This window comes from Rattus rattus, chromosome 9, assembly GCF_011064425.1.
Source record: "Rattus rattus isolate New Zealand chromosome 9, Rrattus_CSIRO_v1, whole genome shotgun sequence".
Lineage (NCBI taxonomy): Eukaryota > Metazoa > Chordata > Mammalia > Rodentia > Muridae > Rattus > Rattus rattus.
In genome coordinates this window covers 4,644,379-4,930,786 of record NC_046162.1, presented here as the reverse complement: position 1 = coordinate 4,930,786, position 286,408 = coordinate 4,644,379, and the positions used below count along the sequence as shown (strand labels likewise).

Sequence of the window (286,408 nt, the reverse complement as noted above, 5' to 3'; positions counted from 1 at the left end):
GTCTGATATGTCTGGATAATAAAATCATGGTACTCAAGAGAAAAGAGAGTTTGGACCAAGAGAGAGAGTTTGGAGAGAGAGAGAGAGAGAGAGAGAGAGAGAGAGAGAGAGAGAGAGAGAGAGAGTTTGGATGGAGAAAGAGAGAGAGAGAGAGAGAGAAAGAGAGAGAGAGAGAGAGAGAGTTTGAGAGGAGAGAGAGAGAGAGAGAGAGAGAGAGAGAGAGAGAGAGAGAGTGTTTGGATGGAGAAAGAGAGAGAGAGAGAGAGAGAGAGAGAGGAGAGAGAGAGAGAAGAGAGAGAGAGAGAGAGAGAGAGAGAGAGTGTGTGTGTTTGGATCAAGAGAGAGTTTGGATGGAGAGAGAGTGTGTGTGTGTTTGGAGAAAGAGAGAGAGAGAGAGAGAGAGAGAGAGAGAGAGAGAGAGAGAGAGAGGCCAATATGGTCAGGGCAGGGCAGGACACAGGGTATGGGCCTCAAGGCCATCAGCATGCTATAGGGCTTCTCCTGGGAGTGACGTCAGAGCCTGGAGGCAGACAGCAGAATAGTGGCATCAGCCCAACTCCAGGACAATAGGACTCAACAAGACGTGAGGTGAACAGTTCACAGAGCAGGGCGTGACCCATGGAAAGCACTGAGCCAACTAATTAAGAGTCATGGTTAATGCTTTATCCCCATAAAACTCATGGGCTCCAAGGGGCAAGGTTGCAGCTGCTTGTTTAGTGGCCCAGGAGGAGCCAGGCTAAGATCCAGGCCAGCAGAGGCGATGAAGGAAAGGGAAGCCAAAGTTGGGGTGATCGCTCATCCACCCCCTCAGCTTCCTTGGCCTCTGAGCTTGTTCCTTGCCTGGGGTAGGGAAGTGGCTATGACTTCTCTCTCCTGACTCACTGAGGTATCCAAAGAAGGCAGACCCTGAAGTGGGCACTCGGCAGTCTCCAGAGTGTAAGGTCCAATATCAAGCATGTGTTTATTGACACTTGACTCAAACCACACCAGCATAGACAATCAGATATCTAAAGGGGCAAGACATATTTCCCCAGAAGCAGACACAAACCCACAGGGAGACGCAGATACACTGACACGTAGAAACACAACACACACTCAGACACAGCCAAGAGTACACACAAACACTCAGAAACGGACACATACACACATACACATACATACGCATAAACACACACAGACCCACACACCCCCTATACACACAAACACACCCACAGACACATGCACAAATACAGGCACGTAGATACACACACCCATATACACAGTCCTGCGCACAGTGTATTCACCGGTGCCCGATTGTCAAAACACTACATTCCAGACAGGGGTGAGTGTTTATAGAATGAAACTGGAGGAGGCGTGGCCTGGGCTGGCTCGCGGCAGGAGACAAAGTAGGCTATCACAGGGCAGACCCAACTGGATTCCCTACTGTGGCATCTTCCAGTCCCCAATGGCTTCTGTGACTAACAGAAGGACCACAGCAGTTTACTCTAGAAGAAAGAGAAGCTGTGACATTATGAAGAAGGCACAGAGATATGACCCTCGCTTTCACCCACAGTCCCAGAGAGAAAGTAGTACTGAGAAGCTGGGTCAGGACTGCTAGCGACATTAGCCTCTCTTCAGTGCTCCACATCTGGCATCTTCAGAGGCCCAGAGACCTGGACTTAGGAGCTTTGAACTTCCCGATGGTCTCAAAGTGCATACAGGGCCGTTGACTCTCCATCACCAAGATTGTACTCAGTGCCTAGCACTGAGGAAAAAGGTGGGGGCTTGTCTGGGGCTGGCACATAATGAGTCTTCTTCGATATGGGCTCACTGAAAGGTTGACACGCATTGGTTGGCTCCCTTCCTTTGCTTTTTTAATCTCCCCCACCATCTGTTCGTTGCGATGGTTTCGTTGATCTTACATATGTTCTGTTAGTGCCGCTTCCGTATGCAGGAACGCCCTTCTATTCGTGTTTTTCCTCGTGTAGGCTGCCAGACAACAGTAGAGCCGCCAGTAGACAAGACGGCGATGTGCGTGTGGCTAAAGACCATGGGGATTTTATAGTATCCTGGACATCTCATACCCTATAAAGTGGGGGTTGGAGCTCTGCACCGGGCGCTTCCTCTTCCGCTTGTTTCTTCTCTCTTCTTACAGAGAGGAATGGAGATCTTTTGCAAGAGGTTTGTTCTTGCAGGGAGGTGGTCACCAGCAGGAAGCCTTCTTTTTTTAAATTTTATTTTATTATGTGAAAAGCGAGGGTGGACATTCATGGATCTATGATCACAGATAAGCTCGGTCCTCCAGAGCACAGTGCTTAAGCAGCGAACCCGGAAGCAACCTGTAACCCGGAAGCAGTGCTTGCCAAACCCGTAGAAAGGTTTCTGAATACGCAGCAAACGTGACGTGTTTCTGGCTCTGCTCACCAGTTACGTCACGCGATTTCTCTGCCGTCGTGTCTCCAAACACACACGCGTACACTTTGTTTCGCATGTGCCAACTGGCCTAACAAAGCCATGAACACAGACTGAAACTCCTAGGCCTGAGTGTCAAGACTCCTGAGCACCAGAAATTGCAGTCGTGTTTTGTATATGTAAAGCTCCTGCTCTTACAGAAACAGTGGTTTAATTAAGGGGAAAAATGACTTTAGTGTTTTCCTACTACTATCCCTCAGTACAAAAGCACCAAATTTTTTTTTTTTTTTTTTTTTTTTTAAAACGTTGCTGTTTGAGTCGCTGGCTTGAATCATAAAAAGAAAAATTAAGGGGTTGGGGATTTAGCTCAGTGGTAGAGCACTTGCCTAAGAAGCGCAAGGCCCTGGGTTCGGTCCCCAGCTCCGGAAAAAAAAAAAAAAAAAAAAAATAAATAAAAAAAAAATAAAAAGAAAAATTAGTTGAATTTTATCTTAGAATCAAGACAGAAGTCCCAACAATTTTTGAAATGGCCCTAAATATTCTTTTGACCTTTTCTATGAAGTATTCATGGCTAAGCAATATTCTAAGCACTGATGATTAAAAGTCAATTAACTTTTTATCATTTATAATATTGATAACACTGAAAAATGTTAAAGATAGTCTATGTCCTGTAGTATCAAGTATTCAGCCACAGTTTAATTATTTCTTAAGCAAAGGTGAGTAAACTGACATACACCATTTATTTATTTATTTATTTATTTATTTTTATTTAATATATATGGTGCCTTGAATGAGAATAGCCCTATGTCTGTCTGTCTGTCTGTCTGTCTGTGTGTGTGTGTCTGTGTGTGTGTGTGTGTGTGTGTGTCTGTGTCTGTGTCTGTGTCTGTGTCTGTGTCTGTGTCTGTCTGTGTAAAATGAGTGCTTGGTCCTCAGTTGATGGAACTATTTGGGAAGGATTAGGAGGTGTGGTCTTGTTGAAGGAGGTGTGTCACTGGGAGCAGGCTTTGAAGTTTCAAAAACTGTTCCATTCTCAGTTAGCTCTCTCTCTCTCTCTTTTCTCCCTATTTGGATCATGTGTAATGATTGTGAGCTAGCATCTGGATTCTGGGAATCAAACCCAGGTCCTCTCTAAGAAAAACAAATGCTCACTGAGCTCTGAGCTACCGCTCTAGTGCCATGCTTGGCTGCCTGCTGCCATGGTGGTCATGGGCTCACCCTTTGAACTGCAAACAAATCCAATTAAATATTGTGTAGGTTGGCTTGGCCATGGTGTTTCTTCACAGCAGTAGAACGGTAACTAAGACAGTGGGTATGGGTGTTTTGGCTGCATGTGCTCATGTGTACCTCATGTGCACCCAGTGTCCATGGAGGCCAGAAGAGGTTGTCGGATCCTCTGGAGCTAGATTTATGATTGAGAGCCACCATGTCGGTGCTAACCCACATGTCCTCTGGTAGAATAGCAAATGCTCTTAACTACTGAACCATCTTTCTGGCCCCTAAGGTTTAACTCTTTGTGTACACATAGATAAACACATCCATCTCATTAAAATAGAGATTTACTTTTATCTTTAATAAATAGAAAAATTATACAAAAGTATACAAAAGAAAGATTTTGAAATTTTTATGATTTAATTATCAGCAAATTTTGATTTGATTTTCTGTTTTAAATACCTAGGTAAAAACTACAAAGGTTTCTCAGGCAAAGAGCCTGCGAATGAAGAAAGTTTAAAAAGCCCTTTGACAGAGCGAGGCTGGAAGCTGATGCTGGAGGCGGGGCTTGGGAACCAGGGTGTGAGTGGGGTGGGGGTGGTAGGGGTTGGGTTTATATTTTCCTGCGATGTCTCCATGGCTCAGTGTTGGCCTGTCTAACCCAGGATGCACTGTTCTTAAAATGAATAATGACTAACATGGTTCACCAGCTATTTCAGAATCATGGTAGATCCTTCCTTCTCCTTTCACCTATCTCAGGGGCAGGAAATGCCTGGAATAGCCTAAGGAAGGAAAGACAGAAATGAAGGCCAAGGAGGGACTGAAGTACTAAGTCTTTCCAACCCCTTTGCAAGTCCCAGGGTCTTCTGGGCCTAGCTAACCAGAACCCCAAGTATACTGGAGGGGCTGGCTCTGGGGACAGAATGAGGAGGTTCCAGTTTCCTGAGACACCTGACCTTGCGGCACCTTTGTGTCATGGTTGTTAGGAAGGCATACATCTGGTGGCCACAACCTGATGATACAACCAACCATCAGGGCCACGTCTGGCATTTCAGAGGACACAGAGCTCACCAAGAAGGTTTGTAAAGTGCAGAGGCCGGGGTGGTCTGTGAAGATCCTGCCCCTAGCTTCCAGGGACCATAAAGAAATTCAAGAGTCCCAACAGCTGATCCCAAACCACATAAGCCTAGAATCTGAGTACTTCTTAGGTCCCAGAGGCTCAACCCACTGCCCCTTAGCCTCCAGCTCTGGGGTATCCCTGATAGACAGAGCAGGAGGGCAGGTGACACCTACGACCTGGGTGAGGAGTGTGGAGAACAAGCCACCTGGAGCAGCGTCCTAGCACCTGCTCCCTGACTAAAAAGGAGCACAGAGTTCAGGGAAGCCAGAACCTCACTGACCCTGGGGAAATATTTCCCCATTGTCCACTAAGCTAAGTGCCCTTAAGTTGAATGACCTGGGTTCCCACAGAGGAACCATACTAAGGCTGAAACATGGCTACACCATTACATATGATGGGTACAGACTCCAGAACGTTCTCCAAATCCTGGTCACGGCCCCTGGACCTCAGCCTCCCCCACCTCCCTTTTGGAAGGTCAAAAGAGATGGGACAGAGAATTATCTAGAAAGAAAACTGTTAACAGCAGAACCTCAGAGATATCACACCTTGGCTGAGCCAAGCTGAGCTATAGACCAAATGCCAGCATCTGAGCAGAGAGCCAAGCTGACCCCTGACCCTCTGGCCCTGAAGTCAAGGCACAGACAGCCCTGGCTACCTCCTTTTTTTTTTTTTTTTTTTAAGAAGTCTTCTCAGCCCAGTACTTCCAAGGATCCAACAGCCTCCTTAACCCCTTGTCTCCCATTCCTCCCCCAGGTGAACCCTAAAGGGGAAGGATCACAAAAATGCAGGACCCTGGTACAAGGGGGAGATGACACGTCCTGTATCAACCCCAGCCCTTACTCTTGGAGCTTCTGTTCCTCTGTTGTTGTGTGGAATTTTTAACAGTTTAGAAAACCTTAATCCTGCCTCCAGCCGCTAAGCAGGGGTTGAACTACCTATTGAGAAAACTAAAAGCCAGGCAGGTGACGAGGACCCATTGAGCCTCACAGGGCTGTGCACCCAAGGACGATGAGGTCACAGAAGTGAAGTTGTGTGTATCTGTGAGGAGGACGATATGAGCAGGAGGAATTCGGGTGATAAGGTCATGTGGAGGGTCCCAGGTTCCGGGCCACAGTCTCTAGATTGAAGTTACAGCTTCACTGGGGACTGTGGGAACTTGAGAAAGTCCCTCAGTTTATCAGAGTCTCTACTGGCAGGCATCACAGAGCACTCACCCACAGGGCTATTGGGTAAGCCAGGGAGACACATGAGCCAGGCACAGTGCCTGGCATACAGTCAGTGCTCACCAAACAGGAGTCACCTCTATTGTCTACTATGGTCGTCACTGGGCCATGCACTTATACACACATTGCGGTCCAGATACCTGGATATTCCCACAACAGAGCTGTCACCTTGACTCATGGGGCAGAGCTTACAGGAAGAAGCAGGCATTCTCCTGCTGTCACTATGAATCTCTCCATGTCTTTCCAGGAGACCCATGCCAGCTTCTATCCAAACGTTCCTGCCCTGGATTGTAAAAAACTGCTGTGGCTTCTCGAGGGAAAATGAGGCTGGCACATTTCCCAGGCCACGGGGTGACAAGCCTGGGTGGGAAAATGGGAGTTCTGTCCCAGTCAACTTGCGGGCAACCTCCATTCGGCTGGGCCCTGCTACTCCCTGAGCATACACACTCTCCTTAGAAATGTAAGGAAATGAACTAAAATAAAAACCTGCCGCTCTCCCTTTGATGTGAAGACTGTGGTCCTATTTTTACATCAATAGAATCACCACCCTCAGGAGAGAGACAATTGAGCACCTGCTACCCACCAGAGACAGACATCTGTGTCACCGAATGCCACCGCCTCCCAGCCGTTACCAGACTGTTCCATTGACCCTTGGTGGCCACCTGGTGCGATGACCTCACTCTCCCGATCAGTGGTTGATGGGACCCAGGACACAGTCCCTGACGCTAAGTAGGGATCCAAGTTACTAAGCCTGGTGAGGTAAGAATTACCTTCTCCCTTTTATTGATAAAGAAGTCTGTGGGGAGGAGAATGGAAATGAGTCAGCCCTTGCCAAGGACCCTGCTGCGGATGATGACCCCCAAGGACGCCCTGCGTCAGTTCCCTACCTTCATTTATCCTCATACACTAGACGAAGCTTGAAGGAAGCCTACTTTAGCCTCATGACTGATTCCAATCCCCTAAGTGAGTCCAGTCTTTCAGAGCCACCAAGACCTCTTGCACACGCAAACCAATCCCAGAAGCTCCCCCTCTTCCTGGGGACTCAGGAGGGGTGGGAGTTTATCTTACAAAGGCAGTGAGCTGAGGCCCTCCCCTCGTTGCCCTCTCTGCTGCCCATGGTGAATTTGCCAAACCTCCGAGATGACTCTCATTTTGCGACGGGGGAAATTGAGGTCATATGGTTTATCCACACTTTTTAAAATTCCTGGGCAATGTGGAATCGGAGAATGTTTCTCCACTTTTGGCTAAGGAATTTGGATGCAGGCTGCAGGCCACGCCTGGCCAGGCCGAGGAGGAGGCCATGGGGAGGGGTGCTGCTGGGCCTCCAAGACTCTTCATTGCAGAACCTGCCCCCTGCCCTTGCCAGCCACCCCGCTGGTGGCTATTGCTTTTGCCACCCCCCACCCCCCCAAACTCACCTGGCTTCCCCAGGAACAGAGTAAGTAAAGAAGCTAAAGTTTGCTTCAGAAGGCCCACGAAACCCCAAAATCAGAGCCCCAGAGAGGCGGCCAGCGTGACTCATTCCCAGCCCAGGGGACAAGAGCAGAGGCTGCCTTGGGAAGGCCTGGGCTTTTGTTTCTTCATGAACCAAAATGAATCATCTATGCTACTAAGTCACACTGGCCAGCCCCAAACTTTCCTGGGTAGAACCAACATGTGTGCAAAACTGAGGTGGGTGGGAAGAAACCAAGGCGGACGCTGGGAGAACGGAGCTCTAGGGAGATGACCAGCCGGAAGAGACCACTCACCCATGCCCCACAGGAAGCGCCTTTCTTCTCCATACTCTGTTGATTTAGGCAGCTGGTTGGTTCATAAACATGACCTACATTCTCTGGGTGCCCCGCACTGAGCACACTGACCATACCTCAGAGCAGACAAGAAAATTACCAGCTTACCAGGGCCCCCAAGCAAGACCCATTCTACCTTTGCTTTGTCCTTAGGGACCTGGTCTTCGTCCCTAAGGCCCCATTTTACATGACAGCACTGGGTCCCGGCTGAGACAAAGAAGCTGGCTCATTTTAGGGGGTAAGGCAGCTATGAGAAGCAGAAGGGGGAAGGGGGCATCTTGGGGCTCAGCATTCCTGAGGCCAGATGTGCAAGCCTGCTGAGACCAGCTTGGCCCCAGTTGGGCTGCACTCACTGCCTCAGACACTGCTGTCCCCTGTCCCTTCTCCCTCCTTCCTCAGCATCAAAAAGACTCAGGGGTGCTGGCAGCTGTTCTCCAGCATCTGGTGGAACATTCTGCCCTAAAGCTGGGCTTTCCTCCCTCCCCAAGGAGAGCTGGTGACTCATGTTTCCATTTTCGATGCAGAGCCAGGCACTGGATCTTTCCATGACCCCAACCAAGGACTGGCCACGGTGTAGTGCTGGGACATGAATTATGATGTCAGACCTATCTGAGTTCAAATCCCCTCCTTGATGCCTGTTAGCAATCTGTGTGATTTTAAGCAGCCTGTTTACTCTGATTCCCATTTGCACATGAAGACCACAACTGTCAATCACGGTATCATTTTGTTTTAGACAAGGTCTCCACCATGTAGCCTGAGTAAGCTTCCAATTCTCTCTGTGTGTATGGTGTGTGCCTGTACACAGGTGCATGTACCATGAGCACACATGTGAAGGCCAGAGGACAGCCAATGTCTCTATCGATCTCTGACTTAACCCCTTGAGACACCGTCTGTCATCAACACTGTCACCATACTTGGACTAGGTTAGTTGGCTTGTCAACAAGCACCATCAATCCTTTGTCACCATGAGTCCCCTCCCCCACTGGGGTTATACGTGCATTGTACAAATGCCTACAAAAGCCCCTGGGGCTTTTATGTAGGTACTGGGATCTGAACTCAGGTGCATACTTGTGCACCCACGCGTCCGTCCATCTCTCCGGCAGTTTCCAGTGTGATCCTCCTGCCTCAGCCTCGCTGGCGCTGAGTTCATAGGCGTGTGCACTGCACCAACCTCTCCTCTATCGCAACTCTGAGAATGAGCTGTTTCTTCCAACAGTTTTCTCTCCTGACGACTTCTCATAATTCAAGCAAAGAGGAAGTTGAGAGTTTCATGGCCGCCATGAACGCTTCCTTACCCTGTCACAGAGCGTCAGCTTGGTGGTATTTTTACCCATGTGAGCTTCTCAGCAGGTTTAAAGAGGCGGGGCTGAGCTGTGATGCTCCATAGGTCAAGGGTTATCAAGTGCATTTTGACTTAATATTTTCCATTACATTGTAAATAGAATACCGGTGTACCATTTACTACTGCTACAGTGCTATTGTGAGCACAACTTGTTCTAAACATAGGAAACCAAGGCCCAGGCAAGTAAAGTAACTTCTCTGAAGTCACACAGCCAGGAAGTGGCAGAGCTGGGTCATGCCTGGTCTGTCTGACCTCACAGGCCAACACTATTCTGATGCTTAGGACAGTGAGAAAGATGGAGGAGTGAAGTTGGTCCTGATGCTGGCCTGGAGTGGATGCTGTGTTGGAGTTTGCTGCTGTTATTGCTGCTGTCTTCTCAATTGTTTCTTGTTATCATGCTAGGTCTCCACTTTGCCCATGATAAGGAGCCAGTGAGGACACGTGTCCTTCAGGCCAAAGCCACAGCAGTTCTGGGCAGGAGAGTCAAGTGGTTTACCCTAACTGCATTGCTCTCTACCTGCTGAGTGAATGCTATTTTCTGAGGCCTGGGGGTACTGACTTTCTATCTCTGGGCCTCAATTACATGTCTACCAGGAGGAGTGCTCAGACTCAGCCCTAAGGTGGAAACAGGCAGGGAGGGGCTGGGAAGATCAAGGCCTGGGAAACATTAGCACCCTGACTGACTGCTCTTTTCAAAAGCAAAGGGCCTGCTCGGGGCCCTAGCCCCAGAAGCCAATAACTGCTACAGCAGAAGCACACGTGAGACCAAGCCAGACCGGAAGGTTCCAGGGGCACCACGTAGAGTTATCGGGAATGGCAAACAGCGTGCAGACAAAGCAATATGGACAGGTGCAAGACACTAAAACTGGCTGGGGCGGCTCACACCAGGAATCCTAGCAACCGCGAGACTGAAGCAGAAGTGTCATTGAAAACACGAGGCCAGCCTGGGCTACAGAGTGACTCTGTCAACAAAACAAAACAAAACAAAACAAAACAAAACAAAACAAAACAAAGCACTCAGAAAAGCAGAAGTCAGAGCTAAGGCACTAAAGAGAGCTGTGACCACAGCAGTGTCCCCACATGCAACCCACAGCTGGCTTCCTGTCACTCTGCTCCAAACCTTTTCACCTCACCTAGCTCCGCAGTTCCCTCCTGCTCCAACGCTTGCCCTTGCCCTGCTCTTGTGGATGAGCTAGCCTCGTCCATGTTCAGACCACTGTGCTCTCCCTAGCCTGTTTTCCCAGAGACTCCAACCTTCCTGTTCTCAGGGAGCTCAGAAGCCTGCCTCTCAGAAGAGGGAGAGGGAGAGCAGTGCTCACATTCGCCAAGGTGTCCCTATGGACACACATTAAATGTTTACAGAGCCCTTTGTGTGAAGGCTCTGCCACTTGGGCCCAGAAAGATGTCCTGAGGGGTCCTGCTCTTCTGGAGCAGTGAGGAATTTCTGAGTTGATTCTGAGAATTCCCCTTGCTGGGTTTGGGTCCTCCAGGCCACGCCAGGGACCACTCCACCCAGTGTGCAATGGATGTGGCTGTTGCCGAGCACTTCAGAGAGTGGGAGACAAAGCTTCAAGTAACTGTAGAGAAAGGAGAGAAAGGCCCCTAGCCAGGAGTCAGTGTCTGTAGGATTGAAGCTACTTCCAGATACAGTGCAGGAGTTGATGGTGTGGGAGTTACAGTCTATGGGGTCTCAGCTGATCCCACAACCCACGTAGTGGCCATAGGGTCTGCAAATAGCCACCTCAACTTCTGATCCCGACCTCTACTTCTGTGTGACATCGGCTAGGCTCAGTGTGACAGTCTGTAAAGTGGACATAATACTGTCTTCCCAGAGTTCTGGTGTGAACAAACTGAAATGACTCCGGGGCTGCATGGCCATCTGTATCCTTCGGTCTGTGGTGACAACAGAATAAACGTTAGGGGGATGGAGGCGGGTCCCAAGGTGCTGTCGCTGTGGATGACCCAGAGGGAAGCAGACGAGGGAGGCTGGTGATGGGGCTCAGCCTTGAAGGAGATTGAGTTGCTATACAAGGAAATGCAAAAAACGTGAATCAGTTCAAAAGTAAAAAAAAAAAAAAGTGAATGATTCAGAAGGCATTCCAGAATAACAAATAGAGATTCCAAGCCAAGTGACTCGGTTCCTCAAAAAGAGGACGCAGCTCGGTGAAGCTAGAGCCTTAGTCAGGCGGGGGAGGTGGTTACTGGGAAACTTCACCCTGTTCAGCATTATTGAGAAGTTGTGGGTTCCTGGAGCCTTAGTGATGTTACACAGCCCTGCAGGGTGAAGATTACCCAAACCCTGGGCCAGAGAGTTGAAAAGGAAGTGTTTAGGGCAGGATCTATATTAGAAGAAACAAACAGAAAAAAAAATGCTCCTTAGAAGACAGAGTGGCCGCAAGGGAAAGTGGTCAGATGTGTTGGAGCATCTGGGGCAGCCTCGCGGGCCAGCCAACATCTGCCCCAGGGAGGGAGGACTTGGCACATCTGGGAAGCAGTGATGGGTTACTCCCAAGGTCTGGATCTGATGCAGTCTTTCTGTCCATTTTGGAAAAATTCCTCCCATTTTTTTTCCCCACATGGTGTAGACATTCCGGTAGAGCAAGGGAGAGGGAGGCTGTACCCAAACTCTGCCACTTGCTTGCTGTGTGACCACCTGCTTCTCTGTGCCTTTGTCTATCATCAACAAATGGTCACCATGGTATCTACTTTGTCATTATTGCAGTTGATGTTAGTCCCAGTGCCTGGTCCCTCTGACGACTTCCTGTTGACCATTATTATAGACTTTAGAATCAAGTAATTGAATGCCCCATTTGGTGCCCTCCCAGTAGGTATTACATCACAACATCTCCACTTATGTATAACACTGTGACAAGCCAGTGTTCTTAGAAAAGACAGAAAAAGCCACAAACACACAAAATCTCAAAATACGGGACGAGGGAAGTCCCCCTCTACAATGACTCTTCTGTATACCATGTATGAATGTGACCCCTACTACCACCTTACCAAGATCTGGACTTAGCCAGATAAGCTATCTGGGGCTTTTCGGGGAACCAGGACTCTGAGAGGTGCCACCACCCAAGAACAGCTCTGGTTCATTGTTTCAGGCAAGCTGGGGAGGCCTGGAAACTAGAGGTGGGTTTGAGGGAAGGACATATGAAGTTGAGGAAGTAGATGTGAGGCTGGGGAGTGGCTGCTGCCCCTGTGAGGGACTGAAATGCAATCTTTCTGCCCAAGGCATCAAAGTCATAGCTCAGTCTGGCCCTCTTGTTATCTTTGACAGGCAATTCCTCGATTATCCATGAATTTTCTCCTCTTTCCCCAGCTGTGAACAGATTTCCAGAAAGAAGGCAAGTTCAAGGTCAGAGAAAGGGGAGATTTGAGCTTCAAACAGAGACTGGTGTGGCCCCGGCTTTGAGTTTACTTCCTGTTTTGTGGGGACTGAGTGGGTCCCTCTTCTAGCGCTGAACGTTCTGTTCCCTTTCTCAACACAGAGCGTACAGGTCCAGCCTCCTGACCAGTGCTCATCTAGTGCGAAAGTGGACCCAGCTGTACCCCAAGATGTCAGTTCACCCTAAGCTGCCTTGGGGATTCCACCAAGTGTTTAGAGAAGTAGAGACTACCCTGAGTCACAGGCCCTGTGAGTTCATTGCCTGTCAGAACTGAGAGGGGCAGCCGGAGGGGGAAGAAGTGGATTGCGGCACCTCGAAGTAGGAGTTGGGCTCAGGGACAGAGCTGCCTTTCCCCAGTTGATACCAGAAAACGGTTATGTCATCTGTTCCCTGGTTCCTCCAACGAACACTGGGTGCCTTATGTCAGGCAGCGTTTCTCAGCTCTGGGGATGTAGAGAAGCGAGTGTGGCCAGATCCCCGCGTCAGACAGATAATCCACACTCATAAGTTCTTCCTGCTTTCACTGAGTGATTACTATACGCTGCCGACCTCCATACTAAGCCCTGGGCCAACACGGTCTCACATAACCCTTCCAGCACTATCTGGGATGCAGCTCCCTGCTGTCACCCTGCTCATTTCACAGACATATTGTCCTGCCAGACGTCCTTCTCCTCCTTCAACAGGTTATGACCTCTAAAAGGCAATGAGTCAAGATGGGGTTCATATGGTAACACCTCATCCTGCTCCCAGAGCTGGATGACCTAACGAGTACGGAATGAGGGGTTGTCATCTTCCGATAAGGCCAGTCCCCGCCCCCCTAAACACCCTCCCCAGCTTGAGAGGTCTCTCTCGTGCCTGGAGCCTCCAGAAGAGCCCTTTCTCAGCATTCCTTAATCATTCTCACTTGAAGGCAGGCATGCCTTTGCTCGTCAGCCTCTCCATTCTCTCACATAGAGAGAATTTGACTCTTTCTAGGCAAGAGGAGCCTTTGGACACGTTATAGTGTAGGTGGGTCTCTGTCCCTTCCGTCTCAGAAGCTTCTTCTCCTGTCCATCGTGCGGGACATGATGTGTGTGAGATCTGTTATGCTCCCTCTGGCCGAGGAAGAAGCAGCCATCTGAGGGCAGGTAATGGGCAACCAGAGTGAACATAACCACACAGACGTGACAAGAACACAGGTGGCCACACTTCTGGCTGAGTCTGCCTGGCAGCAGAAACTACCCAGGGCTGGGGCTGTCCGTCCTGAGACGTGACAGAACAAACAGATGTTGGGAGAGCTGGACAGAGGGGTGCAAGCAAAGAGGCCATCAGAATCACCAGAGCAATGAAACAACCAATTCACAAAAGCCCCCCACGCTGGATTAAAGAATTCACTTTGTGGGGTTGGGGATTTAGCTCAGTGGCAGAGCGCTTGCCTAGCAAGCGCAAGGCCCTGGGTTCGGTCCCCAGCTCCGAAAAAAAGAAAAAGAAAAAAAAAAAAAGAATTCACTTTGTTTAATAGTTAATTGCCAAACCATATGTTGGTCCCGGGAACTGCTAGACATTGGTGACATTATGTGGAGTAGGAAAGCCAAGCTCCTTTCCTCAATGGCATCTGAATCCTGGTGGGGAGAGTTGGAGCCAGGTGACACCTGCTCTGAGAAATAGATTTTCTAGAACACTTGTCTGTTTTAGTGTCCTGTTGGTAGACTAAAATCTACCAATTATCCCATGGAGATTGGCAAATGCTATCAAGCACCCCACCATTATCTTGCATCCAGAGACTGGTCATTAATTACTTATGAGCTTCTTATTTGTAAGTTTCTTCATGGCGAAGACCATGACCATGTGAAGACAAAACCAGGGTGACCTAGCATACCATATGGCAAGACTGTGAGGTAGACTTTATGGTGACGCTCTGGGCTTTTTAAGTCTTCTGGAAACTTTTTTTAACACCCTTGGCATTTTCTTAATCTTCCTTCCTTCCCGTACGGGTCTCCACCTTCCATTCTGTGGCCACAGCTAAGAGTCTGAACATTTGACCTCAAATCAGTGGGCTAGGCTACTGTCCCCCCACCCCCAGGCCTTCCTCGGGCTCAGAGAAGAGGGACAAGAACACCTTTACAGAATTGCTAGGATCTGGATCAGAGCCTCGATCCAGCCCTCAGAGTGGCATTATTTGAATAGGACAGAACCTTTCAGAGGTAGGGCATTCTGAGAGGTCCTCTGGCTGTCCGTGGGAGGGGGCCGTGCTCCTGAAGGTGATGCTGGGGCCTCAGCCATTTTCTTTCCTCCTTTGGTTTCCTAATACTGTGAGGTGGACAGCTGTGCCCCCATCATGCACCTCTGCCATGATATGCTGTGTCACTATCATGTGTGGACTAGTATCTCAGCAAACCTTTCCTTGTTAGCAAGGCCTTATACACTCCACATATGCTGTCACCCTCATGGCCCTTCCAGGTCACACTCTGAACAATTGAAACAGAGACGAGAGACTGTAAGTCTAATCCCTTGGGCAGATGGGGGATTCACACAACAAAGATGCTGCCAGAATTATTTCTTACATACATTGGTGTTGCTCCTTTTTGAACAGTTGTCACCCAGGTTCCTCTTGCCCACCTGGCAGAATTACGACTTTTCTTATAAGTGGACAGGGGACTTAATGACAGACCAGGACGTACTGGTGATTGGAACCTGGTAGTGTCCCCTTGACCTGCCCATTAGAGACATATTCTTTGATATAGGGATGGGGCTAATGACTGACTATCTAAGTCTTCATTGTCCTTTTGTCGTGGGAACTGAGACCAACTGGAGGTCCATCTCGGTGAAGAACACATCAGCACAGACTCTCAGCAACCCCACATTACGTTACACAAGTTTCTTTCTGACAGATTCCAACAAGCCTGGTGAGTGCACACCGCTGCCTTCCAGTCATGTTGGAGGCAGCACTCCTTTAGCTAAATTCTGGTTGGGTAACATTATTTCTTAAGCAAATTAGTAAATCCTTTAGAGTGTCAATTTTACTACTTCAGGTTTCTCCTGTGCCAGTACAAAGGCTTTAAGATACACTGTTTCCAGCACTTACTTCCTGGTTGTACTCACTTCCTCAATCCGAGCTAAAAGGCTACGTCACCCGTCATCCACTCGGCTTATGTCACCACTTGCCCCACCCTGCCCCTCCCGTCCACATCACCAACTCCTAATCCGAGGAGTTCAGCTTTAGGTGAAAAGAGCCACACTTTCTCTCCCTCAGGCTGCTTCTTTGACCTTTGCCCTTTCCCTGTCCTATTTCATACCCTCTGGAATCAGTGGGTCTGTGCTCCCCCTACACCCCCCCCCCGCACCACCCCCGGGGCCATTTGAATGTTACGCTAAATCAGGTTTTATACTTTGGTGACAGAGCAAGGAGGTGAGATTATCCAGTGATCCCGGGAGCCAGAGGCTTGAATTCAGATCCAGCTCTGTACTTCCTGGCTGAGGTATTGCTGATACGAGTCATTTTACTTCCCTGAGCCTCGGGGTCCTTACCGTCAAAAGCGTGGTTCTTGCTCAGCAATTCTGTGCTGTAAATTGCTGACGTGTATAACCCACGGAGTGGGAACCAAGGCCTGATATAGTAATTAGCCAAGCCAGTTCATGCAGAAACCTAGAGAAGCAAAGCTGCGACTTTAGGCTTCACCCTTCAGGCACCGGGAAGTCAAAGAAGGCTTTTTACCTCAGCATCATCAGATGGTAGAATTAAGGTGGAAGAGTTGCTCAAGAGACAAGCTGGGCTGGCCGCGGCAGCCATCTCCCAGTAACTCACCAAAATGACGAACACAAAGGGAAAGAGGAGAGGCACTTGGTGTATGTTCTCTAGGCCTTTTAGGAAACATGGAGTTGTTCCTTTGGTCACATACATGTGACTCTACAAGAAGGGTGATATTGTAGACATCAAGGGAATGGACACCATTCAAAAAGGAATGCCCCATAAGTGTTACCATGGCAAAACCGGAAGAGTCTACAATGTCACCCAGCATGCAGTGGGCATGGTGAACAAGCATGTCAAGGAAGGGCAAGATGCTGGCCAAGAGGACCAATGTGGGGACTGAGCACATCGAGCACTCGAAGAGCAGAGACAGCTTCCTGAAGCGGGTGAAGGAAAATGGTCAGAAGAAAAAGGAAGCCAAAGAGAAGGGCACCTGGGTTCTGCTGAAGCGCCAGCCTGTGCCGCCCAGAGGAGCCCCCTTTGTGAGGACTAACCGGAAGGAGCCTGAGCTGCTGGGGCCCATGCCATACGGATTCATGGCTAATGGACAAAAAGAAATAAAGGACCCGACTGAAAAAGGAGGAGACAGAGACAGAGACAGAGACAGAGAGAAGGAGGAGGAAGAGGAGGAAGAGGAGGAGGAGGAGGAAGAGGAGGAAGAGGAGGAGGAAGAGGAGGAGGAGGAAGAAGGAGGCTGGGAGACTAGCAAGCAGAAGCTGAGAGTGGGAGGGGCCTGGCCTACAGAGGCTGCATGGAAGCAGCTTTGTCTGGGATGCAGGGTCCTCACTTCCCACTCCCCTCTGCCCTCCATCCAGCACCGACCACTTGCTTTTAACCCGATGAGGGCAGGAGGAAATAGCAGGAGGAGAGAAAGGGTAACAGAAAGCACCAGCCCCACTTTTCCTTTCCCAACTTTTCAAACACTAACTTCAGCTAGAATAATCAACGCATGGCAAAGCAGAGGGAAAGGAAGGAAAGGCTTTTGTTGAAAAAGCCCTAGAGCAAGCTTGGACTGAGCGAGCCCCATTAGCACCATGCTAGTCAGCCATTCTGCTACCCCATGGCACGGCTGGTCAGCACCACCTCCACCTGGTAAACCTCAGCAATGCATGCACGCATGCATGCTCGCTCACTCGCTCTCACAGAGTGGTGTTGGGTGTGGATGCTGGTGGTCAGCACAGTGCAAGTTTCTCAGAGCCCAGACTCAAAGCGCTTGGGTGGGAAATAAACACCTAAGGAGACTAGAACAAAATTAGACCTGGAAATACAAAATATCTGCACATACTCTTTCCTGTGTGTATTTGGAACTCTTAAAAAACAGTGTCCTAGAAGAAGCAAACACAAGACACCGTGAAACTACAGTGAATTTTTAACAAGCCTATGTGAGGTATATGGTGCTGGCTCCATGGGACTGGAGAGATGGCTCGGCAGTTAAGAGCTCCTGATGCTCTCACAGAGGACCCAAGTTGAGCAGCTCACAGCACCTGTAAGTCCAGCTCCAGGGAAGCCCACTCTTTCTCCCAGCATGCACTTTCCACAGGCACTCATACACGTACACACACACAGAAACACATACACATAATTTCTAAATGGATAGATCTTTTTTTTTTTAAAGATACAATTTACAAAAGCAATCACAGATATAAAATATCCCAATGTAAGCTGTGGCGGCCTTTTCAGGAAAATTATAAAATTATAATTATAAAACTGGGTGATGTTAAAGAAGATCTGAGTATAATACATAGAGATGAATGCATGTTCGTGGTCAAAAAAAAAGACAATGAATACAAATTATTGTCTGCTCCAACCAAAGCTCAACAGAGCTTTTCATGCAATTCACTAAGTTGAATGTTCAATTTAGACAGACAGCAAAGAGTCAAGAAAGGCTAAGGTGCTCTTAAATCAGAATTCTTGGCAGAGAACTGACCCATTAAATGCTGAGTTTGTTATAGAGGCCACAATTAAGATGACATAAAATTGGCATAGGAATTAATAAATGATGTCTAGAACAGAAAGCCCCTAGTGGGCCACATATATTAGAAAATCCGATTTCTGTTAAAGGTTATATGCTGTGATTCGGTAACAAAAGTTACCCAATTTCTCTCTCTCTCTCTCTCTCTCTCTCTCTCTCTCTCTCTCTCTCTCTCTCTCTCACACACACACACACACACACACACACACATGTACACTCACATATACACATATAATGCCCATATATGTACACATACACACATACATACATGTATACTCACATATACACATATAATGCCCATATATGTACACATACACACATATACCTATATTCACACACATACATGTACACATACATGTACACACACACACACACACACACACACACAATTCCAGGTGGCTCCAGGTCTTACATGTAAAGAAAACCCTTGAAATTCTTATAAGAAAATATAGACGATATTTATCACCTCGGGTAGAACTAGGGGTCTTAAAATACAGAAAAAACACAGACCCATTTGCTCACGTTGAAATAATTTCTGCCTGTCCTAAAAAGCATCAGAAGGGATTAAAGGAAAAGGGAAAATGTAGAAGACATTTGCAGTGTATCATCAATAAATAATTAAGATTCAGGATAGGTTAAAACACCTTAAAAAGAAACCAGACAACCCAATAGAAACAGGTAAAGATACCCAAAGATAGCTTCCATAAGAGGAAACAAACGTGACCGAGGGACAGGTGTCGAGATGTTCCGTCTCATTACTGATAGAAATACAAATCGGAAACACCATGAAATGCAATGTCATCCTGACACGCCAGTGACATTTGAGAGTCTGGACTGGGAATGAGGCTCAGCGGAGAAGTCCTTAGCTGAGCAGAGAACTGACCCATCAAATACAAAAACGTACTAAACCAACCACATAGACCAGCATGGAATTGGCATGGGAATTAACACACGGAAGATTAGAACAGAGCGGAGGCCAACCCCCAGAACCACACACAGTAGACAAAAAGAACCCGGCAGTGACAAGTGCCAGGGCCATCTGCTCCTGCAATCTAGTTGGCACTGCCACTGTGAAGATGTCACCCGTATCTCACCTCCCAGTAATTTCGCTACTAATTACAGTTGCTGGGGCATTTTCACGATGTACAGGTGTATATTAGGGTATAAGTACATTAAAGAACAAGAATGCTCAATATCCTGGACTCACCTCATCCATGAGGGTGGCTATTGAAGAGGAGGAAAAAAAAAAAAAAAAAAAAAAGAACATGTATTGGTGACCGTATGGGACTCTTGGGCATCACTGCCAAGATTGTAAAACAGCTCAGCTCTCCTGGAAAACAGTGCGGTGATTCTTCAACAGTCAAAGGTAAAATGATTGCAGAGCAGTCCCACTTCGGATACGCCAAACTGACAGCAGGGATTTGGATGGACGTCGTCCGTGATGTTGTGATAGCCACCAGGAGGTGAAGCACATAGGGTTTATCCAGGGTGGATGGATACGCAGAGGGGGTAAGCACAGGTGGTCCCTGACTCTGATCATGGCACTTAGCTGTTTTTCAAGTGTATAAGCACGTGGAATCAGGGAGCACTCAATAGAAACCGTGCTTCCAGTGTTGGCTTTTCTCGGGGAAAAAGCACAGCAGGAGTAAACTGAAGTTCAAGTCAGGAGGTGAAACAGCAGAATCGATAGAGGGCTGCACTGGCGGGAGGTGTGCTTGGGGAGCTGGCCTTCTGTCCTCAGCTGATGTCACATCATGTCAGCAGATCATTCCGTGCTCCTTTAAGGGCAGCTCTAGACAGTGGGATGGATGGATGGATAGATAGATAGATAGATAGATAGATAGATAGATAGATAGATAGATAGATAGATAGATAGATAGATAGATACATACATACATACATACATACATACATACATACATACATAGATACATAGATGATAAATAGATAGATAGATAGACAGATACATAGATACATAGATAGATACATAGATACATACATAGATACATAGATACATAGATGATAGATACATACATACATAGATACATAGATACATAGATGATAGACAGATATATACATATATGTATACATACGCATGTACACATACATATGCTTTACTCATTTTTTTTCCTGTAAAATCCCAAGTTCTAAAACAAGCTTCCTATTGAGTACATCAACTTTAAACTCTAAGGTTAATGCAAAAATGTCAACTGTAGCAGAAGAGGGCAGGAAAGTTTGTCATAGACAGAGGAACGGGAAGTCTGCTGTGAGATTTCCCCTCCTAGAAACGTCAGAGAGGCTATGTCCATAAAGTCTCATCGACATGACCGCCTCAGCATGACCTGAATGAGGACAGCAGCAATAGGCAATGCTAACACAGAAGGGGAAAGCTCATGAGCCCTTAACCCTAGGACAGAACCATAAGCAACTAAGGCGTGCTGAGAGCGGGAGAAACAGTGGGGGAACCCCCGACTGTTACTCAACACCAAACCCAGTCCCTAAATCTTATACATACAAGTAACTTATATGGACTGGGCAAGAGTGTGTGTGTGTGTGTGTGTGTGTGTGTGTGTGTGTGTGTATACATACATATACATATATATATATATATATATATATATATACACACACACACACACATATATATATATATATATATATATATATATATATATATATATATCGATTAAAGAAATAGAGGCCATGAACTTGGGAGAAAGCAAGAGAAGGGCTGAAGGAAGAAAAGAAATGGGGGGAATAATGTGATTCTGGAAAAAACCCACGTATTTTAATTTCAAAAAATAAAAATATTTTAATATGCCAATTGCTTATCTCTATGTTAGCAATGAACAGTTGGAAACCTTTCATACTGGAATTAATAAATACACATGATGGGGTGTAACTTAGTCTTTGAAAGGACAGGATTCTCAACAGGGACAGGTGCTCGACCTCTATGAAATTGGACAGCACTGTGTCAATGAGACGACACAGAGATGAGTCCGGCCTACTTGGCTGTTGCGAGATAACTGTGGGGCAGAGCCTAGACAAAATGCTAACAGATGTGTGCGCACGCCCTGCTTTCGCTTCTGGGAGAGACCAAGGTAGTCAGATCCACAGAAGCAGAAAGCAAAATGGTAGGTGGGGCCGAGGGCAAGAGGAGTTATTGTTTAGGTTTTATTTCTTTGTTTTCTGGGGAGGCTGCCCGCGGAAGACAAATGAGGGCTGGTGGGAGTTGGTTCTCTCCCCACTGTGTGGGTCTCAGGGAGAGAACTCAGGTCACTGGGTTTATAGCACGCGCCCTTCCCCACTGAGCCACCTTGAAGACCTGAGCGTTGACACAGTTTCAGTCTGGGAAGATGAAAAAGTTCAAGTCGTTTGCTTCCTGTTGCTACGATAAACACCAGGACCAAAAGCAACTTGAGAAAGAGATGATTTCTTGTTACACTTAAAACCATCGTGAAGGTAAGTCAAGGCAGGAACTCAAGTGGAGGCCATGGAGGAATGAACGCCGCTTACTGGTTTGCTCTCTGTGGTTCGCTCAGCCTGTTTTCTCATACAACATAAGACGACCTGCCCAGGTATGGTTTGACCCACAGTGGGCTGAGCCGTCCCACATCAGTCATTAATCAATTACAAACGCCCCCATAGACTCGTCTGAAGGCCAGTTTTACGGAGGCATTTTCTCAGTTGAGGTTCCCTCTTCCCAAATGTGCCCTGTTGACAAAAAAAAACAAAAAAAAAAAAAAAACAAAAAAAAACGGGCACAAGGTGACAGAAACACAAGGAAGATGTGTAATATTTAATGCCACTGAGATGTCCACTGGAAACGATGATTTCAACCCCCACTAAAGAGATGGAAATAATAAAGTGGATACCAGAAATGCTTTCACGTTTCCCGGGATAAGAATGCATGCCGTTGAGTTTAATAGCATGTTTTAAAACTGAAAAAGAAAATCCTAGAAAATGTGCACATTATTAGAAGAAGCAACTTGGGAAACTGTATGCATGTATACTGTATCGCTCACTGTATCACACACAAGTAAACAGACCATGTGGCCCACTCGGGGGTCAAAAGGACAGATTACGAAACGTCACTCTCCAATTAGAGGAAATTCAAAAGCATCACATTTGGGAACTAGACAGACAGACAGACAGGCAGATTTAAAATTCTGAAGCAAGGGACAGGCCACTCCCAATTCAAGATGGCAGCTCCCTGTGGGTTAGGAAGGTGAGGCATGCCTTCCAAAAGAGGCACGAGGGCCTCTGAGACACTAGCCATGGGTATGCCAATATTCATACTCTACATGTGTATTGCATTCGCTTTTGATAAATGTATATAATTTTGTGAAATCTTTAAAATGTTTTGTATAGAAGGCAAGTGGGGAACACTCCATGCTGACGTCTCAGTGGTGGGACTTTGCTATTCTCCTCCCTGTCTCTTTAAAAAAACACTCAGTAATACTTTTATAGGAAAGCAGAGTTTGGTTATGTTAAGAAGAGAGAAAAGAAATTAAGAGAGCCTTTCCCTCTGATTTGTTCAGGGAAAGGGGAAGTGAGAGGAGATGGTAGAGCATCCGGGCTTCCCCTGCTCTGCCAGGAACAAAAGAGTCTGAGGCAAAGAGCAAATTGGAGGTGATGCAGCTTAACCATTATTTTAAGGGGGCGGCTGTTCTTTTAAAGCCAGCTCCCAGTCCCCCCAAGAAAATCCCTGTCAGTTTCAGGAGTGGGTAGAAGTTCTGTCACCACTGGCTTTTCAACCAACAAGACGTAGCCACAGGGCTCAGCCAGCTCTTGTGAGACTGCAGACTGTAAGCCTTGGCACAAATCCCCCTTCAACAGCTTGCACGCCCAGAGGAAGGCGATGGAAGAGGAATGGTTTGGGCTGGGAGATGGCTTCAGAATATGCTCCAATAGTCTCCATGCTCTGGACACTGCGATTGCCCTAGGACTCTTCTAGCACTGCCTTCTTGTGTCCCTAGTTTATCTCCCAGTAGCGGGGAAACTCTCCACCAAGACGACACATTCAGTCACTCACTCTGTCCAGGGGGTCTGTGTATCTCACAGACCCGTGTGTGGTACCTGCAGTCACGCTGGGGGCTTGAGACTGGGGTAAAAGGGACAATGACCCCCCTTGAAGGAGCTCGAGGTGGTGTGGACCCCAGAGTAAGTCATCCAGCCGCCAGGCCTTGTGCACCAAGCAGGCCAATCAAAAGGAAACCTTGGGGTCGAATACGTTGAGACCAGGAGTTGAGACTCCAGGCAAGGAGGGTTGTGTGAGTTTGGCATGAGGAGAGTTATAAGCAGTTTCTGTTTTGTTTTTCTAGAATTATGATGATAAAGTTGAGCCTAGCTATGGTCATATCTCAGACATTCTTTTCTACCATATTATTTAAGCAGTGAGAAACCATGAAGGCATTCTAAAGAAGGTAGGTACAAGTGGGTTCCTTCTATTAAGATCCCTCTGGCCTTTGAGTGAGTTACTATTCAATGAATCCATAAGTCAAAAGGCATTTCCAGGTCCAAGCACAGACTAGGGAAAGGGTATTATGTTCACCTTCCACCACTGTGACAAAATACGAAGAAAACAACTTAGGGAGTAGAAAGGTTTGTTTCGGATCCTGGATTCAGTCCCTGGTTGCTTGGCCTTGATGGTTCCCATCTATGGTGACAAAACGCATCATGGTGGAAGAGGCCTGTTCACCCAACGGTGATCAGGATGCAAGAAGGAAGGCAGGAAGTAAATGAGATCACAATATCCCCTTCAAAGGAACACCTCCTCCCCCAATGACCTAACTTCCTTCCAGCGGGTCCTACCTCTTGAAAATTTACTATCTCTCAACAGCCTTTCATACGTGGGCTTTGAGGGACATTCTAGACCCAAGCCACTAAAGGCGTGTGCAGACCAAACTGTAAACCCAAGGCTGCGTGCACAGACATCATGGCTCACGAGCTGCAGGAAGGCCTGAGTGTGCTCCGAGCCTCTGGTTGTTCACCTGCGGAATGGGAATGAGTCCATGTGAGCTTTCAGAAGCCGTGTGATGTGAGAGATGACTGACTTAATGTAGTCCCCCGTGTGAATTGTCACCCGTGTGAGCTACATGTATCTACTATTCAACAGAACCCCATGTATGTGGAACACGAGGAAAAGACATGTAAGAGTTCACATCAAATTAAAGATAAAATTACCACTCCAAAAGAGAAAGCAGGGCTGGAGAGATGGCTCAGTGGTTAAGAGCACTGACAGTTCTTCCACAGGTCCTGAGTTCAATTCCCAGCAACCACATGGTGGCTCACAACCATCTGTGATACGATCGGATGCCCTCTTCTGCTGTGTCTGAAGACTGCAATAGTGTACTCATATACATAAAATAAATAAAATAATTCTGAAAAAGGAAGAAGAGAGAGAGAGAGAGAGAGAGAGAGAGAGAGAGAGAGAGAGAGAAAGCAAATGTTGCAGTTCGGACCAAGAGCTTTATCTCTCAACTTTCCAAATTTACACAGATTCTTCTGTGACTTATGTATTAAAAATTAATCGCAAGACCTAAGCGTGGTGGCCCACACCTTAAATCCCAGCACTCAGGAGGCAGAGGCAGGCAGATCTCTGAGTTGGAAGTCAGCCTGTTCTGTAGGGTAAGTTCCAGGACAGCCAGGGCTACACAGAGAAACCAAAACAAGAAGAAAACAAAACAAAACTAAACTAAAATTAACTTGAAAATAAGCTGACTGGAGCGGTGATGGCAGGTCAGCGTTGGGTCAGCGCTAGCTCCTGGCTGCCCACTCACACTGTACCAGTGTCTGTGCCGTCCCATTTCCTAATTCATGTTTCCTACTTCATGCTAATTCCAAACCAAGTCTAGGCCAGACTTATTTCTGGCCCATTGTAGTCTTTCAGTAAGTATTTGTTAAAAAACAACAACAACAACAACAACAAACAAAAACCTTTTCTGTCAGACTCAGAAATAGACTGCAGGTCTCTGGTGGTAGACCAGAGGAAGGTAGATCGAGTTCCTCTTCCCAGTCCCATGCTCCCAGGCGTAAGACTCAGACTCAAAATATATTTACAAATATCCCGGCCACATACCTAAGCTCTACTCTGACAAGATCATTATTTAGTTAACCTAATTATTTTAACCTACATTCTGCTAAGTGGCTGTTTCTCTGTGTTCAGGTACCATGGGAGAAGAAGATGCCCTGAGGGAGAGGATCATGAAGATATAGCTGAGGGCTGGCCAATCAGAGTAAGAGCAGCCCAGGTGGAACACAGGAAGTCATATCTCGGGGTTATGGAAGGTTGATATCTGCCCACCTCAAGTGCTGTTTGAGGCTTATGTTTGTGTTTAAGTTTTGTGTTTCTATTATCTGGGAACTAAACGATCAAAGGCAGGGTAGAAATCCCCAATTGATATTCATTTTAACAACAGACCCCCCTCTCCCAAGGCTGTGGCACCCCTCAAGACCACCAGACAGTCTAAGCTGGGTCTTCAACCAGTAGTAACACAACAGCCTTCTAAGTTCTTCCTCAGTTCCTGGTCCAGAGTTTACTAGCTGGGAAAGCCAAGGAATGCCCACCTCCAGCCTCTATTGCCTGACCCCCAAAAGCCCAGTGTACTGAGAAGCCATCAGCAATGGTGGCCTTGGCCAGGGCAGGGTGACCTCAGGGACCTCACCGTCCTCTGTGTGCTCCTTCTCTACTTGACTGCCTTTTCAAACCGAGTACTTTTGAAACTAAACAAACAGTATCCCTTTAATTAAATACTTGACAAAATCAAACCTGAACATTCGCAAAGCAAATTCTGAACTGTACCGGAGGGCACCCGATTACTGCAGGATTCTGAGGGGTGGAATCGGAAGAAGACTGAGCCCCTCCTTTCCAGCAAGGAACAATGAGGGGCCCTACTCTTGGGGGGCAGGCAGGATACAGTTTATGTCTACATCCTGTCTACATTACCCTAAAACACTTCCTGGGGCTTGGGGCCAGATTTCTTGAATTTAACTTAAATCGGAAGCTACACCAAGGCTTTGCTTAAGATGTAGCTATGTGTAAAAGGAAAAACATGGTAACAGTAGGATTAACATACACTTTGATCACAGCTCCCGATCCTGCAGGGAGGCTCTGACACCTGGGGACAGGATGAGGCTCAAGATCCAGCCAGATGCAGATCCAAGGCGGTCATGACAGAGCCCAGGAAGAAACTGAGGTCAGAGTGGGGACTGGGCAACCCCAACCAAGCTGACCTAAGGAGGCAAAGACTGGATCCATCCCAGGATTCCATACTGATCTGGAAGCTTTCTCTTCTGCCTTTGACCCTCATTTTGTGTCCATCAATACTTGGGGGTGCTGGGAAGCTCTTCTTCAAAGGGGCTCTTCACCTGACAGCTGGAAGCTGGCTTAAGCGCCAGAGCAGACTAGAATGTTCCTGTTTATAGGATCAATCACTGCACAAAGAGCTCGTGGCCTCCCAGAAGGAAAGGAATGGGAGAGGATGGAAAGGAGGAAGAAGGCTTTTCACTCAGAGCCTTAGTTTACAAATGAAGAGACTCACAGGGGTAGCCGGTGTGATGAGTGACTTCAGAGTCACCCTGCCTCCCTTGCTTTCCTGTTTCCTGGAGCTCAGCCTGACATCTATGGGGCATCACAGCCCACCGCGAGGAAACGCAACAGTCATCAGTCAGGAGGGCAGAGACACCTGTCTCCGGACATCGGTGCCGTCAGCGCAGAGCCACCCACGCAGTGACACACACAGGCTTTAGGACACGGGAACCCAGACAGACTCCCCTGGCTTAGCTAAGAAGCAGGAGAAACGGGGGATCATGGGCGGACAGGGAGGCCCTAAACCTTCGGAGGAATGCAGGGAAGAGCCTGCCCCACCCCCCACCTAGCTACACCACTAGAGGACTGAGGAGGAAGGGCCAGGTGAGCTCCAGGTCAGGTCAGAATGACTTGGAGGTGAGCAGCTGGTTCTGAGTCACACAGCCTACGTGAGCTATCTGACGACTACGCTGTACGCTGCGGGAGAGGTTAGCACTCCCTGGGTGCGACCTTGCTAGAGTACAAGCTTCAAAGCCCTGAGAAATGTAGCGGGAATGCCCACACCTTAGACCAGAGGGTCATCCTGTGCTTGTCCCTCTGTGTAGTCCGGATGCTGCCACCAACAGTGAAAGGTAGAGGACCATTTCAGTGAGTATGACTTGTGAGCTAGATTCCAGACATAGGGCCGCAAGACGAGATTTAGAGCCACCACCGACCCCAGGTTAAGAATGAGCAAGCTGAGGCCCAGAGTGGCTCACACACCTTGAGAACCCGAGGTGAAGGGCAGGGATGGGATAAAAATGCAGGCTCAGCACCACCTAGAGACAACGCAGCCAGTCTCCAATGACGACTTAACGCAGTGGCTCTCAACCTGTGGGGTCTCAAACGAACTTTTCAGAGGGGTTGCCTAAGACCATCGGAAAGCACAGATATTCACATCATAATCATAAATGTATCAAAATGACAGTTAAGATCCAGCAATACCACAACCTGAGGAACTGTATTTAAGGGTCACAGTGTTAGGAAGGGTGAGAAGTACTGCCTTAATGTGTCATCCAAGAAGGGTCCGAGCTGTGCCCTGCAAGGGACATGGACATGGGTTCAGAGACCCAGTAAAGACCACAAGGGAGGCTGGAGGCAGGGGTCAGAAAGCAGACCAATGCACCGAGCATCTTCCAACTTACACTGAAAATGTTAGCATTTCACCTCTTGGGGGTCAGGGACCAAGGGGAGTTCTCTGCTATGGGGAGTGTGTGACAAACTGGAAACACTGAATTTGTATGCACTCCTTTACATGCACACACACACATGTGTGAGAGTTGGCTGCTAAGGCGGGAGGACATTTGCATCTCTCCACACTATAAACGAGGGTGGAGGGAGGGCCAGTTGATGTAGCTACTGCGTGTATGGCTCCAGATAACATGTGGCACCTTCAGGCTCCAGGCGTGAAGTATTGACAGTTTAGATGAGCACACTCTAGCTGTCTTCAGACACACCAGAAGAGGGCATCCGATCCCGTTACCAGATGGTTGTGAGCCACCATGTGGTTGCTGGGAATTGAACTCGGAACCTCTGGAAAAAACAGCCAGTGCTCTTAACCATCGAGTTTCTCTGCAGCCCCTCAAGTGTCTTGGAGAGAAGAGAGGAGACCAGAAGAATGCTGGTTGGAGCAAATGCTGCCTTCAGCACTGCCTTGTCCTTGGATGTCACCTGATCACCTTATGCAGCTATGACAAGAAGGGTAGTAATTCGACCCTTTCTTCCAGCCCCCCACCTGGTACCCCACTGTGAGGAAGAACTTTTCATTCTTTTCCATTTGTTTACCTCTGTCTTTTTTTGTTTGTTTGTTTGTTTTTCTTTTTTGTCCCCACCCCCCACCCCCGGAGCTGAGGACCGAACCCAGGGCCTTGCGCTTGCTAGGCAAGCGCTCTACCACTGAGCTAAATCCCCAACCCCTACCTCTGTCTTTACTTTCAGCAACACAAACCAGCAGCTCTTTCTTTTCTCCCCCATGGTCATCCATGACAATCATTATTGATGGTGATGTTGAAACTGTCCCAGATGTTGCTACCGGAAGTGCCTTCCCTCTGACTCCTGTGTCCTTTTGACATGCCCTCGTCATACCTTGAATGTGTCTTTACTTCTGACATTTAAAGACAAGGTTCCGGATTCATCTAGTACTTTCCCCATGCTGGGAGCCCTGTGTGTGGTGAGTAGAGTCTGGGGTGAGCATGTCTTTCCTCCTGACATTTAATGACAAGACTCCAGACTCACACTGGTACTTTCCCCATACTAGGAGACCCATGTGTGCTGTGTGAGTCTACTGTGTGTGATTCAAGCCCTTCCCAGCCCGGTTACAGAGCTAGGGAGCTGACATACAGATCTATACACCTGTCTGCTTATCATCCACTCCTCATCCATCCATTCGTTTACCCATCTGAACACATAGTAAAACCCATGAGCTCATCCAAACCTCCGCCATGGTTTAAATCTTGAATGTCTCCCAAAGACCTGTGAGTTGAAGGCTTGCATTCTGTAGGTGAGCCTAGTGGGAGCTCATTAGGTCATTAGGGGTGTGCTGTTGAAAGTTGACACTGGCCCCTGTCCCCATCCTGTGCCTTGCTTCCTGCTGGGAGGTGAGAACTCTTCCTACATCCCAAGCCTTTGAGCTATTTTGCCATAAATCATGGCACCCTGAAATCTCCAAAGCTATGAGGCCAAATCAGTGTTTCTCTTTGTAAGTTTTCCCTCTTAGGTATTTGCTCTTGTGGGAAGCTATGGGGACCCTCAATTCCATTTCCAAGCCACCCACCTTGTCTGGGTCCCCTCGTGCCCAACATTATGTAGTCATAGCACCCTACCATCCTGGAAAGATGGCAGACTGTGCGTAAGACAGCGATCTCTGAAGATGATGGCAAGGCTGAAAACCTCTTGCAAGGACAGCAGAGTCAGCATGGAAGTATTGCGCATGTTTCCTGAGTTTGAGATGAGACTCCTGAAAACACGCCTGGGGGCTGTCAGCACAGGGAAGCACGGAGCACTCGTTCCCAGCCACTTGATAGGTTACTGCACTGCCGGCTCCTGTACTCAACATTGTTTTAACAAGTTGTACGTGTGTGGGAGAGAGACAGTGTGGGGGCTCGGGGGTAGGTGCACACGTGTACAGGTGCCTGTGGAGGCCAGAGGCATTGGGTCCCCCGATATGAAGTTACAGGTAGTTGTGCGCTATCCGGTGTGGGTGCTTCGAACTGCACTCTGGTCCTTCGAAAGGATAGGAGGCGCTCCTGACTGCAGACCATCTCTCCAGGCTCCATACTCTCTTTTTTAAAAGCTCTGTTTCAGAGACATGGAGGGTGGTGGATAAGGGCAGCAGTGCAAGGACTCTGAGGCAGGGGCATGTCTTCTGTGATGGAGGCCTGCCAAAAAGTCACTGTAGCCAGAACAAAGCAAGCAGAGGAAGGAATGGGGAAGGAAGTTGGATGTGAGATAAGGCTAGCCCTGCAGGCTGCGGCCCTGGGAACCACTAGTCTCGTACTGTGTGAGACAAGGAGCTTCGGGTTCTGTAGGTAGAGGAGTTCGCCTGATTCACATGGGACTTGGTTCCGGTTATGAGGTCAGGAGTAGGATGTCTTTGGCAAGAACAAGGGCAGGAATCCATCCGATATCAACATTTGATTCAGGTGAGAAAAGGCACTGGTGGCTTAAAGCGGTTAGTGGCTGTGAAATGTCACTAGAGTGACATTAATCTGGATTAATTTTCAGTTTGTTGGCTTATTTGCTTGTTTGGTTTTTCCAGACAGGGTTTCTCTGTGTAGCTCTGGCTGTTCTGGAACTCACCGTATGGACTGGGCTAGCCTCAAACTCAGAGATCTGCCTGCCTCTGCCTCCAGAGTTCTGGGATGAAAGGTGTGTGCCACCGGCACCCATCTATAATCTTGAAGACATAAGGAAAAAAATTGTTAGCACACAGATCAGGTGCTCCCCACGGGCTGCTCAGGTGCTCCCCACAGGCAGATCAGACTTCAACCAATACCATATCAAAGGCAGGCACTGGTGAAGACAACTTCCAAATGCACAGGGAAAGTGTCCTGGAGGCATACCCGGTCAGCAGGGAACAGGGATGCAGAATAGCAGAGAGAGAGAATTCCAGAACTGAAAGCTACAGCAATGAGATTGAGTAACTCGGGCTGGGGAGACACCTCAGTCAGCACACAGCTTGCCTTGCAAGCACAAGAGCCCGAGTTTCATCCCAAGAAGCCTAGCCTGCTGTCTAGCCTACGTGAGGTCTAACACAGTGAGAGAGCTTAAAAAAGCAAAACAAAGACAAAAGATGGCTCCTGAGGAATGACACCCCAAAGCTATTCTCTGGCCTCCACATGCATACCCAAACGTGCATGTGCATCTTCACACACACACACACACACACACACACACACACACACACACACACACACACAGTCACCAGGCAAAGGCTGCCCCACAGTGGAGGACAAGGACAATGAGCAGCTGTAAGGGCATGGAGTTGCCATCCATGAAGACAGGAAGACTGAGAATGGGATGATCTTGGAAAATTTGGAAGTTTCCTGTCTGGACTCTAATCCTTTTATCTGAGCCCGAAATCCTGAAACTCTTTGAAGTAGCTTGGTAAGAGGCCATGTGGCTGCTTCCAGACCTGCCCCCTACAGAATGGAGCCCATGCCTCTCCTTTTGCTTAGAGACTAAGAAGCCTTCTGTTGGGCCTCCTTCTGCAGCCCCATCTCCACTCTGGCCACCAGATAGGCACTGCAAGCTGTCAAGCAGGATGTGCTTCCCCTACCCTTTGCTTTGCATGGTGGGACTTTCCCTTGAGTATTCTCAGACTCCCCTTAACTCCCATCAGGGTTGAAGTGTGGATTCTGACTGCTGAGTTAGGGGCGGGTCTTAGTAGTTACTTTGTGACAAAACCCCATGATCAAGGTAGCTCATGAAGAGGGCATTTTATTGGGCTTGTGGTTTCAGAGGGTTAGAGTCCGTGATGGCAGAACAAAGGCATGATGGGTAGAACAGCCATCTTTTTTTGTTGTTGTTGTTGTTTATTGAGATAAGGTATCTCTATGTCAGCAGTTCTCAACCTATGGGTCACGAGTCCATTGGCAAACCTCTATTTCCAAAAAATATTTACACTACAATTTATAACATTAACAAAATTACAGTTATGAAGTGGCAACAAAAATAATTTATGGTTGGGGATGGCCACAACACAAGGAACTATATATTAAAGGGTCAGAGCATTAGGAAGGTTGAGAACTACTACTCTATGTAACCTTGGTTGTGCCTGAACTCGCTATATGTAGACCGGGTCGGCCTTAAACTCAGAGAGATCCACCTGCCTCTACCTCCCCAGTGCTGGGTTTAAAGGTGGGTACCACCACACGTGGTTTGAGAGTTTACACGTTGATCCAAAAGCAGGAGGCAGGAAGAAAGGTAAGAGGATTGTCTCAAATCTTTAGTTTCAAAGTTTACCCACCCCATTCCCAGATGTACCTCCTCTAACGAAGCCACGCCTCCTAATCCTTCCCAAATATTTCCACCAACTGTGGACCAAGTATTCAAACAAAATCATATAGGGGCCCATTCCCAGTCAAACCATTACATTCTGCTCCCTGATCCCCATAGGCACATGGCCATATCACAATGTAAAATGCATTCAGTCCACCTCCAAGCTCCCATAGTCTACCATAGTCTCAACACTACTTAAAAGCAAATTACAGCCTTGTGGTGGGGGCACCAGCCTTTAATCCCAGAACTCAGGAGGCAGAGGCATGTGAATCTCTGAGTTCGAAGACAGCCTTTTCGAGGTCAGAGCTAGTTCCTGGACAGCCAGGGCTAATACAGAGAAAAATAACAAAAAAGCAAATTACATACTTTGAACATACAGTGGTATGGAATATACATTACCATTCTGAAACAGGAGGAACGGGATTTACCGGACCTTAGCAAAATCGAAACCCAGCAGAGCTAAATCTGAATCCTTTAGCTCCACATCTGGGGTCAGAGGGCTTAGATGTGGGGGAAGGGGAAACCCTTTCTGGTTTTTCCTGTCTGCAATGTACTTTTCTCTCTTGGGCTGGCACCACTCCCTCTGTGCAGCTAGCCACGTGGAGTGTAAACAGAACACAGGTAGGAAAAAGAATGCTCCGTGTTGGGCCACCTCAAACTCTAGAGTCAACTATTACAACCCGACCTAACTTAAGATGTTTCCAAACACTCACTGCCTATAAAAATGTGGGTTTCACAATTTTCCATGGCCTTCTGTATCCTCTGCTGTTTAGCTCCTGTCAGCCCACCTGCCGTTCTCCAGTTCATTAACCCAGAGTGTAGATCCTGCTGGTCATTGCTGTCACCAAATACCTGGACGAAGTAACTTAAAGGAGGGCGGTTTGAGTCTCAGAGCCAAGGAAAAGACCGTCCATCCTGGTGGGGAAGGGGAATGGTAGGAACATCTCAGCTGTCAGAGCTTCAGGCAGAGAGCTTGGGGTCAGACCCAGAGGTGGGAATTGCCTTCAAAGGCCTCTAAAGGCCTAGTTTTACCAGCAAACCCATCTAAAGATCCTGTAACCTAGAGAACAGGGCCATACGCTGGGGAATTCACAGGTTCCGCCTGTGGAGACATTTCAGACTCGACTCATGGCAGAAACTGCTTTATAAGAAAACTCCATTTTGGGTTGGGGATTTAGCTCAGTGGTAGAGCGCTTGCCTAGCAAGCGCAAGGCCCTGGGTTCGATCCCCAGCTCCGAAAAAAAAAGAAAAAAGAAAAAAAAAAAACTCCATTTCAATCTCCCCTACCCCTTACCATGCCACAAGCCATGTTCTACAGAGGTCCATGTTGGGGACCAGAGCCCCGGGCCTCAAGCACTGAAACGTATGTGGTGTTTGGGATAATTTGTTACACAGCATTATGTCTGCTCATGACTAATTGCTTCTTGTTCTTCCTGTCTTGGCTCAGACTACGCTCTTCTTCCTGGCAGCCTTCCCTAGCTTCCTAAGACATTTGATGTTTTAGTGTTCCTGTATCCTCTATGCCTTCTCTAGCAACACCACCTGGAGCTGCCTTAGAGAGCTACTCTACTTCCGACTTGGTGTATGTGCACAAGATGAGGCTGTGTACCCAGGGCCACCAGTACCTCTCCTCCTCTTCCTCCTCCTTCCCACTTCCTTTTCCTCCCCTCTCCCCCTCCCCTCATCTCCCATTTGTCCCCTCCTCTCCCCTTCTCTTCCTCTCCCCTGACATGGACAGTTCACATTAATTTGAAATGATTTTTACCACTTCCAGTTGGAAGAGTTCAAACACCCCCATGGCTTAGCCATGGGGGCCTCCTACCTGGGACCCCCAGCCCTCGGACTTTCTCTTACTCTGCACCTGACATTGGTACCCTGCCTAAGGTTCTGGCCCCCGCACCTTTACTGACCTCCTCCCAGGTTTCAGTTTCTTGAAATCAGAGCTATACCATGTTCATCTCCATATGTGGCACGTGTCTCGTGAAGAAGTGCCAGGGAATAGCTGTCTGTGTAAGGAATGAGTGAGCGCCTTCTGGCTGGTCAGAGGACTTCAGCAGAGCAAGAAACACATTTTCAGAGTCCTATTTTCTGAGATCTAAGTTCCTTTAAATCCTTACCGAGTTTGACAATGGGTTATTGTGTTTTAATCCTTCTTCATGGAGGCTAGTCTGAGCCAACCACACCTACAGAACAGGAACTAGTGTCTCACTACAGAAAACAAACCCAACCCAGATATTCCCTTCCTAAAACAATGAGCAGTGGTATTTCTGGCAGGAATGGGTAGAAGAGAGTGAGCATGTGGGGTCAAGGAAGCTTTTCCTTCAAGGACACTCGTTTTATGGGTTGGCTTAGTCAGCAAGCATTTAATGAGCACCTACTACATGCCAGGCATTTCCCTCTTCTCAGACAACTTGGAGAGGAGCACATTTGCTACCTGCTGTTGTGTCATGGATCAAAGCAAGTTTGGGGGCTTAAAGAATTGCTGTCCCATGAGAATCAACTGGGTTGCCTCTGGTCAGGGCATCTCAGAGGCCCGGTCAAGCTATCCCACAGGGCTGCCGTGTCCCGAGATGCAGCAGGAGCTGACCAGTCCCTGACCAATCACATGCACAGAGATAGAGGTTGTTGACTCAGTTGCAATCCATCACACGGTGTCCCTGGAGGGCAGCCTCACAACCAGGCAACTCCTTTCTCCACGCAACTGACCCAAGGGGTAGTGAGTTACTGTCTGAGACAGAAGTTGCTGTCTTTTGTGACATAATCTCAGAACCGACATCAATATGTGATATTTTGCTCATTTGGCACAAGCTAGTAAATCCAGCCCGTGCCCCAGGGGGAGGGGACGACCCAGGATCCTAGCACCTGAGGTCACAACCAGGGCAGCCTGAAGCTATCTTGCCACTGGTATAAGGACTTAATACCCTTAGCTTCAGACCTGGAGAAAGCCATTTAAGCAATGTCTCCAGGTCACCCAGCTAGAGACTTCTCTGACTCTAAAAGTGGTTTGTCCAGGCTGGTCGGTGTGAGGGAGGAAGGAGAATGCCAGTGTATGTTCCTTGATGGCAATATAGCTGATTAGCCACACTTCAGTGGCTTAAATGCGTGTTATAATACAGTTTCTAGGGGTCACGATTTAGGAGCAAGTTAGCTGGGGAATTCTGGCTTGGGCTCCCCTTAGAGCTAGAGCTAAAGTGCCGGCCAGGCTGCAGCTCTGGGGTTTGACCTGTATTCAGTAAGCATCCCGGTGGGCTCCCTCCCTTGGCTAGGAGGAGGAGCCCTCAGGTCTGCTGTGTGGACCCCTCTAAGAGAATGACAACTGACCATCCTTAGGGCATGGCGCTGGGACTTCCCCCAGAAGAGAGGCCTGTGATGCCTCTTGGAACCTAGATTCGCACCTACACTATCCTGTTGAGTTACACAGGCCAGACCTATTCACTATTCAAGAGGCTGGGGCTATTGGCAGATGAAGACCACTAGAGGCTGACCACCACAGGGTACCACAATATCAGCAGTTCCTAAATTTACCTGTTACCAGTTGCTGCCATGTTCAGAGAGGTCTAGAGCATTCCCACATCTTGGGGCACATGTCTGGTTTCTTCTATTCCATCCCCCGCAGTCTTCTGAGTGGATTAACAGGAGATCGACAGCCCACTTTGCTTCTAGACCTCAAAAATCCCACAGAGTCTCTTTGGTGACATGGCCAGTCCACTCCCATCCTCTCTGACCTCTGAGAAGACCATCTGACCATTCTGCTGTAGAAATGTGCCTCTGTATGCATGGAGTCTCTGGGTGGTTGTGGGACAGGATGGTGGCCTCCTTCAGGATGCTTCCACCCAAATTGGGGGTGCCGTTACTAGCTAGTTAATCCAATCCTGAGTCGTGTCAAGTTTTCCTAAGGAAAATCGTAGGACATTAGGTAATGGTGACTGGTGTATTCTCTGCGCAGTATTTAAGCACTCAAGTGATTTGGGCGGGACATGAGTGTTACCATTGAGTTCCAAGTGTTCAGCAATCCGAAACAACAGTTGTTCCAGTCAGATGGATGCTTATTTCCATCTAATAAAAACAGCGACTGAGTGATAAGACCTGGGTCCTTTGTGTCTTGTTGCTTTGTTCCGTGCGGTTTCCATTTCATGGTCCAAGAGAATGGCGCCCACGTTCTAGGCAGGCAGCTGGATAAAGCGGCACAGAGGGCATAGAACATACATCCAGTCTTCCTAAAGCCACCTTTTCCCTTCAGTTCAATAACTCAACTGCCCCGACATGCCTAGCTGCAAGGGAAGCTGTGGGATGCAAGTGTCTATGTGCCCATCTAAAAGTCGGGAGCCCTTTCTCTCTGTGTAAAAAATAACATCACCAGTCGGTCCTGTCTTTATTTACTGTGCTGGCCATTTGCCTTTGATCATGCCCAAGGACACGAGGTGCTTTGGGCGGTCTGTGCTAAAGTTGAGGATAGTCCCCAAGATGCCCAAAGAGCAGGTCTCTGGATCACCTTCTGGAAAGGGAATACATGAGATCAACTACCCACACCACACAACCTCTGTCTTGGGTTCATCTGCACCCAGTGGTTCCAGAAGGCACTGGGCTGCTTTTTCTTTCTGCTGCCCCCAGGCTCCAGAACAGGGTGAAACTTTCTCATTTCCCATAAGAGCATGGGGTGAGGGTGCTTGGTGGTTGAATGAATGAATGAATGAATGAGTGGCAGGGGGATGCAAGTTGTCAGAGGGAAGAGAAACTAGCCGTGCTCCATCACTGCAGCCCCTAGATCTTCTGCCCATTCCAACCCTTCAGGAGACTAAAGAGCTGTTTCCATCTGTTTTTATGTCAGGACACTGCCCCCATGTCCTGCCTTTTGATTTTGGGCACTACTTTTCCCTCTAAGTTGTTGTCTTAAATCACCACTTTGAAGAAGGCAGCAGCAGCAGAACCCAGGGAAGTTCAGAAGTCAGATTTCCCCTACATGGGTATTCTGTCTAATTGGCTTGTTCTTTGCTCCATTGCTCCCACTCAGCTCCCAGGCCTAGGAATGGTGCTACCCATGGACCACCCTACATCATCACTTAGGAACTAAGAAAACATCACATACAGGTCCTTAGGCTAACGTGGTGGAGTCAATTCTTCAACTGAGGTTTCCTCTTCCCAGGTATGTCAAGTTGACAACTAAGATCAGCCAATCACAAAAAGGCTAGAGTTCAGCCGCTTCCTCTTCTAGCCCAGCAAGTCGAGGGAGCTGTTTTCTGTACTTCAGTGTTTCTGAGAACAGAGGCTCCAGGGCAATTAGTGGTGCCATTTCTAACCATGCATACTCAGAGCCTCTGGCTAACCCTGCACGGATCTGACTTCAGGTGGGAAGATGCTCTTCGAATGGTTGACACCAACCCCAAATGCAAGATGATAAAAGCAGATAGTTAAGCCCAACCCTAACAGGTGGAGAAGCTCTCACTAGATGTCAGGCTGTTCACTAAAGCAGGGGCCTAACTGTCTCCTTTGATACCTATGAAAAGCTGAAAAGCCGGGGATTTGCAGTAATGCAGATAAGAGAAAGGGGTGGTGGCAGACCCCAGGAGCCAGATGGCTTTTCCTAAGAGGCAAGGGATAGATGGGAGGTGGGTGGACTTTCTCAATCCAGGGCTGCGATACCCATCCCCCAGCTTTAACCTTCACCCAGAGCTAGCACCAAGCAAGGACCCCCCCCCCCAATATGCAGCTTTCTCTCTGAGCTTCACAGCGCAATGGCTTTGCTTTAGAAGCACAAAACCCACAGCTAGAGACACAGGGATTTGCCCTGAGGCCCCACTTAGGCTAGGAAAAAAAAAGATCAGAGGCCAAACGGAACCAAAGCGTGAGTCTTGGAGACCTGGGCTTGGGTAGCATCCCACCTCTAGGGCCTCCCCATCCGGCTGGCCCTCGGGCCCCTTTAACCGGGCGGCGGAAGGGGCGGCCAGGGGAGGCGGCGGCGCCCAATGGGCTGCGCGGAGCGTCACTTCCCGGCGGCGGGAGGCGAGTGGCGAGTGGCGAGTGTCGGGCCGGCTGGCGGGGGCGGGGCGGCCGAGGAGGCGTTGGCAGCGGGCTCGGACCCACGCGGCGCTGCGGCCCGCCTGGCCTGCAACGCTCCCACCGGCTCGGCGGCACGATGCCCTTTGACTTCAGGAGGTGAGTGAGGCCCCGGGCCCGAGGCCCTCTGCAGCCGGCGACGACCCCCGTTACGTGCAAACGCGACCCCGGTGCACGGTGCAGGCCTCGGCAGGCCCTAGGGGCCCGCGGCCTTCCTCGGGGCTCGAGCCCTACCCCCACCCCTCGTGCAGCCCAGGCAAAGCCCAAGCACTCTCATTGCACAGCGCGGGGTCCCCAGCTTGCCCCTGACATCTTGCATTCCCCTCCCCCAACCTAGGAACCAAATCTCCTCGCAAACTACCAAATATAAGGAGCTCGGGCATCCTGGGGCTTTCTCCCCAGTCTTCCCTAGTGGACCCTGTCCCGGATGACAGGTGGGGCCCGCACGCCTGGCTTTGCCCGGTGGGATCTCAGGACTGCAGCCCCATTCAGTCTGGCAGCAGCTGGAGAAGCTTAGTCCTTCAGAGCCTGAGAATCCTCTCCCTACCAGATGTGGAGGCCTGCCCCCCAAGTCGTGGGGACAGTGCGGGTAGAGAACGTTAGGATCTTGAGGTTCTGCAGAGGGGCCAGCCTGTCTGCAGGCACTACAGTGGGCGTCTTTGTAGGGCTCTTTGCCTCCTGGAACACCATTGTACAGGGCCAGGCCTTCTGGAAGCCTGCCTGGGAAGGGCCTCCCCATCAGACATTCCCTCGAGATAAGAAGCTCTGAGATGCCCTGGGCTGGTGGGATGCTTTGGAGAAATAGGATTAGAATCCCGGCTGTGCTTTTCCACACAGCTGCTTAGTGTGTCCTCAATGTTAGAAACACAGGCTTGGGGTGCAGCCCCTCACTGCTCAGCTGGCTGAGCCCAGCAGGTGTCCGGGCACACTCAAAATATCGGTTTCGCCTCTTGCAAATTGGTACTAAAAATAAGGTCCCCACCTGAAAGATGGGGATCCTACAGCACCCCTGGCCCAGTCTCCACAGCCTGGAACTGGGAAGTAGGGCATCCATGAATGAGGGGCTCTGCGAGTGCTCTCCACAACCAGAAAACAGGTCTTCCTCCATCTGCCACAGTTTCCCTCCTCCTCCCCCTCTCACTGGTGTGTAGAACAGAGTGACAGTCAATCTAAAAGGGCCCAAGGTTCAGATCACGCTGTAGCTTATGGGCAGCCTGGGTTCCAGGCCTAGAGAGGACTATGGTCTCAGACCTCTTAACCAGCCAAAGTGGTTTCTAGCTCATTCTGGGCACTGGTACCATCCGGCAAACCAAGTTCCTGCCCACTTGAGGCAGTTCCATACCTGGGCTCAGACAAAAGCATATGGACACATGGCAGCTTTGAACCCATGGAGCTCCGTGCTGGCGTTCAGGAGCAAACCACATTACCACAGTGTGTCCACACAGAGAGAGAGGCAGTGGGCACATCCAGGTCCCCCAAACCTCCCAGGGCTGACTGTAAAGGTTCCTGACCCTCCTCTGTCCCCAAATGGTCCTGCAAGTCCTAGGGATTTTAAGTTTGTTAACAAAAATCACTGCTGTGGTTACTTAGTCTTGTCAGCCCTGTCCCCTGTCTGCAGGCTGGGCAGATCTGGGTTCCAGTTGGAAGTTTGGGGACTGGGAGTAGGAGAGATGGGAAAAAAAAAATGGAAAACAGCTAGAGGCAGCTTTAGTCTTGGCAAGGCCTGCTTGCCACCAGCTGGTTTAAGGAGCACACAGCTCAGCTCTGGGTTGCTACTGCCCTGGGGCCTTCTGGATGTGTCTCAGGTCCTGAGTGACCCAGTGCCACGGGATCCTCACCAATGCCAGTTGAGAAAGTCCTTGCTCGAAGTCCCTTGTGCAGGGTGAACCGTGTGCCCAGCACATGTGTTCTCTCTCAGACTTTGACATAACAGCTCCAGGACTCACTGAAGGAGGGCCCCACCATTCTACAGACCTTTCGCACATACAGAGCCACTCATCGGCTTGCATAGCGTTGTACCCGGTGTTTAGCCACCTGCCACTGTACTATCATTAGGGGATGGGTGGCAGAGAAGTGTGCATGTGTGCATTGGGGGGGTGTCACATGACTGGGTTTTGAGACTATCCACTGGACAAGCAAACGTGACATCCATCCCTTTGTTGCCGAAGAGAGTGAGCGAGTGAATCTTCCTTTTAAACCATGAGGAGGGAGACTCCTCTGGCCGAAGTCCTTTGCGTGTATATAGATAAAGCTGAAATCAGAGTTTGGTCCCTTGGCACTAAAGCCTTAGCTCTAGGGCACAAGGGGGATCTTGGAGGGCCACCACCCTGTCAAATCTTTTAGTAGTGGGGAGCACAGGGGGCATGCAGTGATTAGAACACCCCTATTTCCCACCAGTTCAAGACCAAGGGGAAACCAGCTTCTTATCTTGGGTGTGTTTTCCCGACCATGACATGGGTGTGACCGGCATCCTCACCTGAGACCAGGTGGCGTGCGGGACACAGCAAGCACCACCATGATCGTGTCTGTTCACTGAAGCTGCTCTGTCATTCGCGAATTATTATTCACGAATTATTGTGCGTCTTCACTTCCCTTTCATCAGTATCTGACCTCCCAAGGGCCAGGGCTTATATCCAGTTTTTATGTGGTCGTGTCTGCAGCACGTAGACTGGTGCTTGATCAGAGGTTCCCCTTGAGCACAACACACCTCTCTAGTTTGTCCAGTGCAGTGGCATATGCCAATTGCTGGTGGAGAATTCTGCATCCCTGTGTCCCGTCTTTGGTGCTCGAAGGGGAGCCCAGGGCCTTGTGCATGCTAAGCAAGCGCTCCACCACTGAGCTGTATCCCAGGGCCCTCTTATCCTTGAATTGGCCCTTTCTGAGTTTTTAGGGGTTAAGGAAGGAGGCTGAGCCTTAAATGATTATTGTGTTTGCTTTGTTCCCGTTGAACGGTTGTACTGATACTGATCATTAAACTTACAGAACTGGCTTTGTAACCTAGGTCCGGGGGGTGTTGTCCCCAGTTCCGGCTGACTAGTGGCACATGCTACCTGTCACTCCAGAGGCTTTGACAGCCCTCCCTCCCCTGGAGCCTGAGCTCCTCCTTCAGGAAAGAGGCAATGGCCAGCTCTGCCACGTGGCAGTCCGCTGTGTTGAAACCCCATGATCTGAGAGTGGTGCGCCCCTCCCCTGGCTAGCTGTGCGCTCACTTCAAGGAGGGATGGAAACGGGAGCTACTTCACTCAGAGGGCCACCTGTGGGGCGAGAGAGCTGTCCTGCTTTGCAGGGCCCAGGGATCCAATTCAGATGCTGATTCGTGGGACCTAGTACAAAAATGCAAGTTCAGTTCTGTCAGAAAGGGTAGAGTTTCAGTATGGAGACCTCTTTGAACAGGTGGTCCTGTGTGACAGCACCGATCATTTGCCTGTGGTGTTAGCCCCATCGTGACTTGGTTTGACCTCCTTCACTGCTTACTCTAGCTTTCTAAAGGTCTCCTCCCCTCAGGGTACTTGAGCGGACCTTGCAAAGGTCTCTCTCTCTCTCTCTCTCTCTCTCTCTCTCTCTCTCTCTCTCTGTATGTATGTATGTATGTGTGTTTCCCTCTTTCATGTTTGCAGTGCTAGGAATGGAAGCCAGGGCCTTGCACATGATAGGCAAGTGTTCTACCCCTGAGCCACCTCACCTCCCAGTGTGGCCCTCTTGAAGTTGGCTCGAGATTTTCTGCACCCTGCTTTCAGTCTCTAAATGAGTAACATCGATCTGAGAATCGTGTCTGGTTTCCTTAGTGCCTTCCCCAGCGGGCACTGCAGAAAACTAAAGTCCCTTACTCCCTGTGGTAGGCTGAGCTGACCAACCACGGAGGCTCTGATGGTTCACTGTCAACTGAGGGAACAGCATGAATGCCTCCATGTCTACCTCCGCATTCCAGGAAGAGTCAGGCCGATGGGTCCGCATACTTCATGGCATGTTTATAAAAATATTACGGGAAATTTAGACTGGAGGTGGAATGACCTGCAAAACCCAGGGGTTTGAGTTTATTGAGCTTGTATTAGTGCTGGGCACTGTTGAGCGGCACGGCTGGAGTCTCACAGGGGTGATTTGTTCAACCCTTTCTCACACACACACACACACACACACACACACACACACACACACACAGAGAGAGAGACAGAGAGAGAGAGAGACAGAGAGAGAGAGAGAGGCCCCGAAGACCTTAGTCATCCCACCTCAGTGAGCAGGTATTGAGGGCGACTGCAGGAGCTGGCACAACACTGCTGTTCACTTGTAGAGTAGCTCCTCTGCCCTGCAGGCAGGAAGTGCTCTCTTTCCTGGTCCCTAAATTCAGAGAGAAGCAAAACCTCCTGTGAGGATGCATCTCCTTCCTCCTCAATAATCCTGACCCAGCGTGCTCCACATGAATCTTCAGACTGTCCGCAGTCACTCCATCCCTTCCTGTCTTCCCCTTTTCTTCTCTTCCTCTCTCTAATAATTGATTCCAGAATCTTCTAAAAATTCTTGCCAAAGTCCCCATCCCAAATGTAAATGTAACTTTTATTCGCCAGATGTAATTGTCGTCTTGGAAGCTTACCGATAGAATAAACTCACCCTTTCTAGTTTGTTTGTTTGTTTGTCTTTCTGAACTCTGGCTGGCTATTTCAGCTCAGCTGTTTAGGCCCAAACTGACTGATTCAGACTGGCTTCTCTCGGCTTCTGACTGAATTGCTCGGTTTGGCTTTAAGCTAGCTCTGGCGATCTGTTCTAATCTTCTGGGTCCTTCTCATTCTCTGGCTAGTAACTGTGTTCACGTGCTTGCCTGGAGCAGTCCCTCCTCTCAGGCCGTTTGGATTTCCTGACTCTGGTGAGGAAGGCATTTTGCCTGAGGCTTGCCTTGCACCTCTGAATCAGTGAGCCAGCACCTGGTTGCTCGTGGGCATTGCTTGAAATCAGAACAGAGCTAGCTCGGGTCTGTGCTAAAGCCTTCCAGTGATTGGAGGAGCCCCGACAGGCAACCCTGGGGAGTAGAGTTCTGGCCCTACCTGGCCCTCCTGTTTGACCTTAAGTAGTCTGGTTTTCTACTTCTACAGTAGCCAATAAAGAGAGTCAGTCTCGGAGTGTCTGTCTGTCTCGTGTGTGTGTGTGTGTGTATGTGTGTATGTATATATGTATCTGTGTCTATGTCTGCTGGGCATTATATACAGGGCTAGGCTGGTATTCTCCCACTGAGCTATATGGTCACCCTTATTATTCTGAGATAGGACTTGCTAAGTCGTCCGTACTGGCCTGGGATTTGAGATCCTCCTGCCTCAGCTCCCCAAGTGGTAGGTTTGCAGGTGTGTGCCGCCTGTCCTTTCTGTTAATATCTTTGCTCCTGAAACTGAAATCTGAAGACCGGCCGCGTCACAGCAAGCCTGGAGGCATACAGGGTCTCTCTATGCCCATCCCGACTCTGCATCTGTGCTTTGACAACCCTTGGTGATGAGAGCCAGGCCGACTTCTCCAGAGCCCTCCTCCCCCGTGCCACCGATTGGACCTCATAGCTCTTCCAGCCTGTGTTCTCCCCTGATGCTTGACTGCCGTGCTGAAGCATCTGTGAGGTGCTCCACGGAAGGAACCAGGGTCCCGGTTCAGCCCAGTCGGTGCCGGTGCCGGATGTGCTGTCTTAGGAGCCGTGCTGTTGAGGGTCTGGCACCATTTCTCAGAATACAATTTGGGCAGCCCGGCCCTAATTGATCTTTGAAGGAAGGGGTAATTAGCCTAATCATCTGTTGTCAGCTTGAGCTTGTAGGTCTATTAACCTAATTACATCGGTTATATATGTGGGAAGAGTACAGGATAGGTAGCCCTCCGGCACTCCCGAGTGCTTGTTCTGAAAGTTCATGGTCCACGGGGAAAGCAGGGGAAAGCAGGGGAAAGCAGGGGAAAGCAGGGGAAAGCAGGGGAAAGCAGGGGAAAGCAGGAAGAAGCTCTACCAAAGTCACCTCGCGCACAGAGGCTGCTGTACTTATCTTGTTTCACAGCCATGGAGATCGACACCCCCACCCCCCAGAAATTTTAGATCTCAAAGTAGGTCTTTCAAGGAGGCCCTTGGGACCGAGCACATCCAGGTGGCACAGGCTCCCTGTCCAGGAACACCAGCCGTCCTCCAGGAGCCTGCCTGAAACCTAGCTGGACAGGAAGCAAGGACTATCTGAAGGTTCGTCCAAACAGTGGGAACCCTGCCCGAGATGAGAAGCCTGGCAGTAGCCAAACTTGTAACGAACTCACAGGCCTTATGTGTATGCATGCAGTTTTGTGCTTACGGTTGCAGCACCACCTAACCCAATTTTAAAAATGCACAGAGGTCCTTAATATACGGCTCTCAAAGAACAGGAGGGTGGTTAGTGGGGGTCTGAGAAGTTCCGCATCGGCCCTGGGAAATGAAAACCGAGACAGTTCTAGCTGCTCCTCACCCCTGGCTGCTACATCGGGTGCCCGCCTGCCCGCCTGCCCACTTGCTGCTCTGGAATCCCAGCAGCTCCTGCAGCCTCCCTTCTTGCTGCCATTCGAACAAGAGTCTTGGAAGTGATGCCGGTGTTTCTCACACGCTGAGCCAGTCACGCACATCACCGACAACCAGACAACCACGCTAGTCCTGTGAGACAGACGCAGGCAATAGTGCTTCACTGTCTCTGCCTTACTTGCCTCTGTAATTACCACGCAGTAAAATCGACTCTTTTCTGGTGACTTCCAATGGAATAGAAGACCTGCTTATGAAGTCATAACCACCATGTGGATGAAGAACAGATCCGGAACCCTAGCAAACTCACTGTTACTTTATAGTCCAGTGGTGTTAATTTGAGTTTGAAAATGCAGATAGAATACCCAAGATCTGCCCTCCTGAGAGACTTGACAGCATTGTTAGCTGTGGGCACATGTCTGCAGCAGGTCTCCAGAAGGTAACCACAGTGTAACTGAAGCTGTCAATTGAATAGCTCCATCCGTCCCCTCCCTGGTCCGTGGCAACCATCACTCATTTCTCTGAGCTTGCCCATTTTTGAGAGTTTATGGAAAGAAGTCACTCTGTATTTGCCCTGTGGCTGACTCCCAGCATTTAACATTAAATCTTTCTACATGGCATCCTTTTTTAGTGCTGCATAGTACTCCTCTGTGTACTCGCACCACCTTCTTATGTGCTCATCTTTCAGGGGACCATGAAGTTGTTCCCACAGCTTGGCTGTTGTGCTCAATCCTCAGTGAGATGTGCAGACTCTCACAGAACAGATATGTGCAGAATCATGAGATTCTGACTTAAACTTATGGGGAGTGATAGATGCCAAGTTATGAGGTTGCTGGTTCTAGTGGTCTGTTTTTAGTTCCCATGGTGTTTATGCCATTGTTAGTCCCAGCAACCTGACTCCTTGCCCTCCCCAGCCTTTAGCACCTTTTGTCTTTGGATGACATCATGCAAGGAGATGTGAGGTGAAACTCCAGGATTCATGTGGTATTTCCTTTCACACCCTCCGGGCACTTGTTTGTAACTGTGAACTTTTCCATTCACGCCACTCTGTTCCCTAAAAAATGACTCTGAGATTTTTTTTTATATGAATAAATGCCTAAGCTAATAGCCTTGAGTCTTTTCCTGACTAGCTCATAACCTAAATCCCTTTATTCTATTCTAAGTTCTGCCAGGTCACTGTGACCATTGTCCTCTGTCTTGTCCTCTGAATCTTCTCTTGGCATGACTGTCCCTCTCCCAGAACCCCCTCCTCCTACTGGATGTCCCGCCCTCTAATCCTGCCTCAGCTCATTGGCCAATCAGCTTTATATTGATAGTTGAATCTTCCATACAGTGCACAAGAGATTATCCCCACACCTGTTTGCCTCCAGCCCACTACTCAGACCTTTGAGCTGGGGTTGCACGTGCTTTGGCTGTGGGGTTGAAGGATTCCCCGTATGTTTAGATATTGTCTCCCCGTCAGATCTTGAGGTTGGAGAACATTTTCTCCCATTACCTAGGATCTCTTTTCTTTCCAGTAACTGTTTCGTCTGCTGATTCTAGTTTTAGAATAGAAGTTGGGGCCCAGGGCTGGGAAGTAACTGGCCAGGCTCACAGCTACTGAGTTGTGTGCAAGACTAGAATACCAGAGCCCAGTGCCTCACTGCAAGGATGTGCTGCGTTTCCAGATACCTTGAGTGCCCTGGTTCTCATGAGTCCTGGGGAGGCCTTGTCTGCTTCACTTCACACCAGAAGCTGTTAGTGCGTAGGAATTAGCTAAGTCGTCCCCAGAGAGCTTTTGGAGTCCTGGTGTTGCTTGGCCCGCTCTGATGTTGCGCTGGGCCCCAGAGTCCATTCACGGTATACGGTGTCTGCAGATCTCCCAGGAATGTGACACAGAGTTTGGACCAGGATACTCTTCTCTATTGCAGATGCCCCAGAGGATGACTGGCTGCTCTGAGCTGCTCCAAGATCAGCCCTTCCCATGGGGCGGGTCTCTTGTGATGGCTCTCTCTCCTCATCGTTCAGTAGCTGGGGTACCCTCAACAACTGCAGGCTTTAGTGTTTCTCTTGTAGATTAGGGTGCCCCTTCATTGCAGGGATTTGGTGAGGACTGGCTTAGCATCTATTTATTCTCCTGGGAACAGTAGACCACAGTGGTGCAAGCGGGCACATGGCGCGTGACCGTGGGAAGCAAGGTCCTGTCTCGGCAAGGCCAGTGATACACACTTGAGACTCCTGTGACAGGTGGGATCTGGAATCCCCTTTGCAGCAACTGTAGCTGACATCAGTGTGTTCCCCTGAGAGGAAGTATCACACTGAGATAATCCAAGAGCTGGCTGTGGCTAGCCGGAAAGTTGTGCCCGTGTGCAAAGGTGGCTTCAGTGTGTCTGTGTAGCCCTCACCTTGTAAGATCCCCAGATTCCTTCATCTTTCATGAGATGGCTAGCCGTGCACAGTCCCGTGTCCCACTTTCTGGCCACTGTGACCAGCATGTGCTCACTGGATGAACAAGGACTTTGAGCAGAGCCCCTGGAACTCTTGGCCTGTGGCCACAGGGGTACGTCAGGGTTCTGTTCCCGTGTGCTGGTCTAGATGAGGGCTGAGGCTGGCTCTTGAGCTCCCCTCTGAGCAGCACAGAAGGTTGTAGCCAAGGCTAGCCAGCCCTCTCCTGAGGGGTATACCCTTCCTCCACTTTGAGTACCATCAGTGTAGAGGCAGGGAGAAACTTTGTCCCTGCCGGCTTGAGAAAGGACTGTGGTTAAGATACCACAGGTGACGCAGCTGAGGTGCCCGTCTGTGACGTGAGAGCTGGCTTTTTCAGCGTCTCCGTACTCTGGAAGGTGTGTTATCGCTTTATTTTCTTGGGGTGACCCCACAGAAACCCCGATGCTGGTTGTTATCTTCTTGGTCGTGTTTATGGTTTGTTGCTATGGAAGCTGGGTGACGGGGGAGTGGTAGGCCAATGGTGAAGCTTGACTATTTCTTATCACTGTGGGCATCTTTGGGTAGGAAGTTACCATTGAGCATGTGCAATGGAGCTGCAGAGAAGACAGGACTTCCTGTGTGGGCTTGCAGAGTGCCTTCTAGAGGCTGAAGCAGCCAGGTGTGGGGAGTTCACTGGTCTCTAGGGCCTACTGTGTGCCAAGTGTTCTGGGATCTGAGCCGAGGACAAGCCCCGGTGTCTGACCCCTCGGACTTGATTTTAGTCCTGACATTTTATTTCTCGTTTTAAAAAACTAAGTGAACTTTCAATTTTTTTAAAATAGTTTTTAAAGATTTATTTTATTTATTCCAAAATAAATCCCACGTATGTAAGTACACTGTTGCTGTCTTCAGACACACCTGAAGGGGACATCGGATCCCATTATGGATGGTTGTGAGCCACCATGTGGTTGCTGGGATTTGAACTCAGGACCTCTGGAAGAGCAGTTAGCGCCCTTAACCGCTGAGCCATCTCTCCAGCCCGTGAACTTTCAATTTTGAACTAAGGTTAGGTTTTCAAGAAGTCACAGATAAGGCAGAGCTGACCACTGTCGCTGCGGTGCACACTGCCCATTGCCACATGGGTCGTTCCAGCTCGGGAAGTGACAATGGCATGGGGCCAGTGTCCCTTCAGTGTTCAGTCTCCCATGCAGGCGTCCACGTGCCTTCATGCTGCGACTCCTGTCCCCGCTGGCTGAGGCCATTGCACAAGCCTTGGCTTTCATGACCTTGGCTGCCTCGAGAGCTCTCCAGGGGCCGTGCAACATATTTCCCTCCCAAGGCCTGCTGACCTTTCTCACCAGTAGACTGGGTTGTGCAGCAGGCTTTTCTGGGTCACCCTGTCAGGACACCAGAGCCGCACGACATGCATTCTGACCTTTCACCCCTGCCCTGCCCTTCTACCTTGCGGCTAATAGACATTCTGTCGGGAAGAGGAGCTCCAGTGCCAGGTCGCCCCCTCTGAGTCACATGGCAGCGGCCCCACAGCAGTGGGCAGCTGGATTACTTCCTAGCTGTGCAGATATGATGGCACAGGTGAGGGGGTTGTGAGACACAGGCTCAGTTAGGACCTAACTTCCTCTCATCACAAGTCTGCAGGCTGGGCAGTACTACCAGGGCTTAGAGTGGGGAGGAGCCAGTAACAAGGGTATTGGAACCAAGACTGGAGAAACCAGGAATGGCGACTCTGGGCCTGCGGTCTGAGCACTTGCAAGGCTGAGTCAGGAGGATTGCTCTAGGTATGAGGTCAGCGCGGGCTATAGAGTAAGGCTCTGGCTCAAAACAAAGCAATCTGTAGCTGGGTCTTTGATTTAGCATTGGAAAGTGGTGTAAGGAGCATTTGAGACCTCAGCTCTTACAGAAAAACACCACCTTGAGGCATCACCGTGTGGGGACCCAGCGTCCTTCACGTGACTCTCTGGGAGCAAATTACCTCTGTCTTATCTTAAGCCGTAGCCACCACAAAGAACAGCCGTAACCTGGTGCAGCAAAGCCCCATACATGGGACGCCCTGAGTTTCTTCGTCTGAACTTCCCCAGGTGTGCTCACCGCACTGTCTGCTTTGTGTTTTCAGACTCAGCCTTCCCACCCAGCCCTGCCCCGCCTGGGGAACCACTACCCTCTATGGATATTAGGTTCCCCCAGCTACAGTTTGCTTCACTTCACCTAGCACGTCCTCCGTCTGGGTCTATTCTGGCCCTGTGCGGGATCTCTCTCTCTCTCTTTTTTCAGGGCTGAATAATACTCCACCAGCGGTGGTTGCTCCATGTTGCCGCATCTGTCACTGGTGCTGCAGTCGGGCTAGCTCTCTGGGATTTCATTTCCTTTGGGTTTGCACAGAGAAGAGTTTGCTGGGCCTGTGCTTGGTCTATTTTTGATTCCCTGTTTATCATAATGGCTGCGCCAGCCTGCACCCCCGACCCAGCTGTGTACAATCATTCTCCAAACTCTTCCCCAGCCTACACTTGCTGCAGTTTCGGTTCGATGGCCGCCATGCGAATGGCCGTGCGGGGGCATTGAGGACCATTTTGGTTTGCATCGACTCGACAGTTCATGGGCGCCAAACACCTTTTCGTTGTTTTCTTGGCCATCTCGCTCTGTTTTGAAAATGTGTGTACCTCAGATGCCCACCTGCCTGCTTGTCTGCCCTTTAAACCTTGGGTATTAACTCTAATCAGATACACAGTTCACGGGGCTGGAGAGATGGCTCAGCGGTTAAGAGCACTGACTGCACTTCCTGAGGTCCTGAGTTCAAATCCCAGCAACCACATGGTGGCTCGCAACCATCTGCAACACAATCTGATTCCCTCTTCTGGTGTGTCTGAGGAGAGTGACAGGATACTCACTTATATAAAATAAATAAAATCTTAAAAAAAAAAAAGAGATACACAGTTCGCAAATGTTCCTCCCTGGTTATCAGCTACCTTTTCATTTTTCTCTTCTTTGCTGTAAAGATACTCTGAGTTCGCTGTAGTCTTCTCCCTGTGTTTATTCTCTGTGACCTATTATCTTGTTTATTTGTCACTCTTGTAGCCTGATCTGATGGCACACTGGTCAATAAGCCATATTCTGCCAGGCGCTGGTGGTGCACACTTTCAAGCCCAGCACCCAGGAGGCAGAGGCAGGAGGATTTTTATGAATTTAAGGCCAGCTTGGTCTACAGAGAGAGTTCCAGGACAGCCAGGACTACATCGAGAAACCCTGACTTAAGCCTCTCTTATCTCCACGCCCCGCCCCCCAAAAAGTCATATTCCAAGCTAGTGATTTCTTCCAGGAGTTTTGCGGTTTCTGGCTTTAGATTTAGGTCTTATGGTTTGTTTTTCTTTAATTCACATCAGGATGATTTTCACATGTAGAAGAAGACAGGCACACTGTCTTACCCTTTTACACATGTGCAGGTTTCCCACCACCATTTACTGAAGGGATTACCGACATCCCTTGTGTCCTTTCGCTGCCCTTGTCAAGGTGAGTTGACCAGGTGTGATTGGTCTTCTGCCCCCGAGGCCTGCGCGTTGGTTTTTATGTTGGAATCATTCTAATCTCATTACTATGGCTTTGAAGTATAGTTTTCTATCATGGAGTAGATGTCTCCATCCCTGTTGTAGCTGTCTGGAGTATGTTGTGACTTCATACAAGTCTTAGACGCTCTTCTGATTTCTGTGCAGTCTCAGGGTACGTGTTACGACATCATGCCATCTGTGGTTAGAGGTGCCTTTGCTGCCCAATGTGAATGCCTTTTATTTCCTACCCGGTGCGTCCGCTGGTCCTGAGTGGCGGCAGTGTAGCTGGGTCTCATGGGAAAGCTGTGCTTCTGCATGGATCCTGTCAGCTGTTGAGTTTTCATAGATGACTCTCATGTGGGAGACCTTTCCCTCCCTCTGGGGCGGCTGCTGTCCCAAGCTTGCTCTGCATCAGGATTCTGAGGGTCCACTCTGTTGCTGTAATGCTTCCCCATCAGCTGCCATGGCAGAGCAGCCTGGCAGACCAGGGGTGAAGTGCCTGCCTCTTGGCCTCTCATATGCGTGCCGAGGATCTTTATGCTGCCTGCGTCCACCGTGTATACCGGCCCGTTACTTTCCTGTGGTTCCTCTGGCTAGGTATTAGGGTGACATCCACCTCATAAAAAGGTTTGTTAGGAATGAGTGCGCCCAGCCTTCTTCCTTTTTGGACGAGCTGAAATCCTGGCATCGGTTGGTTCTTTTTACAGAGACTTTAGCTTTGAAGCTGTCTGTGGGCCTTTTCTTCATCGGGAGGTTTATTTATTTAATCCAGTTTCAGTATCTTTTATTTCTGGATTCTTACTAAAGACAGGGTGGCAGGCTTGTTGGAGGGCCTCCTGAGGGCTAGGAGGTAGTGTTGGGCTCCAAGGGCAGCATCTCTCCACCTCTGCCGCCAGGTTCAAGTACCTCCTCCTCCAGAAAGCCTTCCTCCCCGATCCTCCAGGGTGCTCAGCGTTCCTCCCCAACCCTGTGCCTTCCCAACCACATTGGCCTTCCCATCTCCCCAGCTCTGTGCATGTATCTCATAGGCCCTGCCACTTTCTCACTAGTGGGCTTCCAAGGCCGAGGCAGTGGCAGGCTTGTGCTGTCCTTAGTAGGACCTGGCCTAGAGCCTTGCACACAATCAGGTGGTGGCCTCCAGGTGATGGGCTCAGCAGAGGCATGGGGACATTACAGTGCCAGCCATCTGCTTTAGGTCCCAGTGTATCTGCACCTCTCTCAGCCTCAGTGACTGCTCTCAGGACTGCCGTGAGTATGGGGCGAGCTCTGTAATGTCTTAACACAGGGCCTGACTCCCTTGAGTGGTCATAACCTGTCCATTTCACGGGAAGCACCAGCACACCGGGCTGCTGGAGAGGACGGGCCAAGGGCAGACCCTCAGAGATGCGGCCTTTGCTGTCTGTCAGCTTCTTCTGGATGGGACTCAAGAAGCTTGGTGTCTTCATGCCACACAAGCTTGTTTCTTCCCCTTTAAGTCCCAGCAGAGTGGACGCTCTGCCTTCGTGGATTCCCGGAGACCAGGTCCACTCATTCAGAATATATGGGAAGTAGCCTGCAGGGTAGGTCAGGGTGCCACTGTCCCCTGAGGGTAGGGAAGTGAGACCTGGCCATGTGCCCTGGAAGAGAAAAGATGCTGTCATCTCTGTCACCATGACCCCAGTCAGGGTTGTCCACCTCTTCCTTCCTGCCATCTTCATTATTTTGGGCACATTCTTCAACAGATGTGTTACTTATAATGTTTTTCTTCTTCTTCTTCTTCTTCTTCTTCTTCTTCTTCTTCTTCTTCTTCTTCTTCTTCTTCTTCTTCTTCTTCTTCTTCTCCTCCTTCTCTTCTCCTTCCTCTTCCTCTTCCTCCTCCTTCTCCTCCTCCTCCCCCCCCCCTCCTCCTCCCCTCCTCCTCTTCTTCCCTCCCTCCCTGCTTTGCTTGTCTTTGGAGTAATAATGTTTCTTTAAGTCAGTGTTTGAAATTAACACTTTGACGGAGGACAGGTGACTTTACACGTCATCAGAGCAGAGTTGCAGAGTCACCTGCGCAGACACCGTCCCAGCTGCAGCAGGGTTTGGCGCCTGCCGAATCCGCTCTGTTTAAGAGGATCCAGTGACCCTCCTCAGTCACTGGGTTTACTCCAAGACGCCCCAGTGCACACCCGAGCTGGCAGAGTACCATAACCCACATGCCCTGCTTTCCTACTCATACGCATCTCTGATAGCTTAATTCATAAATTAGAGCCAGGAACTAAGAATAGAATAATGGTAATTGGGCACCGCACCGGAAGGACGTTACTGAGCACAGACTCTTGTGAATCTTCTACACAGTCGGTCTGATAACTCAAGGAACAACTGATGCACTTGTCTCATAGGGCAGGGGTCTAGGCTCCTCCCATGCTCTCAACTCCCTGCCTCTGGGGTCTGTCTACCCCATGTTAGAACATCACCAGGCTGTCCATCGAAAGCCCACTCACTGCTGGCCTGGCCAGAGGCACTGGGATTCCCACTGTGGGTAAGAGGTGAGTGTGGAGTGCCCGCCTTCCCTCTCCTTCCCTCCCTTCATTGGGGCTTCTGAGAAGCTAGGACTGCTTCCCCATCAGCCGTTCCAGCAGGCAGGAGGATGGATGAGTGGGTGTTTTCCACGCAAGTCCTGAAAAAGGAAGGAGCAGGTGGTGCTAAGAGAGAGCCAACGGTGACGGTGACGCGGTTTGCTAGGCCTCTTCCTCAGATGCGCTCTCCCTGGCAGCCTCCGTGGGCTGCTTTGGGCTGTCTGGCGCCCCTTCCCTCCTCTCCCCCACCTTGCCTGGCGCTGGAGACCACTGCACTGTTACTTGGACAATGGTCCGCTTTTCGGTGCAGCTGACCCTCGCCTGCCCTAGTGGAGAGCGAACCTGAGCACACAGCCGTGCCCACCTACTTACGGGGACCTGGGCTCTGCACCTCCAGCCCTGTAGGTGTAGAAGGGAAGGGGGAAGGAGGAAAAGCTGGCAACCTCCATGACTGAACCCCGCGGCCCCCCACTGTGAGGGCCGCCTCCCTCCCTCATCAGGGATCTATTGGGTACTTTATGGTCTCTCTACTTAGACCAGATTCCTCAATTACTCCTAAGGTGTAAACATGGGGCCCCCCTGAGGAATAGAGGAGCCAGTTACTCAGGCCCTCACTCTACCTTCAGTCCCCAGGCTCCCTTTGAAATGTCCCACGAGTCCCCAGAGTCTGAATAAGGGAAGTCAGGAAGGAGACGACCCCTCACTTTCCACACACACAGCCCTACTTGAGGTTGGGGCTTCCTTGTAACAGGAGGAAACAGAGGCTCAGAGACGTCAGAAGCTTGGCCCAGAGCCACACAGCTGGTAAAGCCGTAGAGCCAAGCCGTAAGGCAATGCTCTGTGAACCCCAGCTTTGGGCTAGACCCCCTGACCTAGAAGTCCCTGTTGCCGGGTTGGGAACTCAGTAGTTGCATTAGTAATCCCGCAGCTGCCGGAGGCTGTGCTGCCCCCGGAGGGTCTGCTCCAATTGACCTGGGAATCTACATCTTTCCCAACTCACTGTGGATGTTCTTGGTGCCTGGAGTTAGGAGCCCTGAGCTGGGACCGCCAACCTTTCTGTCCTCAGACTCAAAAGCAGCCAGTGGGACTTGAGAGTTTCCAAAGGCCTTCAGAGGCAATATGGGGTCTTCACAGAGGACGACATTGAGGCCCCAGGGGAGCGTGAGTGGCAGTTTGGAGTCACATAGCTGGAAAGAGTGGTCACAGAAGCACAGCTTTTCCTCCAGCAGATGACGTAGGAGGATGACATAGCTTTGTTGCTGAGTGCTCAGTGCCACTGTTTCCTGAGCCGTGTATCAGAACATGGCTTTATGCCGGCCACCTCTGCCCAGCCGTGATCTAGGGAAGTGTCGACACAGACTGAAGGGGAGCACTGTGGTCAGCGGCTGATATGTGTACCTCAAGTCAGGCTGGGGGCGCCATGTGCTGGCTGCTAGGGGTTTGCTCTTGGGTGCTAACAACAACCCAATCTCAGAGGTAAGGACATTGAGGCTCAGGTAACTTGTCCCAGGTGACAAAGCCAGCAAGCGGTAGAGCTGAGAGTCTCCCCCAGAGCCCATGGTAAGTAGAAGCACCCACTTGCGGATGCTTAGGAGTCCTAAGTCCTCAGACCCCCCAGTGACAGGCTGTAGGTTGTGACTCCTCTGTTTCAGGAAGATGGAAGGGAACAGCACGGTGACAGCAGTGACATCATCCAGTGCGCATGGAGTTGCTGGTAACAGGGTCACCTGTCGCTGTGCTTGGGTCTCCCTCTAAGCCAGTGTAGGCTGAAGATGCCTCTTTGCCGTTTCCTTGACTGAGGAGGCTGGGTGGAGACTTGCCACGCACAGCTCCTGCACTGGTGGGAATCAGCCAGTACGGGAGCCTGAGACGGGGCGCGCCGAGCCAGCTCTTTGTTTTGGAGTGGGGGAGCTAAGTTCTTGTCCAGATTCATCAGCGAACTGGTGGCAGCTCTGTCCTTCCACACCTGCAAAACTAGGTCAAACTGGAGGCCAAGTGGTTTGTCACATATGAGTTAACCCTGAGTCAGGGAAGGTGTAAGAAAGTTTGCCACCTGTGCCAGGTCCCTCACCGTTGGGGCCACAGTGCACGTCAGTCACCTCTGCCTGCTCCCCCACGCCCTGAGCGTGATGAGTCAGCCATCCAGGATTCTGTGCTGAGATAGCTGGGCAGAAAGCTTGGAGAGATAGGGGTGGGGAGAACCCAGGGCTTCTCGTGGGCCTGGGTCCCATCTCAGCACCCCACTTGCAGTGTCTCCGTGGGCCCCTCACTATACTCTGAACAGGTTTCCTGGGCTGCAGGAAGGGCTGTTCGCAGAGTGCAGAAGCCGGCTGAGCTTTGCCCTCCTGTGGCTTCTAAGTCAAAGTCAGGATTGTTATATCTTCTTGTGAAACTTCCAACCATGCAGGATGCAAACCAGGGACCCCGGGCTTATATCAATAAAGGAAATTGGCTTAAATGCAAGCATATGGAAATATCTCCCATAATAGCTTTGATGTCTTACACTCATAGGAAAGTGAGCCTTGCTGGCCACTAACTACAAGGTAGTCAGTAGCCAAGGCCGGATCTTCAGCTCTCACATGCTCTGAGTCTTCCCCCAAACACACACACACACACACACACACACACACGTCTGAGCTCAAGTGCACACACACTCCCTTGCATCCTGATGGGCTGGTTTATGGAGGTGACAGAACCTAAGTGAAACAGACAGACAGAGGTGAGGGTGGCAAAGCTCCAGCACTCTGAAAGTAAGGAGGTGTAGTGGCTGGGGACAGCCTAGGACTGAGACAGCAGAGCCCATGGTCAATTCAGAGATCTTAGGTGCTGCAAGGGTCTTTCTGGAATGTCAGAACTGTCACTGAATCAAACTGAATCTATGAGGAGCCTGTTGTCTGAGACAGACTCTGGGTAAAAGTGTTTTGCTCTATGACTCAAGGCGAGTTATCTAAGTTCCTGTGTCCCCCTTTTCTCAGTTGTCAAACAAGCATTGTAGGTCATTAATGGGTGATGCTTAGGCTTAGTGTCAACAGCTACTGTGAGTCCACCCGGAACAGAAGGTTGGCGCAGTGCCCACTCTGCTTCAGCGCTAAGAACGCAATTCAGGCCCTCGGGCATGCTGGCACTCTTCCATAACCCCTGCTGGAGACCGAAAGGGTACTCCCAAGGTTCCTGGTGAGAGTATCCGAGACTGCCTAGAGCCTTGTGTGACCATGTTCGTTTCTTGGTAGCTGAACCAGCTGAAGAAGAGTGGCCGAAACCTCTGATTGTTGTCACCATTTGATGGCTGGGGATGCGAGGATGGGATGTGGGATTGTGTTTTGTGCCTCTACTTTGAGTGCCATGCTTAGAAGTGCAGCAGTGGGAAAGCCACAACAAGGGAATGAGGGAGGCGGCTTCTGATTTTCTAGAACATAGGCATGGTCTGCTCTGGTGTCCTTAGGCAGAGATTAGCCTGCAGGACCTGCATTCTGTCAGCTGTTATTAAATCAAAGCAGTGACATAGCGTCTAGCACAGCCACCACCTTAGAAGGGACAACAGGGACTGGGCTGGGATGGAGGTGTATGTCTCTGTGGAAGGAGTCAGTGGCTATCTGTGGGGAAGATAATACACACTAGTTACTTAAGTCCTCAGCGTGCCCAGTGTCAGGGACTACTCTGTCTTGACCATCATTAGGTCCTGGGGTCTAGGGACTTGCCAGAGGGCACTGAAGACACTGAAGAATGTGACAGAGCTATGGAGTGAGTGTACAAGCCCTGTCCTGTCCCTGCTGAGGATGGACCTTCCTTCTGGGGATACTGGAGTTTCCATGAGATAAGACTTGGGAGTCACCCAGCCTTGCATCCAGCTGTGACCGACAGTCAGCATAGGGGGTCTCGGTCATTATGGTTTTGCCCAGTTATTTCTGTATCTGGACCTTCATACAGGCTTCTGTATGATACTGTGGTCTTGTGGGTAAAGGGTTCAGCTATCCTGTTGAAATTTCCCCACTACCCTCACTACCTTGTGGTAATGGCTTAGCAAAGAGGGGTGCATGGTTCCATCTTGAGGGTGGGGACCTTACGGGGAGCCACCAAATGTCCTACAAGTACTTATGTGCACGTATGTGTGTACACACGCATAGGAGTATGTATGTATGTGAAGTTATGTGCTTGTGCCCATCTGTGCCTCAGTGGTCTCACCGTTGAGGCTTCCCGGTGTGGACCATGAGACCTGGGCTTCATGTCTCCTTTCACCTGGAGTGCCCCGTTGCTGTTATTCAGATAATTGCATGGAAACCATGTGATGTGCAGTGTGCCACAGGGCCAGCTGCCGTGATAACGTGATTGGCCTCAGGGTCTTCTCTTGCTTCAGGGAGACGCTTGCAAAGAAGTCCTGGCCCCAGTCCCCTGGCTGGCTTTTGATGTCTCCCTGTACTGCCTGGGTTCCAGGGACCAGAAGCCAGCCAGAGGCATCTGCCTAGAGGTGTCTCACATAGTGAGTCAGGTCAGCCTGGACTAGAGTCTCTTATCTCAGAAGAACCAGAACCAGCTGAACATGGTGGGGAAGGTCTGTAAGCAACAGCATTTGGGAAGGTCAGGAGTTCAAGGTCATCCTAGGTTATATAGCAGGTTCCAGGCCAGCCTGGACTACCTGAGACACTGTCTCAACAACAACAGCAACAGTCCCTATCCCCATCTAATAGCGCCGCCATGGGCTCCAGGCCCAACATGGAGGTGTAGCATGGTGCAGCAGCAAGCTTAAACTCTGGATCCCCCCCAGGGCCCGAGGCCCTGCGGTCTGCCTGGCTGGGGCCTAGTCCTTTCCTTCTCTGTCTTCCTTAAACTTCCTGGCTTGGAAATGGAGAGAGGCCTGGGTCCTCCCTCTCAGGGGCACTGAAAAATCCAGGCCAGGCTCATGTGTGCCTGGTGTGTTGGAAACACTCAGCCATTGATTGTTGATGTCTGAACGGCAATGGAAGAAACAATAGCCAAAGCCCAGGAGCATAACTTCATATTGGTTTCCCCGCCTCCTTTAAATGATTACCTTAGGTGGGATGTTGCTGGAGTCAGGCTTGCTCAAGCCCCCTCCCCGCCAGAGAAAAGCTAACTTCCGAGGGGTCACTTCACCACTGGACACCCGGCCGCTAGGGCTCCTGAAATGAACCCTTTTGTAAATACCTGGGGTATTTCCCGTATTGGACAAGGCCACTATGAGGCTGACTGTCCTTAGTGGGGCAGGCACAGTGTGAGTGTTACAGGTCACTGCATCAGCCCCACATCCCTAAAGCGCTGTTTCCCAGATTCTAGAGTGTGAGTGGGAACAGAAGACGGTAAGGGTAGGAGAAGAGGACATGCCCCTGCCTCTGCACGTTTGTGCTCTCCATCCCATTCCCCAGGCTTCTGCACAGGTGCCTCGGCTGGGCCAAAAATTCAGTGCAAATCAAATCTACTAAGCCAACCTCAATCCCAGCCACATGTCGCTGGTCAGGTTTTCACTCACACGTTGACAGCTGCATGGTGTGCAACTGACCGGGCAGGGGATGGGTGTCCACCTGACCTCCATGGACATGGTGCTCACCCTCGTGAAGCTTGCTTTCCACAGGAGTCCGTGACCGAAAGTTTTCTAGCAAGAATGCCCAGAGGACCCTAAGGGTGTTTAGCTTTAACTTTGTTCAGGATTCTAGAAGGTTCTCCCATGATCTTCATTCTGAGACCTGAATGATAAACAGAGCTGGTTTGGTGCTGGAGCAGGAAGGTCAGGCTGCTCTGGAGGACTGCGTGGTGGGTGAGTAGATCCCTGAGGTCTGGGAAGGAGCCTGCCCTCCATGCTTCAGATAGCCAGGCCCCGCTGTCTGCAGGCCGGGGATTCTGGGCGCGGGTGCCTGCACAGCCTCAGCTAGAACACCAACCCATCAGGCTGGCAGCAGCTGGCGCTGGCAGCGGCCAGCCTGCCTGCCAAGCTCTCTCTTTGATTCACATTTTCCACATTGAGAGATGTTTTGAAAACCTTGACCTTCAATTCATCACATGTCTCTTATTAAACTGTAAGTCACGTCCAGCCAGTTAATGAAAAGACAATGGGCGGGTGACTCAGTGCATGGCATCTTGGCAGGAGCTCGCCTAAGCGCTCGAGCCCCAGAAGACCTGACCTAGTGATACCCGCGTCTCGGTGCAGACAGTGTGAGTGTGGCAAGGGCTGCAGTAAGGCTGGAGAAGTGGGGACGTGCCAAGCATTCAGCAGGGCCCAGGCAGGTAGATCGGCACCCAACTCACAAGAAGCAGAGCCCAGCTGGGAGGGTGGGGAGGAGTCACACGTGCGCTCTTACGTTTGACTGGAAGAGAACCAAGCGGTGGATGCGTAGGGGGTCAGCGAGGTGGGGTTTCTTGGAAGAGGGAGTCAGGGAGAAGAGATGGCATCGTGACATTGCGGTGTCTGTCCCCAGTGAGCACTGGGAGGTGAGAGGGCAGTGAGGGACGGAATAGGCAGCTGAGGTGGATCTTCACATGCTGGTCACTCAGTGGGAGCCATAGAAGGTTCCAGAACAGGTGTCATTCTGAGGAAGGTAGGCGCAGCTGCGTGGAGGAACCCATCGATGTGGAAGGAAGTAGCTGAAGGCCTGCTGGCACTGGTGGACACAGAGTCTAAAATGGCAGGTGTGCGCTCTCTAGCCTCGTTCATGGCGGCGAGGCAGAGAACTAAGTCTGAATTCTAGCTTGCCTCCTTGTCCTCACACCTCACTACTTCCTCTCACCAGGAGGGGAAGCGTTCGGCTTCCCTCGGGGGTGTGGCAAGAGGGAAGTGCTACACTTAGGAAACGTTAGAGGAGCACTGGGTGTGCAGACAGCTCTAGGTGAGTGTCACCAAGGGCCAGAGAGCCCACGCGAGGGACACCTCAACTGGGAAACTTAAAAGTAGTGTTGCCCCCCCCCGCCCCCGCCCCCGAGGGGCTGTAGACTTTAGGGCCACCTTGGCATACGCCCATACCCATTCACACTCTACGTGTTGCCTCTTGCGTTGGTGAGCAAGGGAGCCTACAGGGGCTTCAGTTTGCTCGTTGTGAAAGGGGACGGAGGCCAGTGCCTGCTTCACGGTGCTGTAGCAGAGATGACGCGGCTCGCTTGATGCCAGAGAAGGTCTTGGTGATGGACTTGGCTGGGGTCGATCTCATTCACATCCTGGAAGATCCAGGTTGTTGCCACTTCCACAGTAGAAGCATCATTTCCTGTCTAGTGCTTTCAGGAAGATGCCTCTCTTTCTGTCACTTCCTTGTAGAGACTCTGGACCGGAGACTCCTCCCCTCCCCTAGTCCCTGTAAGTCTTGAACTGTTGGCCAGACTTGTGGTAGTAGGGAACGGTCACAGCCTGGGTTCCACCCCTTCCTGGCTGTGGGAGGTGGTGTAGGTCCGTCATCACTGGGACTGCGTTCTCATCTGCAACAATGGGCTAACAGTGGGGTCCCTTAGCCCAGTCATTGCGTGAGGGCAGAACAGTGTAGCACGCATGAACTACCTCATGCTCATCTCCAGGACCAGAAGCCTCTTGTAGCGTCCTCCTAGGCAGAAGAGGATCCTGGAGGGAAGGGATCACAGAAGAGTCACAGGTACAGGACTGAGTATCCCAGGCTCTGAGCACCGAGTGGGCTGGAAATATCTTAGTCAAGTAGTCCAGGGTCGTAGTAGGTGACAGGGCCAACCCAGCCCAGAAGCAGAAACGGCTGTCCACCCTGGCTGGCCAATGTGTGCACTGGTCAACGTTTGTTATCTTAGCCTTTTTCACACCTTGTGAACACGGTAGCAGCAATCCCTACTGTCCAAGGGTAGAGGCCGTTGGAGGCATTTGACAGGGGCCATTTGTCAGTGGCCTGGAGGCATACCCAGGGAGCCTCTCTGGTCCTCTTGTCCATACTCTCCCTTATAGCTTCCTGGGTTGCAAGGGCTGGGAGTCAGTGTGTCGCCTCCATAGAAGGCTATGCACCACACCAGAGAATCAGAGCATGGCTAGCATCTAGGCATACCCCAAGTTCTCCTCTGTACCCTGCATCCCCTCCATACCCCAGCTAGGGTCACAGCGGGGCCGATCCCTGTAAATACCAGTCCACTTACATGTGCATTTTTCCTCTATGATCTTCCTGTTTTGATGAGACACAGCCTTTGGCCGCACAGGTTCCCTAGGGGACTGCGGTCCTGAGGCCCAGCCCTAGCCAGTCATTCAGGAATTCTGCTTCCTGGCGCCCCACACCCTGCACATTCCACCGAGCCTAGCGCCTCCTGCTCTGAGTGAATGGGGTCTGCCTTCCCCATTCCCACGGTTCCCATGGCCACTTCCTTATCGCCCTCTCCAGCTGACTGAAAAAGGCCACATTCCAGGGCAAAATTAGGCTCACCCCCCTTTCTGTTTTCCTCCAGCGGGCTGGAGGAGGGCTTGGTAGAGATAGACTGGCGCTGGAGCCCACTTGTACGAGGAACAGACTTGCTGCTTGGCATATTCCCTGAATCTAACACTTGGTTTCTTGGATCATTTGAGGAATGCACTGGGCTCCTGCTGTATACCAGGCACGGCCCCAGGCACTGGGCTTACAAACAGTGAAGCTCTACAGTGTGTCGTGGGTAGGGCCCACAGCTGCTGGGGTTGGGGATGGGGCTGATTTCATTTGCTCCACACTACAGATTCAGCTGATGCCTAGATGTTGCTGGTTGCTTCTGAGAGGTCACTTGGTGATGTTTTCAGGGCGTCTACTTGTTTGTGCAGTGGTGGGGATGGAACCCAGAGCCTTCGCATGGGTGCTGTATGACTGAGCTGCATCTCCAGAGTGCAGAATGGGGGTTACTTTATGAGTCTCCCTTCCTTTTTGCCCAGGCAGCGTAGGGCCACACCTGACACCGACACTATGCTCTTCAGATACCGCAGACTTCAGAACCATGGGCCAGGTAGACCTCTTGCCAGAAGTTACCCAATTCTGTTAGAGCCACAGAAGGTGAGCTCTAACAGCCAAGAGGAGCCACATACCTGACAGCACCCAACAAACCCAGGCCGGGAACATTCCAGAAGCTAACAAGTGCCCTTCCACAGTAAAACCAGGAGAATGTCATCTGGGGAAGGGACAGACTGCAGCAGTCTGGGGGGTTCTCTTCAGAGGCCTCCTCAGCTCAGAATTTCCCATGATTCCTGGCTTCACTGCTGAGAAGAATTTCATAACGAACCAACATAAGCAGAGTCAGAGTTTATAAAGTGATATTTTAATGTAAGTTTTTGACCCAAGTGAAATGAGGTGTTTGGGGAGGAAGTAAGACACCAGAGAACCTGGCCGTTGGCTTTTCTGAGGTCTTTACAATGGACAGGTATAGGATTTTGTCTTTACAATGGACAGGTATAGGATTTTGTCTTTACAATGGACAGGTATAGGATTTTGTCTTTACAATGGACAGGTATAGGATTTGGGTGGATTTAAAAGATATCTTCAGAGGGTTTGTTATCTGCTAAGAACCTGAATGATATCTCTGGGTAGTTCCAAGGGCACCTGACAGGGTCGCACTTGAGACAGTAGGTCACAGACAGGTGGGAGATTCCCCACTATAAGCAATGTTAATAGTCCTGCTTAAGCGAATCACAGATGATGTCTGGTTCATTACCATTTTAACAAATATCGCTATACAAGTAAGTTATAAAGTATCTATTGTATTTACAATCATCTATTACTTATGGTAGACCTATTTATCCATCCGTCCATCATCCAGATCGTCTGCCTATCTGTCTGTCTCTCTGTCCATCTATCTGTCCATCCATCCATCCATCCATCCATCCATCCATCCACCTATCTGTCTATCAACTGTCATCTATCTATCCTAGCTTCTCAGCTGCTTAGAGGCTTCCTCGAGGCTCCCAAGTCAGGGGCCCTTTTTTTATCCCCCACATCTATAATTTTCCTTGTCTTTCTTGCCCCCCTCAGAAAGTTGAGTACCAGTCACAGACCTGGGGGAGGCGCTAACAACTGAACGCAGTGTGGTCCCTGAGCCCAGCCAAAAGACAAGCGTGGGAACATTAGCAAAACCCCGAGGAAGTCGGCATCCTCATCGATGGGCTCACGCCAAGGTTAGCTTCTCAGTTTTGAGAATTTCAGCTACACGAGATGTTAGCATCTCACCCAGGAAGCTGTAGTCATGTTTATCCTCTGGAGATAGAAATGGTGTAAAGTGTAAAGTTTATGCTGAATTTTTTTTTTCCCTTCCCAGAAAGGGACGGAAAGGGAAGAGTAAGAGCGGAAAATGCGAGGGGCCTAGTAGTTTAGGCTTATCATCCCAGCTATTTTGGAGACTGAGGCGAGATGATTGCAAGTTCAAGGCCTGTCTGATGCACTTAGGGAAATCCTGTCTCGGGGTAAAATAAAAGACAGAAGGAGAGCTGGCAGTCTGTCTCCACAGTAGAGCTTGCTTGCCTTGGGTCCTCTGAACCTACAGGCTACATACATTCACAGATTCAGATGACACCGGGAAGTACTCTGAGCATGGTGTCTGTCTTTACTGTGTCTAGACTTCTCTGTTCAGTTCTTGTTCCTGAACAAGCTGCTTGGCATACTCGCCAGCAGTGTGCTCTTGGGTAGTCACTGAGAAGTGGTTTCAAGTGTACGGAAGGACGCGTGTGCTCTCTGCCTACCCTATACACTCTGTACAACACATTTGATCATCCCTGGGGTTTCCGAGAAAGTCCTGAAGCAGTCCTCCAGGATGCCTGGGACAACCGTACATGTTTGGAGAGAGGCTCGGGAAGGTAGACACTTTCCACGTATAAAATTGTTGCCATGAAGAATTCCCGCCAGCAAGTTAGCTGGCCTTGCTATCTACGCTAGAGTCAGAGGCTGGGCTCTGGCAGCAACTGACAACCCCGCTTGACCACCACTCTCAATGGTCCCATCAAGTTCAATGTGGCCATATTGGGAAAAGGAACCAATAAGGAGATCCAGTGGCCCCTTGTTGTGGGCTCCTGATGGGAGATTTAAACCAAAGGTCAGACTCCCCATCAGAGTGTGCCCTGCTCTTCTTCCCCTGGGCTGCAGTCTCTCCCGCTAGGTGGACAAGTCAGGACTCTGTGGAATGTCTTTCTGGCAGGCACTAGGCTCCATGCAGCCTTTTCCTTCTCCAGCATGAGATTCCTAGGGAGATTCAATTCCTTGAGCTACAGGGACTCAATATTCTGATAGCCAAAGAGAGGGACACATGCGTCTCTTTAGAATATCTTCACCCTTACCAGGAATAACTTTTTCTGATGGGGGGTCTGGGTCACCCCTCCTGAGAGGGGGAGTATGCCCCTTGTCACAACTCCTGGCTAGGAAAGGGGACCTGTCCTATGATCCTTTCCAGCGCTACCCACACAGCAGCCGCTCTTGGCTCACACAGCCCCGTCGGCTGTGTCTGTCACACGTCCACCACCCTATGCACACAGCATATTTTACTTGAGTAGTCTCATTTTTAAAGCTCAAATGGATGGATTTCCAAAGGCAAACACTGATCTCATCCCCACAAATGGAAAACAGTCATCCCCAGTGAATCCCGGGCATCCTTAAGTGAGCAAGGAGAAGGTTTGAGAGGGGATTATTGGGGTTGGGGGTTGGAGGTAGCTCTGTGGAAGAACGCTGGCCTGGTGTGTGTGACTCTACCCCAAGTAATGTAATGTTAGATTGTTTTCAGATTATTTTTGTTACTTCACAAGGAATACAGGTTTATATGTTAAAGCTGCACGTTCAGGGGCTAGGAAAATGGCCTTCTGGGTAAGAGTACTTGCTACATGGGTGTGAGGGACTGAGTTCAGAGGCTCGGCACCCACAGGAAAAGCTGGGTGTGGCTGAGTCTGTGGCTTCAGAACTGGGTGGGAGGGCTCAGAAACTTCAAGATCTCTGGGGCTCGCTGGCCAGTAGCTTGACTCCAGGCTCACTGAGAGACCCTGTCTCTGGGGAATAAGATGAAGAGTAGCAGACCAACACACCCAGTGTCTTCCTCTGACCTCTGCACGCATCTGTACACACCTGTACACACCGCACTCACACGCACATGACACACACTTACAATACAAAAGTCGAGTGCTTGGCTAGCGTGCATGGGACGCTGGTCCCCTCCGCCAAAGAGAGAGGATCAGATGTTCAGGGTCTGCTGACAGGTGAGGGGTTTTTTTTGTTTTTTTTTTTAAGCTTATTGAGACACCTGAGAGAGAGGTGGGAAGAATTTGCTGTCTGTTCTGGGTGTCTGCATGACCTTAGGCAGGAGCTGGCCAGCAGTGTCCACCATTGACACAACAGGCTTCCATTATCAGGCGGGGAGCGGCGGTGCTCACGCGGCATGACCTGCCTCTTCCAGGAATTCAGTGCTGCAGGTTCTTGGAGGTCCAGTCTTGAAGCCACTTCCTCTGGGCGGCCTTCCTTCTCCTCCACAATTTCGGAGCTTTTCTTAAAAGGCCGAGAGTTAGATGTGTGCTCCCCTAAGAAGTGTGGGGATTATTTCCCAGTGTGGTATCGTTCTTGCTTAGTTCTGAGATTTTGGCATATTGAGCTGATGGCATCTGAGTGACAGGGGTGTGTCACCATGTCTGTAATCCTGGCACTTGGGAGGCAGAGACAAGACAGTCAGAAGCATAAAGCTAGCCAGAACCACATAGTGAGACTATTTCAAAAAACAAATAAAAACAAAAAAAACCCTCAAAATAAACAACAAACCAAACCTTTCAACCTCAAGGTAACAGAGCTCCCCTCACCCCGTTTTAAGAAGCCTTTTTTTTCCTTGTTTTTTCCCCTCTCTCCTGATTAGAATTCACTAACTTAACCTCTGACCCCACCAGTCTTAGCAGTTGTGTTTTGGAAAGCCTCCTTTCAGAGGGTTAAAGTTAGCACCACATTAACAAGGCCTATTAAAAACAACCCTACCTACTGTGTGCTGTGCACAGTGCTGTACTCTGCCTCACTTAATCCCAGCCACATCTGTGTGTCGGGCCACTAGGTCTCAGAGAGGGACATCATCATTTCCCCCAGCTCACAAAGCAACTGGTGGGATTCCAGAACCTGGGTGGTGCTGACCCCTGCTGAGTCCTTGGATGTCTGGAGACTTCTTCCACACACCTACCGTGGTTCTTTATCCAGGCCATTCTTATAGGCAGTGTGGTCAGCGTGTGTGAGGGGAAGGGTCTAGCAACAAGCTCTCGGAGAAAGAAACTGCCTGGTCTCTAACCTGACCCTGAACCAGCAAAGGAGTCCCAGGCTGGCCGATGATGCTGAAGGAGAATCGTTGCCGTGTTCTGTCCCGGTTCCTGAGTGTCAGAGCTTTGACTCGCTTTTACCTTCCAGATCTGTGGCTGTGACACACGTGGTTAACTCAGGAGTCCGTTCTTTGTTGTTGTCACAGTGTCTGATATTCTTTGTGGTGTGCCAAGTTTAGAAAAAATTATAGACTATATTGGAAACATAAGACCATGCAGAGAGCCGGGTGTCGTGGCATACGCCTTTAATCAGGAGGTAGAGGCAGGCGGATCTCTGAGGCCAGCTGGGTCTACAGAGTGAGTTCCAGGACAGCCAGAGCTACACAAAGAAATCTTGTCTTGAAAACCAAAATTATAAGTAAAAAGCAAAATATATAAAATAAAAATAAATAATGATAAAATTTAAAAAAAAATAGTAAAAACACCCAGAAAATAGCATATACTCATCTTTTCTCTTAAAAAGCAGACCCGCCTCGACATTTCCCTGTCCGTTTCCACCTGAGGCCAGCAGAGCCAGTTTGGATATGTTTGGGATCCTACCCATGACTAACGGGGAGCTTTGGCTCCCTATCGTTAACAGATCATTAGCTTGAGTGAACGCATCCGCTCACGCCACACACGTGGACTGGCTTGCTTATTTGTTCTGTGGCATCCAGTTAACTTTTGTCAAGGTGCTAAGACTTTCTGGGATCTAGTGCCTCACTCAGTTCAGTGCTATTGAGGGCAAAGCTGAGAAGGTGAGCTTGGCCAGGAAACAGCAAGACGTGTGAGGAGGCAGAGAGACCCAGAGGCAGGGAGGCAGGCACACAGGAGTTACCTTCACCCTTAGGAGGAGTCCTGGATTGCCTGGGTTCCCTGGCTTCTGTCTGGTCTTGGACCCACTGGGAACACAACCTGCACTTAGAGGGCCTCATTTCCACCCTCCTTGGATACTGGTTCTTGATTGAGACAGCCCTGCAAAGGACCAGGGGTCAGGACACCCTCCTTTAGAAATGTTTTATGTCCACAGATTCTAGGGGAAGTGGAGAACTCAGTAGTGGGCAGGCACTGTGCTAAGCACTGTTGTGTACTAACAGAAACTTTCCCTCTTCTCCCCACCCACCTATCTCTGCCAGCCGGAGGAACTCAGGCACTGGACAGTGACTCAAGATCACAGCTAGCAGGTGCTAAGTTTTGGCTCCCTTAAAAATACACAGAAATATTACAAGGAAATGTTTTTGTTTTAATCCCAGGCGTGGGAGATGGGGCCACTTTAGATTGTCCACAGCAGCTGACTGTGTTTTGCCTCATGCTCTAGCAGGGGCGTGGTTTTGCCAACGGCAGACGGTTTCTGCAATTGTGTGACATTTGGAATTCTGGGGACTTTTCAGAGTGCAAATCAATGCTTGTGCCCCCGAGAGGCAGGCTGGATTGTTGGTTATTGACTGATGCTGCTGATCGTGGTTTGTTATGTAGACATACACAGAGAAGAAAGAAGAAGAAATTAGATATCCTGGGGGTGAGATCAAACTTGCCCCAACAAACTTCACGCCCCTAGTCAAGGAAGTAGTCGTCTAACGATAGCACTGCCCCTTCCCTGTCAATCCCCTTTTCTCTCCTATTTAGTGTTAGGGGGGTTGAAAGGGTAGAAGAAAGAGGAACCCACAGAGCAGCAAAAGTCAGCCACACTGCCCCATGCTTGCTCTGGGCGTTCCCACGGTTCATCCTCTTCCCCATGGATCAGGGCCTTACACTTCCATCTAAGAGATGAAGAACCTGGGGCTTCAGAGGAAAGTGTTGCTAAGCCACTCAGCTAAGGCAAAGGTGGTTGTACACTGGGCCTAAAGGTCGATAGGATTCGGAAACCAGGCACCCAGCCACACCCAGACAATGGAATATTATTTGGCACTGAAAAGCAATGAGTTGTAAAGGTGGGAGAAGCATGGAGGGCCCTGCAGTACATGTCACTGAGTGTAAGAAGCTGGTCTACGAAAGCTCCACAGGAACAACATTCCAGAAGGGTCAGGGCACTGTCGCTCCCCATCTGTCCCCAATTCTCCAGAGAGGAGCCATCTCTGAGTCAAAAGGGCAAGTAAGAAAATTTAAATTTTTTTTTTTTTTGTACGGATTCCTTTTATCCATGACTTCTCAGAGACAACATCTTTTCTAAACAGAGAGGAGTGTCTGAGCCTTAATGAAGCCATTGGCTCCTGCCACCTACACACACAAGCTGCACCCAATTGTGGGCCTGGAGCTGGCCGAGCTGCCTGGCACTGAGTGCCTGGACCCACTGAGTGCTCATGGCCCACCTCTGGCTCAGCCTACTCCTCCCATGGATGAGTCATGCCTGAGACTTCAACATGCTGGCTGCCCAAGCCCCAGTTTAACTTGGCTCTTGAGCAAAATGTACTTTTCCAAAAGACATTGATTCAACTCCACTTGTATTTTGCAATGCCTGGCAGGAGGGAGGCCAGCCTCTCCCCTGCCCCCAACACCAGCACATGCTGTCCTGGGGAGTGGGGCCCGTAGAGCACAGTATCATCTTCCCTCCTCCACCCCTCTTTTAGCCCTCCCCTTGGCATAGCACTGTTCCTTATGCTAGCCATCACCTGAAGTACCTGATGCCTGCCCCTCTCCAGGCCCCAACACAGTACATACTGTTGAACTAGGTTTCAAATGACACCATAAAACAGGCCTGGAGGGAGAACTGGCCAAGACAAGCCTCAACCCGCCCCGCCTTAGCCTATCCCACCGGAGAAGCCCATCCTCTGCAGAGCCATGGAGCGGGTGCTGTGGGTATAGGAAGAGCAGGCTGGTGGCGTCCCAAGAACCAACATGCACATGATGGACTTGTTCTCTTCAAAACAGGTTATCTGGAGTAGGGATAGGGTTTGAAACCAGGGCCTTATACACTGGACCAAAGGTCTACAACCACTGTACATCATCGGCCCCCAAAAAGACCATGCTGTACAGCTGGATAGGTTCATAGGAAAATTGGTGGGTAGTGAGTCCTCATGTGTGCCCGCTGCTGTGCATCTGCATCCCCAGCTGGAGGTCACCCAAAGGCCATGGTTTGCATCCGGGGTCTCTCTTGCATCTCTTGTCTCTAGAAGAGCCACAGATGGCACTCTGGTTTCTGTGACTTTGGCATTTGGGGCAGCTTTCTGGACCTCTCTCCCCCGACCCAGCTTTAAAATGGGTCTGAGTAGGTATGATCATGCACAGCTATAATCCCAGCACTAGGGAAGCTCAGACAGGAGGATTGAGAGTTCAAGGCCACCCTGGGTAGAGAATGAATTTGGGGGCCGTATAATGAATTCTGCTTCAAAAACAAAAATAATCAACGAATATAGCATTGCTTGTATTGACTCAGCCTCAGTGAAGATCTGGAAGGTTCCCATGCTTGTGTCCTTGCAGACATTACTAATCCATCTCAGCATGCACATATAGGTCAGGGCTTAGCCTGGGCCTCTAGATCTGTAGACCTGATCCCTTTCATGGAAACTTCCCTGGGTCATAGGGCAATCCCTGGACTCCAAGTCCCCATTGAACCCTGTGGCTTTCTCTCAAGCCTCTGCCCTCTTGCTGTCTGCAGTGCTCTCTGTTCTGGTGTATCTCAATGTCAAGATTCAAGGTTTGAGTTCACAAGCTGATTGGTTGTCCTCAAGCCAAATCTGGTGCATAGGTATTTGCTTGGCGTGTCCTTTTATTATTTTAAAACAGTAGTTGGCAGCCTTTTCAATTTAGTAATGCCGCACAAAACCTCTCGATCTCTGGGTTTCCCCGATCTGACAATCCTAGGGTCCTTTGTTTGACCATGAATCAGTTCTTTCTGTGGCCTCTTCAGTCACTTCGGGGTCCTCCTGGCCCATTTTCTCCATTTCTAGGGCCTCCTGAATCTTATTCTGCATTCTCTGCTTTGGAGACATGTGAGGTATGATTGACTCGAAGTTTCTAGAAGGAAGCTTCCTCTCCACTATAAATGCTTCTCAGGGGAATTGGTGCTAGGCTTCTGTTTTCCCATGTGGTTTTCCTTGGAGCCAGTATGCTGAAGCTATGGAGGGTAAGTACAGGCTGTGGTCACTGACGTCCTGCTTACATGTGTGCCATCTGTGACTGTCACTATCAGCGGGGCAGGAAACTGCCGGGCTCCAACACTCACAGCTCTGTGCAGTCGAGGCTTCTGTGGTTCAGCCCACCTGAAGTCTGCTGGGGCTAGCATTGGAGATCCCACAATGTGTGAAACAGCTCTCCATCTTCAGACAAGATACCACCACCCGTGTAAGACAGCGTAGGCTGTGCTGTACATTCCTGAACACAGCACACATGGGTTTAATGTCCACATAGGGAACATGATGACAGGGCTGCTGATACATCAGAAGGGACAGGCAGGCCAGCTGGCTTCAGCTGCAAGGGTGATGTGTGTGACCTTGGACATCAGTCTACCCCTCCCATTCCATCGGAATCTGCCTCCCTGCGTTCGGGAACCTTCCAGGCGCGTGCCGGCCACTGGGCCTTTGCCCTGCTGTCCTTGCTGCCTAGAATGTTCTCCTTAGATATCCACTTGACTGCTGCCATGTTTAATCCAGGTCTCTACTGTCTGGTTCCCGGTCAGACTTACCTCTCTCCTCCCTGTCTCCCTGTTCTTCAAATGCTCACCGGTGCTGACACGTGTTCATTTGCTGATTGTTGTCTTTCCCAGCAGAGCTTAGGTGAACCGAAGGCAGGAAGGTTGGGGTGTGACATTGCTGTATTCCCAGCACCCAGGCCTGTGCCGGGTCCATAGCAGCTACTCAGTAATGTGGAGAATGGTAGATAGTGGGGGGAGCAGACGGGGTACAGAGGGCACAGCCGTGTAGAAAGGCTCGGAGCTGACACTCAGCCTGACACAGTGGGCCTTCCGGAGACGACAGTATTGGTGGCACCATGGGACAGAGGGAAGGGCAGACAATAATACAGCTGGCCAACCAGGCCTCCGGAGACAGAGCCTAGCTATCTTCATTTTCTCATTAATAACCTGTAGCCAGGCCTGTGCAGGTCTTCTCCGGGCCTCACTGCAGAGGACTGGGAGAAGCCTCCCCACTGTAATGTGATGGACACCGCTCGAGTTCACAGTTGCCTGCCAGGCCCCACAACCAACCATCTCAGCTGTGAAGACTGACCAGATGGAGGTCCTGCCTTGTCCCCAGCTCACTGCGTGACCATGAGCCTTGACTGGAACTGCCCTGTGCCCATGGCTCCTCCCACACTTTCCCCCAGACTTATTTATTCTTGTTTTTCTAGAATCAGGATCTCCACCTGAACCTCTGCTTCTCCAGAGGTTTTCTGAGCCTTACTCTTATTTTAAAAGTGGGGCTAAATCTATTTTCTGTGCCTTGAATTATTCCCATGTAGTTTTGAAGATCATTCGCTTCCAGGTTAAAACCTCCATCTGTCCTCTTGTCCCAGTCCTAGCTAGAACTCAGCCTTCGGTTACTTCCCAAGATCACAGAATGCTGTCCGAAGGTGTTCTCAGCTCAACAGAGCTGAGGCCAATGGCAGGCCATGTAGACTCCACTCAAGGGCACCTTCGGAAGCTATCCCACAGGCTGTCCTCCCCAGTGCCCTCCTGAGTGTGAGAAACACCAACCCCACCGCCCATCATCCAGCCCCCTGTTTATTGCTTTTAAACCTGTCGGGAGTCCACCGCTGGCGGGAAGCCACAAACATGAGAATCTAGTCCAGGAATAGCTCTTGCCACTCTGCGTTTAAATGCTGCCTGTATTTTTACCCCATGATGGGTCACTTTTGAAAGCCCCCGCTCATGTTCTGTCCCTCTAAGAATACATTTCCATTTATAGCATCTGTCCGGGGGGGTGTGGGGCTAGGCAGAGCATCCTGTTTCACTGAATTGGAAACACTTTGGGGGGTTCCTGTTCGCTAGCAGGAAACCTGAATCCAGGCCAAGCCCCAGGTGTCTTTCTACTTCCAGGGTCTGAGCTAATGTAACTGTTATAGGCTGGGAGACAGGTGGGGGTTCAGGCTTCTTGCCAGCTCTGTGCTGCCAGGGTCCCCAGGCAGCACAGCATTGCAGTCCTGCGGCTCTGGGACACCCTCCTTCACTCACCCACCAAATGCTCACTGCCTTCTGTTAGCACGGGTTCTATAAGTGTACAGGAGGGCCATGCTGAGCATGGGCAGTGAAGGCCCCTGGTGGGTGAAAGCAGTTTGGGCGTAGTCCAGGAAAATCATCAGGTGCCCCCATTTGGTTCCTCACCAGGCCCCAATTCCAATTCAGATTCTGTGAGCCTAGCCAAGTGATTTGGTTTCTCCGAACCTCCTCTCTTGCATTTGTTAATGGCGTTCCCTGGGTGGTGGGCAGGATTCAGCAGGATAGAAACAATCAGGTGTCTAAGTAGTACCTTGTCCAGAAGGTGGGACAGTGTGTGTGTGTGTGTGTGTGTGTGTGTGTGTGTGTGTGTATCTCCTAGGCCCCTTTCACACTCCACTGTTGACTTGGGATGATTCAGGTGGGTATAGGCTGAAGGTCTTATGAAAGACACTCGACATCAGAAATGGGTGGTGCATGTTATAAGTTCTCAAGTGCCTAGCCCCTCCTGAAAGGCACTTAGTGACCCCCACCCCACCCTTGGTGGGTCATTCTACAGTCAAGCCCAGCATCTGAGAATCTGATGTTTTCCTGGAGGGTTCTGAGGGAGTGTGCATGGACCCCACTTGTACACACGCCACCCTTCCACCCACCTTGCACTTGTCTCTCGGGCCCTCTGTAGGATGCCTGAGGCTCTGGCTCTCACAGTGTATCGAGGATGTATGTACATGTTACTGCAAGCGAGAGGGAAGAAAAGGCGGAGTGGTGGCCTTTCCAGAAGGTGACATCTGAATGCAGGTGCAGGTGAGGAAGTGAGCCATGCTGCCAAGTCAACACTCTCCAGATACAGGAGGGTTTGTTTGCAGAAGGTCGTTTTTGGTTCAGAAATATTGAATGGAAAATTGTAGCCGTGGTTCGTATGTTTTAAACACGATCTAAGGAACATAATGAATCTGTCATCCTAAAATCTGAGTGTCCCTTTGTCTGAAGCGTTCACCTGTGTGCCTGACCACCCATTAGTCACTTAGTGGTCACCCTGGTCATCTGGCCCACTGTCATATCACAGGGCTTGTTTCAGTTAACCTTTATATTTTTAATAATGGCCCCAAAACACATGAGTAGTGACAGTATAACGTAATTATTCTGTTCATTGTTGCTGACGTCTTCCTGTAGCTGCTTTATAAATTAAATTTCTCATAGATACGCTTAGGAAAGGGATATCTGGTTCCAGGGATTCACAGCGTGTTCCATGCTGGCAGGGAGACTGCAGAGGAGGGAACATGTGCCCAAGTTCTTCCACCGGTGCATAGTAAATGCTTAGGACTTCCTCTGTATCGTTTACATGGTATCTGTAAGGAATGATCTTGGCTGAAGTAACAGAGAACCCAAATGGAAGTGGCTGAATTCGTCTTGTTTTTCTAATGTAATCTGAGGTCTGGTGGTGTAAGCGGCTACAGGTTCTGCTCCAATAGCCCAAGGATGTTGGCGACTTTGTCTCTGCTGTTAGCTAAGTGGTCCCCAAAAAGCTGCCTCAGCCCTGGGTGTCACATCTTCATCTAAGATGGGAGGGTAGGAATGAGGATAGTGTAGTTAGAGCAGGGAACACCTGACCCTTTGATGCTACAAGCTAAAGTTCACAGTCCTACAATACTTCATAGCAAATGCCATCGGCTGGACTGCTGGAGACATGGCCCAGTGGGTGAGGTGCCTTTCACGCAAGCATGTGTGCCCGAGTTTGAATCCCCAGCATCCATTGAAAACCTGGGTGTAGCAGCATGTATCTGCAGTGCCAGCACTGTGGTCGGGGTAAAGCTGAGAGGATCCCTGGGGTGCCCTGGCCAGCCTTGGTAGCCGAGTGGATGAGCACCAAGGTTGAGCTGTGTCTCAAAAAATTAAGGTGGTGAGGTATCAGGAAGATACTGGCCACCGTCTTTCCCCATCATCTCTTGATTTATGATGGAGATTCCATCACTTGTTCTGTAGAATTTTCCCTGTGATATGGATGTGTTTTCTGAGTCGTCTGTAACTGGTGAGCTCAGGAGCCTCGCGTGGGTCCGAGGTTGTTTCTCTAGACGAGAAGTTTTCTGGTGGTGCTGTGCGTTTCTGTTGGCGTCCCTGAGACTTGTGGTGATGTCACAGCAGCCTGGCACATCTGTCTAAGGTTCCCATGCTCATGGGTATCCCCTGGATGGGAGAACCCATGCAGGGTGAGTCTTCTGATCCCCCTCGGTCTGCATTTACTCGTGGAAATCCTTCTGGACGACAGAACTTTGTCCCATCAACTGTTCCATGACCTAGAAATAGATATTGTAAAAGATTCAAAATAAGGGGCTGGAAAGATGACTCAGCATTTAACAGCACTGGCTGCTCTCCCAGAGGTCCTGAGTTCAATTCCCAGCAACCGCATGGTGGCTCACAACCATCTGTAATGAGATCTGGTGCCCTCTTCTGGTGTGTCTGAAGACAGCTACAGTGTACTTATATATAATAAAAATTAATAAAAAATTTTTTTTTGAAATGATTCAAAATAAGTGTTTCCTCTAGCCGGTGGCCTAGCATGCTTGTTTAGCAAGGCTGTGGTTTGGAAGGCCTGGATTATATTACGTTATGTGATACATTATAATCATGAGCGTTCTTAAATTTATTGGCCTGTACATGACACACAGTTAAGTGTCACCTATTCATTGCTTTGTGCGTACCATTGTGTCATCACAGCCCGGACGATGAGCATGTCCGTCACTCCCCAGAGCTTCCTTCTTAGTCCCACCTGCAGCGACCTTCTGGGACTCTAGATCGAATTGCACTTTCCAGAATCTGATATGAGTGAAATTACCCTGTTAGCGTTCCTCAGCCCACATGCACCTATGCTCGCACTGTCCCACATTGTGAATGGCCCATACTTCATGTGCATAGACATCTAGGTCGTTTTCTTCGTGGCCAATAGAAGTAAAGCTCCCTGAGTGTTCATGTGTAACATCCCTGTGTGTGTGTAGCTTCTCAGTGCTCCTTGGCGCACGCCTCGCATGGCGTGGCTGGGTCGTCCAGTGAATGAATGTGTGCTGTGGTTTAATATAGTTTACTGCACATGGCTTACGAGGCTCAGCTCTTCAGCGTGCAGGTGTCAGAAGGACTCCGCTTAGCAATCAGTGAGTGCTTTGCTGCAGACTGGATCAATTCTTCTGTGATTTTGTGAGGCCTTGAGGCTCAGGCTGGTTTTATGGGAATTTGTTAAGGTCTTAAGGGACTGTGCTCACTGACACAGAGACGGCATGATCGATCATAAAGGAACTGGGCACCTTTCTGTCTATCTCTACACCTGCTTCTTCCGTGCATACTTGAAAACTTCTCCTTGCCATGTCTTTGTGATTCAGTCAAGAACAAGGCCCGCCAGCAGTGGACCAGATGTGACCACGCTGTTATGAATGGAATTCTACACCCCAGTGAACCTCTTCTCATAAATTACCCAGTACTTCATTACAGCAACAAAAATTAGACCAAAACAATAGACATTTAACTTTTTAAGAATGTGCTGAATTCTTCCCAGATGGCCACATGATTTTATGTTCTTGATGGCAAGGCGTGAGAGTTCCGGCTGCTTGATTGGTCCATAGTTCCAGCTCTCGCGATAGGCATAGTGACAACTCACCGTGGCTCCAGTTTGGGTTCTCCCAAGTGACTTTGATGCTAGCATCCCTTCAGGTGGTTTTGGACATCAGCAAATCTTTGACAGAATATCAGATCAAATCCTTTGCCTGGCCACAGTGTGCAACTTTTAGTTACCGAGGTTTGAGAGATCTTTAGCTTGAACTTCAAGTCTTTTATCAAGCGTGTGATTGACGTGTGCGTGTTTTGTTTTCCATTCTGTGTCTTGTGTGTGTTCTTTTTAGACACATCTCTTTCTTTCATGGAGTATACTTTATGGCGGCTCTTCTGAAAAAAGTTCCACCAATCTCCAATCACAAAGATCTGCTTACAGCTACATGGGGCTGTGTATGTAAAAACCCAGGGAGAGTTGTTTATAATGACTGAAAGAGGGAAACAATCCAGATGTCCATGGACACAGACAGAATGTCCTGGAATCAGGACCTATTCAGATCAGAAGGGATGCAGGGCTGACAGTACCAACATGGCCGACTACAGTACGTATGCAGGGGCAGCATGGGTCAGATGGTGTGAGTCTGTCCCCGGCAGGGCTTGCCGTACATCTCCTAGCAGAAAACAAGCAGATCTTTGTGATCGACTGGAGATTTTCTTGTTTTGTTTTTAAGACAAGACTCCATTTTTTTTTCTTTGTCAGAGTTGGAGCTTTGCCTGTTCTAGGACCGTTACGTGTCAGTGTGAGTCTTAGAACCATCCTGTCAGTGTCTGTTATCATGCTTGTGGTGGTTTGGGTTGGAAGTGGTCTGGATACAGAGATCAGTTAGGGAGGAAGTGACCTTTGCTAACACTGACCCATTGCCTTAGTGTACATTCCCATCTTCTTAGTCTTTAATTCCCCTGCACGCACGCACACACGCACGCACGCACGCGCACACACACACACACGCACAAGCATGCACGAATGTACACAAGCACATACACATACACTTGCCTTATACTTCTGTCAGGTTTGTCCTGAGTATTTAACATTTCATGTTTCTCTCAGGAATTGTGGGCGTGGTCGTCTGTGCACACTTCAGTCTCGCCTTCAGTATAAATTTCCGTCTCCACTGTCCTTGGCCTTTTCCTTTTGTGCTTTAGGAGGATCCTAATGGAGGTGCCTGTTCCCCTTGACAGCTGTGCCACCCTCCACTTTGTGGCAGCTCTCTAGCCGGTGCTCTGCCCTTCTCTTTGCCCGGGGTTTGGCCTAGCTTCAGACATTCGCTATTGCAGCCGATACTATGGTAAGCAGGCTTCTGCCCGTACCATTTCACGTTTCAACCTCAGAGGTACTTGTCAGCCTTAACGGGTGAGGCCTTGCAAGGCCCAGGGAAGAGTCCACAACAAAGCCAACCTGGCCTAGCATAGCAGGAGGCCTGTAGGGAGGTGTGTGGCTGCCACAGCAACACCTCTTCCCCTTCAGCCACACTTGGCGTTTGTGGGAAGGGAGGAGGAGAAAGGCCGGGAGGAACTCTGTGGTCACGAAGAGTGTTCTGGGACTGGAAGGTCACGTATGGGAGCATGGGGCAGAAGTGGAGGATGCTAAATAAAGCTGGAGGCCATGCAGAGGCTAGAGGGCTCTGTGTGGGTACCAGGTGTCATGGCAGCAGCTCAGAGGCTGGGCTAGATGGGGAAAACCATATCCACCATATCCCAATCAGGGACTTAAGCGTCACACAGCAACATGTGCTGGCCATCACACCCTACCCTCCTCCAGGCAGATGTGTGGCATCCTGGGTAGAAGGCAGATATCCCGAGGCAAACTGAGTTCAATGTAGCCCTACATCAGGGGCGAGCTGGGAGGAGACACATGACCTACCACATAGGGTTAGGAAAGTGATGAAATAGTGAGTCAAAGTCTAGGCCTGGAGCACAAGTGAGCCCTCACCACAGGGGAGAGGGTGGGGGAGAGAAGGGTGAGGGAGGGGAGAGGGGGCAGCACAGCTGTGATGATTTTTATCACTGCTTCTCGCTCACCCTGGCTGTCTCCAGCCAGGCTCTGTCCCATCCATAGGAGACAATGGTAGGAGTGCATATAACCATGTAGAATGTCCCTTCAGGGTTCCTATAGTCACAGCAGTTCCAAGGCTCACTCTCACCATGCCCCTCCAGGCCTAAGTATGCACGTTTACCTGTGTGTGCATCTCGGTCATGCACCCCTGCCCCACTGATGCTCTTCAAGATGAAAGACTGACTAAGAGCAAGTGAGTGTGCGTGTTCTGCCTCACTCCCTGGCCCCACACCAAGGGCTCTGCCAGGCCAGTGGGCAGGGCCGACCAGGCCAGAGGTCCAGCTAAGTGTCTTAACAGCTATTTTGGGGGACAGATGACCCACTACCCAATGACTTGCTCCTAAATGGCATGTAATTTCATTAAGCTCTGGAAACAGTGACATCCCAGGCTCCTCCCTTGGAGCCACCCACATCCAGGGAAGCACAGAGCTATGGAGACTCAACTGCAAGAACGGGGAGAAGCGAGGCCCAGGGCGCACAGTTAAAATAGCTCAGCCGAGGCATTGCGCCGTGGAAGGAAGTCACAGATGAAGTCATATGGTCCTCCCAGCACTTACTTCCTCACTGGAGTGGAGAAGGCATGCGTGTTTATTTTGAGTCAGGCTGCAGCCCCTCCCTCTATAGGCTGGAGGTGGACTGCAGATTGAATTTCTGTGAGTAAATCCTGCTGATGCCCAGCACTGATGCTGACGTATGTTCCCACGGCTCCATTTCCTCCTTAGCACCAAGGGAGGGTTTGCACAGTGCGCTGTGAAAAGAATGGCAGCACACGTATTTAACTGTGCCTTCATAGCAAGGCGGAAGGCAGACCCAGGCGCCTTGACCCTCCTCCTGTGGGTTCCTTCTGTCCAGTTTTCCCACATAAACTTTGCCTTTTCAGATGCGGAGTGGAAAAAGACCAGAAAGACTACTTAATTCTAGGATCATGGTGTCTGTGGGGCCATCAGGGCCATGGCTACGAGTTCACTAGCTGGAGCAGAACCCCTGAGGCCTCTTGACGGGGGACACAGGATGGGTGGGGAAATGAACCCCTTCCTTGATGTTCTATTCCACGAAGAACAGCTTTCTCGGCTGCAGGCCTGTGGACAGTAGTTATAGTCCTTCTCCCTCCTGGAGCTGTCCATGCAGCTGGAAGGCCAGTAGCATCCCTGGCCTCTGTGTACAAGGTGCCAATAACACCTCAGCCCCAGTAGTGGTGACCAAACTGTCTCCGTGCCCCACACCTCCCAGGAGACGCAGCGGCACCAAGATTCCTCACAGATTCCCTGGCAGGCAGCTTCTCAAGGACACAGAAACTGCCAGGCTGTGGTGACCGAGTCTTTATTGTCAATTTGATGGGGTTTGGCATCGCCATGGAAACACACACATCTGAGTGTGTCTTTGAAGATGTTTCCAGAAAGGTTTAACTGAGCAGGGAAGACTCAACCCTGAACGCGGCCAGACAGTACCATCCCGAAGGCCCTGAGATACCAGACTGAATAACGGGGAGCTAAGCGCCAGCAGTTTTCTCTCTCTGCTTCATGCTTTACCGACACGCCTTCCTCACACCATAGGCTGTGCCCTGGAACCAAGAGCCAGAATAAACCTTCTGTCATTTTTCTCAAGCAACAGGAAGAGTAGTGAATACCCGTGGACCCACGCTACACGCTGTTTGACTGGCTCTTTGCCGGGCCCTGCAGTCTCCCTGCCTCAGCTTCCTCAGTAGCTGGGATTACAGTGAGCACTGCCATACCAGGCTCCGTATCAAATGCTTACACTGGGTGAGCTGCTCCTGGGGCCTCTGGTCTCTCTTCTAAGTTGAGCAGGTAACATAGGGTAGCCATGGGGATGTTTCTAGGGCTGACAGTGGTGACAGATGTTTGGAGCTCTCCCAGCGGGTGGCCAAGGTCCTGTCTGCCCACCCCAGGTCTTGCACCTGTCCTGTTGGCATCTGCACCCAGGCTGGGCTTTCTTCAGTCCGGGTTGATCTCTTGCTTTATTTTCAACTGATTTTTGCCTTATTTTAAAAAAAAAATCCCTCAAATCCCCATTAAATGATAACAGGTGTGTTACCTATGCCACCACTGGCTGCCACTGGCCGCCGCACCTGCCCACCGTGTTTCAAGGCCTTAGTTGATTTAATTTCGGCTTTGTTTTATTTTGTTGTTGTTTGGCTGATTGAGTTTTTTTTTTTGTTGGCTTGTTTTGTTTGTGTGTGTGTATGTGTGTGTGTGTGTGTGTGTGTGTGTGTGTGTGTGTGTGTGTTCACTCTTGTGGGTGTCTATGAAGGCCAGAGTTAGGTGCCTCCTCAGTTTAGCTCCCCCCCTTTTCATGTGCTGGTGTACATGGATATGTATGCATGATCATGCTGGGGGTATACATATGTGTGCACAAATGTATGCATGTAGAAGTTGATGTTAGGTACCTTCTTCCAGCAGCCCTCTGTCTGTCTGTTTCTTTGAAGCAGACTCTAGAGACAGGAATGAGAGATGGGCCATCATGCCCCCCAGTATTTGTGTGGGTCCTGGGGATTTGGTCCTTTGGGTTGTGTGGGAAGCATTTTAGCTGCTGAGCCATCTCCTCAGCCCAAGCTTACTTTGTGAGGCCTCCCATTGAACCTAGAACACTGGCCTCCAGTGCTGGTTACAGGTATACCGAGCTCAGCTTTTCTGTGTGTGCTGGGCTTGCTGGCACTTCTCCCCAGGCCCCACCCTTCTCTTTGTTGGGACAGTGTTTCACTCTGTAGCCCAAGTTGACCTCCTACCATAACCTCCAATGTAGCCTGAGTGTGGAGTCTACAAGTGTTCACCTTCCTCTGGGCTCCCAGGGCAGCCTTGGGCCTCATTCTTTTGATGAAAAAGGGCCTCCTATAGCCTATGTTGGTCCCAGACTTGCTGTGTAGCTGAGGATGACCTTGAACTTTGGATCCTCCAGCTTAGGGGCCTGCATCACACATTTAGTTTATATGGTGTTGGGTGTGGGAGGGCAAGCCAAGGGCTTCGCCCACAGTAGGCAAGCACTCCACAAATGGAACAACACCCCTGCCCCTAGGCCTTTTTTGTTTGGTTTGGTTTGTTGTTGTTTTGAGACTGGGCCTCACTGGAGCCTTGGCTGTCCTAGAACTCAATCTGTAGACCAGGCTGGCCTCAAACTCAGAGACCTCACCTGTCTCTGCTTCCCAAGTGCTGGGGTTAAAGACATGGGCCACCATGCATTCTTGTGTTCATCTATTCATTAGCTGAAAGGCTAAGAAACTCCCAGGCTGAGGGATGGGCAGGAATGAACCCACTCTTCACCTTTCTCTGTGGTGGCTGAGCGGTGACAGATCCGGAAGCTTTCCCCTTCAGTAGAGTCAGTGAGAATGTGAAAGGCAGGGATACAGGAGAGATCCCTCCAAAGTACTTTCTTTCTGATCTCCATATGCAAAATGAGACCAGACCTAACTCAGGCTGGTCCCAAGAGTAGAGTGAGAACGCAGGTGAACCCCAGCAGTAGGCAACAGCAAACATCCTGTTTCTCTCCCGTGTTCTTTACCCTTTCCTCCACATTCTCTGAGGCAGAATGGCTAAGACTGATCGCATCACCACTGCGAGGGCCTGACTAATCTGAGCCAGAGGATGCACATCTCACTTCCTCATCTGTCACACGCCTGGGCTTCTCACTAGCCGCCTGGTGGGCCGGCTTCCCAGCGACAGTCATTCCTGACTCACTCGTTTTGTGGTTACCTCTGAAACCAGGTTCCTTTTCTGTTCCCCCTTTACCCCATCACCACTCTCCAACTTGGGTCTGTCGTGTGGGAATAGAGCTTTGTCACTTGTCACAGGTGTCCTCTGCTGAGCCACCCAAAGTTTTGCTAGGCTGGCAGCTTTTTGAGGGCGGAGACCATATCTGCCTTGGTGGGTTCCTTTTCCAGACCTTCTAGGACACTGCTGCATTTAAGTGCATGTTTAATACGTATTTGCTGAACGAATGATGGGCATCTGAATTTCCCCTGGCCTACCAGGCAGCATCCTTAGAAAAGTAAATGATCGAAGCCTTGAGACCTTGGTCTCATTTGACAGTAAGAGAACATGAGCGAGGTCCCCAGAGTGTGGGGTGACAGGAAGATGATGGCTTGGGGATTCCACACCAGGTTCTGCTACCCAGGAACTCAGTGACATAGGGATTCTCTCCACCCGAGCCTCAGATCTCCCCAGGAGAGTGGGACACCGTAGTCAGAGAGGTGGGTACCCACCACAAGGCTAAATGTGTACGTGAAAGGGCCCCACCTGGGCTGCTTGGCCTCATGACCTCTAGAACTTTGCCTGCTGTGCTTTGGTCTGGGTCTCACCTCCCTGTTACAGCTTTAATTGGACATCTCCCTGCCCCTGGTCCCCCAACAAGCTTGCCCCCCAGCACCCGGCAAGCACAGCACCTCTAATTCAGGTGCCCGCAAGGACCAAGCTTCTTCCCAAAACATTTTGAGTGGTGTCCTCATTTTTTTTCCATGTGAATTTTAAAAGTAATCTCTATTCATTGTGAAATAGTTTTATACTTATCCCCAAGTTGCAAAAAATAGCAGAATTCCCATATGCCCTTTACCCGAGTGTCCCCAAAGGTCAGCATCTTACATCATGTCCTGGACTGGATCTATAATGTCCCCAGAGGCCCTGTGCTTAAAGGCGTGGTCCCCAGGACAGCAATGTTAAAGCAGATTGGATATGAGGACTCCAGCGTCATCCATGGACTCGCCTGCTAGTGGCTTTATAGCTCAAGGACTCAGTGACATGGGAAATGGGAAGTTTTAAGAGCTGGGGCTGAGCAGGAAGAAGCAAGTCACGGGGGTTGTCCTGGGAGGGAATCTTGTCCCTGGTCCCTTGCTGTCTGTCTGTCTGTCTGTTGACCACCTTCCTGCTTCCTGCTTCTACCACTGAGATGAGATACTCTACTGCACCCTAGGACCCAAGCAGCAGAAGCCAGACTGAGACCTCAAGCCCGGGGCCCTGAGCCAAAGCAAACCTTCCTTCTGTGAAGCTGGTCTTCTCTTGCATTTTGTCACAGCCACGAAAAGCTGGCAGACGTAACCTTAATGCCTCCGTCCAAACACGAGTAAGAAGGAACGTTATAGGTGCAACCAGCAAGACCCCAGGGCTTGCTCAAACGTTCTTCACTCCAGAAAAGGAAGTCTGTTGTCAGCCCACACCAAGTTCAGTCAGTTTGTCCCCTAAGTCCCCTCTTTTGGGATAGTGCCCAGGTTACCTTTACAGCCTCCCACCTGTGACACACACTCGGGCATCTGTCATGTCTGCAGCGGCTCCTCATGATCAGATTGAGGTGTCCGTGGTGGACAGGATCCCTAACCCTGAGTTGATGCCATTCGGGGGATGTCATGTCTTCCTGACGGTGGCATCTTCCATCGGCACGGTGTCTGCCAAGTTTCTTCCATCAGAGCCACATCCCCCCACCTTATAATTAGTATTTTATGGGGAGGTACCTCAGAGTAACAGCAGCGTTCCGTTCCTCGCCTCCTGCCTTATCCATCCATTCCTTCCTCCCGGATGCCTGACTTCCTGCTTTACCAGGGCTCACGTCTCACTCACTGTTTTGAGTCTCACGTTGTCCTCTGGCCAGCAAGAGCCCCTTTATACCGCCTTATCTCTGAACACCTACCCCCATTGTGAGAGTAAGTTCAGACTTACAGAGCTTAATCACATTAGCCTTTCCTGGGAGACACAACGTCTATTCGCTCCAAACAGGCTGCTGAACAGACCAATGAGTTTACTGGGGTTACTTAGAGTTGTGTGAAGGAATGGGTGAGGCGTTACCTAAGCTTACCTGTGGCTTCCCCTCCCCCAGCACCTCCTAATCACTTGTGTATCCTGAGGGGAGCCTTGGGTGACTGGCGTGTGCCCCTTGAACTCTTCCCTTCCCCCCATGGTAGCCTCCCATCCATTGAGGCTCTTCTCCGGTCACCACAACTGATTTGATTTCAGGATGGCAAAGGCCATGTTCTACCCAGAGGACAGTGGTCCCCAGTGCTGACCTAAGCAGGTGCTCCTGGCTTATCCTGCCTTTCTCCATTCAGCGCAAGAGCCAGCCATTTCTGAGTGCTTCGCAGATCAGGTTTTGGCTGTTAGCTGTTGGCCATGTCCTTGTGCCTTGTGAGCTCTGTCTGTAAAAAGAACTGGGGAATGCATATGTGTGCATGACGTGCACGAGTCCCCTTCCACGTGCTTGCACAGACTGAGATGCTGAGCTAACACTCCTGCCTCCATTCCAGCCAGCCATCTGCACTTGCATTTTCCTTCCCTAGTGCTGAGACCCCGGGCCATGCTGTCCTCGGTGCTGCACATACATGATCCCTGATGTCCTTGATGCTGCACATACATGATCCCTGATGTCCTTGATGCTGTACATATGTGATCCCTACTGTCCTCGATGCTGCACATACATGATCCCTGACATACATGATCCCTGATGTCCTCGATGCTGCACATACATGATCCCTGCTGTCCTCAATGCTACACATACATGATCCCTGCTGTCCTCGATGCTGCACATACATGATCCCTGATGTCCTCGATGCTGCACATACATGATCAACCTCCCTCCATCTCCTTCATTCCCCTCTGAGTTTACCCAGAGTAGACTCCATGCTCCACCCTCCACCACTTCTTGCTCCTGTTGAGCAGACGCTGGCTAATCACGAACTCCCGGTTTTGAGACAGCACGTCCACCCTGACGGTGACATGGCAAGAGACTGGCTGGATTGTAGTCCCCACAGGGTACTCCAGCCATTTCTGTCTTCACCTTTCAGGCACCCCCTTGCTTTTCATCCAGGGAAACTGAGGCCCAGCAGTGGACAGGGGTTTCCAAGACCCTCTCTCTGCCTGTGGCTTAGCTGTCTGGTTGCCTCAGGAGTCCCACATGGCTTCCACCTGCCCCGGTGACTTTTTAAAGATAGGCTGCCCCTGCCTTCAGCCCACAGAGTCACACACTGGGCTCCCGGCCTCGCCTGTTTATAAATGCCTCTTTGTCTTGCATTTGTTACACAACATTTAAGAATTGGGACATTCCATGCGCAGTTCCAAATTCAAGGTCTTTTTTAACAAAAAATAAAATCAGAACATCTGGTCACCCTAAGCCCATACCTCCACCTGTCACCCCTGGGGGTGCTCCCTGTCGCACACTCCCTTAACATGTGAGCTGGGAGTGAAGCTCTGGTTTGCTCACGTAGCTCAAGAAGAGGAGAGGTCTAGGCTAGGCAATGATCCGGAATGATCAGGAACTGACAGATGTCACTCTCACCCCACCGGAAGCCTGGGAGATTGTTTTGGACCCATCTACACTCAGCAGGGTTCCTCCCCAGCAGGCAGTCAGATGACATCCACAACAGATCATCACCCAGGAGCCCCTGGCCATGGCCCGACACTCAGGAACTTCTGAGACCTCTCTGCCTCTTCCATTCCCTCTCCCCAGCTCCCCAAATTGAACACTGCATCCCAGGAACCCGACTTGTGTTCTGCTCTTGGTCTTCGCTCTAGGCTGCGCTTTCCCTCCCTCCCTGTGCAGACGTCACTTACCAGAGAAAGCCTCACTGGGGCCCAAAGGCCATTCTTCCTGCCACCGTGTCTTAGCTCGCCCGTCTGAACACTGGATTTCCCTGCCCACTTTTGTCCCTTACGGGGAGCAGTATGTTTACAGGCCAGGCAGATTAAGAGGACTCAGTGTGTAGTGGGGACCTGACCAGTCAAGTGACAGTTAGTAAATGGACCCTGCGAACACTGAGCACTTCCAGAATGCCAGGCTGGCTCTAAGAGCTTAACATGCAGCCGGCATTGACCCTCCTGTGGCTGCACAGTAGGTAAGGTCCAGAGAAGTGACATGACCGTGGGCAAGGTGATACACGGTGCAGGCTAATGTCTGAGCCTCTCATAGACCTCTCCAGATTAGAGGTGGGCAAGGTGATACACGGTGCGGGCTAATGTCTGAGCCTATCGTAGACCTCTCCGGATTAGAGGTGTGTCTGAGAAGTGAGGTCGTTTTGTTGCGCAGACCTCCCGGCTGCTCAGTCACACCCCAGCCCTGTCAGCTGTGCACAGAGCAGACAGCGAGGGAAAGTGTCAGCCCTTAGCCTGGCATCCCTCCAGGCTCCGTGTAATTAGCGGAGTAGGGTACCAGCCTTGATTCAGGAGACAGAGGTGTAGCAGGTGTGTTTGGTTTCCCAATCGCCAGAGGCAAGCTCCGCCTTCCAGCTTGAGGGTGTGCGGACTGAGGGCCCTGTTGACAGCTCTGCTTTGAGGAGGTGGGCTGCTGCTCACTGCCAAGGGAAAGGCAGGAAGCCAAGGGTGTGGAAGCCTCCCATGGGGAGACCCTGTACCAAATCCCTCAGAGGCAGGTTTTCTTACCTCTCAGTAGTAGGCTTGCAGGGTTTAGCGGCGGCAGCCCTGCATTTATAGATGAGGAAACCGAGGCCCGGAGAAGTAGACGCACGGCAAGGAAGAACATTTACCAAGATTAGCAGAAATCCGATTCCAGAGTCCTAACCCCTACTTGACCAAGACAGGGCAAGAATTACGTTTGATTCCAAAGCCCCACAATCTCCCATCATACCCCAGGACTTCCCTGGCCCTGGTGGTATGTTTAGGAAAGAAAAGCTAGGGTGGACAACCAGAGGCAGAACCGGGCTTATGCCCAGCTGACCCTACGTTATCCTATAGGCAGGAACTGGCAGGGAAGGTGGGGACAGTGGACCAGGACGGGGAGGTGGAGGCAGGAGAAGGGATGAAGAGATGGCTCAGAGCCAAAAAGCATACCAGTATACCTAGTACACCAGTGTCAGAGACGCAGAGCCTCCCACTGGCCCCCTGGACCCAGAGGTTCCTTTGGTTCAGTGCCCACCGCCTGTCACCCTGAGCTAGGAACAAGACCTCACAAGGTCCTTTGTCTTCAGGAGGAAGTTACAGTCTGACAGAGGCAAGACCCACCAAGAAATGTGCACAAGCATAAATACAGGAGTGCGTAAAATGATGGCTAATGAGCTTGGGTCACCATGGAGACATGGTGGGACGTAGCAGAGGGACGTGTGGGTGTGCCGGCTAGATTGATGTCAACTTGACACAAACTGTAGTCATCTGGGAGAAGGGAACTGAGCCTTAACTGAGAAAATGCCTCCGTAAGGTCAGGCTATGGACCAGGCTGATTAAGAGCATCGTCTTAATTAGTGACTGACGGGACAGGGCCCAGCCCACTGTGGATGGTACCAGGCCTGTGTTGGGGATTCTGCGTTCTATAAGAAAGCAGGCTGAGCAAGCCGTGGGAACCAGCCCAGTAAGCAGCAATCCTCCATGGCCTCTGCATCAGTTCCTGCCTCCAGGTTCCTATCCTGCTTGAGTTCCTGTCCTGACTTCCATTGGTGATAAGCAGCAATGTGGAAGTGTAAGCCAAACAAACCCTTTCCTCCCCAACTTGATTTTTGGCCGTGGTGTTTCATCATAGCAATAGAAACCCAACTAAGACAGTAGGGCCCTCATAAGGCCTCTCGGGGTTGGGAAGGAGTCTTTGGTAAGAGCTGGCCCAGGTGGCAGCCCTGTCTCTGCCTCAAGACCTGTACCCTGCAGTTGTCTAATCCCCCCGTTTCTTCTCCACAGGTTTGACATCTACAGGAAGGTGCCCAAGGACCTCACACAGCCGACATATACTGGTGCCATCAGTGAGTAACTGCCCATTTTACCGTTAACCCAGCCCTCTGCCTAGCCCTCAAATAGCCATGCTTCCACGCTCTGCAGAACTCTGGAGCAAGGAGGAAAGAAGGAAGTGCAGGTGGGAGGGGGGACATGCCTAGCATCCCACAGGCCCTTCGCCTCTCTCCGCGAAGCATCTCTATCTATCCTTGCTGTGTAACCCTGCAAGACAGGGCAGCCAGCCATGACTAGTAGGATGCAGCAAATACCAGTGCAGGTTCGGGATCCCTGATCTCAAAGTCCAAAGCGATGTCTCCTAGAACCAGAACTCTCTGAGTCCTAGCAGGCGCTGTAAGTGGAAAGTCCACCCCAGCCCTGTATGATAGGTGGCTTTGAAGATGTGATAGTGCCTCCAAGCTGCGGGGGAAAAGTGCTCCGGACACACACACGCACACGCACACGCACACACACGTGTGCACACGGGCACACACACACATGCGTGCACATGGGCGCACGCACACACACACACACACGCACACGCGCACACACACACACACACACACACACACACACACACACGGGGACACACACACACAATTTAAAAGTAGCTGGAGAGTGGTGACTTAAATCTCTTTAATCCAGCATTTGGGAGGCAAAGGCAGGCAGATCTCTGAGTTCCAGGACAGCCAGGGCTACACAGAGAAAGCCTGTCTAAAAAATAAAAACTGATACCAAAAACAACCCCAAGAACAACAAACAAACAAAAAGACGTCCATGCGAACGGATCAGAGGTATGGGAAGGATGCTTTGACCTCCCTGCCTCTGAAACGATTTGAATTATTAATAATTTCAGCCGTTGAAAGAAATCGCAAACTCACCCTGACTTAGTTCAGTTAGAGGAGCCAGGGCATCTCAGAAAAGTAGCCATTTACAGCGTCAGGCAGGAAGGTATAAGTGAGCCTAGTGTCATGTCAGCAGGACAAGAGGACCCAAGGACCCAAACCGGAGAACAAGATGAGCAATGACTCTGGTGATCTGGAACCCAAAGAGTTAGGGGAAAGGCCTTTGAGTAAATGAGCTGGGGAGAGGAGACACACTCACTCAAGAACTCTGGTGACCCTGTGGATACCCTTCCCTCTCCCCCCTCAAGTGTGGGGGGGCTGTAGCAACTCACTCCCACAGAAAAGAGAATAGGAATGTAAGATGGTGGCTTTCCTGTGGGGAGGCCTGCACGTGGCAGCTCCACGGTGCGAGCTCTGCCGTGCAAGGGATGTCGGCGTCACCGCAATTGCTCGAGTGGGTGTATGGACGCCTGATGTGACATAAGCCTTGCCGCTGAGGGATCTTCCCTACTAAGCTACAACCCTGGCGGATGTGACAGAGCAGCACAGCCCCAGCCTGGGAGTGAGGGGGGCGTCTTCTGCCAGATACCTGAGCGGTATGCTGCCAGAGGAGCAAGGCTGGGGGAAGACGGAAGGGTGGATTGCAGAAGGGCTCAGGAGTAAACGCAGGGTAGGCTCCAGGATCTGTTCCTGCAGAGAAACAGCCTTCCTGGGAAGCTGGTGAAACCTGTGGCAGAGTTAGGAGCATGGCAACAGTGCAGATTCCTCTACACTGACAAAGGGCCATGGTTATGTCAGATGTGAACAGGGCGTCCAGGAGAAGCTGTGTGGGCACAGTCCTAGCTTAGCATCCATTGCTGTTCCACAACAGAACCACCCCCCCCCCCAAAAAAAACAATACTCAGAACAAAGCAAAGTCATCAGCAAGTAAGTGGAAAGGCTTTGGCCTCAGTTGCTTATTGAAAGGAGGTAACTCACCCAAAATGTCACCGCTTACAGGAGGGGCAGTCAGGACTAGGTCTTGGATGCCCCCGGATGCTTGGTATGGGACAGGGAGCCTCACAACTGCCCCAGCCTTGCTGTGTGAATGTAGGCCAGGTGAGCAGCCTTGAGTCCTCTCTCAGGTACATTGGTGGCCTTTGGGGACCCCCACAACTCTAGCTACCCCCAGCCCTTTCTCCAGCTGGGTTTCCTAAAGCAGCAGGTGACTTCTCCAGTCGTGGGGGACAAAAAGCTCTTCCTGGGTGATCGTAGGCCTTCCTGTCAGGAAGAGCTGGCTTCATCCTCCTGTTGAGAGCACTTGCGTGTCCTTGGGCAAGACTCCTGCCCCTGAAAAAGACTTGCTTAGACTATGAGAAACTCAGCTCCTGCCCCCTCCATGCCACCACATATCAGCTCAGCTCCTTGCAGATTACTCTAGTCTCCTGTTACCCAGCTTGTTGAGCAATCAGGTTTGCACCCTCTTAAAAACCCAGGATGAACCTGTACACTGTCCTGCCCAGGGACCAGCTGTGTGCATGCCCCCTCTCCCTGGTCTCTGTTGCTGGACACACCTTTCTCACCTCCACCAACAGCTCTACCTTCTCTCCAGCTATCTCCTGGGGCAGCCCCTGGCTGGCCCATGGCACCAAGGGCGGCCAGCCCGATTCTAGGCTATTGTCACTCAGATGTTCTTGTCCTGTCTTCACATGTTCTGTTACGAGGCAGCTCTCCAGGGTTTAGGAGCCCTGAGTCAAAGAGGGTGTACGTTTTTAACTGTTTAGAAAGTTCTGCCTGGCAGCCCTCAGGAGCATGGTTTGATGATCTTTTCCTTACACGCGGGGAAGGTCTGAGGCATGGGAAGCCAGCCCTTAGCTACCATTTAGTACACAAATATTTATTAAGCTGGACCTCGGGCCAGGCCCTGTGCCAAGTGCTGGGACGGTGCTGATGAATGGGCTTTGGTCTTCGTCCTTGGGGCTCATGCAGCCGAGCCAGGCAGGCCGACTCAGGCATGCGCCATCGCGTTACGCCGTGGGATGGCTGCTATTAATAGCTGTGAAGGAGACAGCAAAATTCTGGGGCTCGAACGTCAGCCTGTGGATTTTGTTTCCTGCCCTACATGGCTCTTTCGACCTTGGAGGGACTCCTTAACTTTCCCTCGGGGTGTAAGGGTCCCGAGCTTGGCCCCTCCAACTTGGCAGTACCTGGCTTCCTACTAGCAAGCCTCTCCTGGGGTTACATTCCGACTGCCCAGGGCCTGAGTCAGTTTCAGAAGTCTGGAGTCAGAGAGCCTCCAAGCCTTGCCCAAACATGGATTGAAAGCCTTCATCCAGCCTCTGAGATCTGAAGGCCTTCGTTGGAATACTTCCTCCCTGCTTTCGTGGTTTCTCACTCATTCAATTATTCAATAAATATATTTTTTTTTCCTGTGCCTTCTCTGAGCCAGCACTGTTAGGCCCTCAGACCACAGTGATGCCAAAACCTCTCCTCTGGTTCCCCAGTCTGAGACAGGAATCAGATGCACTTACATAAGTGGGGGACAGGGCCGATGGACCCCACTGAGTTACCTTGTCTACCTGCTGGGTGACCGAAGCTTTGTACCAAGCCTTTGCAGAAGCACACGGATCTCAGAGAAAGGCCTCCCCAGTCTCCTTCCCCCACCATAGTGTGGGTAGTTAGGACTCTGGGGTGTATCTGCAGGTGTGGAGCAGGAAGAGCAGCTAGAAGACGTTGTTTATCCTAAAGTCAGCAACGACCTCCAGAAAACCTCCTGTGCTGTGTACTCCCAGCCTCAGCCACTGGGGCCGGTGTGGACAAAATGGTGCTGAAATGTAGGCCCTGGTGGCTCTGGACAGAAAGGCACAAGGTCCAGCTGCAGAATGCTTTGCCTGCTGGGCGACCCTTCCCCAAGAGGCAGTAACCACCCTATAGGCAGGAGAGCGGGAGCCGGGAGCTGGGTTGGTAGCTGAGCCACTCAGGGGGGTTCACCTCATAACTGGAGAGGATGTTTGCGCTTAATCTCTGTGCCATGAACGGGACAACGCAAGGCCTCCGTCTACACAAACTCTACACATTGCCGAGTGCTTGAAGCACGGCTGAAAGGGGGTGTGTGTCCTGCTGTTACTAATTTAGAACAAAAGGAGGCTTAAAGCATGTATATCTGCATATACATATGTGAATGAATATCTATACTGCTTGCTGTTTTGGCTTGGAGGGAGAGTCTTGGCTAGCCTCGAACCTGCTGTGTAGTCAAGGCTAGGCTTAAAATTTGACCAGCCCTTCCCACCTCTGCCCTTGAATTCTGGGCTTCCTCCCCCCGAAGGCAGGAAATTAGATAGGTGGCAGATGGACAGACAGACGTGGATGGAGATGCTTTTCTACTGTTACCTCCAGGTCTGTGTCCCAGTGAAGCTGCTGTTAGTTCAAAAAAGCAGAAATAGAAACGGAAGTCCATCCCAGTCTATGGCACACCTGGCGCCATGCTGGCTGTCCTGTGATGGCCGCACGGTGACCAGGAGAGATGGCCCACTGCCACTGGCCAGCATCAGGACAGGGCTGTGCATGCCACTGACCTGGGAAGAGAATCCAAGCTGCCATATGGCTCCTGGTGAGTGCGTCTGCTCTCACCCTGTTGCAAAGCGGACAACTCCCAACGTGGACACCGGCTATAGCCAGAGGGTCAGACCTGTGGCAAACCGTGCCTCAGTCTCTGGTTCACTGATGCGAGAGAGAAGTCTGGGTGGTCGCATGGTATCTCCCAGATGTTCAGTAACCCTCGTCCACGAGCACGCAGTCCTCTTCCAGGGCGGCCTCTGCATCAAAGAGATCTTGAGGAGCTGAGCAGAGCCCATTGCCTGTGTGAGGAGACCAACCTGGCCACAGGGTCAGGCCAGTGGGACTTTCTGGGGAATCACACTGAGACCACGAGTAAGAAGGGAATCACACTGAGGTGGTAAATAAGAGGGGCTTTGATGATCCCCACAGGGGTACCCTTACCCTGTGTGTGCTGGGGCCCCTAAGTGGCTTTCCTCCAGGGTACAGGAGGGGCAGTGGGGACTGGCCCCTGTGTGGAGCATCCTGCATCCCTGACGCTGTCTGTGTTTCCTACAGTCTCCATCTGCTGCTGCCTCTTCATCCTCTTCCTCTTCTTGTCAGAGCTCACCGGATTCATCACGACAGAAGTGTAAGTCATTTTTCTCTGGGGTAACTGGCTTTCCGGGGTCTAGATGAGAAGAGGGGGCAATTTGGAAAGGGATGGAAACCTTGCAACCGGCTTGCTCCTATATCCAAGCATGTGACATCACAAAAGGGCTTTGAGCTTGGAGTATAACTGAGCCTCATGTGTGAAAGCCCTTCACGAACAGAGCAGGATCACACACTTGTCACCCCTGGCCCCGAGTTTGGCTGGTGAGTTTCCCATGAGTCCTTTGATGTCGTAGCTGGAAGGTGCTCAGAAGGCCTAGGTAGCTTCCTCATAGAGGACAAGGTGGCCCGCCTGGAAGACCCTCTGGTTCCTCAGGCCCACGTTTAGGAATGAGCATGGGTTTCCCAGCAGCTGATGTCAGTCATCCATCCCTGATTCCAGAGTTTGCTGTCATCCACAGCCTGGTAGCCCTCCTGCCTTGGGCCCTGACCTCATGCTTCAAAGCCTTTTTGTAGCTGTGTTTACAGTTAGCGGAATTGTCGTGGGGGTGGGCCCTGACACCCCCTTCTCCTGCCCAGCCTTGGAATTTTCTGTTTTCTACTCATGGAATGTCTTGGTTTCTTTTGCTTCCTTCTCAGCCACGAGACAATAGGAAGCTAAAAATAGGCGTCATGGCTGCAGCTGAATCGTACTGCCTTTGTCATCAAACAGCCTGTTTCATGGGGGAAACTGAGGCAGTGAGAGATAGAGCGATGAGCCCACAGTGACCAAGTGAGGCAGCCCCCCAGTGCTGAGAAGCTGGGGCCACCACCTCTTATGTCACGTCTGGATGTAGCTGCCCGTCTGCCGCTGGTGTGGGAGCATCTGTTCCCCTGTCACTCTGACATTGATTTTAACCCTGGAGCCCTTCATGGGCCTATAGAGAGAGCACCAGATAAAAGACCCAGAGTCAGGACACTGTTTTGCTGTGTGACCCTAGGCAAGTTACTGAGCCTCCCTGTGTCAAAGGAGTGAGAGTAGACCAGACTCAAACTTCATTTCCAGCTCTGGAAAAGTTTTGCCTGCTTTCCATGGTAACAGACGATGTAGGGGTGATCAGAAGTCCCCCAAGTCCCCAGCAGGTGACTGTGACCATGGGGAGCATCTTCTTAGTGTGTCCCAAGGATTACTCATGAACTAGAGGTGGGATGGGAGTGTGCGGGGAGAAGAGACACACCCTGAAGCACAGCGCGCCAGACAGGCATCTGCCAGCCTCTGCAGGCTGTGCTCTCCTCTGGGATGGAGGCCACTCTGCAGACCGACGTGTTCCGGGTGGGTGGCAGCAGCGTGCACCTGTGACAGCAGCAAGGTGCAGGTGTGCAGGCAGGTGGCTTTCAGACACAGCTGCAGGCGCCAAGGCCCCGAGGGAGGCAGGGATGGCTTGGGGGTCTGAAGAACCAAAAGGCTGGTTCTCAGCGAAGTGAGCAAGCAGGGGCTCAGAGGCCAGGCTAGGTCGAGCCACAGCTCTGTAATTGCTTAGCCAACAGCGTTTGGGCTTTGGCTGTGCGCTCCTAAAGCTGCTCTCACTACAGTGCATTTGTGTCTGCCGGCTGTGGACACGAGCAAACGAGCCAGGAAGTGAACCTGGGTTCTCTGCTAGAGCTGAACCATCTTCCCACTCCAGCCTCTTGCTTTTGTGGTTTTGTTTTCCAAGACACAGTCTTACAAGGTCTTACTATGTAACCCAGGCTGTCGTCCTGAGCAAAGTTGAGTGTCGCCGTGCATGGTCCTCCTGTCTACTTTAAACTGTCTTCGTGTTATTTGAACATCTAATACAAGTCATTGCAAAACCACAGGGGAGTAGTGGGAGGTGCTCTGAGGAAACAGTGGTGCTCGGTGGAGCGAGATAATGAGGGCCGGGAGAGGGAGGACACACGACAGACCTGGTGCTTTCTGAAGACTGAACAGGTTGGCCTGGCTAGAGAGTACTTAGCCTGTGGACTTTGTCACCTGTGGACCCTGCCTCTTGGTGCCTCTGTTTCCCCTGTCACACTTGTGGAAGCCTTAGTCAGCTCTGCCCAGTGAAGAAGTGCCTTCGGCACTGAGGCATGATCACATACAAATGACTTTTGATGTCAGAGCTTGGCCTGTAAAGGCTGTGTAGCAGGCTGGGCCGCCGAAGCAAGCCCAGGCGGTGGACTTTGCCCACTGTTTACCCAGGGCAGGGCTGTCAGTGTCAGAGTACAGTGTGTTCCCCATGGCACTTCTCCCTGCTCAGGGACTTCCTCTTCCTACCTCCTGGATGCTGTGGTCCTGGGAGGAAGGAAGAGGGCTGAGGAGGCTCAAACCTGGCCCGCTGGCTGCTTGTTGCTGTTGGTGAGAGTCCGATGTCCCTCCCTTCTTGTGCTTCCTTACAGTGGTCTTGACTTGTCAGGGGTCCAGGCAGGCCTAAGACTTAACATTGCAGACTGGAAATGGTTGCTTTGTCCCACTGGGCTTCTTTCTTTATGGAGGCAACCCTGCCCAGGAAGCATAGAGGTTGGACAAAAACTGAAGGGGAGTTCATTCTCTTTCAGGGAGGCCACTGATCCTGTCTGGTGGCTTTGTGACCACAGAGGGTCAGCCTGTTCCTCTCACCATGGGGATGAATATGAATCAAGGAAATGAGATTATGGTAGCCCTGGCCTGTGGCTGCCGGTGATGTGAGGTGCTCATCCTGGCCCTGCAGAGTTAGAGGGAGGTGGGTTTGTGTGTGACCTCCTGAGCTTTGCCTGGGCTGGTGACAACGGGAAAAAAGGCGTCCCATGGATATTCAGAGGTACCCACCTCCCAGATGTGACTGTCGGATGCCCCGGCTCTTGACTTCCGAGCCCCTGTAGGCTTTGATAGCTACTCACCTGGTGGGGGTTTATGATATGAAATCAAGAGTTGCCCAGACACTCCACTTGTTTTTAACATACTATTCCTTATGGTGCTTTCTGGGTATTGTAACTCTACACACGCTAGTCTTATACGCCCAGGTTAGCATCTTCCAATGATTGCCTCAAAACTTGTCATGAACCCCCTTGAAGTCTCTGGGGGAAACGAGCACCAAGAAGCTAAACACCCATAAGGTCCATAAAAGGGAGCAGGAGAAGCAGAGTCGAAGCCCAGGACCTGTGGACACCTACAGTCTGGGCACCCTACCCTGTCATCTGCCCACCTCTGTAGGGCATGTTTTAAAGCCTCACATACATGAAAGCCACAGCTTTTTGGTTAAAATTATTGATGGTTAGGAATAGACGCTTCAGTGAGCAAAGCGTATCCTTATGCAAACCTAAGGACCTGAGTTGGGTCACTGGAACCTACTCCACTCCACAGACTTGTCCCCTGACCTCCATGTGTATACTCCTACACATCATACACATGCACAATAATGGTGATACATTAAAATTACACTTCAAACCTATTGACTGGGGGACTCAAGATTCCCCCATAGAATTAGGTCGGAAGCTGGAAGAGGCCACTTCAGGAAGTAGGAGCTTGGAGGTTACCTTGAGCTGACTCCTAGAACTCATTCCTATACTGAGCCAAAATTGGGGAGACTAGGACTTTATCCAAGAGAAGAGTGGGGGGCTCCATCCTGCCCAGCACCCCTGAACTGAGTCTCAGTTGTCGCTGGCGGGACTAAGCTGTCACACCATAGAGCACCTTCACCCTTCGCAATGGGAGGCGTGAAGGCTTCTAGGCATAGAGGAACAGATTGGTTATTCAGATCCCCTCTGAGAGGTGGATCTGGGGAAGGGGTGAGCGTGAGCCACAGGCCCTGGTGAGGAGTCGGGTGATTGCCAGGAGGAGGGGGGCGGCTGGGCAGCTGGCAATGGAGCCATCTGGTAGGCAGGAGCTGCGTTTTCCCTACAGAAGTCAGGGTTTAAAAGCCAAGGTTCCTGAGGCTTACTGGTCAACCTACCCGCCTCCCTTCCCACTCCCACCAGTCGCTGGAAGTTTCCATTTGACCAGATTGTTAAGCATGGAGGCCAGCAACCTTGGGCAGGAATCTGAACTATTCAAGTGCTCTTCGAAAAGCAAATAAAATTGTTTTCCATAGATGTCATCAGACTCACGCCTCAGCCTAGAATCTCAAGGCCTTCGGCCACATTCCACCTACATCCCCCCCACCAGTACCTCCCGAGCCTTTCATCTCTCTCCCTACAAGGCCAGTTCTCAGCCACCACCTCCTACCATGCGCTGGCTGGTGCCCCCCACCTGGAATGTACCCCCTACTCCTCCATCAGCACTCACTCTTCCACTTCCTGGGACTTCTGAGAACCTGGCCCCCACACTCTCCTCTGCACCCCCACCCCCGCATTTTAGTGTTCGTTTCACAAACGATGCCCAGGAGGCCTCATTCCGGTTGGGGGTTGTGACACTGTTGCTCCCTCGGGTGTGACAGAGGAGGTGACGGAGGGAGGTTTTCAGAACAGAAAGCCTAGGAACCTCTATATCCCAGAGGCCCTGAGGCCCCGGGGTGGCACTTCTGACTGAGATGATCAGAAAAGGCAGTGACACTGCATCACAAGTCTCCCTAGGGGACGCCCTGCCTCCCAGGGAGCTCTGTCCTCTCCAGCCAGCGCTGGCACAGTAGGAAAGGGGAGACACAGGGATCCTGCCCAGCCCTGGCTGGCTGCGTTACAGGAGATGCCACATGCTACAAGCCCGCACCGTCCAGCTTTTAGTGGGGCAGAACACACTGGGCAGGGCTGTGCTGTGCCTCTTACAGTGTACTTGACCCTCACCACAGTGGTTTGCCCTGAATTAGTGTTTCTATTCTACCTCATTAAATGTTGGTGTTGATGATGGAGATGGTGGCTCGGGACTGAGCATTCGGTCTGCAGTGAGACTGTTCTCGTCGGCCACCTTAGCAGCCTCTTTAGTGATATATACAGAGTCATCGGGGTTGCTGGGACCACAGAGGGCGTGGCGTTCTCATGTCACCTGCGCACCTCCTCCACCAACTTCAGATGCCCCAGCTGACTTACAGCGTATGCCGTGCACATAGTCGTGGCATCATACTGTGTCAGGAACAAGCTAAGACGTCTGTGTGTCCAATACAGACACAGTGTCTGCTTCTGAGGAGTTTTGTTTGTTTTGTTTTGTTTTGTTTGAACTTCAACTGGTTGAACCCAAGGATAGAAATCCTATAGAAATGGAGTATCAACTGTCCTGGGAAAGCCCCTTTTATTTCTGGGGAAAGTGAGGCCGTTGAGGACAAAGCCCATTGTCCAAGCTCAGCCTATCAGGAGGCACTGCAAACCTTGGCATCTTGGGCTCCCCTTAGCATTGTGTTTTCTCTGCCAAGCAGAGCCCGTGGTCAGCCCTGGAGAGAGAATGACACATGTGCTTACACACGCACACACACACACACACACACACACACATATCATACACACACATATCATACACACACACACATATCATACACACACATATCTTACACACACACACCATACACATATACACTACACCTAATGTGCATCACACTACACACACAACACATATACACCACACACATACACCACACACATTCATCGCACAAACCATACATATACACCATACACACCACAGATACCACACACAAACATACATACACACACCACATAACATACCACGCACACACACATGCATGCACACATGCATGCACACACAGCCTAGCCTGGACAGCCTGCAGCTTTAGCCTCTCAGTATCCCCAAGAGGTGTTAAGAATTCTTGCTCATTTCCTTTCCCCCTCCTTTTCCCCTCACTGGATGCTTCGCAGTGAGGCATGTATGACTTATAGCAGATGCACAAGTCCAGAATGCAGGAGTCAGTGAGTCTCACCCTCACAGCCGTCATCTCAGCTGAGCCGTGATACATGAGCCATGACTTCTGCCATCTAGAAGGTTCTTTTGCGCCCCCGCCTCCTGCCATTCTTTAGACTTCTATTGTCCTGGATTAATTTGCTTCTTGTAAACTCCACCCAGAACTTCTCCAGTTACCCCAGTGAGGAAGCTGGGGCCCAGAGAAGTGAAGCACCCTGTCCCAGGTACCTCAGCTACTCAGTGACACAGGCAGGAGGGGAGTCCACAGGTCTTCTTGCCTCCTGAGCTGGCTATGGGGTGTCAGGCCAGTAAGAGTCGCTAAGTTGTAGTAAACCCACAAAAATGTTTTCTTCGAGGCAAGCTGATTTTTGGCAGGCCGTTGGCCTTTTAAAATCAGCTCAGCCCCAGCCAGTGGACCCAGTCAGCCTTGGCAGCCCTGCATGGGCGGCTGAGCCCGCACCTGGGGTGGCAGGAAACTTGCTGGCCTGGAACATTTGCCTTGGACACAGGAGGCAGCCGTGCTGACCTCATCGGTAGGCGGTGCAGACAATTGAACCATATACATCTTACAGCCAGGGGGAACAGCCAGTTCTGCCCTTACATAACCACTGGCCCAGGTTGCCACGGGCCATGCATTTATCCTCCCCTCAGGCACCTCAGCCCCTTCCTGCTGTGTGGCCTTTCAGCCCTGGCAGCTCACCACTCCAGTTCTTCTGGCTAAGAGACAGGGAGCCGTGCCTGGGAGAAGCCTCCCCAGGGGCGGTGAGCTCACCTGAGCCACACCTGGGATTTGCCTCACTCCGCTGAGGTCATCTCCCAGGATTGCCAGGGATGACCTCATCCCATAATCCCCTAAGTTTACCAGGTGGGAAAGGTGAGCACTCATGGAAGAGTCTAGCTGGGAAGGGAAGCCCTCTCCCTTGGCCACTGCTCAGTTCATCACACAGCAGTTTCTTTGGAATTAAGGCTGTGGTAGAGTAGAAATAGGTGCTGAGAGTCAGGAGGGCGAAACTGGCTGGGCAGAAATGGATCCTCCTGACTGGATCGCCCATGAACTGTTCGCCTCTAATCCGCTGGTACAATACCAACCAGTACCCTGACCAACTGCCTGTCCTTCCCCACGCCTCATGCCCTGCCCTAAACCTAGATAATGAGGAGAAGAGGAAGCTGGGCTTAGAATGGGAACGAGAGCTTTGCACGGGAGCAGATAGGATGACACAGGTGCATTTATTTACTCGGCTTCCTTGATTGGGGGGGCCCTTTTGCCCAGCTTACTTGTGGGGCAGCCCGAAGAGTAATGCGTTTCTTTGGCTTTCATGTCCCCAGGTATGTATTTGTGGTCCCCACAAAGAAACAGGCTGCGACTGTGCTCCTGAGCCCGGTCTTGTTAGTTAGGCACTGACCGTATCACGTCAGATGGGCCTCAGTCAAAGCAAAATTCACTTGCTCGGCCCGATCTGTTCTTTCCCAACAAGAGCCATTCACTTCCTTGGAGTCCCGGTACAACCTGTGTGCAGGACCCGAGGGATCTAACTGATCCGGGTGATATCGTTTGTTTTATAGCTTTTTCTTTTTTTTTTTTTTTCGTTTCTGGGGACTGAACCCAGGGCCTTGCGCTTTTAGGCAAGCCCTCTACCACTGAGCTAAATCCCCAACCCTTTATAGCTTTTTAAAAGCGAATTTTTATCATTTTAAAGAGTGTGTGTGTGTGTGTGTGTGTGTGTGTGTGTGTGTGTGTGTGTACGTGTGCGCGTGTGCGCGTGCACTTGCGAATGCAGGCACTTGTAGAGGCCAGAAGAGGGCATTGATTCTCCTAGAGCTGGGGTTGCAGACACTGTGCACTACCTAATTTGGGTCCTGAGAACAAAACTTGGGTCCCTGCAAGAGCAGTCAGTGCTCTTAACCACCCAGCCATCTCTTCAAACCCAGAGTGTCTCTTTCCAATTGACAAAATGGGGCATAAGGTGATATTTTGATAAACTGTCAGATTGCCAGCTCATCTGGTTAATATGTCCATTACCTTAAACAAAACATGTATGGTCCCTGTGAGAGACATTTAAAGTCTCTGTGAGCTCATTCGAAGCACACAGTGTGTCGTTACTGCAGTCACCATGCCTGTGCGGTAGGACAGCAGGACTTCTGTCATCTGTAACTTCCTCTCTATTGGCCAGCATCCCTGGTCCCCATCCATGAGTGTAGTATAGCCCAGCCCCCCTTCTCCAGCACTGCTCAGCTGAGCAGCCTTCGAGACCAGGCCTGGAGATGGGGTTCCTCCTCCCTGTAGGGAATTATCCGGGCAGCTAGCCCCTAAACTCAGCCCCTCTCCCTGCTTGCTGCTTCCACTTCAGTCTTAATGGCCCCTGGCTCGGTGAAGAAGGAAAGAACCAGAACCAACCGCTTACGTGCCTCCGTTGGCCCATCCGTGTGTGTGCCATCGGTGTGCCATGCCTCCCAGCAGCCATGGCTTCTGGACCACTCTAGACACAGTGGCTCCTCTAGTTCTCAGTCCTGCTGAGGCATACGCTTGCCCATGTGGCTCTGCTCAGCGTCATGTACACCGCCTGAGCCGTATCCCAGCACCAGAACCTGACTGAAAAGGGTCACACCTCTTTGGCTCTCACACTGCATCTGCCTGCCGCGACCCTCTTGCAGATCATCAGCCTAGACGCTCCCTTCTTCAGGCCTTGGCACATGCTATGGGGGCCTCCCTCTCGCTGCTGAGATCATGCTTTCTTACCATCTGCCTGTGACCTTGATCAGAACAGAGACTAGATCCGGCTTGATGCCGTTTCTCAAACCTGACAGGCCCTAGATGCCTCCAAACTGTTGAGTGAATGTGGGTTGCTACTGTCCCTGCCCGTGAGGTGGTGTGGCTGTCTGGGGCCACCGGCCCTGTAACTCTAGTGATAGAATAATGATCTTGTTGCTTGCCCCTGCAGCCTAAGGTTGTGCTGCCCTACATGCCACATGGAACATGACACACGCGGTCACATGAAGGATGGGAATGGCTAGGTTAGGCCGATGGACCAGATAGAACCAGAGAGGTCCTGTGTGAGGGTGCAGGAGGTAGAGAAGGGAAAGTGCTGTGCACACATGTGGTAAGCTTCGGTTAAGTCTTTGGCTTTGTGACACTTGATTACAGCAGCCCTGGGAATCCAGTATAGGTGTCTGGTCCTGTGGGAGACCTGGACTTCACCCCTGTGACTTTATAAGGAAGAGCTCTAAAAGAACAGGCAGTGGGTGCTCTGTGCCTGTTGGTGCTGGGCCCTGAGCTGTACACGACTGTGTTTCCCATTTTTCTGTTCAGCAGTCACTCCCATTCAGCTGGTGGTTTTACAGAGGTGTCCATAGGAAGTGCTGGAGCCAGGATTTGAACTTGAATCTGGACAGATGTTCTTACCAGACCCCTCCTTCTTCTTAGTAACTACTCTCCCTCCTAATGAAGCTGTATTGGAGAGGGGCTTTGCATCTGGAGCCGTACCTCCTGGAACCTGGACATGTGCTTGCTATTGTACCCACGGGGGTTTCTGTACCATTGAGCACTGGCCACCAAGTGAGGTGGCCCCCGGCTGTCCATCCCCCATGGGCAGAATCGGTGTCTCCGTCTCAGTCTAGATTTCTGTACTTGTCTGTCCCTTAGGGTGAATGAGCTCTACGTCGATGACCCAGACAAGGACAGCGGAGGCAAAATTGACGTCAGTCTCAACATCAGTTTACCCAATTTGCACTGTGAACGTGAGTATTCCAGGAGACCTACCCCTGTGTCAGTGAGCCAGCCTGTAGGTGATCTGCGTGCAGATGTGCTGAGCCATCTGGGGCGAGCTAAATACACACATGCCACCAGCCGCAAACCACGTGGAGCCTACGGCAGCACCCACCTTGTTCCCCGATAAATATAATCAAGCGTGTCCTGGAGCTTTCTGGAATCCAAGATGCTCCACATACCTCTGCAGAGCAACCCCATTGCTGCAGGGGCCACAGTGTGGTGGAGTTTCTCTGGTTTGTTAAGCTTAGGAGCCTTGAGCAAATGGCTTATGGAGAGGGAGAAGCTATAAGGGAGAGAGGGGTGGGACTTGACCAGGCAAGAGGATGAGCCCAGATGTGTGTGCAGCTGAGGTCTGCTCTGAGGCTGACCTCCCTGCATGAGACTCTGGAGTGTGGCAACACCATAAAGCTGCCTCGTCTGGCAATAGTGGGGCCAGGACTATTATTATCCCCGTCGGTGGCTGATGGCCACAGACGGTTCCTATGGGAGTTCCATGACCTCTCAAACAGTTATGGTGAGATGCCAGTCGTACAAGCCCCAGCCTGCACAGCCCAGAGCTGCAAAAGCCAGCGGGACACTCTGAGAGAGGGTTCCCTGGCATCTTTTAACTTTAGATTCTCTTCGTTTGCTGTTTTAACCAAAATAGAATTATTTCTATAAAACAAAACGCAACAAAAATCTGATTTGGAGGCAGGCCCTGCCTCCTTTGCTCAAGCGAACCCTGTTTATTCTTTAGCATAGTAGATTAATAACCATTACCAGAGCTCCAGTGAGAGGGTACCTAGCCGTACCGGTTATTGTCTCCATAGAGAAGGTTCGAGACATCCCTCAGCCCCAGTAGGTCTGCAGCCTGATGTAGCCCATTGAGCCTCCTCCCTTCCGATCACAGGACATGGCTTAGGAACACAGCCCACAGGGACAGAACACTGGGTGGGCCCACAGAGACAGGGAGACATTCAGCTCTATTCCTGCTTTTGGTGAGAGTGACATCACAGCTTTTAGCCCACACTGGGCACAGGGCCAGGGAACCTGTTGAAATAGGTCACTTTTATTTATTTTTATGTTTTCATTTTTCTCTCTTCTTAGGAAAATAACTCATCTGGCAGCCTCTCCTTCAGGGCTGCTTGCATCTCTGAAGCAAGGAAATTCTTAGTCTGGCCAGAGGACTAGACCAGCAGAGCAAGGGCTGGAGGGAGGTGGCTCTAGGCTCAGTCCCAGATCCAGACAGTGTGACTTCGGACAGGACAGGTGTCCTTGGCTGCTGGCTATGTGTCAGTCCTTGGGCTGTGGTCCCCATGGCTCCTGCCATCTCTGTAGGGCTATGTCATGAACCCACAGAACTCAGCATAGTGGCTTTTCTTTCGAAGACCCTCAGGGCAGTGTATAGCTCAGTGGTTTGCCCAGCATGCTAAGGACCCCGGTTCCGGCACCACTAACACAAAAAAAGACTTTTGAAAATGTTATACCTAAAAATGCATATTCATTGTTGTCCCTCTGGAGAACCCAAAGAAACAGGAAATCACCCATAATTCCACTACCCAATGACAGCGTCTGTAGACATTCTAACACCATTCTGCCCCATTGGCCTCTCTCCTGTGCATTTTATTATCTATAAGTACACTGTAGCTGTCTTCAGACACACCAAACCCCATTACAGATGGTTGTGAGCTACCATGTGGTTGCTGGGATTTGAACTCAGGGCCTCTGGAAGAGCAGTCAGAGCTCTTAACCACTGAGCCATCTCTCCAGCCCTCTCCTGTGCATTTCTGAACATGGCTGGGGCCATACTACAGGTATCCTTTCATAACCTGCTTTCAAAAAATGTGTAATCTTAGTGCAGGGTGGAGGTGAGAGCACTCGCCTGGCCCCGGGTTCCATTCCCAGCGCTGTAAATGTGTTAGGACAATGGGACTATTCTTTATGCACTTCATACGGGAGTTACTTTTCCAGGGTGCACTTTCAAAATGCAGAAGTGTAGCTCAGGGCCAGAGTGTTTCTTTAGCATGAGTTAGATCTTCGGTACAGAGGGAAATAGAGAGACGTTTCTAACAGCAGGAAAGGACCCCTTCACGTTCCTTCTTTGGTGCCCTAAGCAGCCTGTGCCTCTTTCCCCTCTTAGTGTGTGCATCTGTAAACACAGTCACTGTCTATACCTGCAGTTTCACACTCACAAACCCCACAGCCACAGGGCAAAAACATTCAGAGAAAAAAAAATACATATATATATATGTATGTATGTATGTATGTATGTATGTATGTATGTATTGCATCTGACCTGAATGTGTACAGACCTTTCTTCTCATACTTATTTTCCAAACAGTCGGGCTCCGGAAGTCACTGTGTTACATTTTGTTAGTGTAAGAGATCACCAGCACGTGGAGAGAAAGGTGCAGGGTCCCAGCGTTGCAAGCGTCAGTGTGTGGCCGGCCGGCCCATCGCTGTAGGTTGTGGTGGGATCATGGAGTGGGTGGATCTGTTCCGCTTAAGTTGAAGAAGCAAAGGAAAGGGGGCAGAAAGCAGTGACATCATTGTCCCCTCCATGGGTCTAGCCTTGTAACAGTAAGGGCCTCCCACCAGACTCCACTCTGAAGCACCAAGTTTCTGTGACATGGGATGCAGGCTGGCCTCAGCGGAACTGTTGAGTCAGCCAGGATTGCTTACGTTTCTTTAGCTTTCTTATTACAGGCCAGTGGCATGGTTCGTGACGGCCGTGTCACGTGCCCTTCCACACCGGCTGGCACATACTTCCCTACACCCACTGAGGAACCCGCTGTTCACACTTTCCCTTTATGCCTGGTCGTCTTGAAATAGCGTATTTTAAAAGAGCCGTTCTTCCTCTGAAGCAAGCTTCCTCTGGTGTGCCTTCCAGGAAGCTTGCTACATCCCCATGGTAGACAAGAGCCTCTCTCCCTGCACATACTGGGACCATCACATGGAACATAGTAGAGCAGCCTGCTCATTGTTACGGTGCTGAAACTGAGCCACAGAAGGGCTACAGAGCCAAACTGAAGGCAGGACAGGCAGTGGGCAGTGGGAGGGAGCACGGTCTTCTTGTGTGAGCTAAAGAACCCCATAAAGGGCCTGCACTCCTGGGGCTGTAGCTTGATTCCCATGATGCCCCCTGGTGCTTAGGCAGGTGCATGGGACCTAGTAGTTAGAGACACTGAGAAAAGGAAGGTGTGAATGGAAGATAAATAAAGAATGAATGAATGCCTGAACCTTTTCACCCAGTGGCCCCAGAGTATGAGGCACCGCAGGTACGGGCGCTGGTGAAGCGCTTGCCACACCCACCAACTCTCCGATCCACACGCTCTTCCACTGAAAGCTCATTGGTTATCACCTCATATGTCAGAAAGAAAGAAACTGAGGCATTGAGGTTAACAAGTACCAGAGCCCCGGTCACATCGGTGAAAGGCACAGTCAGGATCCAGGTGACCAGCATTGCAGACCCCTCTTAGCACACAGCCTTCGTTTGGCCTTGCATGTAGCTGAGTCACCCTGGATTTGCATCCTTGGCTGGTCTAGCCCCTCCTTCTTCCTAGCTTTCTTCATCCTCTCTAGTCTTAGGCAGTGGTGGGGGGTGCTGTGACTCTGGGGGGTGAGTGGGACCGTTTTGGGTGCTGTGACTGGGAAGGAGTGGGCTTGTGACTATCTTGAGCACTGTGACTCTGGGGGGAGGGTGGACTGTTTGAGGACGCTGTGTCTCTAAGAGGGTTTTGAACACTGTGACTCTGAGGGGATGGGATTGTTAGGGGGGCACTGTGAGTCTGGTGAGAGTGGGACTGTTTTGGGTGCTGTGGCTTTGCCGGGGGAACTGTTGGGGTACCGTGACTCTTAGCCAAGCAGCCCCTTTCTCCCTTACTGACTGACTTCCCGTGTAGCTCGGGGTTCCTGGGCATTGTGTTCCGGGAGGGCCAATAGGGCTTCTGCAGAAGTAGGCTGGTCTCCTCGCGACATGGGTGTGGGTGACTGCTCTCTTTGGCCTCCACAGTGGTCGGCCTTGACATCCAAGATGAGATGGGCAGACATGAGGTGGGTCACATCGACAACTCCATGAAGATCCCACTGAACAACGGAGTCGGCTGTCGCTTCGAGGGCCAGTTCAGCATCAACAAGGTACGCAGGAAAGCACTGCCTGGGCCCTTTCCCTTAACCCCTACTCACTTGACCCCAACAGAGTCAGCACATGACTGCCTGAGAATTCTCCTGAGACTGGGGAGGCTCTGAATTCCCTGAGATTTCAGGGCCTCCAATGGTGGGTTCAGAAAGAGCTGCTCCTCACTGGAGTGAAAAACACCAAGGGAGGTAAGTCAAGGTGTGCCTGGTTCAAGTCCTCCTCCTCACCAGAGAGCAGTGGATCTGTAACACGTACCTTACATCAGAGTCGGCCATAGTCTCTGCTAACACGGTGAACAGACGGGTGAGCTCCCAAAGCAGGCGGATAGTCAGCCAGAACACATCCATCACTGCCTTACATCTGCCGATCAGCTCAGTGGAGGTTGTCTCCTTGGTGGGCTACACGAGGGGTGGGCCAGAGGAGGCCAAGAGCTGAAGGGAAGAGTATACAGCCCGCAGGCCTTCCTGTGGGAGTGAGCACTGGACGGCAGTGTGGGAAATCTTAGGTTTAGGCTAGGGCCATTCCTAGTGGGGGTCCCCAGAAGCACTGCCTGGGAAGTGTCAGGGAGGCAGGCTCTACCTCCAGCGTCCTGAAGTCCTCCCAAGACTGCAGCCACCAAACTCTAAGGATGCCAAGTCTCCTAAGGAGGATGTAGAGCCATATCAAAACCTGGGGACCATTAAACCCCTGAAAGGGTACAGATCTATCTGCAGACACCCCAAAGAATGTGGAGTAAGTCTCATCCTTGTTTTTAACTAGGCTCTAACTCTTAATTTAACATTTCCTACTTCAGTTAATATAATAATAATAATAATAATAATAATAATAATAATAATAATAATAATAAAACCAAAGCAGTGTTGGCAGTACTTGTGACTTTGCCTCTGGAAGCTGCTGGCATTCACACTATATTACAATTGTAAAGAATTTCCAGGTACTGTGCACACATCCCCACCTAGAGAATGACAGCCACCAGCACCCGGGTAAATACTTGGGGGAAAACGCACCACTTTGATAATAGAGTCAGACAGTGAAGTGGGTGCTTCGGTTGGGCTGCAGGGGAAGGCGTCTGCTGGTGGTATTGGAAGATTGCCAGGCACGTGTCTACACATACTCACTTCCCAGTCGTGCAAATGTGGTTGCTTGCCTTTGAACGTGCACACTCCTAACAAGTCAGGTGTCACACTACCTACCTCTTGGCAGTCGTGTCCTCCGTTCCCTTGGGTGGGCTGTGCTGTGGATCCCAGCTAGTCTGAGTGAACCAGAATTTGCCTTTTCAAATCAGACCAACTTGTGTTCAAAAAGCCTGAGTCTGGTGTGCTGGCTAAGAATTCTAAGTGCTTCAGGTGACTCCAAACTCTGGTTCCCTCGTCTATAAAAGGTAGTGGTGGTGGTGTCAATACCAACCATATGACCAAATCAGCATATAAAGTGCTTCGTGAAGTGGTGACTAGACAGGCCCTGCCTTCCTTGTAGCCCATCGGAGGCTCTTGCCCCGCCCTTGTCAGCATATGTTCGCTGTCACTTTGGTATAATGGTGTTTGTACACTGCACATGGACATCAGACATGCAAGAAACCAGGAGGGTGGCCAGGGCATCCGTGGAAGGATCATGCAGTCCCGTGCCGTGGCCGCTGTTCAGTGGATACTCACCTGGCTCCTAAGCAGAGCATAGGAGTCAAGCAGCATTTGAGAGTTCAGGGCTGGGTCTGAACCCAGGCACTCTGGCCACTGGGCTCTGAGCCCTGCATGTGGCTACTGCTTTTTAACGTCTATATTACACAAGCTGTGACTAGAGTGACCATGTTCTCCAGGCACAGGCCGGACCACTGTCCACCCAACCCCTTGTGGAATATGGAGACTCTTCTGACGGCACCCTCTCTCTTTGTTGGGGTCTTGTGTGTCTGAAGAGCTGTCATTAAGATACCAGTGTGGCAGCCTGGTAGGTCTGAGGGCAAGGAGAGCAGACCCTCCCCAGTCTCCCATCAGACTTGTCCCTTGGCCCCTTTATCCAACTATCAGGACGTGGACCAATAGCCTGATGCCAGAGTTCACTGCAGGCACCCTAGCAGCCTCCAGCAGCCCAGACTGAGCCTGCCCGGTAGCCACACTAATCATGGCTGCCCCTGGGGGAAGGCAAAAGGAAGCCGGTAGGGGCTGACTCCAGCTATATATTTTTAAAATCCACCAGAGACACTGACGTAGGTGCCTAAGTCACAGGTTCTAAAAGCGTCGCCTTCTGTTTCTCCAGCTCGGCGTGTGCTGGTGTGAGTCAGACCCCTGTGATGGATTTGGTGTAGAGTGGAGTGGATTACTGAGTCACAGCCTCGAAGGGCTGGCAGCGGGTGGCAGTACCCAGGAGCCAGCCTTCCCCACTCTCTTAACCCTGGGGACATAGACCCCACACCCAAGGTGTTCTGTACTTGTGGCCAGGCCTGGCCCACTGCCCAGAAGACCTGACAGGACACCTTCAGTCTCAGGAATTACGACTGTATCATGTAAAGGGCTTTTTTTTTCCCACCGCGTCCTCTGGTGTTGGAATGGATCCCAAGGCCTTGTGTAAGTGAGGCAAGGTGCTCTTCCTGACGCAACTGTCTAGCTATATCCCTACCGAGCTACACCCTGGCCCTGTGCAGATTTTGTAATGGAAATAAACCCAGGTACCACTTACGCTGTGAAAGGAAGCGTGAAAATGTTTTCAAAAGCAGTGGCTTTTCCTCACACCCTGTTGTCTGCTCATCCAAGGCCCCTTCTCTGTGAGCACTGAAGCATGTTCATCCGTGTGCCTGCGAACCTCCTGCCACTCCAAAAACCTCTGAGGTCATCATCCCCATTCTCTGATGAGGAAAATGAGGCACAGAGTGGTAACTGGGCTTGAGCCCAAGCGCCAGATGTGGAGAATCACTTTTATTGGCTCCCTGAGGCAGACCATGCTGATGCTCTCTGCTCAAGAGAGTCCTGGGCTGCGTGCTGAAGCCAGGCTGATCCTGGTGAAGACCCTGGTTCAGTGCCTAAAACAGGCCACTGACTCCCTGAGGGATGATCACACACCAGGCTGTAGCGGTGCCCCCACCCCCCAGCAGTTGGAATAAGACCCTGAGTTTTCAGTGCCTCAGTTGGGAGTTTAGCTAAGTGGCCTCACCTGCCTGTTTTGTTTTGTTTTTTTCTCTCCACCTTGACCAGCTTCTGTTCAGGGCTTTCCTCCCTTTCGCCTTGCTTCTGCTGCCTGCCTTGCTTCTTTGAGGCCTTTCCCTGTCTTCCTAAGAAGTTCAGACTTCAGGGCCTCTGCACAAGGGGCTCCATCCCTCCCCCTGGAAGAGCTCCCCGAACATATCTTGTGCCCAAAATATAACTGAGGGTCCTCCTCAGCCTGCGCGTCGACCTAAGCGAGGTGGGGAAGCTTCATGGACAAGCATTCCAGGAAGAAGTGCCAGGCACAAAGGCCACACGGTGGGGCTGTGCAGGACACTGGTCCCAGTGCCAGTAGGAGGCCAGTGAGGCTTAGGGGTGAGCAGAGCTGAGAGGAGGTGGTGATGAAGCCTAGGGAAGAGGTCTGAGTGTGACCAGTGGCCAGAATACATCACAAGAGCACTCGGGCTCCACTGGGTCACTCGGTTTTTCCATTGCCGTAGTGTAGTACAAAGCCAATAATGAATAAAGAAAAAAGTTATTTAGACCTAGAGGCTGAAAGTCCAGGATCAGGTGCCCCTCTGATGAGGGTCTGGGTAGATGATATCACAGTGCTGGACATGGGACAGGGAGGATCCTAAAGGAAGAGTGACATGGTGAGACCAGAAGCAGAGAGAGACCAGGTCAGGCTTCTTTTAAAAACCAACCGAGGTCCCACGAGAATCACATCAGCCCCTTTTGAGATCAACGTCCCTCAGTGACCTAAGGATTACCATCCCCACCTAGGCGCCACTTTGCTCAGGCCACAACCCCAGCACGTTGTGTAATAAACCCCTTCAAAGAACAGACTGGTGCCAGGTAGCCTTGGAGGGTTTAGGGCTGAGGTGTGGCCTGATCAAAGATAAGATTTAACGTACTCTCCCTCATGGCCCCAGGGAAGGGTCTGCAGGCTGCGGTAAGAGCAGACACCGGGAACCAGGGCAGAAGCTACTCTGAGATCCTCCGGTGCGATCCTGGGTGGGAATAACGATGGCCTGCTAGGCCACTGTCATCAGTCTCTGTCTACACCGATGAGGCTGCCTTGAGCAGGTGTGAGCTTGGTTTAGAGTTCGAGGAAGTCACTTTGGTCTCCTGGCTCAGAGCACACCCCTCACCCACTGCTGAGCCAGCCACCTTGAATCCGCAGAGATGGGCAGAGACTGCTGTCGTTTTAGACCGGGCTCTGTGTCAGGTGCCCACACGGGCACTTCACAGGCGCTCTTGCCCTGGGTTGTCCCAGATAACTCTTTCAGTAGCTTCTGTGAGTGTCCTGTTCTTCAAAGTATACAGTTGGAGACGCTACAAGCCAGGGTCCTGGCGCCAGCGTATGTCTGACTCTGGTTCCTCAGGCCATGCATAGATCACACAGCCCTTGCAGTCAGCCCCCGTGGACAGCCACCCAGATATATGAAATCCACCTTTCTCCCGCCAGGTCCCCGGCAACTTCCATGTGTCCACGCACAGTGCCACAGCTCAGCCACAGAACCCGGACATGACACACATCATCCATAAGCTTTCCTTTGGGGACACACTACAGGTGAGCAGGGGACAGGGCTCTCCTTTGGGGATACAGGTGGCCGTGAGCTGGTCCCTAAGGGTCACCCACATGATGTCTTCTTTGTCATGTCTTCTGAGGATGCGCCTGCGGTAGCCATGGTATCAGTGGTGTCACCAACCACACAACAGACTCAGATGCTCAGGCTGGGACCTGGGCTGGGAGGGAGGTGGACTCCAGGGTTTGGCTCAGTCCCCTCATTGCTGTCTCAGTCTGTTTTCTGTTGCTTTTACTGAGCAGCACAGACTAGGCGGTGTTTAATGAACAGACGTTTATCTAAACCAGAGCTCTGGAGGCTCCAAAGTAGGAGCATAGTGCCAGCATAGTGCCAGCATAGTGCCAGCATAGTGCCAGCATAGTACTGTGGAGAGGGCCTCTCTCTTGCATCTAAACATGGCCAAGCCCATGATGGGCGCAGACACAAGGCCCAGGCAAGGGAGTGTCAGATACGTTACCTTCTTTCAGGAGGCCCTCCTACACCGTACGAAACCCTTCACTTTTATATTAACAGACGCTTAAGCTGACTCTCAGGAAAATTAATAAGCATGTACCTGTGACCCCAGAGTGACACATGTAGAAATGAAGTGCCAGAGGCCTGAGTCACCTGTGAGGGTGACTCTCAGTTGGCTGACTGAGGAGGTGGGGAGCAGGGAACTGGGTTTGTGTGGGGAAGATCCAAGCTAGGTTGAAGAGGGGGATGCTGATGGAGTACGGCCCCCACCCACCAGGTGCATATCAGTTATGAGGAAGAGGGACCCATGAAGCAAGGCTGTAGGCACAGCATGGGGAGGGGCTATAGCCTGGGCAGGGAGGGCGAGGACCTAGGCTAAGGCAACAGAGAGGGCCGACCAGGGCTACATGCAGGGTCAGAACCAAAGGACAGCAGCTCTGTTCCACGTCAGTACACAGATTTTCTCAGCTCAGAGCCAACCCTGTCCATCTGCTCACTTGAAAAACATTTATCAGACACCTGCTATGTGCCGAGTCTTACACATGTTGGTCAGGCTGAGGTGGGACCTGCCCATCTGACTCTTCCAGCCTAGAGACCACACCACCACATCTCCATGCTTGGGGATTCGAAACCAAATCTTCACACTTCAGGTCCCAACACACCCCCTTGAGGGGGATCAGCCTGAGGGTCAGGTCACTCACCTGCTGCTCCTGAAGCGTCTTCTCCACAAGAGCCTACCCCATCTACTGCTCTGATCTCCCGCCCTCCCTCTTCCCTAGCTCCCATGGGCCCTAGGTCTTTCCGAGTCTCCAGGCTCAGCCCTTGCAGGGTCCACTTATTAGGCCCACTTTGGGCCTTTCTCCAAATCCATGTCGGTTATCTCTCCTCCCAGAAGCCCTTGTTAACTGGGCCCAATGGCTGGATTGCCCTTCATGACCAGATAATCCCTGGTCAGTCCCCACAAGCAAGGCCAGGCTTGAAGGTGACAGCCTCCAAGGGACAGTTCCTCACTGTGCTTCTCTGCAGGTCCAGAATGTTCATGGAGCCTTCAATGCTCTCGGGGGAGCAGACAGACTCACCTCCAACCGTGAGTATCTTAGCACAGAGTAGCCCCCCTCCCTTGCAGAGGTCCCCACCCAGCAGGTGGCATTGGACTATGGAAGCCAGAGGGGCAGAAGTCAGGTGCTAACTGTAAGCCAAGGTCATAGCCTCACACCATTCCCTGCCCACAGCTACCCTGCGAGGTACACAGACTCATTGCTTTCTTTTGGAAGGGAAAAGGGTAGCCTGTCCCTAGGGAAGGTAGATTGCAGCCCTGGACTATTGCAAGCTCTGACAACTCCTGTCACTGTACTAATCGCCGTTTGGCCATTGTCCTGAGTGGAGGCAGGATCCTATAAAGCATTAACAGAACCAGAGTCCACTCTGTGAGAACCAGCTCCGTAAGTGGCCAGTGGGAGAAACTGGCTGGCTCCTCCCTCCCTGCTCAAACCCTTCCTGTCAGCCACTGGTTCCTTAGAGAATGCTGAATCTCTATTCAGGGCCAAAGAGCGCATACTCGTACCTCCATTCTTGCACGTGCCCACAGCATGTGTGTGCATGCACACACACAGTATGCTGAGGAAACTAATGTTCACTGGATCACTTTGAAGAAGCATTCCTCTTAGCCCTAGATGTGGTAGGGACCTGCATCTTGGAATGTGGGCAGCTGCTGGTCATGATGGCTCAGGACCGTTTGGCAGTCAGTCAGACACTGAATGCATATTGATCAGACACAGTACCAAGTTCTAGACACAGGGGTGTGAGTGAATGAAGCCAGCATCCTCTACAGGCCTCCTTTCTGCTCTAACTTGGAAAGGTGTTCACAATACCTGGTCCTGAGGCAGACCCCCTGTGATTCTGTGATGTCATCCGTCTGGCATGTTTCTACTGAGGTAGAGATGTGAACTCAGTACACAGTAGACATGAGGATGGCTCTCCCTCTCTTTTTGTCATTGTTCATTTGTGACTACCAATGTTTTTTATAAATAACAACAAATTTTAGAGTTGTGATTTTTGCTAAGACCTTCCTTTCCTCAGGTTTTATCCTCGGATAGTGGGAATTTGAGACAGGTACTTCGAGGTGATCTTTGGTCTCCTAGCTTTGGTATAGATGTGAGCCCATCTCCAGGGATGAGAACCAGGATCGGCCTTTAATCCCATGTGACTGTAGAGCTCAGAACTCTGAGAGCCATTATGGGTGTGAACAGGAGGTGTTAGGTCCCCCTGGGCTTAGCTTAAAGGCTACAGGGCTTTCCCCAGTTTTCCTCCATTCCAGGAGTGCCGCCCTTTGCTGAGGAGACAGCAGGGTCAGAACTAGTCAGGGCTGGAATATTCTCTCCATGCTCACCACTCTGACACAGGAATCTAAATCTGATCTGCAGAGACCGGGATTAGAACCCACAAGACTAAATCCCCATGTTCTTTTAGCTCCGTGGTTCCTAGTCCAAGGTTCTAGAAGGAATAAGAGGGACGGACGATGGACCTCGGTCCTTGTGCGGGAGGCTGAGGCCGCTCTTGTTCCAATTGGCTCATGCTTATCAGTAGCTGATTGATCCATTCATCCTTTTTCCAGTTCATTCATTCAGCAGGATGCTACCATCTGCCCAGGCTCCATGCTGGATCTTAGCATCTTCCCGCCATCCAGGCTGGGTGGAGATGGGTGGGGGGTAGCACTGGGTAAAAGGGTTATGTTAAAATATTACAGGGCTGAAGGATCAGCAGTTTATTGAGAAAGAGGGAAGACATGGACCAGATTTTGTTGTTTGCTTTTGCAGCACTGGGACTGAGGCCAAGGCCATGTTTATGCCAGGCAGGTGCCTGGCCACTGAGCTAGGACCCCAGCCCTCGGGGATCGATCAGTTCTTACCCAGTTCTTTCTGGGGCATCCTTTTCATTTTTCTTCCTAAAGCCCAGAGCCCAGATTATTTTAAAAGTAAAAAGCTTGCAGACAACACCCACAATGAAATGGGGCCTTTCTCAAATCCCTCCTGTCTCCCTGGAAAATTTCATGGGGCAGAGGTGGTGGTGTGTGGGTGGGGTGCGGGAGATATCATTTTACCAGTCTCTCTAGTCTAGGTAAGGAAGAAACTGAAGCTGCTCCACTTCCTGGAGATCTTTCTAGATAATTCTTTGTGTCCACATATTAAAGAGGATGCTCTCCCTGGCCCCTAATTCACGGGAGCAGGCTGATCCTTGACTTGGATCTCAGAGAAAATGCCTTCTCAGCACCCCTCATTAATGGCTGCCCCATCTGTAAGTGTGTGGCTCAGAGCCTTATATATTATGGAATGCAGATCTAACGATTCTGGCAAGTGGCATTCCAAAGAGAAAGAGGGGAGAGGACCCTGCAGTGCCAAGAGGACTTGAACTTGGGGTTACAGGCAGAGCCACCTGCCAGGTGGTGCCTCCCCCCACCCCCCACCCCCGTTTCATCTTGTGCTGTGCTCCCTGCAGCCCTGGCCTCCCACGACTACATCTTGAAGATCGTGCCCACGGTGTATGAGGACAAGAGTGGCAAGCAGCGCTACTCCTACCAGTACACCGTGGCCAACAAGGTGAGTGGGCCCTGAACGGGCTGAGCATTGCAATTGCGCCCTCTGCTGGCCGAGGGCATAAGCGATGCCCCGCACATTCTGCTGAAAGGAATTTCACAGGAGTGGGGCAGGGAGTAGGCAGTCCTACCAGACTCATTCTCTACTCTAGGTAACGATGAAATACCAGTTCTTGCCGTGGTAGTGGCCTCGAGGTCCAGGTGAGAAACTCTAACAAGGAGATAAGGTGTGATCCGTTTGAAATAGGCAGAGGACCGTCCCTAAACATCCCTGCTCTGTTATCTTCTGGTCGCAGTTTCTTCAGGCTCCTATTGATCAGCACACGGTAGATACTTCGAATCAGGCAGGGAATCCAATCGGGATTGACTGAGGATGTTCCAGGACCCCAACACTTTAAGAGACACACAGGTCTTACTGGAAGCCAAGGGACATCAAGCCAATGAAATGAGATGGCACAGCAGTCGGTGGCTTGGGCCTCTCCCGAAACCATGGCTTGTGCCAGTGGAACATAAATGCTTGGGGTATGTTCCCCTGTTTACCACGAGACTCCTGCTTCTGCTGTCGCAGGGCCACCCAGACCCCCTCAGTATATGATGGGCGTTTAGCTCAGTTTGCTATCATCATGGTTGAGGTGGGCATTGTTGTATCGAGTACTTAGGAGCTAGACACGCCCAGCTCCCTGCCTCCATCACCACTGTCAGTCACCACGGCTGCCCTGGTATGGGAGCAGCTGTCCTGCCCATTTTACACATTGGTTACCGAGGGACAGGCACTCGCAGAGCTGTACAGTTGCAGTGTAGGGATTGGAACCAGGTTCCTCTGGGGTTCCAGAGGCCCCCCGATCGCTCACCCACTCAGTCTGAATAGACGTTGCCCAGGCTTGCCCACTTGGGGAGCCTCTTGGTGATGGGTCCCTGTGCTCTGATTCCCTTTGGTCCATAACTCTCTCCAGGAAGTCTTACCGCTTACATTCACTATTTCGGACAGTGTCTGTCCTACTTTCCCGAAACATAATAAAATCCTAAGAGTAGGTAAATAAGGAATAGAAGTTGACTTATCTCATGGTAGAGCGCTGGGAAAAGAGGCCCTGGGTTAGGTCCCAGCTCAAAAAAAAACCAAAAAAAAAAAAAAAAAAAAAAAAAAAAAAAAAAAAAAAAAAAAAAAAAAAAAAAAAGAAGGACTTATCTCATGGGTGGGGAAAGAGGAAGTCAAAGAGATTGACCCCAGCCTGTGGTAAGCCTCGCTGTGCTGTCCAGTGGAGGGCAGGGCAGGTCCTACAAGCTTAGGACCACCTTTCTCCTCTTACAGAAGTGGCAATGCTACTGTTGCCACTCACCCTCATCTAAATTACTTACCTCCCAAATTACCACCTCCAGTTACCACCAATGAATACTTACTTACGGGTTCAGTCCCTTGATGTACAAAAAGGAACTGTGTAAATTTAGATGGAGAATAGCCATGGTACCCCTACCTGCCTTACATGCACAGGGCTCTGGGCTCAGCCCCAGCACTGCAGCAAATGTGTGTGGCTTTTTGGGCAGCATATTTAAACCACTGTACTCATTATAACCCCCCACCCCCAGTGCTGCCACACATAAGCAGGAAGCAGGGGGGCCCTCAACCACACGGCCCCATCCTAGCTCAGTCATATGTCCTTGTTTGTAATATGTCCATGGTAGTTACTTCACAAGATTGCTGTCAAATGAAGCAATGTTTTCAGGAAGCGCTTGGCCCACTAAGAAGGCTGGTGCCTACTGCTGCTAGATTTGTCTGCTGCAGGCTTCTTCCATCGAGGCTTGGCAAGGGCTCGGTGGCTGGACCGGCTTACTCAGCATTCTCTGTGGCTTTGGTCCCAGCCTGTCCTGTGGATGGCAGTTGATGTCCAGTAGGTTAGGACCCAGTGGTATGCGTGGGGTCGGTCCGGCTGCTCAAGACCAATGCTGGGGACAGAGGGTTGGTCCTGGGGACCCTTGCATCCATTTCTACTTGTTGTAAACAAGGGAGGTGAGCTCAAAGCTTCTCAGGACCCTGAAGTACTCCAAAGGTCCTGAGGGTCATCAGCTCAGATCCCTGAGGTGGAGATGGCAAAAGCCAGGCCCTCCAGGAGAGGATAAAACTGGCCCAAAGATAACCGTCACTTTAGCTCCATGGCGGTCATTTAGCCATGGCTGTGTGCATTCTTAGGAGCCATGGCAGGTAGAGCACCGCACCTTTCCGGTCCTCTGTGCTGGCCCTGCTTCATGGGCAAGCTCACACACACTTGCTCACAGGCCAGGCAGGTGTGGCTTAGAATGGCCCTTTCTCGGTGAGCCTTGAGATCCCTCTGACAGAACTGGCTCATGTATGGCCCACTGAGCACCCAAGTCCCACCTCCCTACATGAACACTGTTGGAAGCTAGCGATGTGATGATGTCTTCATCTGCCAGCCTGTCACTCCCCTAGGGAAGGAGCTTCGTCCCCCCAGGAATCTCAGAACATCAGCGGTGGCCAACAGAATAACTGAGTAGATTTCCTGTGGCTGGGACTTCAAGGAGGAAAGGCTCAGACCAAGTACAAAGCCCTCTTCCCTCTTCCATGTCACCCTCAGACTTGTGCTTCGTTCTGGCTCTACTTCTAAGTCACGTGGTCTGTTTCCCATAGCTGCAGGGACCCAGCGTACCCCCACTGTGCTGCCTGTCCAGGGCCTCTGGAGCAGCTGAGAGGAGGCTGCCTGGACACCCTCTGCAGTCCACACGCTCACCCACCTGAGGCCGGTTCCACTTGTAACATCCCCATCACCGTCCTCCTCTCTCCTGCAGGAGTACGTTGCCTACAGTCACACGGGCCGCATTATCCCCGCCATCTGGTTCCGCTATGACCTCAGCCCCATCACAGTCAAGTACACAGAGAGAAGGCAACCGCTGTACAGGTTCATCACCACAGTAAGTACCCAGAGCCAGAACCAGCCATGCACCTGCTAGCTGATGTGCTGTGGGAGGTGCCACTTAGCGTGTCTGATGCCCGAGGGAAATCTCCACAGGCTCAAGGACGCTGATAATCAGTCTCTCTCTCTCTCTCTCTCTCTCTCTCTCTCTCTCTCTCTCTCTCTCTCTCTCTGTGGAAAACATTTTCAGCATTTGGTTTTTTGAGACAGGGTCTCACTATGCAGTCCTAGGTGTCCTAGAACTCATTCTGTAGACCAGGCTAGCCTCAGTCAGACTCAACAGAAACCCTGAGTGCCTGGACTAAAGGCGTGCGCTGCCACGGCACGCCCTTTCAGTTTCATCTCTATGTCCTGGCTCCTGCATGGTCTTTCTTCTTGCTGAGTTCTCTTCCTCTGCTTTTCCTTCTCTCCATCTTGTCTTCTCCTCTGAGCAACAGTAGGATGTCAGTTTTCTTCCACACTGGCTTGAACAGTTTCCTGATCTCCAACTCATCGCCCTTGGGTACAGAGCAGGTGGATCACGGTGCCTGCTCCACCCAGGAGGGTCCAGAGATCTGGGGTAAGCCAGAGTCAGCAGACGTGACAGTCAGGATGGCTCTCTGCCTGTCAGATTTGGACACTGGGCCTAAAGGTGTGTGTAATTCTGAAAGGCCTTCAGTGTAGCCCAGGTATATCAGCCTCCTGTGTAGCTAGGAGTGCCACTTTGCCCAACTCCATACTTTTAATAATGGTTTGAGATCAGAGGTCTGAATCCTGGCTGGTACATTTCCTGCTGTGGCAGAGTCTGCATTAGTCAGGACTCTTCTAGAACAGGCAGGATCTATGCAGCTGCTTTAATTGGTGAGTCAGCACAACTAAAGACAGATACATGGCTGTATCTAGTCACATATCTCTCCCGATCTTTCAGTATGTCCGTCTTTCTCTGTCCTGGCTTCCTTCTCAGACAGAATTTAGCAGTGGAAAGCTTTCTATTTCTCTGTAGTCCCAGGACAAACTCCAGAAAGGACAATGTTGTCCTTGTACCAGCTGAGGTCCCATGATGTCCTTCTGTCCTTTTGGCTTAGAGAATGGGGTTCTCTGCTTGGCCTGGACTAGGTCTCTTGTCTTCTCTGGAACCAAAGATTGTGAGGGGTGGCCTGCCTCAAGAGAAGGATCAAGGCCAGTATCTGAGAGTGGGACGAGTAGGCACTATGTGATCAGGGAGTTGTCTGGGGCCAGGCCATTGATTTTAACCCGTGACATAAGAATAATGATTACTGTCCCCGATACCTCCCGGACCTGTGAGGCTGGGAAGCATTGGGGAAGGGAAAACTGCAAATAAAAAGAGCAGTGGATACACCGCCACGTGTCATCAGCCTGGGGCTCAGATACAAACAGCCTTCTGCCAGTCTGTTGAACAGACAGTACCGCACGGGGGGCTAAAAGCGGTGTGCCACATGAGTTTTCGAGGAACAGTCAACAGTCTACATAGAAAGACCTCACAGCAGCAGGTAACACCTAAGTGGCCAAAAGGAGCCATACTGGAGCTAAGGACGTAGTTCCCCGGGTAGACCCAGTGAAACCCGTACCTTCACTTAAACCTGAAAAAAAAAATGTGAAAACCCTCTCAGGCCTACCTGTCTGGCAATATTCAAAGTCTGCCTCTCAGCACAAAGTTGGAGGGGAGGTAAAACTAGGGATCCACATGTAGGAAGAAAGTTATAAAAGTTTTCACCTCCAAATCGAGAGATGTATGAACAAATGCTTTTGCCCAAGATCCCCCAGGCGATCGCGTGCTAAGTGCACGTGGGCGCTGACTTTTCCTATTCTGGTCCCACCGCATATCCAGAATAAGCCAGCTGCTGGGATGTAAGCAGATGTCCCCATGCTTCCAGGCAGGTGTGGCCTGTCCTCAGAGGCCCTGGTGGCTGCACTGTCAACTGTAGCATCAGCACACCACATTGCTAGGCTGAGAAGGTCCCTCCGTGGGCTCCAGCCACTCCCCCTCCCCCGGTCCCCATTTGTTCGAGGGAAGCAGCTGAGCCCGTAAGCATCAAAACCCCTCAGCAAGTGGCTTAGGAATGAGGCAGCTTTTCGCTCCTTCACAGTTTGCTAGAATTTGCCATGCCAGGCCTCGGTGAGCCTAGCCCTCCAGGAGCTTACCAGTGCTGTGGAACATTCGTATAAGAACACAGTGCCGAGCCATGAGGTCCCTGTTCTCAGGTTCCACCGTGGCAGACAGGAGGCTCTCGCCCCTCTTCAGCAAAGCCCTGACATGAAGGGAGAAGGCTGCCCCGGAAAGGGCCTCGTATATGCAGACACACCAATCCAGCATGCCTTTCGAGGGCCAACCAGCTCTCTCCCTAGGAGAAACCCTGTCAGGTCAAGGTGAACCATTGACCTTCCAAGAACTGGAGGTTCCACAAGCCACAGGGAAGATCTTCCTCACCCAACACCACCATGATTCCTCCCCTTGATTTTTTTCCCTTCAGCTCTCAGTCAGTCAACTGTCACCATCGGGTCCACTTCTGCTGGAATAAGGCCCCATAAATCCACAGGCTTGCTAACCACACTGCTCCATGGAACCTCCTGACATTAGCTTGGTTTGTTTCCGGAAGGCCCCAGGCTGCCATCTTGGTTACCGTGGCAACCGTAGGGTCAGCTCATGACCCAGCTGGCTCCTGGCAGATGGCGTCACTGTGGAGCTTCAAAGCCTCTTGTCAAGAGAGAGCAGATGTGAGGATGGTGCTGGCTCTCAGACGCTGCACAAAGACCTCTGGAGCCTGTGGAGGGTGGGTGGTGCTGTGGCAGAGTGGAGACACCTGCCGCAGCCTCTCCTCCTCAGCTCTTAATACCGAACACTTGCGTGCAAAGCTCTAGACTCCAAGTGGGTGCCCTCTGCAAATAGCTCTTCAGACGGGGGCTGCTGAAGGGCTTAGGCCAACATGTCATGTGACAGCTTCAGAAGGGCAGCAGCTGTGGGTGGCATGGGGAGCAAAGCTTCCAAAAGAAGCCTTTTCACTTACCTGGTACCTGGCTAAGTCTGGGCTCTCTTCAGGGTCCGGTCGGCAGAGGACATGCCCTAACATACCCAGTACCAGAGTGCCCGAGGCTTCTCTCTCTCTGGACCTCACAACACCTCAGTCAAACCTACACCTGTTCTGCCAGAACATTCTTCCCCCAGAAGAATATGCATTGCATTTGGCAGTGTGCACGTGCCTGCATCTTCCCCCACCCCTCCGGATCTGTCCCCTGCTGTCAGCTGGAACCCTTCTTTTGCCTTTAAGTGGGCTGTGGTGACAGATTGGATGACTTGAGGTGTCAGATCTCTGTCTTTGCACGGCTTATTCTATCCTGAGACAGGGAATACCCAGATGCCTTAAGGTGCCAAACCGAGCTGGTGTGACTGTAAGAACTCTCGCCCACCAGAAAGTACCAGAGGCTGATGGCGTGCCCCCACTGAATGTTATCATGCAGCCTTTCCAACTGAAGAGACACTTAGGGGCCTCCAGAGGAGGGAATTTCGCTGGAGTGAGCCCCACCCACCCATGTTCTTCCCGCTGTCCCCATCCCCCATGCTCTCCCTCCCAAGAGAAGAATGCCCCATGCTTTAGATTACACCTCACAGCTGTCAGGGCCAGTCATAGCCTCTAGGTGTCACGACTCGTTTATCAGTGTCCCCAGCAAGCAGCATAGGGCCTGGCCTAGACTCGGCGGTTCACAGATGTGAACAGGACAGCCTCTTAAAGAGGTGATGGTAGCCACCTTTACCTTTATTAAGCGCCTACTACGTATCAGGCAATTTTGTAATTATCCCCTTAACCTCCCCACGGACCTCTGAGTAGATTCTTGTTTGTGTTCTAGATATGAGTTCAACCAAGGCTCAGCAGGTAAAGAAACTCTTCCAAGAGCACACAGCCCATAAATGATGAGCTGGGCTTGACCCCCATGCCCACCAACATCTCCCTACTACTTCAATCTTCACAAACAAGGGCTCTCAAGAGTGGTACAGCCACGGGCCCCAGAAGTCATGAAGTGAAGCCCTTAGCACAGTTTGCCCGTACCTGTGTCTGTTTGGGGTCTGCCTACCTTTCACAGCAAGAGCTGAGGAGGCAGGGAGAGTTGGTTGGAAACCACAGGCCTGGGACATAGCTCAGTGGAAGAGCACGTGCTTGGCAGGCGGGAGGCTGGTGTTTGTCTCCCAGAACTGTTTGGCTTCGTTTGTTTTGTTCGTTTGGTCAGTAGGTCTAAGGCATTAGCTTGGTTGGAAAAGTGTTTTGTCACGCAAGTGAGAAGACCTGAGCTCTTTCTAGAATCCATGAAAAAATACGGGTATGGTGGTATGTGCCTCACAGCTGGGAGGCAGGGACAGCTGGCTCCTTGGGCCTCACTGGCCGGCCAGCTTAGCTTGCTTGGCATGTTCCAGGCCAGAGAGAGAGCCTGTCTCAAGGGGAAATGGTACCTAGGGGTGTGGCACAGCACACACACACACACACACACACACACACACACACACTCAGAGAGAGAGAGAGAGAGAGAAAGAGAGTGAGAGAGTGAGAGAGACAAACAGAGAGAGAGAGAGAGTGAGAGTGAGAGTGTGTGTTTTACACGCCTCTAAGGTTATGTAGGTTAAGAAAAGGCCGCTTTGCCACTTGGACAGGGAACAGTCCCACAGCCTCCTCTGGATGCCCTGGACTCTCTCCTTTGCCTGTTTTCCTTCCCTGAACCAAGAGCTACAGGCGTACACACCTTGCTCCCCTCCCCCGCCATCACTGCAATGTGCAGGACAGAACAAAACCCAAAGCAGAAGCTCTGTGATTCAGGACTGGAATGTGCAGACGCCGTGGGTCAGGTCCATCCGGGGCAGCTGAGTGCAAAGGGGTCTCGCAGACAGCTGTGTGCAGGGCAGGTGGAAGGAACGGGGCAGAACGAGGTAGAAGGTCTGACACTCAGGTCTCTAAAGTGGGTTCTGTGGGGTGAAGGGAATAGAAAAGAGGGCAGTGGGCACCATTTTGTGGGGGGGTGCTCAATGATGCATAGCTTCTAACCTCCCAACCTCTGTAGGCAGGGGTTTCAGATCTCCTGACTGCAGGATATTTGCTGTGTAAGACCCTCATAGGAGAACCAAGAAAACAAATACCATAGGCTTAGATGTTCGCCGTTCATGAGGAGATACACCAAGGGGTGGGACAGAGTGGTCTACTAGGAAAAACAGACCCGTGGCCTCTCAAACCCAGGTTTGGTGATGCCTGCTTTCTTGGTGGCTGTATGACCTTGGGGGAGCCATCTTCTCTTCTATGGCACAGTCACAAGCACTGAATGAGGAAGAAAGCAGAAGAAAACAGTGTCCCAGAGTAGGATGTAGGTGCTCAACCAAGGTGAAGCTTGTGGTAGGGTGGGAAGGGGTATTCTTCAGGTAAGCACCCTGTCCCCCAGACCTCTCCTTGAGTTAGGGACCCAGGATAAGAGGTCTGGAAGACATGACATGCTGAGTGGCAACCCCCCCCCACGTCCCTCCCTTCCTCCCAGCCCCAAACTCTCCTGAGCCCAATCATCAGCTTCCCTTCCCGATGGCCCCCACTCTGCCTCTGCGACTTGGGTGTTCTCATCTTCGGCTCCAGCCTGTCTGCCTCCGGCAGCATCTGATGAGACTCCGTTTATTACTTATTTCCTCTGACGGTGCCTTTTCCACAAGCTTTGAAACCACACGGCCTGCATGAGGAGAGATGAGCAGTTCCTGGCATTTGCGGTCACAGAGGCCTCACAGCCATCCCTCTCGTAGGTGAGAGAAACTGAGGCCCAAAGAAATAAACTGGCCTTCCTGGCCAAAGGCACAGAGCTGGCTTCCACCCAGTATTTGCCCTGGCGCCTGCTTCCCGTCCGTCCCTTCCCAGAGTGGAGGTGATACAAGCTTTTTCACAGCAAAGCCACTGAGCAGTAAATACGGATTCAGAGGGGGATGTTAGTCCTGATAGAACAAGAACTCAGCTCTCTAGCCCAGCCCTTCTATAGCATAAGGAATTGAGGGCCACAGTTACAACGTAAGGAAATGCATCTTTTAAAGCTGGGCTAGGGTCTAAACTCCAGGACAGAACACTCGAGGCCCAAGCACAGCAAACAAAACAAAAACCGTGAACCAGGCCGGGTGGAATGATAGATAACTCAGCAGTAAAGGCCCCTCCCTCCCTTGAGGCCGATGACCTGAGCCCACTCACCCACGGGGCGGACAGACAGACCTGACTCTGGCACACTGTCTTCTTTACAAAGTGAGGCATTCAGGCAAGCTGACTGCATTCTGGTCACCACAGAAGGCTGGGAAGCTGTAAGGCCTCTGAAGGAAGGCGCGGGATCAGAAGAGAGGTGTGCTGGCGCTCAGTGCTCATCAAATTGCTTCTTTCAGACATAGTGGGGCATGGGTAGTGAAGTCTGTTCTTATTTCCGGGGTTGGGGCTGCTGATGTGGGTAGGGAGGCAGGTGAGAAGCACAGTGTCCCTCTCTGGCTCAGCAGCTCCCCTCCCTGAGCCACCATGGGGAGGTCCCCTCACCCATCATCCCTCTGCCCTGAGGCCTAGTGGAGCAAGGCCAAGGTATAAGCACTGAAGGGTGTGCTCGTAAGGCTTGGTTCCCAGCACACTGGACCTAAGACATGGTCCTCCAAGCCAGCTGGTGATGGCAGTGCCTCAGAGGCCAGCCTGGGCTACAGAGGAGTGCCAGGATAGCTACACAGAGAAACCCTGTGTTTCTGAGAGAGAGAGAGAGAGAGAGAGAACAGAGAGAGAGAGAGAGAGAGAGAGAGAGAGAGAGAGACTAAGGTACAGACACCAGAAGGCAGACAAGCCTGGTTTTATAGAAGGCCAACCTGTCTGCAGCAGCAAAGTACCTCGATGCCCCCGGTGTACTGCCCAGCTCAGAGACTTAAGGAGCGATGGGAATGGTGAGGTTTCTGCCTGTCTCCCCTTCCCGAGCCTCCACCTCCACCCCCACACCCACGTTTGCGACCAACTTCAGGCACCTGCTGAGAGCAGACCAAGGAGCCATCATCTCTTAGCTCGCTCTCAAGCACATTCGGCTACTCCTTGTTCATTCTTGCGCTCACTCACCCACTGTCTGCTCACTTAGCAAATGCTTCTCCAGATGCTCCGTGCCAATGCCCCTTCTGTCTTCTCTCCTGTGGCCTTGAAGATAAGAAGCAAGCAATAGGGTTGACACCGTCCAGACACCAGGGGCTCCCTGACTAGGGAAGTGAGGGGTAAGGAGCCGGGCCAGAGGGAGGCTCTTCATCGTGAATACTCCCTCACACACCCCTGAGCACTACCGTCCTGGGCAGCAGTTACTGCTCCGGTCCAGGCTGACTGCAGAGCCCCATGGCCAACATGGGCCTTGGGCAGCTTGGAAGTCTTCAGAGAACCTCGCTATGCTGTTCCTACATGATTGACTTGTCTTCCTCTTAGAGTGCCAGGAAGAGAGTGGGAATGGAGACAGAAGGCCTCTAAGGAGTGATTGGTAGGATTCTACCTGGTTTTTCTCTGATGAAAGTGGGTCTCAGGTGCACCGCGTTCAGCCGCAGGGTTGGAGCCTGAGAGACGAGATTAGGTATCATTTGCAGAACACCTACTGAATCCCAGGCTCCCTGGAGGTCTTCTCTGCAGAATGACCGCCAATGAGGCGAGAGTGCTTTTCCTGTTTATAGACAACTGAGGCCCTGAGAGACATTCGCATGGCAGCCACTGCCCTGCTGTGCAAGCCCAGAAGCCCCCAGCAGACTCCCCAGTCCTCGCCTCCTACCTGCCTAGGTCACTTGTACGGAGGAGGTCCACGCCTGCCGACCTCACCTCTGCGCCCCAGAGAGGCTGCCAGCTACAGACTGGTGATTTAGTGTCTCCGGCACCTTCTACTCCAATCTTAGTATTTATTCCTTTATGTGGCTCTTGGGCCCCTCCGGGCAGGTCAGGGTGATGCTGTGTCCAGTGTCCCGCCCTCTGTCCAGGCCATTCATTCTTTGTATCTCTCCTGCACCACCTCTCGCTTCCTCTCACAACCGCTCTATTCATTCTTTTCCCCAAGACATCATGAGTGGTCTGGAAGGACCATGACACTTTCACGTGTCTGGGGGCTTCATTTCCATGTAAGAGCCCTGACCTCAGGACAAAAGACAACCGTGATTGACAGTTTCCCCAGTGAGTCCCCGGGTGGCATCTCCCTGGTGCTGGTAGTGGCCATGTCCCTTTGTATGTCAACTCCAGGATACTCCCTGCGTCACGTCTCCTGTGCCTGTGCCTGTAATCCAGTTCATTCCAGTTGGGACTGAGGATGGGGATGAGTTACCACAGTGTGAACATACTGAAAGGGAATTTTCAGAAACAAATGGCTCGTAGATCTTAAATAATATTACTATATAAGCACACTATTTCTATTTTATCACCATTTATCGTCTATTATGCCTAATGTGTAAGCTAAAAAAATTCCAAAGTACTAATTTTTTAAGAGTGTACATTAAGTATTAAGTTTGAAACTGTCTAGTTCTGTACACCTCTGGCGGTCTTATAATGCATCCCCTGAGCCTGAGGGACCACTGGAGTAAAAGCAAGGGTGGGTCCCTAGAATTTTCTCGACGGAAGCCCCGGAATTGTATCAGGATTGCTTTCCTCTTCACAGTTCACAGAATCCAGTCCCTTCAGACATGCCGTAGGTGTGAGTTGACTGACATCAGTAGATAAACCTGGAGGCTCCCTGCAGCATCCCCACCCCCACCCCCACCCCCCGGAGCCTTCGGGCTGACAGTGACTACATGGGGATTGGGCTTCCGCTTAGCTCGCATGCTCCCTCAGTTTCCCCAAAGGCCGCATCTTCTTGCGGGCCTCAGTCAGATGTCATCTCCCTCTACCCGGGGGCAGCCCAATGAAAGATGGCCTCAGACGGATGCCAGGTGTGTGTGAGTCATAGGAATCTCGGCTTCGAGTTATGTGCAGATGAAGGCAGATGGAGGGGTTATTTTTTATTTTCTGCTCCGTGGCACTTAAGTCACATTTTCCTACCCTCCAATCCAAGCTCTAAAAGCATTTTGTGGTATAAAATCTGCCATCATCTGACCCACTCTACCGAAATAAAGCAGCTCCCTGCCGTCATCCTCCCTGAAAAGTGCCCTGCGTCATGCGCCCGCCCGGGGCTGGTGGGGAGAGGCCTGGCCTGTTTAAAAACACTTCATCATAATCCCCACAGCGCCCTCCATCCCCTTAGCTCCCTGGGGGCTGCTCGGGTTTCTCGGCTGTTATTACTGGAATGCCAGCTGCTCTACTTCCAGGCCATCCACACAGACCTGCTCTGTCTTAAGCCTTGCACGCCTCCGCTTAGCTCATCTCCTGAAAACACCATTTAAAAGATAAATGCCAATGTGGCCCCCCACCCCCACCCCGTCACCTTCTCTGTGTCCCCTGGCTTCCCACCCCTTGGCATCAATCGATCCATTAAGACACCACTGCCACCCAGAGTCCTGTGGCGGTTATGTGTCAATGATGTCTGTCCACAGATGCACACCCAGGGCTGTGTGTAAGCGTGCGAATGGTGGTCAACACAAGACAGTGTGTGCACCTTTAATCCCTGCACATGAGAGGCAGAGGCAGGTGGATCCCTGTGAGTGTGAAGCCAGTTTGAGCTGCATACTAGATAGGCAGGGCTACCCAGAGAAACCATGTCTTCAAAACAAAACAAAGATGTAACAGAGATGTATGTATATGCGAAGCCCACAGCAGTTTCGGTTGCAAATGGAATCCTGACAGTTCAGTTAGTACAGCTGCTCCTCCGTGTGTGTCGGCTACATTCCGTGTCCTCATCTCAAGTTGAAAATAGCAAAATAAAAAATAGGGGGCCGGGCATGTGACACCCGCCTTTAATCCTAACACTTGGAAAGCAGGGGCAGGGCATCTCTGTGAGTTCAAGGCCAGCCTGGTTCACATAGTGAGCTCCAGGACCGCCAGAGCTATGCAGAGATACCCCATTTAAATAAATAAATATATACATATATATATTTGTGTGTGTAAACAATATATAACTTATTATTTTATATATTAATACATTGCATATTAAATATAAGCATTTATATTTAATGTTATATGTAAATATAAATATGTATGCAATATATTGTTAATATATCTTATATAATTACATATTATAAATATTTAATGTACATAAATTATAATTTAAAAATATGGGCTGCAGAGATGGCCGGATAGGTAAAGCGATTGCCCTGTAAATGAGGGATCCTGAGTTTGAATCCCTAGAGCCCATGTAAAGCTGGGCTCAGTGACATACATCTGTAATCCCAGTGCTCCCATGGTAGCAGAGACAGGAGAACCCCTGGAAGCTCTTAGGCCCAGATCCTGTCTTAAACAAGAGGACTAACCCCCAAGGTTGTCCTCTGACCTCCAGATGAGCTGGGTGGCACGCGTGCATCCACGTTCTTATCCATGAATGCACACACACATTATACATACACAAAAATGCCTTTTAAAAATATAGATTTAATACAGGTGACCTTCCCAACACCATGGCTTTGCCCACGTAGCCTAATCATGCATATATAATATAAGAATGCTCTGTAGGCTGTGCTCTGGTCCAGCCAGGCCAACAATGGCTGTCTCCCTTCAGAAAATTTAATCCACGAGGCTGGATGTCTCAGCTGGTCTTCAGAATATGCTGGAATCCTAAAAAAGGAGTTGGGGGTTTTTTTGTTTTTTGTTTTTTTTCTTTGTTTTGTTTTGTTTTTCTTTTTCTTTTTTTCGGAGCTGGGGACCGAACCCAGGGCCTTGTGCTTGTTAGGCAAGCGCTCTACCACTGAGCTAAATCCCCAACCCCAAGAAGGAGTTGTTAATGCCCGTAAAGGAATGGACTTCCCAGCAGGAACAAGAGCAAGTGGGCAAAAAGAGGGCTTCTTCCTTCCGTGTTCTATGTATATGCAGCCAGCAGAGGGTGCAGCCCAGATTAAAGCTGGGTCTTCCCACCCCAGAAGATCCCGATTAAAAACGGGACGTCCCTCTTCAAATGATTTAATGAAGAAGAAAAAAAGTCCCTCACAGATGTAGTCAAGTTGACAACCGACAACAGCCATCACACCCACAGTCAGTGAGAGGCACCGGACAGGAGGTCTGTTTTGCAGTGAAATGTAAGGGCGTGGCCTTCAGTTTACTGAATGTTGTCCTGAGGTCGAGAAATGGTGGTTCTGGACACACCTTTGCACCACAGCAAAGCTGGACAATACTAAGTCAGATCTGAGGGGGCGTGGGAAGGCTGCAGGTGTCAGGCACGGAAGCAAACCCTTGAAGAGGTGAGAATGAAAACTCAGGTCAGATTGGCTTCATCAGCCTGGATCGGACTCCGGGGAGTCTAATGTCAGCGCTTCCTTGTCGGCGTGTTTAAAACACAGTACAGTATAGGAAAAGGTGTCAGGCAACAACCAGTCCAATTCCAGGTGCCCAGTAAAGCTTTAGGTGTGACTGCATAGAAACTCCTTTGCAAAATACATGCGACCCTGAGGGTGGCTTATATCGCTAAAAAGGCCTAGAATCTAGGGCGGTCTCTGACAGATCGCACAGAGGTCAGCAGGCTATAAAGTACATGTGGCATCTCCCCGAAGGTTGGCTTTACCTGGGAGCTAAAGATAAAGGTCTAGGGAGGGAGAGCCTGGGATAATCATTCTGGGAGATTTGGACGAGGTCTGCCTCTATAGCAAAAGGTGGGTGAGGTCTGCCGCCACAGGTAGCAAATAGGTCACCAGGTCATTAATGATAGCTATTCCCAGGCCTCTGGGCAGGGAAACAGGTATTTTATCTCATCCATTGAAGGAGAGGCCTCTGTGTGTTTAACATTCAGGGTTCTCTAGTGCTCTGTGGGCACAAGAATCTTCGTGATCCAAACACAAATCAAAGGCTTTATGCTATTCATTTAGCTGGGGCATTTCTTACTGAAAAAGCAGTCAAGAGCAAAGACTCAGCTGGGTGTGGCGGTGCATGCCTGTAACCCCAGAACTTGGGAGACAGAGACAGAGAATCACAAGTTCATGGTCAACCTTGACTATATGAGTTTGAAGTTAGCCTGGGCTGCATAAGTTCTTGTCTTAATGAGTAAGTAGACAAATTTACGAAATGAGTAAATAAAAAAACACAGGTTCTGAGCCCCAGTTCAGCTGTCTGTTGAACATGATTCCAGACCTCTGAGCTTCTGCTCCAAAGCCTTGTGATAGACATGGTGGGTGGGGGGGCTGGAGAGATAGCTCAGTGGTTAAGAGCACCGACTGCTCCTCCAGAGGTCCCGAGTTCAAATCCCAGCAGCCACACGGTAGATCACAACCACCTGTAATGGGATCTGATGCCCTCTTCTGGTGTGTCTGAAGACAGCTGTACTCACATACATAAAATAAATATTTTTTTTTTTATTTTTTCTTTTTTTCGGAGCTGGGGACCGAACCCAGGGCCTTGTGCTTGCTAGGCAAGTGCTCTACCACTGAGCTAAATCCCCAACCCCCTCTTTTTAAACAAAAAATCTTTAAACACACACACACACACACACACACACCAAAGGCTCCAAAGCCTGATAGACACGGTGGGTGGGGGGGCTGGAGAGATAGCTCAGTGGTTAAGAGCACCGACTGCTCCTCCAGTGGTCCTGAGTTCAAATCCCAGCAACCACATGGTGGATCACAACCACCTGATGCCCTCTTCTGGTGTGTCTGAAGACAGTAACAGTGTACTCACATACATAAAATTCTTTTTAAAAAATAAATCTTTAAACACACACACACACACACACATACACACACACACACACACACACACACACCAGCATCCCATGGCTCACCTGGAGATTCTTTGAGGTCATAGGCCACGCCAGAGCCCTGTAAACAGTGTCTGTGCCGTGTCTGGGAAGTGTTCTGACAGTTAGACATCTGCCACCACCTCTTCCTCCTCCTCCTCCCACTCCCCAAGCCATCCTCAGCAATGATAATTTTCACTCCCAGGCTAACACTGAGCAATGCTTGGTGTCAACAAGAGGGCAAACCTACACAATTGTGGCGTCTGCCAATGCGTGGGATAGCTTGCTATGATGAAGAGCTGTCTGGATGCCACCAGAAGCCTCTTTGGTACCCTCTGAGGCTGTGACCTTGCTGTTTGCAGTTGGTTCACTCACTACCTGTCTGCAGAAGGAACGCCACTCCAAAGACTGTGTCCAGTACTAAGCATTCAGGCCTTACTGCCTATTCAGTCACAGCAGACTCTGGCTCTGTCAGATCCATCCTCCAGTCCCATATGACCTTGGGGGGTCAGAGGCACCCCATTTCAGACCCTCCATCGTTTGTCTGAAAATAGGATCATAAGTAGCTGGGAAACGTGTGGTAGAGGTTAATACTACAGGCACCGAGGTCAAGACTGACTTAGACCCATAGTTCAAATCACAGTGACTTACTTGGTGAACTTTGGGAAGTGCCCTCAGTTTGCTCACCTGTGAAATGGGTCTAATAATCCCCTTCCTCCTTCAGAAAGTTTATCTGGGAACTAAAGGAGCTGACACAGGTAATAATGGCTTTTACTGTTACCCAGTTCGTCATCCAACAAGTGTTTCTCTTTGATCCCTGAATACCATCAGCGACAAGGTGGCAAACGAAGTGGGTATAGTGGGCGGCACGTCTTCACGAATGAGCTTCTATAGTGCCTGGGAAATGTTATTGATCCCCCCAAAAACAGACAGGAGCCGACCTGATGCAGCTCACAGCGGGGTCTTTATTCTACTTGAGCTAGCTCAGGCCCCTCCAACACACCACCGTCATGAAGGACAGGTTTGGGGGGGGGGAGCCCTGAATGTCTATGGGGCAAGGCTTTATAGTAAGCAGCAAGCAGGGAAAACGTGTGCAAGCATCTAATAGGAGAGCTCCTGTGGCCTTTAACATAGTTGGCTGGTGCTGGGAATCACATCATAATCTTAATTTCTGCTCCCCGCTGCATTGGTGGTTGCTAGGCAGGGGATGGGCTTGTAACCTGGGGTGCAGGACCTGCAGACGCTGGTCCTGTTGAGGAGTAACCTGCAAACGTTGATCTTGTTGTGGATTAGCCTAGAGACTGGAGCTAGGCTCAGGTTTTGTTGTGTGTGGGGTTTGGGGGGGGCACTTGGGAACTAATGCTAGGTACCAGCCTGTTAGTTTACCTGAGTTCAAAATTAGGTCAGGTTCTCTAAAATGGAGTCTGAACTTTGGCCTCACACTTCCTGGGATGCAGCCTGGCACCCCTCAGCACTGACCTCTGACACTCTGTCCCCCTCTCCCTCTTGCAGATCTGCGCCATCATCGGCGGGACCTTCACTGTGGCCGGCATTCTGGACTCCTGCATCTTCACAGCCTCAGAAGCGTGGAAAAAGATCCAGCTGGGCAAAATTCACTGACGTCCTGCCCAGCCCAGTGACTGAGGACCAGGAACCCCGCTAGCCCTGCCTCCAGCGTCCTGTCTCCTTCTGTCTTCTCTGGCCCAGCGTGTATGGGAGGAGGGGGTGATGGTAATGGGTGGCACCAGGTTCCGCAGCTACCTCTCTCCCCATGTTTTAGATAAATTAACACTGCCTGCAGTCATGGTGTCCCTTTCCCTGCAGAGCCCAAGACCAGGGTCGGGCATGGGGAGGTACTCCAAGGATGCTGGTGACCTCTTGTGGGAAGGCTGTAGACTTTTCTCTGTTAGGGGATAGCCTAGAGTCTAAACAGACAAGCTTTCAGACAGGCTTCGACAATCTCTAAGCCCCACCATTTGGACACGCTAACAGCTTGATTTGTCTCCCCCCACCAAACTCCCCCGGCAGCCAACCTGCTCTCTCAGCCTTGGGACCAGACTGCCCAAAGGTACGGCTGTTTGGCGCTTTCTACATGGAATGGTACTTGGTCAGGGAAGCCCGTGGACGCGGCGCTATAGCTGGAACTTGCTTCTGCCTCATTGCTTCAATGCCCAGCGTAGAGCCCAGGTCTTATCTCTACCCCACCCCTGCCTTCCGTAGAGCAGATGCCCAGTTGCTTGGCAGAATGGTGGAGACTCAGATTGGCCCACCGGTCCTGAGGCGGCTCACAGGTGTCCCTTCCTCTCTTGTCTTTGCTCTTCTGAATCCCCCACCAATGTGCCTCAGCTGCTGTGCTGTGCGGCATTAGCATTTCTTGGTGAAGGGGCTGGTTCCCATTGCAAAGCTCCCCCCGACACACACACACACACACGGTTACATTCTGCAGTGCCAAGGGATAGGACCATGTGACTGGAAGGTCATCCTCAGAAGACCGCATAAGACACAGTTTGTACATTTCTATTTAAACCAGAAGCATCCTTTCCTGTGAACCACAGTGATTGTGTCTTGACATCCACCTTTGGTCCCAAGGCCTTAGCTGGGGGAATGAAGCAGGCCAGCTTCTTCTCTGTGCACCTCCACCCTGCAGGCTCTCAAAGGATGCCCAGAGCTGGGACCCACTTGCTATTGAGATCACCCCCCCCTTAGCTGAGCACATGCTTAGCCCCAGGGGGCTCCAGTGTCTCTCCCACTTCCTCCTGAGGTAGATCCCTTTTCCGTTCTCCACTCATCCTTCCCTTTCTTTCCCAAAGGGAGGGGCATTGGTCCAGGCATGAATTCCACGCGGAGAATTTTAGCTATGCTCTCCTGTCCAGAGAGAGCGAGCCGTGGGCCTGGGCTTCGTTTATATCGAGATGTTTGCATACTTTTGTAATGAAGGGAGTCTCCAGTAGGGACTTTTGGGGTTTTGAGGTTTTTTTTGGGGGGGGTTTGGTTTGGTTTGGTTTTTTGTTTTTCTTAAATAATCTCATATGGGTAGCTGGATTCTCTGCCATTTGTAATTTTTGCCTCTGATTCCAATTAGCAAAACTTCCCTTTTTATATGAGTTGACTTTTATTGTGTATGTAAAACTGCCCCTGAGTTATTTCTGGTATCCGGCCACTTGGCTAGATTTATCTTCTTTTAAACATTCTGTTCCACGGTTTAAGAAACCAGTCCCTTCGGTGTGTGAATCTGTCACCTGTGGAGGGTGGGCAGGGTGGGATGGGGTGGAAACTATGTGGCATGCATATGAGTTGAGACCTCACTTTTGTGAGGACACAGGGGATGTCAGTTTCCCATGGAAGAGACGCCTCTGGCCTGTTGTTCTTGTAAAGGTATTCTCAAGGGGACATATGTTTTGAGTCTTTCCCACTCACTGGATTCAATTAGATATTAAAAGGCTGCTTTTCAGAAATACTGCTGTGACTCTGCCTTGGTGGTGGGAGTGAGAGTGAAATTTAATTCTACAGAAAGAACAGAGGTTGACAGTGCTGAAGAGAGCCAGGTGGTGGCACACACCTTTGATCTCAGCTCGTGGGAGGCATAGCCAGGAGGATCTCTGTAGACAGGAGGCAGAGGCAAGAGGATCTATGAGTTCAAAGCCAACCTGGTCTACAAGGAAGAACTCTGTCTTGGGGGGCTGGGGGAGGAGGAGGAGGAAAAGGAGAAGGTGGTCTGCAGGAAACCAAGAGAGTCTTGCAGAATATGGTCACAAACCATTGATCTCAAAGAGTCTAGTTGGCTTTATCCCAGTCAGACGATATCTGTAGAGGGTTGTTGGAGCTTCTAGAGAGAGGGTTTCTTCTGATCAAGTTTAACTGTGGGTACCTTAGGAGATCAACCTGAGAGGAGGGGATCCTGATGTCACTGAAAGCCCACAGATGAAACATACCCAGACTGGCAGTCCATTCACCCATAAAACACTAGTTTTTGGGGGGTTTGTTTTTTATTTTGGTTTTTGTTTTGCTTTGTTTGCTAAAGTATCTGCTAAAACAAAAGAATCATTCCATGTTTGTTCTGAAACATTAGCATTTCCAGAAATTTTGAGAGATCCACCTGCAGATGCCACATGTCTGGAAAACAGATCACCAAGGAACTGTCTCCATGGATACTCCTTGGTACAAGATTGATGGATTGACATGTGTATTTGAAATCGACATAGAGGAGTTGGGGATTTGGCTCAGTGGTAGAGCGCTTGCCTAGCAAGCGCAAGGCCCTGGGTTCGGACCCCAGCTCCAGAAAAAAAAAAAAAGAAAGAAATTGACGTAGAACATTGAAGAGATAATTCTTCACTTTTATGATTTCTCCCTTTTTGATGATCTCCATCAAAATGTAGATGAGGGTTTGCAGAGCAGGCCCTTGAAAGACTGAGTCATAGGCAGGGCCTAGGCTGCGGTAATGCTTTTAAGAGGCAGTGCTGGAGGAGTGTCCCAGGGAGAGGTTCGGGTGCTTAGAGAGATGGGAGAAAGCCTGGGAAGAAGAGAGAGGTAACAGTGGGGCTCAAAGGGAGATACAGCAATGGGTTTCAGTCCTTCAAGTCATGGTAAGTGGTTTTTATCTACAAGAAACAATAGTAGGCCATCAGAGGTCTGAATCCTTTTTTTAAGAGAGAAATTTGGGGGGTAGCGGGGATGACTCATCAGGTAAAGGAACTCGCTACCTCTAGCTGGTCTTTGCTACTTCGTGGGTTCTTCTTTTTCCCACCCTTTGTCTCCCCAGTTTCACCCACCATCACAGATAGGAAAGGATAAAAGAGAGAGACAAAGAGATCTCTGAATCTAATTTTTGTTTCTTCTTGATCCTTCTTGGCTTAAGATTACCAACAAACTACAACTAACCCCCCAGTCTCCCACCCCCGGACAATCAACAATCACCTACATTGCCTCTCAGGGCCCTGGCATTTATACACACTCTGAAAAGTTCCCAGAATCCCAAGGGTCACACAGTTGCAGAAACTATCTGCAGCTGGCAAAACCGTGCCTCTGCTAGAGCATGAGGCAAATCATAGTCAGCTGTCGGGGACAGTCCGAAGCAGCCCCACACCCCACACCTGGGATTAAAGGGAAAGCACATTCTTATATGTTTGTGTTCTTAAAGAAACCAAAATCCCAAAATTGTTGCTACAACTACTGGTCCTGACGACCCAAGTGATGGAAGAATTAGCTCCCTCATTGCTATGGGACACCGTGTATGAGTACACACACACACACACACACACACACACATAGACACACACATACATACACACACAGACACACACACGCACACACACACACAAGTAATACAGAAATGGAATTTTTTAAAAACATCTAAGGGCCAGTGAGATGGCTCAGTTAGTGTATCTGATGACCTGAGTTCAATCCTAGAACCCATGAAAAGCTGGAAGGAGAGAGCGCTCATCATAGAGTTTGTCCTCTGACTTCAGTCCGTGTGCCATCACCACCCTCCCATATAATAATAATAATAATATATACATATTTTTTTTACTTTATTTTAAAACTGGTTTCAGGCTAGAGGTGTAGCTCGGTGTCAGAGGCCCTAGGTTTAACCTCTCAGCACCAAAACAACAACCAAAGAAATCTGGTGTGTGCCTCTAGAAGGTTCATTATCTGAAGATAGAAATGATAGCGTGCAAATGGGAGTGGACACACACATTCGTAAAGGAGAACATTCTCTGAAGACCCTTTCTCCTCCCCACAGTTGCTCCCTGCCAGTTCTTTGCTGGTGAGGTCATGCATTTCATTCTAACCCATCACTGGGAGGACTGGGAATTCTCTGCATGCCAGGAAGAAACAGAGGCGTAATTACACCCTGGCCACACAACTAGCAGGTGGTAAAGTTGAAATTCCAACCCAGATCTGCCTGACTGCAGGTTCTGAAGAAACATGGGGGTGGGGAGTGGGGGCTGCCTCAGCCCCAACGTCATCAGAGCTGTGTCAACACAGAAGGCCAGAAACGGACGCCAGAGGATCAGAGCAGGAGGGCCTTTTGTCTCTTTTTGTCTTTTCCCCTTTAAAATAATGGTTCTCGATCTTAGTAACGCCGAGACCCTTTAATACAGTTCTCATGTTGTGGTGACCCCCAACGACAAAATTGTTTTTTGTTGCTACTTCATAGCTGTAATCCTGCTGCTGTTATAAATTGTAAATCCTTTTGAAAGTAGAGTTGCTAGGGGGTCGTGGCCCACAGGTTGAGAACCATAGGTTTAAACCACCCCCTTGAGGGAATGAGAACATAACGGAATGAAAATGCTCCCACATCTCCTATCAAGCTCCGTGCGGGCTTTGTGGAGATGCTAAATAAATCACTACTTGATTAAACATTTGAGGAAACCAGCAGGGAACGCCTTGAATGTGCAGTAGAAGAGTCTGAACAAAAGAGCGAGTGAATGAATGAGGTCACTCCCATGAAGGTCTGCTGTGAGGACAACTGTGACCCTTCTGGGCGCAGTCATGCTGGCACCTGCCCCCGCGTTTCCATAGAAACATAGAAAGTGACTGATACTAGGCACAATGGCACTCACCTTTAATCACAGTAGAGATCACTGATAGCCACCTTTCCCAGACCCTTCCGATCTGGTCACACTGACAGTGGGTGGCACTCCTGCTGCCACAGTCTCTACAACTTTAACCACAGCAGCATGCCTTGTCCAGATGGAGGCTTCCTCCAAAAATCTCCAACACTGATCCCAGAGGCTTCTAGAATAAAGTACTAAACAGTACCCTGCAATCGTCAGAGCTCCAGTAATACTGGTTTTGGACAGTTTCTCTTCCATATTACCCACTCTAATAAACTAGGAATATGCACAGGACCAGTGTGAAGGTGGCTTTTCGGCTTTGGGCAAGACCTCTTTTCTATGTTAGGGTCTCCATTTGTTAGGTGAACATTACAACCTCATATCCAGAATCTGGCACAAAGTAGGTGTTCAGCCTATGCACCGTGAGTGGAAGGCTAGAGACGACGAACGTATTAATAACACTTTATACAGAATAATCACTTTGGGGTTTTAAGATGAAAAGAGCAGAAACCGGAAGCTCTTTCACTCCCTCTTCGCTGCTACAGTGCCAGGGAGGGGCCTTTGTGGGCCGGTGTCTCCTTCACAGCTCAGGCCCAGCCAGGAAGGAATAAGACTTCTCTCCCAGAGGATGCGCAGCGAGCCTCAATCTGACCAGCCTGCAGGTGGCGCCCGCGCTACCAGCAATCTTCCAACACAAGAGGAGACGCGCTCCGGTGCAAGGCTAAAGAGAGGCAGGTCAAGGACCCAGAGGTGGAACGGAGGCGGCCGCGGACTGAAGACTTTGAGCTGGCTCTCTCCCAAAGCTGTCAATCGGTTTAAAAAAAAAACACAAAAATTAAAAATAAACGGTAGAGAAAGTAGACTTCACATTGTCGTCAGCGTGGCGCATCGCACATATTTCCATCAAACAAAGCTAATGGTTCGCATCATTGTGATTCCTTTTAGGAGTCTGCGCACTGAGCGCCAGTCCTCGGCATAAAAAGCCTAAATTTGAAGAGTGCAGTAAATGCAAAGGACTATCCCGGAGTGAGCCCACATATCTGATTTTTCTTATGAAGACTGATTATAACTGCTACGTGCCACACGCGGTTCTGAACACTTTAGGAAAGTCGTTTAAATCTTATGACAACCTACTAAGATCATACTCATTCTACAGATCAGAAAATTAGGACTACAAAGCTGGCAGTTCCCAGGTCCAGCATGAAAGACACACTTGGTACCAGGGATGACTTTATGATCCAAGCAAGAGCTAAACAAACGGGGTTTAGGGGTTGGGGGGGCAACAAGCCTTGGTTCACCCTAAAAATCCTGGAAGGTGAGAGAACTCTTTTTTAAAAGTTCAAATTTAAGGGACAAGGAAGTGTGAGTCGGTGGTAGAATATGTATTTAATATGTTACTACTGGATTCAATCCCCAGCATCAATAAATTACATTCTATTTTAATTTAAAATAATTCAGATATAACCCTGACCTTCGACCTTCGACCATGTGTTTTTATAAAATTGTAGCAGGACCCAAAATGTTACATATAGAACTTCTTAGTAATTCTGAAGAAGCCAGACAGATGGCTTTTGAAAGGTGTGTCATGGTGTTTAAAGAATATGGACAGTGGGGTTGGGGATTTAGCTCAGCGGTAGAGTGCTTGCCTAGGCGCAAAGGCCCTGGGTTCGGTCCCCAGCTCCGAAAAAAAAAAAAAAAAAAAAAAAAAAAAAAAAAAAATATGGACAGTGTACAATCAGCCTGTCACATGGGTAGGGTTCTCCCAAACTGAACCAGACACAGGTGAAAACTATTTAAATTTTTTTTAAAAGTTCATCCTTACTGAATATGTACACATTTTTTTTTCATGTCCTAAGCAATACAGTATCAAAACACATAGAGCCTTTATATTGTACTGGTTGTTATATCTAGATATGATTAAGTATGTATGCACAGGATAGACATATGCATCCACATTTACATACATATGCCAAGCAAACATTATGATGGATTAGACTTGAATATCCATGGATGGAGGGTCGGTAACCGGGATGCTGAGGACAGCAGTGCAGCCGCACACCTGTTAAGTTTCAAACCCTGACTCAGGTGCCTAATTAGCATATTAAAGAGCGCCCGGCCTCCAGGTTCTCCCAGCATCCCTTGGGATACTTTACATGGTATGGCTGGCACTCCCTGCCCTCTACCCTGAAGTTGGGTTGATTCCCCCAGAGGCTCTTCCCTATGTAACCCAGACATTTTGGTTACCCACCCCTCCTTTTTGTACCTTTGGCCTCCTGACTGGGGTGCTAGGTTCCCCGCTCTCCCTTCCCCTTTCCTTTCCCATCTTCCCACAGGGTTCAGGGTCTAAGAACGCAGCAGGCTGGGTCATGAAGGTTCTCAAAGCGGGGTTCGGGATTTAGCTCAATGGTAGAGCGCTTGCCTAGCAAGCTCAAGGCCCTGGGTTCGGTCCCCAGCTCCGAAAAAAAGAGGGGAAAAAAAAAAAAAAAGGTTTCAAAGCAGCTTGTGTGGGGCAAGGTAAAAGGGTAAAGAAGAGTTGTCTTCTGGGAATAATGCCCAAGGTGTCATGGCAAACAAGATCTGTATTTTAGTCATTTACTAAGCGTCCTCTTTCCTTTGAAATTTTAAATCTTAAAGAGGGGCAATTTGCAGTGCTTCCCTTTCTTTCTTTTTTTTTTTTCTTTCTTTTTTTTTTTTTCTTTCCTTTTTTTTTTTTTTTTTTTTTTTTTTTTTTTTTTTTTTTTTTTTACAGGTCAGCTAAAACAGACTTTTTTGCTTTTTTTTTTTTTTGACTGAGGGACTAAATCCCTTGCGCCAACCCCAGTGCTTCTCTTTCTTAAAATTGGTGTTTTATCAAGGGAACAGGAGGAGGGGGAGGCCGAATAGATCTGGAGGGAGTCCATCCTCAGTGGTGCCCGAGTTGGCTAATGCCTAAGTACCCAACAGAATATGTCCTGGTTAGTTGGTTTGTTTATGACGGTCCAGGCAAGCTCTTAACTTTTGATCCCCTGGCTCCACCTCCCCAGTACTGGAGTGATAGGAATGTTAGGAATGAGCCATCAAGCCAGGCTAGAAAGGGTCCCAAAGCCCTGGATTCGGTTCCCGACACAACACCAGAAACTGAAGCCAGAGAAGCATCGATGAGCTTCTGTTTCAGGTCCTACAAAGCGGTTTCATTAGGGGTGCCGCCAGCCTCAGGTCCTGCCTACTCCGCTCCCCGAGAGACCATGCTGAGACTCAACTCCAGCCGCAGGGGGCGCTGTTCCGCTTTCCTGCGGCAGGAAGCGGAGACCCGCATTCCTTCTGTGCTTGGGTTAAAGGAAATGTCATTTCCGGGCCTGCGCACACACCACCGGAACCGGAACCGATGAGTGAATAGTAGTGGTTCCTCTAGGACCCAGAACCGGCCCTGGACTACCTCCTTTCCCGCTTTTTGCAGGCGATCACCAGGCAGTTTCATCCCTTGTTGACCTCGGACCGCAGCTTAAGCCTCAAACTTTATTTCAATGCTCCCTCCCACGTGCTCCGAAAGACTATGTCTTTGCCGCTGTCCAAGGAACTGCGGCAGAAGTACTGCGTCTGCTCCATGCCCATTCGCAAGGACAACAAGGTCCAGGTACACCCAAGCGTCCTCGAGTTCTAGTTCCCCAGGAGCATAAAGTTCACTCACCCTCTTAACATGAAATCCTGTCATATGCCCCAAGACTTCAATCAAGACAGCAGAGTACTGCAGACGTGTTAGAACGGAGCCACTACTGTGCCTGTCCTGCCTAGGAGCGTTCAGTTTTCGATAATGGTCATAGAATACTATGCCAGGACTGAAAACATCTCTCTCAATTTAGCCCACTAGTCTTTAGTTTGCCAGTTATAGCTCATGATGGCTCATTGAGCCAGTCTTTAAAGGGAGAAAGTGCTGTAGTGTCTCTTGAGTTTAGCAGAATTGGTGGGCAGGGATCTGTAAGAATTTACCATGCAATGATACTAGATAGATGCGGCAAGGGAAAGGAGTTGGTAGCTGTAGATCAGAAGTACAAAAATAATCAGAGACCACGTGTTCCCTGGGACTGGAGCATAGGGTGTGACTGAGTGGGGGCGTGGCAGGATGAGGACTGGGGATGGGGAATAACACAGAATAGGCAGAGACTAGATTGTTTGCCCAAAGAGTGTTATTGTTCACTCAGCAGGCATTCTTCGGACAATAGCAATGGCAGGACTGAGGCAGCCCTCCTCTGGGAAGCTTGCAACTGCACAGGGCTTCTTGGGCAGGGTAGTTGTGGGAAGCTCCTTTTTACCTTTTGCATGGCAGAATGCCAACAGCATCCCTGGCCTCTGCTCAGCCGGTGCCAGGATTATTGAGCCCCCTTTGCCCTTGTCACAAGCAGACTATCTCCAGGTACTGCTAGATGCTCTTCCCCAGTTGAGAGTTATTGTTTTAGGGAATGATGTGAGATAAAGTGAGGAGCTTTGTGTATTGGACATCTGATGGTTGAGGGGTCAGTTAGTAAGGAAATATAACTGGAGTGAAGTGAAAAGAGCAAGGCCAGTGACAGGCAGGCCAGGCTGAGCAGTTCTGAGTGTGCATTGCTCCTACAGAGGATCAGAGTTTAGCTCCCAGCACTCATGTCCGGCAGCTCACAACGGCCTGTAACTCCAGCTGCAGGGGGATTCCATGCCCTGGCCCCATGGACACTGCAGTCATGTGACACACACAGACTTATACACATCATTATACATACGCCTTTAATCCCAGCACTGAGGAGCCTGAGGCAGACACATCTCTAAGTTTGAGGCCAGCCTGGTCTACAGATCGAGTTCTAGGACAGCTATAGAGAGAGACCCTGTCTTGGAAAACCAACATGAACCTGAAAATGTTTGCCTTCTTTAAAGGAGAAAGTCAAGAGCCTTCAGGCCACAGCAACCTTGGAAATTGCTCTCCTTGGCAAGCAAGCTGGAAAATTCATATTCTCTCCTTTCTCCACATATCCTTCCCGCTACTGCTCTGCTCCCCCATTTCATAGTCCGGCTTCTCAAAAGAGTTGTCTGCATCTGCCAGGCGTGGTGATCTACTCTTTTATTCCCAGCATTCAGGGGATAGAGGTATGGGGATCTCTCAGGCCAGCCTGGTCTACAAAGCAAGTTCCAGGACAGCAAGGAGACCTTGTCTCAAAAGACAGACAGGGGCTAGAGAGATGGCTCAGTGATTAAAAGCACTGACTATTCTTCCAGAGGTCCTGATTTCAATTCCCAGCAACCACATGGTGGCTCACAACCATCTGTGATGAGATGATGCCCTATTCTGGTGTGTCTGAAGACAGCTACAGTGTACTCCTATACATTAAATAAATAATATTTTTTTTTTTAAAAAAGACAGACACAGAGAGAGACACACACAAACGAAAAGGGATAGAGAGGCCTATACTCCGCTCCCATTCACTAGTGGATGCTCTTCAGTCTCATCCGTCTCCCAGCTGCTTAGGCTGAGGTTGCCAGTAACCTGTGTGGCTAAATCCAGTGGCCACATTCATCGGAGGAAGCACCGCCCCCCCTCCATGTAAGCATGTTCATGTTCACAATGCTCGCAATGTCTCAGACTCCTTTTCTGGTTATCTCTCTCCTCTGATCCCTAACTCCTGGAGTTGGAGGCCTGGGTCTGGTCTAATATTTCTCTTTGTTTGATATTCTCTACCTACACACATACATCAAGAGGCAGCATTGTCTTCTCCGAGCTTGAGATATGTGGTAGCAACTCCCCACCTTTTGGCTATAATTTGGGACATGATGTCACTGTTCAGCTTAAGCTGCAGTTTCTTTTGTTAATTATGCTAGGAGGTGAGCCTGCTAGGCGAGCGCTCTGCTGCTCTCATGAGACGGGCTCAGACTCCTAGAGCAGTTTTGGTCCTAACACTCCAGCTGCTTCTAAAATCTGATTTTCTTCTCAGCTTCTATATCTTATAAGTGACATCTCTCACCAGATGTCAAGACTTGACATGGCACTCAGCCCCAAACAGAGTGGGGTCATCTCCCTGTAGTCCCACTTATTGTCCTATTGTGGCAAAAGCCATTTGGTTTTTAATTAATTTTTATTTATGTGAGTACACTGTTGCTGTCCTCAGACACACCAGAAGAGGGCATCAGATCTCACTACAGATGGTTGTGAGCCACCATGTAGTTGCTGGGAATTGAAGTCAGGACCTCCAGAAGAAGATCCAGTGCTCTTAACCACTGAGCCATCTCTCCGGCCCCTATTTGTATCAGCTTAGTCACTTCTCATGTCTCCTTTTCTCATCAGCGATGACATTTATATATTTACTTGTTAACTGTTTCCTGCCTCTCACATGTGCCAGAGAGCCGCCATCTTGTTTGTTGGCCGGTCTCAGCCCTGGCTCCTAACAGGGCTCTGTCAATACTTGTTGGGTAGGGAAAAAAATATAATGTATTAACTAGATGAATATAAAAAGTATGATATAAATGAGTTTTAAATATATTCATATTCATATGTCATATATATATATGAATTGTGTTTTAGGTATGAAGAAACTGAAACTCAAGTTAAATAATACAGAACATGTAGCTGAGGATGTCGCTGGGTTTCTGATCTTCCCGAGTGCTGGAATTACGGGCATGCGCTACCATGGTAGACCTCCGCAGTGCTGGGACCTGTGAGTGGTAAACACAGTCCCCACCGCCGACTTCACTCCCAGCCACAGGGGTAGTTTTGGGGTTGTGGTGCTGGGGTCTAACATAGGACATCAGGCAACCTCAGGACAAGCGTACAGCACAAAAAAACTAGCTCTGACTACCAAGACTGTCGTTCAGAAGTTTATGTGTCCAGCCCACGTGTTCCTGACAGCTTCCTCCGTATGCTGTGCTGTCCTAGGTGGTTTGAGGAGACTGTAAAGTCAGCAGGTCAGCAAGGTAGCCCTAGTGTGCCGAAACCAGTATGTCATCTACATCAAGTGGGTACAGCATAAGAAGGCTGAGGTACAACTGTCTACATGGATATTGTCTTAGTGTTTCTATTCCTGCATAAAACATCAGGACCAAGGAGCAACTTGGGGAGGAAAGGGTTCATTCAGCTTACACTTCCACACTGCTGTTCATCACCAAAGGAAGTCAGGACTGGAACTCAAGCAGGTCAGGAAGCAGGAGCTGATGCAGAGGCCATGGAGGGATGTTACTTACTGGCTTGCTTCCCCTGGCTTGCTCAGCTTGCTCTCTTATAGAACCCAGGACCACCAGCCCAGGGATGGCATCACCACAATGGGCTGGGCCCTCCCCCTTGATCACTCATTGAGAAAATGCCTTACAGCTGGGTCTCATGGAGGCATTTCCTCAAGGGAGGCTCCTTTCTCCGAGACAACTCCAGCTTGTGTCAAGTCGACACACAAAACCAGCCAGCACAGATAATAACCCAGCAAAGTGGGGATCCCTGGCTGGGTGAGGGCAGGCAGGCTTAGCGGCATCAGTAGGGATTAGAGCAGTAGTTTATATCCTGCAGGTCAAGATCCCACAGGGGTTCCATATCAGATATTTTCATTACGATTTATCACAGTAGCAAATTTACAGTTACAGAGTAGCAATGGAATAATTTTATGACTGGGGGGTCACCACTACATGAGAAACTGTATTATAGTTATAATATAACATAACTATATTATAGCGTCACAGTGCTCGGAAGACTGAGAACTACTGTTGTAGAGGTGCTTCTGTCTTGACATTTCTTGACAATGCTGTACCCCCAAGCAGAGGGCAAGAGGGCCCACACATTCAAAGTAGCCCTGGTTTACCAGGAAGAATCCTGAGAGGAAAGGGCAGAGCTCTCTTCCCGGGCCTCCCCACCCAGCTAAGAAGCGCTGTTCACTCTCATTCACATGCTAGAGAGGCCTTCCCTGAGCTTCAGATCTGTAAACTGCGTGGTTAGGATCCCATCTTCTTAGTCCCCGCATTGGTACCCAGCAGCTGGTGAGAATCCAGATTTTTTTTTCTAAACTGCATCTCACCAGCCAGGGATGTAAGCAAAGTTTCCGTCCCTTGTCATCACATCACTGAACTGTGGGGGCCTCAAGAGATCCAGGGTCTTGAGAGTGGCTGGCAGGAGGAACCCAAGGGAGGATCCACTGCTCAGAATTGTGGAGATTATAAATCCCTTCCACTTATGACTCTGTTTTGTCTCCTAACAGGCAGTTATCACCTCACTGGAATCAGACAAAGACCAGAAGATAACTGTTGAACTCAAAGCCAAGTCTCCGAAAGTTGGGAAAGAGAAAGGCCGATATAAGGAGCTCACTGGGAATACAAGAGTGAACATAATTGTGCGGCAGGGGCTGACCAGTGAGGCCTCGTGCAGCCTCTTTGAAACTTTGCAAAGTATGTCTGAGGTGTTTCGTTGTCCACCTGTTTTGCTCCTGATTCTGTAAATCTCCTTTCGCAGTTTTGATGATTTACAAATAAAAATTGGAGCCATCTCCTAATTCCACGTGGCACTTGCATTATTTCATAAATAAAAGCCAACTCATTGGCTCCTCTGTGGGTCTCTCCAATATTTATATGTGGAGCAGCACAGCAGCAGCGATAGGTCTCGTTCACTCTCTGTGCCTGTGGAGGGGGCGGGGCAGGGCTCTGGTTTCTGAGGCAGGGGGTTGCTGATTGGTATCGGGACACTAGCTGACACCCTCAGAACCCACTGGGTTCCTACTGCTGTCCGTCTGCACTCCATGCCCAACAGATGGTCCTCAGGCTTCCTGACTGCTGTTCCCAGATCCCTTCATGAACTAAGTCACTTACAGTGCCTTGACCAGACTCCCTTCCTCAAGGTCTAGACTTCCTAAATATGTTTTCTCACTGAAGTGTTCCCCTGCTGGAGCTAACACAGAACTAGCAACCTGTGCTGAGATTCAACTTTCATCTCGTTGTCCTTGTATTTTTAGTTTTTACCCAATTCCAACCTTTACAATGTGAGATTCAAAAGAATGCCTGCATGAGGCCGAGCCTTTGACTCCTCCTGGCAAGTGGATTTTAGACTTTACTAAGATTGAGCTTTCTGATAGATGTGAAATATTGTCACCCCCAGGAAGTCATCCTTTGATCAGAAAGCATTAGACAGATTTTATTCCTTTGCATGCCGAAATAGAACACAGGACCTTGAGTTTGTCAGACACAGGCTGCACCACCAAACTCCACTTCCTGTTCTCCCTGTACACAAAGCAACAATTGATAGGCGTGTGAGCACACTGCCACTGTCTTCAGACACACCAGAAGAGGGCATCAGATCCCATTACAGATGTTTGTGAGCCACCATGTGGTTGCTGGGATTTGAACTCAGGACCTCTGGAAGAGCAGTCAGTGCTCTTAACCTCTGAGCCATCTCTCCAGCCCGGCACACACCTTTAATATCAGCACCAGGGAGGCAGAGGCAGGCAACCTGGTCTACAGAGAAACAATAGCTCAAAAAAAAAAAGATTAAAAGTAAGAACTCTTTCTTGTTTTACTTATTTTTTCATCATTTATTTTTACATAAGGTCTATGTGACCCTAGCTGGCTGGCCTTGAAGTCATAATCCCTGCCTCCAGAATGTCAGACATTAGGTGAGCAGTGCCTGTCTTGAAGGCTGTGACTATTGACGTATCAGTTCACCCACCTAGCCTGGCTGTTGGGGGGACATATTTGTTACCCTTAATTTCCATCCTCTTACTTGTTCGTATTCCTGAGAGCCAAGTGTATGCCTCACGTGAAATTTAGTCATTCTTAAATCCCCACAAACTTGACTTGTGCCTGTAGAATATACACCCAGCTTACAGAGTGGTTGCCTGCCACATCAGAGCGGTAACCTGCTGAGCGAGGTCAAGTGATAGAACGAGACACTTAACTAGGAAGTTCTGTGTCTTTTTTTTTTTTTTTTTTTTTTTTTTTCTTTTTTTTGGAGCTGGGGACCAACCCAGGGCCTTGCGCTTCCTAGACACTGACCACTGAGGAAATCCCCAACCCCAGTTCTGTGTCTTTTTGTTACTTTGGGTATCGTGAGATTTATTTCCATTTATGTTAGTATTGGTGTTTTTGCCTGCATGTATATCTGTGTACCATGTCCATGCAGTGCCCGAGGAGGCCAGAGAGGGCATCACAAAGTCCAAAGGGGTTGGAAGCCACTGTGTGGGTGCTGAGAATGAAACCAGAGTCCTCTGGAAGAGCAGCCAGTGCTCTTCACCGCTGAGCCACATTGATGATATTTTCTATCAAGATTTGTCTTCACTCTCAGGAAGCTTAAGTTTACAACTGTGCAGGGGTTCTCTGGAGGAACAGAACCTGTAGAATGAATGTACACAAAAAGGGCATTTATTAAATTCCTTACACAGTATGGCCTGGGTAATCCAAAAGTGGCCATCTTGACACTGGAGAGCCAAGAACCCAGTAGCTACTCAGTTGTAGCTGGCTTTAGCAACTTTGTGGGTTCTCCTTTCTTCCACCCTTCTCTACCCCCTTTTCTTCAGCCCTTTCAACCCTCTAACACTAGATAAGAGAGAAAAAAGGACAGAGAGGAAATGAAGGAGATCCCAGAATAAAGTCAGGGATCAGAAAGAAGCCGATGTTATTGTTAGACTACTTCCTGCTGATTAGGGATGTCGAGTTCCTTGGGACAAGTTTGATCTTCACCATCAAAATATCAAATTTCCTCTTTCTACATGACTACTTAACAAACCATTGACCAACGACCAGCCAAACACAATCCATTTATATCTCCTCTGAAAAGTTCCCAGAATTTCAAATGTCACACGTTGCAGAAACTATCTGCAGCCGACAAAATCACGCCTCTGCTAGAGCATGAGTCAAATCATAATCAGCTGCTGGGGACATTCTGAAGCAGCCCTGTATCCCACACCTGGGATCAAAATGAAACCATGTTCTTTTTTTTTTTTTTTTTTTTTTCCGGGCTGGGGACCAAAACCCAGGGCCTTGCGCTTGCTAGGCAAGTGCTCTACCACTGAGCTAAATCTCCAACCCCATGAAAGCATGTTCTTATAAAGATTTAAATCACGTTCTTCTGTGATTTAAAAAAACACCTAAATTCAAAAATTGTCCCTACATCTTCCCCCTCTGTTTAAGGCTCTGTGTGTGTGTGTGTGTGTGTGTGTGTGTGTGTGTGTGTGTGTGTGTGTGTGTGTGTGTGTGTGTTGGTGGGGGAGGGATTATAAACGGAGACATTTTAATGAAATAAGTGCCTTTTGGATCAGTGGCCAAGGTTTTCGGGAGACTTCTGCTCAGTTCTTAGTTTTATCAGTTTTGATATCCAGAGCTTTGCATTTCCTATGGAAATATCAACCAATCAGCAACCCCAGCTTCCATCTGATGTTAACACATTCTTATCATGTAGAGGCCAGTTTGGTTTCCCAGTCTTCTATAACCCAGGGCTCCTCAGCTGCTGTTATTCCTTTCTCATAAACATTTAGAAAATTTAAAGTTAACAGCACTATTTATCATATCCCGGGGGTGGGGGCTTTCTTCTTCCTTTTTGTTTTATAAGCATTTCAGTTGTGTGTTATGCTGGTCATCTGCTTTATATTGTAAAATGCAGAGAATTGCTGCATCTTACTGGAGGCATCCGGGGGGCATTATCAGTCTTAATTTGCACAGGTACCCCATAATAGTCATTACTTCTGGTAAATGTGTAATAACAGAATTCAGCCTTTTTAGAACTCAGAGCAGTTGCCCATTGAAGCCCTGAAAATGTATCAATGGTATGGCATATAAATTTTACTTTTCCAAATTCTGCAAAATGAAACACATCTATCTGCCAGATTTCACCTCTTGGGTTACTTTCCCTAGGGTTACTTCCAGCGGGCACTGGAGTTTGGTTACACAAAAAACAAGTAGGATATTTCCTTGCAATTTTCTTGGCTAAGTGATAAGACCTTTTTTTCTTTGAATCTTTACCATTAACATGATGTTTTATATGGAATCTTGAGGCTTCTAACACATTGGTCAATTTCTTCATTTCCTTGTACTAATGGCCCTGGCAAGCCTGTCTGATACTGTATGTTGGTGATATAGGATGGATAGTTTCTAATTCTGATTTTCCATCGCAGTTGCATAGATAACGAGGTCAATTCTGAATTATCAGGAATACATTCAGCAGTTTCTACATGCAAAACCACTCTTCCTGCATCTTGAGAGTCAGTAATTATATTAAGAGGTTCAGGAAAATCTAATCATACCATAAGGATTGCCTACAACTCTGAGATATATGGGCTTTGAATTACTTTGGTCATTTTTGTCTGACTTACAATCTGCCATTCCCCGTTTATTGGCCTCCGAATAGAAAGCGGTGTTTCGGGAATTTTATAATACGTGGGAAAACCCAATTTTTTTAAATATATAAACTAAAGATGCTTGCCTTTAGGAAGTTTGTTGTCGTTTTCCCCCAAACAGTTTTGACAAGCTCTTTGCCAAACTTCTGAATACCCAATAGTTGCAGGATCTCAGCGTTAGCGTAAGGTACTACAATCTTTGTCAGGCCTGTTCCTGACGATCGACGTGTCTTATTCTACCTTTTATGATTAAAAAGCGACTTTTTTGATGTATGCCTTTAATTTTTTACTTTGTTTGTGTTTAAGAAAATCCATCCTATAATGCTATCTTCCCTTTGCATAATGAGCCCAGTAGAAGGATGAATTGAAGGCAAAATGACCAGAGTACAATCAAGTTTAGGATCAGTTTGGTCCACATATGCATCTTGCAGTCTCTGTTCCACCAGAGGTAACTGTCTGTCTGTCTGTCTGTCTGTCTGTCTGTCTGTCTCTCTCTCTCTCTCTCTCTCTCTCTCTCTCTCTCTCTCTCTCTTCTTCAATTGTTAACCGTCTTGGACTGTGAGTACAAAACTTTTTGTAACATTTGAGGCAAATTACTTAACTCTCGAGTGTTATGCCCATTCAGGAAGCATTTATGAACCCCAAAAGACCACCAAGGAGCTGATCCCAATGCAATTGCACTAGGGTCTGTGTCAGTGATTCAGCAGAATGGGAGGGTGAAGCCCAGTTTCAAGCAAGCATTTATAGGGGCAAGCAAACAAGCAAGGGGGCATCCAGCTTAGCACACATCTGACTGGGGAAAAGGGCTATTATGGAATTTGCTACCCTTTAAAGTGATTGGCTGGTGCTGGGAGCCAAACCATAAACTTCTGCTTTTCTCCTGATTGGGTGGTTATTAGGGAGTGACCTGGAAACTAGTGCTACATGCAGGTGTCTTGGTTAACTCGAGTTCAACCTTAGGACAGGTTCTATAAGATGGAGCATGAATCCAAGATGGAGTTGGTCTGGTCTCCCATGAGTAGTTAATCCAGTGATAGGCCATGCCAATTAATATCTCACTTTTAGTATTCAAAGTTTCTTCTCTACATTGCAACTGCGGACCAGCCTCTGGACTTGGGGAATAATTCTCTTCTGAGTAGTCCAGTCATTTAGAATTTGTTTCTCGTAGGGTGAATGCATCCTTATATGAAATCATGGCTTCTTTAAAACACCTTAAATCATTTCATTAGGACACAATTTTATCTCATCATAACCTGTTCCACACCATTAGCAGGTTTATGTTGTGCAACTACCATGAAACTGATGGTCATCTTGTAACCCAAGGCCACCCCTCCTCTAATTCTGATGGGTATGGTTGGTTTGAGATTAACCCTTTTTTCCAAAATGGGCTGTTTCATTAGACTGCCCTCCTGCTTTTCTCTGAGCCAATTGCCCTCTGTCACAGTGGTTTTCCCTCTTTCCTCCTACAGGAAACTCTTGTTCTCTTGCTCAGTCACTGGGATTGAGCTGCCCTTTTGCTCTCCCTTTTCCAGCGCTCCTCACCTCCTCAGAACTTCCACTTCCAACCCCAATTTTTCCAGTTGCACGGCCAACTCTGCAACCCTTTCAGAAATGGAGAGAGCAGAGTGATCTTTTTGTTGTTGTTGTTGTTTTTCCATTTCAGCCATTTTTTTTTGTTTCTCAGGCCCCTCCATTTCCACCAGCAGTTTTTCCAATTGCTCAGCCATTCTCCCAACCTTTTCTGAAACAGATTATAGGGAGAAGAAAAAGAAAATAGAGAGAAAAAAAACCCAAAAACTCAGAAAATCCCCTCTGGGAGCACAACAGGGGATATCCTAGCAGTAGCAGTCACAGTAATGTTTTTGCTGGCATTTTGAAAAAAAGAAAATCCATTCCTCATCCCCTGAGGTTTCCTTTGAGGCATTTGAAATCAGATTTCCTATTCTGCCTAGTCCCGTGTTGGGCGTCACTTTGGCTGCTTTGTGGGTTCTTGACTCTTCCAGCCTCTCCAACCTTTTTCTTCAACCCTTTCAACTCCCTAACACTAGATAAGAGAGAGAAAAAAAGATAGAAGGGAAATGAAGGAGATCCCTAAATAAAGTCAGGGGTCAGAAAGGGATTGACATTACTGTTAGACTACTTTCTGCTGATTAATGGTGTCGAGTTCCCCTAATTAGGGGGCAAGTTTGATCTTTGCCATCAAGGTATCTAATTTCTTCTTGTTTCTTCTTTGTGCATTACTACTTAACAAAACCATGACCACCACCAACCAACCAACAATTGTACCCTGCCTCTCAGGGGCCTAGCATTTATATCTCCTCTGAAAAGTCCCAAGAATTCCAAACTTCACACACTTGCAGAAACTATCTACAGTTGGCAAAATCACACCTCTGCTAGAGCAGGAATCAAACCATCACCAACTGCTTTAAACAGTCTTAAAGCAACCCTACATCCCACACCTGGGATTAAAACAAAAGCGCGTTCTTTTAATATTTTTGTGTTTAAAAAAATCTAAAATTCTAAAATTGTCACTACACTTAATCCACAAGCTTTCCCCTTGGATCTCATGTCTGGACTGCCACCCAAAGTTTCCACCCACTTTTATGCTGGGTCTTCTCTCTTCAAATAACCTGATCAAGAAAATCCTCTGCACGTGTGTCCAACCGTCTTTCAGTTAGTTCCAGCTTCAGGCAGGTTGCCAACCAACACGAAAAACACCACCCAGCCTGGGAGCTTAAGAACAGTGTCTACAGATGTGGTTACTGTGGGCATGGTGACTTGAGTGTTTTATATGAGGCTCTCACTGAGTTCCCCACAAGCACACACAATCCAGCCTGCCCAATATTTCTCACAGGGTTAACATTATGGCTGATAGCTTAGTGATTATTGCTGTAAAGAGACACCAAGACCACAACAATTAAGAGAAAGCATTTAACTGGTGGTTGCTTATAGTCCCCGAGGATTGGGAAGCATGGTAGACAAACATGGTGCTAGAGAGGCAGCAAAGAGGTCTGCATGCAGATCCATAGGCTGTAGGGAGAGGAGAGGAGAGACAGAAACAGAGACAGAGAGAGAGACAGAGAGAGAGAGACAGAGAGGCAACCCAGTTTGAGTTTCTGAAACCCAGGCCCCACCCTCAGTGACTCACTTCTTCCATTAAGGTCATGCCTCCTAATCCTTTCAAATAGTGCCATTCCCTGTTGACTAGGTATTCAAATCTATGAACCAATGGGGGCCATTCCTATACAAACCACCACAGGCTTCCAGGGAGCCACTTAGTCTAACTTGTTAGTGTGATTTGTAGTCTTTACCTGTATGCTAAAGCATGTGCCAAGAAGCACAGGAGTGAGGTGGGAATGCCAGACAATTGCTGCCAAAACATGCAGGGGCAAGCTTGATGCAACATACAGGATTCCTGAGCTTCACCATTAAAAAAAAAATTGAGAAGAAAGCAGAAGGGAGGGTGGAGAGTTAGCTCAGCAGTTAAGGGAGTTAAGAGCACTCAAGGTTACTGCAGAGTACCCCGCTCCCCACATCAGTTATGACGACCTCTGGCCTCTGCAGAGCTCCACATAATCTCACAAGTGTACACATCCATACACATCCATTTAAAATAAATCTTTAATGATTATTTTTCAAAGAAGAAAATGAAGCTGGGAGGTGGTGGCACACACCATTAATCCCAGCATTCAGGAGGCAGAGGCAGAGGCAGGCAGATCTCTGTGAGTTCAAGGGCAGCCTGGTCTACAGAGTGAGTTCTAGAACAGCCAAGGTTACTCTTAACAGAGAAACTCTGTCTTGAAAATTAATTAATTAATCAATTGTTTTTTTTAAATCAAGACTCAAAATCTGCTGATCTTGGTGACTGGTAGATAAATAATCCCAGGCCCAGTGTGGTCTGCTGAGAAAGGGCCACCTGCACTTTCAAGGCAGCCTGGTCTTATCTGTTGTGAGTGTCTTTTGAACATGTCCAAGGTTCTCTCCTCCCCTATTTTAAAATTTTGTCATTAAATCAGAAATTTTAACAAAAAGACTAAAATCATCACCTGGGAAGGACTGGAGAGATGATGGCTCAGTGGTTAAGAGGCCCCATTTGTTGGGGGGGGCTGGAGAATGGCTCACTTTGGTTTTGTGGCTTATCTGTTGTGTTGTCTTTTGAACATGTCATGGAAGCCTCTCTCCCTCCCCTATTTTAATAGATTTTGTCACTTGAAATCAGAAATTTTATGGCTAAAATAATCATCACCTGGGGAAGGGACTGGAGAGATGATGGTTCAGTGGTTAAGAGCATTTGTTGGTCTTGAAGAGGTTTGTTTCCCAGCAACCCCTATGGCAGCTCACAACCATTTATAATTCCTATACCAGAGTATTCAATACCCTCTTCTGATTTCCAAGGGCATCAGGCATACATCTGTTGCATAGACATACATGTAGACAATTTATATTTACATACAATAAATCTTTTTGTGGTTTTGCTTTGTTTTTTTAGAGAAAGTTTCTCTGTGTAGCCCTGGCTGTCCTGAAACTTGCTTTATAGATTAGGCTGGTCTTAAACTCAGGGATTCTCCTGCCTCTGCCTCCCAAGTGCTAGGATTAAAGACATGTACTAGCACACCTGGCTACATATAATAAATCTTTAAAAAACAAGCAAACAAACAAAAAAATCCAATCACATAGCCCCTTACTGTATGTTGTGCGAACACTTCCTTGGAACAAGGCTCATCAGACAGGAAATAAAGGAAACACAGAAGGCTCAGGAATCCTCTGAAAGTTACAAGACTCACAAGACCTCCTTACCCAAGTTGTATGAATGGTAACAATTGCTGAGGAGAGGAAACTGGCCTGTTGAGCTGCTTGCAAGTTGTGCAGAGAATTCCAGAGATGTCAGTGTCCCCATGCTCCTGTAATTAACTCTAATAGTCACTGGTTCTGTAAGGTAGACTTGTGTAGAATTACTTGGTTTGTCATCCACGCCTTATCATGTATGAATGGACATTTGTTCCTGTATACCCAGGAAAAGTCACATAATAACTATATTCTCATACTTTGTACCTCTTACCAGTAAATTCAAATTATGCTATTTCCTAGGAATTGGTTTTTTACCAACATATTCCAATATAAAAGTGCTTTGTGAGTTGTAACACCACATAGGCATCCAAATTCCATGAATTTTCTTTGTTTTTGGAGACAGGGTTTCTCTATATAGTCCCGGCTGACCTAAACACACACACACACACACACACACACACACACACACACACACACAAACACCCCCTGAAGAAATTGTACATGAATATTTTAAATAAACAAACTATTCCAGCCCACATGAACAAATAGATGGGCCACTGTTCAAACTGAGTTCTGATCTCAGTTTCCTGTTTAACAGTTCAAATTTTAACAATATACAATGAAACAGAAAGACCAGTGGTTGCCGGGGGAGGGGGGTGGAGGCAGGGGGAGGCCGATGTTATTTTAGGGATATGAGAAACATCTAGAGAGCACTTGCTTGTAAGCAGGAGGATGACAGACAGGGTCAAGCCTGTCCTAGGCTCTGTAGTGAGTCCTAGAGTTTGTTGGAACAATAATGCTAGCAACTGCTTGAAAACAGTCTTGAGGATGTACTGTATGCTCCGTAGCAGATTTTAGGGAAACAAGAAGTAGTATGGTAAGGGAAACTGGAAGGAGCCGCCTTCTCTACGTCAATTCTGGCTGACCTCACCCTGTCTTGTCTGTTCATTTTGGCCGGAGGCACAGTGGTTCCACAGGCACACTCTAGGTCTAATGTGTACAATGGTATAGTGAGCACAAGAAGTAGTTTTTTTTTTTTTTTTTTCTTTTTTTTTCAATTCTGGGGACCTCACCCTGGGTCTGTTCATTTTGGCTAGGCAAGTGGTTCTACCACTGGTCTAATGCTAAATGGTCCAGTGAGCACATCTAAGTCTTATAAAGTCCCAGAAACAGACAGCTGAACAGTGCCTAGTCTCCAGGAGCAACTTGTAGGCACCTGTAATGAACTTATCATTACAATATGACATCGTCATCTACAAAGTTTGCGCCTGAGATTCACACAGTTGTGTGACAGCCACCCATCCCCACCCCCACCAGAAGGTTTTAAGTGTGTTTAAGATTCTGTGTTTGGCCACATTCATTGATAGGCTGGATGCTGAAAGTTTTGAACAAGGTCATACACAGACACACAGATGTGCTAACACTATGAAATGGGCCTTGGTGGTGCTTGGCTCGGACTTATAAGCATCATAATTCCTGCTGAGCTAAGTTTTGCAGGAAAGAAAGTATCAGCACAAAGAATACCAAAAGATTCAAAATAAACATTTCTCCCTTAAACAAAGTACATAGTATATAGAATTCTGAAAGAATAAGTTAATGTTTTGTTTCTAAGGCCGTTTAGCCATCTAGTTTTAACTACCAAGTATGCTGGACAGTTAAAGTCTGTTTTTGCTTGCTTGTTTTTTGAGACAGGGTTTCTCTGTGTAGCCCTGGCTGTCCTAGATTGGCACTGTAGACCAGGTTGGCCTCAAACTCACAGAGATCCACCAGCCCCCAGTCCCTAAATTCTGGGATTAAAAGTGTGTGGCCACCACAGCTGGCTCAGTTAAAGTCTTAAAATCATGTGAAAAGCTGGTACAACTGCTAAAGGTTCCGATTAATTCAGGAATCCATTCTACTTGATGAAGAAATGAGGAGAGGTGGCTATTGTTAGGAAACTGATCCACAGTCCAGCACATTGGATTCAGCTCACAGATCTTTCCATCTTGCTCTATCTTCAAGCTTCCTCAAAATCAACCTCAGCCCAACATGGTGGTTCACCTGTAATCCCAGCACTTGGGAGCCAGAGGCCGGCCTGTTCTAACAAGTCCCTACCCCAAGAAAAAAGAAAAAAGAAAAACGGTCCAAGAACTGCTCCTCTCCTCTGTGACTCAGGAAGTTCATGGTGCAATGACCCTGCAACAATTCTGGCCAGTACCACAACTCTGATATTTCTGGCTAATTCCTAGTCTTATTGAAGCTGTTGTGACGACAGGCAGGAATGCAAAGTAGGACTTGGTCATCCTCAGCTGTCTATCTGCACCGTGGCCTATTTGCCGGTCCATGTTCTTCTGAGATGTGATCTCTCTCAGAGGGCTATGAGATATACTTCTGTAACTCAGACTCTGGCACACTGTACAAGACACACGGCAGGACCAACGCTTTGCCTTACAACCACTTACAATGTGACTGTGATCAAGTCCTTTACTTGCAGTAGAGGTGGCAATTCTGAGCACTTCATGGGCTATAGAAGAATGCAGCGATTAGAATCAGGAGCCTAGGACTCTAGATCAGTAATTCAATATTGTCGATTTTACGTCTTTACGTCTGCGCGTAAAATATAGATAAAACTGTAAATAACACACCACATGGGCCTAAGTCCAAAATGGGCCTAAGTTCTTGCCAGAAACCTTTGCTGATCCCCTCCCTGGCGGCTGGCACTTCACCTCTGACAAGCTCCAAGAAGGAACAGCCTTGAGACAGGCTAGGTGAGGGCGGGGCTCCAGTCCAAGGGGCGGAGTCCGACGGGCGAGTTACGCCAAGCGCAGGGGGTGGGGCTTTCGCGCGCCGGTCACGTGAGCCTCTGTTGACACTTCCGGGTGGGACGAGAGTGAGGCGGTGGACTGGTTCGGCTCCTGGGGCGCAGGCATGGCATACCACGGTCTCACTGTGCCTTTGATCGTGATGAGCGTGTTCTGGGGCTTCGTGGGCCTCCTCGTGCCCTGGTTTATCCCCAAGGGTCCTAACCGGGGGTAAGTGCGCCAGGCCCGAGGTGGTGGGGAGCGGAGGACCCGGGTGGGAGGATCATGGAGAGAAGGATCGTGTGTGGAGGATGAGGCGGGGTGGACCACAGAGGGGAGGACCGCATGCGCTCCTGAGAGCCTGTCAGTGTCCCTGGCCAGAGGTTGAGGTCACCTTTGGCAGCCCCTCCCGGAAGTGAATTTTAGGGAACGCTTTTTGTCTTGATGGACCAAAAGCGTGCACATCGACTGAAGAGAAGTTAGGGTGCCTCCCAAGGCACTCTCGCTGCTTTGGCCCTGTCTTTCACGCACGGGAGGCTTTTTGCCTAAACTTCAAAGAAAGGGATTTGAGAACAGAAATCTCCCTCTCTGCCCCCATGTTGTCGCAGTTGCGGACTCTGACAAGCTTGCTGCATAGCGTTGAGCTCAGCCTTTGTTTCTAGTGGGCCCAACCCAGGACTGGGTGAGCCCGGTCTAAGTGAGGTTAAATCACCCAGAACCGAAGGTATTGTTTAGAAACCTCTGCGTCATACCTTCCAGGGCTCCTGCCCTTGCTTGTAAACGAGTATTTACAGTGGTTGGCCAAGATAGATTTTCATTCCCCCACCTAAGGTTTTGCTGAATACCGCTTTCTTGGTATTGCAGTATAAAACAGACCTCTTCAGAGGAGCCTGGGATACCCTCTTTCTAGTTCCTCTTTTGAATTAAGTGCAATTTTTTCCCTCTCAACTCAAGATCATGTGGAGGTGACACTTGTACTTAAGTAGCAGTGTGTCAGAAACGTCTCTTGCTTTAATGGATTAGACACTAAGTGGTGGGTAGATAGTGTTTAACTTCACAGCACCTTGTGGACAATGTATATCAAGTGGGACATTTTGATTAGAGGAAGTTTTACTGTTTTGTGATGATGGCTTCTACTACAGTCTGGAATACACTGACTTTAAAAAATTTTTTTTTCTCTTAGCCTAAGAAAACACTTTTAAAGATTCGTCTATTATTTTTATGTATGTTTGGCTGCACGTATGTAAGGGCATCACGTGCATGCAATGCCCACAGAGGGCTTTGGATCCCTTGGAGTTGGAGTTACAGATGGTTATGAGCTGTCACGTGGGTGCTGGGACTTGCCTAGATCTTCTGGAAGAACAAGTGTTCTTAACCAAAGAGCCATCTCTCCAGGTCCCCAATAAATGGCTTTTTAGAGGAAAATTGATAGCTGGGTTTCTGTCATTTATAAACGTCAAGGTCCACCTCTTGATAAGAGTTCTACAGGATCATCTTCAGTTTATAGCAGCTGATGTGACATCTGGGTTCTGGAGTTATCGAAGCAATTTGTATTAATTGAATTCATTTAGACCCCCCCTTTTTTTCCCCCTCTTGGTGTTAAAGACAACAAAATGCCTCAGTTGTGTTTAAACCAACCCTGTTTGATTCCACCATTGTCTGTCTTTCTGGCCCTCATCCCCAGAATAGCTCTGATTAACACTCCTGGTTTGGACCACACCTCTCTTAAAACCATTCTCTCCATCCTTGGCATCAGGTGCAGCCACTCCCATTATGCAGAGTAATGAAACCCCTGATGCTCACCACAGTCAGGCTCCACTGCAATCCTTGCGTTTCTTGCTCTTGGCAGACTGAGCAAGTCTTGCAATGGTGCATCCTGGGAGTTATACAGGCTTACAGTTTAGGAATCACTGCTCCAAGATGGCTGAGCTCTGGTGACCTTGGATGATTTAGTTAGCTTTTCCGTGTTCTTACGTTTTTTTGAAACATGGACATTTTAGGGTTTATTAATACCAGGTCCCTGCTACGTCCTCCTCCCCAAAAGATTGTAAGTCAAAGGGTTGGTTTTTTTTTTAATTATAAGGTTGTTTTGTTTTTTTTTTAATTATACAAGAACCAGCCTGCTTAACGAACTCTGATGATTTTTTTCCTGTGTCTGTGTGTGTGGTGAGAGTGGGGGATGGGGGTGGGGTTTGCTAAGAAGTGAACCCAGAGCCTCCCACCTTCTAGACAAGCACTCTGCCACTGAGCTGTACCCCCAGTGCCGCTGAACTGAATATTTAATACAGGAAAGCATTTCTGACTTGTGGGATTAGGAGATTTTCATTCAGGAAATAAGGAACTGTGCAAAGAGCGAAACAGGACTTCTCTGTTGAGGCTGGGTATTGGGACCTGATGAGACAGCAAGAAGGTGACTGGCTGGAACAGGCCCCTGCTGAATGTGTGGGAAGTGGGGAGCCAGTCCCTTGCAATTGTTTGGATGTTTTTCTGCAGTGGCACATGGTAGGACAAAATCCGGTCTGTGCCTGCTGTCCGGAGCACACCTTTCTCTTTAGGAGCTCACAGATTCACCACAAGCTGCAAGCCCTCTTTCCCAGATGTGGAGGATCAGGCAGGAATTAGTAGACCAGGGCTTATGTCAGCTCCAGTTTGGGTTTTTTTTTCCCCCATCAACATTTTGGAGTGTGTAGAAAATAGAAAGTCACATATGAAAAGCTGGCTGGTGGCCTCAAGGGGTAAAGGTGTTTGTTGCTGTGTCTGACCACCCCACAAATTGTTCTCCCATCCCCCCTTGCACACCATGGCATGTTAAGAGCATTTAGAACTCTTCCAGAAGACCTGAGTTCAATACCAGCTACCCATGTAACTCCATCTCTGGGGAATCCCAGCTCACTCTTCTGGCCTCTGAGGGCTCGTGCACTTGTGTGCATGCATGCATATACACACATGATTAAAATATAATCATTTGTTTTGTTGCTTGTTTGTTTCGAGACGGGGTTTCTCTGTGTAGCCTTGGCTGTCCTGGAACTCTCTCTAGACCAGGCTGGCCTCAAACTCAGAGATTGCCTGCCCCTGCCTCCTGAGTGCTGGGATTAAAGTGGGCCACCACTGCCCAGCTTAAAATAAATCTTTTTAAAGAGGTCACATCCCAAGGCCATATGTCATAATAGATTTATACATGTTTGCCTTATGAGTGCGTGTGAACGTGTGTTTATAGTTGTGTAAAGTTTTGCTAAGACATGAAAATGATTTGCAGCTTAGGACTCCCCACTCCTGCCTAGCTCCTATGGAGCAGTTGTTTTGTTTTAAAGGATTATTTATTTTATGTATAGGTGTACATTGTAGCTGTCTATAGACACACCGGAAAAGGGTATTGAATTCTATTACAGCGGTTGTGAGCCACCATGTGGTTGCTGGGAATTGAACTTGGGAATTCTGGGAGGGCAGTCGGTGTCCTTAACCTCGGAGTCATCTCTCCAGCCCCTGGAGCAGTTGTTCTAAGGGGAATGTTTTTCTGTGGCAGCTAATACGAGATGTGTAATACAAAGGCTCCTCGGCTGTTTGTGTTCTCTGAGATCTCTTTTGGGGAAGAGAGGAGACAGCAGAGATTCTAGGCTAGGCTCAGGAGAAGATGAGCAGGAACTTGGCACCGAGACTCTTACACATGTGTTGGGGTTGTGGTCAAGGCACCTGCCTTCAGAATAAAGGGTTAAAAGGAAGAGTTGGAAGGATGGCCTTCTCTCTGTCCATCTTAATGTAGCCTAGGCTAACCTCATACTTGCCATCCTCCTGCCTCGGCCTTCAAAGCGCTAGAATCACTGGCACGGGCTGCCATAGCCAGCTGGGCGAGGGGCCTAGATTACAAGTGGCTACACAGCTTCTTAATTTGTTGCACAGCTGTCATGTTTCTTGTCTCCAAAATGCATCCAGAGGTGCTGGAGAGATGCTTTGCAGTCAAGAGCTTTTGCTGTCTTGTAGAGGACCAGAGTTCAGTTCTCAGTACTTACGTTGGGCAGGTCGGAGCCACCTGTAACTCCAGCCTCAGGCCCTCTAAACCCTCTGGCCTCCATGGGCATCTGCACTCATGTGCACACCCTCACTCACATGATTAAAATGAAAGGCGTCGAGAGTCTGACCAGTATTTGCTACCCACACTGCTGCAAGCCTCACCATGTGCCGCACCCTCAGCCTTTATTACCTCACACTCCAATTGGTCTGCCTTTTTATCACTCTGCCTCTATCTCCCCAGCCTGCTTCAACCTGGTGGGGAGATCGAGGCAGAAATCAGGCCAGATTTTACCAGTTTTCCTCTGCTCCCTCCTGATAACCTTTTGGGCAGAGGCCTTGCAAAGGCCGTGAGATAGATAGATGTACCTCTTCGACCTTACCTCCTGCTTCCCAGGCAGGCCTTGCTTGTCTGTTCGGCCGCCCAGGCTCCTTCCTCTGAACCCCCTAGACCCTTCTCAGCTCATGCCGGAGTTTGGTGTCTCATTGCTGGGGACACTCAAGTCTGCAGTCAGACCCCATCACTTGCCAAGGCCTCATCACACTTGTTTAACATTGCCACAGCCCTGGCACATGTCTTCCTTCCCCACATTGTTTTCTGAGATCAACAGCCACTGATCCTTCAACATGCTCATGACGATTGTTGTCTGTCTGTTGTTCATCTGTGTGTGGTCCGCTCTCCCCTCCTCTCCAGCCTGTAAGCTTCCCAGGGAAGGGCAGGATAGACTTTAAAAAAAAAACAAAAAACATTTTTTTTTTAAAAAAACTTACTTTTTATTATATGTGTCTGTGAACCACTATGTGAGCCTATTATGTGAGGGCCAGGAACTAAACCTGCGTCCACTGAAAGCGCAGCCAGTGATCTTAACCCCTGAGCCATCGCTCCAGCTACCAGGGTAGCCATTTTAAGTCAGTTTAATTCATGGCTACTTCTCTAGAGCTTGATATACCCTGGGTGCTCAGGTAGATCTGTGGGGTGAAAGAATGTATCAATACCAGCTACCAGAAGCGCAGGACCGCAGGAACACACACTGCTTAGCAAAGATAAGCTGGCATTCCTTGTTTGTCTGGTTTGCTCCCAGGGTGTGGCAATCAGGCTGTGGGAAACCGCCTCTGTGAAGAGTGTAATGAAAGGATATTTCTGAAAGATTAATCCGAGTGACTGTGGAGAGAATAAAAGGACTGGAAGAAAGCTTTGAATCTGCCTGGAATAAGTTAAGCAAACCAAAGCAGTGGATTTTCTTGTTAGCAAAAGAATGGAACAAAGAACCACTGGGGAGAGAAGAGAGAGAGAGAGAGAGAGAGAGAGAGAGAGAGAGAGAGAGAGAGAGAGGCTTCGAAGGTCAGATCCACGGTGTGGGTGGGAGTGCAGAGGAGGCTGGAGCAGGAGATGAGAGTTAAGAGCAGATTAGTTGGGGGAAATGACAGTGCTTACGAGGAGTACTGTGTCTGCATTGGACCCTAGGTTTCCCCTGTGCTCGCTCTACCACTGAGCCATACCCCGGCCTTGGGTACTAAGATTCGGAGGAGGGGTCTTGGAGAGGGGATAGTGAGTTCTATTGTTTGGTTTTTAATTGAGATTTTTAAAGATTGATTTTTATTTTTAAAATTTGTGTGTGTGTGTGTGTGTGTTTACGTGTGTGTATATGCACATGTTTGTGGGTACCCACAGAGGCCAGAGGTGTCAGATCTCCTGGAGTTAAGGGCAACTGTGAGTGCTGAGAACTGAACTCAGTCCTCTGCAAGAGCAGGGTTGACCGAGTTGAGTTCTGCTTTAGAAATGCTGAAACTCAGCTGGCCGGAGCTCCAACTCTTTATAAATAAATAGAGACAGGCAGAGGTCCAGCTAGTGAGCATAGTTTTAGCTCTGCCAAAATGAGTTGTTGGTCCAGACTTCTCAGTTTCTGATCAAACTGTGGTTTCAGCATACTCCCTAAACACACGTGTTCGATTATGTACTTACACCTGCCCTTACTACCCTGGGGCACACTGTGATGCAATGGATGCTGGGACAAGTGCAGGTCCGTTGTCTTGGTATGCAGCATGTGTTCCCGCAGTCCGGGAGAGCAGGAAGGAGTGTACAATCGTTCTGCAAGGTCTGCGTGCCACTGGTGTCTAACATCGGCCTTTTCTTTCTTTTCTAGAGTTATCATCACCATGTTGGTGACCTGTTCCGTTTGCTGCTATCTCTTGTAAGTATCTTGTCTCTTGCACATGGTTGTTCTTAAAAGCAGTAACTGATACATTCTGGGTCACCGGCACTTAATATGTGTTTAACATCTACAAATAGTATCCTCAGATTGAATATGCTCAGAATTTCACATGTTCAAGCGCCCAGTGTGTTAGGTAAGAGCTGAAGACAGGAGTATAAATGTAATTTAATTGCTACAAATGTAATGCTTACAATTATCTGGAGCTTATAATTATACTATTTCATATCTTACTATTGTGAAGTATTTATTTAAGTCTACTCATTTTACTTACGATCTCACACGAGTGTCCTATCTTTTTCCTTAATTAAAAACGTTCATCATTATCACACATACAGATCCTCTGTGACTGGGGACTTCCACTACCGGGCTAAATGTGAAGTAAGGTTTTTGGTTGGGTTTTTTTGTTTGTTTGTTTTGTTTTTTAACAGCTATTACCTGCTGAGCCATCTCTGTCTCTAACCTGCTTTTTAAAGAAATTTTTTGAGACGTGGTACTGAAGACTGAACCCAGGGCCTTGTAATCCCTGAGTCCCCATCCCTAAATAAAGACATTCTTTCATTTTTTTTATATATTAAACAAATATAATTATTAAATAAACATATGTTACTAAATGTATACATTTAATTTTACTTTTTCCCTTGAGCACAGTCTCACTATGTAGTCCCTGGTGGCCTCGAACTCACAGAGATCTGCCTACCTCTGTCCCCCAAGGTCTGGGATTGAAAGGCGCACACGTCTACATATTCCTCCTTAAGACGCTTGTTTATCTGATGAACAGAAGTAGAACTAGGATTATACTAAGGTAGAGTAAAGATAGTTTTTTTTAAGTCATTATGAGCTGTATCTAAGAACACTAATTCGCCTCTGTCTGAGTGGCTTGGATCTATTTTGGATGAAAGCTGACTCCGTACGTGTAGGGTAGCTTTTCCCTTCAGCCCATGGTGGGATGCTGCTCTTCCGTCTTCATGAATGGAGAAACGGCAGAGCGTCCTTGAGCTATCTGAAAGACGTGTCTCACAGCTCTCCACACTCTACTCTCTCCTTTCCTGTAGAATATGGACCAGGCCTCCCTCCCTGGCTGGTACTAGCGCTTACAGTTCCTGCCGCCTTGACTCTTTTTCCATAACAGATTGTGTCCTGGAATCAAGACCCACACAAACCCTTCCTCCTCTAACTTGCTTCTGTCTGGTTTTTATCACCGTGGCAGAAATGAAACTAGGGTGCTCCCAACTGTGGGGTTATAGGCATGAGCTACCGTGTCCACACATTCTCTTCTCATGGAGAGCTTTCCAGCCCCCTGGAACTTGACTCATGTCGTGGGGTGAAAGCGCTGGCCCGAGTATTATTTTGTGTAGCCATGAGCACAAAACAGCAATCCCAGTCGATGCTGGGGTGAAGGGCTGGTCCCCTCTGCCCCTGCACCTACACTGTCTGGTACACTGGGCTTCTGCACCAAGGTTTTAAGGAAATGTGTAGTGAGGAGTTTACTGCTAAGACTCTTGGCTTTCTGCACACCCCTTCAGTGAGTCCTAAGCAAGGCTTAAGGTTTCTGTAAAATGTCCTACAGGTACTAAATGATCTCAAGGTGCTAGGCTGTGCCAACACTAAGCTCATTGGTGGCACTGGCTGAAGTTTTCTCTTCACCTTTTGGGTAGTTTCAGCTAGAGACTAAATGGGTTTCCAGCTGATGGCTTAGCCTCTATGGTGGAAGTCTGACGTAGACCAAATGGAATGGTATTCCTACAGTAGCTAGCTGCGGGGGAAAGAACAAGTTCATGTGTCAACAACAGACAGACAGCGGCTCCCTGTATCCCTGTCTACCTTGGCATTTACCATGTAGACCGAGCTAGCCTCAACTCACAGAGACTCTCCTGCCTCTGTCTTGCAAGCACTGGGATTAAAAATTCATGTTCAGCCTGATCTTGACATTCTAAACTCACTATATTCTCTCTGTGATTTTGCAACCTTCAAAAATCACCAACTTACAGGCAAGCCTGTTTCACCCTCTCAGGTTCTCTTCTACCTCAGATTAATTTGAGGCAAATGTAGTTCATTCTGTAACCACCACGTCAGACATAAACACAGTATGTTACCATGCACTGCAGTTAATTCCTCTGTCTCACCAAGTATCCTGTGCACTTCACTCCCGACTGTCTTCCTGACTTCGAGTTTGCGTGAGTGGGAGTCACAGAAGCCCGGCGCCTTGTAGACATGTTCTTGGGGAGGTGCTGCATTGGCACTCCCATTGGCATCCTTATAAGTAAACATTATGTTCTGTCCAGGACGCTTCTCTCGTTCCTGTAAATAAGCTTGTGGTCCAGAACTTACTCAGTAGTGCCCGAGTTGAGAAACCCTGACCTCAAGGAGGGGATAGAGAGAGAGAAGAAGAAAAAGAGAAACCGGAGCAGTACCCATGTTGATATGTGGCATAGTCTTTCCTCTCTTCCCTGGGCCTCTGCTTGCTATAGTTCCAGTCACTCAAGATCAGCTGCAGCCCCAAAACATTAGTATTGGTCTCGATTCCCTTAGGAGAGATCTGGTGTCTTTCACTGTGGTGTGTTCTGTCTCGCTGTTCCCAGCTTCAGTATATGGGGACTTCGGTGTGTGTGTGTGTGTGTGTGTGTGTGTGTGTGTCTGTGTGAGAGAGAGAAACTGTGTGGGTAAGGTTGGTTATCTGTAATCCCAGCTTCAGTATATGGGGACTTCGGTGTTCCCATAGGGAGGTTTGTGTGTGTGTGTGTGTGTGTGTGTGTGTGTGTAGGAAACTGTGTGGGTAAGGTTGGTTATCTGTAATCCAGGGCCTACTGGATGTATTAGAGCAGGACCCACAGAACTGAGGTGGGATTGCTGTTTAGGTGAAATGTGACTGAGAAGGGCCACATAGCACAGCCTCTACATCAGGAGGCTGGGCTGCGAAAGCCAAAGGGTTGACTGGTGGGAAACCAGCTGCATGCTCTCTAGAGGAGCCCTTCTGCACAAGGTGGAGTGGAACTGTCACACAGGGGGAGCAAAGAGGTCTCTGACCTCATTGCCCAAGAGTAGTCAGCTTTCTGCTTGAGAGAGCTTGGGAGAAGTGGGGGAGGAGCCAGCGTCACCTGGAAGCAATGGAAAATACCAGAACGGAGAAGTGACTGAGGCGGGTAATTAGAGCTACGGAGACCTTGGGCGGGGACTTAGGAGAGAGGTTGAGGGAGTGATGAGACTTGGAACAGCCTGGGTGGTTTTGTTTCTGCACTGCTAGAGTTTGAGCTGGGGCCTACGCACACCTTCCATGCAGAGCTCACTCCAGCCTCAAGGGAATGAGGTTTAGATCGTGAGGGGTGAACCTGGGAGGTTTGGATTTCTGGCAAAATTGTGGTAAGCAAAGATAGGAGACCCATGGGAGTTATTTCCTGTAGACCTGTTAGGTGGGCCTTGGGTCTGCAGACTTCCCACAGTACTAGGCAGAGCATTTAGGCACTACTGCCCCTCTAGGCTGCTGGCACTGAAAAGGTCAGGGCTGGCTGTGGTTCCCACTCCAGACAGGCAGTCGCTGCAGCCCGAGTCCCAGTTGTCTTTTGTTTAGTGCTAGGGATTGAATCCAGGGGTCGAGCCCACTCCACGGCTCAGCCACGCTCTCAGCGTTTGTACCATTTCCTTGCTGCTTCTGGGTTTTGAGAGAGGGTCTCAGTAGGTAGCCAAGGCTGGCGGTGAACTCCTGATCCTCCTGCCTCTGCCTTCTACTCAGAGGCGTCACAGGCATGCGCTCCCACTCCATGCTCTGCCAGATTTGGAGAACTTCCTTGCTACATTAAATGGGTTTGTTTTTTGTTTTTGGGTTTGTTTTTTTTTTTTACTTTTTTTTATTCAAAATAGTTTTGCTATATATGTATGAATTTCCTTCCTGACTGTGTCTTCTGTCATTGATCCTTTTTTTCTTTTAGAGACAGGGTCTCACTGTATAGCCTTGGCTGGCCTGGAACTCAGTCTGTAGACCTAGTCAATGCTGGGGGTCTTTGCCTTTCAGTTTAATTTAGTTTTGGTTTGTTGAGACAAGTCTGATTACATACTCCAGGTTGGCCTTGAGCTAACAGAGCTTCAGCCTCCCAAGTATTAGCATTGCAGGCCCACGGCTCTGCACACCCAGCAGTCTTTATCTTATGAATATCTTCTAAATATATAAAATCAATATAATTATTAGCATGCTAGCTTTAGGCTATTTTATTGTTTTGATTATTTAATCAGATTTTTGTTCTTGTCTTGTCTTTTAAACAATATTAACTGAATGTTAGTGATTTTTAAATTTCTTTAAGACCATATTAACATACTTTTTAATTTAAAAAAATGTATGTGTGTGTGTTCATGTGTGTTCATGCACAGGGGTGCATTGCCTGTGGATGCCGGAAGAGGGCAGTGGATACCCTGGAACTGGAGTTACAGGAGGTTGGTTGTTAGTCACACAGTATGGTTGCTGGGAACTTAATTTGGGTCCTCTGGAAGAGCAGCAAGTGCCTTTAACTGCTAAGCCATCCTGGTAATACACACACACATGCACGCATGCACGCACGCACACATGCACACTGTCAAGCACACAGTGCCACCACCTTTTGTTAACACATGTTTAATTTACTTATCTGGGATAGAGCAGGTGTGTGGAACTCAGAAGATAGTCCTCAGGGATCCATTCTTTCTTCCACCCTATGAGTTTTGGACATCAAACTCAAGTTGTCAGGCTTGGCAACAAGTAGTTCAGCCATCTTACCAGTCGTCCCTCTGTCTGATTAATTCATGATTCATAATAAAAGGCTTTGGGGTTCCAATGTTCTTGAGTGACATTTGGGTTTCTCAGACCCTCTGCTCCTGGTTGGCCCTGGGCTTTGGTGTTTCTCAGTCTGGCGAGGTCTGCAGGTGAAAGGCCAGGCTCCTGTGGTTTGATATCTGTCTACCCTCAGCTGCAGAGAGCCCCTGGAGAGCCTTCTTCCTCCCCGGAGAGCCACCATCATTTAATTTGCCATCTGAGAATTGCTTCATTTCTCTCCTAGGCACATTTATGATGGTTATGAGTGGGGGACGGAGACCACAGTGCAAGGCCCAGCGTGTTTCGCTACCTGCAGTATGGAGGCGTATATTAGAATCTTTTCCATTATAATATGTCAGATAAGGGGGTTGTTGGGGCTGGAGTTGTGCTCCATTCGTATTGTGAAGCCCTAATTTCAATCCCTAGCACACACAAAGGGCTCCTTAGAAACTTTGGTTTAAAAGGCTGAATTTAGAAAAATGAGTTGTCTTGAAGTCCTGGGGGAAGAAAGGGAAGAGATTTCAAGTTTAAAATTAGCAAAATTAGGGCGTATTCCTGTGGTAGCAAAGGGGCCACAGTGGTAAGGTTGGCAGCCAGTTAATAGAAAACATGTTTGTGTCTTCTCATCTGGAGCTTGGTGTTCTCTGCCAGGCCCTCGGGCTATGCCAGAATTGAGTTCTTTGTGGTAATAAGACTGAAGTCCCTGTTTCCTCACTGGCTGATGGCTAGCCAACGCCCTGCCCTACGGACCACTCACATTCCATTTGGCCCTCGTCTTGAAAGCCAGCAGCAGCATCCCCTTCGTGTGTGATTCCTTTGACCCTTTAGTTCCCTACCTTTTATTTTTTTAGCTGGGGGTTAGAGGTCAACACGGAGTGGCTTCTGATCCTGGAGGGAGGGGTTATGCCAAACTCAGGCTGTCAGGCTCGGCAGCCACCACTGCCACCTCCAGAGCCGTCTTCCTAGCCCTGCTCACCCTTCAGTGGTTATAGAGTTGTGCCTGAGTGGCAGAGCATTCGTCTAGTATGCAAGAAGTTCTAGGTTCCATGCCCAGCACTAGAGGGAAACCGTCTGAAGGAGGGAGACTAGCCAAGAAAGGAAACCCTAGATAGGATTCAGATGCCACTGGGGGGGCAGCTATGAGGGAGCCATGTTCATTGATCAAGCCAGGCCTAACTTGGTTTAGAGCTGCCCGGCAGTGGACGATCCAGATGACAGTCAGGAGGGCAGGGTGCCCCTGTGCCAGTCTCTGGAGCCCATGCTCCCCATGGGTTGGGGAGAGTTCCTGGTTCCATGTTGCAAAAGCTGCAAAAAAACTTACTGCCAGGCCAAGGACTTCCAGCTCAGAAGTAGGAGCTTCTCACAGTGTTCTCACACCTACCCTGTGGCCTCCAGCCCGCGCCTTCAGTGTCTCCTCAGCTCTGTCCTCTGAGAGAGAGAGAAAAAAAAAATCAAGCTCATTTTAAGGGTCAGTCTGGGAATTCTATAGTGTCTCCTTGCCACTCTCGGAGAGCATCGAGTTCATAAACCAGCCAGCTTTTGACAAGTTCCTTTTCAGAAGTTACCTGATTACCTCAGGTCTCCACCCAGGAACATACATGCCCCTCCCAGTCTTTGAGCCTACTATCTGGCATGATGCCATCTACAGGAGCACCTGTCACATGCACTGTTATGTTAGAGGGCGCCTGGGAGGTGTGGGGGATACGTTAGACATCTGTGGACTGTGGGGCCAGGGGTGCAGAGGTTGCTAACGGCCCAGTGCCACGGTTTCTGAGGAGCTCCAAAGTAAATCTCTATGCTCCCTTCTGTGGCTCGGGCACATCAGAAGCTGTCTCACTGATAAAGAAAAGCCAAGGGCCTGCCAGCCACTGCAAAAACCCCTATTACCTCTTTAATTTCTGACACTCCATTGGAGGCAAGTCTGCTGGCTTCATTTTACAAAGGGAGACAAGCTTGGGTTGTAAGGTCCCTTGCCTAGGGCCATTCCAGCAGCTTGGAGTGAAAATCCAATTCTGTCCAGGACCAAATCTCCCTGTTTTCTGGTAGCTTCGGTGTAGCGTCCCTCCCTTTCAAAGTGTTTGTGTCATTGGATTGGAGAGGGTTTGATGCCCTGGGCATTTGCATATGTTTCTGCTGTCACCCACCGGCAGAGGTCACTCCTGTTGCTGCCTGTGCTGGGAGGACAAAGGATGGAGGAACCATCCTTGACCAGATTTCCCTGCCTACAAGGAAGTTGAAGTCCCACCTGTGCCTCCCCAGGAGCTAGGCCGCACCCATGTTCCCTATTCTTTCTTCGTGTGGAACCAAAGCCCTAAACAGGATTATTGGAGGGCTGGGTGCGGCTCGTGTGCAGAGCAGTGTACTCTGCACTTGGAGAATTCTCCCACCTGAGCTGGAGGCACTGGCCTGGCTGTGGGGAGCACACGCCTCTGCCCTCCCTGGTGGATCAGGCCCTTCAGCCAGCCTCTTGGCATCCTCAGAGTCCCACATGACCGTGGCCCCTGAGAGTAACTGTGGAATAGGTGGGACCACTTTAGGCAGCTGAACCACACGGTGAGTTCAGGAACAGCCTGGGCAATTTACTGCAACCTTGTTTCAACATGAAAAATAATAGCTGGGCAGGGGTGGTGGCGCAGTCCTCTAATCCTAGCACTAGGGGGGCAGAAGCAGGCCGATCTCTGAGTTGGAGGCCAACTTGGTGTACAGGAGTTTCAGGACAGCCAGGGCACAGAGACACCTTGTCTCAAAAACCCAAAGGAGAACATAAGAACAGTGACGAAAGTCTGGGAACGAGTCTATAGCCTAGCATCTATAGACCCCACTTTCAATCCAGTAACCCCCTAAAAAGAGGAGCTTATATTTGCCCTGGGTCCACCCTAGTTCTCCAGCTCCCCTTGTTGTCGCTGTGCCACCGCGGTCACATAGGCGCCTCTCAGTTGATGGTTATTAGGCCTCTGGGCTGTGGAACCATGTGGAACAGTTTGGGCAAGCGGAAGGGTACAGTTCGTTCCTTCTGGTTACACAACAAGCCGGGTCTCGGCCAGAGCACAGGCCCTTCCTCCACCGCTCCCATCATCGGGTCACAGCCGGCTTTTCTGCCTTCCAAAGCTCCGCGTGTTTATCAGCTTTAAAGGGAAGTTTTAAGTCTGTAGGTAGCCAGAAGGGCAGGCAGGCACTGAGTTCACTCAGCTGGTTGGAGAGGGAGTTTCCTCTAAAATTTCAACTGAAATAGCCTGTATTATTTCTCCAGGCATTTCCCTAACAGCCTGTGTTTGTTTTGTGGTCGTATTGGGGTTGGGGTGGGGGGTTGAGATTGGTTTTTTTCCCCTTTTTGCTTTGAAACATTGAAAATAGTGTTGGGGACTGGGGCTGTAGCTCAGTGTTTGAGTACTTGCTTATTGTGCCCAAGGCTCTGGGCTCTGTCGCTCTTCCAAACAGTTTGGAAAAGCAAAATAAATTATGCCATTGCTACAAGCTGGATGGTTGGTGGATGGTGACTTACTTTTTACTCAGGAGGCTCCCTTGACCCTAGGGCTTTGAAACGAGCAGGGTCAAAATAATGAGATCCAGGTTGGGGATTTAGCTCAGTGGTAGAGCGCTTGCCTAGGAAGCGCAAGGCCCTGGGTTCGGTCCCCAGCTCCGAAAAAAAGAACCAAAAAAAAAAAAAAAATAATGAGATCCATCCCCCCAAAAAATGCAGAACAAGTAAGGCATGTCAAACTCTGGAAGCTTCGAGAGACTAACCTGAGCAAGAAAGTGGCCTTCGTTCATTCCTGCTTCTAATCCTTATTCTCCCTGTGAACAGGCACCAGAGGCTGGATTCTTACTTCTGTAATCCACTATCAGTTTTGATCTAGCTAAACTCGAGTCCTCACTTAAAGCACCTCAGACCAGTTTTCAGCACTAGTTGGGCCTCATTTCTGGTCTCCTGCTGCCTGCTTCTGCCTACATAGTATTGTGAACATCCACGAGTCACTTAGCCTGCCTTTGCCTGAGGCTCCATAACTGTGAGTACAGTGTGGTCACACACACACACACACACACGCGCGCGCGCGCGCGCGCGCGCGCGACAGACACAGCTCCACACTACCTTCTGCAGGTGCCTGCGGTTCCCTCAGAGGCCTCCTCTCACTAGTCGCTCATAGCCAAGCCCCCATGAAGGATTTTAGGATGAGTCAATTATGAAGGAAAGTTGGTGTTTATCAAGAAACAGGTGCTGCCAGGCAGTTTCTGGGGAGAAACAGTGTCTGGTGGACGAGCCTGTGGTCCCAGCACCTAGGGTGGTATGGGTCATCTTTGGCTACTTAAAGGAGTTTAAGGCCAGCCTGGGCTACATAAGACAGTATCTCATGATTATGTCTTAACCATAGTGATATATTTGATATTGGTAGCTTCTGAGGTGCCATTTTTAAAGGCTTCTAGTAGCCAATGAGACCATAGATGGTTCTTAAGCTGTATGTAGGTCACAAGGGTCGGAGTGGCTCTGAGCACAGGGAGGTTAAGACATTTCTGACCATAAACAAACCTCATGATCTTGTTGGTGAGAACTACAGGAAGTCACAGATTACAGCCAAGAAAGGGATAAGATTAAAGCAAAGGTCAAAGGTCAGCTATGCTTTGGCCTTCTGCGTAGTTTATTCATAGTTTAATGCTCTTATTTGAAAGATCTCTGTAAAAAAGGAATGTTGTGTCTATGTAGGTAGTCTTCCCAGCAAACTTTGTCAGTTGTGCTGCTGGTGCGAGGTTTTCGGCCAGCCTTTCCCTTCCTACAGTGCTTTAGTTCTCTTTCTGTCCTGCCCCATGGATTTTCAGAAAAGCTCCCACATGACCAGTGTGAGGCTGGTCACACACATACCCTACACCCTGAAATGCTGGGAGCTCTGTGTCTGTCTGTGTGTACGTTAGTGCAGAGACCGGAAGAGGGCGCTGTATCTGGATTTGAAGTTATAGGCAGGTGAGAGCTGTCCAGTGTGGGTGCTGGGGAGCAAGCTTGGGTCCTCTGAAGAGCAGTGTTTGCCCTTAACCACTGAGCCATCTGCCCAGCGCCAAGATGATGTTTTAATTGCTTACTACACACTCTTGCTAAGGAAGGACGGTGGGGACAGCGTGGGCTCTAATTTATCTTTTTAATTTGATGTTTCTAAGTGCTGCCAGTTAGCTCAGTCTCTTATGAAACACAGAGCTGTCCCTGCAGGCAGCTTGCCTCTCCTGCTGGGAAAGAGGGAAGCCCGGTGCTTGGGTGGAATTTTCCATGACTCTCTAGCCACAGAGCCTTTCTGCAGTGCAGTGTCCGGCTGTGTTGTCTGTTCCCCCCACTGCCGTGTGTGTGTGTGTGTGTGTGTGTGTGTGTGTGTGTGTGTGTGTGTGTGTGTGTGTGTCTGTCTGTCTGTCTGTCTGCCTGCCTGTATGTATGAAGCCTTACTGATAGGCTTGGTGTTGTGTTTATGTTTAATACCCTAGTTCTAAGGGTGATCAGAGACTCTCATCTGAATTAACTCTTTGTTTGTAAAGTGAGTCAGCTTAAAGTATCTGTTTTGGCCTGGTTTCCTTCTGTATCACGTTTCTCATCACAAAACAACCTTTTGTGGGCTGGGGAGCTGCACACACCTTGTGTCTGTGGGCAGCAGCTCCTGGCGCTGTGCTGGCTGCTTCTCCTGCAGTCTCTCCATTGGTGATTAGAGTCGGCCTCTTGGTCTTATGATTGGAAGGATTCCAAAAATGGCAGTCAAAGGAGGAAGAGGCCCGGCCTGAGAAAGGTCTAGCTGGGTTTGGCTGGTCCCCTTCTTGGTTATCTGTCTCCTCTTCCTCAGAAAGCAACTCCGTAGACTACATTCAAGAGATGGATAACATGGGGTTATGCCACGGAAACTCATTCTTCTAGGGCCTGTCTATCAGCACGATGTACCCCCACACTTACCTCCCTCTCCCCTCCATAGGCAGCGTGGATTCGGTATCAGTCCGGTCTCTTCAGATGTTCCATTCTTGCTTAGCCACCCTTTCAGCCCGATTCCATCCCTCTCCCCTGCTTTCCCTCTCTCTAGAGCGGTTACTGTCCGATATTACATAAGATCTCCGAGGAGACCGACGTGTCATCGTCCCTGTGTGGCTGGGGCCTGGGACCTAGTAATTGCTCATTAAATATTTGTTCAGTAAGTAAGGCAGAATGGCTGAACAGCCGGACACCTGCAGGCTGCTCTTCTTGTTATCCCCTGCTTTTGTCCTTAGCCTGGCTCTCAGATGTCACTGGGCCTGTGAATTACCTTATCAGATGTAAAATGGCTTATACAGAACTTTGTGAACAGCAAAAGAAAAAACTGCTGCTTTAGCTTCTGAGAAAGCGTGAGGTGCTTTATCTCCTCTGTAACTTGTGGGCAGTACAGAGACACACCTTGTGATTTAGATGCAGGAGTAAATGCTCGCTTGGTTCCCTGTGATGGGGCCCACAAAATGCTTTGTCATGTTTTATCGTGATGGTAATTAGGAACCTCTTGGGCTGAAATCAGATCTTAACTGTACCCCTCAAATAGTACCTTGATGTCTGCACACTGGAGAAGGTAAATCTCTTTTGCTTGGGAGTTGGATAGTGACAACCTGAGGAGGCGAGCAAAGGTGGCCATAAAGGTGTCTTGAATTTGGGAAAGCTCAGATGTTCAGTAATGAAGTCATGGAGAAAAGGCAGAGACTCAGCTGTGACGGAGCCTCCCTCCTTTGTGGATCGTCGTCTGAAACGAAGTCACAAACGCCCTGGGAAGAGTTCTCTGGTCCCAGGAGAACAGTGTGTAGTGAAGGCTTGGTTGGGATGGGCTACAGTGAGGTTGCACTAACGTGGTTTTTCCATCATATATGAACATGGTTGTTCCAGCCGATTTCACAGCTCTCTGCTTCTGTTCCTCCCATGAATTTTAGTTGGCTGATTGCGATTCTGGCGCAGCTCAATCCTCTGTTTGGACCACAGTTGAAAAATGAAACCATCTGGTATCTGAAGTATCACTGGCCTTGAGGATGAAGGCATGCTGCACAGTGCAGGCACTGAGGTGACTATGCCCTTGCCCTTTCTCGTGAATGTTGCCAGCCGGTCAGCCAGCGCGTTTGCTGTGGCTTCTTCCTCAGAACTTCATAGCCACTTAAAGACAGTGGAAGAGCAGACTGTAGTTTGAAAATATATATGGTCTAAAGAACAAGGGCACAATTAGAGCAAACTGTTCTTTTTGCGTGTACCTTAGGGATTCATCCGTAAGTTCTCTTAGGTTCTGTGATTACCCTGCCCTTTTAAGTGTAGTTTAGCTGGAGGGATGGTGCACAGGGTAAAAGCACCTGCTGCCGAGCCTGAAGACCTGGGTTGATCCCTGGGACAACCCACCTGCTGAAACCGCCACTTGTCCTGATGCCTGTGCACCTGCTTCATGACAGTTAGCTCGCAGGCAGACTGTCGGCAGACTAGATTCTTAGTCTAATAGCACCTAGCAACGGGGAGAAGTGGCTAAACTATTGAAAATTAATGTCTTTAAATGCCTTGGGGAGAGGGAGACAAGCAGCCGGTGAAGGTTGGAAATTGTGTGTGCACTGATTTCAGCCGCAGGAGGATGTTAAGTTCAAAACCGGCCTTGGCTATATAGCAAGTTCCAGACCAGCTCAAGCTACAGAGTGAGACCTTGTCTCAAACAGCACAGAGCAAAGAGGAAGCTGACAACACTGCAGGTTTTATTCGATGCCGAGTCCAGGTGGTAAACAATGGCAGCGTGCAAAAGTTTGTCCTCTGGCTGAGTGGCAGGTCACTGTCATCAGATTCCTTCTTCTCTGTTACCTAATTAAATGGACGTTAGTGTCAGAACAGAGCTGAGCCATATTCTTGGCCTGCTTTTTAAAGCTATTTATTTATTTACATACTTACTTTACTTTTATATGTACGAATGTCTGCGTGCATGTGTGTCTGTCATCACATCTGTGGAGTGCCCGGGGAGTCCAGCAGTGGGCATCAGCTCCCCTGGCACTGGGGTGAGCTGCCTGTGGGTGCTGGAGCCGGACTCCGGAAAGTAGCCATGTCTCCAGCCCCCGAGCACTTCTTGAGAAAGACTGCCATTTGCCTAGAAGCTTTGCGGAGTTCTGGGCTGTGGTGCTCAGCTCTTGTTCATTTGACCTAAGGAAATAGTCTTAATGGCGCACCAGGGACTGACCGCCTTTCCTTCTTTCTCCTCGCTTTGCTCCTGACCTGGAGGTTCCAGGCCGCTTTTTCCATGTTCTTCACCTGGTGGTGCACTTAGCTCGTCTGCCTCTCGATGCCCTCTGAGTTCACTGCGCTTAGAAGCCAAGTCAGCAAGGGCACATCTCTCGGTGTGGCCCTGGCTTTGCTCTTAGCGCTTCGGGTGTTTCAGGGCTCAGCCTGCAGATCCTGGGCTTGCCTCCCGACCACGGTTTCTAAGTGAGTCCTTTCATCTCTAGATGCATATGGCTATTGTTAACCACTCTTTTGCTACATTCCCTTGAGGTTAAATGCCTGTGCTTCTGGCTGGCTTGGTCTTGTAGTTGTACAAGACTGCCTTTGCATTTTATAATAATGAATGGATTGAAATTTTGTCTAAAATAAAGACTTAGAAGAGTCTGACAGAGACATTCATTCACATACCCTTTTTTGAATGGGTTTCTTCACTCTAGCCATTTTTGTTTGTTTTTTGTTTATTTGGTTTGGTTGTTTGGTTTTGGTTGTTTGCAAGACCAGGTTTCTCTGTGTATCCCTGGCTGTCCCAAAACTCAACCTGTAGACCAGGCTGGCCTTGAACTCCAGGAGATCCACCTGAGTGCTGGGATTGAAGGTGTGCACACCACTGCCCAGCTGGCCTTGGTCTTTTGAAGTTACTCTCGTCTTGGTCCCTTCCCCCATCACTGTTCTTGGGTCTTCTCTTGGCTACTTTAGTGATTCCTTTGTTTTACGACACAGTACTGCGAAGTCTGGATTGATTGTTCCAGCTCCATCCACATCCAGTTATTTCCACATCACAGAGTGGATTCCTTGCTTCCTAGCTCACCCAGCCACAGAGCCACGCCTGAGTGAAGCTGAATAAAAAGTGGTTCCCAGTTATGGGTTTATTAAAAAGTGAAGGTCTGGGGCTGGGGATTTAGCTCAGTGGTAGAGCGCTTACCTAGGAAGCGCAAGGCCCTGGGTTCAGTCCCCAGCTCCGAAAAAAAAGAACCAAAAAAAAAAAAAAAAAAAAAAAAAAGTGAAGGTCATTTCCCTCCTTTGTGATTCTTTGTTTAAAAAAAAAAAAAAAAAACAGTCAAAAGCAAGACTGGTGAGATGGTCCAGGAGCTAAGAGTGTATGCTCTTCTTACAGAGGGCCGTGTACACACACAGATACACATATATACACATAAGTAAAAAGAAAATACACCTTTAAAAAGTCAGTGTGCCATTCATAGAAGATTCCCACAGGAACATCTGCGTTCTCAGCCAGCTTTGTGATGTGCACCGAGCAGCTGTTCTGCCAGCACAGACCCGGGACAGAAAGTGACCACAGGAACTGTCTGCTCTGACAGCGGCCACCTTACCCTGGTGCCCCTCTCCCTGTGCACTGTAAAAACCATCCTTGAGTTATTCCACTCTGCTCTGTGTCTTCTGGTGCTGGGCCTTGAACTGAGGGTCCGTGTCGTCTGTCAAGCTGTCTGTGAGGGAGCCACAGCCCCACACCTCCTCTCATTAAATCTGGAGTTGAATGCATATTGTTTGCAGTATCCTGCACTGGGGCTTAATGGGACTCCAGAAGGTGGCTTTGAGTGTCCAGGTGGCACAGCCGGGAACCAAGCTCATCTTCTGGAAGAGCTGCAAACACTCGTCTCTTTGGTTGTGAGCCCAGCTTTAATGGTGGAGCCACCACTGCCACCCAGCAGCAGCCCTCTCAAAGGTTGGGCCATTGCCCAGCCCCACTGGACACCTTAAGGACGTCCTGCTCCCACTGAGCAGCCCAGCACGTGAAGATACCGACATTAAACATTGGCCATCTTTAAATGGCTGGCATTGTCGTTCTCACCTGGACTTGGGGTAGTCAGAACAGGGAACAGCCTGAAAGGTAGCCTGGAGTCCTGCAGATATGTCATGGAAGGAGCTTGCTAGTCGGGAGGCCAGCAAAGGCAGAATGGAGAGTGCCCATATTGACATCCAGCTGTCTGCTCTGAGAGGGAAGTGAAAAGCACAGGCACTCGCCGAGTCCCAGCTCTGTGTTAGTCAGCTCCATGTCTCCTGCTGTCTGTGTAGTTATATGAGAGTAATGTCATTGGTAACTGGGCATGCTCTAGAACCTACAAAACCTGTGAGATGAGTAAGCCGGTTCTTCACCTGAGTGTTTAAAGTATTGATCTGGCTGACTTTGTGTGACGGGGAGGAGGGTGAGACAGAGTCCCACTACATCGCCCGGGCTGGCCTCAAGTCCAGCATCTGCCACCAGAGCCTCCCGGGTGCTAGGACTGTGCCTAGTTTTGGTTAGAAATTTTTAATACGATGTCCCTGATCCTCCTTTCTACTTTTTACTGTCATTGAGACAGTGTCTCACTGTGTAGCTCTGGCTCGACTGGTACTAGTTTGAAACTGGCCTAGAACTCAGACCCACACGCCTGCCTCGGTGTTCCAAGGGTCGGGAGTAAAGGTGTGCCGACCGCCTGGCTCACTCACTATTTTGAGAGAGGCTCTCACTACGTTGCTGAGGCCAGCTTTCTGACTCCTTGCTCTGTCTCCTGGGTAGCTGGGGTTGCAGGCTTGACTGCGTTCCTGCTTTCTCCTCTAACTTCCTCTGCTCTCCGCCCTCCACTTCTAAATTTTATGTGTACATTGTTTTGCTGCATGTATGCTGTCACCCTGGCTACTTTTAGTTCTTGTCCCTGTCCCTACACCTCCCTCCCTTCCTTAAATCCTGTACGTATGAATGTTTTCAACAGCGTGATTGTCTGGGCACCATGTGCATGTAGTTCCCTCAATGGCCTGAAGAGGGCCTCAGGTCCCCTAGGACTAGAGTTCCAAATGGTTGTAAGCTTTTATATCTGTGCTAGGAATTGAACCCAAGTCCTCTGAAAGAGCAGCCAGTGCTGTTAACTGCTGAGCCATCTCTCCAGCTCGTTTGCTCTTTCTGCTCTTTTGAAAGAGGGTGAAGGACCTGGTGTTAGCGGACCTTAAGTTACTAGAACTGTTTTGTTTTGCAGGTCACAGCTAGAAGCCTTCTAGATACAGAATCACCTGCACACCGACCTCCTTCCTTACAGCCTACTTCGGCCATTACCTGCCTTACAGTTGAAGGCCTTCCTCTGCATACAGTATTTTTTCTCCTTCACCTTTTTTACACTTTGAATTACGTGCCTGCATAGCTGACTCTGAGATGTGTCTGCCCTCGGCTGAGAGAAAAGGTGCTGTTCTGGGAAATCTGTTACTCTTGCCTTGAAGCCTGCGACTTTGAATATGGCTCTTGCCTGCTCACAACATGAGAGTCAGCGATGTGTTTAAGAATTGCTGCAAGACAAACGAGACTCAGTGGGACAGTCAGGAGGGCCTGCTCGAGAGAAGCTCTACCCCAGCAGATGTACACCAAACTCTATTTTCAGGATGAATTTCTTACTTCTACATCTTTTGGAATAAATTATTTTTCTTCTTTCTATGGAAATCTGGCTCCAGTGTTTAAAAAGCTCAGTTTGCTAAGCTCTTCTGTCTCTAGATAATGCCTTTTCAAAATGAAGTTGTTGTCTAACCTTAGGTCGGATGTATAATCCTTCCGGGCCCTGTAGTTTGAGACCTAAGGAGATCGGTAAGTACTTTTCTTGATCATTTATTCAGTAACTGTTTGAGTGCCTACTGCAGGCAAGGCATTGGGGGAAACAAAGGTGTTGGAAACAGGGTACCTGCACGCCCATGAACCCACGGGTTGTTTGGGGAGAGATTGTTCCTAATGCATAGAGCTGTCGGATGACGTCATGCTTGACCTTTGGTGAGAGGCAGGTACATACTGCTTAGTCCCTGCTCCTTGGGCTGAGATAAGAGGGCCACTTGAGCTCAGGACTTGGCAGCCAGCCCAGGCAACACAGAGAGACTAGTTGAGGGCAATGTCCAGCCACAGGAACAAGATGGTAAATATGGCTTGGGTAGAACTGTCACATTCCCAGAAATAGGACAAAGGAGATGTAGGCTGATCAAAGGCTTGGGCTGAGGGGTGTTTTAATAGTAGACATCTTAATTTGCTAAGTTAAAGCTGTGTTAGTTTTGTTTTACGGTGCTGGATTGAACCGGGGTCTTGCACATACTTGGAGTTTTAAGAAACTCAAAATTAAAATAGATTGAATTTTCACCAGCTCACAGTTCTCTGACAGCTAGCCAAGAGCTATTTCCTGTTTTGCAGTTTGCGCTTTTCTGGTCGTCCTGGACTGTCTGAATTCGTGGCTTCTGTTCATAGGACCAAAGAGAGTTTTAAGCTGAAACGTCTGTCCTGCTCTCTTACACTGACAGAGTCTGAGTTCAGGCTGAACTGGGACTCACTAGGCTGACCTAGAGTTTTATAATCCTCCTGCCTCGCCCCCCAGCTGTCTTCTGCTTTCGTTTCTGTATTTCAGCTTTGACTCCACCCTGCTTTCTACCCTCTCTGGTTACTGTACTGGGCTTGAAACTAGGGCCTCACACATGTGTGAGGTGAGTTTGAGGTGTGAGGTAACTCACATAGGTGAGTGCTCTGGCCCTGAGATTTAGTCCCAGCCCTTTACTGTCACTTGAACTTAAAAGTTTAGCTGGGGATTGTAGCTCAGGTAGATGGCCTGGTATATGCAAAGCTCTGGGTTCCTCTCAGCCTACCCTCTTCCCCCCGCCCCCAACACACACACACACACACACACACACACACACACACACACACACACGCACACACACACAGAGGATTCTTTTAGAGTTAGGTACCTCCGTGCTTTATACTTAAAATACTCCTGTTTTTTATACTTAAGCATTTATAAATATAAAAAATATTTTTACTACACTTATTTATTTGGGGGATAGAAGGATATGCCTCAGTATACATGTGGAGGTCACTTGCAGAAGTTGGTGTTCTCACTCATTCCACAGTGTTAGTTGTGGGGATTGAACTCAGGTTGTCAGGCTTAGCAGCAAGCTCCTATCTACTAAGTCATCTCAGTGGCCCACCAAAAACCTCTAGTTAATTTCATGGACTCTACAAAACACTAAAGATTTGAGGTTGAAGTTGCCATGGTAATGTATATGAGTGATTTGTCTTCATGTATATTTATACACTATACTATACCTAGTACCCTTAGAAGCCAGGAGAGGGCATTTGATCTCCTGGAGCAGGAGTTACAGATAGTTGTGAGCAGCCATGTGTGTGCTGGGAACCCAACCAGGGTCCTCTTACAAGAGGAGCGAGTGCTCCTAACTGTTGAGCAGTCTCCAGCCCCAGGATCTATGCTTTAGAATTTCCACCCAAAAGTACTTTGCACCTGGCCACCCCTGCCTCACTCAGACTGGCCAGTAGTCTTCTCCGGCTATCTGGTTAGGGAAGGAATCTGCCATTACAGATCACCATGCTGCCTCCCTCCAGAGCAACTTGTGTGACTGTTAATGATTCTTTGTTATAAAGAACGCAAAGCCAGGTACACGTGGCTCTTAAGGCTTCACCACTAAGCACTCTACAGTGTTAACTGCTGTAGCCGCATGCCCACGGTTTCCCTGAGAAGCCTTGCAGCCCACTGTCACCGATAATCCATCCAGAACCTTCTATTTTCCACTGTATCCCCCTTTCCAGCACACTGAAGCGTCTGCCCAAATATTGGCGCAGAAGACAGTCTCCTCATATTGCCATGGCTACCCTCCACTGAGTCCCCCTCAGTGACTTGGAAGCCGGGTTCTTCAAGCTGTACCACACTTGGTCCTGTGGGGTAGCTGCGCTTGGTCAGGTGAAGGAGAACTATAGCTGTGGTGTGCCTTGCAGTGATGGCGGAGGGCAGCTTAGGGGGCGTTTCTCATTGATGGCCTGGCTTAATGGCTGCACAGTTGATGGCACTCACAACCCCAGCTGACCTACGCCTGAGGGTTGACTTTGCTGATCTACTTTTATGCTTCTCCCTTGTTCTAATCAAGTTACTCATCAGGAAGTGGTCCTGATTGCACTGCTTGTGATCTTGTTTTCAATTTGGTGGGGTCAAATCCTGCAGTCATCAGTAAGGGTGGTTGCTGTGTTGCCTGGCAACAGTGTCAGTGACAGAGGTGTGTGTGGAGGGCTCCGGGGCTGACTGGGCCAGCCAGGTGTTGATGGTTCTGAGGTAGCGGTTGGTTGCCTTGCTCCAGGGCCCTCAAGGGAAGAGAAAGGCCTGGGCCTACAGTGTTGTCTCTCAGCCTTCCTGTGACTTTCTCCTGGTGAGGCCCCTGGTACCAGTGTGAAACCGGAGAGCATGAGAGGTGAAGAAAGGAGTTTGGCCAAACTGGAGATGGAAAACTTCTCAGAAAGACTGCTTGCAAGCCTTGAAAGGGCAGGTGCTCTTCTTGTTCAGCCCTCAGCCATGTTAGTGGCTTTGAAATGAAGCGCTAATGACATCTATTCAGGCGGAGGGGAAGCTTCGTAAGGTGCTTTTACCCAGGAAGTCAGTTTATTCTCGAGCCCCAGTTCTTCCTTTAAGAAATTTAATTTCGCCTATCTGTTTGGCATGCTGGAGATGCCTGCCAGGGGCGCCCTCTGCTCGCCTTATGCTTTTTGTCGTGAAAAGGTCAAGCTGACCTTTGAACTCTGCCCTAAGAGGTGGGATTACAGGTGGGAGCCAACACACCCGGCCTCTACCCGCCTTTCTATTATGCAAAGCCATTACCAAATGAAGTCGAGATGGTGATACTAATCTGTAAACTGTAATAACACACAGAGGATATTTGCCCAGTCAGTGCCAAATCCTCAGAGCATGCTGGCAGTACTTTCCTGTTAGAATAGGATGACCCGGAGGGACAGCTGACTGTTCTGTTGGTTTTTATTCCTACCTAGATTTCCCTTTTGATGGGTCATTCGAGGGCTCCCGAAAAATCAATAAAAGGCACCTGTGCCCGGCCTGAGCCCTGAGATCACGAGTGGTCGGACCTCACCCTTCCTGGCTTGCAGACGCTACTACACATATATATAAATATACATATACATATACATAGATATATAAATATACATATACACACATATACATATATAAAAATCTACACATACACATATATACATATATAAATATACACATGCATGTATATACATATATAAATATACACATACACATATATAAATATACACATATACACAGACATATATATAAATATATGCATACATATACATATATGTGATATATACATACACACATGTACATATATAAACACACACACACACATATATAAAGATGCTTTGTTCATTTGGCTGGTTGGTTGGCTTTTTTGGGACAGGGCTTCTCTGTGGAGCCCGGATGTCTTGGCACTCACTCTGTAGCTCTGCCTGCCTTTGCTATCTGAACCTGCGGCCACCACCTGGCAGTATAGCTTGGTTGGGTTGTTTGTTTGTTTGTGTTTTGGAGACAGGATGTGTGTGTGTGTGTGTGTGTGTGTCCATGACTGACTGGAACTAGCTCTGTATACCAACATGGCCTTGATTCCAGAGATCTGCCTGCCTCTGCCTCCCAAGCACTGGGATTAAAGGCATTCACAGCCACCAGGCTAATATATTCTTCTTAATGTGGCCTTAAACATAACTCCTTTGTACATCTTCCTAGGTTTTTAGCAAAGGAAGGCACTTTGTCCATGACAAATCAAAATTAGAATTTAAATATTATCCTCCCCCATCCCCTTGAGATAAGGTCTTATTATGTAGCTCCAGCCTGACCTTGAACTCACTGTTCAAGGCCAGATTGGCGGACAACCTGGCAGAGTCCTCCTGTCCCAGCTCCTTGAGTGCTGAGATTCCAGGCATGGCTACCACACCTAGCTTCTGAAACTGTTTGCAATTACTGTTGCGACCCTGAAAACTGACTGGAGATGATTTCCCTAAGCATAAGAGTCAGTGACAGGCTGGAGAGATGGCTCAGCAGTCAAGAACACTGCTGCTCTACCCAGCACCCACGTGTGGTTTCCAGCATCCACATGGTCCTCCCAACTATCTGTGACTCTAATTCAGGGGGTCCGATGTCCTCTTCCCATTCCACAGGCACCAGGCATGTGCATGATGCACGCGTATGTACATGTAGGCAAGCATCCATAGATATAAAAACAAATAAATAGTATATACATACATGTATACATATACATACAAACATGTATGTATGTATGTATGTATGTATGTCAGTGCTTTGTCAGACCCAGGCATTTTTAAATGACAACTCACATCCCATTTGAGAACAGATGTACTTACAGTATAAATGATTTAAGCGGCAAGTATGCGTTATTTTTCCATGCTGCGTGCCTTCTAAAGCTTTCTACTTAAGTGCATGAAGTTGTAGAAAATCCACAGTTTCAAAAAGACGATGACACAAAATACTGCACAAAGGCTATTTATCACAGAATAGCTGGCAGCAGCATTGCTGTCCTAGACCAAAGGCTTCTCCAGATGTGAGCTGGGGTGGCCCTGGCAGGAGCCTTGCATCCCAGCACTCGCCAGGCAGGCAGATCTCTAAGTTCAAGGTCAACCCAGCATACAGAGCAAGTTCCAGGACAGCCAGGGCTACACAGAGAAGCCTATCTCTCCATAAAGCCGAGAATGAATGAAAGAATGAGTAACTAAATAGTTGTGGGGGTGCACGGTTAGTATAGATGAGGGGAGAGGACCGGTAAACAGAAGCTGTCCCTCCTACTGATTCAATAACCCATCTGTTTAAAACTATCTCTAGAAGAGACTGGAAAGAGAACAGAGTAACATCTATAATGGTTACTTTTCTGTGACTATCATAAAACACCAGGACTAAGGCAACGTAGGGAAGGGAGGATATATTGAGGAGGTAAGTTCCAGAGAGAGAAGAGTCCATCATGGTCACTGGCAGGGAGCATGGCAGCAGGCCTACAGGCATGGTGCCGGAGCAGCAGAGGAGAGCTCGAGTCTGATCTGCAAACAGGAAGCAGCCTACTAGGGACAGTGTGAAGCCTGAAAGCCCACCTGTAACACACCTCCTCCAACAACTTCTCCTTCCAAAGAGTCCTCCCAACTGGGACCAAGTATTCAAACGTGAGCCTATGGGAGCCATTCCCCATAGAATTTTGAAACCACTGTGCCTTTAAATAATTTCAAATGACTTGATTTTTTTGTTTTTGTTCTTTTTTTTATTTTTTTTAACTTTTACAGCACATTCTTTAGCAAAAACATATCCTATTTAAAGACTTATGGGGGAACTAGAGAGAGGGCGTGGGTCCCAATTCAAAGGGATTTCTGTTCTTCCAGAGGATCCAAGTGTCAGTTCACAACTGTTCATAACCCAACTCAGGAAATCCAATAGCCTTTTTTGGCCTTTTAGACCCTTACTTACATGTGGTATATAGACACGCCCACATACACATACAGAAATGTTTCATTTTTAACTTTTGAAAATGTTTTTATGTGTGTGGATATTTTGCCTGCATATATTTCCGGGTACCATATGTGTGTCACCTTGGTGGCCAAAAGATGGCATCAGATCCCCTGGGTCTGGAATTGTAGGTGGTTGTGAACCACCGTGTGGGTGCTGGGAACCAAGCCCAGGTCCTCTGGAGGAACAGTAGTGTCTTAACCACTGAGCCATCTGGCCAGCCCCTAAGGAAACAATACATTTAAAAGGCAAGTGTAATGCATGCCTGTAAGTCCCTGGGGAGTGGGAGAGTCTCAAATCAGGGACCAGCCTGGGCTGCAGAGTGAATTCCAGACCAGCCTGTACTACATAGCAAGATCCTGTCTCAACCAACACAAATGTAATAACTTAATAAAAAAAAAACCCATTTATTGATAAGTTATAATAGAATATTAAAAGACAATAACTGTGGATTATAAATGTTCAATGAAAAATGCATGGTAGGAAGTAGTCTACCGTATTATCATAAATGATTATTTCTTTCACAATTTTGTAGAGTTTTCAAGTTGTCCCAAAGCATGCGTTACTTCTTTTTTTTTTTAAAAGATTTATTTATTTATTTTATGTATGTGAGTACACTGTCACTGTCTTCAGACACACCAGAAGAGGGCATCAGATCCCATTACAGCTGGTGTGAGCCACCATGTGGTTGCTGGGAATTGAACTCAGGACCTCTGGAAGAGCAGTCAGTGCTCTTAACCACTGAGCCATCTCTCCAGCCCACATTTCTTCTTAATGTATGCTTTTCTTTTTTTTTTTTTTTTTTTTTTTCCGGGGCTGAGGACCGAACCCAGGGCCTTGCGCTCACTAGGCAAGCGCTCTACCGCTGAGCTAAATCCCCAACCCCAATGTATGCTTTTCTTAATGGGGGAGGGGGCGTTTCTTGTGGACTACTGTCAGAAAAGTTAGTACTTCCCTCCTCCCCCACACCCCCTGAGCATTCAGGATCAGAGGAAGTGAAGTCAGATTTGCTGAGACACAGAAGCCATTCTGAATCAGCTAGAAAGCAGTGGGCTCACAGGGACCTTGTGAACGGCCCTGGCACGTCAGACCCTTCAGGGTGTGAGGCCTCTCCTGGGCTTCCTTTCGTGTAGGTGTTCACAGTGACCTTGTAGGGGTGATGAAAGGGAACATTGATGTTGATTTCTGCCTGCATACAAAGTGGAAATGTGGGGCTGCGAATGTGCTGGGGTCCCACACTGGTTAAAGAAAAGCCCCAGTGTTCCAGCCAAACAAGACTGTTTTAGACTATCATCAGGATTTTGGCATGTTTTCCAAAGTGTCTTCACACTGACCGAGAGCACTAATACCGTGGCTGCCGTTCCAAAGTGGAACAAGCTGGGTAGATGTTTTATAAGCCCGTGTTTAAGGAAGTAAGACTTAGGAAGCTGAGATTGACTCTCTCAGCATCCCCACCCCCCCCACCCCACCTCCACCCCTGTGCTTTCAGCTGGTATTTCCAGCCCCTGTTTGTGCAGGAGGAGCCTACATGCAAATGATAAACAAACTGGTCACCCTGCCCCGTGCATCAAGGAAGACACATGATAAAGCGTTGTTTATAGGGCTGGAGGGGTAGTTCAGAGCTTGTCTAGCAAGCTTAGACCCTGAGTTTGATCCCCATCGACCTTTTTGTGGGGATGGGGTTTGGGGAGTGTTGGGAATGGGAAACGGCTAGAGAGATAGTACAGCTGCTCTTCCTGAGGACCAAAGTTCAGTCCCCAGCACCCACCCACACTGGGCGGCTCAAAACTGCCTGTAAATCTAGCTGTAGGAGATCTGACACCCTCTTTTGACCTCTGCTGGCACCCATATATATGTGCTCAGACACATACAACACATGTACACATAATTGAAAATTTTAAATCTTTTTGCCTTATGTGTTTACCCCAACTCCCACCCCATCCAGTGCTTCCTAGGAAAATATATTTACTAAGTAAGGCTTTAATGCTGGGAGGAAGGATTTTGAAGGAAAAAAAAAATGGCCTCTAGTGGCAGACCCATAGAAGGAGAGAGCTTAAAGAATTCCAGGCTGAGAAGAGAAGAGGTTGCATGGCTCAGGAGAGGTAAACATGCAGGGATATGGTAAACTGAAAGAAATGGAAGCTGGGAAACAGCTGCCTTGACCATAGCTGTCGGCTCCTAAAGATCAGAGTGGCAATGGACTGACTGCAGGACAGGGATAGGGAGAGCAGGGAGAGGCTAAGGATGGCATCCAGGTCCCTGGTAGAGCAGATCTTACAGCATTTCAGCTGTGATCAGGACACAGAGTGAAGTTCAGCAATAGTCAGGGCTCGGGTGTCTGCGTGAGATAATGACCGGGACTCCATTGCATGGGGTCTGGAGGCCAAGAAAGTCTAGCTGGAGATGAGAATGGAAGAAGCCGACACAGACAGCTGGGGTCATGTGTATTCATGATTGTGTGAGGAAAGGAGCTGTCTAGTGGTCGTCACACTCATGCACCCCTCCCCAAGAGGCAGACCAAGGAAGAAGTCTGTAAGGAGGAGCTGTCTGAAAGGCCCATGGCCCAGGTAGCTGTCAGCACCACCCTCCCCTATGATGTATCAAAAATTGTATGGACATTAACTTATGAAGTAAACAGACCACAATCCTATTGTAACTGGAAAAACAGGCCAATGGTATATCGAATTCTCCTCTCTGAGGCTCTGCTGCCTGAAAGTCCTAAGTTATAGAAGCCCATTTGGGGGACTGTAATGAAATACACAAGGCAGGCTACTTTATAAAGAAAAAGGGTTTATTCTAGCCTACACTTCTGAAGGTAGGAAGTATAGTGTTCACATCTGGTGCTGACAGTAGGGACAGTGTCCAAAGGCAGCACAATGTGTCACACGGCAGAAGATGAGACACGTCCAGCCTATAAAAACCAGGAGATTCCAGCACAGAGGCTTCACCGGAAAGGTTTTAATCTCCACCATTTCCCAAAGGCATCAAAACACCATGGTGAGGGTCCAACCATTCAGCTGAGACCTACATTAGATACAGAACGCTTTGGGGGATATTTAAACCAAGAATAAATAACCAGACTTTGTTCAACTCACCCTATACCCATGTCTCACCCCGCTTCTGAGACCTTGGTGCTTTTAGAGCTGTTTTGGGGGTTGCCTTGGCTCACTGTTGTTTGTCTCTCCTGTAACAATGTGGCAATTCCATTTACCAGTGCTTGGGCCTCGGGTGCAACAGCAGTTGAGTGAAAGGCGGGAGAGATGACTCACTGGTTAAGAGCATTTCTGCTCTTGGAAAAAAAAAAACAAAAAACCTTGAGCTTGGTTCCTGACACCCACATTAGCCACTCACCCCTACCTATAATTCCCGCTCCAGGGGATCCAATGCCCTATTCTGGCCTCTGTGGACACCTAGACTCACAAGTGCCCACACCCACATATAGATACACACATGATAATTAAAACATAAACAAATAAATAAACCAAAACACAGGAGAGTCTGCTCTTAGGGCCCAAAGCTGCCAGTGAGTGTCCTTGACATTTTTCCAGAGTAAAACTCCTCCCCTTGATCAGTCATGGTCTTTCTCCCCTCTCAGTTACGTGGTACTTACAGCTTTCCCTAGCTCAGATGGATCCCTTGTGTCTAAACATGTGCCATACCTCCTGTTAGAAGCCTACTGGGACTGGTGACACATGCCTGTAATCCCAGCCACTCAAGGAGACTGGGGGAGGAGGAACTTGAGTTCTAGGCCAGTGTCTGTCCTTGGCAGCAACACCTCCTTTCTCTCAGCTCAGCTCAGCTCTGTAAAGCCCAGGATCTCTCCTAAGGGTACTTGGCGCCTCTGGCTTCTCACAGCAATCTTTGCTTATCTCTGTGGACACAGTTGTCATTTGGTTTTGGTTTGTTTGGTTGGTTGGTTCTTTTGAGACAAGGTCTTATTGTGTGGCCCTGGCTTGCTTAAGAACTCATGGCATAGATGAATCCACCTTTGAATGCTTAGAAATCCTGCCTGGATTCTAGGAGTGAGCCACCAGACCTGCCTGGCCTATTCTGGCATTTGATTCCCACAGTCGAGCTTGCAGGAGGCATTCAGCGATGCTCATTTACTTAAAGTTACTATGGGGAAAAAAAAAAAAAAAGAATCTCATGGGAGATGACTTCTAATTTAGTAAATTCTGATCTTTGGGAATTGAGTTAACACAAAGTAATGCCACAAGTGCTCTAAAGCTACAGAGACTTTTCAATGCTCTTTCTGTGTTGAAAGCTGTGATGCACACCTTTAACCCCAGCAGGCAGGAAACAGAGGCCAGCCTGGTCTGCAGAGTGAGTTCCGGGGTAGCCAAGGCTACATGAGAAACCCTGTCTAGAAAAATAGGAGAGAGAGAGAGAGAGAGAGAGAGAGAGAGAGAGAGAGAGAGAGAGAGAGAGAGAGAATGAATACTTTTTCTCTTCTTTTCTGTATTTATGGTGCTTAGTACTAAACCCAAAGCTTTGTGCACGTGTTGTATTAGGCAACTGCATAGCCACTGAGCTGCAGTCCCAATTCCCCCACCTCCACCTGTTCTTGAACTTGAACCTCCTGTCCCAGTGTCCCTAGGATCGCAGGCGTGCGTCACCAGGACAGTCTCGGTCTGTCCATCATTTTTGAGCCTGGGTCGTGGCCTTTGCGTTTCTTATTTGACTCTGAAGATTATATAGCTGGTCCTGCATACAAGGTGCCTCTCTCTGAGCTCCATGGTTCCCAGGTGGGATCCCTAAATTCCTGCATCTATGGTGTTCTTTAGCCTCCCCCCACCCAGAAATGTTCAGAACCATTTTTATTAGTGATAACAGCCAGTGGTGGTACCTGCCTCACTCCCAGCTTCTCAGAAGGCTGAAAGAACACAAGTTTAAGGCTGCTTGTGCAATCTAGTGAGACTCTATTCCACATAAAAAAATAAAAGACGCCAGGGTGGGGTGTTTCTCTAGCATAGCAGAGCCCTGGGGTAGGGTTCAAGCCTTTGTTCCTCAAAATAATTACAATATTAATCGCTAACATTTCAGCATTGCTTGCCATGTTCCAGGCTGGTTGTATATGTTGCCAGACTGTGACTGGGCTGGATCAAGGCAAAGAAAGAGCAGTAGAGCACTTGCTTCCTTCCTGATCTCAGCTCCTCAGTTACCAACCCTCCCAACAGAAGAACCCACCGTTGGATCCTCCCTTCTCCCACGGTGTTTGCAGGAGCCTAAACCCTGCCCTTACCTCCCTTGTCAAGAGAAGGGGTAACCACTCTACGCTTTGCTCTAATCCCCACATCAGTTCCCTCATTACTCCACTCTCACAGGAGTGGCTGCCTCCTCTGCCAGGCTGGGAAGAGGGGACTCTCTGGCAGACAGGCGCTAGTTGCTAGGAGCCAGTGAGTTCCAGCCAGCTCTGTGGGCAGGCTCTTCTGGCTCTCCTGACCTAAGGGAGCAAACTTCAGTGCAGTATTAATTAGCAGGTGCCGGCAGGAACTGTTTGGAAGGGCAGGCTACCCCTGGGGGGACCTAGAGAGAGACACCTTGCAGGCTAGGCTAAGTGCGGAGATGGGGACTTGGCCCTTCTCCTAGCATTCCCTCTCTTGACAAAAATCTGCAACTGCTACTCATGTCTTGTTAATCATGTTTGCAACTTGGTGATGTAGCTGTGGTTTGTCGAACCCATTAATTACTTAGTGAGCCTGGGCTTTGTGAAAACAAAAGGGAAACTAAAACCTAAAAAGCTGATGGGCATCGTAGTCTCATAGCTGATGGGCATGTCCTGGGTTTTTCCTGCATCTGGGGGGAGAAACTTTCGACCTTGTAAATTTGCATTAAATCAAACCTTCGGTTACAGAGGGCCCCTGGCTCTACCCTCCCTTCTCTTAACTTAGTATTACTTCTTTCCCTTAGAAATCTTTCTGAATTGTTTACTTCCTGCCCTCTAGAAGCTAGCCTTGTGGTTAGACCAGGCTTGGGTTTTTTTGTTTTGTTTTGTTTTGTTTTAATTTTTGGAACAAGCCTCCTCTCCCTCCTCTCCTAGTTCGAGCTATTGTGGCTGTGGGTCTGGGTTCCTGCCTCTTAATCTTCTGTCCCTCTGACTCTGGCTTTTATCCTCCCACTCTGGCCTCGCCAGCAGAATGTCTTATTATACCTGTGTGTAGGGAGTCTTTCTACAACAAGCGCTAGATTGTTCTCACTCCCTGGCCTCCCGGTTTGCTATCACGTACGGCCACTGAGCAGAACAGTGTATGTTCAGCTCAGCACTGATAAAACAAAATTAAAAACCTGATTCATTGTCCCAGGAGTGTTCGGTCAGCAAAAGAGATGAAACAATTTTGACAAGAACGCCGCAGTGAAAGATAAGGGAGCAAGCTTGCTTGCCCGCCGTGTCCGCTCTGCCAGGAGACATTTTTTTTCTTTTCGAACCGTCTCTCTCCTAAGAAGTTTCTGGTCACATTCCTCCCTGAGAGGCGGAGATGGGGGAGCCTCTTATGTACCAATAGTCTTTCAGATCAACCTGGGAGGCAAGTGGGGAGAGGGATGTAGTATCAGATGGGCTAGGAATTTGCCGGAGTAAGCTGACAGAAAGGGGCACTGAAGCCTGTGGCCCACACTCCCGTCAGCGTGAGGGTCCCTTCTTATGAGGTTGATCATCTCCCCTCACTAGTATCTGAGGTCCTTCGAGGGGAGGACAGTGTCTCCTGTGTACACGTTCAGTATTTCACAAACAAATGTCCATTTCTCTCCTTCTCCTGAGTCGTCAGTAAAGATAGGCTTGGCTGTCTAACTCAGTAGCTATCTTGAATGCCCACTTGGCGCACTGACGAATAGCTCCAGCATGCGCAGCATGAATATCACAAGTGTTATATGCTGTGCTTAGATGGGTAAGGGGGAAGAGGAGAGGAGGGAGGGTTTAAGCAGACTGCATGGAGGAGAAGGGGGTCTTGCACCTTGGAAGATGGGCTAGGGTTTGGATCTCTTAGTTCATCAGATCCACGAGTCTGTCCTGTGCCACGGCAGGCCTGCTGCTGAGTGTGGGGTAGACTGAGGAATCAGGATAGATAAATAATGGGGCGTTTCAGGCCGAACTTGGTATTTTTAGAGAGAAAGAGAAACTGACACTCAGAGCTATCAAATAAGGACACTGTCCCATTGAGAGACCTCCGAGGGGACAAGTTCTCCCCAAAGAATACATCTTAGATGAGATGAATGAGGGATGGGATCCAGTTACCAGCGTCAATGACTCTCTGTTAGGCTACTCAGCAAAACTGCCATCTTCTTAAGAAAAAGTCGGTGCCAAATGTCAGAGCAACAAGGCTTCTCCTGGAGATCGGCCAGGTTTGAGTTAATTAGTCCCACTTTTGAAGCTGTGACGTCCGACCGTATCCCACAGTCCAGATTGTCCAGAGAGAAACGCTTAGTCCCGAAAGGTTGACACTTAAAAAGATGTGTCGGGAGTCAGCAAGCAGAACCCAGTCTGCTAATGAGGGTTCACACGCAGCATAATGTTTAGGTCATAAGGCAATGTAGGGCTGGGTGTGCTGGTGCCCACCTGTGATCCCAGCACTTGGGATTCAGAGGCAAGAGGATCAGGAGTTCAAGGACAGCCTTAGCCACGTAAGGCCCTGGTTCCAAACAATCAGAAATAGTGAGAAAATGCTAGGCTTTCGACGGATGATTTAAAAAAAAAAAAAAGAATAATAATTTCTCTGTTTTTCATGTCACCTGAATTTTTGGTTGCACGTGCCAGCACTACTTTGCATGGCTGGCCACTGCTTTTAATTCTCCACTAGAGCACACAGGATCATAAAGAATGATGGAGAACAACCGGAAACCTAGCTGCCTTGGATCTCATAGCTCAAACTAGGCCAAAGTTTGTTTTCATTTGTTTGTTTGTGTATGCGTTTTTGAGAACAGTATCTTACTGTGTCTCTCCGGCTGGCCTAGAACTCACATAGGTCTGCCTCCCTCTCCTCAATACTGGGATTAAAGATGTGTGTCACCATTCCTTTCTATTTCTGAGAGGGAATGAATACCCTCAAGCTGTTCACTTGCTCCAGCCTCCTGCACTTAAGGTTTAAAGTGAGGGAGATGTCCACGTACACAGTGAATACCTGAGAAGCCTCTGCAGAGCCCTAGCGAGTTAATGCTCATCAAATACAGTTTTGTACTTTGGTTTTTTGAGGCAAGGTCCATCCATCCTCACTATGTAGTCCTGACTGACCTACTGGAATAGAGGCATGAGCCACTGTGCCTGCTTCTTTCTGAGCTTTTAAATTATTTTGGAGAATTTAGCGGCATCCAGTGTATCTCTTGCTTGTGCCATTGTCTCACCTTTGTGGAAAACTCTCGATTTTCTGATTCAGCCTCTTGACATAAACTTTCCTTAGGAGCATCATTACACACTTTCGGAAATGGCACGTCAGCTGGTCACCACTTTGTGGCTAGGAAAAAACCTTTTACCCCTCAAGCCAACACTATCCCACAGTTTTTCTGCCAACTCTGTGGTAGAATCTGGCTGCATCAAGCCCCCGCCCCAAAACCACCGATCAATTAGGAGCTTGTGGTTTGACTCCATTCAGAGCAGGGTATAGTCAATAACAGACCTTGATAGAAAGTCTCCATTGCCCAAACTCCATCCCTTCCTAGATAACAGAAAACATGAAGACTGGACAACAGTGTAACTGATCAGCAGACGCTACTCATGGCAGAGCCCCGTGATAGGACGGGAACTTGTATTTGCAGATATACAAATGCCTGTGTCTGAAAGGTAGGTAGTGTGACAGCAGAAGGGCCAGCCTTCTGCAGTAGAGCTTCCAAAGATCGAACTCTGAGAAGATAAATAAGCGAGGGTCAAACTCCTGGCATTTGAAAGCATGAGCCCCACAGAAACAAGTCCAGGGAACCTGGCTCCAATTCCCCAAGCCAATTTTATTATGGATTTTCCCCACCAACTTTCAATTCCACCTAATGGGGAAAACTGGAAGGAGCTATGGTCAGACTTAACGAGTTAATTATAATCCTTTTAGTTCCCGTGTGGTAACTACTCATTGCCTCGTTGGATATCAGGGTCCTATTTGTGGTTGGCATATTGGGGGAGAGATTTACAGTTACCTATTCATCTGAAGTCCCAAAAATTTGTTTCAGCCCAACATGGTGGTTCATACTTGTAGTACATGTGCTCAGGAGGCAGAGGCAGGAAGATTGTCACGAGTTTGAGGTTAGCTTGGTCTAGTGGCTGTTAAATTGTTGAGTCGCCTAGGATTTTCCTCATGTGCTATTCGGTCTACAGCTAGCTGGTCTTCCAACGATGCCCTTGGGATAGTCTAATGTTACTGCTGTTCACTATGTACTAACTATGTGGCAGGCGCTCTGGCATTTTTATATTATGTATATGCATCTGTGGATACAGTTTGTGTGTGTGCGTGTGTTTGCTTGAACTCATGAATGCAGGCATGCACGTGTGTTCCAGTGTCCACACTGTTTGAGATAGGGTCTCACCATCACTGCGTGTCAGGCTGGCTGGCCAGCCTGTGAGTTTCTGGGGTTCTCCTGTCTCAGACTCCCATCTCCCTGAAGGATGCTGGGATTACAGCTGTTCCCGATACACAGCCAGCTTTAACATAGGTTTCTGGAGATTCAAATTCAGGTCCTCACATTTGTGTAATAAGTGCTGTACCCGCTAAGCCATCTTACCAACCCTATGTATTATTTGACCCAATTCTTATACCAATCCCATTTTTACAAAGGTAGAAATTTACCTTCATGGTCCACATATGGTGACACAAGGATTCCAATCCAGGTCATTACTAAGCCAGTGACATAGTGACCGGCTATATAATATGTCTAACATGGAGGGTGGAGGACAAGGGGACATTACTAGTCCCACCCAACCTTTGTCAGGATTATGATCTAGGTAAACTTTTTTATTCCCAAATCCATGGTTGCTTGCTTTTGAATTAGGGAGCAAATTACAATGTAGCTCCTGTTTGCCTTGAATGGAGACCCACCTGCCTGTGACTCCCCAGTGCTGGAGTCACAGATGTGTGTCATCACGTCTCATCCCAGTCCATGACTGTAATAGTGAGATGCTACCACAGTGGTTCTCAACCTGTGGATTGTGACCCCTTTGGGGGTCGAATGACCCTTTCACAGGGGTTGCCTAATACCATCAGAAAACACAGTTATTTATATTACGATTTATAACAGTAGCAGAATTACTGTGATGAAGTAGCAATGAAAATAATTTTATGGTTGGGGTCACTACAGCATGAGGAACATTCAAGGGTCACAGTATTAGGAAGGTTGCTCTACTGTTGCCTGGATCTATGTGCATGGGGGAGGGGTTTCTTATTTTGGCAGGGAGCTTATGGGTGTTTTGAGACCTGCTCTTATAAAGACCTTGCATGTAATTCGGTGTAGCTAGGAATACACTTCAATCCTCCTGCTCTCACCTTTCCAGTGCTGAGATCACAGGGGTCAACCACAACACCCCCTTCCTCGATCCCTGCCTGCTTTGAAGCCACGGGTTCTCCCAATGCAAAACTCATATTCGAAGGGAATCTGATGAAGTTTCTCTGTCCTTTAATCTTCTTTTCCTATGCTTAAGAAAATACATTTTCTGTGTTGATATGTGTGTGCGGGTGCAGACCAGTAACCCCACACCCAGAAGACTAAGACAGGAGGATCCAGAGATAAAGAGAATCCTGGAAACAGGCTGTGATAATTAGGTAGGTTATTTCTTTGAACAATAATTCTGAGGGTTTCTTTTCTTTTGAAAAATGGTTCTTATTGTGTCTGTTGGGAGAACTATTTGGGATAATGAACCTACCCCAAACTACACATCCGATCAACTGTCAACCGGATTAAGAGGCATAAATCAATCACATCATCACTTGTTAAACAGCCTTGTCCGTAGAGCATCTAGTAGCAGTTTGTACAGCTGAATACAGGGGTCCCTATCCCTTAGATGCCCGCAGCTGACTCAAGGTCTGCGGATCCAGACTCAATAAATATGAGTTGATGAATGAACAAACAACTGAAGGCCAATTCTATCGGGGAACACGAACGTCATTTACTAAACAGAATGTCGATGTAGCCCCCTACTAATTAATATTCCTTTAATCTCCCATGGTTCAGTTAAACTGTAAAGTGGGCATTCAGAATCCTCGGTTCTCATCTTAGTTCTGAGCCTACAGACTGAATATGGAAGCCTCTGAAAAGAACATCACGCGCGAAAGCTAGCTCGCTGCTCTCCATCCCCAGCGGCCCACGCCCACGCTCAGCAGCAGTCTCCGAGCCCCCGCTCCGCCCTCTCTTCCTGGTTTTCCCCAGCAACCCGCCCCTCGGGTGTCACGTGACAGGGCGCCAGCCGGGCCGAGCCCCTGATTGGCCAGACTTCAGGGCGCCTTGCGATTGGCCTGGGGCGGCGGGCCCCCGCCTCCCTCCTCCTCCTCGCCGCGGCCCACGTGAGGGGGGCGAGTCACGCGATTTCCGGGAACCCGTCAGGAAGGACATAAACAAAACAAACCGAGGCAGCATGGAGAGGGGCCGCGGCCGCTGCAACGCGGCCGGACCTAGTGCCTGAACCGCCTTCAGCCTCAGGTGAGTGCCGAGCGGCCGCACGGGCAGGCGGGATGTGGCGGCAGAGAACCGCGGGAGTGAGGCGCGGGTGCCCGGCTCCGGGCAAGCGGGGCGGGGGCCGCCGGGCCGAGGGCGCGCGGAACGGGGTCGCCGATGCGAGCCGGACCGGGCTGTCCCCGCGGCCGACCGTTATATAAAAGACGGGCACGCGCGGGCGGGCGGCCCCGTTAGGGCCGTGCCCTTTGCGCTCCCGGGAACCGGAGACCGCGACTGCCGGCAACCGGCCTGTCACAGCGGCGAGCGGGTGGGAGGGGCCGGGAGGGAGGGGAGGAGAGGGGCGTGTGAGGGAGACCGGCACAGCTGGCGCTCGGAAGGCCAGGGACGGAGGAGTGGGCCGGGAGAACTCAGGGCAGGGGCGTCGTGGGGCTGCTGTTCCCCCCGGCCCCTCCCCGGAGGCGGCGGGCGACGGGGGCCTCCCTCTCGGGATTTGTTTATATGTCCTCTCTAAGCAGCTTGAAAGGTCCGGAGGCGGAGCCCTCGCTGACGAGTGGCGGCCGATGCTGTCCAATGGAGGAGGCGAGCGGGGGCCGTGGCGCCAATGGGCGCAGGGAGGCGGTGCCGCGGGCCCCCAGTAAGTTAGGTTGTGCTGGGGGTTGGGCCGGTGGGGCGGCCATATTAGATGGGAGGGGACGGGCCTGGGGGGCCACTGAGCGGGGCGGAGACGGGGCAAAGGGCGCAGAGCCGAGCCGAACTGAGCGGGGCTGGGGGCGGGCCGGGTGTGGGCTAGAGTCCCGGAGGACCCGGAAGCCGCTCGGAGGAGCCTGACCCGGCTCGGCCGCTCCCGAGTGGAGGCGGCCAGGGAAGTACCGAGGGCAGTCTAGCCTCCCAGGGGGCGGTTCCTGGGACTAGATGGAGCTTAGTCTCTGGCTTCTTGGTAGGCACTCTGCTGCTTGATAAATCCTGCCGCCAAACCCCGTAATCGCCCTTCTTTAACCCAAGAAAGTAAACAGTTTCTGAACAGGCTTGAGTCTTAAGGACCACCTTAAGGAGCTATTTCGGTAGTTAGGGGTGTGTTTCTGTACCAGACCTCCCGTGTAGAGACAGGCATTCAGAGGAACTTGTGCTTTTTCTGGGTATTGCAGAGAGAAATTTGGGACTGAAAAAGCAAAATTGAGGGACGAGCGGTGTTTCTATTTTTTCCCCCACACGTAGATACCTTCCAAAGATCAGACCCCTGTGCTTCAAGTCTTAATTTGTCTCCCTTGCTCACATAAATCCGAAGCTAACTTGCATCAGCTTCATGAGAAAACTGAACCTTGAGAAAAGTATTTAGGTCTGATGAGTCTTTAGGACTTTTGTCTTTCCATTACCAGCAGGTGAAAAAAAGAATTAATGTCTGACTTATTTTTTAAAAGGCAGAAATAGAAATTCTTTATAAATTTTGTGATCTATGGTAAAATGATTGTTACTTGATTGTACTTTAAAATATTCTTCAGTGTTCTCTCAGTTTAAAATAGCTGAGAGATACACAAAAGGGGAAAATGCTGTGGATACAAAATTGGAATTGTTTTGGCACCATGTTATCCTTGTTAAATGCTTTTTCAAGCTCCTTTTAAGATGAGCTTACAACCTGTGACCACATTCATATTGTCAAAAGTACTAGGCTATTGATACATCTTTGGTTAAGTACTTAAGAGTAGGAATACATTATAGATATATCACCATAGGGGACTCTTCAAGAGTTGAGTTGAAGATCAACAAATAGTAAATAAATTATTCATCAACTTTGGTATTGGTTTTATGTGACTGACCTCAGTTTTTTTTTTTTTTTTAAAACTCTGTAAAAATATAACCCCAGGTTATTTGATATACTTTTAAAATTACATTTAATTTTAATTCTTATTTATTTGTTTGTTTCTGAGGCAGGATTTCTCTATATAGCCCTAGCTGTTCTGGAACTTACCCTGTAGACCAGGCTGACCTGGAACTCTAAAAGATCCATTTTCCTCTGCCTCCTCAAGTCCTAGGGTTAACCACCCTATATATAGGCATACCACCACTCAACTATATATAGTTTTTGTAGTAAATAAAATATTAGCCCCATATTTTATCACTTAATGTTGTATTGCTAAGTCCCAATCTATCATAATGCCACAATCAGATAAAAGGGTATAACTAAAGTTAAAACCAAGCAGAGTTGTTTTGATGATACCTAGAATAATTAATCAAGGGTTGTTCATTGTCATTTTGTTTGAAAAGTTAGTTTCATTACTTATGTAGTAATTTCTTAAGAATGGCAAATATATACACTAGAGTTTATTTTGGGCTAAAATTCTGTCATATGCTTAATACCTTGTCGTTCTGTATGTTGCATACAAACTGATGAAGAAAATAACCTGTTTGATTGGTGTAAGTTCTGGAGTGAAAGGATAACTAATAAAGGTCCTTGGTGTTGGTAGTGGTGACTAAATCCATGGGATGATGGGAGTACAGAGACATTGTATCCTAACTGTAATAGTGTAGTGTTATACATTGCATCTGTATTGGTGTAGTGTAGTGTAGTGGTTTTTCTGTGTTGGTTCCCGCCCCACCCCCACCCCACAGATATCTGCCTGCCTCTTCCTCCTGAGTGCTGTGATTGAAGGTGTGAACCACCATACTTGGCAGTGTAGTGGTTCTTAAAATAGTAACCTGAATTCACTGTTAGCTTTTAAGGCTTAATTTTTAGTCAAGACTAATGAGAGAATTTTGAGAGTTATCAGCATAGGCTCATTTCCAGTTAGGTTTGTTCCTGACTGTTTTGTCAAAGATCTCACTGACTTTTACTACATTTAATAGTGTCTCATTTTGAGGTAAACACATGGGCTTGTCATAAATCTGTCACTCTATTTTGTTTGCTTTTGTTTTGGGGGCTTTCAGTGTTGGCCCAGGTTGCTTTGAACTTCATGATTTTCTTGCTCAGCTTCCTGCATTACTGGAATGATAGTGATATGCCACAGTGCCCAGTTGGTTCTAATTATACCAGTATAGGAGTAATTCAACTTTTTACTGCACAGGACTAAATAGTAAATATTTAATAATCTATAATGACTGGTTTACCTCTGTAGTTTGTTTATTTACAAGAATAAGATGTGTAGTGTCGGACCACATCATGGTCATTCTTAATCTCTTTTTAAAGACATCGTCTTGAGTTTGTAGTTTTTGCAGAGGGAGTTGCAGAGGATATAAATATTGGATCAACAGTCTAATGTATTTATCTCCTACCTTGAGAAAGTATCATTGTAAGAACATAGGGCACAATCCTATTGTGAAATTTTACATCCATGTAGATGTTTTGAAACTGTTTAAAGTAACTATTGGTGTATATTAGCATAGTTCTGTGTGTTTTAGAGGTCGTCCCCCACCCCATTTCTGAAACTTTCTTTTTGGTATATATTCCAGACTGGCTTTGAACTGGCCTACAACTTGGTTTTTTGTTGTGTGATTTTTGTTTGTTTTTTTGAGATAGTGTCTCTTGATGGCCAGGCTAACCTCAAACTATGTGTCCAGGAATATGACCTTGAATTCCTGATCCTCCATCTCCCATTCCAGAGGGGATTATAGGTGTTCACTACCATGCTCAAAAGAGCCTTGTATTTTACTGGTTTGTGATAATTAGGGGTTTGCTGTTGTTGTTGTTGTCGTTGTTGAGACAGGGTCTCTCTACATAACCCTGCTTGTCCTCGAACACTCTGTGTAAACTAGGCTGGCCTTGAACTCAGAGACTGCCTACCTCTGCCTCCCATGTACTTGGGTTAAAGATGTAATCTGGTTTGTGATAATTATTCTTTTATATAGTAAGGTCCCTTTTGGTGGGGAGGGGGAAACACAATTTCTTTTTCAAAAAAAATGTATTGGATTTGTTTGTACAGGTCACATGTGCTACAGCATGCACAAGAAGATCAAGCACCAACTTGCAGTTGGTCTTCCTTTTTTCATTGTGAGGGTCCTATGGTTTAAACTCCAAGGCTGTCAGGCTTGGTAGTGAGTGCCTGTATTCACTGAGCTGTCTTGCCAGGTTGTAAGGCCATTTTTGCTGGTTAGTCTGAGTCATACTTTTGGGACAAGGTAGACAGGAGATTTGCAGAGGACTTCGGTGCTACTTCATGTTTGTAGTACGGTTCTGCATCACTAGCCACATCTTGTCTGCCTTTCTCCCCAAAGTCTGTATCTGAAGTCACTCTGTAAGCAGTTCTCTAAGCTTCTGTTGATATCCAATTCTTCTTTCCATCTGTCTTTTTTGAGACTATCTCAGGCGCTAGGCTTGTGCTCTCTATAGTTGAAATTGGCCTCGAGCTCCAAGTTATCCTGCCTCCATCTCTCAGGTGCTGTGATCAAAAGCATGAGACACCATGTTTAACTATTAACACCAACACTAATGTGATATCTTGTGTTAGGGACTTTTCTTTCTTAAGATAGGATCTAACTATGTAACAGTCCTTGCCCTTGAACTCAAAAAGGTCCACCTGTCTCCTAGGTGCTGGGTTTAAAGGTCTTAGTATTTTGCTAGGCCTGCTGATCTTTTAGTTTTTCAGACAGGATTTCTCTGTGCAGCCATGGCTGTCCTGGAACTCACTCTGTAGTCTAGGCTGGCCTAGAACTCAAGAGATCTAATTGCCTGAATATTGAGTGTGTGCCACCACTACTGGTAAGCAGTTTCTTGGGAGTCTCCACGTACCTTCTCGAGGATAATACTGTCTAAGGGTTTGCTGCTGGTTGCTCTTCCTAATGGACCTGTCACCTCTATTACAGACTTGCTGTTCACTGAGGAATTTGAAACACTACAAGAGTAAAATTTAAAAAGTCCTTATGGATAGTGTGGACGTCTGTTCATAAGTTTCAGTGTAGAAGGGCTGGAGAGGTAGTTCAGTGGCTAGAGTACGGCTGTGTTTGCAGAAGACCACCATAGTTCCCAGCATTCCCATGGCTCCTCACAACTCTAACTCCTACTCCAGGAGATCCTACATCTTGTCTGGCTGCTCCAGGCACTTCCTACATTTGGAATACAGACATACATCCAGGCAGAACACTTTGTACACATAAATACAATGAATATATCTTTTCAACAGAGACTCAGAATACCTTAAAACAGCAAGGCTTAGAGTAGTGTAAAGTCAGATGGAGGAGAACTGAGGAGGTAGATAGCTCAGTGACTACAGGTGCTTGCCACAAGCTTGATACCATGAGTTCAGTACTCTGGTGGAAAGAGATCAGACTTGGATGAGATTTCCTCTGATTTATTTGTTCATTCACACAAAGAAACATCATAAAAAATTTAAAGTCAGGTAGACTGCAATGTTACTGTGGTGGTGGTGGTGGTGGTGGAGGATATGTGCGTGTGTGTTCATGGGCATGGGTTTGGGCACATGAGCATGGTGGCATGTGTTTATAATGTATGCGTGGGTAAAAGTGATACTTTTATTCAAGTGTCTTCCTTAGTCATTCTCACATTATTTATGCTCTTGAGCATGCATGATGTTTGTGGGTGGGTGTGTGCGCATGACAACTTTGTGGATTTCTCTTCCCACTTTTATGTAGGTCCCAGGGATTGAACTCAGAGTAACTGGTTTGCACATCAGACCTACTGAATTATCTTTTCTCCCCTCACTTTTTCTTTCCATTTTTAGCAAAGTGAACAGACTTACTAGGAAAAAGAAAAAAAAAAGATTCCCCAAGAGTGGGAAGGTCAAAAGGGAGATTACTTTGAGATAGAACTTAGAGAACTTGGAGCTCGATAACTGGCTGGCTAATGAACTCCAGGGAGCTGCTTGTCTCCCTCACCACACATAGTCCCAGTGCTGGGCAGCAACCTAAACTTAATGTATGGTTAGGTTTCTAATGCAGCGCCAGCACGTGACTTTTACATAGGTTCTGGGGACCTGATTTAGGTTTTTGTGTGTTTGTGGCAAGACCCTTTATCCACTGAGCATTTTCACAGCCCATTTATTACAGGTTATGTCTGTCTGTCTATCTGTCTGTCCATCCGTCCCCCCATCTCTATCTCTATCTCTCTTTCTTTCAAGTCTGAATTTCTCTGTGTAGCCCTGGCCATCCTGAAATTCCCTCTCTAGACCAGGCTACCCTTGAACTCAGATCCTCCAGCCACTTCAATTCCAAATGCTGGGATTAAAAGCATGCCTGTTACCACTCAGCGTTTTACAGTAGGTCTTTCAACTGATTTTCAGTAAAGTTTTTGCCTGTTCTCTTGGAAGTGAGTTGTCAATGGAGTAGGAGAGATGACAGCTATATGGTTAGGTTTCTGATACCTGTCTCTTTTTCTCTTTCCCCTCACCCCCACATGCTCTTAACTTTGATTAGTTCTCTTTTCACAGTTCTTTCTTTTTGGAGGGTGTGTGTGTGTGTCTGTGTGTGTGTATGTGTGTCTGTGTGTGTGTGTGTGTGTGAGTGTGTGAGTGTGTGTGTGTGTGTCTGTGTCCATATGATTGTTCCATTGTGTTTTGAGACAGTGGGCCACAAACTTACGCTGTTTGTTGTATTTCATCCTCTCAAGGACTAGGATTTTAGGGATGTTGTACCACATTTAACTTCTTTCCTAGTTTTTAGTTTTTCTTTTAGTCTCTGGCTAGTTTGTCCCTACCCCACCTCTTTGCTTCTTTCCTGATTTATAGGTTCCCAGATACCTCCTTCCTTTCACTCTTACAAGGTTTTACTTTTACCCTTTCATTTTGCTTTTTAAGTTTTTAACTAATTTTACATGTTTGTTGCACTTTTTCATTAACCTTTCTAAATTTCCTTGTATTTCTGTTGCATTTATTTATGAATGTGTACCTGTGTTACATGTTTGCAATGATGTGCATGTAGAGGAAATTCAGAGGAGTCAGTTCTCCTTTCCATCATGTGGGTCCTGAGTAATTAAACTCAGATCATCAAGCCTAGTGGTAAGTGCCTTTATCCACTGAGCTGTCCTAGCCAGCCTTTTTATTTTTTTTAAACCTAAACCAAAAAAATTTTAAAATTTTAAAAAATTTTTAGTAAGACAGGGTCTTACTATGTAGTCTTACGATCACTATGTAGATCAGGCTGGCTGAGAACTCACTGAGATCTACCTCTCCTCTGAGGACTGTGATTAAAGGAGTGCACCACCACACACACCTTACTTTGCTTTTTGAAAGAGGGACTCATAATATAGCCCAGGTTGGTCTGAAACATTCTGTAGCTCAAGCTGGCCTTGAACTCGTGGCAATCCACCCTTCAAAGTCTCTTGAGCGCTAAGATTACAGGCATGTGCCACCACCATGGCTCTTTGAAATCAGCACAGACCCAACACTGCCCTCCCCCACCCCCAAAAAAAGATAGAAGAAAGTTCACAGAATTTTGAGCTTTAATAAATGCTACCATCCAGCCACTGCTGTGACTAAATGTGTAATGCTCTCACACTGTACCGCACTCCATGGTGCCTCCTTTGCGGTTAGCCCTCCTCCCTCACTACTGGCCCCAGGCATGAAATTGGTTTCTCTTGTTACGGTTAGCAATGGAATTTCCTAGATATGAAGTCATACACTGCATTGTCTTTTGAGTCTGACCTCTAATGCTCTTGAAATGCTCCGGGTGTCAGTTTTGTCCTTGTCAGCTATCCTGTGGGTATATACCACAATGATTCTCTGCTCACCAGTTGGTGGTAGTTGAGTTGATCCAGGTTTTAGGCTGTTGTTGATGGTGGGTGAAAACTTTTTTGTGCTAGTCTTTTAAATAACGTTTCTAATATTAACCATCTTTTACTTGGTATCCCTGCGGAACTGTTGAAAGGAAATTCCTAGAGTTTACCTTCATAACTCGGCTTTGTGAGGTCTATAGTTTGGAGCATCTTTCAGCTTAGATGCCTGTGTGTAAATGGTCTGGGGAGCAAGCTAGGGAGCACAGTGTGGAGGAAATAGTTTCAGGGTTCAGTAGACCTGAGGAATATGTGCTTGGTGTGGTTGGGTCTGATTTTTACCAGCAAGAGAGTGATGGGAGGAATTAGAAACTTTAATTGAAATTTCTACATTAAGTGCTGGTAGTTCACCACCACCACCACCACCACCACCCACCACCCACCACCCACCACTCCCCCCCAAAAAAACCCAAAACCAAGCAACCTTTGTATGGGAGCTAAACAGAAGCATTCTATGGACATGGATTTGTGAGTGTGGTCCATTTGGGACTTGTGCTTTAAAACGATGACTTCTGCCTTCAGTTTTATTTACTGTCCAGACAGGGTCTCACATATCTTAGGCTGTCTTTGAACTCACTATGTATTGAGTCTGATCTTGGCACTCCTCCTGCCTAAATCTCCTTAGTGCTGGGATTATTGGCGTGCATTTCCATGGCTGGTTTATTTGATCCTATGGATGGAACCCAGGGTTTTGGGTATGCTGTGCAAGTGCCCAATCTGCCAACAGAACTACATTCTCTCTGAGCTACGTCCTCAACCCAGCCTTATGCTTTGAAATGCACTCTCTACGGTAGAATGCATTAGTTAGGTTGAACTCCTCCCCCTTTTACATAGCTGAGCATAATAATTCCGTTATTGTTCAAACCCCCAGGTTTACATATTTTATGTGCATGAGCTCATCCACATATCTGTAAGGGAAGGACAACATGTAGGGTCTAGGGGTTAGTTGGCAGGTTGTGAACTGTTTGTGAATTCCAAGATCACTTTGTTGATTAAGCCAGTATAATTCACAATCATAATCAGAAAACAGAGACAAGAGTGTTTAATAACCTTGAATGGCCTGAGTAAATGTATTTATTAAAATTATAGTTCTCCTCTATCTATTCTCTACAACAGTGGTTCTCAACCTTTCTAATGCTACAACCCTTTAAGATAGTTTCTCATGCTTCCAGCCAAAAATTATTTTGGTAACTACTTCATAACTGTAACTTTGCTACTATTATGGATTATAATCTTAATATTTAATATGCAGAATATCTGATATGTGATGCCTGTGAAAACGTTGTTCAGCCTCCAAGGAGTCTTGACCCACAGGTTGAGCCCCCACCCGAAGGTGGGATTGTGGGCTTGTGCCACAGTCTCAGCTCTGAGTATCTTCTCGCTTTAATTCCAGGCAACTGAGTTTTTGTAATAAGTTTAAGGATTAGATTGTGAACTTGGTTTGGGTTTATAACTTTATAACAGCAGAATCTCAAGAGCTTGATTAAATACCAAAGAAAGAGTCTGAGAAAATGGCCTTCATTTATTGATAGTCTTTTTTGTGTTCTGGCTATACAGTTTAATACAGAATTACAATATTCCTACAAAGTAAGCTGGAACAGTTCTTACATAAAAAGGCAATTAAATATCTGGAATGATGTCCCCAATATTTATTAAGAAATAGAGCCCTTTCCTCGCATGGTGGTTAATAACATTTTGGAGGATCATTACTTTGAGACCAGATTGGGCTGTGTATTAGTGAGGTTATGTCTCAAACAAAGAACAGCAACAATAAAAAAAAAGTGAACAGTGAAAAAGGGAGTCTAGCCAGTAGCCTGTTCTATATAGTAAGTCATAGACTATATAGTGAGACCCTGACTAAAATTTTTTTTTCTTAAAAATATTTTTTTAAACTTTTTTAGGCTGGTGGTAGTTAGGGTTGTTTTTATTTGAGCTTTTCTTTGTTTTGGTTTTTTGAGACAAGGTTTACCCTGTAGCCAAAGCTGGCCCAGAACTTGTGGGTTCAGAAGGTGTAAGACTAGCCTTCAGTCTTGAGCAGTCCTGCCTCAGCCTCTTGAGCTTTGGGACATAGGCTTAATTCATTATGTCTTGATTTGGTTGTTTTGGGATTTAAAAAAATTTGTGTGTGTGTGTGATGTGTATCATGTGTGTGTCATGTGTCTACTGAGTCCGGAAGAGGGCATGGGTTCCTGGAGCTGGAGTTAGAAGTTGTTTTAAGGTTTCTGATATGGGTTCTAGGAACCCCACTCAAGAACTTCTAAGAGCTGTGAGTACTCTTGACCAGTGAGCCATCTCAACAGCCTCAGTTTTTCCCCCCTGAAGATTTATTTCTGTGTGTGTTTATGACTGTGTATGTCACGTGCATGTGGGTTTTGATGGAAGCAGTTGTGAGCAACTCAAAGTGGCTACTAGGAACCAAGCTCCAGTCTTCTGGAAGAGCCCTAAACTGTTATGTTGAGCCCTTAGAGTTAGTATTTGAGACAGGGTCTTAATTTAGCCCAGACTGAAACTCAGTACTCAAGTAAGATGGCTTGAAATCATCCTGCTGCTGCTGGTGCCTCTGCCCCTGTCTCTGCCTCTCCCTACTGCAAGAATTTCAAGTGTAGGCTACTATGTCCATCTGAAGCAGAATATTTAATCTAGAATCTCCTTATCATAGAAGTTTTTCTGGGCACTAAGCTAAAACAACACTCAGCTCTTGTCTTTTGAGTTGAGAAGAGGTGACTGCAAACTTGACTCTGTAGTTCCTCCAGCCCCATGTCTAACCTGTCAGACCTTGTTGCTGTAGTGCCATGCTCACGTTGCAGCTTGTTATCATTGAAATGTGCAAAATCTGAAACAGGGGAACAATGAGTTTTGAAGAGCAGCCCGAGTTACTGAGGACAGGAGTGCTAGAGTTGTGAGGGTGCTTTCAGGTGTCTCTTGTCTTGGTGCACACGGGTACACATTGCAGCACGTGCACATTGCAGTGTGCACACATTGCAGTGCACAAGGTGCAGCTGTTAATCATAGTTTCTCTTCCTGTGTTCTGTAGCTTTCTGTAGAACACTTGAGAAGACCATCTGTGAAGGGAGATGGATTATTTTAAACAATCTGAACAAATGACATCTATGTCAGTTCAAAGCATGTGTTGAGTTGTTTTTTACTTTTTAAATCTTATTCCTTCACCCTTTCCTCCCTACACAAGAATTATTTCAGGTCTCTGAAATCAACTCAAGTTCATATAGGGTTTCTGGGAATTAAAAAAAATTGGAGAGTTCAACTTTTAATGTTTTCTCTATCTGATATTAGTGTTTTTAAGACAAATTAGGAAGCTGTTGTAAGATTCTTTGGCACACATACAGAGTGCTCAATAAGTAAGTATTGAATGTCAGAGTTCTCTCTGGTGACCTCATTGAGTATGAAAGTAAGAGTGCTTTACCTCTGACTCATTGTCCCCAAGGACTTGTGGTCTTCAGAGATTTTTCATTCATTGTCAGCCAAGCTACCCAATGTCTGGCATTGGTTTTGGCACTATAGACAAAGGAATATGATGATTAGTCTCAGAGATATCTCTGTCAGCGAAAGCAAGGAAGAAGAAAAATGTGAGCAAAAATACACAAGCCAAAGTCTCACTGTTGGAGAGCCTTAGGGGAAGTAAAATTGAATTGTAAGCACCTCAAGGGTGCCAGGGAAACTGATGAGGTCAGTATAATATTCATGTTTATTTAAAGTGGACGATAAGGTTGGGAAGATTGTTTCACTTGTTATCTTGAATATTTTAGATATTGCAGAAGACTTTAGAGTACAGTGCTAAGTAAGATCTGGCAGGCAAGGGAGATTAACTTCAAAATAGGCCTCTTGCCAGACGTGATAGCACATACCTGGGATCTAGCATCCAACTGGCACAGGCAGAAGGATTGAGTTCAAGACCAGCCTGAGATTCTCTAGGGAAATAGTGCTGTGTGTGGTGGCTGGCATATACCTTTAATCCCAGAAAGGCAGAGACAGGAGGATCTTTGTGAGTTGGCCAGCCTGGTTTACATAGTGGGTTCCAGTTCTAGGCCAGCCAGGGTTGCACAATGAAACCTTGTCTCAAAAATAACAAAAATAGGAGTAAAGCCTAAGGACCGGAGAGAGGAAAATGTATAGGCAAATGCTAGAATGATGAAAGGTAACTAGAGCCAAGTACAGGTTACAGTTAGATGGATGTATTTGTGTGCTTAGTAGATCTTTATTAATAAGTCAGCAACATGATTTAGTCAAGTGCTCAGGGAAGAGTTGAAGCTGAGATCAGCCCTCCACACTTAACTGTCAGAGAGATAGTTCTGTTTTTTAATAGGACTTTGATGGAGTTGCTGGCATAGTATCTGTGAGGTGGTGGGATATTAGCACAGAGATAGCCTAGCTGAAGATGGTAGGCACATGCATGCGTATGTGGAGGTTGAAGGGAATTTGGGAGTCTTGTAGACATTGGGGAATTGTGAGCACATAGTGTCTGCAGTGGAAGGTTTGTTTAGAGGCATCATTTAGTTAATGACCTTAGGTATGTCTCTTTCTCTTGCTGAATGTTTTTAAAATTAGTATAAAATAGATAACAGGGGAAAGTGATGAACTTTCACCAGTATAATTTTATCACAACAGTGACTCCTATTACTTCACTAGATTCTGTCATGTACTTTGAATCTGTAAACAGCAGTACAACTATTGAATATTTTGTTGATAGCGACCACTAGGTTAGAAATGAAGTCTCTGCTTCTGTCAGTAATTTATCCCTGCTTGTGTGCTCTGGAACAATTTAAATAGAAAACACGGTCTCTACTGAATGCCCCTAATGTCCTCTTGTTGTTGTAAAAATATAAAAATAAAACGGTACGGTTGTCTTTTACCTCACTAGGTCCTGCACCGCGGTGCCCAAGATAGCTGTTAGATATCGTGAAGGAAACACATCCCAGCCGCACACTTTCCTACACTCAAACCCTCACATAAAAGAACACACAACACAATAATCTTCAACCCAATTGATAAGATATAATTCCCCACTTAAACATACAAAGCCCGGTACCATCCATCCCTTGAGAACATTAATAACAACCTGTAAATACACAGAGCAGAATCTTTTTTTTTTTTCTTTTTTTTTTTTTTTTATTAACTTGAGTATTTCTTATATACATTTTGAAAGTGTTATTCCCTTTCCCGGTTTCGGGCAAACATCCCCTCCCCCCTCCCCTTTTTTATGGGTGTTCCCCTCCCCACCCTCCCCCCCATTGCCGCCCTCCCCCAACAGTCTAGTTCACTGGGGTTCAGTCTTAGCAGGACCCAGGGCTTCCCCTTCCACTGGTGCTCTTACTAGGATATTCATTGCTACCTATGAGGTCAGAGTCCAGGGTCAGTCCATGTATAGTCTTTTAGGTAGTGGCTTAGTCCCTGGAAGCTCTGGTTGCTTGGTATTGTTGTACATATGGGGTCTCGAGCCCCTTCAAGCTCTTCCAGTTCTTTCTCTGATTCCTTCAACGGGGGTCCTATTCTCAGTTCAGTGGTTTGCTGCTGGCATTCGCCTCTGTATTTGCTGTATTCTGGCTGTGTCTCTCAGGAGCGATCTGCATCCGGCTCCTGTCGGCCTGCACTTCTTGGCTTCATCCATCTTGTCTAATTGGGTGGCTGTATATGTATGGACCACATGTGGGGCAGGCTCTGAATGGGTGTTCCTTCAGTCACAGCAGAATCTTAACATCACCTGCCATGGCTTCTCACTCTCTCTGTCTCCCTTTCTGTCCTAGTCTCCTCCTCTTCCTTCAAACTTTTCTCCCACCCATCCTTCCTTCTCCTCCAATGATAGGCCTCCTTCTATCCTGTACCTGCCCCTCACCTGTACTTTACAAATTCTATGGGAATAAGGTTCTGGTGAAGTCACCTGATTCCTGAGTACAAGACAGGGCACCTGTCCTTGGGGCAGTGGAATTAGCATCAAAATACAGATAACTCCAGGGCAAACCACAACATTTCCCCCTTTTTGTCCAGTTAAAAAGCCTTTTTACTTATATGTAAATTGAGTACAATTATTACCATTCTACAATTTATAAAGCATATAATATACTCAACACCCAGTCCATCACTATATCAGTTAGACAGAACATTTAGTTATTTATTCCAGCTTGAGAAAGGCTTAAAATCTATATTATATCTTGGCTAGCTTGTATATTATCTGTCCAATAAAATATGTATATTCAGAGTTATACAGCCTGATAAGCTATGAGACTATAATCAGTCTTCAACCCCGTCAGAAATCTGAGAATGACCAAATATCTATACACAAAGGAAGCCTAACACGGCTTCCAGAACTGAGAGGTTGTAGAGACAAATCTCCACTAGCAAAGCCCCCTGTTAGCAACATGTGAGCGCAAGTCTTCAGCCTTCTGGCCCAAAATCAACTGACAGACTCTTGAAATGCAGATTTTGAAGGGCTGATCACCCAGTCTTGGCAGAGTTTATCAGTCAACTATTCTGCATAATGTGTCCTTTTCTGGACAGTATTTGTCTGCAGTTTTGTCCAGCGGCTGCCTAGCCACAAAGTATTGCCTCACCTGGAGGTAGAGATGTTCAAATTCTTCATTAAATCCACCAAAGGGTAACTGTTAGGAACAGATATGTCTCAACAAAAGATAAATAACTTTAAATCTCAAATTTTGTGGATTTCTGACATTTTTGAAAACCATCTATCTATATAGGACAATCTGGACTGTTGTCTTTATATATTAATATCTTGAAAGTTCTCTCACAAAGTCAGTAATATGTTTGCTATTTGGCCCTTAATTCACATGTGTAATCAACTCAGAAGTTTGTAATGACATCAATAGAAGGACTGGCTCTAAACCTTGTACTTTTAAACTCTTTTGACAAATAAATTCTATACCCAAAGATATGATTTAAGCTTAGTTACCAAATGAGATTATGACTGTACAGTTCAATCTAGCTAATTCCTCCCTGTTAAATTACCATTTCTAAATGCCTCATAAAAACAACTTTAGAATAATCACTTTCAGCCCCCCAAAGTCCAGGGAATTGGGGCGACGACTCCTCTATAACTTCTTCAAGCTGTACATGGGCACCGAGATGTCTTTGGGGGTATGGGGGTAGGAAGAATGAAACAAATGCTGTAGCTGATGTGTCCTGACTGGTCCCAGCTGAAAGTCCTTGAGACCAGGATTCCAAGTAGGCACACTCTGTAAAATACAACTCTCAAGACAAAAGTTTAGAATCGAGATATCTTTTTGTTTGATTCTCTTGAATAAATTTTTCAGGCGGTCTACCTCTATCAAATCTGATCAGTATGACTCTGTGAGGTTTCCAGAGCCTAATCACACTTTTTAAAAACACAAAGACAAAATCTTTCTCCCAAAATACTGTGTTCCTTAGTCTGAAACCAGAAAAGCTTGTATCTTGCACTCTCTCCCAGAGTAATAATATAACCATAAAACTCAAAGTCACACCCATCATGAAGACTAAACAAATTTTTAAAAAGGAAGTAAGCTAAACAATGAGCCTGATAGGCTTTTGTACTTTGTGATATCAGGAAATTAACCCAAAATTCCCGTGGAGCCCATGTTAAGAGAATTCAAGCTTCCTGTTGTGGTAAATATCAAAAGTAACCACAAACCCTCGCTAGCCGGCATCAACGAGCCATATGGCCTTTAGCAGGGTAATTCATAAAACAAACCAAATACCTTCTATCAATTCCAATATCAATAAGCAACATATCAAACCAGGACTTTTGCCCAAAATATCTTGATCTGTTAAGCTCTCTACCCGGAGCCACAGATTTTTATTTAACCTTATTAACTTCTATAATATATGTCTGCATTCACTCTCCCCGGTGTTACAGACATTAATCACAACTCTCTACTTGGAGTTAGTGACCAATTTTTCCCTAAGTTCCAAACCATAGATGAAAATCACCACATGATTCAGGTAATCTCTTTACTCTCCTTAAAACAAACTTAAACACCTTCTATTCTAAAAACAATAAGCAACTTAAAACTCAGGACTTTAGCCCAAAATATATCCATCTATTAAGCTCTCTACCCGGAGCCACAGATTTTTATTTGACCTTAATAACTTCTATAATATATGCCTGCATTCACTCTCTCTGGTGTTATAGACATTTCATCACAACTCTCTGCTTGGAGTTAGTGACTAATTTTTCCCTAAGTTCTGAACTGTGGATGAAAATCCCCACCTGATTCAGGTAATCTCTTTTCTAAAACCAACAAACAACTTAAAACTTGGTAGCCCAAAATATATCCATCTGTTAAGCTCTCTACCCGGAGCCACAGATTTTTATTTAACCTTAATAACTTCTACAATATATGCCTGCATTCACTCTCTCTGGTGTTATAGACATTTTATCACAACTCTCTACTACTTGGAGTTAGTGACTAATTTTTCCCTATCTAAGTTCTGAACCGCAGTACCCAAGATATCTGCTAGATATCGTGAAGGAAACACATCCCAGCCGCACACTTTCCTACACTCAAACCCTCACATAAAAGAACACACAACACAATAATCTTCAACCCAATTGATAAGATATAATTGCCCACTTAAACATACAAAGCCCGGTACCATCCATCCCTTGAGAACATTAATAACAACCTGTAAATACACAGAGCAGAATCTTAACATCACCTGCCATGGCTTCTCACTCTCCGTCTCACTGTCCTAGTCTCCTCCTCTTCCTTCAAACTTCTCTACTGCCCATCCTTCCTTCTCCTCCAATGATAGGCCTCCTTCTATCCTGTACCTGCCCCTCACCTGTACTTTACAAATTGAATGGGGAGAAGGTTCTGGTGAAGTCACCTGATTCCTGAGTACGTGACAGGACAACTGTCCTTGGGGCATTGGAATTAGCATCAAAATACAGATAACTCCAGGGCAAACCATAACATCCTCTAGTCATTAGTTTTTAGAAATAAGAAGTAGTCCTTCCATTTAACTTAGATTTATTTGTTAATGTCTTCCCTGTTGCTTTAAAAGGACGTTATAGCCTAGCCTTCCAAAGGAACTGAACAAAGTGCAAGAAGTCTTCAAGACTTGAGTTCAAGGAGAGAGATCACTTTAAAAGAAAGATTATTTTATTATGTGTATGAGGGTTTTGCTTAATGTATATGCATGTGCACTGTGCAGGTGCCTGGAGCCCACAGATGGGAGATGAGGGCTTTGGATCCTCTGGAACTACTGGGTTACACATGATTGTGTGTTAACTGAACTGAGAACTGAACCTCTGTAATAACAAATGTTTCTTTGTTGTTGTTTCGTTTTTCAAGACATGGTTTCTCTGTGTTCCTGGCTATCCTGGAACTCACTCTGTAGATAGACTGTCAGTGCCTGCCTCTGCCTCCAGATCTGCATGCCTCTGCTGGGATTAAAGGCATGTGCCACCACTGCCTCATTCACAAGTCCTCTTAACCACTGAACCATCTCTCCATCCCCAAGAGAAAGCACTTTTGAGACTTGAAGATACTCTTAGTTCCTCAGGATTTTCAGCAAAATGTGACTTTCATTCTCTTTATTATTTTGATTGCAAACCTATTTCAGCCCCTGTATTTTTAAAATTTGTGAAGCTAATATAATATGTGAATTGGCTGCAATAAAGGAGTTTACAGGGTAGAAGTACAGAAGAATCACAGTGGCTCAATACTGTTTGGGCTACTCAAATGACCTTTTGACCTTTATTTTTAATACTATTTATTCTTTGAGAATTTCATACATGCACACACTTCATTTTTATCATATTAATCTCAACTCCTCTCCCTTGATCCTAAAGAAAAAAAGGTATCTAATCTGTTTTCTTTGTCTTGTCTTTCTTTGTTTGTCTCTTTAAGATCTACCAGCAGTAGGACTTGAGAAATAAACAATGAGGGTCTTTTACTAACAATTCTTGATAGAACCTGTAATTGTCTATTTGGAGATTTACATGTCTGTAAATTCTTAAGTCTAAAGAACTCTAGCAAAGTGTGAACTGTAGTGAAGTTCTTCAACAAGGCAGGACTGTGCTGTGTGGGGCTCTTGACCCTGACCTTGCCCCAGTGCATCCTTGCAGAAGAGACCTTTGCTTTGTCAATGGTGTAAAGGTCTTGTGATCGCTTAGCTCTGCTGTACTAGCAAGCAGTGACTTAATTAATAATGTCTAAAGGATTATTTTGACCAGAGTAGAGTAGTTTTCAAAAGGGAAAGAATTGTTAGAGAGTGAATGAAGTGTAACAGGATGGGACAATGTGTGGCAGATGGGCTCTGGTTTGCTAAGGTACTTAGATGACTAGTAAGCTGCCTTTCTTGCCAAACAAGGGAATTCTGTGGTTCATTTACTGTAAAACCTTTCTACATATCCAAATTAGTAGTTTAGTCTTTTGCTTTACTGTCTCCTCCTCACTTCTGTCTTCTCTTTCCTTCCTTCACATATTTCCTAAATTTTATTCCTTTGTTCCCTTCCTTTCTTCCTTTTAAGCCCTTGGAAAAACCTATTATTTAAATCAGTTGTTGGGAAAGTTCCACCCATTGTTTGTTTTTCTGAACTTGGGTTTCTCTATACATTACTCTGGTTGCCCTGGAACTTGAGTGTAAACCAGGCTAGCCTCAGACTCACAAAGATCTTCCTACCTCTGCTCACTGAATGCTGGCATAGTAGCTGTGAACAATGTAACCAGTCTCAGTTTCCTTACTTTAGAATGGTTAGTCTGTACAGTTAAAAATGACAGATACCAAAATCTCTTATCATGTTGAAAAAAACCTTGAATACAGACTAGTAGAGACTAGGACAGATCAAAATAAACAGTGGTCTGTGAATTACATTTGTACACACACCTTCAGTATTTACCGCTTTATTCACTATAGCAAGGAATTGGACCAATCTAGTTGTCCATCGGCAGGTAAATGGATAATGAAAATCTGGTACATACATAAAGTGGATTACTATGTATTGATTAAGGCCACACAATCTCAGAAAGAAGGAGTCAACGTCTCCTCATACAGTTCCTAGTCTATAATGTGTATATACATATACTCACAATGCACATATGGGTATAACCCGTAGGAGATCAAGGAAAGTCAAGTGTGTGATGAGGTGATGAGAAAGGACGGAATTCAAGTAACGGACACGTGAGTTATGAGAAAAGAGCAAAGCTAGAAAGCGAATTGTTTTTTAAGTTTTAACTGTCATGGATTTTTTGTTTTTGTGTGATGGATAAATACAGATTGTTTAAGTGTAAATCCAAAAAGGTTCTCATAGCTTCAACATGGCTGCTTTACCTCTGCTCGTTGAGATGGATAGACTTTAGGTCTTTCTAATCTTTCTATGTGGTATCTTTTATTTACAAGTTCTTTATAATAAAATGTTAACTAATAACAGCTTAGAAATGTAAAATAAATGTAAAAGTATTTCACATTTGTTTGTTAGGGGTTCTCACTGTGTGATCCTGGCTGGTCTGTTAACTTGCTGTGTTATTACGGGTCACATCAAACTTGTGCAAATTCTTCTGCCTCAGCCTCATGCATGAGTGCTGGGATTACAGGCATGAGCCAACATTTCCGGTACCATTTTACCATTTTTAAGTGTGTAATTGACAGTATAGTATAGCCATCAACACTGTTTCTAGAACATTTTAGATTTACCATCTTAAAAAGAAACTGTCCATTAAACCACAACTTCTAGCCCCTGGTAACCCCTGTTCTACTTCCCGTGTTTATGAATTTTCTTTCTTCTAGGCTCATGATATAAATGGAGTCACATACAGTTGTTTTTTTGTATTAGGCTTATTTCACTTCACATTGTTTTCATAGTTTGTTGTAGCATATGTTAGAATTGCATTCATCTTTATGGTCAAACTATTCTGTTGTGTGTCCACACATGGCTATTTCAGTTGTTTTCACCTCTTGGCTCTTGTGTTTAATGCTGCTCTGAATGTGGGAGTACACATCTGTTTGGATTTTGCTGTTTAAGTCAAGAATAGTTGCTGGATCATGTGATAATCCTTTAACCTTTTTGAGGAACTGCCAGATTCTCCCTTACCATCTGTATATCTATATCTCTACCAGCAAGCACTTCATGAGGGGTCTGATTATTCCTGTCCTCTTCAACACATTTTTTTTTGTTGTTGTTGTTCTTTTTTTTTTTAAGATAATAGCTATACTATTGGGTGTGTCAAAATTTTTAAACATTATTCTGATGATGTTGGATGACTCAGAAAGCAGTTTACTATTTGCTGTGAGGAGCTATTTACAAATTACTAAAAGGAGTCAGTGGCCTAAACTAAGGCAATAAACAGGAATTCTTACTGTCATGTATAATATCTGCTTACTCATTCATAAGATACTTCATTTATAAAGAGGGGTGTGTGTGTGTGTGTGTGTGTGTGTTCCTTTCCTTTTTATCTTGAGAGAGAGAGAGACTGATTTATTATGTAGTCCAGATTAGCCTGGAATTTGAACAATGATCCCTTTGCCTAAATCCCCAATTGCTGGGATTATTGGCATGAGTCACCATTATCCAATAGTCTATAAAGAGTCTTCTATGTTTCTTTTTTTGAAATATTCATTTATTATATACAAGTACACTATAGCTGTCTTCAGACACACCAGAAGAAGGGCATCAGATCTCGTTACAGATGGTTGTAAGCCACCATGTAGTTGCTGGGATTTGAATCCAGACCTCTGGAAGAACAGTCAGTGCTCTTAACCACTGAGCCATCTCTCCAGCCCTTTATGTTTCTTGATGTGACTAGGAAGTATGCCAAAACTCAGGAGCAGAGGGTCTTGGAGCTCACCAGTCAACTCTTGGATCTGCTTTTGAAGTCATTTATGATGAAGTTTGCAGGGCACTAGTAATCAGTTTTTGTAAGCTGACCTTTGACTGTGTGTACTGTCTTGCTTCAGCTGTTGCCTTGTCTAACATATATAGTAAGCCTTAGCATATGTTCAGAGAATGAAAAACCTGAGAGCAGAAACAGGGCTGTGAAAGAGATTGGAACTATCTTCTTAGTATACTGATGTTCCTCAACATTTACTGACCCCCCTCCCGCCCTGCCTCAGACTGCTGGTTCTCTGGTGCAGAATTGATTATGTTACCTAAGAAATGTTGCTGAGTATTTTTTTTAAGGCCAAGTACAAAATCACTATTGGCAAATATTCTGATGGTCCAGTTTTGTCTCCTCTGATAAACACACACAACTGTCTTGAGAATTGATAAGCCATTGTGCTGTGAGCAAAAGGAGGGGTAACTGGGAAACTTGAACTTCTTCCTTATTTGTATTTTATCTGGAAAAAGTAGTCTTTGGGGCCGGAGGAAGGTTTCATGAACAGTTTTAGAGAATGGCATGTGCTGTGTTCTGCTCTTGAGATTTACAGTGCATAGCAGCTCCTTAAAAGTCCGAGGAGTCCTGCGTGATGGCAGTAGGTTTTTTGTTCAGTGTTTCCTAAACCATAATAGCCCTTTGGTTGAGTAACTATACCTTGTAACAGTATTTTTTTAGTCACATTTTTGGGAAGTTAAAACCCTTGCTTTTGATGTATTTTGATATCAAACATTTGAATTTTTTGAGGCCTATGAAGTAAAGGTTGTTAGACACTTCCCTGAGTGTTATTCTGCCATCTTTTGAGTACCTGGACTCTTTCAAGGCTCAACAGATACTAATGTCCTATTTTAAATGCTGGTCATTAGAGGGTACATTTTTGGAGCAGTGTCTCATTATGGGAGATGCTGTGTGATGCTAAATGCTATAGATATCTTTATTTTTCCTTCCACTCTTGTTCTACAATTAAAGAAAAATAACCCACATCACAGATCTCTAAGTAGTAAGACATTATTTTAAGACAAGGTCTCTTGCTATGTAGTCTTGACAGGCTTGAAACTCACTATGTAGACATATTGGCTTTGAACTCAAAGAAATTTGCTTACTTGTCTCCTAAGAGTTGGTATGAAAGCTGTGCACTAGTCCCTTTCAATTTTTAAAAATGTATTGTTGTACATGCTGTGTGTGTGTGTGTGTGTGTGTGTGTGTGTGTGTGTGTGTGTGTGTGTGTGTGTGTGCATGCCAGAGTGTACATGTTGGAGCACAACTTTGTGTAGTCATTTCTCTCCTTCCACTTTTATGTGGATTCTGGGAATGGAACTCAAGCTTGAGAACAAGTGCCTTTGCCCTCTGAACTAGCTGGTCAGTCCTTTAATTAGTTCTTAAAGGTAGCTTACAAAGTAATGGGTCTCATTACACAACACCTTCGTACATATGAGTAATTATACTTTGTTCATTCATTTTTCCCATTATTCTACCCCATTCTTGCCTCTAAATAGTCCTCCCCCTTCTACTTTCATGTTATGTTTTTCATTGACTTTTCTTCCTACCTCCTCTGAGCTAGAATTCTGTTGTGTGTAGAATTCTGCTTCCAGACTGGCGTTGAATTCACCCCTCTCTGCTGAAGGTTTTCTGGGTACCTGGCATTACAGACATGGCGTCTCACCAATTATGTGTTTCCTTTTCCTTTCCTTTCTTTTTCCCTTTTTTCTTTTTCTTTTTACTTTTAGAGCTGACTCAGTGCTGTGTAATGTGCAAGTGAAAATTGTGACTGAGTTCCCCTTTTCTGGCTGCTCTGATAGGCCAGGCTGTTAGTGTAGCATCATTAGTAGGCACCAGTAAGTGTGTATTGATTAGGTTTCTATTTCTTCTTACATTTTTAAACCCTGCTGCTTCTAATGGTAAGTTTCAGGTTTTAGAAAGTAACAACCCCAAATTCAGCTGTTAATGTAGACTACCAGGATTTTACTAGTCCATTTGATTGAGTGATGTAGCATGAGGGAGTTGTCTTCTTGAAACTAAATAATCGGTCTGGAAAAGATGACATGACTTTCTTCCCATAGGAATCAGGTGGGAAGATCAGAGTAGGACTAGGCTGCATACCCCTAGGGCCTCATCAGGATGTTACCTGAGCAAAAGCTTATCTGTCAGGTGTGTGCATAATCTTTTCTCTTTTTGGACCAGTGCGTCTCAACCCTCCTAATGCTGCATGCAACCCTGCATGCAACCCTTTAATACAGTTCCTCTTGTTGGGGTGACTCCTAGCCATAAAATTATTTTGATGCTACTTTAAAATTAATTTTGTTACTGTTATGGACTGTAATATAAATATTCTTCGAGGTAGACCTTTCAGAGGCCAAAGGAATCAAGACCTACATTTGAGAACCACTGCCTTAGACTGTTGCACTAAACTGAAAGGCATTGTTGACTCTGTTTCTGGGCCTATCCTTCCATTGTTTTCCTCAGCTGGGACAGTGTTAAGTAGGAGTGAGAGAGCCAGCTATGGAAGGGCCAGCAGACATCCAGGAAATACAAATGGCTGTTAATTCATTAGTCTAATTAAATGAACAATTAGAGTTCCTTCGCCACTCTCAATTGTTCAAGCAATCAATCTTTGAAATCAGAGCAGTGTACCACTCTTATCCTCTAATCTGCTGAATGTGAGAACTGCAGAAGGCAGTTCAACTTAAGAAGTGATGCCTTGTTTTCTTTTTAAAGAAGTGATATTGTGTCTGGAATGAACAAGACCAGGATACTGGTTCTTAGTCCCTATGGAGTCCAGGAGAGCATATTAAACTGCATTGCTGAGCTCCACCCCATCCAGTGTATGTTCTGGTGGAGAAATTAGGGCCTGGGATTCTGTAAATCTAATGCATCCAGGTTGATGTTGTTGGTTCTAAGATCATACCTCGAGAATCACTTTTTGGAGAGGATGAAGGTGGGTGTAGCTTTTCAGTTTCTTTCCATTAAGGTCTTCATAAGCAAGGAAAGAAAGCCTCCACCTCTTTAAGACCCCATGTCAGGCGATTACTGTCAGCCTAACCCAACCTTTGGGAATACTCTGCAAGGTAGTTCTTGTTCCATTTACCATATACATTTTCTTTCTTTGGGAGCAATAGCTTAGAGTATACTTCATGAGGGAACTGGTCTGGACAGTAAGTAGCTAGCTCCTTGTAGCCTAAAACAGTAATTTTTGAAGGACAGCTTTCACATATATATAAATTAAAGGATAATGATGTATTTACAGATGTTAATGTTTAATGTAGAGGATATGTTAATTTCTCTTTCTGTTTATTCATGACAGTTGTATAGTTATAAGATATATAAACTGTAGATCACTTTTACAGTCAGTGATTATACAGTAAAATGTTAAGATTTATTTCTTCACAACAATGATAAAGGGAATGAAAACTTGACTTTAGAATTACTATATCTTTCAAATCCCAGAAAAGATGAGGATATATTAATTTTTTTAAAAAGCCTGTTACTAATTTATTTGTTTATTTATTTGTTAGAAAGTCTTTCTGAATAGCCTGGGCTGGCCTAAAACTTGCTTTGTAGCTCAGGGTAGCCTGTGATCTTCCTGTCTCATCTCCAGAGTGCTGCCCTACATCCATTACAGGTGGTTGCTGTTGTTTAATCTGCTAGTTGGTTATTGACAAAGCTTATTTCAGAAATAATGTTAAAGGCTATATTTCAAAATAGTAGATATTACTGCATGATGAAATTCTTGACAATTCAACTATAAGACTCATTTAAAGCACAGTGTTTTTTATTAATGTTCATTTGAAAGGTCAACTTGTTTTCAATGGAGCTCAGTGAAGTTACTCTCTGTTATTTGACAGAACCGCACATTTATTTTTTTAAAAAAGTGGTGACCCAAGCAGTTGAACTGAAGGTATTCTGGGGAAATCTGCTGTTTATTGTGAAAATCATCTTTGATCTTGGAATTAAAAGTAAAGCTGGAAAGGAATTTACAAACAAGAAAAAGAAGAAGTTTGGAATTGGACTCACAGGATCTGGGCTTGGAAATGCCTCAGGTAAATCACATGTGGAGTAGTGTGCAATGTGATTCTCTGTGGTGATAGAAAAGAAAAGTGCTGCTGCTGGAAGCCTTCTGTATCTTAACAGCTTGACACACTAGCTTCCAAGACACCTTATTTCTGCCCTCACCTAGATGTGAGTATGTGCTCTTTGGTTTCTTTATTTGCTCTAGCCTTGAAGATTTCAATGAGCTTGACACAAGCAGCATGGTAAGTAAGTAGGCTAGTTGCTAAACCTGCTGGTCTTATGAGGACTGAATGAATTACTCGGAAATTAAATTGCCACCCAAATCTCATTTTTAGTATTCTGATATTTTGCTTCCCAACTTTCCCATTTACAACAGTTGATAAGTGGTAGTTGTGTCTCACATATAGAGGCACACACACTGTATGTTCTGTAAATACAAGAGTGGTATATTCATCTTCTTACCCTCATCCCCTGTGGAGAGAGAGAGAGAGAGAGAGTGTGTGTGTGTGTGTGTGTGTGTGTGTGTGTGTGTGTGTGTTTAGCTCTTCCTTTCTTTTGACCTGGTCTTGCTGTGTAGGTGAAGCTGGCTTCAATTTTACCATCTTCTGCCCTGGCCCTGAAAATGCTATAATCATAGGCATACAGGGGACCAACCACATCAGGCTGAGGAAATTCCTTTTAATTGGTCTCTTTGAGTTTGAGACAATCACTGAAATAAAAACCAGAAGCTTATTTGTCCCTATTTTCTTATCATAGAGGTCTATGTTCAGTGCTAGGAAAGCTCTCCCCTATTTCTTTTCTTGGTTAATTTTCACACTAATCCCCCACCCCCTAGTTCGAGTACTGGGAAGAAATCTAGACACAGTGAGCATATAGAGACTCCCAAGTGGTACTGTACACTATAATCAATTCCTTGAGCACAGGAATCAAAAAACAGGATGGCTTGGTGACTTTGCGGCAGAGGCTAACAAGGAATACTTGGTAACTGACACTTAAAGGACCAGAAGTCATTCCCATCTCAACCTTTGTGTCCAAAGAGCCATACATCTCTGAAGTGTGGTCGGCTGTCTATTGAGTGCTTGAATTAGGTCTCTAAAACTTATTTGCTTAAGCTACATTTTTGTAAAAAGAAAGCCCTCAAAGTTTTGGAGAGTCTGGCAAAAATCAGACAAAGCAGAGCACCCCTGCTGTGGGAGTACCTAGGAGAACAGAGAAGACAGGTCAGGGTAGGAAACAGGGAGGCATGTAAGTGGAAAGTATGTGGGCAGGCAGCTAATGCTTATAGAACTCTTGTAACGTGTGGCAGAGTAAGAAGACTGTTTTTAGTTTTTGCAGTTAGATTTCAGAGTGTGGCTTCTCTTTTATTTGAGCCAGGGTGTGCAGCTGAAGTGGTTTGGATAGGTGATGAAATGTAGAAAGAGGAGAGAGGAAAACAGGAGAGGTATATTTCTAGCCATGCCTTAAGGACTTAGGAGGCTATTGTGTTGTTCCTGTTGGCTAGACTGAAAATATCTAAATTGGGCTGGCAAGATGGCTCAGTGGGTAAAGAAAGGCCCTTACCACAGAGGGTGACTGGCTTGAGTTCAGTCTCTCAGACCCTCATGATGGAAAGAGAAAATTGACTTCAGCAAGTTGTTCTGACTTCCACACTCCCCTCCCACAAAACTTATAAAAAGATACCCAGGATTTCTTTGTTTGGGGAAGTAAGACATTGGACTCAGGAATATAGTTTAGGTCTGACTTACTATTGCTGCAGCCCTTGAAAACAGGAGGGCATTCTTTTCTTTAGGGGAATTAGAACAGAGTCTTGTTAGAGAAGGATTTTAAGAAATGTTTTTATAGCTTAAAAATAAAGAGCCCAGTGTTGTATGCTGACTCTAGTGACCAAACTCGGATTTTTAGAAGTTGTTGTTAAGGTTTACTGTTCTGATCTTTTTCTTCTGTTCTGATTTTTTATATACATCTTAGCTCTTTTCCCCATAGAGGTCTATGTTCAGTACTAGGAACGCTCTTGGTGTGCTACACAAAAGAGACAGGGTTATTTCTTGAAGTAAGTTATATATTGGGGTAAGGATGGTCTTATGTGCAGTAAGTTGGGCTTGAAGCTATCTGTGAATGAAATGTGAAAATGGTTTTGTTGTAGCCCAGCGTAAGCGGAATGGATCCGCCTTTTGGGGATGCCTTTCGAAGCCACACCTTTTCAGAACAGACTCTGATGAGCACAGATCTCTTAGCCAACAGTTCTGATCCAGATTTCATGTATGAGCTGGTAAGCAACATTTTTTTTTGTTTTAGTGTTAATTGACTTGAATCAAATAAATAGAGTTTTTATTTATAAATGTCTGAAAGAGAAAAGATTTTCCATGATGTGGAACCTCACACAGGTAAAACCATTATCCAAGAGGTTGAAGAAGGAGTATTGTGGGGACCACACAGATCTGGTTTTAAGAAAAGAGATGTGACTGGGTCCAGGTTTGATTCTTGTGACTAAGTCTGGTAATTTTAGAAAGATACCCAAATTGATGAACGTAGTATGTGAAGAGATTATCTGTCCAGTTGTTCCTGAAGAAAGTAAGCTGTGTGTGATACAGTAAACTGCTAAAGGACTTGTTAGCTCACAAATTACGGGATGATACATGCACAAGATGTATGGTAGAGATGGTAAGACAAATTAGCAACTATAAGCAGTATCATAGGGTAGTGACTTGTTTCCGAGGTAGATACAAAGTTCCCAGGGTAAAAAACAACTATTTTGTGTGCAGGGATAGTTTTTTTCAAAGATAGATTTATTTATTTATTTAATATAAGTACATACACTGTCACTGTCTTCAGACACACCAGAAGAGGGCATCAGATCCCATTACAGATGGTGTGAGTCACCATGTGATTGCTGGGATTTGAACTCAGGACCTTTGCAAAAGCAGTCAGTGCTCTTAACCACTGAGCCATCTCTCCAGCCCAGAGATAGTTTACCTGTTTGTGTCTGTGCACTACATGTTTGTAGTACCCACAGAGGCTAAAAGCATATATGATCCTGTGGAACTAGATAATTGTGGGCCACCAAGTGGGTGCTAGGAATGGAACCAAGGACCTCTGCAAGAGCATCAGTTGCTCTTAACTTCAGCCATCTCTGAAACCCCACTACTTTTTGTTGTTGTTGTTGTTGTTTTAAGGCAGGATCTCACTTGTAGCGTTGGCTGGCCTGGAACTTGCTAAATAGACTAGAACTGGCCTGAAACCTCACAGGTACCTGCCTATTTCTGCCTCATGAGTGTTTGGGCCCAAGGGTCTGGGTTGGGGGACTTACATTTTAACTGTGTGCTTGAGTGAAGGTGCCCAAGGAGGCCAGAGGTAACAGATATCCCTGGAGCTGGAAGTTAAAGGTGGTTTTGAGCTTCCAGACAACAGTGCTGGGAACCTAGCTTAGGTCCTTTAGAAAGTCAGTAAGTGCTCTTATCTGCTAAGCCATTTTTGTAGCCCCAATAGAATTTTAATTACATGTTATTTAAACAACACAGAAATGCTGAAAATTTGTAAAGTTGAGTTCATTAAACATCATTGAATTCTGTACCTGATAAAAGCATAGAGTATGGCATATAAATTATGAAACTGAAGCTGCTCACACATACACAGACACATACACAAACTGAAAATCTATGGGAACAAAGTAAATTGGAAAACTGAAAACCCATTTTTTTTCTGATCCTTCATTCTTCAGATTTTCCCCAAAAGGTAACTACTGCTAGCAGATACAAATGAATATATAAACATTTGAATATGCCTTTTACTTTGGATGGATAATATATAGTTCACCTCCCCACCCACACACACACATTTATTTAGTCTGTATGTGTCTCCATACATGTCACAGTGTATATGTTTAGGTCAGAGGGTAACTGAGACTGGTTCTGTCCTTGCATCATATGGGTCCCAGGGGGTTGGACTGAGGTGGTTAGGCTTGTCATTAAGCCTTTACCCCCTGAGTCTTCTCTTCAGCTGGAGTTTGCTTTTTCTAAACAAAACAACATGTGATGGATAACCTTTTGTGATAGTACATTAGGGCTCAACTTCATTTCCCATGGCTATAGAATATGACTACATTTTATGTATTTATTTTTTGAGATAGGGTTTTATCATGAAACTCTGGCTGGCCTGTAACTTGCTATGTAGACCAGGCTGGCCTCAAACTCACAGAGATGATCTTGCTTCTGTCTTCTGAGTGGATTAAAGGTGTATGCCACCACTCCAGGCCTTTTACTACATTATAAAATCACATTTTTGCAATGTGTCAAAAATATTTGACTTACCATGCCAAGAATGATTACCTAGGTCTTATCCAAGTTGTAACAATTTACAATTAACTTTCAACCCTCTCTGGGCTCTTTGTCTCCATATTTAATGTCCTCCTTAAGTGGAAGAGTTCTGTGATAAAGGTAGTCTTCAATATCTGATTCTTGAAGTTCATGTCTAAAGAATGCCTCTGAGATCAGAAGAGGCTTTGATGTTTGGACCTATACTTTATCCTCTCAAAGAAAGTATTTTCCCACTTTTTCTTGCCCAATGAAATAAAGGTATATAGATATAAAAGGAAGGTATCATGTCAATAGCCTTTATCTTAAAACAGACAAGAAGTAGACTATTTATTTTGGTATTTTTAGGTATGGGTGGAGGTGACTAATTTCTTCCTAAAGCATGGTATGTGACTTCCCGTTTTAAACCTTCCTTAGGATAGAGAGATGAATTATCAACAGAATCCTAGAGACAACTTCCTTTCTTTGGAAGACTGCAAAGACATTGAAAATCTGGAGACTTTCACAGATGTCCTGGACAATGAGGATGCTTTAACTTCAAACTGGGAACAGTGGGATACATACTGTGAAGACTTAACTAAGTACACCAAACTAACCAGCTGTGACATCTGGGGGACAAAAGAAGTGGATTACCTGGGTCTTGATGACTTTTCTAGCCCTTACCAAGATGAAGAGGTCATCAGTAAAACTCCAACCTTGGCCCAGCTCAATAGTGAGGACTCTCAGTCTGTTTCTGATTCCCTTTATTATCCTGATTCACTCTTCAGTGTCAAACAAAACCCCTTGCCCCCCTCTTCTTTTCCTAGTAAAAAGATCACAAGTAGAGCAGCTGCCCCTGTGTGTTCTTCAAAGATACTTCAGGCTGAGGTCCCATCGTCAGACTGTGTCCAAAAAGCAAGCAAACCTACTTCAAGCACACAGATCATGGTGAAGACCAACATGTATCATAATGAAAAAGTGAATTTTCATGTCGAATGTAAAGACTATGTAAAAAAAGCAAAAGTCAAGATCAACCCCGTGCAACAGGGCCGGCCCTTGCTGAGCCAGGTGCACATAGATGCAGCAAAGGAGAACACCTGCTACTGTGGCGCTGTGGCAAAGAGGCAGGAGAAGAGGGGGGTGGAGCCTCACCAGGGTCATGGCACTCCTGCTTTGCCTTTTAGAGAAACCCAGGAACTATTACTTAGTCCTCTGGCCCAGGATGGTCCTGGGTTGGTTGCCACAGCAGAGAGTGGCAGCCTTTCTGCCAGCACTTCTGTTTCAGATTCGTCCCAGAAAAAAGAAGAGCACAATTATTCTCTTTTTGTCTCTGACAACATGAGAGAACAGCCAACCAAATACAGTCCTGAAGATGATGAGGATGATGAAGATGATATTGATGATGAGGACCATGATGAAGGGTTTGGCAGTGAGCATGAGCTTTCTGAAAATGAAGAGGAGGAAGAAGAGGAAGAGGATTATGAGGATGACAGAGATGATGATATCAGCGACACATTCTCTGAACCAGGTATAACTCTTGGAGCCTACTAAATTAACCTTTCTACTCACTGTTGGAAATAGGAAGCTTTTGTTTGGATAATTGCTATATTTTAGTTTGGGGATTAAATAAATAAATAACTTAATGTCTTAATTTGGATCAAAAGTAGCTTTTTTTTATAGTTTGTATCTTGATTCTTTGAGGGCTTATTCTTTTTTCTTTTCTTTTCTTTTTTTTTTTTTTTTTGATAAATGATCTACTTTTCTGCCCTTTGAGCACTTAAATAAAGATTCCAAGAGTATGTTTGTTTAAAATAGGTTTCCCTGATTTGCATGTGTTGTGACTAAGATAGGTGTATATGGAATAGCATCAAGTGGTGTCCGCTCGGATCACTCATGTTCATAGTTAACAAAACCCTACTCAGTGAGCAGTTCGAAGACAAGCGTTTCCTTTGTGTCTACTGTATTAAGAAAATACATATTGTGCTGGATACGTTACATGCTTATAATCCCAACACTTGAAGGCAGAGGTAGAAGGATCACCATAAGTTTGAGGTCAGCCTGGTCTTCAGAGTTGGTGCCAGAGCAGTCAGGACTATATAGTGATACCTTGTGTCTAAAAAGCAACAAATAGGAAAAAAGCCAAAAACCAACTATAAGATAAGAAAGTTCATGCTGCAGTTTGAAGAGCATGAAGGAGGATGCTTCATTTAGTGTACAGTACATATAAACAAAAGAGAAAAAGAAACATCTGTGGGGAGCTGACTCACTTCAGCATTTACATGTTTGGGCTAGAGCCACTATTGGCTTATAAACATTCATAAAAACATTGTGGCCAAGCAGCACACAGTTAAACAAAGAAGTAAAGATTTTAAATTTTAAGCAAAAGTTACTTGCTTCAAAATTAATCTTGATACTAATAATTCTGCATAAACCCAATTAATAGTGAAGTTATCAAAGAGTCCTTTTGTTTAAAATGGTGATTTCTGGCATTCCAGGCACTCTGTTGACATTTTTCTGAAACTGTGGACAGTGACTATGTCAGTGTGCAGCACTGTGTCTGTGTGCCCGTATGTGTATTATATGTGTGGGCGTCTATGTGTCCGTGTATGTGTATGTGTGTGCGAGAGCATTCAGGTGGCTGCGGCCGATTCAGTGTTGGGTTAAAGCAGCAGCCTCACATACACTAGGTAAGCCTTCTACCTCTGAGCCGCACCCTTTCAAAGCATTTTCATCAGAGATTTTCTCACTTTTGATAATTTTTTAATTCAAATACTTAGATTTATACATTTGATGCCACAGATTATTTGGTTTGGGTATTTTTTAAGTAAGTAAAAAGGACTTCAAGTTTAACTTGGAGGAAAAGGGCTTATACCTTTTTTGCTTTGGTTTACTCTAGAGTCCTGGATAAACTAGATAGAATTGTCTTTTCTCTTTGTGAGGACCATTTTTCTCATAGTACATTGATAAAATCCACATTGAGATGTAAGAGGGAAATTTGGCTGGGTATAGTAGGGGTAGTTTCTGTAGCTCCATCTGTTGTTCGGGTGTGACTCTTGAAGACTGGCAGATTAGATCTAAACAGTAGAGTCTTGTATAGAATTAGGGTGGGTTGTTGGCTAAGGGGTGCTGTCTTAGTCAAGGTTTCTATTCCTGCACAAACATCATGACCGTGAAGCAAGTTGGGGAGGAAAGGGTTTATTCAGCTTAAACTTCCACATTGCTGTTCATCACCAAAGGAAGTCAGGACTGGAACTCAAGCAGGTCAAAAAGCAGGAACTGATACAGAGGCCATGGAGGGATGTTACTTACTGGCTTGCTTCCCCTGGTTTGCTCAGCTTGCTCTCTTATAGAACCCAATACTACCAGCCTAGGGATGGCACCACCCACAATGGGTCCTCCCCTTGATCACTAGTTGAGAAAATGCCTTACAGCTGGGTCTCATGGAGGCATTTCCTCAACTGAGGCTCCTTTCTCTGTGATGACTTCAGCTTGTGTCAAGTTGACACATAAAACCAGCCAGTACAGGTGTGTTAGCATGGAGAGCATAGAGAACTAAGGGGAATGGAATGTGAGGAAGGAAGTGCCTTCTCCAGTAGTGCTTTAAAGCAGATGGATCCTAGGATCAATAAATCTCAGTGCCACCAAGGCAAACTTACCCTGCAGAACAGCAATTTGCTCTTTGATGAACACCTCACATGTCCACATGTCTTCAGTTCCTGACAACCATGCTTTCTACTTCTATGTGTTTGATTTTAGTCTCACATGTGGAGACTTTGCAGTCTGTCTTTCTGTGCCTGTTTTGTTTAGGTTGGCATAACAAGTAAATTCAACTTGTCATAAATATAAGCCTTAAAGAATGAGTTATATTGTATGTACTTCCATTTTTGTATCTGTATATTTGCTTGGATGTTAGAAGTATTGTGGTAAATGTAGGAGTACAGGTAGCTTTCAAGAGAATACTTTCTATTTTTTATTAATATTTTTGGAGACATAGTCTTATTATATAGCCTTGGCTGTCCTGAACTTGCTGTAAGATCAACCTGGCCTCCACCTCATAAGATTTGTGTGCTTCTGTCTTCTGAATATCTTCTGATTAAAGGTATGCATCTGGCCTTTTAAAACAAACCAAAAAAAGGATTTATTTTTATTATTTTAAACTATATTTTGGAGAGGCTGGAGAGATGGCTCAGTGGTTAGGAGCACTTTTGTTACTCTTACAGAGGACCCGAATTTAATTCCCAGCACCCAAACCATGACTTACAACCATTTGTAACTTCAGTTCATGGGGTCCAATGCCCTCCTCTGACTACCTTGAACAGCAGGCACACATGTGTATATGTATGCATGCAGGCAGAATACTCTTACACATAAAATAAATCTTATTTTTAAAAAAATTATGTGCGTGTGTGTGTGTGTGTGTGTGTGTGTGTGTGTGTGTGTGTGTGTGGTGGGTGAGTTGGTATGCTCACCTGAGTGTAGATGCTTTCAGAGGCCAGAGGTGTCAGATTCCCGAAGTTGGAGTTGCAGGCAGTTGTAAGTGGCCTGACATGGATACAGAGTATCAAACTCAGGTCTTCTGAAAGAGCAGAGCCATTTCCTCAGGCCACTTTTCATTGCTGGATGAGTTGATGTTTTTATTTTTATTTAGTTAGTTTAGATGCTTGTGCTCAAACTCAGGGCTTCTGTGTATTCTGTGCTGGGCTTCCACTGAGCTATATCTATGGCCATTGGTTTCTGTATTGTTTTTCCGTACTGGGCAAACCCTGTTCTTTCCATGTGCTAGACAGGTCCTGTATCAGTGAGATACATCCCCAGTGTCTGGCCTGCCCTTTTTGAGCTAGGGTCTACCTCTCTCCTTTATACTGGCATGGAATATGTAACCTAGGCTGGTCTCTAACTTGGAGTTCTCTCGCAGCACAGGCTCCTGAATACTGGGATTGTAGGTTCATGCTGCCATACTACCTGTTTTCAGTTTTTTGAGGAACTTCATGTACTGCTTTCCATAAAAACCATACCAGTTTACATTTTCACTGACAATGAAAAGAGTTCTCTCTTCCCCATTTCTTTGACAATAGTGTCTGTCCAAGTTCATTATGACCTATGTGATACAGTGTCTCTCTGATATTTATTTGTATTTTATTGATGACTAGTGGTATTGAGAATGTTTTCATATACTTGGTCATTTGGATATCTTTTGAGAAATGCCTATTTAGGATCTTTACCATCATTGTAAGATTCATTATCTTCTGGTGTGTGTGTGTGTGTGTGTGTGTGTGTGTGTGTGTGTGTGTTTTGGATATTAACTTAATGTTGTATATACTGTTAGTATATATTTCTTCTGTTTTATGGGTTATCTCTTCACTATTTTGATTGGTTTTGTTCACAAACTTTTTAGTTTGACAAAACCCCATTCCACTGTTTCTGCTTGCATCACCTGTGTTATGGAGTCTTACTCCTAAGACTTTCTTTCATCTACCAGATCAAAATCAGGAAGCTTCCCCCATGATTTTTCTATTACCTTTGTTATTTAGGGTAGATCTATGGCCTTCTCCACTCTGCCTCATCTCCTTCCTACTTCTTCTTGCTCTTTTCTTCTCCTTCCTTTTCTTCTCTGTTCTATCTACTCCACCTCTCTGCTGTTTTCCTTCACATTAAACTTAAGGTTACTTTTTAAACTCTTCCTAAAGCACACAACTTTTGTGTGTTAAATGTACAATCTCTACACTGTGTAAAAGGAATTGTACTGGCTGGTTTTGTGTTGTCAACTTGATGCAAGCTAGAGTTATTACAGAGAAAGGCGCCTCAGCTGTGGAAATGCCTCCATGAGATCCAGGTATAAGGCATTTTCTCAATTAGTGATCAAGGGTGGGAGGCCAATCTTGGGTGGTGCTGTCCCTGGGTTGGTGGTCTTGGGTTCTATAAGAAAACCAGCTGAGCAAGCCAGGGGAAGCAAGCCAGTAAGTGGCATCTTTATATGGCCTCTGCATCAGCTCCTGCTTCCTACCCTGTGTGAGTTCCAGTCCTGACTTCCTTAGGTCATGAACAGCAGTGTGGAAGTGTAAGCTGAATAAACCCTTTCCTCCCCAACTTGCTTCTTGGCTGTGATGTTTGGCAAGGAATAGAAACCCTGACTAAGACAGGAATTAAAGGGAAAAACTTCAGTTGCTCTTTGTTCTGTAGTTCCTGTCTGTCCCTCCCTCCCTTTCTTGCTTTCTCTTTCTGAAAGTCTTACTGTATTGTCCTGGCTGACCTGGCACTTGCTGTGTAGCACAGATTTTTTTCTTAAATTCATGGCACTCTTCCCACAGCCAATTGAATTACAGACAAGAACCACCATGTCTGGCAATAAAATTCTTAAACCATTTTTGTTTTTCATCGTATCAATATGCGTGTTTATCAGAAATTTTAAAAATGATATGGTCTCATCCTTCATAAGTTTGTGAGACTAATTTAGTTTTGTAATTTTAACAGTCTGTCCTGGAGAATGCTGCTTATTCTCTAGATTCTGAAGTTCATTGCTATGGGATGGAAGGTTCTGTGTGTGTCCATCTTGTCTTTAATGTTGTTCAAGTCTGCTGTGTCTTTATTTATTCTTTTTTGACCCATCCATTATCAAAGATGGGTAGTATTTAAGTTGCTCACTACTAAATTAAGCATTTTTTGTCCATAATGCTATTATTTGCTTTATATAGTTGTTTTGATGTGTGTATATTTACAAATTATATCTTCTTGATGAATTAACCCATTTTATCAGTATACACAGTTTTTTTCTGTCTTTAGTGATAGCTTGTTGCAAAAGTCTGCTCCAAGTTTAGCACCCACACTGTCACGGACTGCCTTCCCATCCACTTTCACTTCATTGTCTTTTCTGCCTAAAATAATGCTGTGTACCTTAGGCTGGCATTGAACTTGTGTCCTCCTGCCTCACCCACCCAAGTAACCCAAGTACTGGGTGAGAGGCATTTCCCTATCACACTTAGCTATACTTTGTTTCTTCCTTTTTTTTTTTTTTTTTTTTTTTTCCGGGGCTGGGGACCGAACCCAGGACCTTGCGCTTCCTTGGCTCTACCACTGAGCCAAATCCCCAACCCCTTAGCTATACTTTGTAATTAAGTGTTAATAGGTAAGGGCTTATTTAATTTGTTGGCTTCTGACTGTCAGCATGTAATTTTGATGTGCTAGCATCAAATCTTGGGGCTTGCATATGCTAGGAAAGTATTCTACCACTGTTGGTACACTTCCAGTCTTTGTCTTTAGTTCTTTGATATTCATATTCATTCTCTCTCTCTCTCTCTCTCTCTCTCTCTCTCTCTCTCTCTCACACACACACACACACACACACACACACACACACAAATATATACTGAGTACATTCCCTTCATACCTTAGTAAACCCATTCCCAGTTGGTGGTATTAAATATCAGATATTTACATTGTGATTGATAAAGGTAGATAAATTACAGTTATGAAATAGCAACAAAATAATTTTGTGGTTTGAGGTCACCACAACATGAGGAGCTGTACTAAATCGTCAGAACATTAGGAAGGGTGAGAAGCACTGCGCTGCTCCTGCTCTCCCTTCTCTCTGTGCTTCCCCTTCCTGTGTGTCCTCTTTTCCCTCTGGTTGATGTCACTTGTACTTCCATGTTAGAGATGATTTGATCTCTCTGCAAAATCTAGGGAATCAAAATGAGAGAAAACGTATGTGTCCTTATAAGATAGACAGATCCTTCATGGGATGTATCTTTCTCTCTAGCTCAGAGCATTCCTTCAAGTATCTTCTGTAGAACTGGTTAGGTGATCACAAATCTCTAGTCTGTTTTTATCATTTAAAAACTAGCCAGCACTTACATCTAGTGCTACTTTTTTGTTTGTTTGTTTGTTTAGCTGTTTATATTCTCTTGGAATTCATTCAGGAATTTATGTCCTTTTGTTTCTTTAAATATAATAATTGTCTGGAATTTCATCTCATTCATTGTCATCGGAGGATATTACTGTCAGATTGGTAAATTTTGAGAGGGGTCATGTTGCCTTTTTGTTTGTTGTTTTTATATTTTTGGATAAGGATTTATGCATCTGGGATTAGATTGTTGATTGACTTTTTTCTAAGTCACTCTTACTCTTCTAGTAGACATGTTTAAAACATTTAAGAGATACTAAGACATAATAGGATTGAGGTGCTATATTGGTGCTTGAAGTGAAGTCCCCAGGACTCTAAAATATTGTCTACAGAAAAAAATCACTAGCAAAATATAGGCCTACTATGAATTTACAGTCATAGTTAAGTAACAATCAGCCCCTAAGCTCTAATTATTTTAGGAAATAAAGGAACACTGATTGCATGATAGACTAAGATGTCAGTTACTGTCAAAATGAGTAGAAGTAGGGAAAAAAGTGAGTGATTAGTATTGGGTTGATACAGAAAAAATAAAAGAAGGAAAAGTACGTACCTTCTCTTGAGAAGGTGAAATAAGGACACAGTGAGGCATTCTGCCTAAAGGAGAGTGAAAAGAAAGATGGAAAGAAATACATCAAGATAATTTAAAAGAGTCCCAGGACCTAGTAGGATGAGATAAGGAAACTACAAATCAGGCTGGCCAGTCATTTTTGGGATAACCTATAAAATGGGATGTGAAAAGGCAGAATATAAGCTTAGGAGAAAAGAAAGGACCAGAGAGTAAGGGTGAAAGAAGCACAGAGCAGACTGACTTGGTTAAATTGGCACAGGGTATTAAATATAAGGGGAAGAGCTTGATGGGGTGTAGTGTCTGAGTACAGTCTCTCCTGATTGCTGCATGCAACCTCAACTCTCTGTGGTCCTTCTTGCTTACCCAGATGTCTGTTAAACTCCGAATTGCCCTTCACAGTTAGGGTCACAGGTCACTGGTCTGTCTTTGGGATGGTTCTTCAGTGTTTCAAGGCTGCTTGGAGCGTTCGTCTTTTCTGTGTCTTTGCCAACTCTGTCTCCAGCCAGGTCGTTGAATACTGAGTGGTTCTGATGCAGACTTCTTTAGTCAGTCTGCTTGCCAGGTTTCAGCACACAGCCCAGTAATGCTTTTCCTGTGTTTTAGAAGAGTGTGGTTTTTTTTTATTTTTATTTTTTTAATTTCAGTAGCGTCGGCTTAACCTTTTTAGTAATCTTCCTTCCCTTAGCACCACCACAAGGTCTCAACAAAAGGTGGAGGTGTACTTCTTTGAATGTTGTGTCAGACAAAGCACATCACTCTTGTAGTGATGTAGATCAACATTTGCTGGTCAGGAAAAATTCTTCCTTATCTTGGATTGTGGCCTTTATGGTTTCCAAAGTGTCTGAGGGTTTAGCAGGAGTGTGATGGCTTGTCCCATGAGGGTCTTTATGAAAGACTGTGTCTACTGTAGCTGGCAGATAAGAAAGGTCCTCCTTTACTTTATACATTTCTGTTTTCCTTGCTACTAGATTATGGATGTGCAGCTACTATGCACATCTTCAAATGGCTGGCATCTAGCTTTTCCCAGGTATTCCCCAGAGATTCTTCTAACAGACCACATTGGTATGTCCACCATATTGGATTTGCATTTTTAGTGTTTTGAGATCACATAGGTGAACTCAAGAACTCTGAGTCCTCCTGGCACCATTTCCATTTTCTCAGAATTTTGATTTATACAGAGACTACACGTCTTTTAGTCTGTCTGATCACATCATCTTTCCTTATCTTCCATAGCATAAGCCTTGCTTGGAAACTGCTGCTCTTCTTGAGCAGCTAGGCAGTGGCTTTATGTATTAGTAAGTATTTAGTGGAATCTGGTGCTCTTTCTGGATCCAAGTGATAATGCTGCTTAATGTCTGGATGAATATGCCACTTAAATCCATTCATTTTCAGTTGACTTGAAGTGAATCTTTTGATTAGGATTGCATGTGCAGTCCTCTAGATGTTAGTGAATGACATACTTGAACCATAAAATTAACACAATTTTGTAGAACTTAATTGGGCTTTAAAATTTTTTCTGGTGCAAATTATTTTTTTTCTTGAAAGAAAGATTTAAACCAACTTGAGGGGTGCAAAAAGAAATTGTGGGTGAGAAATAGGAAGACAATTTTTTTTAATCAATAAAGTAAGGCTAGTTATACTCCAGTCAGAGCATGAGTCTGGGGTTGGGTGATTGGTTTACAAAGGCCCTTTTGTGATGACCAGCTCCTGAGATTCTGTTTCTTGGCAAATGGCTGTGTAGTTAGTGAGCTTGCAAAGTTCCAGGAGAGGTGCAAAATAGGTCTCTCTTTTGAACTGCCTGCCAAGGGCTAATAGAGCCTATTCTGTAGACCAGCGACAACTGTTTTGAGTTGTAAAATTGCAAGGTTCAAGAACAAGAACTCACTTCCTTAAAAGTGAGAGCTTATTTTGTAAATCTCACTGAGCATTTTTCACAGTTGACTTTACCTGTAGTCTGTTCAGACCATAGATGAGTGGCTTGCCATTTGTAAATACGGCATTCTTACTTCCTTTTTGTTGTCATTGTTTGTTGTTGTTGGGCTTTTTGTTGTTTGTTTGTTTTGTTTTTTAAGACACGAGATCTACTGTAGTTCAGGCTGGCCTAGACTTGGTATATACATACAGTTGACTTTGAACTCCTGATCCTCTCACCTCTATTTCCCAAGTACCAGGATAAAGTGGATACCACACTCCTATCTTAATTTAATCATGTCAGCAAGAAATGAGTTAGATAATTATGGCAGTATATCAAACAAAAAAAGAAGTGAGGTAGAGAAGGGAATCAAGAAATCATTTATCAGAACATGTTTTAGTATCTTTTATGTTAGGCATTGTGCATATTAGGTATTAATTATATGGAGATTAATGGAATCCTTAATAGAATTTAGAGTCGAATTTGTTTTGGGGATTGTTTATTCATTCCTCTCTACCATTGCAGTGGTGGTGATTGAGCCTTTGCCCTTCCACATGGTATGCCATAGCTTGCTCTACCATGAAGTAGCTTCCCCAGATATTCTCAAAGTCTTGCTTTTAGTTTACTTTTATTTTTTTGAGACAAGGTCTCTCTGTAACCCTGGGTCCTGGAACTCACTATGTAGATAGACCAGGCTAGCCTCAAACTCACAGAGACCTGCCTGTTCCTACCTCCTGAGTACTGGGATTAACTGTGTGTACCACTATACCAGGCTCTTTCAAAGTCTATTAATATGTTTATGTGTTCTGTGGCTTTGCCAGCCAGGGATGCAGGATCATGGTTTTATAAAACTTAACTTGGCCACAGATTCATTTTGGGTGGTGGTGGTGGTTAGACTTCTGTTACAGAAAAGAGGAGAATGAATGGCCTTGGATGTTAGATCAGTGAGTAAGTATGCCATTTTTCTATATTTTACGTGGTCACCATGGCCTGTATATTGAAAAGTGTTGGGAGTGGGGTGATAATAAATTTATGGGACATGTTAGCAGAAAAGGTTGGGTCAAAAAGCTGGCAGCTCCTAAGTGTTCCTTGAGAAAAGATTGAACACATAAGTAAATCTAATACCTGATTTGGGTGGGATGAAGAAATAAGCGTTGCTGTGACTCTGAATTCAGCATAAAGTGAGCAAGACGTTTAGACCGATCAACCAGTTAGGCAAGGGAGTGAGATGTGGACTCAGAGCTGGACTCTGAATTGTAAGAGCTGACCCAGCTCAGCTCTGCTATTCATGCCAGGCTCCTCATCATGTCAGTCTGTGCAGCAGAGGCAGTCGCTTCTTAGAAACATCAAATGAATTGAATTGCATTGAGTGAATGAATGTGTCTTGCCACCTGCAGACTAGCAAAGGTAGATGCTGACTAAGGGAATTATGCTGACTAAGTTGAAATATGGAGGAGGGAAAGGGGGTGGAAATGGAATAAAATCTGTCCCTATGCTTTGGACTGGGGTAGAGCTAAATGTGTAAAATACTGGTTATGGGTGCTTGTAGGGAGACACGATTTCTTTTGGTTATCCATCTGTCTGTTTGGGGTTGGGTAATCTCTGTAAGTCAGTATCTTTTGCTTAGTTACTGTGGAACAAGTGCCAATTAAAAACGCCTCAGCTGGTGCCATAATGTGACCCTTTTCTCTTTCCCAAAGATATGTTAATAACTAGAAAAGGTAAAATCCTTTATCTAAAATAAAATATGTATACCATACCATTTTTAAAATATCTTTATTTCATTTATCTATCGCTGTTTGTTTGTTTATTGTGTATGTGTAGGTGCCACAGTACATAGATGGAGGTCAGAGGATGACTTGTAGGAGTCAGTTGTCTCTGTCCACTATCTGGGTCCTGGGAATCCTCGGGTCCTCAGGTTGTTGAATCCGGCAGCAAGTGTCTTCACCTGCAGAACCTTCTCACTATCTCCCTCACCCAGGCAGCCCTTTTTTTTTTTTTTTTTTTTTTAAAGAAAACCTAGGGTTCATTGTCACACTGCATTCCACATTGTTATTGATGAAAGGTAGTCTACGATGATTTTGACGTAGTTCGGTCAGGGGTGAAGTGAAATACATTCAACACACACATCCGCATGTACCTTACTATCTCTCTGTGCATTCTCTTGGAAGGCCAGAAGAGGAAGAAACTTAACTTCACATTTCTCTACATTGTCGAGCTATACAGCATGTGCTGTAAATGTTAAGAATGAAGTACAAAACTTGTCTGCACCATTGCTCAGACACCAATTTGTGAATTTATCTTATTCTTTCCTTGGAGTACAAACCTCACATATGCCAACTAAGTGGCCCCAACTACTGAGTTACAATCCAGACTTGTTTTTAAATCCTGTGTATTGAGCAAAACTTGACTCTGCTCGTCATGCACCATTGTATTACTTTGGATGTGTGAGTTCTGACAAGTGAATGTAGTCACTTGTGTAATAACCGTCACAATCAAGATACAGAAAGTCCCTTCACGTTCCTTCATAGTTACGCCTTCAAATCACACACACCTGTGTGAGAACTTCTCAGTGTATCACAGCAGTGGCATCTCTTCCAGCTTTGCACCATCAGAACCAATTTATAAACATCCAGCATTCTTGATTTGTAAAAAGCTAGACGTCAGTGATGTTAAGTTTCTACATGGTGCCTGGCACCATTTCTTATTCCTTATCGTAATGGCATGTTAATTCCTATGTAGTATTTAGTTGTGTTCTTAATCATGTGAAGATACTACAATATCCTATACTAATTTCCAAAAACCGAAAAGAAGCCCATGCAAGATAGCTATGTTATGAAATGTTTATTAATTTCTGGATATTATGAGTTTGATGTCTATATACTGGACCTTATAAACTTGATTTATTGTTTTTGACATGATGTTGATGCTTCAGATGAAAGAAATATCTTATGTTACAAATAGAAGGATTTTTTTTTTTATTCTAAGAGACTTATTGACAGTTGTGGGTTCATGTTTTTTAAGGCTATGAAAACGACTCTGTAGAGGACTTGAAGGAGATGACTTCCATATCTTCTCGGAAGAGAGGGAAAAGAAGGTACTTCTGGGAGTATAGTGAGCAGTTGATGCCATCACAGCAAGAGAGGATTCTGAGGCCATCTGAGTGGAATCGAGACACCTTGCCAAGTAATATGTACCAGAAAAATGGCTTACATCACGGTAAGAGGGTCTGAAAAAATATTTAGTCCCTTCTGTCTTTTTTAGTGGGTGGAGATAGTTTTTATTTTGAGTGTATAGCCTAGACTGGCCTCCAAGTCTCTGTGTAGCCCAGTTTGGCCTTGAACTTTGAATGCTCTGCCTCATTCTCCTAGATTCTGGGACTATAAGGTATATGCCACCACACCTGTCTTCCGTCACTCAACTGTAAACGGAGATAAGGAAGCAAAATGCTTAGTGTGCTTGGGTTTTCAGCCATTTGTAGGCAGCTTGAGTGGGCATCAAAGAGTTTCTGTCACAACTGCTTCCTCTTACACATAGCTTCCATCGATGTGGAGAACCATCTTTTCTGGTCCCTTCTTCCTCCACTTCCTTCAAGAAATGGCCAAGAGATTATTGGTTCTTGACCTGTCAAAAAACAAGCAACACACTGAGGAGAAAGGAGAAGACTTTTCTCATCAGTTTCTTCCAGTTTCACCCACCTCAGACCTCATTTAATGGGGAGATTAACTTTAAATGGCTGTGGAGAGAAGAACAGGGGAAAAAAGAAACATGTTTGTGGAAAAAGAGTAGAGAGGAGTTTATAGGAATCAGGAGAAGCTTATGGTTTAGAGAGATCAAATCTAGAGCTGTGGATCCAGAAAACTATGATTGAGTAGAATGTCTTTTATTGTTTCACATTGACATCAATTAGTCTGCCAAAAAGGCAGAGAGAAGGTATGAATGAGCTCAGTAAAGAAAGCACAGTCATGCCACAGACTTTACTTGCTGAGCATTTTGGAAGATGAGAACTAGCTCCCAGCATGTTTGTTACTCTATAGCCTTGTCTCCCTAGTCCCAGGTCTATTACTCTACTCTCTCAGTGAATTTTTATATTCAGGCTTTTTAAAAAATCATAAATGAAGAAAATAAGTTCCATTAAATAATTCCATGTAGCTCAGGATAAATCTTAGGAAAGTCATTGGGTGTACTGTACTACTTGAGATGAATGCACTGGTGTGCGTGGTGCAGCGGTCAGTGCTTACTTAGTAGGCTTGAGGCCTTGTGGTTATTGAGTTGGGGCACTTAGGAATGGTGGAGGAGAGACGGGAGTGAGTAAGGAAGCTGAAGTAGAGCTTTTGTCTTATTTTATTTACTCCCAGACTCACAACTTGGTTTAGGCAAACTCTCCTGGATTTTTGTGTGCAGTTGAATTTGTGTTCCAAGCTGAGATGTAAGATTCTTAGTCCTAGTATGCAAAGAGTTAGGACTCTGTAGCACTGGGAATATGACCACGAGGAGAGCAGCAGTGAGGAAGTGTTGACAGCAGGGGGTCAGCCTGTTTTGTTGCTAGCTAGAGACTGGTTCCAGGGCTTTGGGTGTGCTAGCTAATGTTCTGCTGCTTACTGAGCTATATAGCCCTAGGATATTTCCTGTCTCTAGCCACAGGGCTAGATGGAGAGAGAGGGCTAGACCTTCTAAGTTAGGATATTCTGTGCCTCCTGAAATGTACCAGGAGCTCTAAAATGAAAAGCGATGGCTGCTGGTGGCTATAGAAATGGCATGTTTTTTTTTTTTTTTTTTCCTGGAGCTGGGGACTGAACCCAGGGTCTTGTGCTTGCTAGGCAAGCGCTCTACCACTGAGCTAAATTCCCAACCCCAGAAATGGCATGTCTTGTTCACTAAGATGATGTAACTTACACTCCTTTCAAATGACTTGTAGGGAAATACGCAGTTAAGAAGTCACGGAGAACTGATGTGGAAGACCTGACTCCAAATCCTAAAAAACTACTCCAGATTGGTAATGAACTACGGAAACTGAATAAGGTGATCAGTGACCTGACTCCAGTTAGTGAGCTTCCCTTAACAGCGAGGCCAAGGTCAAGGAAAGAAAAAAATAAGCTGGCTTCCAGGTAAATTCTAATAATGTTCACCCATGTGAATGGTCTCTAGGAGGTAAGATTAGACCTTGAGATGTTATAGAGGAAGTGACCTTCAGAAATTACTTGTTAAATAACTACTGTAGTGAGTTTTTTTGTTGTTAATTATTGTTTTTAAGTAAAAGAGGCATTTATGCTTTTAAGAAAAAGTTTTGGGGGTAAGGCAAACACAGTAAATGTATTATGGTATTACTGGAAAGTTTTAAAACTTAGGTTTGTTTTTTGGTAAGTCAATTTGACTATATAGTTAACAAAATTAATTTAAGTATGCTATTATGAATTTGAGACATGTACTTAGTTAAATAACTGCTAACATGGTCAAAATATATTAACATACTCATCACCTTAAAAACTTACAAAGCCTGGGTGGTAATGGCAAATAGCCTAGGTGGGTATATATGGTCAGAACTAGTTCCAGGACTAAGAAACCCTTCTGAAAAACAAAACTAAAAGGGGAATCAAATCCATCATTACAGATGGTTTTTGTGAGCCACCATGTGATGATTGTTGCTGGGACTTGAACCCAAGGACCTCAGGCACCTCTGGATCTTTCAAGACCCCAAGATCTTTTTATAAATTAACAGTGTCTCTCCTAGTGATCTGTTCCAGAATGTCACATGGATGGAATGTACTTTAGTAGCCTGAATCTGTCTGTCTTTAACTTAATGGGATGCCTTTGAGATCTGTCCATGTCGTCACATGGACAACTAGTTTCTTTTATTACTTATATAGACAGTCTTTTTTTTTTTTTTTTATATATATAGACTGTAGCTGTCTTCAGACACACCAGAAGAGGGCATCAAATCTTTACAGATTTTGAGCCACCATTTTGGAACTCAGGACCTCTGGAAGAGCAGTCGCCTTTGCTCTTTTTTTTCTTTTTCTCTTTTCTTTTCTTTTCTTTTCTTTTCTTTTCTTTTCTTTTCTTTTTCTTTTTCTTGAACTGGGGACTGAACCTAGCGCCTTTGTGCTCTACCACTGAGCAAAATCCCCAACCCTGCAGTCGGTGCTCTTAACCACTGAGCCATCTCTCCAGCCCCATATAGACAGTCTTTATAGGAATGGTTTGCAGTTTATCTGCTTATCATATGAATGCCTTTGAGATCTTCCCAGTTTTTGGCATATTTGAATAAATCTACTATAAACTTTGACTTAGAGATGTTTGTGTAGGTATGAGTTACATTTTTTTTTAATAAATTCCCAGGCCTATATGGTTTATCTTTGCAAATAAACCTACTGGTCATCTGGGCAGTGGTGGGGCACATATTTAATCTTAGAATTCCAGAGGCAAAGGCAGGTGGATCTCTCTGAGTTCGAGGCCAGCCTGGTCTATAGAGTGAGTTCCAGGACAGCCAGGGCTACAACAGAGAAACCCTGTCTCAAAAAATTAAAAACAAAGACAAAGCAAACTGTCTTCCAGTAGCCCAGAGAACTATTTTAACCCATCAGGACAGACAGAGCTCTGCCTGCTTAACATCCTCTACAGCGGCTGGGGCCTTGTCTGTTGCTGTTTAACTATCACAGGCATTTGGGGGCTTGAGAAATGGCTCAGGTTAAGTACACTCGCTCTTTCAGGGGACCCAAGTTTTGTTCCCAGCACACACATAGTGCTTACAACTGCCTGTAACTCCAGCTCCATGAGGATCCAATGACCTCTTCTGGCCTCTGCAGACACCTGCAAACATACAGCATTATACTCACACTGGCACACAAAGTAAGTAAAACTGCGTCTTGAAAAGAAAAGGTGCGGGCGAGATGGCTTCAGCAGATGAAAGCACTTGCCAGCAGAGCCTCGTGAGCAGTTCAGTTCCCAGATCCACAGTAGAGGGGAGAGCCACCTTCTAAAGTCTGAACACACAGATACATACACATACACTCATTCACCCACACTCGCTCTCTTCACTCTCTTGTTCTCTAACACATACCACACACTCACGTATACGTTCATTCTCTAACATGGACACAAGAAAAAGAAAATTTCAAAGAGAAAACTATCTGATAGTGATAAAAAGAAAGATACTCATTTTTTAAAAATTTTTTATTCTTATTTAAGGAAATACATTCTGAAGTCTTAAAAGGAAAAAGTGAACTAATAATAGTTCTTCCTTTCACAGAGCTTGTAGGCTGAAGAAGAAAGCCCAGTATGAAGCCAATAAAGTGAAGCTGTGGGGCCTCAACACTGAATATGGTAAACCTCAGTCTTAGCTTTGCTTTCTCTTTGGTTTGCATATTCTTCCCTGAGCTCTGTATACTGTTTAGCTCCCCTCTGTTGTTGTTGTTGTTGTTCTTGTAGAGGGAGAGGGTTTGAGACAACATAGCCCCAGCTGTCCTGGAACTCACTGTATAAACTAGGCTGGCCTAAAACTTATAGAGATCTACCTGCTATTGCCTCCTGAGAGCTGGGATTAAAGGGGTGCACCACACCCAGCTTGGCTCTCCTATTTTTCATTTATCTATTCAGAACACCACATGCCCAGCATTGTTTCATTCTTGTCTGTAAGTGTGACTGTCTGGATCTCTGGTCCCTTAGATAGATGCCACTACTGTTGTCATGAGCTAACCCATGGTTAGGTCTTCCTTATTGGAGTTGTGTTTCTAGCAAGTGTGGACAGCTGACTTGAGGATCTCCCTTCACCTGAATTGGATAGATCGTGTGCTCTGTGCTCTTCAGGAATAAATCCATGTGTCTTTATGAGAATACAGAGTCCTGGACTTCCTTAGATTTTCTGAATTATAAGGGAACCCAGGAATCCTCTTTTTCTTTTCTTTCTCTCTTTTCTTTCCTTTTTTTCTTCTTGGTTGTCGTTGAATATCTCAAGCCTGTAGCTTTGGCTAGCCTAGAACTTACCATAGATCATGCTGGTCACAAACTCACAGAGACTCTCCTGCTTCTGTTTCCTGAGGACTGGGTTAAAGAGATTCACCATTATATCCAACATAATCCATATTTTTGACATTCCCCAGATTCTGGGTTATTTTGTTGTTTTTTTTTTTTTCTTTCATGGTAAAAAATCCATTCAAGGCTTTGTGCATGCTAGTAAGTAAGGTGAGTGTTTGTCACGGAATTGTGCATGTTAGTAAGTAAGGTGAGTGTTTGTCCATGGAATTGTGTTTGCAGCCCTTCCATTTTCAACTGAATATGGTTTCACTATAAACTTAAAAGTAAATTCTCTCATGTTAGTGGCATTCTAAGTGGTTTGTTTCTGTTTTATAGACAATTTATTATTTGTAATCAACTCCATCAAGCAAGACATTGTAAACCGAGTTCAGAATCCAAGAGAGGAGAGAGGACCCAGCATGGGGCAGAAGCTTGAAATCCTCATTAAAGACACACTCGGTAAGGAGAACATTGTTAGATAACACCAGCTTATGATATACAGTGCCAGAGTCAAAGAGGAATTCTGTCCCCCTCCGTTCCTGCCCCATCTGCTCCCACCTCTTGGTAGGGATTTATCTTCCTTAGTATATTCACACACCTTACATATCTGACTTTTCATCCCTGACAAGATTGTACACTGTGGAGAGGATCAGGGAGGCAGGCACAGAGAAGCTAGGCTAGGCTGGTTGGTGGCCTGTGGGAGGAATATCTAGTACATAAATTTGAGATGCTACAAGGTCAGAGCTCAGCTGCAGTAAGAGCAAGTCACCTGTCAGACACTGCCTTGAGGGCTGCACAGCTTATTGCTGTCCCAGAAAATCCCAGACATATCACATGGAAAGGCCAGGTGTTTATCTTGAGTACAATCAAAAACAATCTCAGATGAAGAGCAGCTCTTAAACACCAGTATTGTCCTAGAAAATCACCTAGTGCCTGTGAAATTGCATATAGGAAGCAGTAAGGCAGTTTGCTTGACCTGAGTAGATGGATGATTTTATATATTCTTTTTTTTTTTTTTTTTTGGTTCTTTTTTTTTTTGGAGCTGGGACTGAACCCAGGGCCTTGCGCTTCCTAGGCAAGCGCTCTACCACTGAGCTAAATCCCAACCTTATATATTCTTTTAAAGTACTTCCATTATTCTTTTTCTTTAAAAGCACCTCATTTTTTTAATGTAGTAGTTTGAGAGAGAACTTAGTTTTATAAGATAAAATTTACTTTTTTACCTTTTTGGTTTTTAATTTAAAAGCTTTTGTATATCCACTAGTGTATGTTCTCTTATACTACACAGATAACTTGACATGTTACAAAGTGCTTGATACACATTTTCTTTCCTTGCCTATCTTGAGATTGTTTCTCCTAGAACCTCTTATGGCATAAACTATTTTCTATTAAAGAATTGATACTTCATTGGTATTTCTTGGTGGGTTGTTTACTTTTGCCTAGGTACAGACTGTCCTCAGGCCATGCTCCCCTCCACACTTTGAGTCTGTTACTTGACTTTGCTCTGCTTCTCCTGGGTACATCTTTTCACCTGTGGGTCATCTTTGCTCATCTCTGCTCTCTGTTGCTTCTTCTTTAACCTTTTTTATCTCCTTACTTTTTTTGTCGTCACTTTTTCTTACTCAGTATTCTTGTGTCATGTTGTGGGGTATGAGTGTATATGTTCCCTGGGCATGGAAGTCACATACACTTGGCAAGAATACTACCACTGGATGTAATATATGAGAAGAGAAGGAGGAGGAGGAGCAGGAGGAAGAAGGAGGAGGAGGAGGAAAATGAGGAAGAAGAAGAGGAGGAAGAAGAAGGATAAGGAGTGTGAAGGAGGAAGAGGAGAAGAAAAGAAGGAGGAGGAGGGAAGAAGGAGGAGGAAGAAGAAAGAAGAAGAAGGAAGAACAAAGAAGGAAGAAGAAGGAGGAGGAGGAGGAACAAGAACAGAGAATGTTACCATTGAGTCATAGCCTCACCTCCTCTTGTTGCTTCCATTTATTTATTTTTTAATTAAAGGAATTTTCCTTTTATTTTCTGTGTTCTATGTTTACCAGGTTAGAGGACAACTTGGAGGAATGGTTGTTTCCTACCATGTGGGTCCTGGGGATCAGACTCAGGTTGTCAGGCTTTGCAGCATCCTTTACCCCCTGAACCATATTTCCAGTTCCCTTCCATTTTTGAGGGTCTTTCTATATAGTTCAGGCTGACTTCAAACTTAACCAATCCTGGTCTTAGCTTACTTTCTTCATTTATTTTTTGTTTTTTTTTTATTTTTTATAGTTACACATTTTCATGTGTAGGAGTGTGTCCCATGTCATAACATGAGTGTGGAGGTCAGAGGACAGCTTGCACCATCTATGCAAGTTCCATAGATAGAACTCTGGTTATCAGGCTTGGTGGCAAATGCCTTTATACACTGAGCTGTCTTACCTGTCTTCTTTCATTTATGGACATTTTCTTTAATATAGTTTAGTTTATTTTGAAATAATAATGGGTTAGGGCATTCATGATCCAGTCTTTATTCATCCTTCCATTGCTCGTAGATAAGATTTTATTCTCTTTTTTTCTTTAAACAACTTTTACATGGTATTTTAGGGGTGAATATTGGAGTTCTGAGGGCACCTGCTGATGTTGCTAGATTCTTAGGTCCCCTGAACAGAAATTTGATCAGAAGAAAAGCTTTTGAAGGAGAAAGGCACTTGTAAGGATAGACATGGCTTGTTGTGGGTCATTTATGTAGTGCCCACTGTATGTCACATTTATATGCAGTGAGGTTTTCTCTCACATACTTGTCCCACACATGTAGCCTTTGGGAGAATGGTGATGGGGGTGTTGTTCCAGTCTTCTTTTATGTCAGTTTTTCTTTCCTATGGTAATCTTTTTTTTTTTTTCTTTTTTTTTTCCCGGGTCTGGGGACCGAACCCAGGACCTTGCGCTTCCTAGGTAAGCGCTTTACCACTGAGCCAAATCCCCAACCCCAGTAATCTTTTTTTAAAAGATTTATCTTTATGTGTATGAGTGTTTTGCTTGCATATACGTGTGCATGCCACATAGGTACCTGGTGCCATTAGGGGTCAGAAGGCCTTGGGACTCCTGGAACTGGGGTAGTTGTCAACTGCCTTGTGGTGCTTGTGGAAAGTCTAAGTCTGGGTCGTCTAAAAAGAGATCAGACAATGTTCTTAACTTCTGAGCTCTCTCCAGCTGCTCATATGCTAATGTTGGTGCCTGCTGTCCTGACAGTGTTCTGGTGGCTCCATTTTTTTTTCTTGAAATTTTTTATTTAAAAAATTAATTAGCAAAAATAATACATTAGGTTTTGTTAGGACATTTTCAAACAAATTTATTCTTGTTCATTCTCCTCCTCTGTTCTTTTCCATCCCCTTCTATTCACTGCTTATGGTCACTTTTTCATTTCCATGTCATCTTGTCCTGGTGTCCTCCCTGACTCTTAACCCTTCTTTAGTTTCATATCCCCACACTCCCCACTCACATTTATACTCATAGACATAACTTAAGATTGACATGAGGCCATGAGATGTCCTTCTGAGTCACCTTGTTAACAAAATGCTTAGTAAATTCATTCATTTTCCTGAGGCTGTCATGATTGCAGCTTTCTTTACAAGTGGAATTTACAAAATTTCATTGTGTACTTACAACCCTTTTCATTATCCATTTGCCTTGGCTCAGATTAGCTTTTCTAGCCTCAAGAAGTCCTCTCTTTTCCGTTAATAACAGCTTATTTCTACAGTTTTTCGTTCTGCTTTATCTGGTCCATCTTGTTTTTTTTATACATCTACCTTTCTTGTCAGTTTCATTTCCAGTGCTACTATAAGAACTGTGGTACTACCAGCTCTTCTCTCTTCTCCTGGCAGAGTTCTGACCAGACAAGGTTTTTTAAATTTCTTTGCATCTTCCTGAAGTTCCTCACACTAGCCTTACACTTACTACTCCCTGATTTAACAAAATCCCTATGGTTTCATACACAGACCTTGTTGACTTCAGTTTCTAGGGAATTCCCTGTTTAACTGCTTTAGACATTTTGTTCTCAAGTCAGTTGTTTCCTTCTGTATAGGCTGTTAGTGTTGACATCATGTGGGTCTTGCAGATAAGGGTACCTCGTTCACAGCTTGAAAGTTAGGGATGCAGGAGAGTCCAGATCTCATGGAGATTCCTTTTCACCTGTTGATGTGCCACGGGCTGGCTATCTTTAGAAGTGGTTTCTCCCAGGTGTGATGCTGGATGTCCATAATTCTAGCACTTGGGAGGCTAAGTCGGGAAAAGCCCAATTTTGAGTGAACTAAAGCTTCAAAGGGAGATCTCTTCTCAAAGAGAGAAAAGAAAGAGTTGATGGAGGTGTGTTCCGGGGGCGGGGGAGGGGGCCAGGGCTTCCAACTCCTGAGCCAAAGTGGTCCTTGTTACTTCGCCTTCTGGGTCGCTGGGACTGTAGACTCAAACACCACTGAGCTCAGCTTTCCAGGGATAGAATTTTTGTAGAGTTTGTTTTATTTTGTTGCTTTGGGGACAGGATCTTGCTATGTACCCATGGAAGGCATGGATTTTAGGTGGCATCTTGTTTGTCTACTTGTTGTTTTAGGTGGAGAAACAAAATCCATCTCTGCCACTACAGATGTGATGACATATTCCCAGACATCACAATTACTTGAATTCATGTCATGACCATCCTGGCCAATACAAAGAAACACTCATCCTAAACACTTTAAATTAATGAAAGAATGCCTGAGTAATATCATCCCCCCAGTCTCTGTCAGGTTAAAAACATTGGGGTTTCTTTGTATTACTGGTTTGCTAGAACATTTGGAGCAACTCTTTGGCTAATGCGTGTGAGAAATTTTCTTCTGGAAATCTTGTCTCTTTTATGGAAAGCTGTACATTGCAACTTTGTTGAGTCCGCTGAATATTTAAATAGTTCTAGAAAATCCTACTTCTTTCAGATCCTTAAATTTACTAAAATTGTGAAAAAGTAGTATTTATTTAGTTTTCTCTCTGCCCATGGTAGCTGTATTTGAGAGGGGTGGATGGGGAGGGAGAGAAAGAGAGAGGTGTATGAGTGTGTGTGTGTGTGTGTGTTGTGCTTTGCTGTTCTTTATTTCTTGGATCAATTACTTATAGATAGTGGTGTGCATTTTTCTTGGAGAGACATGAACTAACATGTCTAAGGCTAGATGAACACCAATAACAGAACAAAGCAATGATCTCTCACAAGTCCACCTTGGGTAAACCAGTACACTAGAAACCATGAATAAGGAGTTGCTTGCAGGAACATCTGTTAGCTCTAGACAGCTGTTATCATCACAGAATCCCAGACTATCATAGTGTTGACCTCCTGGCACCTGCATCATTGGGTCAGAGGTAGAGGCAAGATGGTAGTTCAAGGTCATCCTGAGCTACATCAAGAGTTCTAGGCAACCTATGCTACACAAGACCCTGTCTGGAAAAAAAAAAAAGGTAAAATAAAATTCCCCAAAAGATAGAACATTATTTTTTATCTTTTAGTCATGTTATTTGTTGAGGTTTTTTTTTTAACTACCAAATATATAATTGCAATTTTAGGTATTTTGTGGGCATCTGAAAAGATGCTGTCACAGTTCCCATGTATGTTTTGTTGACTGGTGAAATTCTTAAGTCACCTTTTTCTTTTATGCTGTCTTCCTCTTTGCCTATAGGTCCATATGTTCTTAACAGAACTGAGAAAGCCTCTAACAAATATGTTTTGAGTTTTACTCCTATTTTGTTTTGAAATGCTTAATGTTTGAATAGGAGTTAGTACTACTAGATCTTCATTATACATTAAGATTTGAATCCTACAGTGGAAGAGGAGAAGGAAATGGAGCACAGTATATGTCTGTATTTCATTGCCCTCATTTCACCAATGGCTGATACTTCTTTCTGTTCATGTGTACATGTGTATTTGTGGGGAATATTTGGAGCTAAGTATTGTGATTCTTAATTTCCTCTTTCAGCATGTATCTCTTAAAACAACAACAAAAGGGCTGGAGAGATGGCTCAGCGGTTAAGAGCACCCGACTGCTCTTCCAGAGGTCATGAGTTCAATTCCCAGCAACCACATGGTGGCTCACAACCATCTGTAAAGAGATCCGATGCCCTCTTCTGGTGTGTCTGAAGACAGCTACAGTGTACTTATATATAATAAATGAATAAATCTTTTTTAAAAAAAAAAAACAACAACAAAAAACATGGTTTTGTTTTTAAAACTGAGTCACTCTATGTAGCCTGGCTGTCCTGGAACTCGCTATGTAGATCAGGCTGGCCTCAAACTCACAGGTGCTGGAATTAATTGTGGGTACCACTTCATCCAGCAAGTGTGTTGTCTTAGCCACAGTACCAGATTTATATCTACTCCTATGAGTACTGAAGTGATCTCCAATATCAAGCCCGAGCTTCTGCCTGCTCAGTGTGTTCTCTCTCTCTCTCTCTCTCTCTCTCTCTCTCTCTCTCTCTCTCTCTCTCTCTCTCTCTCCTTCCCTCCCTCCCCCTCCCTCCACCCCCTCCTTCTCGTGTTATTGTGTGTGTCTATTCTATTTGAGAATGATTCATTGTATTTAATTACATCTCTTTTGCCCCTGTTATTTCTCAGTCCCCTCCCCTGTTTTTTAAACAAAAATTCTAAGTAATTGATCCTCTGAGTGCCCCGACATTTGGATTTACCTGTTTCTTCATGTAAAGTGGGGTGATTTTTCTGTCTGTATGTGTGCAGGTACACACATATGCACGGTGTACATGCATATATTGTGGGGGCCTGTGTGGAGGTCAGATGTCAGCCTTAGAATTCTTTCCTCAGAAGTCATCCACCAAGATTTTAGGCTAAGCTGGATGGCCGACAAGCCCCAGGGATCCTCCTGTTCTCCTGTTTCCAACTCTGCTGCTCTGGGATATACAAACACATACACCAAACCTAGCTTTTTACGTGCTGTCGTCTAGCTCAGGTTCTCCTGCTTGGGGAGCAAGGGAGTCACTGATTGGGCCTAAGATAGAGTTAAGTTTATGGGCAAGAATAGATCTCTCATGTTCAATTAACCAAGAGTGTGGTGTAAGTTCGTTGTATTAGTGGTCATCCTGAGCTTGACTGAGTTAAGGTAGCATTGATATCTTTATGATTTGTTCTATGTCTTTTAGTCAGTGACTAATGTTTTCTGTTTCCACTCTCTTTTCTTTTTCTTATGTGTCACCATTTCCCCATTTCACCCTCAGACAAGCTCAGCCTAGCTTTGAACTCACCATCTTCCTTAACCACTTGAGTGCTGAGATTACTTGTGCTATCCTGCCTAGTTTTATTTTCTTTAATACTTAAAAAAAATCTTATACCTGTAACATTCCTATACCTGTGCTATTTAAGGACTTACATTAAATATTTTCCTGGCCTTCCAAAATGAAGATGAGGAAGTCAGCATATTGTGCTGTTCCTATTTTCTCTTCTTTGTCTAGTCTACCTTTTCTTACTCATTTTTATTTAAAATAAAGAGAACTTACATTGTATATAGTAATTTTAAAAATTGTCAGGTGTATCTTTTGTGCTTATAGTTGTAGTTGTGTATATGTATATAATACAGAACACAGTGAAGTCCAGACAGTTGAAGGAAACAGGTAGCAAACTCACGGGCTTAAGAAACAACCTTCCAGGGGTTGGGGATTTAGCTCAGTGGCAGAGCGCTTTCCTAGCAAACGCGAGGGCCCTGGGTTCGATCCCCAGTTCCGAAAAAAAAAAACCAAAAAAAAAAAAAAAAAAAAAAAAAAGAAACAACCTTCCAGTGGGCTCAGGTTTCTTTGTGGATGGCTACTTGTCATCTACCACATTAAAGTGCTTCATGACTCTTGGCGTTGGGTCTCCTTGGGAGAAAAGTCTGCCATAGGATGGTTTTCTGGGCTGCAGTAGCAAGTAGTGGAGCCTTTGTTTGGGGGCCAGTGTCGGGTTTCAGACTTCTTCCCTTTCCTTTATGCCTTCTCCATATTTGTGTCTTAAAGTGTGCCTTTTATTCTCTTCAGGTCTCCCAGTCGCTGGGCAAACCTCAGAATTTGTTAACCAAGTGTTAGGGAAGACTGCCGAAGGCAACCCCACTGGAGGCCTTGTAGGACTAAGGATACCAGCATCAAAAGTGTAATCAGCCTCATTGGACCACTGGTCAGAAATGTCTGTTTTTGTCACGTTATCCATTGTAAATTTTCATTCTGTTTTGCATGTCAATTAGCATTATGTAAACATTTATAATTAGGTTACATTGTTTTGAGAACTTGTAGCATAAGTGAAGCATGATCCAAAATACTTGATTATTGCATTTTCAGAGCATAAACCAGTGACCCTGCTGCTGGCATTAGAAAGAAGCTCACACATTAAGTAAATGTGAGTTACAGATTATAAACATTTGTTGAAGCAGAATGTTTTGGATGAGTGAATATATTAGTATGATGCTAAGTGTTAAGGTGGGTTTATGCTCTGAACCACACAAAAATACCGAGGAAGCATTTTTTTCAAAGTCCATTAGATTGTTTTTAGAATGACTGCTTTTTGTTCTAATTTTTTACAGCCATTAATCTCACTTGTACATGGCGCACCCAGCACTCACATGTGTACCATGTTTAGATGTTTATTTTCAGAACTCAATATGATATATATAAATATATAGATTATATATATATATAATTGTCTGTGCAAGTAAGAAAAAGCATATTCTTTGTGCCTTGTATTTTGGGGAAACTCTAAAACTGGTAATATTTTGTATGATGAAAACCCTAATGAGGAAAACCAAGATATATAGATGAGAAAATTATGGGGTTTAAATGTCTTTTTGTTCCAACTCTTTTTCAGATTTTTTGAATGTATATAGGACTATGTTGAAATGTAGATATATGCCACAGAGTCTGTGTATTGTATAAAAAACAAAACAACAAAAACAAACAAAAAAAGATGGCTCTAGAAAACTCCTATTTCGGTACTTGACCGGAAGAAATACTTGCACATTATTACGATTGTTTTATTTTTTCTACCAAAGACAAATGCAACTGGTATGGCAGACTGCCAGTCTAAGTAAAGTTTTGCACAGCTTACATGATACTGTATGAATGTATGAAAAAAAGAGAAAAAATTAAAAGGTCAGGGTTAGGGATCTTACTCAACTGTGAATTTTATTTCTGTTTGGGTCCAATTATCTACAGAAGGAGCATCCATACATACAAATATTATTTTGCTGTCCTCTAGTTTGCTTCCATAGTAGATAAGTTGGTGGCCACTTAGGTGTCTTTTATTTCTGCAGTTATTGTAGGAAATTTTAATATATTTCATATTAGTAAGCTATTGATAAAATAGTTTTTGACTTTGAAAATTAAAGTTTATTTAGCTTATTGTAGTATACTTCCACCAAACAACCAAAATACAGATTATTTTTATTGTATTATGTATATATATGTAAAGAAAGAAAAGAGCTAAAAATATCTAATACTTTAGTTGCCACTTTTCCAATTGATGTATTATTGTGCATGTAATATTTTCAAAGATCAACACAAGCTTAAACAAATTTATAAATTTTTATATTTTTGTACAGGTATTTTCTTCAAACTTCCATGTGACTTATCTTCTGTAGTCTCTAGACTTGAGAACATGAACACGTTTAGTTTTAGGTGCTCTTCTTTGCTCACATAAGCGGCTTTAGTAGTCAGTTCCTAACTGTGCTCAAGCTTTACCTCTTGATGAGAATTCCTCTGTCAAGGCAGCATTATAAACCTTTGCCACAGATCCTTCCATCCTGTCTTTCTTGACTGTTTTATCTCAAATCTTGTGTTTGGAACTATGAAAACTGGTGACTTCAAAAGTTAAAAACTATCTAGAAGGAAAGCCTGACATGTCAGACATAGTTGCTGTTTCTCCACCACCTTTTGGTAGAACTAAGGTAGCTGTTCTTGGTCTGCACAGGAGTTTCTTTCCTTTTCTTTTTCCTCCCCTTCTGTAAGCTATAGCACATGAAGGTTCAATTAGAGAACACAGTTACAATCCAAAAATGTGTCTTACTTGCCTCTTTGACATCATGAATCCTAAGAAACCAAGACTTGTCTTGACACGTTAGCTGAAACTGTGACAAGGTTCCTGTGTGTTTGGTGGAAATGTACCTGTTAGTTCATTCATCCTAACAGATAATAAGCTCACATGGCTCACAGGGTTAGTAGAATTCAAGGTTTTACTTTTGAGGTGGGAAAAAGCAAACCATAGGTTCACAAATGGAAGTATAAGAAGTCTTGAAGGTGTTCCAGAGTATGGCACTTTTGCAGTCAAGTGCATATCGCTTCATGATAGCGATTCAGTTGGTAAAGTTTATAAACTTGCCCCTTTCTAGCTATCCTGTTAGGAATTCTGGTTTTTTGATACCCTTTTCTTGTCTGCAAACCAGAATTTGATTTTTTGGTCTTGCATTTCAAAAAACTTTGAATCTGTTTAGTAGATTCCATACCCGTGCATTTCAGTGTTTTATATGTACTCCTTAAGTTAAATAGTTGAAAGCCTTTAAATAGTTGAGCTTTTTAATGTTGACACTTTATTTTGTACCTATTTATATATGTATGTATATCTTAGAAAAGCACTTTGTTATAAAATTGCATTTTATATGATTCCTGCCATTTGCTGCTAAACCTGGGCTGGTCAGAGCGCCGCAGCGATACTTGATCTAGTCAAACCTGGCAGTGAAATGTAGAGTGCAAGTTAATCCTCCTGCTGTTGGAGATGACATAGGCAAGCTGTGCAGCTTTACATTTTCACCAGGGGACTCTGTGGCATTTAAAACCGTCTAGAAATGGCTGTACTTTTAATGCCAGTAATGAACTGCTTCCTCTATTGTCTTTAAAATACCTATACCTAGTGTGTCACGACAGTTCTCACAAGCATGTAAAAACCCAGCACTTGTACATGTTGTGTTTTGTAAAATCGTGGCATGTGTTTTTGGGTGGAAATCATTAGAGTGAGAGCTGTCTAAAGGTTGTCTGTGTTCTTACATGGTATACAGATAGCTCATGAAGTCCAGAACCTTCCCTCAAGTGAAGGCATTGTGAATTCTCCTCAGAAAACCCACTGTTCCAAAAGCAACCAAAACTGACTATAGTACTACTACAGTAAAAAATAATAATGAACCTTCTGCTTCCTGGTTTCAGATACACTGGATTCTTGTAGTCTGTGCCCACATGAGAGCATGCTGCTGGGCTGCTCCTGTTAAGGTCATGTGTGAGTTTTTCAAGTCAGTGTGGTTGCTTGCTGTGCTGTACCATGTATGGTTCTTGTCCTTTCCACGTCCTTCATGAGAGATTCGGGTGTGGCTTAATCTTGTGCCTTACTTGTACACTTAAATGAGACATCTTCATTCCTTCCCAATTCCCAAACCTTAACTTTGTCCTTTTTGTAAGAGAATCAGAACTATTCCAGAAGCATCATGAAGGATTTCAGATGGGTGTGGTTTCATAGTTCCCTCTCTTTGTATTGTTTTATACTTCTATGAGAGACCAGTTTTGAATGATCTTTGAGTAATCTTGCTACATCCCTTCTCACTGGCTTTTGTGAGGTTGTCCTGCATCTCTCTGATGCTTGGCTTCATTCGCACCTTAGCGAAGGTCTGCATTTACAGACAGGTGTGTTCACTTCATCTGCTTGAAAGTGATTATTTTGTTTTCCAGAACTTTTTAGGAGAAGAATACCCATTTTGTTTGTTTTTTTACAACCGATGACAAGTCTCTTTAAAAGAAACTGAAGTACAGTACTTTTGAAATACAATGCTATTGGTATGAATTTCTCTTTTATATATAATATTCATACAATTATCTGATGTTTGCCTTCATTAATAAAGCTGTTAGTTTATTCACCAAAATGTCAAGAATGGATGTGCTTTTCTTTATTCCATACATTTAAACAATATTTTAGCTGCTAAGATTTAGTTAACTTCCTAAGAAATGAATTCAAGTTGCCTTCAGCAAGAATTAACAAAACTCATGTCCCCTTTCTTTATATAGTCTTCCTAAAATTCTGTTTAACTACTTTCTAGTTAATTATGTGACAGAATGTTAGCATCTCTCTAAATCTTGAAACTTGAATTTTGAGAATGCATTGAATTTCAGTGTTAATGGAAAAGGTCTCAACTATGTTTGTAGTGGAGTCTTTTGTGGAATACCATTTCCCGTGGAACTGCGACCACTTGCACAACTTTGCACAGAACTGCAGTCTTGTTCTTCCCTGGATCGTGACAAATGAGTCTCACACAGTGCCGTAATACTTGTGGATTCTACCGTGATCTTTGTCATCTTAAATAAGGGCATTATGAGAAAATGATGCCATGTCTTTTTTGTTAATATTTCAAACACAGTGAGATGTAACAACAATGTCAGAAGTAGGATGGTGGTTTTGTTTTAAGGAGTAAGCATGTTGGAGGAATGTGATGAAAATGTACTACTGAGAGCTACACACTTCCACAGGCAAGTGGGATTATGTGTTGAAGCATAGTTCCCATGCTTAGGAAACTGACTGAAATAGAATTTCACCTAGGAACTGCACTATGCCAAATTGCCATTTTGTTTGGAAGAGACTTTTGGAGGTGGTAACAAGGTGATGGAACCTCACAGCTACTTCCAAATAGTATTTTGGAGTTGAAGACTTTGCGGCTAGTAAAGAGCACCCAGGTTTATGTCTCAGTGTGCCAAGTGTGAACTGGGCTTGCCTCTTCAGTAACAGTGTAAACACCTAGTATAGTTAATCAGTTCCGGTGCCAGGAGTGGGGCTGATTCTGTGTCTGGCCCTTTGTCCTTTGGGATTTTTTGTTGTTGTTGTTTGTTTGTTTTCAGAACTAAATAACAAAACTGTATGTGTACTGTATCTGCTTCTCCACATGTTTTACAACACTGTACTCCCACTGCCTGCTATTGTCTTCTTGCCCTAGAGTCTGTCCTATGGCGTAGCATTTGTCGTTAACAATGACTCCGGAGCTGCCAACACGGAAGGGCAAGAATAAAAAGCATGTTCCTATGGTTTGGCAGCCTCTTCGAACAGTTGCGCTTAGGATCCTGTATGTGATATGATCATAAATACTCCATACTTTTGTTTAGTCCCTGCCCCCAGCTGGAGCTGTGACACGCTATTGGATTCAGTCTTGTCTCTTGTCTAGAAAGAATTGTTATTTTGTTCACGCATGAGCTGTTTCAAAATGACTCAATGTTGGTTAATAGCCGTGCAGTTTTCCTTTTAGGAGAAGGCCATGCACAGGTTACTTTGTTTTCTGTCACCCTCTACCTGTCATCACTTGTAGTCAGACACAGAATCATCAGTGTATGCAGCACCCTTTGTAATTTAAAATAAAAAATATGAAAAGAAAAGGTTTTGAATCGTTTGCCTCATATTTTGTCTTTTCTCCTTTCCGTTGCCTGTGACACAGCAGCCATCCATTCCTCAAGACAGCCTGCTCAAAGACTGTTCCAGCCTCACAGAGCAGAGGGAGCTGACTGTGCTGCCTCTCTCTGGGGCATATCCAGAGAGCTAAGGTTTATTGACACCCTAAGCTGGCTTTTAATTAATTTCAGTGAGATTTTAGCTATACAGAAACAATTTGATAGAAACATTTGCTTTTTGTAAACAATAGTTTATACTTGATTTGTCCTTTGATAACTTGGACAAGAGATTTCTTCAAGAAAAACAAATATCAAGGCTAGGGGAGCTGTGAGCCTATGCCAGTGGAACCTGCCGGGGTGAAGGTGGCATAGGAGTTAGGTGTTCTTCAGCAACAAGCATCTGTTGAGAACCCACTCTGCCAGAATGGGTGTGTAAATGCTGGGTTACAGAAGTATTGAGATCTCCACAGTCAGTCCACCAAAGGGGGTGGCATGTGGCCAGAAAACAAAAGAAAAGTTGAAGGTATAACATCCTGTGGGGATGTTAAAGAAGACAGTGAGGGCTGGAGAGAGAGCAAGGTTTCTAGAGTGCCAGGCAAGCATGAGGACCTTAGTTCCATCCCCTACACTCAAATGATCAGCAAGGTCTGATGTGGACACTTGGTAGATCCTGGAGGCCCACAGGCCAGGGGAGCCTTCTTGGAAACTTGGAAGCCAGTGCCATATCCCCAAAACAGGACAGCACCTGAGGGGATGACACCTGAAGCTGACCTCTGGCCTATACACGGACACATAAGACTTGACCTTTTGATACCCCCACTCCCATTTGTAAATGTACTTTCCTGTGGATGGATTCTCCCTCAGGACTTAAGTTTGAAGACCACCCTTTACAAGGGCCCTTCTCAAAGTATTGGCTGCTCTTGGGAACTAGGTGAGCTAGGTCAGTGCGGTCTTTAGCAAACTAAGTCTGCCATGATAACATCAATGAGATACAGCAACTAGTGAGTTCTTGAACTCCTTTATTCTATTTTGGGGTGTGGAGGATCTGGTTCTCTGTCCTGGCTGTCCATCCTTCAACCTGCTTTGCTGGCCTCAAACTTGCAGAGATCTGCCTGCCTCTGCCTCCTGAGTGCTGGAATTAAAGGCACCACCATACATGTTTAACTGGTGAATTCTTATTCTTAAGCTATAGTACAATGAAGAATTTGAAAGGAAAATACTGAAAAGTTCTGTCCTAATTCACTAAAAGATTCAGAAGTAGAAGGTAGTAGGTATCCTTAGGTATGGAGTGGCACCCCTTAAGCCTTGCTAGTTGTCTTAATAAGAGCCCTCAGCTACTGTCAGGCCTGGTGAGGGTGGTGGCCTTGTCCCTAATACCGAAGAGTCTTGACAGCACTCAGGTGATAGGACAAGCCCTATATTCCAGCCAAGGATAATAGAGTTCAGTTCACACTCCAGTCTGCCTGAGGCATTCTGAGGACAATTCATACTTAACCTCAGGTTTACCAGGCCAAACCTTGACCAGTATTCGGAACAATGCCCATGCAGAGGAGAACAATCTGTTTAGAATGTGAAAGTCAAAAAGATCTAAAGCTAGAGTAGTCAAAGACAGATACTGAACAAAAGGAGCAAAATACAGTCAGAAGGAATTCAGGACTGGGCTCAGAGGGCATGCGACCACTCCCTAGCCTTGAGCTCAGGGTTGTCTTAGAAAATGTTTCAGAAAGCAGATACAGGGAGCTCCTTGTTTTGGCTGCTACAGACAGCTGTGGCATAGAAATTTCCCCATGAAGGGTGATAGTCGAAGTTCCAAAGGCATGAAAAATCTGTCTAGTGCTGACTTTGGGTTTTCTCCAGTGTCTTAAATGGGGAACTTTACTCAGAACATTACAGTGATTTGAATGGCAATGTAGTTCTTTAAAAGTTTAACATCTTAAAATAGTGCTTGGATTAAAGAACAGGAAAATGTACAAAACTGAAAAGTATACTATGGAGAGTACAGAAGAAAAGAATGAAAATACACACCGGATTCCAGACCAGGACCTGTCAACAACTTATGAGTTATTAGTTACTGAGTCACCTTAAGAATGTGACGCCATCTTAATGAGACAAACAATGAGTGTGTTAAAGCTGTGAGGGAAAAATAGTTGAAACGTGGTGTTGGGAGAAGATAAGTATTTAATTCTCTATCATACAGAAGTCTCTGTATAGAAACATTGAGTGCATGAGTGGACAGGCAAGTAGAGTTTGAAAGTAGTCTGAAATATACAGAAACACAGCATGGTCCATGTGGCTCTAGAACCAAGGTGAAACAAATAGGGCCCTTGTTTAGTGTTGGAGCCACCGAGTAACCTAGAAAATGAGAAGTTGGTTCTGCATCTCACACTATGAAGCAAATATATTTAAAATGGCTAAGGATACAAGTGTTTTTACAAAAGTGTAAGCACTAGAAGGGGATGTGGACAATCCTAAATCCTTGTAGAGTAGGAAAGGACTTTAAAACACAGACCCAGTCCAAGAGTCATAAAGATCTGCCAAATTTAAATCCTCTTTAAGGTAAAAAAAAAAAAACCAAAAAACAAAAAAACACCACCCATCAGCAAAGTCAAAAGTCTACAAATTTTGCAACTCGTGAATACTAATACAAAAAGGGAACCTGGAAACTAATATGGAATAGCTTGATGACCCAGTAGGAAAATGAGCAAAGTAAACGTGATACCTTTGAAACGTTTCTCAGTCTCATTCATTATGAGAGATGCAAAAAGAAAGAGACTACACCAAGCTGGTGGGGCTAAAGGAAACAGGCATTTCCACAATGTTGCTGGTGCAACGTAAACTGATACAACCAGTCTGACGAAACAGGGCTCTACACCACAGTCCTGGCTGGTCTGGAACGCACTATATAGACTAGGCTGGCCTGGAAGTCGTGGGGGCTCTCTCTGCCTCTACTTCTTGAGTGCTGGGATAGTCATGTGCCACTCCACCCAGATAGAAAGGATATATAGGAAAGTTGTGTAGAGCTAAAATACGTGTCTGGCAGCTGTGGTGTTCATCAGTACCTATAATTCCAGCAGTTGGGAGATTGAGGCAAGAAGATCAACAGTTCTAGGTCATCCTTGGCAGGTGGAAACCAGCTTGGGCTACATGAGACCCTACATGGCAGAAGCACTTAGAAAATGGCTGCACATAGGGAAGTGTTCCCAGAGTGCGGCTTGGCAGTACATGAACAGAAACTAGCAAGCATTGAGTTCAATACTATGGGTTATCAGCGGTGTCCTACCTCATTCCGCCCTCCAGGGGACCTTAGGAGTGATGGATGCTACTGATGATGGAATTCTTCAGGGAATAACTAGAGCCAGGCTGCTGACTACTAGGCTGGAATCCAGGCTCTCGTTAGCTGCAGTGAGCTATTGAGCACCTTTTAGGAAATGGGTGGTACAGGCTGCTTTGGACCAGAAAGGCATGTGTGGAGACTGACTTGTAGGGGCTGTGTGTGCAGTTTGAGAAAAACATTTTCAAAAGAGGGAACCCCACACCCAAGACTACAGAGCCTGAAGAATCCCGGAAGGTGGGGGAAAGGAAAGTGGCCAATGGTGTGAGGACTTACTAAGAAATAATTTTAAAAAGCACTACCCTTCTTTGAGGTTTGCACTGACATTGTTTCTACTAAAACTACATTGCACAATCAGAACTACTCCTACGAGATAATTGGAATCCAATTCTACACAAAGGGCAGAACCATAGCCATAGAAATGTGTGAGGAAGGCAGTGTAGATTCTGAATATAAGAAAGCCACAGGACTACGGTCATACTAATGGAGGTGCCCCAGTGACCTGTATTTAATTCTGCATCTTTACAAACTTTGTGTCTTACTCCGTAATTCATACTTTCTGTAGAAATTTCGCTTTAAATTTTAAAGAAAAAAACCCTGCAACTTTGGTGACATCCTAATTGGTCCATTTTTCCTATTCAAAATGTCACTAGAATAGCTGGTCTCCGAATGATGGAAAGTGCCCACTGTTTAGCAAGGGTGGGCTTGGGGGATGTTTCCTTAGTACTGGGAACAAAACTGAAGTCCTTGTGGCAGGCCAGCCCATCACCTGAGTTGTAATCCAAGCCCGCCCCCGCCTCTCCACCCCAACCCTAATGGTTCTTCATAATCACAATTCACTTTTCCGTTTAGTAGGAGCAGACCAGAGAAGTTGTGCGTGTTCTACGAGTCAAGGAAAGTTCCAGGTCTGGGCTGGCGACCTGGTTTGATCTACACCGGGTCTCCCCTCCGCGCCACAATCGGAGAGATTCGGAAAGGCGAGCAGGCGCCACGCGAACGCGCTTCAGCTTGGCTGCCGCCGCTCGCCGTAGCCGCGTTTCCAACATGGCGGCCCCCCAGGATGTCCACGTCCGGATCTGTAACCAGGAGATTGTCAAATTCGACCTGGAGGTGAAGGCACTTATCCAGGTACATATTAGTAGGCTCCTGTCCGGCTCTCGATTGCTGCCTTGGCATTTTCCAGGACATTCACGCCCGGTCCAGCTTCCCAGGCCCGCAGTCCCTCTCCAGAATGGCTCCTCGAGCACCACTCGGTCGGTTCCCCGAGAACACTGACCTTCAGCGCGTTTCTTTTGCGTACTGTTGATTTGGCCAAATCTGGAGTAGCCTAACACGCCGCTCTTGTCCCTTGGACTGAAGTGGTCCTGGGGGCTACCCGAAGTCTCGGAGGTAGCCCCGCCCTCCCCCTCCCCCCTGCCCTGCCCCTCTCCCACGCCCACTTCCCTGAGTTAGGGGCCCGGAGGGCACCCAAGGCCACCTGACCCGGGAGTTCTGGCCCAAGCTAACTTAACCTAGGACGTGGTTGTAATTTTTTGAATGAAGAATTCAAATATTGTGCTAAGTTCTGGGTCAGAAGGCAGGCAGTGCCAGTACTAGGACCTGGATGGGGAAAGCCAGCCTAGGAAAAGCATTTTAGAGCTTCCCTATCCGGTTGAACAGACCAGAAAGTGAGGCGCTTATCTGGAAGCAGGTGTAAGTAGAGACTGTAGCGCGTAAGAAATCGAACACGGGCACGAAAAGGGAATGTAGAAATGACTCCAGAGTTTGGCAAAAAGAACCCAATCGGCTCAGGATACAAGCTGTGACAGCAAATAAGAATTGGGTAGGAGTGCGGCTCTGCTGGTGAGCACTTGCTTAGCGCTGGGTTCCATCCCCAGTGCTGCATAAATGGGTTGTGCCTGGCTGCTGGCCTATGCTTTGCTTTGCGAGCCCCTGTAAAAAGGAGGGTGGGGAGTAGTATTCTCTGCTAAGCCAGATGTACACTGTACCACATTAACAGTCTCCGTTGTGATGCTGTGAGGAAGTGTGATTTCGTGAGTAAGCCTAGAGAACGAGTGAAGAAACGCCGCAAACTTTACATCTCTCCCACTTCACTCCTAAGATGTGTAAATAAAAAATATCTGGGCCACTTCTAGAAAAATAAACAAGTTTGGGTTTATACAAGCGAGATTACCAGAGGCTGGGGGTTAAATTTAGTTGAGTGTAGAGTTAAAGGTTATCCATGTGCAAGGCTCTGGTTTCAGTCCTCAGAATGCATCTATGAAAACATATACATACATAAAACAAAATTGCTAGTATGGTGGCTCTAGCTAGCACTTGGGAAGCATAGGCAGGATCACCATGCATTTGAGGCCAACCCATACTACACAGAGTGATCTGTCTTCAAAAAAAAAAACCCTTACATTCAAAATTTTGAAAAGTTGTGTTTTCATATTATATCATAGTATGAAATTATATAATATCATAAAACTTTGTATTTTCATAAAATTTTCTGTTAGCTAGGTCTCTTGTGACCTATGTGTTTTGGGTCCTTACAGTTACTGATGAGTAAGCATAGCCCCGTACATTGTATTCTTATGGTGCACCGGCTGTTCTGTCAAGTGTTCTAGGCAGACCGATCCTGAGAAAGGTAAGATAAAGAAATGGAGGCACAGGGAACTTAACCACTCCAAGATTTCACTGATAAATTGCTCTAACCTAGATTTGAATATACACAGCCTAAGTCTAGAGCCTGCTCTAAAACTTGGCTCTCATAAATCTGACTTTCTTTCCAGAAGCAAATTCTCAGTCCATCTTTAAACATTTTGACATGCAACAGATGGTTTGTAAAATCAGACTAAATTAATTTTGTTCCATGTTACCAGGGATTTAGAGTTGGAAGGATCTGAAGTTTCAGGGTTTTTTTTAGGTGTCCATTTTTGTGGAACATGGAAGCTGATGAAGCCTTTCCTAGTGAATAGCACTTTGTTAAACTTCTAAGTCAAGGTTGAGCTTTACCTGTTTATTTATTACACACATACAATACGTACCGAGTATATGCGTTCATGAGTGTGAGTGTGTGTGCATGTATTTGTGTGTGCACGCGCGCGCGCGTGTGTGTGTGTGTGTGTGTGTGTGTGTGTGTGTGTGTGTGTGTGTTTATGTGCATGTTTTGCTGCTGATGAAAGCCAGGGCCCAGAGCATGCTCTGTAAGTGCTGTGCCATGAATCAGCCTGCTTTTTCCTATTAGGCTTGGTGTTAATCTTTTTTTTTTTTTAATTTTTTTATTTATATGAATACACTGTAGCTGTCTTCAGACACACTAGAAGAGGGCATCGGATCCCACTACAGATGGTTGTGAGCCACCATGTGGTTGCTGGGAATTGAACTCAGGACCTCTGGTGTTAATCTTAAGAGGGCGAGGAAACTGAAAATGTTGGAGAACAGTGTGGGATGATGTCACAGGTGAGGCAGGTACAAGATAGAAGGAGGCCAGGGTTGGGGATTTAGCTCAGTGGTAGAGCGCTTGCCTAGCAAGCACAAGGCCCTGGGTTCGGTCCCCAGCTCCGAAAAATAGAAAAGAAAAAAAAAAAAGATAGAAGGAGGCCTGTCATTGGACAAGAAGGAAGGATGGGCGGGAGAAAAATTTGAAGGAAGAGGAGGGGACTGGAAGGACAGGGAGAGAAGCTGTGGCAGGACAATATGGCAGGTGACATTAAGATCCCACACTGTACCTTTACAGGTTGTTACGAATGTTTTTAAGGGATGGATGTGTATTGGGCTTTGTGTGTTTAGGTGGGCAATTATATCTTATCAATTGGGTCAAAGGTTATTGTGTTGTGTGTTCTTTCATGTAGCAATTTAAGTGTAAGAAAGTATGTGGCGGCTGGTCTGGGCCACTACAGAGTTGGGATGTGTGTTTCTGGCATGGAAACCTGCCTTGGGAACTAGATAGGTAGAGAGATTGCTGCTAAGCTCAGAGAGAGGCCTTTGGCAGTGTGATATAGGATGAAGCAGAGCGGGTGAGACGCTTTGCTGACTGAGAATTAAGAAGCAGATATCTTGGGGCACTGCAGTGGTGGACCTAGAGGAGATAAAAGACAACCTTACTTTTTTATTTATTTATTTGTTTGTTCGTTTGTTTGTTTGTTTGTTTTATATTTTTACAACAACAGAACAGCACTGAGCAGGATGAGGTAGCAAGGGAGCTTGGCCAACCTTAGCTGCGGACTGACTCAGCTCTCTCACTGTGCCAATGAGGCCATTTCATTTCATCGACGGGAGAAAGGCCCCTCATCTCTTCATTGTCTTCCAGGATATTCGAGATTGTTCCGGACCCTTAAGTGAGCTTACCGAACTGAACACTAAGGTGAAAGAAAAGTTTCAACAGTTAAAACACAGGATCCAGGTAAGCGAGGCTGCAGAACCACTCAGTGTTAGCTGAGGGTGGGTGGCAGGGGCGGGAGCTCCGGCCTAGAAGAACTTTCCCTTGAGAGTTGACCAGGTCCTTCACATGCCACCTGGAGAGAGGAGGAAACATTGTGACACTGAGGGTGACTGCACTATCAAAGTTTGGAACGTGCACGCTCACTTGAATCCATTGTCAGCGTGTCCCTGGTGTGTCCAGCGCTACGTTGCACAGTAGCCTCCTCCCAGTTTCTGGAGTCACTGCGCTCATCCTGCGCTGGTTTCCACACCTGCCTCTCACTATGGCGTATGTGCGTCTGAAAACACAAGAGAGTGAGAAGGAGCCATGTGACTAGCAGAGCCATCTCCACTGCTGTGCCCCCGGGATGGGTGCGACGTCTGCCCATCGCTGGGTGGGTCTAGAACCACCTGGCTTTGCTGCATGTGGTAAATGACATTGTCCCCAAACCGTCCTTCAACAGATACCATTCCTTAGCAGATAAAGACAGTCTCTTCCAGAGCTGGTGGGGAAGGTGGCGGGCTGGAGAGCTTCAACAGTTCTTCCGCCATCAGAGCTGACGTCAGAATGTCAGCACTGGCACTGTACCCAGGCGGTTTCCGTCCCCGTCATTGCTTCCTCCATGTGAACTTTTAAAAGCATCTTGTTTCCTGCGAGCTATGTTTATATGTCCACAGCCGTTGTCCTCAGTGGTGTCCTTTACTTCTTTCCCACTTCCCTCCTCCCAACAGGTCACTGCTCTGATCTCTTACTTCCACATCTTCCCGGGGCTTATTTTACTGATAGTTTCCCCCGTGGGAGTGGACATGTGGGAGTGGACATGTGGGAGTGTGAACGCGTGGGAGTGGACGCGTGGGAGTGGACGCGTGGGAGTGGACACTGGAGTGGACGTGTGGGAGTGGACAGTGGACGTGTGGGAGTGGACACGTGGGAGTGGACGTGGGCGTGGACACGTGGGCGTGGATATGTGGGAGTGGACATGTGGGAGTGGACACGTGGGAGTGGACATGTGGGAGTGGACACGTGGGAGTGGACACGTGGGAGTGGACATGCCGCAGCCTGACGCTGTGGGGGCTTCTACCTGAGCAGCCTCCCAGCCTCTTTATACAGTGAGGTTTCCTAGCCATTTCTTTACCAGCAGCCTCTTTATACAGTGTGGTTTTCTAGCCATTTCTTTACTAGCAGCCTCTTTATACAGTGAGGTTTTCTAGTCATTTCTTTACCAGCAGGCATTCATTTGCACCGCTTGCCTGTTGTGATTCTTAGAACTAATTTGTTTTCTTAAAACGCCTCTCTTCAAACTCTGCAGCTCTTAACTACTACTGTTGCCTAAGTACCTGCCTGCTTACCTGTGGTTATTTCCTCCCCTGGGCCCAGGTAAACATCTTCGCCACAGATATATGTGTTTCCCTTGCCCCTGGCTCCAGCCTCTCCTTCTGCATGAATGTGTTGCTGGCACCTAGCAGGGTGATAGCCCGTGAAGGAGATCCCGGCTCTCATCTGCGGTTCCTCGGCGTTTGCATGCTGTCTAGACCTGAGGACACAAAAAGCACTGGGGTGAATGCCTTTTGTTTTTCAGCAAGGTTGTATGCTAATGGGAGAGAACTGGCCTCCTGTCTTCAGAATGAAGCTGCTCCCTCCATAGTCAGTCTACACGGGCAGGGCCGTGTGTAAACATACCTTTGTGTTCAGCAATAGTACACTTTTCACTTCTCTAGAGACTCTGGGTTCTCTGACAACTGCCAAGCGGCCTCTTCTAAGGAGACTGTACATTTCTCCTTCCCCTCTTCTCTCTCCCTTCTTCCTTGTCGTCTGACTCACTGTCAGGCAAAGAGAGCAGTGTAGCCAAAAATAGACACAAGCTTTCTGTGCAGTGACGTCATTGTAGGGGATGGGGCGGGGTCTAAACAGAAAATTATGCAAATAACTGGTAAAATTTGCACTTTGGAGGTGGGGGACAGAGTCTCACTACATAGTTCTGTCTATACTGAAACTCATTCTGCAGACCAGGCTGGCCTCGAACTTACAGAGATCCAACTGCCTCTACCTTGAGCAGTGGGATTAAAGGTGACCACACCCAGTGACCCTTTTTTCCCCAATTCACAGTCAGTTTTTCTTTTTTCTGCTCTAACAGTATTTATGGGGCATAAACCTGAATGTAATTTCTGATATAGGTATGCATTCTTGTTCCAAACCAGCATATGCAAATTTGTGTAGGGATAAGTAGATTGTTATCTGAATAAACTAATATGTGGATGTTTTAGCTCTGTGGCACCTTTACAGTGTGTGAGACACGTGGCATCTTTACAGTGGTGACCTCACGCTCCATTATCTCGGAGTTCTGTTGGTCATGTCTGCCCATCCTTTGCTCATGGTGACCCCTTCCCTTGGTGCTTGGTTATTTTGGGATCATGAACATTCATCTTCTACACACCTCTTGTGGAGTCCCTGCAGCCTGGCTAGGCCAGGGCACATCTCCCAGTCCCCAGGATTGTCATATGTCTGGGGACACTGCTTGTGTTAGTTTTGCTTCCTCAGTTTTCAGACCACTCAGGAAAGAGAAATTTTCTCTCTCTCCAAAGTCTGTCAGGCATCCGCTTCCATCCTCTTCAACCAGAGTAAACCAGAAACATGTCCATGTTTTCACTCTGCTGGAGAGTGAACATCCTGAGACTGTCCAGGGCTGTTGGAACCTTCTGTGGGTCCTGGGTTTGTGACACTTCCGGCTCAGCGTCAGTCCCAGGCGGACTTAGCTTCCGTGTTAGGTTCACATATGAGCTCAAACCCCCAAAGCTCTGTTGGAGTAAAGGACGGAACTGGACAGCATTTGGAAACACATGATACATAGCATGGTGTCCTCCTGGCATTGCACTGGGATAGTGGGCTCTCGTTTGTTGTTTTCTTCTTCCTTTATTTCTGCAGGCTCAAGGTTGTAGGGCAACCCCTGCTCTAGCCAGGGTGGCCATTCTAGAGCTGACCACCCAGCACCCAGTTTCCTGCTCACCGGGATTTCCTTCTCTTTCCTGCAGACTTGCCTCTGTGTAAAAGGATATTTGGTTGTTTGGGGCGTGCTCCTTCCCATTCCCTGGTGTCTGTTGTAACGGGTGCTTCAGATGCTTTCGTGCCTCTGCTAGAAACAGAAGCCCTCTTGGGGTTCCTCCTGGCTAACAGCTGTTTTCCCCTCCAAGGAGCTCGAGCAGTCAGCAAAGGAGCAAGACAAGGAGTCGGAGAAGCAGCTTCTACTTCAGGAAGTGGAGAACCACAAAAAGCAGATGCTCAGGTAGGCAGGGCTCCTCACAGCCACCCTGCTGGGTCCCTGCTGACTGTGGGCGTGTACATGTATCTGTCTGATAAGCCTGGCTTCGTGGCTTCCAGGAGTTGGACATTTTGTAGGTGTGGGAGCTGTGTGTGGTGTTGGTTTTTTCCTGTCACTTTGTGAGTCGTGGGGTGGGACTTAGCTTGTCAGATCTCTACACAAACACCTCCGCTCTCAGAGTCATCTCCATGGCCCTGGCTCTGTTGTTGTTTGTTTATTTTTTGCGTCAGGATCTCTTATATTCTAGGCTGGCCTCAAACTCAACATGGCGCTGAGGATAACCTCGAGTTTCTGATCCTCTTGTCTCTGCTTTCCAGGTACTGGGGTTAGAGCATGCTTGGTTTTACGTCCACATTAAGCTGACGGTGTTTGGTGTAACTTACTACACTGCACACATGCACGCCTAGTGAGTTCAAGGGTGTGATCTTAGATCCCTTGCTGGCATAGCATAAAAAGCCATCGCCAGTGAACCACTCATCCCATTCACTCCTGTGTCCCTGCCAGTGTCTCCTGGCAGCTGAGGGTCATCCACACAGCTGCTGATCGTGCCTGCAGCTGGAGAGTAGCGAAGCCATAAGCAGATAGCTGTGACTGAGAGAACCTGTGGGAATTCCAACACAGCAGAGACTAGAGATTGCCATGGAAACTGTCGAGCTGGGGAGGGTAACAGAGTCCTCAGTATGTCTGCATTGACAAGACCCTTTTGGGAAGGAAAAAGTAGTCATTTATATTGCCAGACACTGTTTAAAAAGATATATTCCCTGAACTAGAGGTTAAGAAATGTCACATACAGCCTTATAATCAAAGATTAGCACACAGCCTCAATGTCACCCAAACTCAATTCTGACATAAACTTACATTCTGGGCATCATTTATTCAGATAATACCACACTGAAAACTAAATTTTGGTCCATCTTGAATAGGCTCACTTTCAGTGAGCTTTTCTTGTACCAGTTATTCTTGAATAAAATCCATCCTGTATTATAAAAGTAATCATATTTTTTAGAGTTTAATCTTTATTATTTTAATCACATATGTATGTGGGGGGTATACACAGAAGTGTAGGTGCCTATGGAGGTAAGGGGCATTGAATACCCTGGATCTAGGGTTCGAGGCAGTTGTAAGCTACCTGACATGGGTACTAGGAACGAAACTCGGGTCCTCCAAAAGAACAGTCATGGGGACTGAGCCATCTCTCGAGACCCCCAAAGTAATCACACTTTTATTTTCGAATATTAAGAATGTGAGTTAGGGGGAATAGCTCCATTGGTGCAGTGTTTAGCGTACACCAAGTCCTGACTTTGACCCTCAGCACCACATAGACGTGTGTGTGTGTGTGTGTGTGTGTGTGTGTGTGTGTGTGTGTGTGTGTGTGTGTGTGTAGTAGTGCAGCGTAGTAAGTCGTACCAAACACTGTCAGCTTTGTGTGAACATAAAACCACGCATGCTGTTCCTGGTGTGGCTTAAACATTTGCAGGAAGGAAGGAAGCAGGGGATTGATGTTGAAGCAGCAGGGCTGTTATCAGGCTGTCAGTCCGTCATGCTGTATAGGATTGGCTTACTGTTCTCCCTGAGAAATGGGAGCTCCTTGGAGACAGGCGCTTGTTCAGCTTTGCACCCCTGTGCCTCAAAGAACAGTTTGAAGATGCAATTGGCTGTTTGGAATGGTGTGCGTAGAGTGGGCCAGTAGGCGCTGTGCATGCATCTGGGCGCCCATTTGAAAATCACCTTTAGTCCCAGCACTCAGGAGGCCGAGGCAGAAGGATCCCTGTGAGTTCAAGGCCAGCCTGGTCTACACAGTGAGTTCCAGGATAGCCAGGGCTAAATAGTCTCAAAAACAAAAGATGGAAGGGGAAAGTCAACTCACAGAATTGTCCTCTTACCTCCACACATGCACTGTGGCATGCGCCATCCACCCCAAGCATGCACACACATAATTTATAAAAAAAAAGAAACAAACAAACAAACAAACAAAAAAAACCTTTTTTTTTCTTTTTAAAGAAAGCCACCATATTAGTTAAGTGCCCTGTTGGAGTATTGTATGTGTCCAGGGCTTAGCAGGCTTGTCTTGAGCTGGCTGTGTGAGCGTTCCAGAGCGTGGGTTTGATCCTCAGAGGGATACAGTTGGCCTTTTTCATTTGTCAGTGAAGAAAGATCTTCCAGTCCCAGGCAATGCTTACATTCGAGCTGTCACTTGCAAAGGAACAGGGGAAGAGCGTGAATAAATCCCAGCAGTCAGGGTGCCCTGTGATGTGTTCAGTACCCGTGCTTGCTGTCAGATGGGCAAAAAGCAGCAAACCTGGAGGAATGGTGAAGAATATCGTTCTCGTGGCTTTGACCCTCTAGCTGGCCCTATGGGAGAAACGGTGGCCTGGGTACTAGGGATGGAGGGGCAATGATAAGTCCTGGTTTTCAAGGACGACACCCAGACACTCATCAGGCAGTAAAGCCACTGTGGGCCAGCGTCTAGCAGAGTGCCACAACTCTGGTCTCTCAGGTGCCAAGCAGGAGAGGGATATCAACAGAACATTCTAGAAACATTGGCCAGCGACTGAGAGATGTTAGGATCTGTGCTAACGCAGTTTCCAAGAAGAAGACATGGTAGGAGGTGAGGTGAACTCTGGGTCTCACCAGGGAGGGTGAACTGGTTAAGATGGAGCAGCCTGGTGAAGCCACCAGGACCTCACGTGTGACCCTTCCTCTTCCAGCAACCAGACCTCATGGCGGAAAGCCAATCTTACCTGCAAGCTTGCCATCGACAACCTGGAGAAAGCAGAACTTCTGCAAGGAGGAGACTCCTTAAGGCAGAGGTATCGTCCGTATGTCCTTCTGGGCTCTGACATCTCAACACCACGGGAGGTGGCCTTTTGTTTTCATAAAGTTTGTACTTTATGTTTTTGTATAAGTAAGTAATTGTCTTTTCTGTTTTGATACTGGGTCTCGTACATCCCAGTCTGGTCTCAAACTTACTGTGATCTTATGTGTGCACCACCACACCAAGTTCGTGCAGTTCTGGAGATCTAACCAAGGGCTTTGTGCATACAAGGCAAGCATCTACCAACCAAGTTCCATTCCCAGCCCTGACTAAATTTGATTAAACTTGGTTTGGGGTTTTGTTTGTCTGTTTGGTTGGTTGGTGGGCTGGTTTTGTTTTTTATAGTAATGGGGGTTAAACGAGGACTTCACTCATGAGGGACAGATGTTCTACCACCGGGCCTTCCCAGTGGCCTGTCCCAGTCCTCCCTGATAGTTTTTAAAAGACTTATTTTAACCACACATGAGTAGTATTTATGGTACTAACCAGTCCTGTTGGTGTGTCTGCATTCTGCCTTTTCAGTATCATATGAGTTGCATCACGGAGGTCTTTGTCTGGTTATTTTGAAGGAGTTCTCTGGGAGTGAACAGACATTTCCAAATCTTTGTGTACCTACTGCAAGTTGCTTTACAGACAGCAATGTGGTTTCCGTTCCCTAATGGGGCTCGAGAACGTGGGTTCAGTTTAGCCACACTGACTGATGTTTTAGAAATGTGCAAACCAGTTGGTAGTGGTGCAGACATTCAATCCCAGCACTTGGGAGGCAGAGACAAATTGATCTTTATGAGTTTGAGGCCAGCCTGATCTACACAGAGAAACCATGTTTCAAAAAACAAGAGAAGGAAGGAAGAAAGGAAGGAAGGAAGGAAGGAAGGAAGGAAGGAAGGAAGGAAGGAAGGAAGGAAGGAAACAAATGTGTGCTTGCTGGCTGTGTTACAACACACCTGTCATCCGAGCACTTGGGGTTGGCTGAGGTGAGGACATTCTGCCTTCTAGACTAGCCTGAGCTACACTTTGAGGTCCCATCTCAAAGCACAAACAGAAAAGCACTGATGTGATAGGTTAAAAATGGGGCATTTTGCAAGCTAGGCTTTTGTTGCTATTGCTCCTTCCTCTGGACTTGCAGGAAAACTACCAAAGAAAGTTTGGCCCAGACATCCAGCACCATCACAGAGAGTCTCATGGGGATCAGCAGGATGATGTCACAGCAGGTGCAGCAGAGTGAGGAGGCTATGCAGACTCTAGGTAAGGAGGAGGACGCTATTCCAGAGCACACGCCCTGGCACCGCTGCAGTTCTCCGGCTCTCCCCACCCGAAGCTTCCCAAGTTGTCCTAGGAGATGGTGAGACATCCTGTGAGGGAGGCGTTCTGCTCCTCCTCTTCCTCCAGTCGTGCAGCTGTGCTAGACACGCTGCGCGCCATCAGTGCCTCCCAGAGGAAGCGTTGCTAGGCTCCTGTGAAAGCAGAACTGGCTGGCCTCTCTGGAGATGGTGTCAGCAGTGCTTGCAAGGGGTCCGGGAGTCTGGTTGCAGCGTGGGCTCTTGGGTCTAGTATTGCCAGGCACGTCTGGGAATTAGGGCCCTGGAAAGACCACTCCTGTGAGTTCCTTTCACATGGACCAGCTGGTGGCCAGGGAGAGGCTGTTGGACAGCACTGCATTCCTGCCAAGCGCCTTCTTGCCATGGCTCCTTGCAGAGACTGCCCCTCCAGGGCCTTTCAGTGTAGGAAACAGGAAGGAGGTGCTGTTCATGAGACTTCACATGTCAACCAAAGTAGACAACGAGGTTTGGTAAATTCTTGCTCTCACGGCTGTCACTCAGCCACCTTGTTTCAGGTCTACCCTTGGTTCATCCCCTATCCCAGACGTCATCCCGGAGAAAAGCTCAGCGCATCTAAAAGCTAATAGTAAGGGGGCTGGAGGGATGGCTCAATGCTTAAAAGCAGAAAGTGCTCCTGAAGAAACCCCAAATTCAGTACCCAGCACCCATGTGTATAACTCTGTGGGCATCTGTGCCCACATGCATACACCCACACAGATACGCACATAGTTAACGAGAATAAGAATGAAACACACACACACACACACACACACACACACACACACACACAGCTCAGGCACTGGCCTTACTGACAGCCAGCCAGCAGCTTCAGGTCTTTATTACCTGGGAGGTATAGTCTGATTCAGGCTCCTTCCTCTCCTGTTGCAGTCAGCTCTTCACGGACTCTCCTGGATGCAAACGAAGAGTTTAAGTCCATGTCAGGAACCATTCAGTTGGGCCGGAAGCTCATCACAAAATACAACCGCCGGGAACTGACGGACAAGCTTCTCATCTTCCTCGCCCTGGCCCTGTTCCTTGCCACGGTCCTCTATATTGTGAAAAAGCGCCTCTTCCCATTTTTGTAAGGGAGAGCTGCCGGCTTTGGCCCGTGCATTCCAGCGTCAGGACCTGGGGCTCTCAAGGACTGGCCGGGCTGCCAAACTGGGCTTCCCATCTGCCTTGGGTGCTCAGTGAATCCAAGAGAGGGAAACACAGCAGCCCAGTTTCCTGCCAGGGGGCTTGGAAAGGGTGAGTAGAATAGAGGAGACCGGAACCTTCTGGACCAGGGCGCTCCACACTCACCCAGCTTCCAAGCACTGCGGCTGCCACATAGAACACGTCAACTCCCGGACTTACTGCACCTCTCGCCACGTCCAGAGGCATGAATGGTGAATGCTGGGTGTGGTGGAGGGAGGAGTGGCGAGGCCCGTAGGAGGGGAGGTGACCACAGCCCATGGCTGTTCCCTGAATAAACCTCATTTATTTAATAGAGTGATCACTGCTTAGTATTAGAAGCTATCTCTCTGGGATTGTGTACGCCTCCTCATGTCCTGACCCCTCAGACATGAAGTTAGATTCCTCATTCACCAAGGAGGCACTGCGGCCAAGGGAGGGCTCAGAGGTTAAGAGCACTTGCTGCTCTTTCAAAAGACCAGGGTTCTGTTCCCAGCACTCACATGGTGGCTCACACCCACCTCTAACTCCAGCTCCAGGGGACCTGGTGCCCTCTGTGGACCCCAGGTAGGCACACGGTGCATTCCTATATGTAAAGTAACTCTCGTGTGCATGCCGTGTTTAATTTGCTGAGGGCGACTGAGATGGCTCAGTTGTTAGAGGTTCTTGCCCATAAATCTGAGTCCCCTCTGTCCCAGCAGGGGAAGGAGAGAACCAGCGCCAGGAAGTTGTGCAGCTGTGGCGTGTGCTGCGTCCCTGCATACACACAAATAGAAAAAAGTTAAAGAAGCGTGGAGCAGCTGCCGCAGGCTAATTCCGAGACATCACCAGACTTACACACGTTCTTGTAAAGCTGGCACGCTCCCTCCAGCAGCAACAGAAGAGCGGTGTCAGTGAGAGGGACCACAAAGGGCCGCCACTGGGGCAGTGCACACCAGCATCTCTGAGCGCCGGCCGAGATGGGCCTTTCTCCCAGCAGCCTGGCAGGCCTGCGACATTGAGGTGTCTGAGGAACTCCCTGACTCCCTTCTCTCTGGTCCAGGCTAAGCATGACAGAGTGAGAAGCCAGTACTGGTGACACCCAGCTGTGCCCAGTTCTGTCTATGCCCCAGGTACAGGCTCCCAGCTAGGTCAGCCCCAGAGGTGCCAATGTCCCCCATGCCGTCAGTCTGGCTGGCATTGTCCTTGCAGTTCACATCCTGTTCATAGCACTGGAGGGTCTAGGATGTAGAGTGAGGAAGATGACAGGCCGGAACTGGGAATGTTCAGGCCTCATGGCCCTCAGCAAATTACCTAACATTGCTGTCATTCCCCATCCACACAGTGGGAGTCAGTCCAAACAGGGCTTCTGTGAATGGAGGAGAAACAGGAAGTAGCAGGTGTAGCAGACGTCAGAGTCAGAGTCTTTGTTGTGAAGGGACAGGTTGTCTTGGGACCAAGAATGTGCTGTTGGCTATATACATCAGACTGATTTACTGAGTACGCTATAAGTGGAAAGGGGCGTGTGTGTGTGTGTGTGTGTGTGTGTGTGTGTGTGTGTGTGTATGTGTCATGATGGGTGATGGAAACTCCTGGCCCAGTCGAACAGAATCCCACACACTCACACTGAACAGTCAGTCTGCTGACTGGAAAGCTAAGGACACAGTGGTGGGCATGCACTGGGCACACCCAAGTCATTTGTTCCATCATGGCAGAAGACCTCGAGATTTCAGTAAAGATGGTGTGACTAAAAAGCCATGAGCTGTTCCGTAATGGAATTTTCAAACATTTTATATTTTCATCTGTGGTTGGCCATAGATAGCTAAAACCATGAAGAGCAAAGTCACAGATAAGGTATGTAAAAGAGAACTTAACACACATCCCACACATGAACACACACATACCACACATATACCACATACATCACACACACAAACACACCACATACATACACACACCACACATACACACACAGATACACACTCAAACATTCTTAAACAACTCCTGACCTCCAAAGGCACGTGGAGGTTTAACTCATACACACAGATTACAGCAGATTAATCTGAGGCACAGCCGCGATGAAAGCTCCCGTTTGGATTCCAGCTGTACGTAGGGCAGGCAGAGATTCTCAAGCAAGGACTTTGCTTGTCTTAACACTCCTCTTCACTCCCCCCACGAATTGTCAACATCCTCACACTGTGGAAATGTGTGGACTCTGCCCTAAAAGTGTCCCTTCGGCCCTTCTGCTTGCCTCCTGAAATTGGAGTCTGATTTGACCTATTGACATGGTCACTGGGACCTTATCTTGAACCACACACCCCGCCCCCTATTGGCAGCCTGACTTCCTCACCCGTTAGCCGTGCAGAGAGCAGCCTTCCGCACTCAGCCATGAGGGGGCAGTGTCCACACTTATTGCGCACTCTCACAGTAGTAGAGCTGTCTCCAGGGACTGAAGTGCTCTAAGGCCACCTTAAAGGGGGGAGGGCAGAGAAAAAGACAACTAAATACACAAGGCCTCTCTGTGTTTTGGTTGGGGTGTGTTCCATAAGTTCCTTTAATATTGGATTAAACAATGGGGCAAGCTCATATCCTACATATTGATTGGCCGATGGTAATGGAGTGAAAAATCCAGAGCAGCCTTCAAAGGGCTATTCATTCCAGAGGCATTTTGCTGAGCATCTACTGTGTGCCATTATGTGTCGCGGAGCTCAGTGTGTGGGCAAGGGGAACAGATGGTAAATGATGTGTGTGCTAAATATGTCCTCATTCTGTCAGAAAGCACAGTGGGCCTGTCAGAAAATGCAGCCCGAGGGGTTGGGGATTTAGCTCAGTGGTAGAGCGCTTGCCTAGGAAGCAAGGCCCTGTTCGGTCCCCAGCTCCGAAAAAAAAAAAAAAAAAAAAAAAAAAAAAAAAAAAAAAAAGAAAATGCAGCCGAGCTTTCTGTGTCCTCCGGTTCCCCACCTGCAGAGTCAACCAACTTTACATTGTATGGACTGTAACTATTGTAACTTCTCCGGATGCGAAGCAAGCCCTGAGCGCACAGGGCTTTGAGGCCCCAAGTACAGGGGAAAATGGATCCACTATGGAGCATCTGGGTGGAGGAGAGAGGGCAGCTTTGCAATAGTAAGTGTGGTCAGGGCCGAGTGTGGTGACACACACCTTTAATCCTAGTACTCAAGAGGCAGAGGACGGCCAGCCTGGTCTACATGCTGTTCCTGCCAGGCTGGGCTGCATGGTAAGAGAAGAGGGGGCAGGCCTGGGGGCTCTCGGGTGGCACACTGTCTTGTTTTATTCCCCCACTTCTCTGTCAGCGCTCTCTCTCTCCCTCCCCCCCCCTCTCTCTCTCTTTCTCTCTCTCTCTCTGAACACTAAATGCCCACTTAGACTAAGCTCCCTCTGCCTTGCCCTGCACAGTCTCTCAGAGCCGAGGTTCACCCACAGCTTTAGTCGTCTGTAGGAAGAGCATCCACAGTCCCAGAGTTGTAGGACAGTACAGCCTCCTCAGGAGCTCAGACCGCAGGCTTCTCTGTCCCTGTGTCCTCTTCCTGCCATACACCTAGCCCTTCTCCAGGCTCCATCTTCCCCACCCAATACCCTTCTTCCTGGAGGCTTTCAGGGCTAAGGCTATGCCATCCCAGAATGCGAGTGTGTGAGACCAGAAAGGCTACTCAAGGTAGACTTTTCTGGGGGCTGGGGACTCAGCTGTTGCCCTTCCAGAGGACCTGGGCTCAGTTCCCAGCACCCGCATAGCGCCTCACAGTTATCCGAAGTCCTCTTCTGACCTGTGGGCATCAGGCACACACACACACACACATACATACATACATACATACATACATACATACATACATACATACATTCAGGCAGACGCTCGTACACATACAATAAATGTTTTTAAAAAAATGCTTGTTTGTTTTCAGATGGCGTCTGTGTCACTCTAGCCATCCTGGAACTTGTTCTGTAAACCAGGTCGGTCTTGAACTCAGAGATCTGCCTGCCTCTGCCTCCCAAGTGCTGGGTATGTGCTACCATGCCTGGCACTCCTTTTTATAAAAAATTGAAAATTGGCTGGAGGGATGGCTCAGTGGTTAAGAGCACTGACTGCCCTTCCAGAGGCCCAGAGTTCAACTCCCAGCAACCACATGGTGGCTCACAACCATCTGTAATGGGATCTGATGCCCTCTTCTGGTGTGTCTGAAGAGAGCAATAGTGTACTCACATTCATGAGATAAATAAATCTTTTTTAAAGAATTGAAAACAACATTTGGCTATATCTGTATGGCAGAGAGCTGCTCCAGACACCTGACTCCCTGAGTGGCATCATCTACATGAAACAACCAAAAGTCTCCGTCCCTTCCCGGGCGAGCAACCACAGAAGCTGGAGGAGTCAGTCACTGTCTCAGATGATGGAGGAGTCAGTCAGTGTCTCAGATGATGGAGGAGTCAGTCAGTGTCTCAGATGATGGAGGAGTCAGTCACTGTCTCAGATGATGGAGGAGTCAGTCAGTGTCTCAGATGATGGAGGAGTCAGTCAGTGTCTCAGATGATGGAGGAGTCAGTCAGTGTCTCAGATGATGGAGGAGTCAGTCACTGTCTCAGATGATGGAGGGGTCAGTCAGTGTCAGATGATGGAGGAGTCAGTCAGATGATGGAGGAGTCAGTCAGTGTCTCAGATGATGGAGGAGTCAGTCAGTGTCTCAGATGATGGGAGGAGTCAGTCAGTGTCTCAGATGATGGAGGAGTCAGTCAGTGTCTCAGATGATGGAGGAGTCAGTCAGTGTCTCAGATGATGGAGGAGTCAGTCACTGTCTCAGATGATGGAGGAGTCAGTCAGTGTCTCAGATGATGGAGGAGTCAGTCACTGTCTCAGATGATGGAGGAGTCAGTCACTGTCTCAGATGATGGAGGAGTCAGTCAGTGTCTCAGATGATGGGGGAGTCAGTCAGTGTCTCAGATGATGGAGGAGTCACTGTCTCAGGTGATGGAGGAGTCAGTCAGTGTCTCAGATGATGGAGGAGTCAGTCACTGTCTCAGATGATGGAGGAGTCAGTCACTGTCTCAGATGATGGAGGAGTCAGTCACTGTCTCAGATGATGGAGGAGTCAGTCACTGTCTCAGATGATGGAGGAGTCAGTCACTGTCTCAGATGATGGAGGAGTCAGTCAGTGTCTCAGATGATGGGGGAGTCAGTCAGTGTCTCAGATGATGGAGGAGTCAGTCAGTGTCTCAGATGATGGAGGAGTCAGTCACTGTCTCAGATGATGGAGGAGTCAGTCACTGTCTCAGATGATGGAGGAGTCAGTCAGTGTCTCAGATGATGGGGGAGTCAGTCAGTGTCTCAGATGATGGGGAGTCAGTCAGTGTCTCAGATGATGGAGGAGTCACTGTCTCAGGTGATGGAGGAGTCAGTCAGTGTCTCAGATGATGGAGGAGTCACTGTCTCAGATGACGGAGGAGTCAGTCACTGTCTCAGATGATGGGGGAGTCAGTCACTGTCTCAGATGATGGAGGAGTCAGTCACTGTCTCAGATGATGGAGGAGTCGGTCACTGTCTCAGATGCTGGAGGAGTCGGTCAGTGTCTCAGATGCTGGAGGAGTCAGTCACTGTCTCAGATGATGGAGGAGTCACTGTCTCAGATGATGGAGGAGTCAGTGTCTCAGATGATGGAGGAGTCAGTGTCTCAGATGATGGAGGAGTCAGTGTCTCAGATGATGGAGCAGTCACTGTCTCAGATGATGGAGGAGTCGGTCAGTGTCTCAGATGATGGAGGAGTCAGTCACTGTCTCAGATGATGGAGCAGTCACTGTCTCAGATGATGGAGGAGTCGGTCAGTGTCTCAGATGATGGAGGAGTCACTGTCTCAGATGATGGAGCAGTCACTGTCTCAGATGATGGAGGAGTCAGTCACTGTCTCAGATGATGGAGGAGTCAGTGTCTCAGATGATGGAGGAGTCAGTCACTGTCTCAGATGATGGAGGAGTCAGTCACTGTCTCAGATGATGGAGGAGTCAGTCACTGTCTCAGATGATGGAGGAGTCGGTCACTGTCTTGGTTTACAAGATTTTCATGTGCACATACAAAACCAAGTGTGGTTTCCTCCTGTCAATCTTTTCTAATTTAGTTTATAGCCTAGCCCGAGATCCTGGGAGCAGGCCAGTCCCATTCTTTCGTCATTGTCCCTTCACCCACCCCATCTTCTTGAAGCCTTGTAGCAAACCAGGAAGTAAGACCTCATTACTGCTACTGGACGGGTCATTCTGGAGCCATTGCGTTACCAGCTATGGATGACCTCTAATGCCCAGCGGGGGACTCTGCAAGACAATTCACCTCAGAGGTGCTTTAAGGAACAAAGGTATTTTAGGATTGTTAGGGAGTTGCTCTGTGTAGCCCTGGTTGCCCTGGTGCTCACCCTAGAGACTAGGCTAGCCTTAAACTCTCTCTCCTGAGTGCTGGGATCTAAGATGTGTGCCTCCTTGCCTTTTTTTTTTTTTTTTTTTAGAGAACAATATAGATTGTTTTTCTTCCTGGGTTAACAGTGGTCTTCCCTGAGCCAATGGTGGTCTTCCCTAGGCCTCTACTCACAGCTTTGCCCAAGCTGGGCTTGAGCAAGGGCAGAATAAAAATAGCTGTAGCTATCTAAGAGATAGACAGTCTGGTGGTGCTGTCAGGGATGAAGGGCTGCAGCCTGGGGCTGGGGGCGGGGTGGGTTATCACACCACTGTCCCTGCAGTCACCCGGGGACCCACAGCACTGGGTGTGGTGTTTATGTACTTGGCTCTTTAAATGGGCCGTGGTAGCATGCATGGTCAGGGAGACTTGAGTCCTAATCATACTCTCCCTGGCCTGTGTCCCAGGGCTGTGCTATCGTCCTTGTCTGTGACGAGGGCACCTCTAGGCAGAAACAGTGTCTCAGAAGTCCTGGGAGGATCACACGGTAAATTCAGCAGCTGCTCACATGCTAGCTGCTCCCAAGTCACTTATGCAGAAACTCTGGTCACCACCAAGCAAAAGCAAATGGCTTCAATCCTTTTTCTCATTTTGAGTAAAATGTGCTTAAATAAAGAAGATGCTGGGGTTGGAGAGAAATCAGGACCAGGTGTGATGGGTAATCTCTGACTGTCAACTTGGCTGGATCTGGGATCAACTGAGATGCCTCTGGGTGAGTCTATGAGGAGACTTCCTGGGGAAGAAGTAACTGAGCTGGGGGCACAGTGCGGTAGAGCCTTCTGGGAGTCACTCAGATGTAAAGAAATCGGAGGGAAATGCTGTGCTCTTGCCTGCCCACTCTCCTCCTTGTTGGTAAGTGCATCTGCTGCTGCTGCTGCTGCTGCTGCTGCCGCCACCGCCACTACTGCTACTGCCTCCAAACCCAGTTTCTTCAGCTTTTAACATAGAGTGAACACCAGTGACTCTCTAGGAATCCTCCTAGCCTTCAGCACCATATTGGTACTGCTGAGGCGAGGCACCAAGCTTGGTGGACTGAGCGACTACCAGACTCTCAGCCTCTGCAGTGTATGTACAGCCACTGTTGGACTACACAGCCTGTATTGCGGAATCTGATCTAATAAAGGCCCTCTAGAATGTGTACTAGACCTATTTCAGTAAATAGGTTCCATTCCTCAAGAGAGCCTTACTGATACACTAGGATACGGCATACCTTTTCAGGTGAGCAGTGCAGCCCAGCCATACGCCAGCTTTCTCATTCTGTGGGAGCCAAACGGGTGAAATTCACAACTGCTGCTTGTGAGGTTCTCATCTGGGTCTCCAGCTTCCCCCTCTCCCTCCACTGTGGTCTTGTTTACTGGCAGGGTATCCCTAGAGAAAGCGAATCCACAGAGTAGCAAAATAATAGGGACTGAATTATGAGCAAATTGCCAGTCAGTTTTCATTGAAGGCTTGATTGGTAAGACCCCCCCCCAAATAAACCCACAGGAGTGCTCCCACCAAAATGGTGTGTTAGTCAGGATTCTTTAGAGAAACTACCTATAGGAACTATACACACACACACACACACACACACACACACACACACACACACACACACACACACTATTCTCTCTATATAAATATATATGATTTACATGTATGTCAATCCTTCAATTAAAACTGACTTCAGTCACATTAATTTGCTATTCTGTGGATTTACACTATATATATATATATGTATATATATATGTATATATATATATGTATATATGGGGTGGGGACCTTTATAGAATGACTTACAGGCTTTGGTCCTACTAATCCTACAACAGATGCCTGTGAATTGAAGTCCAAGAATGCAGAAGTCAGTCCACGAGGCTGGACGATTAGCTGGTCTTCAGGATATGCCAGAATCCTGAAGAAGTAGGTTCTAATGCCGGTGAAGGGATGGACTCACTCGTGAGGCAAAAGCAAGCAAAACCCTCCATGTCCTTCCAGCAGAAGGCATGGCCCAGATTAGTGGCTGGTCTTCCCACCTCGAAGATCCAGATTCAAATCGGATCTCCCCACTTTGGTTAATTCAAGTTGACCACAGGGGTACCAGCCACATCTGGCCATCTGCCTCTGGGAGGTGGTTGGTTAGAGGACCAAGCGTGATTGTAAACATGCCAAGCTCCTGAGGGACCCCTCCTGTCCATCCTGCTCTTGGTCGATGTGCAGCTGGGGACCCCTCTGAGTCCTGAGGATGGAAGGGGACAGTCATACTCCCTTCTGAGGTCCAACAGCCTGGCTGACCTTAAGCCAGACAAATACATTAAAGGGAGGGAGGTGCCTGTTAGGCTCCCATGTGGCCCCAAACATATCTTTGTGCCCTTTAGTGACACTATGTAAGTGGTAGGCAAAGTGAGTGCACACCACAGCCGGCAGAAATTTCTGAAAACCTCTTTATTACTGGATGTGGTCTCCAGACTCAACAACAAAAAAAAACCATCAGAATTCCAGGGAGCTGGAGACAAAAATCCTAAAATTTATATGGAAACACAAAAGACACCCCCAAATACCAAAGCAAGGGAAACCAAGTGCATATTTCTCACCCCCCTCTCTACCACACACAATTAAAAATGGACCAAAGCCTTTAACAAAAAACTTCCAATTCCAAAACTGCCAGGAGAAAACATTTGAAGACACAGACGAGAACTTTCCAGAAGAGTCCAGAAGCACGTGCTCAGCATCGGCGCCTAGAATTGTCAGGGAGAGCACACGAGATCAGAGTGCAGACTGCGGAGCCACAGGAAGCCCCTCTCAATTTTACTGTACCCAAGGAGTGAATGTTTAGAATTTGTACAGCACTGTGGAAACTAGACATCAGAAAACACCCAGGTCATCCGGTCAGTACATGAGCCAATGACCCGAATGGACAGTTCTCAGAAAGAAAGAAAGAAAGAAAGAAAGAGAGAGAGGGGAGGAGGGAGGGAGGGAGGAGAGGAGGAGGAAGGAAGGAAGGAAGGAAGGAAGGAAGGAAGGAAGAAAGAAAGAAAGAAAGAAAGAAAGAAAGAAAGAAAGAAAGAAAGAAAGAAAGGTCAGTGGAGGTTCTTTAAAGCACTCCATGTCCTTAGCCATTGGGGAAATATAAATAAAAATAATATTCTGATATTTTATCTCACCCCAGTCAGAATGATAGCAAGAATAACCCTAAGAAAGCAAATGAGGGCTGGAGGGATAGGTGGCTCCGGGTCAAAGGCGCTGGCTGCTCTTCCGGAAGACTCGGCCAATTCCCAGCACTGTGTGGTGCCCACAACCGTCTGTAACTCCAGCTCCAAGGGATCCGATACCAACTCCTTGCCTCTATGGGCACCAGGCACATTGTATACAGACACATACAGCCAAATACATAAAATTTAAATTTAAGAGGAGGGAGAGAAAACAGACGAAACAAATCCTGGCAAAGAGTTCTTATTCAGTGCTGGGAGAATGTGAACTGTGGAGAGAGAGCCTTCAAACCAAACCTAAACCAGGTGTGGTGGTGCACACCTTAGTCCCAGCACTTGGGAGGCAGAGCCAGGTAGGCCAGCCTGGTCTACAGAGTGAGTTCCAGAACAGCCAGGGCGAAACCCTGTCTTGGAAAACCAAAATAAATAGAATAAATAAATCCAAACCAGAATGGCCTGGGACTGGAGAGGTGGCTCGGCGATGAAAAGAATTTGTTGCTCTTGCAGAGGACCCAAGCTCATTCCTTAGCATCCATATTAAAAGAAGCTCACATCGGCCTGTAACTCCGGCTCCCATGGACCTGGCCCCTCTTTTGGCCTTCCGTGTCACCTGACATGTGACATACATTCACACAGACATATACATAAGCATAAAAATAAAAGTAAGAAGACCATATGACCCAGCTATACCTCTCCTGGATATACCCCCTAAGGAGGTTAAATCCTGCCACAGATTTAAATTCATCCACGTTTACTATTACACTGTTCACAATGGCCAGTAAATGGAACTAACCAAGATGTCCATCTACAGATGAATGATAAGGAAAACGTGGTGATATATACAATGAAATCGTGTGTAGCCATGCAGATAAATGCATAGAAAGAAAATTCATAGAGCCATTAGTTCTTGTAGTAAGTAAAATAAACCAGACTCAGATATTGTGGTCTTTCTTTCATATGCAGTTCCCAGATTTTAATTTTTATATATGTGTATGTGTGGGGGTGTCATACAGCTAGAGGGTGGTAGAACACATGGGACAAGAAAGTGGGGTGGTGATCTCCACGAAGAAGTCCAGGTGCTGTCGCTAGGGAGAAGGAATGGGAAAAACCTGACACAGAAGTGGAAGATTACAGCAGGGCCAGGCCATAGGATTACAGCAGGGCAGGGCAGTGTGGCCAAAAGCAAGTGGAGAGGTGGGAAGTGGCAGTGTGGGAGGTGACCTATGAGGGGACCTGCCTCATCACGTGGGTCTCTGCACAGAGCAACTCGTGGGAAGGCAGAGAACAGCTTACCACACATGGTCATTATTGCTAGAACTGGGCTGGAGAGAAACACAACAGCAAACACACATATAGTATGAATCTGTGTGTGTGTGTGTGTGTGTGTGTGTGTGTGTGTGTGTGCATGCGTGTGTTGTTGAGATGATAAATTTTACAGCTGTAGTTGATCTGGCTTGTGGTTTGTCCCCACATTCTGAGAGCCTGCTTCTGACAATGTCCACAGAAGCCCTAGAAACAGCTAAGCACCCCTCCCCAGATACAGGAGTCTCTGCCCTCCCCCTTCCCACTTTTGGTGGGCTCTGGGGCGTGGCTCCTGGGTGTGGCTGTGGGCGTGGCTGTGGGCGGAGCTCCTGTCTGTGTTGCCCCCATATCCACTTTTCTTTTACCTTTTTGATTCTCGAATATCTGTTTAACCTATGTCCTGGGACTAAATTATCTCTATCTGGGAAAGTAGTTGGGGGGGGGGCTTGGTTAGTTGAGTGTTTTCGTACAATCACCTTTCAGTATCTGTGGTTCTGGTTGACACTTTATTTTGTCCAAGCCTCGTCTCAAACTCAACATGCACCTAAAGATGGCTGTGAACTCCAGGTCCCCCTTCCTCCGCTGCCTGACTACTTTGGATGACAGGAATGCACAACTGTTACTCACGTATGTGGTGCCAGGGATGGAACCGGGGCTTTGTACATGCTAGGCAGGCACCCCTGTCAACTCAGCCACATTGTCAGCCCAGTTTTCATTTATTAACTTTTTCTCTTTGAAACAGTCTTTTCTGGGGTAGGCTGGAACTTGTTGTGTAGCCCAGGTAGGTACCTTGAACTCAGAATCTCCTGTCTGTCTCCTAAATGCTGGGATTACAGGTGCAAGCCATTGTGCTGGGCCCAGTCCCTGCTTACATAGCAAAACCCACAGTGCAAACTCCCTTCTGTAGAATAGTGTAGCATTTGCTTAGGACATGCTGTGCACAGCTTCCGTGAACATCTCTGGGTGGCTTCTCGTGGTGAGTGTGATAGCTTGTGGTGGAAGAGTAGGCA

The 286,408-nt window shown here is 47.2% G+C and overlaps 5 protein-coding genes across 11 annotated transcripts; all 5 read left to right on the top strand.

Moving 5' to 3' along the window:
* The first annotated feature begins 19,444 nt into the window (after window positions 1–19,444).
* Window positions 19,445–134,455, top strand: Ergic1 (endoplasmic reticulum-golgi intermediate compartment 1). The gene is made up of 11 exons (XM_032912675.1): window positions 19,445–19,529; window positions 38,117–38,384; window positions 87,826–87,887; window positions 92,793–92,865; window positions 102,284–102,378; window positions 106,401–106,525; window positions 111,126–111,230; window positions 112,726–112,786; window positions 115,195–115,295; window positions 118,091–118,213; window positions 132,511–134,455. Exons 1-11 carry the CDS (start codon window positions 19,445–19,447, stop codon window positions 132,616–132,618), a joined length of 1,206 nt encoding a protein of 401 aa, XP_032768566.1. The 3' UTR covers window positions 132,619–134,455.
* Window positions 134,456–140,916: 6,461 nt separating this feature from the next.
* Window positions 140,917–146,024, top strand: Rpl26l1 (ribosomal protein L26 like 1). Of its 4 annotated transcripts, XR_004389133.1 has the most exons (4): window positions 140,917–141,168; window positions 142,440–142,649; window positions 144,079–144,211; window positions 145,733–146,024. XR_004389133.1 is itself a non-coding variant. In XM_032913891.1 (2 exons), the coding sequence occupies exons 1-2, from the start codon at window positions 141,088–141,090 to the stop codon at window positions 145,967–145,969; spliced, it is 318 nt and encodes a 105-aa protein (XP_032769782.1). In that variant the 5' UTR covers window positions 140,917–141,087; the 3' UTR covers window positions 145,970–146,024. The 4 variants fall into 4 exon arrangements, 1 of the variants encoding a protein (XP_032769782.1); XR_004389134.1 differs by lacking the exon at window positions 142,440–142,649; XR_004389132.1 differs by lacking the exon at window positions 140,917–141,168 and having other exon boundaries at window positions 142,380–142,649.
* An 11,422-nt stretch (window positions 146,025–157,446) lies between these two features.
* Window positions 157,447–180,053, top strand: Atp6v0e1 (ATPase H+ transporting V0 subunit e1). Its single transcript, XM_032913647.1, has 4 exons — window positions 157,447–157,650; window positions 163,569–163,616; window positions 175,321–175,448; window positions 179,599–180,053. Exons 1-3 carry the CDS (start codon window positions 157,547–157,549, stop codon window positions 175,412–175,414), a joined length of 246 nt encoding a protein of 81 aa, XP_032769538.1. The 5' UTR covers window positions 157,447–157,546; the 3' UTR covers window positions 175,415–175,448; window positions 179,599–180,053.
* Window positions 180,054–180,081: 28 nt separating this feature from the next.
* On the top strand, window positions 180,082–258,113 carry Crebrf (CREB3 regulatory factor). Of its 4 annotated transcripts, XM_032913643.1 has the most exons (11): window positions 180,082–180,194; window positions 196,596–197,550; window positions 198,042–198,160; window positions 221,907–222,101; window positions 224,216–224,341; window positions 226,800–227,889; window positions 239,766–239,960; window positions 241,660–241,849; window positions 243,991–244,064; window positions 245,091–245,213; window positions 252,765–258,113. In XM_032913643.1, the coding sequence occupies exons 4-11, from the start codon at window positions 222,093–222,095 to the stop codon at window positions 252,878–252,880; spliced, it is 1,923 nt and encodes a 640-aa protein (XP_032769534.1). In that variant the 5' UTR covers window positions 180,082–180,194; window positions 196,596–197,550; window positions 198,042–198,160; window positions 221,907–222,092; the 3' UTR covers window positions 252,881–258,113. The 4 variants fall into 4 exon arrangements, with proteins under 4 accessions (XP_032769534.1, XP_032769533.1, XP_032769536.1 ...); XM_032913642.1 differs by lacking the exon at window positions 198,042–198,160; XM_032913645.1 differs by lacking the exons at window positions 196,596–197,550; window positions 198,042–198,160 and having other exon boundaries at window positions 180,132–180,194.
* A 4,228-nt stretch (window positions 258,114–262,341) lies between these two features.
* On the top strand, window positions 262,342–274,806 carry Bnip1 (BCL2 interacting protein 1). Its single transcript, XM_032913641.1, has 6 exons — window positions 262,342–262,584; window positions 265,751–265,843; window positions 269,050–269,141; window positions 271,886–271,987; window positions 273,119–273,237; window positions 274,200–274,806. Exons 1-6 carry the CDS (start codon window positions 262,501–262,503, stop codon window positions 274,394–274,396), a joined length of 687 nt encoding a protein of 228 aa, XP_032769532.1. The 5' UTR covers window positions 262,342–262,500; the 3' UTR covers window positions 274,397–274,806.
* Window positions 274,807–286,408: the final 11,602 nt, after the last annotated feature.

Bases quoted from the DNA above. Each gene is read 5' to 3' on its own strand.
- Bnip1 (XM_032913641.1), top strand. From the start codon at position 262,501: ATGGCGGCCCCCCAGGATGTCCACGTCCGGATCTGTAACCAGGAGATT. The intron at 269,142-271,885 runs GTAGGCAGGGCT...TTCCTCTTCCAG, and splicing joins CACAAAAAGCAGATGCTCAG to CAACCAGACCTCATGGCGGA. The intron at 271,988-273,118 runs GTATCGTCCGTA...CTGGACTTGCAG, and splicing joins GGAGACTCCTTAAGGCAGAG to GAAAACTACCAAAGAAAGTT.
- Atp6v0e1 (XM_032913647.1), top strand. From the start codon at position 157,547: ATGGCATACCACGGTCTCACTGTGCCTTTGATCGTGATGAGCGTGTTC. The intron at 157,651-163,568 runs GTAAGTGCGCCA...TTTCTTTTCTAG, and splicing joins CCCAAGGGTCCTAACCGGGG to AGTTATCATCACCATGTTGG. The intron at 163,617-175,320 runs GTAAGTATCTTG...CATGAATTTTAG, and splicing joins TCCGTTTGCTGCTATCTCTT to TTGGCTGATTGCGATTCTGG.
- Ergic1 (XM_032912675.1), top strand. From the start codon at position 19,445: ATGGGACTCTTGGGCATCACTGCCAAGATTGTAAAACAGCTCAGCTCT. The intron at 19,530-38,116 runs GTAAAATGATTG...TCCCACCTCTAG, and splicing joins TGATTCTTCAACAGTCAAAG to GGCCTCCCCATCCGGCTGGC. The intron at 118,214-132,510 runs GTAAGTACCCAG...TCCCTCTTGCAG, and splicing joins TGTACAGGTTCATCACCACA to ATCTGCGCCATCATCGGCGG.
- Crebrf (XM_032913642.1), top strand. The intron at 239,961-241,659 runs GTAAGAGGGTCT...AATGACTTGTAG, and splicing joins GAAAAATGGCTTACATCACG to GGAAATACGCAGTTAAGAAG. The intron at 245,214-252,764 runs GTAAGGAGAACA...TATTCTCTTCAG, and splicing joins CCTCATTAAAGACACACTCG to GTCTCCCAGTCGCTGGGCAA.
- Rpl26l1 (XM_032913891.1), top strand. From the start codon at position 141,088: ATGTCTTTGCCGCTGTCCAAGGAACTGCGGCAGAAGTACTGCGTCTGC. The intron at 141,169-145,732 runs GTACACCCAAGC...GTCTCCTAACAG, and splicing joins GCAAGGACAACAAGGTCCAG to GCAGTTATCACCTCACTGGA.